General features: G+C 40.5%; 4 protein-coding genes across 16 annotated transcripts; 1 reads left to right on the top strand and 3 right to left on the bottom strand.

The window, feature by feature from the left end:
- Positions 1-22,985: 22,985 nt before the first annotated feature.
- On the bottom strand, positions 22,986-83,377 carry LOC119708839 (maltase-glucoamylase, intestinal-like). The gene is made up of 23 exons (XM_038155739.1): positions 83,225-83,377; positions 80,187-80,421; positions 79,593-79,695; positions 79,361-79,506; positions 69,585-69,753; positions 68,877-68,973; positions 67,727-67,839; positions 58,799-58,924; positions 57,677-57,808; positions 51,904-52,017; positions 51,673-51,789; positions 51,508-51,592; positions 47,181-47,298; positions 44,136-44,304; positions 43,490-43,606; positions 40,760-40,908; positions 36,653-36,737; positions 34,147-34,203; positions 32,367-32,497; positions 31,469-31,557; positions 30,407-30,456; positions 25,920-26,078; positions 22,986-23,160 (listed from the first exon to the last, which is right to left on the bottom strand). The coding sequence occupies exons 1-23, from the start codon at positions 83,268-83,270 to the stop codon at positions 23,101-23,103; spliced, it is 2,667 nt and encodes an 888-aa protein (XP_038011667.1). The 5' UTR covers positions 83,271-83,377; the 3' UTR covers positions 22,986-23,100.
- A 1,454-nt stretch (positions 83,378-84,831) lies between these two features.
- KIF21A (kinesin family member 21A) lies at positions 84,832-171,610 on the bottom strand. Of its 11 annotated transcripts, XM_038155727.1 has the most exons (37): positions 171,188-171,609; positions 142,289-142,511; positions 140,823-141,005; positions 137,824-137,973; positions 137,000-137,134; positions 133,615-133,782; positions 132,099-132,214; positions 127,926-128,121; positions 126,952-127,141; positions 126,274-126,337; positions 125,380-125,583; positions 122,109-122,147; positions 119,856-119,940; positions 119,566-119,683; positions 119,040-119,228; positions 117,909-118,108; positions 117,407-117,514; positions 116,833-116,901; positions 116,522-116,733; positions 115,710-115,863; positions 115,136-115,336; positions 114,709-114,810; positions 112,816-112,981; positions 112,307-112,327; positions 108,439-108,499; positions 108,174-108,228; positions 106,595-106,812; positions 102,290-102,400; positions 101,627-101,755; positions 100,022-100,060; positions 97,904-98,040; positions 95,438-95,618; positions 94,935-95,099; positions 94,134-94,251; positions 91,064-91,234; positions 87,875-88,074; positions 84,832-86,088 (listed from the first exon to the last, which is right to left on the bottom strand). In XM_038155727.1, exons 1-37 carry the CDS (start codon positions 171,229-171,231, stop codon positions 85,995-85,997), a joined length of 5,016 nt encoding a protein of 1,671 aa, XP_038011655.1. In that variant the 5' UTR covers positions 171,232-171,609; the 3' UTR covers positions 84,832-85,994. The 11 variants fall into 11 exon arrangements, with proteins under 11 accessions (XP_038011655.1, XP_038011656.1, XP_038011659.1 ...); XM_038155728.1 differs by lacking the exon at positions 112,307-112,327 and having other exon boundaries at positions 171,188-171,610; XM_038155731.1 differs by lacking the exon at positions 100,022-100,060 and having other exon boundaries at positions 171,188-171,608.
- Positions 171,611-196,144: 24,534 nt separating this feature from the next.
- On the bottom strand, positions 196,145-238,717 carry ABCD2 (ATP binding cassette subfamily D member 2). 2 transcript variants are annotated; one of them, XM_038153823.1, is made up of 10 exons: positions 237,632-238,717; positions 236,144-236,324; positions 231,760-231,881; positions 228,832-229,000; positions 225,650-225,744; positions 224,085-224,230; positions 210,267-210,412; positions 202,944-203,028; positions 202,099-202,224; positions 196,145-200,515 (listed from the first exon to the last, which is right to left on the bottom strand). In XM_038153823.1, the coding sequence occupies exons 1-10, from the start codon at positions 238,553-238,555 to the stop codon at positions 200,305-200,307; spliced, it is 2,205 nt and encodes a 734-aa protein (XP_038009751.1). In that variant the 5' UTR covers positions 238,556-238,717; the 3' UTR covers positions 196,145-200,304. The 2 variants fall into 2 exon arrangements, with proteins under 2 accessions (XP_038009751.1, XP_038009753.1); XM_038153825.1 differs by having other exon boundaries at positions 236,147-236,324.
- Positions 238,718-239,290: 573 nt separating this feature from the next.
- C1AH12orf40 (chromosome 1A C12orf40 homolog) lies at positions 239,291-265,073 on the top strand. Of its 2 annotated transcripts, XM_038153826.1 has the most exons (13): positions 239,291-239,421; positions 250,255-250,294; positions 252,349-252,484; positions 253,812-253,944; positions 254,440-254,506; positions 254,955-255,158; positions 257,090-257,196; positions 259,701-260,230; positions 260,470-260,542; positions 261,208-261,268; positions 261,839-261,899; positions 262,628-262,710; positions 263,286-265,073. In XM_038153826.1, the coding sequence occupies exons 3-13, from the start codon at positions 252,382-252,384 to the stop codon at positions 263,901-263,903; spliced, it is 2,040 nt and encodes a 679-aa protein (XP_038009754.1). In that variant the 5' UTR covers positions 239,291-239,421; positions 250,255-250,294; positions 252,349-252,381; the 3' UTR covers positions 263,904-265,073. The 2 variants fall into 2 exon arrangements, with proteins under 2 accessions (XP_038009754.1, XP_038009755.1); XM_038153827.1 differs by lacking the exons at positions 239,291-239,421; positions 250,255-250,294 and having other exon boundaries at positions 252,345-252,484.
- The last annotated feature ends 496 nt before the right edge of the window (positions 265,074-265,569 follow it).

The following is a 265,569-nucleotide window of genomic DNA, read 5'->3' as shown; positions in this document are numbered from 1 at the left end:
CACATTTATAAAGGAACAACTATTTTGTCTTTTAATGTTTCAGCTTAGAGTAAGTACATAGTTCTCATGCACTAGAGTGATTTATATGGGAAAGAGAAACTAAAAACTAAACAACGGGGTAGGTGAAAGACAGGCACCAATGGGAATAAATATACATTATTATCATTACAGAGAGGCACCTTTTATTTTCCCATTCTTAAATGGCACTAAGGTGTGGGGACTGGAACAATGTCCAAGTATAAGGACAGAGGCAGTTTTGGTATCTGAAATTTATATACAAAATACCTATCAGAATACAGGACAAAAAGAAATGTGAGAGCTGTGTGTGATATGTGGTAAGCTGACATTTGAATCACATCAGTGACTCTGAAAATTTTGCAATGGAAAGCAGGACATATTTTCCTTGCTTTCTTTTGTGATTGTTACTTTATTATTACTAGGTGTTGCTAATTATCAGATGCCTACACAACTTGTTTCAATACCTGCAACCTAATTTAAGGAATGAAGGATCTATTTACAGTAATTATAGCATAAATTCTGAACAAACTAGAGATTCCAGAATAGCTGTAATGCGTAACACTAGATGATTGCTCTAAAACATCACAGCTTCCAGGTTTCAGCAGCATAATTGAAGCCGAATGCCACAGGATGCAAACATTGATTACTTCCCTCCACCCCCTCAGCTTTCTGCCATTATTAGACATCTCAAAAAAGAAGTTTTATGATTAAATCTTTGTACTACTAAAAAAAATAAACCACACACAGACAAATCTGTAGGAAGTTAAGGAACTGGAAATGGCATCTATTCTAGTTATGTGATAGAATAGGTGGATGATTATAGAAGTGAGCTTAGAAGAGAGCTTCACATTATTGGAACAGAACAATGTGACTATACTGCATTTTCATGACAATGACATGCCTACTCGGTCTGTATTTGTGATGAACATACCATATTCCCTTGTTCTCCTTCAAGTATCCATTCAATAAATCACTCAGGTAATATTAATTAAATGTCATATTTTTATCATGGATGCCACCAAAGTGCTTCTTTCAAGAACCTGAAGAATGGGGTGAACTTAGTCATTTCTTGGTCCTTTCTGGTAACTGAACACAGCACTGAAACAATTCCAATATCCTAATGTACGCTACAGTTTGAGAATTGTTATATCTTTCTTTCCTGCCTTTGATTAATATAGTTAATTTCCTCCTTTTCTACTGCTGATTGTTTCAATCCATTGAACAAAGACAAGGGCTTTAGCATTTGCTGGGACAAGTGGAACCATCAGTGCCACCATCACTATTGGAACCATTGGTGAGAACCGTGGCTGAATACAGACTACAGACTTTAAAAACCATCTGTAACAGAACATGCTGATGGATACATTCAGTCCCTTTATTCTTCTAGGATGAATTATCTCCTATAACTTTATGATTTTGTGATCTGCTTTCAAAACACACAAATACTGATGAAGCTTTATTTTTGTGAAAGTAAAGTCTAAAGGAGGTGTCAGACTCAGAGGTTAGATATAAAGAAAATCTCTCCGCTTCTTTCAGGGTTTCCCTTTAAACACTACTTTTTCAAGGGCTAGTGTCTACAGTCTCACAGGTGTCAAAAAGAATGCATTTCTTCTTTTTAAAAAGTATCTAGGTGTTCTGTGTTTAAAAGCCTTTGAAACCTATCCTTGCTCTCTGCATAAGAGGACCCAGAAAACCTTGTCACCATGGCATAAGCGTGAGGAAGGTTAGTGAGTCATCAGTGCAGAGACAGCTAATAATTTCACCCTTTCTGTACCATGATGAAATTAGTGATGCTTTTGTTTGTGTACCTCTCTACTGTTTCCATGCAGAATGAAATCACAAAGTATAAATATCATTTCCCCTCTTCATACACACAAAGCACAGCTATCCAACAAACACTCTTGTCTCTCTATATTATATTCATTTACACTAGAACTATGTTATGTATCAAAGTACCTTTAACACTAGATAATTTTCCTGTGTTATTTCAAATTTTTTTCTAGTTTGATCCAGGCCAGAAGAGAGAGATCAGCAGCACAACCATACGGCTCCTTCCTGCCACATCCTAAGTGTTCTCCCATAGAATCAGGTTAAGTAGTGTCAGTTCCTGACACAATTTTCAGTTAGCTCAAGAGCTCTTCAAAATAGCAAAGACTGCTGAAACATTCTCAGAGTCATCCAGGAGGTGTAATGAAATCCATTTCACATCTTACACCTGCATTGTAAGGTCTATACATCTATGAACAGAGGATTTTTAAATCTACTGAGCACTTTTTCTGGCTCTCAGAGTGAAGCAAGTAGTGTGGAACTCAAGTCCTAAAAATGTGACTCGGGAGTATTTTTAGTACAGGCTTCTAACTGTTAACAAAGTCAGATTAAAGTTCAGAACTTCAGGTTTCATTTTAAAGGACAAGGAAAACTGATTAGATGTTTTTGGGTGAAAAAGTATTATTCATGCACCTTCAACTGAGCATTAGCCATCCAGATTTCTTTTGTGGACAGGCTGCCAGAAAAATGTAAGAATGCATTTTAAATAACATTTCTAGAAAGACAGTTTATGATTGGCTTATGGTAGCAGATAATTCCAGGTTCTGCTATACCAAGTGTTTACTATGGCAGAAAGGATGGTAACAAGAAGATTGTCTGCATGCAATTCGTCTCAAAAATTCTAAATACCAATGTTCTTTTCAATGAACATAAGATTAGACAGCCCCAAAATGAAACCTCAAGATGTTTGTCACAAGATCAGCTGAACAATTCAGGAAAGTGTTTTAGTCTCAGAAGAGGTAGAGGATAATCTGATTCTTGCTCTTCGTGCTCTTCATGCTTCTTCTTCTTCCTCTTCTTCTTCTTGTTCTTCTACTTCATGTTCTTCTTCCCATGTTCTTGGACTACTCTTGATGATTGGAATTATTTTTTCCTTCCCTTCCATGCTAAATCACTTCTAGGCCTTCCATATTTCTAAGAAATATCAGCTGATTTGCAGAAAATCTTTGTTTGTTACTCTTTTAGGAATAATATGTTTCACAGTTTTTTTCTCTGCCCAAGCTTGACCCATATCTTCTCCCTCAGCATGCTTCCAGAATATTCATAAAATCAATGCCACCTTCTTGGGAGGGCGAGTCTTCCTATGTAACAGTTGCTTTGTGAATTTGGCTAATGCAGAAGAAATTAGCAAATAGCCTCTACAATTTAAAGGTGTGTTATCCAGTTATTTTCTTCATGATAACTAAAGTCAAACTCAGTTCTTTTAGGAAAAAAAATCATTACAGCATTTCTGAACCCAACAGCAGCAATGCCCAAATGCTACATCCTCCTCCATCACCCGGGGAGCGGCTTCAGTGCTCACGCACGTGACTTTGTGTATGTCCTGATAACATCAAGGAGATATTGGGTCATGCCATTTTAGGCATGCAAGAAATCAGTAACTCTGCCAAAATAGACACAAATCTAATCTTTGTGAGTAGACTCCAACACAGATGTCAAGCACCAATTTCTTATCTATTACCTACCTGTAAATATTCAGACAAATGTGTACACAGTGAGGGCGCTGACCTGGGCTAATCTGGATAAGTGTTGGATCTACTGCAGTCACACACTTGAACTCACATAAATAAATACTCTGGGTGATATATCAGGTTCATTTATCATTTCATCTTCCCAGAAGGATCCTTGTGGAGTCAGGGTAACACTACATATCCTAATTAGCCAGCAAGAAGCAAACCCAAACTTTTCTGTCAATTGCTTTTTAACAGTTTCTTTTACAAATTTCTCAGTGTAAGCCAAGATAGTGGAATTTCAGAAAACTTGTCACCATATGTGCCCATACCATTTCTATGGCTTCCTCACTTTTAAAAAAAACGTCGTGGGTGTTTCTGTATTCCTTCAAAGATCAGTGAAACCCCAGCATGTTGCCAGGCCCCTGTATGTACTATTTTTCATGCAGTCAGGCTTACAGTGAAGCTCTGTCCCAAATTAATTTTGAAGCCTGCATATGATTTACTTAATTGACTTCTTGATTATTTTTTTTCCCCAAGATTGTACTTGTTTTGTGGAAGAAACCGACAAATGCCCTTTGGGCAAAAAGAGAACATGGTTCTATTTTCAGAGAGGAAAAACTTCATGGCTCCTTAAGACTTTCTGTCATATTTGATAACTCACTGTTAGACACAGAACCAGAAAGCATAAGCCTCTCCCACACAATGAGTTCTTATGGTCCAGGTTCTGGAAAGAGGAGGAATTGTGTCTGGAAAGATTTGTGAAATTGTGTGACGATTTAAAACATTCTGTGTCCCAGCTGAAAGATTTTCTGAGTGGCTAACAGATCTTACCAGTACTATCTGTGATGTCGATTTGGCTTCCACAATTGATTTTATGCATCCACATACAAGGAACTCAAGCGGCAATAACTGCTTGAAAAATAATAGGAATATCATGAAACACCTCCACTCCCATAATTATCAGTCATTAGTCCTTGGGTAGGAGCGTCAAGGTCATATGCTCAGTCTGACAAAGCAGACTTTGATCCATTAAATCACTTTGGCTTTCACCTCCAGGCAAGGCCTCTAGCAACAGGGGCTTTTTCTTCAGCTACTCAAAGAAAGTGTATCATTTTTAGATAAAATGCAATTTTCTGAGCTACTCAGTTTGGTTGGGTACTACAGAGCCCATAGCTTTCTCCCAGTGTGCAACCAGACCCCAGGTGTCTCTGCTGGGCAGTGATCTGGGTTGCTCTGCCCCTCAGTGGGCCTGGCTATTTCCTACACAGCTGGGAGATCTCTGCAGCAAAAGGGAGGTCCTTGTACACAACATATTTTGAAGAAATGCAATTACTGCAGGACATTGTCTTCTTTTTCTTCCAATTTACCAGAAGCAAGCTCCAAAGTGACTATACAGACTCTCAGAGAAGCTGATTTTAATCACTCATGACTCATTTATAACTGTGAATTAAATTTTCCAACTTTACAGCATTTATTTTGATTGCATTTTATAATGACAGTTGCCATCCTAGTTACCAAACACTAATTTATGATATAGGTTAATTTTGTGTTATTAATGAACTATCAAAAAAGCAGTGTGACTTATAGTACTGACATTTAGCAAGTCACTAAAATATCTGGAGAAGAAGTAAGAACTTCAGAGTTTCTTCTTTTCCTTTCAGGAAAACAGAAAAGAACCGCAGATAGAAAAGTGAATTTTGTAAGAATATTTCTTCTTTTTTCATCCTCACGTATTCCCTCACTCATGAATTTTAATTTCATATTATTTTCCATGCAATTAAAATGCCTTAAACAAACAGTTAACAGCATGTGGATTGTCTTTTGGGAACACTGTCCATCAGATTTTTCTCATTTCATGGCAACATTCAAGCAATTAAGGTTTTAATGAGGCTGAAAATTTCCAGCCCAAATAATGTAATGAGTTTGACTATCTTCCAGAACAACTGTGGCACTAATGCAGGAATGCATTTAACCATATGCTTGAATTCATAACTGTGTGGTTGGGCAGCAGCTGTCTGTCTCTTAAGTGAGGTGTAAAGCTCACACTTAACGTTTGCTGAGCTTGGAGGGTTCATTGCACCATTGCTTTGCCTGTGTGAGAAGTACAAATATAATAGTGCCATTTTCTCACATGTCGCATTCTGCTCTCTCAATGTACTTACTCATATCCACAAATTACTCAAATGAGACCTGATCCATTACTTATTTTCAGCTTTAAAACACCACTAAAGATTGCACAATATTTCTCAAATGGGTGGTAAATTAGATTCTGTTACTTAGCAGAATATGAAAATTTAAACTGTATTGGCACGATGGACTAGGCTGTGCTGATGAGTGTCAGGACTTCTAATTCTGTATCTGTGGTAAGCGAGAAACTTTCATTTCCTCTTCTTTTTAGGAGGTGTCCTGGGGTGAGTTTCTGACGCTTGTATCCCCGGTTGTCTGTGTTTGTGCTGTTGAGTTCCGCACCGTGAGGGCCGGTTCCGAGCGCCGGGCGGGAGCAGCAGCGCGCAGTTTGCCCTCAGGAGCTGCTCCCTGCTCCGCGTTCCCGCTCCTGGGCCGCGCTGTCTGCAGCACGGACAGACAGCGGGACAGAGCTCTCCTGTGCTTTCAGTTGGCTTTTAGCTACTGGGGCAGAGAAGTTCCCTGGACGGTGGCTTTTCTTTTCTCGGGAGCGTTCAGCGCCGCTCTGGACCGGCACCCGGCAGGGCTCCGGAGCTCACCCCGCGGCTCACCAGGGCCGGGGCCGCGGCGCCGCCGCTCAGGAGGGGCTGAGGGGAGACTGAGCGAGCCGAGCTGCGCCACAGCCAGCGCTGAGAGTTTGCCTCTCTTCAGAACAGCGAGGGGTTTTATTGTTTAACATTGTTCATTTTTTATGCTTGCGAATGCTTTGCTTGTTAAATAAACAGGTTTTTTCCACTTTTCTACAAGGAAATATTTTTCCCAAACCATTTGAGGGAGGGGCCACTTGAATCTGCTTTCCAGAGGGACCCCAATCTTAGGCTTCTCCCCAAATTTGCACTAAACCAGGACAAAAGGGTTTTGCATCCTGATAAAAACAGTATTTGTTTTCCTAAAGTGACATGAATTCATACACATTATTTATTCGACTGTGAAATAAACATTCATCTTCAAAAATAAAGAACTAATTAGTTTGGGGCAATTGCCAGATACCAGCAGCATACTTTCCAGAGCCACAGTAGCAAGAATTCTATGAAAATTATTCCACTATTTAGGTAACCATAGCACAGTTGTCTTCAACTTATTCTGCAAAAAAAGATACTGGCTTGCTGCCAGCACAACCAGCATTTGTCCCAGCTGAGAAAGTAACTTCATAAACACTTCATTTTTTTTTTCTGGTGGTAAAAATAAATAAAAAGGAAACAAAGCACCAAAGAATTCTAAAACAAATTTAAATAAAAAGTAAATGGCCAATTTTAAAACTGTCACATGGAGTTTAATTCTGAATGTGCTTCAGAGATAAACACAAAACTCCTTGAAATAAGAAAATAAGAAAAATATTTTTTATTTGAATAGTGATTCCCTGTTTCACATTTATATGCTTGATTTAAAATTTAACTATAGACACACTTAAAAATTAAATTAGACACAAAAAATTAAAGTAGCTAGTTCAGTAGCTTTTAAAATGGTGAATTATATTGCACGATTAAGAGAAGGATTAGAATGATTCTTAAACATACTGTATTTTAAACAACCTAGGCTAAATTAATTCTTAAAGGAACTCAACAGAACTGAAATGATCAATGAACTAATTAACCCTCTTGAATTAACAGATAATTCAGTACAAATTAATATTAAATTTTAAATATTAACTTCAGGTCCTTAATTATTTACAGATTTGGCATATTTTTTCCATAGTGATATAATTAGCATAGCTATGTAGGGATATATAGTAATTTTTGAAGAAGTTTGATTGCAAGATGTATTTTGAGTCTAGTTTGTGTGTCTCCCAAGAAGCATTATAAACTTCTGAAAGGGAAAGGCACTAGAAAATCTTTTACTGTTGAAAGTGTCTACTTTTTAAAAGCCTTTGGGGAAATATTATGTAGTTCTTGGCATTAATCTCTATAAAGAACACACTTGGGCTCCTAACACAGGGATAAACTCCCTACACATAGTTGCAAATTCTACACAATACTACACTACCTTATTGCTACACATAACACTAATCGTAACACTCAGTCCAGTTTTAGTCTTGCAGCATACCTAAATCCAAGAAACAGTCCTAATTCAATACAGAATAAAATCCTCTGGTACCTGGTAGAAGCAGACTCCTGAGCATTCTCCTAAGTGCCACTCAGATCCCAAGAACTGTATCATGCACTGTGTGTCGGAAAGGGTCACTCTCAGCTATAGAGAGAGCTCAGCTTCTTTTTGCAGCTCCATCAGGAATCCTGAGCTTACCTTCTGCAACACTAATCTTTGCATTGGCTGAGAAGGCACTCACTCAGAAGCTTGGTATGGCAAGGAAAGCTTAGGAGTCCTGCTTCAAAACCTACTTTATCAGGCATTTTCAAATGAAAAACATGTTTTACCTAGTATTCTATGATTCTAACATCTCTAGACTTAACAGTCCTTCCAGGCAGAAAATCTTAATTATGAAAATTAGTTATTCTTCATTATTATCTTAAGATCCATTTTTATCCAGCTTTTAAAAATCACTAGCTTTCATTTTACTTATTGCTGTAGATGTTTGTCAAACTATAAATCTTACACGTGCCTCAATACATCATGAGGCCATCTTGGCATGGCAGATAACTTAGCAGGGAAAGCACTGTTTCACATTGTCCAAAACCTGGAAACCTGCTGGTTTTTATCAAAGAATGGTGGGCTCGTTGGAGTTCAAAGTGACTTCCGTGTTTCACCTAATCCTCCTGCTCTGAGTGTGGTCATTGCCAAAGCTCTGAGCATGGCTCTTGTCAAAGGAAGGACAAGTTGCTCAGGGTCTTGTTCGGCTGAGGTTTAAAACTCCCTAAGGCTGCGGTTTTGCAGCTTCTCCAGGTGGTCCTTCCCAACATCTAAACACTTATAAAAATTTACCCTATATCCAGTTAGGTTTTTCTTTGCTGCAGCTTGTGGCTGTTGCTTTTGTCCTTTCGTTGTGCACCTCCAAGGCAGAGATCGCTCCCGGGTATCATCAGAGCTCAGCTCAGGTAAAAGACAATAGCAGTCACTCTCCTCATCCTTCTCATCTCCAGGCTACACAAGGAGAGTTCTCTCTGCTCCCCTTGCTCATCATGATCAGCTCCCCAATCATTCTAATGATCTTGCACTTCAGTGTCTCTGCAGCTGAATGTCTTTCTAGCAGTGGTCCCAATGCAGTTCAAAGATGTGACCTGGGGGAAAAATCTCTCCTGGCTCTGCTACCACAGCCCGGAGTGTTGCGGTGCCTGGGGTGATCTCTGCTCATTCATGTTCAGTTTGTTGTCTGCCCAGAGCTGCTGTCCAGCCCTTCAGACCCCCTCCTTTACCCCTGTCTGGGGGCACCCACACCAACTGCAGGCCTGGGCACTTGGAGCCCACAGTGAGCCCTGCACTGAGCCCCACAGTGCTCCCGTTGGCCTGACACAGGGCCTTTCTCAACACAGCAAATCAATGTGATAAAAGTCTTTATTGCTTATTGTCTCAAACCTGATCAGGGCTTTTTTTGTGTCTGATGATTGCTTTTCACAGCATAATGTAATGTGGTAAAGCAATAAACATCAGTTAACAAAAGTTAGCTCAATTTGGTTTTTTTTAAATAAACCATTAGTTTTTGTTTCTTTGAAGTCCAAATCATAGGCAGAATGTAGTGTAGGTCTTAATATCACCCTTGGCACAGCTTCCCAAACAGTCTGTGAACTTGACCTAGTAAAAGAGTCTCTCAGGTTGCAGAAGGCAAGCCATAACCATCTTCTGCACCATTGACTCATGTCCTCCCCACAGCCCTTGGTGTTCCTAAAGAGCAGATACAGCATGAGAATCTATTTTGCATTACTCTTCAAAACTTTTATATTTCACTACACAGTGAATCTTTGCACTTTACATTTACCTCATTCTTTCTATTGTCTGAAACTGAATTTCTAATATTGCCATTTTAGTTTATCTTTGTAAAGCTCTCTTTAAATATGCTGTTCCTTTTATAGTTGCTTTCCAAAATAAGCTTCTTACAGACATTTGCTATCTAAATCTAATTAATAAAATTGAGTATTTTTTGTAATAAAGGAAGAGAAATAGGGTGGGAAATGCAAATACTAACACATATCACTTGTCCATCAAAGGCTTTTTCTCCCAGTATTCTTTCTGAGAAATTGCATCTGCAATGCAAATGAAAAATATTTGGTATACAAAAAATAGATGATATACAGCTTTATTTAACTCTCATTTTTTTTGATGTTTAAAACATTTCTAAATGCCCCTTCCTCTTTGCAGAGAAAGGCCTTTGAAACATAAGTATCTCATTTTAGAGCTGCAGAATTGTTCAGATTTTAACTACTCATGTCCTCTTTAATTTTTGATGTCAGTGGAATGCATATACTTTATTTACAGTCCCACAGAAAGAAATACTTTCATGATCTGTTTGACATATTGAGGAATAGATCAGATATGTAAAAAAGGTCTTACACCACAGCTGAAAAGGGACAGCTTCAATTGTATAAGCAGCATTATTGTTGCAGACTTTAAAATTGAAGAAGTTATCTAAAAATATGGAACTATGACTACAGAAAAAATACTATCTTTTCAAAACTACTTGCTTAGAATAAAGTTAAAAATTAATAGGATTAAGTTATGATGTAATTATTTTTTATGTTGCCACTGCTCCATACCAGTGTTATTACATAAAAGTGAATTCTGAGAACAATGTTGTATTCAAAATCACATTTTGGGCAGGAAAGAGAACACTTTTTATGGAAGCCAAGAATTTATTATCAGTCCAATGAAAATCTCAATGCTAATTACAACACAGCAGACAGTTATTTAGATTTGTCTAGTCACAGTCATACTTCCTGCTACACTACAAATTATTTGATCAATTCAGAATGACATTAATAATGGAGTCAAAACTGCTGTACAAAATCTTCCTAGTGTCTAGCTCTGCTCTTGGGCTCTGCCATGGACTTTCCTGTTTGGTCCTGTGTTTGATGGCATCAGCACTGCTTGCGAAAAAGAGGGCTGCAGGAAGCCATCAACACCTCATGCCCTTTGCCAGGGCAGCTGTGGTGTTCATGATGGAGTTCTTCTTTGCTGAAAGGAGGTGTATGATGTTGACGGTTTCTTCCTCCCTACTATGAGAACCCTCACTTGGGGCAGTTTTTCAGGACTGGTCCTGTGAGCTCCTGCCTCATTGCCCTGCAACTGCATTTTACATCCAAATTTGCTGTGTGTGGTGAGCTTTGCTCTTTCAGCCCTTTTGGCTTTGTCCAGCTGTCAGATTGCACTTCCTTACCAACCACGGGTGACTTCTTTACAGCACTGGGGTCCCCAGCAGAAGGACATCCCAAGCACTCTCTTTTCACCCTCTGCTCTCACATTTGGCATCCTGTACTCCCATTTGCAATGTCTCTGCTATCACACCATGACAATGCTGCTCTGCACTGCACTGTTCTCTGAGGGTCACAAATACATCATTATACACATAATAACTACCTGCTACTACTATCTGGAGAAAAATTCTAATTATCTCTCTTTTCCAGGTCTTGGTGAGTATGTATGTTCTATTTAAGAAGTGTGAACTTCTAACATCAGCTCTAAAATTCTTCTTAAAGGGACAATCTGGTCATTTGGGCATTTCAAGATGTAACTTGTAGCGACTTTGGTACTTCTGGACTCGGTACTTCAAATTCTGTTCTGACCAAAGTAATGCAATAAATGTCAAACAACTAAATCACAGCAGAGAGCTGAAGAGTAGTTGGCACACAGTTATTATGGATAGTTCTCTGAATTCCCTTTGTGCTCTGCACTGTCTTAACACTGGAATTGTTCCTGCCTCAAAGAGATTAAATTAGGCTAAGGTTCAACATGTGGGTTTTAAAGATAACTTCAGAGAATGGGTAACAGAGAGCACACAGAAAACAAATAATGCAGGATAATTACTTCTATTGATAAAATCTGTGAATGGAGACAATGCAATGGAATACATCTAGATTTTACTAAAGGATTTGATATAATTTCTCACCAAATGATGTGTTGATTAAAAATTAGCACTATACAAAATGAATGCTGCGCATGCTAAAAAGAATATGATTCAGAAAGTAATTCTAGAGACCATCTATAATGGATGGATCAGGATCAGTTTTATTCAATGTATTTATCCTCTACTGGGAAACTTCACAGATCAAATATAATGAAGACCATTATAAGGAAAAGAAGTAGATTGATCAAGTGATTGGAATTTCATGGTAAACTGGGTTCCCTGGAATAATGGTGCAGTGTAGTTCAATGCAAACACATGCCCATAAGATGCAAAGATATGGATCATTCACTTAATATACAAAGCCCTGTTTGAGAGAGCAGCATGTTGAACACAAAATCAGAGACAAGATGGACAGCAGCTTTAAACAGTTTATAGTGCTGTAGAACAGGAGATGAGTGGTAGCCCTGTCCCCAAGCGCAGACTGGCCATGAGCAGCAGATACTGTTTTCAAGAGGCATTAGGAAATACAGAACAGGAGTCTGAGTGTCTCAGGAGAATTAAATCAATGCACCTAAACCAGGAAAATTTTTCCCCATTGGCAAATATTATCTTGTACATATGAGTTTAAATAATAAAAACTTTTAAGGGATTGGCTGCAAGGCAATTTACAGCAAGGAAAACTCCCTTCCTCAGAACATACTGGCCACCGTGCGCTCCTCTTTTAATCATCTCCCTTTTCATCCTGTAATCCACCTAGTCAGGAATCAAGTCGCTGTCCCAAAAGACAGAGCTTGGCTGGTGCTGCATCAGTTTACCATGTCTCCGCTCTGTGTTGGTTGGGAGAAGCCAGAAAGGCCCCTGTGCTCTAAGCTGAAGTTTGCAGCTGCACTCGCTCCCCCTGGCCGCTGGGCTGGCTCGCAGCGGCTCCTGCCAGCTGTGCTCGCTGCCAGGTGTCCCTGCCAGCTGTGCCCGCTGCCTGCGGGCTGCTCCGCCCTGCCTCTATTGGCAGAGCTGCTGCTCGGCACTCTCAGCTGCAGGCTGCTCCCATGTTTTGCTGGATTATTTCACTTGGGGTGTTTCGGCTCTTAGGGCAGGTTCAGTGATGCACAGGAATGTGCTGAAGTCATTGCCACAGAAAGAAGAGTCCTCAAATACTCTCTCTTAAAGATAACTTCAGTCAGTCCTTGGGATTATTTTTGTCAACTCTTCCTACTTCAACAATTTACTGTAGATCTGTAGGATTGTCCAGGATTTTCCCATCCCCACACCTTAGCAGATTTTAAGAGAAATGTTGTCAATATTACAAAATACCTATGAAATGTAAATATATTAAAGCCTGACGTGTTGTCTGTTGAAGTCAGTAGTTCCCACTGTTCCACAGGTGCCCAGAGTGGGTGTGCCCTACACCACAGCCTGCAACTCCCAGGGAAGGCCCACTGGCCCCTGAACAGCTTACCTGAGCAGAAATAAAGCCTAGAAGTTAATGCATCCCAGTACTTGCCTGTAAGAGAACAGCAACAACATGCCTGTAAAAGAAATGCTTCAGATTGTGATGGGGTTTTGAGATTTGGGTTTTTTTTGGTGGACTCTCTGTAAGAAATTGTTTTCATTCCTTTTTTTTTCTTACAGCTTCAGCTACACAGTTTGAACATCCAGCTTTTGCTGTCTGTAGCATTTGCTGCACTACTGAAACAACAGGAAAAGAGCAAACTTGTTAGGCAACATCAGTAAGACTGATCACTTGCCTATTTTTGGCTGGTTGTCAGAGCAAGAATAAGGAACCAGTTATCCCACAAGCTAACCTTTAATGGCACCCTGCAGTGCTACTGTAGATCACTCTAGCTGAGCCACCAGTTAGATGGTCATCGCTGTCATACATACAGGATGCAAATATTTCCCAAATTTAATGCTTAAACTATTAGCCTTGCTCTTCACTTATTCTTCAGATAAATTTTAAAAACTCCATTTCAAACAAAATTTAAAAAACAGAGACAACTCTAAAACTAGTCTAAGGTAGGTTCCCTCAGGCTAAAAGAACCACAGTTTGAATGGGAAGGAGGAAAAGCTCTAAAACTACTGTTCTGTGACCAGCTGTGCTATTCTGACCAGTGCTAATAGGAAAACCATAGCTCATTTTCATGTCTCCTAAGTCCACACGCACAATTATTGTGTCCCTTCCTGTCTGTTGACAAAACCTTTACAGGTTATAGTGTGAATAGCATAAACTGCTTCATCCTTGTGATTGGCTTTGCAGTGTTTCAGCTAACATTATTTTTCTGCAGCACGACATGTTTCATGCTGAAGGACAGTTTATGGAAAATGTGGGCCCCTCACCTGCTGTACAAAATGGCTTGCCTGGGGCCTTCTGGGCATCAATTCCTTGGAACCAGCGGACCATCTGAAGAAGGAGCCCTCCCTCCTATACTTTCTTGGAGACTCATCTAGGGGAAAAAATTCACAGTGAGATTTGCTATTCAGTTCCAATATGCTGCCTGATGACCTGAATAGCTGCAATTTAGAATCAGTTGAAACTGCTTGGATGGAAATCTTCTTTTCTGATATTAAAATCTACAGAGTAGGTGTGCATATGGGGATAGGTGTCTAGGCTCCTGCTGTGATCAGTGAGAGCTAGCAGATGCTAGCAGTGGAATCCAGGCTGGGGTAGAGCCAGCCAGATGTAGGAACCTGCTTCAGTGTGGGTGATGCCCTCTGGGGGTGCCATTATCTGCGCTGGTGGCGAGGGGCACCCCCACTCATGTCCAAGTCTGGGCTGCAGATACTGCATTTAAACAGGAAGAATCTCACTCCATCTCTTTTCTTTCCTGTGTTCAGGAAGTCCAAAGAAAGCAGAGCAGCACATAGCAATAATCCTGTAGCAATTGATAGTCATCAATGCTATAAAACAAATAGCATTAAGAAAAGGAACTGTAACAGGCTTGCCTTGTTAAACATATGCAAGGATGGGTTGCATAGGAACTAACAAATAAAACTCATTTTAGTTGTGTCAGTTATAATGGCAACCACAGGGAATATAAATTTCATACTCTCTCTAAATTAGTGTCTTCTGTTTTCTAGAGGTGGGAAAGAAGAAACCACAAAGAAAACATTTGCAGTTTAGGGGTGGATTGTGAGATCTACTTATAATAAGATAATTAATGCTTTTTAAGGTTCAGCAGAAGATATGCTTATTAAGCTTAATAATGGCTCTATTAAAAACACAAAGCCAAATAATCAACAGTTGTCCTGCCTCAAAAGAGTAACAATTAAAGGGTGTGATGATCTGGAGCAGTAAAAGGAATAACAGCAAAGTAGACAAAAGTGAGGGAGAAACCACTCTGCTTGGAAACTGAGTATTGCAGGACAAAAGGCTATTAAAGAATATCTGAAGTAACCATAATGTTTACAGTAGAGACTATTTGCCTAGTCAGTGAGTATCATTAAACAAAAACTGGAGTCACATTTAAAAGCACACTGCTTTTTTTCATAAAGCAACATTTCAGTAACTGCTGATCTGACCTCTGCACCTCAAAACAAAGTATCACAACAGTATTATAGATGTAACATAGGAGTTTGAGAGTTGATTCGTTGTCCCATAAAAATTAGCAGTAGCAGGCTAAACTGATAATGCAGAAAGAGGAGCACTAGGAGAATTTTAACATTCTGCTGGTAGTGCTGGGTTCACATTGTCCTTCCAGATGTTAGACTGAAAGTTTTTCAAATTTCTGTTGAAATGAGGTTTTGCAGGGGAAAAAGATACAGCATGTATCCTCCCTGGTGTGTAGGGATTAATTCAAACTAAAATAAAAAGCCCAATCTAGTTGGTTTTTTCTGTCCTTTCACAAATTTTATTAATCTTTAGTGAATACTTCAAACAGTTTTCAGACAATTTAACCAAACTGGCTGGGCTTAATTTGACCTGTCTAACTTAGAAAGCAATACAGTGCAATAGGACCAAACTGCTGGGAAAGACCAGGTGCTGAAGCACCACGAGCAGCCCCATGCCCTTTGTGGGTGACATTTCCATACAGCCTGAATGCTCCTCGATGGCTGGGCTGCGTTCCATGCTGTCTTACAGAGCCTGTTCTAGCTTGGAAAAAGATTCACTTCATGTGCCCCTAGACCCAAGTGCAGTAAGTGGAGACAGTCAGGAGCTTCACTCCAAAAGCTTGCTCCTTGTCTGAACTAAAATGCTGCCACAGGAGCACCTTTGCCATGTACACTACTTCCAGAAAAGTCAGTAGGAATTCTGTACACCACCCAAAATATGAAATTGAGTCCTCAGATAAATTAAAAACAAGAATGTATACAAACATTTTATCTAACAGTGGTTGCACAATCTCCTATAAAATCTGTAATAAAACATCCTGTTGTTCCACATTTATTGCCAGCTTGACATGAACATTTAATGTGCAAGTCTATTTTATGAATATATAAATTTTTCAAAACAGAATTCAAATGGGTATCTGCAGGTGATCCAGAAAGAAAGAAAGAAAGAAAGAAAGAAAGAAAGAAAGAAAGAAAGAAAGAAAGAAAGAAAGAAAGAAAGAAATACTTATGGCACACACAAAAATACTATTGTCTGGTAAATGTACACAGAAGAAGAACATCATCCATGAACAAAAGAACTCTTGAAGACATAACAGTCATCTTCAAATTGTTGCTTCATGGTTTGAAACTTCCCTTAGGTGCTGAAAGGCAGGAAGTGTCTGTGTCAGATAGGCAAACTCTTGGCATCACACTGGAAAAGCTGTTTTAACTCCCATTGCTTTCCAGCTGCCTATAAATTCCAGACATTTTAAGTTAGAGTTTCTCAAACACGTTCTCCTTTTCTAGCCTCTGAACCTCTATGATCACATGAAACAAATTAAGAAATAATGAAATGCTGCATAGTTTGTGCACTATATTATTTTCTTTTATGTGTTACTAAAGGATTGTTTCTTTTCTGCCATTAAGTACAGTACTTCCAGCTGCTTGATCTAAAAACACATCAATGTTATGAAACTGTTCTTTTGTCTTTTCCAACTTGGCAATGGCTCAGAACAGCTTTCCCATCAGACTTTGCCCATGGAAGGAAAAAGAGAGGAACATTGCTTGTATCTTCAAAATTATTGTGTGAAGTTTTAAATATATATCTATATGTACATATGCATATATATAGATGCTGTAATTGCCATGCTTTTTATCTCAGCTTTCTCAGATTTATTCTCCAGAAAGCATAATCAGGTGGTGAAAAAAACTGATCAACACCCTTTCAAAAAGCAGAGAGAAGTGTTTCTTTCCTTTTTGCTTCCTCTGAATTCATATTGAAATTTCTATATTTTATCTGGGCCTTTTTTTTTTTAATACTAGGAGTTTAGAGACCTTTTCTGAATGATTGAAAAGCAATTGTGGCATCATGGTCTACCAAAGAAGTGTTACAAATCTATGATCTCAACTCTTGATATAGAGGAAAATGCTCCAAAATGGCATTATTACTGCTTGGAGAAAATATTGGGACAAAGATTTAAAGGAAAAGGTTCAGACAGACCTAAAATGGGCAGAACTGAGAAGAACTTCATCATCCACCATCATCTATTGATAAAGAGAGGATCTGGAGAAGGCAACTAGCAACTGAGAGAATATTTCTCACAGTTTTAGTAATGGTTATTCAACCACAGATGTCCTGTTAAGTAAACATCTCACTTGGCAGACGCAGTGTAGGCTAATCATTCCTGACCATGAAAGATCAGCTAAGAGCGAGATCTGTGGGGACAGCATGAACTAAAAGCAGGGCCCAGGAACAGAAAGGGTAAAATTTTGAGCATCTTGCCTGATGTGAGCAACCTTCCAGGTGTTAGTTCCAGCAGTATCCCAAAACACCAAGCTCTGCACTGCTTTGCAATCTTGTTTGATAAGTGAGAAATAGATTGTATTTCACAGCACTTTTCCAGCTAAGAGGCCTATCCTTTGTTCTCCAAATAATCCCTGTGTCTGCAGGAGTTTGAGATCAGCAGCACATTTAATTTCTACACACCCCCATTATCTCCCCTCCATACATGTATTTCTGTGGGGGATAGGGAGGGAAAAGGCAGGAGGAAGCAGCGTAGTCCTGAGCACTTGGCAAGAGACTGGAAAGATTTTTCTGTATCCCACAAGCTCTGCACTTTGGTCTCACCAAAACAGCAGGTGGGGTTGCTATCAAGTGCTTGTGAAATTGCATGAACCAAGAAGGAGTGGATAGAGCAAAAAACTTAGCAGGAAACTTTGCTTTACAAATAACACCCCAAAGTGGTTTTGGTACATCCCTGAAGCTCCATTGTATTTGAGCACAAGCTACAACTACAACAACCTCCCAAGCAAAGTTCAGTGAACAGAAAGGACACACAACTCTCACTACTTTTGGATTTTTTTCTGTTTGGGTCTTTGTGGTATAGTTCTGCAAAAATCTTTTGAGAGTGTCTACATAATCCCTTCTGGGTCACCAGGAGAAGCCTCACCATCTGTCTCAGGCCTGGAACTGCTCAGAATAGCTGCAAGGCTCCACTCCACTCTCTCTGCCTCTGCTCTCTCAGGGCTTCTCCAGCTGACTGCATTGCTCCCAGGAAAGGGCATTTTCCTGCCCTTCCTCCTTCATGGCTTTCAGTGTGCCCTGAGCAGCCAGGACGGTGCACAGGAGTGTTTGGGGACCTCCAGCCCTGCTATTTGGAACTGTGCTGTCTCCCTAAAATTCACAGGGCTTGCTCGTTTCACTGAGTGACCAACAGGAGAGGACACTGTACATTTTTTTCTTGGAGATAATTGTAGGACAACTTCTTTGGCAGCCATGGGGCAGTGGCTGCCAAATCTGGGGCATGATCTGGGAGCACTGATAGAGCTTATGTAAGCAACACTGCATCTGTGCTAGTTTTAATCCCTATAGTTTGTTAGTCCCTAGAGAGAGATCCCTTGTTTGTTGGCACATCCTCTGGCAGCTCTATTTCCCTCTTGGGATGGGAATATGCCCCACAAGAGAAAGCCCTGGCAGTCTGAGCCCAGTGGGTTCATCTCACCTTCATTTCATAATCCTCCAGCTCAGGATTTGCATTTCATGCGTTTGCAGAGCACAGGGGCAAGTGTCCAGCCAAGGTCTCTCTGTGTCACTGCTGAGACTCCAGACACCTGCCCCATGGATCTGGGAGCAGGGAAGCCAAGGTGCCACTTCCCAGCCCAGGCTGTGGATCCTGGTGGGTCCCTGCCCTGGGGGGCATCCCAGGTGAGGCTGCATCAGGCTTGCCATGATGGTGCTGAGCCCTGATGTCTGGCTGTTCCTACATCCACCCTTGGTCACCAGACCACAGGGGAAACAGCATTCATGGATGTCACACTCACCTTGCTGGGTTACACCAGCAGCTGTGTGGTTTCGCCCCTGGGCAAGGGGTGAGGGCCAGGAACAGGGTCACTGCTCCCCAGAGCCAGGCACCAGCTCTGCTGTGGGAGATTTGTTGTCATGCACACTCTAGACCCAGTGATATTTTCATCTTTGTTGCAGACCTATTGGCAACATGAGTGGCAAATAGTCCCTACATGGGAATGGCAATGAATTGCTTTAATTTTCAGGCAGATTCAGGTTCCACCTGGTGACAGGAAAAATTAATTACTAAACCTTCACAAGAAGTTCTTCAAATATATTCAAAATATATTACATACCAGTATTTACCAAAAAAATCTGATCATATCAATGATATTTTATAATCTTTGTAGCTCTGTGGAGACCTCCAAAAGCACTGACTTGTCACAGAAATCTCCATATGTTTTGCAAAAAACCTACAAAATGTCCCTTCATTATTCATAATCATGAGCCCAAGAGAGACTGCTGTGATCACTTGGCATGACACGGGCTAGGAATGCAGTTCCAAAAAACTCCTGAACTGCTGAGCAAGAGCATTTAGTTTTGAGAAGCATCCACTTCTCTTTTAAAAATTTCTACTGCAGGAGAATTCACCATAGTTCTTGAAAAGCTATTCCAACAATCAAAATATCAGTGTTTGAATTTGTCTGATTTTTTTAACAGACACCAAATCTTACCTTTGCCAATTTGCCGAAAGCTTCTGCCACTGCATTTCTGCCCCTGTAAGTACACTGAGACTCTCATGGGACTGAGCCTTCTCCTGGCATTAGAGACAGGTTGAGCTCCACAGTGCATTCACAAGAAAATGCCTTTTTTTGGCAGCCTTTCAGACATTGTTGTGGCTTTACTTTGTGGCAAGCTTATTTATTTCAGTATGTTCCACATATCTCTGACACCAGAATGGGACAGAGTGTTCCAACAAGATGGTACCAGTATGACGAACAGATGAGTTATAGCATCTCTGCTTTCGCTTGTCTCTGTTTCTGAGGTTGCCCTACCTCCTTTTTGATTAAACCTTTCAGTGGGAGCTCATGCTCAGGTCCAACAAGCCCCCACATCTCCTCCTGTGTCTCCTTTGCTGTAGCAGAGTCGCATCTTTTGTCTCCTCTTCATTCCACGACATGCGGTATTTCATCAGGCCATAGCAGAACAGATTTTTTATGTCTGGCTTACTGAGCCCAGCAGAGCCCTCTGTGCATGTCCTCTTCATTTAATTTGCTCTACTTCAGCCAGTGTAGCTGATTCAGGCTACCACCATCTTTTCATGTTACACAAAATAAACCTTAAATCAACACAAACATTTTTAAAGAATGGACAGAGGGGATCCTTTGAGATTAAACCTAAAATCATCAATTGATGATAAAAAAAAATGAAGTGTACATGGAATAGTATGGAGAATGTTTATTTTTCCTTTCTCTGCAGAAGAAAAGCCTAATGACATATTCTTAGGGGTCAGTGTACCTTGGCTGCTGAATTTCTGTGTTCTCTCTATGGCTTTGTAAGGCAGAAGCATAGAATCTCCAGGGTTTTGAAATGTAAAGTAAGATTTTTTTTTTCCCTTTACATTTCAACTCCTTCAGATTCTGAGGGACTCAGCTGGTGGGTTTTATGGCCAACAAAGGCAGGATGGAGAAGGCAGCTGATTACCAATGCTTTTAAATCCCACCCTGAGAAGTTCTCACTCCACTGAAAAACTGTAATAAATATAATCCACACCAACACTAGGGAAGTTCATTCTTAAATCCAATCTAAACTTAAAAGACAGTAAAAGATTTGTCTGTAGATTCCTGGGTTCACCTCATACCACTTTTAACAGGTGTTCAGTATTTTTGTTGAAATTGTTATCCTTTTTACAAGAAGAAAAAGGAAATTTTTGGAATGGGAAGGAACAAGCAGTGTAACCAGAACTTCAAAAAAGTGTAAATGATAAAAAGTGCAAAATTACACCTGCACCTCAATGCTCAGAGAAGATAAATAGCCAATAATACACACACATGGCCACACAAACTCCAGTTTTCTTTGATGTCCCTATTACAAATGCTGACCAAGGGCTGTCTTGCTTACATTTATGAAATAAATATGTGAAATCAGAGCCCAAGGCAGATGTATTACTGACTAGTGATTTCCTGTTGTGTTCACTGAAGCTACAAGGCACAAAATAACAAGAAAGGAATAAAATCCGGGTTGTAATACAAGCAGGAACAGCATATTGATGCTGGTAGGAGTGTATTTTTCTGCACTTATTTTATTAAGATATATCTGCAAGTGCCAGCTTAGTCACTGATTTCACAGAAAACTTGTGAGCACTGGCTGATTCCATGTTTATCCAGCAAAGAGCTCTTTACAGAAGCGACATCTCCAACATCCCCATTGCTCTCCAGCCTCATCTCCAGTTTCCACACCAGTCTCCCTTTTCACCATTTGTCAGCAAACTCACCACCTCCCCTCTCCCAATCCTGCTTTCACCCACACTGTAAGGCAGATTAGAGAGAAACCCACTGAACCAAAAAAGAGCCCCACTCTCAAACCAACCAAATCTGTTCCCCAGTCCAGGCCAGAGTGGTTACAAATTTGCTTTTTCTAATACATTGGTCTCTTGCTCACTCTCTTTGCTGTTTTGCCATGGTGAGGAAGTAACATCCTCGTACCTGGAGGGAAACTGAGGGCAGGTACCTCTTTGATGCCATTGCTGCAATAACACATGGAGGAGATTGGACTCTGCACAGGCTGGTCTGCTTTACTGGTCCCCATCCACACTCTCAAGCCATGCAGCGGTTTTCTGTTTGTGTCCGCAGCATGCTCAGGGTGAGCAGGCACGGGGCTCTCACAGGCAGCACGAGGGGATGACTGGCAGCGTGGCCAAGCCCAAGACAATGTCTGTGGCCAGCAGCCTCTGGACCAGCACCTCCTGTGCCACTGGAGCCCCTGCTGGCTGCCCTGCTCTGGGATCTCTAGTGCAGAGCCATGACACAGTGCAGACACATCCTCTGGGCCTCTGCAATTCCTCAGGTTTGTGCAGCAAGCACTGCTCTGGCTGGCTGCCTGCTGATGGTGTCTGCTCCAACAGAGGCTCTCCTCCTTTCCTCTGTCCCAAATACACAGCTCTCACAAACCCTGCTAACATCATTCCTCTGCACAAGGACCTTCATTTGTCCATAGACTCAGAGTGGCACACTTTTCAAGTGTTTATTTTATCAAGGACTGTAGTCATGTGCTGTTTTCTACAGCAATGAAGATGGTCAGTTCATCTGTCACCTTGAATCCTCCTTCACCCACTGCCCATATTCTGCCCTTCCTCAGTGCTTTCTCACCATCTTCAGCTACACCTTTTTGCAGTATTTTATTTTCTCCATCCTCTTTCCACAATAAAGCTGATGTGCAAGTTGCTTTCTCTGCGCTGTGCAGAGCAACCATATCTCACATCAGACCTTACTGCAACCAGGAAAGACTCTGGGGAGACCCAAGTCTTAAGATTCCCCCACAAGACCCAGCTCACTTTGAGAAAGACATGCCCAGGCTGCAATCCCATTTCAGGATGGAGAGAAAAAGTGAGTGATCACTACAGTTGCACATCTTGTGGTCTGAGACAATTGGCTGATTTTTTAGATATGATTATATAATAACTGATATTATACTAATATTTATTCGATTATATATGTATTGCATATTATATTAATGGCAGGTTATGTATTGGGCTATAGAAATCAATTGGTTGTTCCTTTTTTTTCCTTACCATAGCTTTGAAAAAACCCCAAACAGTGTATGCTGTGTGGAATATGGTCCCATTGAGAACACTTCCAAATATTATCTCCATTTGTGGTGAGACAGAATTTTCAGGATGATTTCTTCTATGCTATTTTGAACACACATCAGTTTATGTTAATACTCACTAACTACTACTGAAAATTTTATTTGAGGAACACTGAGTTACAAATACTACATAAAAAACCAGATCAGTCACCAGTCACTGGGTTCACATGCGATGTTTTAATGACTCAATTTTTTTTTTTACATTAAAATCAAAGTGAGATAAATATCTGAGGGCTAAGTATGCTGAATTAAGTCAGTGTGTTCTGACCATTCTAGTAGAATTTAATGTTGAGTTCCTTAGTAAGTGGAGCAGAAATCCGCAAAACCAGTTTCTGTGGAGAAAAGAGACACAAAATAATGAATTATGTCAATGTAAAAAAAACCCAAAACAGTTCAAAACAGAGATTAAGAAGTGAAACTTGAGTTTAGACCTTCATGATTTCTTTAACATATCTGGTAGGTGAGACTAACTTGATGGCAGTATGCATCTTCCTACTGCTGTATCCAAGTCAACATCCCTCTTAGAAATTCAGGAATGGTTTAAAATTAATTAATTACATGAATTAAATATTAAATTGTAAATACAATATCTGTCCTGCTCTCTCCCTGTTCAGCGTTAAATTTAATCTATTTTGGGCTGCTCACATAATTTCCATTTTTAGTACTTCACCAGTTTTATCTTTAGGTTTCTGAATTAATAATCTCTTAAAATGCACAATATCCATTCACACCTCTTTGCCAGCCCACAAATTCGTGTTAACACTAACAGTTTGTGCTTACTGAAATCACTTCTTCAAAGCATCAAATATTTTCATCTTTCATCAGAAACAGTTCTCTACCGCTGCTTAGTGAGTTGGAATTCCACTTCTTGAATAATTTGCCTTTTCTTCAAATACAGGGAAAAATCCAGACAAAAGTACTGCAAACCCATCCAAAGACCAACCTGAAAATTGCTAGGCAGCCAGAGAGGCTATTCCAGACTGCAATGCTGCACGGACAGTGGGAGCTATGGATGTTGGAACCTCTGCACTTCCCAGCAGAGAATGCAATGTGATAAAAAGAACCTTCCCTATGCCCACTGTCAGCACAAGCCTGGCCAACAGATGTACCCTTCTAACATCCCTGCTGCAGTCACTGTACAATTCCTTAAGGCATGAAACTCCAGAGGAAAAGACAGATAACAGACTCCTAATAATAGGAAGATTCTTGATATTGCAAATGTCAGATCAGGGTAGCACTGCATGAATCAGAGAGAAAGAAGTGGCTTATTACTAAGCAACCTGCTTCTATTTATATACAAATAAATATGGCTCAATAAGCACTTCAGCACTGCTATTAGGTAAATTTGCTTGCTGTAAACCAAAACCAATATGGCAGAAGTTACTTTCTACTGCAGCCCTTTAAACAGTGGGGTCTCTGCTTGTAAAACTATTACACAAAATGTAATCTCACTAAGCCTGTAAGAAAGTGGCAAATTTGCCCTTTGCATTTTATTTAATTATAAGTATTCAAGATCTAAACCCAAGCTGCTGCTAGTGCTCTTGTTTTTTGGGTTTTTTTTTATTAGAGGGTCATAGGTAGTGACATTGTAACATCTGTATAGGGATGGTGGGAGAGGTTTGACTAAATCTCTCAGAATTCCTCTCAGAGAGGAATATATTTAGCTGGTGTAGAAAATTTAACTTTTTTGTAGTTTTGGATCCCTACAACATCAGCTTGATGGGTTTTTTCCTCCAGTATCTGAAGTAGATCTTAAGTCACCAAGATGATATTTTGCTCTTAAATTTTAAATTATATTTTTGAGACAAGCTTATTAGTCTCCTAAAATCATCTTTGTATGTGAGGCTGTTGGTCTGCAGTTATCTTCTGGATATCTGTCATTGGTACCTTCAGGCATGTCTCAATGGAATGTTTTCTTTACCCTGCCACATTTATGTTACTTTCAGCTTGCTTAGAGGCTGCTAAACAATTTCTTCCCTTGAGGCAATACTGATTATGTTTATTTATGACACTGTCTGTGAAAGTGAGATTTTTACAATCCTCCAAGGCAGAAGTTTATTCTCAGCAATTTTCTTCCTTTACAGATTCCTTCAATAAAATAAATGGTAGCACCAGGTATGTATTAAGGGGATCACTCTTTGGTTACAAATGAAGCTTAATCACTAAGCCAAGTGGGTAAGGTAACATAAGGTGAGACATCCACTACTTGCTGCCTCAGTTATCTTTCACTGCATGATGATTTAGTGGCGTTTGGCAGTGTTAACACCACGAGTTCCCTAGATGCAACCAGTGCTGAGATGTGATTACACATCTCATACAGAGTGTGAATGACCACTTCAGCTTGATGGCTGGTGACAGATATGGGACAAGTGGCCAGAGGAAAGGAAGCCAAAGGTTTTGCTCCTTTTGTCTATACTGCTGTGCACAAGAAAATTGGGACCACAGAGGCTGTTGCCGCTTAGGGTTTATTAGGGGTGTTCAGTCCATCCCCTCTGGAATGTCCCCACGTTCGTGCCAGAGGAGCACTGCACAAGCAAGTCATGTATTTTGTTCTGGAACACAGAGGCTTGGCACTTTAAGATGCTGAAATTAAACCTCTTTGGAAGATAGGGAGATTCTCCTTAGACCCAATGACACTGGAGTAATTTTTTGACACAAGTAATCATGAGAAAAAATCCACAACATTTCTTTTCAGCAGCAGGTAAAAAGCTTTGACAAGTTTTCTCATTTTATCAGAATGGTAAGAATGCCCATAAAACTGCTAACTGTGCTCTCAGCTCATGGACCTGTATCTTCTTTCCAGTATTTCAATAGTTTAAAAATTTGTATAAGTGGCAGACATTAAGTAAAAGAGAGTGCAGACGCATAAGCAACGACTGAAGTTTCCTAAAAGAGTTCTTGCTTTTGCTTTTTTTCCCCCCTCTCTTAAATGTCAGACTGTTGTATCAAAAATGGGTGTCTGGTTTTACTTCAAAATGTAAGGGGGTGTGGATGAGAAACAGTTCCTGTCCTTCACTGACTTCATCTTTCTTCACTGTTCTTCACCCTCCTTTCCCTAAGTTTTTTCTTAACCCCTCAGTTCAGGTCTTACCCCACTCATCTCATAAGACACAGCATCTCCAGGGATGGATCTTCCATTCAGAGACACAGCCTGAGGTCTCAGTTTCAGGCCAAGGATGGTAATTTTGTTGTACTTCAGAGCGTCAGCTCCACGGTAGCCATCTTTAACTATTTCTGTCTTCAGGCTTCCCTGGAAAAGTTCACAGAGAAAACTTTAGGACCATGACAGCTCTTTAGAGGTGACTTGCTGCACACTTAGAAGGTTTCTTGCTTGTCAATGAACATACACAGTGTCTTCCAATGCAGACATTGAAGTCATAAAGGAAAAAAAAAAACCAGTCGCATTAATTTGTACATAAGAGAGGTTTCATGTATGATTATAAACTAATCTACAGCATTAACTGGATTACAAAGAGAAAAGCATGTCCAAGAAGACATATTTTTCTACTTTTAATAAATGTAAATTTTGTTCTTGTACCCGTTACAGAGTACAGTGGCATATGCAAAGCCAAAATCCAGACACAAAGATTCAATTACTGACCTTAAGACAGATTTAATTAACATCCAAAAGTAGCTGCTTTAAAACACTAGTATCTTCTACAAACAGCAACTGCTTGATATTTTGTGCCTATTTTATGTACCACATCTCCTGCTAGAAATCCCTGTTATAAATGTCCCAGCTTTACGGAGACTAAAAGAACACTGTATGTCCACAGAGCTTTGTTTGCTGTACTTTTTATTTACTATACATCCCATATTTAGGGGTGTACCAAGAGGACATACAAAGTCATTAAGCTAATTCATTTGGATCACTAGTGACAGTAATTTCCCATGCATGCAATGAAGAGGAATCATTGCATTTGTTATGTGATCAAAGTTGTTGAGGAAATAAAGATGAATTACACTGCTCAGGAAATGATGGATGGCTATGCAATCATGACTTTTTAAAAATATGCCAAGGAGAAACCCATGATGGAACCTTCTGCATAAATTAGCTTATGTTATTTCAGTAGTGCATTGTAGGAGGGGAGCAGGAGCTAGATCACAGTATATGTAACTTAGGGCTGTGCTTAGACTGCTTCTTTCAGGCATCCACACTAAAAATAAGTGCTAAGCCTCAGCACACTGATTTAAACTGCCTAAATAAGGAATGCTGGCTATTATTTAGCAAACGGGGAGAGGCCTGCAAAAGCCTCCAGAGAATTTTTCAGGGTACCTATTACATGTGGCGTCTTATTCCCTCTGGCAGAGCACAGAGGGAGGCTCAGTTTAGAGAGAGCACCTCCCTATGGTGTTTTACTGCTGTCTCAGGTGTGGCTAAGCAGGACAGCCAGCTCAGGTGGCCACACAGACCCAGGAAGCACAATGTAATGCTGAACTCAGCTCTCAAGCTCCGAGGCCCAAGACAGGACTCTTCAGCAGACACCTGACCAAGGTCTAGAACTGGAGGTCTTGGGGAAACAGAATCACAGAACATGCTGACCTGGATTGGACTCATAAGGATCATGGAGTCCAACTCCCTGCCCTGCACAGGGCAACAGGATGGTCTGGATGGATGTGGCCTGCTCCTCCCCAGGCATCTGACAGTTAAAGCAATTGCCCAGGAAGGTCCTGACTTCTTGTTTGAGGCACTTATGGATATCACTCAAAACCCCATAAAAGCAAAGCAACATGAAGCCCTTGATCTGATGCCAGGAGCTAGGGTTTCTGTACTCTGAGCAAAAAGGGTCATGAGTTTTCTTCTTACCATAGAGCTCTGATCCTACCTACTTCACCTTTTTTCCCCCTACATTTTCACCCTGAATATTAGACCAGTTTTAGGAGAAATTTCCTTTCAGGCTAACCAGACACTTAGTGCCTAAAGCATCCTTTCAAAAGCTTCCATTTTATTGGAGAACTCTTCCATCACCATCCCTTTAGTACAGCGTGGACTCACCTGGTACAGGCTGAGCATACCTGCCTTGTCTGCCACCCCTGGGGATCAGGACCTCCCTGCTCATCCCTGAAGCACAGTGGATCTTATACAGGTGGATCAAGTATTCTTCTGTTCTGGTAGGCTTCATGTAAGGGTGCACTTCATGCACTTTGACTTAGGTCACTTATGTGACTTAGGTCCCTTATGTAACTTTGACTTAGGTCACTTAGGTCACTATGCATATTGGAAGGGATATGTATGCCAAGGGAATTAAAATGCCAACTGCAGTGAGACAGCACCACAGACCAGGAGCTTGAATCATTCTCTGAGAATTAAGTGCCTGCCCTAGTCTTGAATTCTTCTTTACACGTTTGAGTTGTTTAAATGAAAATATAAATTAAAGGGTCAAATCCTGTAGCTGTTACTTTTGCAACATCCCATGCTGGGTTCAGAGGAAATGCTGTGATGTCAGACCTTACCAGCAAATCTCTCAGGGAACAAAACTTGAGTGTTCTCCTAAAACGAGGTGTGATTAAATTATTCTTCCACATTTTTTAAGAATATAGAAATGTGCAACAAATACTAAGACCTTCATACATTTCTCATCATTCAAATTGCTATTTGAGATTGACTGTTTTCTTTATAAACACATAATAAAAACTTGACATTAAAGATTACTGGAATGCAGATAGGGAATTCAGTCATGGATTTACAGGCAGAAGTCAAATATGAGCAATGAGAAATGGAAGTGCCAGAGCAGCAACAATCTAATTTGCACAGTTCAAAATTTAATATAAAACTGGATATTGTTTTTCTGTAGCCTTACTGCAATAAATTACTATACACAGACTACACAAAACCAAGGATTTTTCTTCCTTTTTGCTGTTGAAATACCCTTTTTTCCTGAAAAAGAAGGAATTTCTTTTCTTGGTAAATCAAGAACAAAATAAGTTAAAATTAAATTTGAAGTCTACCCATGTGGTGTTAGTTCCAGGAAAATATCTCACGAATATACCAGGCTACATAATAAAGCCCAGTGGCTTACCCTGGATTGCTCTTGCTCCTGGAAGACAGATCTTCTAAGAGCAATATCACAATAGGGGTTAACACGATCTTATTGTTTTGACTATTTTCTGTACATTACTTTGGGACTTTTAGGAATACATGGCATGAAAATTATGTAATCATTTAGGTTGGAAAATACCTTTAAATTTATCAAGTTCAACTATTAACCCAGCACTGCCAAGTCCACCAGTAAACCATGTCCCTAAGGGCCACATTACAGATCTTTGAAATACCTCCAGGGATGGTGACCTCACCACTTTTCTGAGCAGCCTTTTCCAGGGCTTGATAACCCTTTCAGTGAAGAAATATTTCCTAATATTGACTCTAATCCTCCCCTGGTGTAACCTGAGGCCTCTGGTTCTATCACTTATTCCTTGGAAGAGGAGACTGCCCCCATCTGGGTCACCCTCCTTTCACGCAGTTGTGAATAGCAACAAGGCAGCCATTGAGCCTCCTTTACTCCAGGCCAAACACCCCCAGCTCCCTCAGCTGCTCCTCATAGGACCTGTGCTCCAGACACTCCACCAGCTTCACTGCCCTTCTCTGAACACAGGATCTGAGGTGGGGCCTCACCAGTGACAAGTACAGAGGTACAGTCACTGCCCCAGTCCTGTGTATTTCTGATACAAGCCAGGATGCCCTTGGCCTTCTTGGCCACTTGGGCACATGCTGGCTCATGTTCAGAAGGCTGGGGACCAAACCATGCCATAGTCTGTATACAATATCCTATTTATTACCAAATGCTAGAATTGCAGATGAAATAATATCTGTAGAGACAGGTTATTGCAGTGGGGTAAGGTTTTTTACAATAACTCCCACAACTTACTATCATATACTTAATGAGCTTATGGTAGACATATTTCACAGTATTTCACTCGATTGAAACCTGACTGTTGGGCTTTTCTATAGGTCTTTCTCAGGACACGTCTGCACAGAACTGAGCGCTGTGTGAAAGGCATCAGTGCACTGATCCTGAGCTAATCTGTTCCAGTGCTGCACAGAGCATCTGATCAGCACAGTGGGTTGCCAGAAGCATGCTGGATCTCTCCACAGGACACCCACCATGGGAGCAGTGTCTGTGCTGTCAGACAAGGAAACGTAAGCTGAAGAATTGAGACTACATAACTCTCTGCATCACAAAACAAAAACATCAAGTGATCAAAGTTAAAAGGTTGCTGGAATATCCTGAAGAGAAGAATCCAGCTTTCTCCCACCTGTCAGACTGAAAGTCACAAGAGAAAGGTCCCTTGTCCCCAGAAGCTGCAACTAAGGAAAAAAAAAGTTGAAAATGTGGGGTTTTTTCAGATTCATATTGCAGCAGGGACACTAATGACATGTGTCACTATGATACTCAACAGAGCAGACATAAAACTGTGATCCCATAGTTGGACTATTTTGTAGCTAGCTGTAAATGAAAGCATTAGGTAGCTTACCTGGTTTAGAGACTGAGCTAGAAGATAAACATCAGCACCTTACAATGGCTACACTAAAATACAGCTACCTATATGTAAGTAGGTATCTTGTATGTTGCCACTTACTTTGCTGAATGTGTATTTAGCCAAGAAGTAGTTCTCATTTTCAATAGTATCTGTCAAAACACAAAGCAAGGAGGATTGATATCAAAACAGGCAGCAAAATCCATAAGCAGTTAGCATTACTGTGGCAAGCAGCTAAGGTGAGGCTAAGATGATTTGTGGGCTATTCAATCTCTTCCTTTACTCTTAGGTTGATCTCAGGAGAACACAATGTGAAAGACTGCCCTCTCTAGCAGATCAGCTGCTCCCAGTGTCACACATTTCTCATATCAAAGCACTGACTTCAAGAGCAATCAGCTTTTCCACCTTCACAGAATCACAGAGTAAGATGACTTAGAAAGGACCCTCAAGGATGATCAAGTCCAACTCCTAGTCCTGCACAGCACCATCTGCAAGAGTCACACCATTTGTCTGAAAGCATAGCCCAAACACTTCTAGAACTCTGCCAGGTTGGTGCTGTGACTGCTTCTCTGGGGAGCCTGTTCCAGTGCCAACCATCCTCTGGGTGAAAAAACTTCTGATATCCAACATCAACCTCCCCTGACACAACTTCAGGCCACTCCCTCAGCACTGGTCACCAGAGAGATCCATGTCTGCCCCTCCTCTTCCCCTCATGAGGAAGTTGTAACTGCAGTGAGGTCTGCCCTCAGTCTCCTCCAGGCTGAACAGACCAAGGGACCTCAGCCACTCCTCATATGGCTTCTCCTCAAGGTCCTTCACCATCTTTGCTGTCCTCCTTTAGATGCTCTCTAATAGTCCTTTTTTACATTGAGGTGCCCATAACAGCCCCTAGCACTGGAGGTGAGGCTGCCCCAGTGCAGAGCAGAGCAGGACAATCCCCCCCCTGCCCAGCTGGTGATGCTGTGCCTGATGCCCCCAGGACACGGGTGGCCCTTCTGGCTGCCAGGGAGTGCCTGGCTGACTAAGGTTCAACTTTCTACTGTTCATTCTGGGGTCAGTTCTCCAGCTATTTCTAGTAGGAGCCAATGCCATTATGCCACTGAAAGGCGGCCTGAGGAGAGCCCTGTATGCAGGTACTGCTTCACAGCAGGGGACCAGGCTTACCAATGGAATCACCATCATCCCAGAAGAGAGATCCAGAAGCTTGTCCTTGTTCATCCAGGGCAATAATGAGTCCAAATGGGTTCAGGCGGCTGTTGACAAACGTTGAGAAGTGTCAGTACAAACCTGTGGGCACTGTCCCTTCCAAGCAACTTAACAAAAACTTCTGAACACAACTCCCATTTTAAGGTTACAAAAAAGGTCATGACAGAAGAATGACAACAGTGTTCACCAAAAGGACTTTCGAAGTGATGGCAAAATCTTTGCCTTGCCTTGTTTTATTGACATCTAGATTTCTCATATTTTGAGTGCTCATGTGGACAAGCTCCCCCCTCTTTTGTGGCCTCAATGTGTGATAACTGGATGGTCTGGGAGTCAACTGGTAACCAGTACTACCTTACTATGGCTGCTGCACAGTGCTGTCACCTCTCTTTCCTATTCAGATTAGCTTCTGAGCATGGTTCAGATTTGAGACCAGTATATCATCCATTGGCATGGGGAAATAGTTTTCCTGAAGAAAGATCTGAGCTTTTCCACCTTGTTTACAGCATTTGATAAATTCACCCAAGAAGAATTTTGCTTTTCCCCTTGCATACATTTACTCTGAATGATTGACAGCAGGTCAGTGTGGCAGTAAGAGGTGCAAAAGCTTTTCTGAGCATAATCACAGAGCCAGGAGTAGGCGTCAGCTGTGCTAACAGTGACATGGGTCATCTCTGAGGTGATTTCTCCTAATGAAATGGAGCAAATACTGGCATAACAATACCGTACTTATCACTTGGGATGGCAGCTGGGAGCTGCAGATAGTCTCTCTTCTGTACTTTCTTTTGATTGCTTTTTTAACTGTCTGTGGGTCTGACCCCCACCGTGGCTGCTTGGTGACAAACACAGGTGACATTACCTCTCAGTAGTGGTTGTGGCTGGTGCCTGCTGTGGCAGAATGTACCCTCCACGGATGTACAGAGGGATCTTGTTCAGTGGGGCAGACACAGTAACATAGCTCTTCTTCCAGGCACTTGGCACTTTCAGACCCTACCACAAAAATTAATGCAGTTTAAAAAATGCCAATCCAGGCAGTATACATACTGAAAAAAAGAGCAACGGGTAAATTTTCATTTCAGTTACATCAGTGAAAAAAGCAAACCAAAACATGGATTTCAGGAGTGTTATTCTAGTTTCCTTTTTAACATGAAAGAGGATCTAGCCTCTGCAGTTATGCATATGCCTGAGATAGAAGCATCATGATTGCAAGACAGCAAATGGTCTTTAAAAATGGTATCATTATTCCATATTCGGTTAAAAAACCCCCACTTATCAAGACACTGAGCAAAAAGAGAAAAAAACTTTTGCTTCCTCTTTTTATACATATGGAGCCTGTCACAATTCAGTTTAAGGTAAGTGATTCATAGTCATTTGGGAATGTGAACTGTAGATTTTCTTCTCTTCTAAGAACAGTTCTTCCCCTTTCAAAAAGTAATTACAGCATTCAGAGAGTGAAATTTGTGTGTGTGTAGACAACCAGCATTAAGTTCTTTGCATCATCCTTTTTCTGGTTTAATGCCTCAAAACCTCAAAAGAAGACTGATGTACAGAGAAAATAACAGGAAGGCTTTGCTCTTGCCCTCTGTAAATGATAATTATGATTTATGGCAAGTACCCAACTTCGGTTTGGATAAGCACCACATGCATGACAAGTCAGTGCCAAATACTGGGAGGTGAGCAATGCCAGGGGCAGGCACATAGGCAGGGCAAGGGACAAAGGCCAGTGTCCCTGTGCCCAGCCCAGCAAGGGCACTCAGAGGGAACCAGGAGGAGAGGTGAATTAAATGCTGGACTTTGTAGCATCACAGTCTCATGAAAAGATAAAAAGGAAAGGGGTGGATGAACATCCATCTGAGGACACCGGACAAATGCTGAAAATGACCAAACTTATTTTAAAAAAAAGTCTGCATTTCTTCTGAGAGCAGTTCTGCCCTGCCTGCTCCTCTGCCAGGGACACTCAGGAGACTTAACAACAGCCTGATGACCCTGGGCTCACATTCCTGAAAGTTCTTAGCATCAGCTCAACTGCTCCCATTGAAGCCAAGTTGGGCTTAGCCTGCAGACTGCAGCAGAGCACTTCCGGAATGCAGTCCTGGGGATGGTGTTGCAAAGGTCAAGACTCAGGCCCTGAAGAGAAGGTAATGGCATGTACCACAGAGCAGATTGTTCTGCAGCTCTTGGAAGCATCTTCCAGAGGGGTGCCTCACCTTGCACTCCAAATATGGCTTCTGTCAAAAGTCATGTGCAAAAGTACACGCACAGGAGGGCTTCCGGCAGGCTTTCAGGAGCGTGGCTTAGGTTTCTGCCTCTGTCTCTGTGCGTGGAAGTGTATCAGAACAAGAACTAAAAGTGGGGAGCAAAGAAAGAAATCCTGGCATTTTCATGTATGTCTAGGCTGTTCTTGAAAATTGTTTGCTGTGTCTTAGAGCTTTACATGGCAAAAATAGAAAACAAAATGTTACTGAAAGCCGTGTCATTTACTCTCCCAGCTAGCCTGATGCAGACTTTTTTTTCTCTAGTTTTCTTCATCTACAGAGGTAAAAATACCACTGAAGAGTGCTAAAAGTTATTTTGCTGGAATCATACCATTTAAAATTATTAGGAAAAAAAGTAAGAAAATTAATCTTAAAAATACATACAGTATAGTAGTCGAACCACTGTGCTTCAGGGAAGTATACAGTCACAGATCTTGCTCCCTGTAATTGTTATAAAGAGATTAGTCTTTTTTCTTTTTGTATTTCTGATATTACATTAGCTTTATTATATTTGTGCATGGAGAGATGTATGCTGAATATTCTAATAACATCAAATTTTGGCTATTATGGCTGAGTTATTGTCATAGCAGTGAACTAGTGCTGGCTAATCTATAATACTAAACAGACAAGCCCATCCTATTTGGGGGGTTTTACTGCCATGGCCTGGGATGAGTCAATGTTACATGATTATTTTATTCTAGTACATAGCTCTGTGTCTTGCATATGTAACTGGCCGAGGTGCACTCCTCCAGCATGTGAGCAGCCCTAGTGATGGCTATGGCAGCCTTTCCAAGACATGGCTTCACATCTGAAGTGGGAGGACACCACTGCTCAGTGCCCCTTGCACCATTCCTGTCCCAGAAATAGGCAGAGAATGAGCTCCAGCACACAGAGGATGCAGATCCTTCTCTTCTTGTAAACAATTTAAAGTTGCAGATAAGTAATAATAAATAATAAATGTTTTGCTAATTGCACAATTACTGTACTTCATTTTGCAGCATGTGTTGTGTCAGATCACTGCAGGGATGAAATCATGCTAAAAGCACTTTGTATTAATAACTCCAGGAACAGTTGGGATCCAAACATACTTCCATTTTTGTTACAAGTTGCTTATTCTCACAAACAGATTAATTTTTACTATCAGTGTAGATGTCTGTCCCTTTGCAGAACTATGGATTAACCAAGAGTTAAGGCAAAGTTACCATTTAACATTTTAGGGATTTCAGATGTATGAAAAACCCTATAAAGGCAAGATGCTCCCCTCTCCATCTCTTCTCTGCGGTATTATGACAACCCTGGATATTCTGGTCTCCAGAAAAGTGTAATATCATCTGAGTCATGATGATTTCAGGGCCAGGTTGGATGGGGCTTTGAGCAACTTGGCCTAGTGGGAGGTGTCCCTGCCCATGGCAGGGAGGTTGGAACTGAATGATCTTTAAGGTCCCTTCCAACCCAAACTATTCTATGACTCCATGATTCCATGAGCCTCACGTTCACGACTCCCTAAATAACAAACCAGTGTGCAAGGCAGTTCTCCATTCTAATTTTTTTTGATGTCTCACTTGCTCTCATCCTAGGGCTCAAAGAATGAAGGTCAAGTGATCCCTGACTCATCTCTACACAAGCAGATGCCAAGCTGCAGTTTGACACAGTCACTGCTGGCCTGCACTGCCACAGTGAGGGGCTTACAGCTCACCTCTGCCCCTGCCCTGCCAACTGGCACAGCCCTGGCTGCCAGCTATCACACTGCAAGACCCTGCAATGTGCTCCCTTCAAAGTTCTGCTTCTCTCATCATGCCACAGGCAGCCTTCCTTTTGTGCTGTAAGTCTTCAAAAAACATCAGGAACTCCTTATGTAGACCCCCTATCATTTCATATATCCTTATAATATCCCCTTTTATTCAATTCTTTGCAGGAAGCCTCCCCTGGCTTGTCCTCCTTTCCTCTTCATGGGAAGGGTTTTTTCCCCATCCTTTGTCATCCTGCTGGTCTGAGACCCTATGAAATCTTCTTTCTATTCTTCAGCTATTAGAAACCTGTGGGAGTCTGAAGATAAAGGACTGATGAATGAAGTGCCTCAGTGGGGTCAGAATGCTTTTAGAATTTATATTAAACTCACAGAGACAAAAGGGTTGGTTAAAAACCAAGGTAACACTGTCCTGTTTAAATGTTTGATCATCAGCAACATCCAGAAATACATCAGCTATTCTGGCAGCATGCTGACTGCAAACAGCACTAGGATACATCCCATGCAAATACTTAGATCTGCTCAGACATACCTCTCTTGTGCTGCCAACAGTCAGTGGTGGGCAAGGAGAGAAACACACCCTTGCTCCAGCCAAGCAGGGAGAGCCATGTGCCCAGCACAGCAGAGGAAAATGCTGCTTTTTAAAACCTGTCCCGTTAGCAGCTTACATTATCATTATCGTTTCCATAATGACTGCCTTTGCCTGTGATGCTGGGAAACTCCTACCACAGCCCCTGAGAGCTGCAGTTCCAAAACACTGTGGGAGAGCAGTAATATGGAAACCAGTTTGCTTTCATATCTGTGTGTTTCTTCCTAGCTCGACAATTACTGCTCTGTGTGTGTCCTTGGAGACTGCTGCCAGCACAATAACAGGAGCACGTGAGGGGCAGCATCCAGCCTCTTTACATCCTTTCCTCACTTGGAGTAAAAGGGAAAGGCTGTGCCCTCACTTTCATCCTCCCACTTCAAGTACTGAGAAGCTCTGTACTGTCTGTGCTGCTCAGAAATGTGTTCTGAAGCTTTGACAGTGGAGAGTAGAAAGGGATGGATATGAGCAAACATGCTCTGAATGTCATCCAATGCCCTAAGCGCCACTCATTTCTTTTATTCCAGTATGATGGCATTTTTAATTACAGTACTTGCCTCTTCAAGAACAGGAGCAATCATAAAGGCAGATCCCCAAAGGAAGGCAGTATCTATTCCATGAGTCTCCTGATCAGAGGTAAATCTGTTTTGAAAATTAAATACACAATGTTAATTCATAGTTGTTAGAATTTGCCAAATATTTTGATATTACTCACTGTGACAAGAAATCTGCTTCCTCAAAGTATCCTTCAAAACAGCCAAATATTTTTCCTGACTGAGGGAATGCCAAAAGCTTGGACAGAGATTCAGATATTTCAGTAGTACCTACCATCCCAGAGCAGACCAGAACTCTCACAAAATGATGAAGCTGATTTCTTTTCAGAACAGCAACAGTGGGGAAACAACTCACTTCTGTTCAGTGGGCTGAGACTTCATTGTGGGAGCCAATGAGCAGGATAGGGGCCAGGCCCAGCAGAGGGAACACAGAGGAAAAACACTGTGCTCTAGGGTCTAAAGCATTTGTGAAAATCCTTGGATTTGGCCTCCCACAAGTTTCACAGATTTACATTTGAAATTGTTTGCAAGACAAACACAGAGCAACACTCATACATATTGTATGTACATTTTAGCTGCCTCTCCTGAATGGATGGGAAACCTATGGAATTCAGTCCATTTTATTCAATGCACTAAAATTGTTTTGGATTCTGATCATGATCTCCAGAATGCTCACAGTCCCTTTTGCCAGGCATCACTTGCCTTCTCTTGGGAAGAGATATCTATTCCATTGTGCATCAGCTAGTGAAAATATTGAATAGCACCTGGTAAAAAAAGAGATCCTTCCCAACTCGGGAACCTCCTTTCATACAGCATAAAATCCTTGAGAATTTAAATAGGTTTTCAATCATCTCTAAGTTCTCTTCCCGAGGAAATAATTAATGGATCCTAGGTCTTATAAGAACATCACATACACAAGAAGTCCATATCTCAAATCCTCTTAAAATCAAAGTACCTTGTACCTCCTGACTTCTGCTACTCCTCTGCCCCTCCAACAGCCCTGCTGCCTTGTCAGAGATGGTAACTGGTCTGGTTTTCCTGCATTTTTGACAAATTCACACTGGCTGTTGCATATTTACATATTATTCTCTAAGGATGTAGAAACCCCCTGTTTAAAAATTCCTTTACTGTGTCTGTTTCATGGGCTTTGCAGCTGCCCCTGTCTAAAGCCAGGTCTCTGTTGAACACTGGCTGGAGCAGAGTGGCTCAGTGTCAGCTCAGTGTCAGCTCCACAGCCTGCCTGCCTGGGGCAAAGGCACACACTGCACCCAGCCCAGGCTTACAGAAATCTCCCCAAATAAGTAAAGATAACTTGGCAATAAAAAGACATCTATTGACTGCTCAGTTTCTAAAATATTGCAAACTTAGGGGAGTACATGGAACTTAAGAAAAAATGTTCTTGAAGGCATGCCTTGGGCTCTGCTTGAAAGAAACCTCAATTTGTTCAGAGTTTCTTTCTCTGTCCAAGACAGTAGCTCTTCTGGACACCTTTATCTTGGTGATTATTGCATTGTGACATAATACTTTAAAATGTTTAAAGCAGATTATGGTTTTTGATGAATTACCTTGTCCTAAAGTTTTTGAAATATAAAACATGAGTCTTTCTTGTCATCTCAATAAGTTCTCTGTATTTTCAATTCGACTGTAATAAAATTGTAATAGTAATAAAATACATTTTGTCGTGGGAGATTGCAGGACAGAAAGCTGATCAAGAAATTATGAATAAAGAAGAATCAATTGTATTTGAACATGGAGACAAGATTCTCACCCTTTAACTCAGTACAATTTTCTCTTGCAATCCTAGCAACAACTAGCACAAATTCAGCAAACAAATGAACTTTCCTATTTTGAAACTATAAGCCGTTAAAGCACGCTGTCATCTATGAAAGGTCTTTAATTCCATCTGCTGCTTCCTCTGGTTAGATGCTGGCCTCTTTTCTGTCATACTTCCCCTCTGGTTAGCCATTAAACACATCTTTCCCTTCCACTAATGGATTATCACCTCACAGTCTTTCTTTGGACACCTGACGCATCGATGCCTCTGCTTTATGGAGTAAAAGCCTCTGAGGTACCTAATACACTTAAAAGAATCTACTGGGATGTTGTTCTTTTTTGTTACTTGAAACAAGCCTCTAAATGTTCCAAATGGAATGAAATGTCCACATGAAACAGCTATTGCTTGGAGACTCCCTGCCTAGGTACAGTTGTTTTCATGGTGAGGACTCTGAACTCATAAGAACTTCACTAATGCAGGAGTTTTTTAGTTTTCCTTTGTATTTTTTACAAGTAAGAGGCAAGGCTGATGTAAACTTCCATCATACATACACTGAAAATTCTGTTTCAGTTCTCTTTCTCAAAACCCCACATTTCTCCTCCAGTTAGCATCTGGGTCACTTTCTCTACTTGGGCAGACCCACTATTAATTAGAAATAGTAAGAAATACACATTAAGTAATAGCAGTGAATAATAGTAACCAGAATTATCTAGTAGTAGTAAGAAGCACTTTTAACCCATTTTAGATCTAGCTATGGCAACATTAACAAGTGATGGGACTAGGATGCCAGTAGGAGCCCTGGGGAGGGAAACAATTTGTGTTGTTCTCCTGATGCCTACCCTCCTTACATGCATTTGAGAGGTTTTGTTCCCTAGTAATCCCACTCTGGTCCTGCTGACTAAGCTCCCATCAGTGTCTGTAGCGAACCTCTCAGTTCAGTTTCACTTGACAAAAGCCTCTGCTGGTGCATCTGAGACTGCTCTACAACCCCAACCAAAGTAAATTTGGAAATTTGCCAATATGGATATGGCCACATAGAATGCAGGTGTGCTGATAATGGTCAGAAAGGCAGCCTTAATGACACTAGAACAATTCTGTATTAGCAGAGACTAGCTAACATTAATGCCAAAATTAACTTGGGCATTTCCAATATTAACACAAGCCACACTAGGAAAAATAGACCGTAAAAAAATACTTGAAGTAGCATATAGCCAATTGTAAGTTATGAGTACCTATAAAACTCTCCCTAATTTTATCCAGTAAAATGACATTGCCAAGTAGAAAGAGGAAGGATATTGCTTTTAAAATTTATCGGTTAACCATTATGCTGAGTAAGCAAAACAGATTTTGTGCATATCCTTTCCATACTTGAATGGTCTGCACTTTAGCGTAACCTCAGTTTAATTTGCAAAAAATGCCTTACTCTTTAACCAGAATGTTTTTAAGCTAAAGGGGAAAAAAAAAGAACATTATGACAAAAAAAGAACAGTCTATGACATAACCTGCACCAATAAAATGAAATTGTGGCAGAGCTTCAGGCTTCTATATATATTGTTTGCACTCCTTTTGCTCAAGTCTTTGCATAAAGCATTCTGAAGTAGAAAATTAACCAAAAGGAGGTATAAAACTGATTAGAAGACCAGGACAGGGAAACTAAACCTCAGCTGGATTCTTGCGTCCAACAGGGAAACTAAACCTCAGCTGGATTCTTGCTTCTTCCAAAAAAGAAAAAAATCTGTTGTTCCAAAAATCTGAGTTTAATTTTCAAAGGGGCTTTTCAATCTGCATTTATTAATCTCAGTTTTGCACCTGCTTCTACACTCACACATCTCTATCTCTGTTTGCTCTGTGCAATTTGTGGACACAGATGTGGGTTTCATAGATAGCATGCAGATCCAAGTGCTAAATTGGAAAAAAAACCCCAAATGCTATGGATCATTGGACTCTCTGTATGAGGCCTTTTAGCATTCTGGATCAGAATACAGATTTCATTGATTTCATTCAAATACAGTAAATACAAGTATGTGACTCTCATTTTTGAAATAAAAAAGAACTATATATTTGCCTAACACTAAAAATTTTCAGAATTCTTCTTTCTGAAGTTGTCTTCTTCACCCCACTGGAAACAAATGCAGGTTATATATTAATGGAAATTAATTGCATGTATTAAGAGTTATGTGTATAACTCGATTGATTTAACTGTTCAACTGTTCTTTTACAAGAGAGGATGCAATAATAATACTGTGAGTATTCTCCTAAGGATATCAACCATTACATACATAAGAATTCAACTACTTTGTGAGCAAATTAGAATGAAAAAGAGACTCCAAACTCACTCATGCATCAGTGACCGCACCACGGTGCCTCCGTGAACGTGGGACTCATAGAACAGGGTGTACAAGTATGGCAGCAGAGAGTATCTGATCCGAAGAGTAGCACGAGAGATCTTGGCAAAAGCATCTCCAAACACGGCTGGGTCTTGTTCCTGTCCAGGAGAAGCTTAGATTTGTACTGAGCATTGAAACAAACTCAGCAGAGAAGCTGTGTCAGCATAAGGAGACCTGTGGCTGGCATTATGCTACGGAAGTGAGTGTTTAAATAAGAAAAAGCACTCCTTTGCAAACTGCAAGATATATTAAGAACATCCACTATTCCCAAACTAATATTTGTATAAAATTCTTAACTTGAAAAATTCCAGTGAGTTCAAAAAGATCAGGCCCCACCCCAATGTATGTGAGCCCTCTGCAACTACCTCAAACCTTGTGAGGAGGGGGAAGCTGGGACTCCATGCCTGGGCTCAGAACATCTAGAGACATGCCAGATACCTGGCATCTAGAAATTAATTTATCCTGGAGATGCAAGCACTCTCAGACAAAGGAGATGAAACACAGGAAAACAGAAAGACTGATAATCTGCAGATCAAAGTCAAATGCATAATTACATTGGCCACAAATATAAAGGCCAGTCTAGGTAAAAGAGTAAACTCATAACCCTGCTGAAGCCAACAGGTGACCTAAGTCACTGTGTGTGGTACAGAAAACATTTCATCCATTCAAGAAGCTTGATTTCCCCTCCTGTGTGTCCCATTTTAGGATGCCCTGACTGACAGTACCCCCACACATCAGCAGTGCCACTCAGCTCCTCACTGCCAGCAATGCTCTCCCGTGGGACAGGGCATGCACTGGGGCCACCATCAAGGGGGCAGGTTGGAGCAGCCTGTCTGTAACATTCTTTGGCTGGTTTTGGTCCTACTCCAACACAACCTTGACTCTCCCCTGGGATGGCAGGCAGAGCACGCAGCCAAGGGCAGTGCTGATATGGGAGAAAGCTACATTTCCTTTAATTCCTCCTGTCAACCTCTCCTGCACTAAACAGCCAGCTTACTAATCACATGCCTCCCTTTCTCCTTCATGACATCTTTCCAGAGTACTCAATTTTCTCATTAAAGCTGAAGAATATAAGATGATTTCCAAGGATAATGAAACGCAAAAGTAACAGAAGTAACAAAGCTTTTTACATTATCTAGTACTTTTCAGACAAGAAAAATATTAATTAAACTGTTTGAAATACCCAGTGAATTAGGCAAAGTGGGTATTTAAGATTTTATTTTAACACTAACCTAATGTTAATTAAAGTCAATATTTAAGTAAAATTTCACCATTATTATGTTTATATCAGAATTACTCACTAAGAATACTCCCTGCTGGCTCTGAGCTCCAGAGCATCCATCTATTATTTCAAAAATTGCACTATATTTTTACCAGTGTTCTGACATCATACAAACACTGCTTAATTTCACAAAAAAGCAGTCAGACTTCTTAGGTGATGCTGAGTCACCCAAAATGCCTGTTCATTTCTTTCTGTGAACACAACATTTTAAATGGATTTAAGTAATCCAATAAAACCAAATATATCTCTCAGTTACAGCACCCATCATATAGACCCATTGCTCTCTTCTTGTTTATTAAATTGTACATATGAGATTGATATCCACTCATCCAGGTCAGACTCCATTTGCATGCTCAAAGGGCCAAGCAACCATATAAATATATATATGTGTACACCTCTAACTTTAGTGGAGAGGCAAATGGAAAATATTTCTCAACAACAACAGCTAATGTCTCACAGACATTTCTTCTCCTACAAAGAAATACCTCAGGGATCTACAGGCTAATTCCTGACCCTCTTAATGACAGTACTATGGTTTATTATTCCTGCATTTGCCCAATTGCTGAACATCCATAATACTTTCATGCAGAGACAAAGGTCTACCTGGGAGTGTAAATGTTGCAGCATTTTGATGATGCAACTTCAAAGAAACTGAAGGTTAGCAAATAACCTGAGCTCCAGCATTACACAGATCAGTTTACAGAAGGAAAAAAACCCAAACATTTCTTGAACAAGCAGAACCATTTCATCATGGTAGCAGATAAACACAGAATGATTACAAAGGCTGCAAGACCTTCAAATTCCATAGCTAGAAATGACCTGATAATTCTTTCTGTTTGCAACAAGTCTTTAAAGGACTTTTATGGTGTTGAAATCAGGGCATGGATCTGGACTAAGGCAGCGTTTTTTCATTCATCTCATGGGCTCATTAGCCTTTTCTGGTCTTGGTTGTCGCTTGGCTGATAATGATGTCACTACTGGTGCCTCTCCCAGGAATTCTCACATGTTTGCAACTTGCATTTAAACAGCAAGCATGGTGTATAATGATCTCTCTCCCCTCTCTGCAATACTTGCTATAATTACAGAATGATTGAAACAAAAGTTGTAGCAATCAAGGGAGTAGGAAGATATCCCAACACTCACTGGCCCTTAAATAAAACCTGGGCTTTAGTAGGTAAAAATGAAACAGATTATTTTACCAACAGCATGAGAAGACTGGTGTTTTTATGTTATCTTTACATTATGGATGGGAAAAATTTACTCAGTGCAGCACTCCTTTTCACCTACTGCTCCAGTTTACCCAAGAATGGCAGGTTAATTTTGGAGAAAGCAACACAAATCACTGTCCATGTAACTGTAATCATAGGCTACAGCTTTATGTAACTTTGTTTACTTACCATGTTTCCCTCTGCATTGTGATTTCTGGAAAATGGATAGAAAGAGCCAAGCTGCATCCAGCGCAGGCAGAGTTCATAGGTAGTGTTGTAGTTAAACCCACAGATATCAGCACCAATCTAAGGAAAAATTAAATTGTGTTTGTGATTGTGACTGAGGCCCATAAATGAGAGACTACAGAAATTTCCTAATAAAAATAATTTTTGGAAAGAAATCTCTGTTTCTAGTTACTTTATAAGAATGCCCTATAATGATACAAATTTTCCTGTGACTGAGGTTGTACTGTCTCCTAGAGCACTAAGTTCACTTAGTGGAAGATCTGACTGTATTTCAGTAATTCTACAAATTCTCCATCCCAACTTGCAAACCCAGAAATATACGAGAGTACGTAATATAAAATCATAGAGTACATAATACAAAGAGATTGGTTTTGGATGGCATGCATTAAGTCAGTCTGAATCTTGCAGTGCTGTTTTTGTTTCCCTTCAGCAGCCAAGACTGACATTTAGCCTTTTAATCTGCAGTTCCTTAGGCTGTGAGGGCTGTTACTGCTGGCCATCTCAAGTGGTTTCTTTCAGAAAACATTTGAGCTAATTTGAAGTGATATCATGTATAAGCCAGCACCTGCCTAGAGGGTGCCAGACTTACATAGGGAATGCCAAAGAGGTTGAATTCCAGGATTCCAACCACTGAGCGGCGCAGGTCCTTCCACTGAGAGAAGTTGTCACCAAGCCAGTGAGCACCGTACTTCCCACTGCCAACGAACGTGGACCGGCTCAAGACAAAGGCCCGCTTTCCAGTAGCCTGCTGGACAGCACTGCAGAGAAAGGCAACAAGATCATCAAAAACAGGAATGGTAACCAAAACATCTTCAAATCAACCTGAGCGCTCAGGCACAATTTGATCTGAAAGGGTATTATTCATGAAATAATTATTATTGGGATCCCTTCTCACATGAAAATGTGGCTGCACAACTGCAAATAAAAGGAAGATTTACACAGTGGCCAAAGCAAAACAAACAAAAAAAAATCTATCTGATTCACTAAACAATTTGCCTCAGGTATTTTAATCTTCCTAAATAATAATTTGTGTTTATTCTCACCGGTGTCTTGAAATGAAAATGCAAATCATAATTTCCTTTCTATACTACATTTAATTAAGTGTCCAATGAGTTCCTAAAAAATAATAAAATATGTATTTTTTCAACACAGGATTTATTTAGAGATTTGTATTGGTAAATAAAGTTCAAATACCCAGGAACTAAAAACATAAAAACCCCAACAAAACACAAAACCAAAAAATCAAAACCACACAAAAATATTAAAAGTATATCTAAACATCTTATAAAAATAAATAATCAATATAGAAAACAAACCTGTAATTATTCAAAATGCCACCCCATCCTTGCAGTATTTTCTCTGGTTTCCTGTCTTTTTTGATATATGAGGTTCCATTACAGAATAAGTGGTACAATGAATTTATCTTTGCTTTTCGAAAATAATTTTGCTGTATCACCAGAAAATCAAGGGAATGTGCCTTACAAACAAATCTATTACAAAATTCCTCAGACTAGGATACTCTTTGTACATAATTGTAAATTGCAGTATTTTATACTGCAGGAATTCAAATTCAACTCTTCTTTAATATGATTTGGGCAACACAATTTAGATCCTGTGGGAAATTCTAGCATGAAATATTAATCATGTTGTTCACCATCTACCTCTTTCTCCCTTTTCTTAATGAGATTTCATCATGAGTTCTTTCACCTGTGTTCATCATGGCCCAGTGTTTGCTCTTGGGTCTGTAATGGCACATTCAACAAATGGCACTTGGTTGAAGTAAAGTGCTTCAACACTTGCTTCTGAAGCAAAAAACCCAACAGCTTTCATGGAAGGCTGAATGTATTAACCTTAGAGGCCATATGCAGCAAGAGGTGCAGTTCTTTAACCATGAGGGACCTGCTGGTTCTGGTTTGCAGCTGCACTGTTGGGCCAAAAACTGCACAAGACTCCGTGTGCTTCATACAAATGTTATTTTGGAGCTTTTCATTGATGTCTTGAGCAGGAGTGCTCTCCTCTGGCTGTCTTTGGCTCCATTTGCAAATACAGGTGCTAATGAGGGCAGTATCAGATCAACTCAACTATGATCCAGAGCTGCAAAAACAGTTTGTAACAAGTAATTTATTGAATAATTTCAGTCTTTCATGAGCCATTCCAGAACAGGTCCTAATGTTGTCAAATGCATTTGTTGATTTAAATTATTTACAGACTATCATGTGTAAATAACTCTTGGCATTAAGCTATGCGCAAACTGATTGCTGCTACTTTATGTATTCAAATTCAAACCATTTGACATAGGCCAGATGACACATTTCCTATTCTCTGTCTGCCTTAAAATAATTCTTAGAATTGTTTTTTTATATAATTATGAAATTGTCATTCATTTTCATCCAATACCCTGCAATTGATGCTGGGTGCTAAATATTCCTGTCAGTAATTTAATTTAAAATATTCTTTGTGAAGAGTGAATGCAGAAAGGATATACAACCAGCCTTGAAAGGAAATCTATTTGAGAAACCCAATGAATATGTACAAAAAATACTTCAGTAAAGTCTCCCAACTTTGCAGCAAAATCAACCCCTGCATTTACTTTTGGTGGTCTTCCCCACATTTGGCTAAGCAAAATAAGTTTGTTGGGAGGATCTCTTTGAAGACTGGGGAATAGGGGCCCAAAAACCATGGCAAGAAGTCCAGGGTTCAAGGGCTTCCTGTTCTTTCTCTGAAAAGCAGAACTGTGCTTCAGCCAGGCCCGTAAGAGCTGGCAAACTACTTCTGTTTTTTCCCAGGGCTTCCCTTGCCCTGGACTTGGCATATAAAATACCAATGCATCAACACCAGAATTAGGCTCACTTAACCATGCCCTCAGGATGCTATCAGCATCCAGCTTCTGAAAATGAGTGCTAAATGCTGAAACAGGCCACACATGGAGCCCTGCTTTGGCTCTTCCATTGTGGTATGAAATTTCCCAGTGTTTTAGCTCAATCCCTGCTAGAAAAGGCATGATCTGCCCATTTCATTTAATCCAACAGCCAGCTTTCCACGGCAGCAGTCTGCCTGCGTAAGCTGGCTTTGAGTGCTTCCCAGCTGCAAAATGAGTTTTACAGTGGCTGACAGCAACTGTGCTGCAATGCAGCTCTAACCTCCTGAACCAACTGAGCCCCGAGCCAATTTGCAAAACACTGCCTGCCAGGAACCAGAGGCAGCTCCAGAAGCAGCCAGGGGACCTGTACAATTTGGATTCTCCACTGACAGTGACAGAAGCTCCTCTACCACAGAACCAGAGGGACAGATAAATACCCCTGACAGCACACAAGGCTGCTTCTGCTGCCAACGCTCATGAGAAGCTCTAACAGAGCACAGGAGCATCTTTCTCTAGACATACAAAAGCAGCAGCTGTAAAGTTAGGCCCTATAAATACATCCTGATTTAGCTGAGAAAAGTAAAATTAGAAAGGATTCTGTTCCTTTTTCCAAGGTTCTTTTTTCTTGAATCTTCTTACTGATTGGCAAACAATGAAACAAGACATGGGTCTCTTTCTTATTAAATAATATTACAGATTTTCCAGGTAACATCAGTGGCTTTTAAAATGCATTTTAATCACCTGGAATCTGATTAGAAATATTTAGAAACTTACTTGAAAGTTGGTTCTGTCTGGGACCAGCCAAAGAGAGAGTGTGTGTTGTAGTGGTCCCCAAGGTAAGTCTTGGAGTCAGGACACAGTGTCTTTTCCGCCAGGGAACGATCAGAGATGCCTGAGAATGATACAAACCACTGTAAAATCATATACATCACAATTCAAGTCTCTTCACATTTCTACACATTTACGGGTGAAAACACCAAAATATTTGGGAAGAGGAAAAGCTGAAGTGCTGGACCTGCACTGATTGGAGGTTAGCACATAGCCACAAATACTTGTTTGCAGACAGGCACGTGTCCTTGGAGAGGGGAGAGGACTGAGTAAACACTGATAAATAATTTCAAGTTCCATGTCCAATAATGCAAAATATCTGTACAGGTGTTCTGTATTCAGTAAGTAATAGAAAATGTCTGCTTTGCTGAATTAAGAATATATTATTTTACACAACGACAAATTTTAGTTAACAGCAAAAACATTGCTCAGATGCTCCCTGGTCTTTGATCCCATATCAAAGAGATACTGGCAAAGCCCATTTGGTGCAAAAAAATTTCCATCCTCTTCAGGTAATCACCATGAAAATGCCACATGAAGTTCAGCAGGAATTGGGCAGGTCAGATGTTTATACATTTGCTGGGAGTTAGGTTTCTTTCCTTTTGTTCCTTTTTACTTAGGGAATTTTTTCCCATAACCTGCAAGGAAACACTAATGACTGGGTACCCAAGAAAAACAAAAGATATGGCCAAGCTCAGGGGAGGAGGGCATCTGGTTGCACTTCTCTTATCTGGCACTCTTTCTCTTGGCTTTGGAGGAGGATGGTTGGAGCTGCTGCCTGGGGAAGGGCAGTGCTGCCGCCAGAGCCCAGCCCAGAGCTGCCTCTTCTGCTGTGGGGTGAGCCTCTGCTCATGAGAGCAGCCATGGAACCGGGACCTCATTAACACCGACCTCACTAAAAGAGGGACCTGTCCCCCCCTGCTCGGGTGCCCGGGATGCTGGGCTCGCCTGTCCCTGCCCTGCTGGGAGCCGGGCTGCGGCTGTCCTGCCCCCACTGCTTCTTCAGCACTGCTCTGAGTTTTTGCTGCACTGTAGCCCTGCACCCCCTGCCTGCTGAGATGTCCTGCCAGCCCAGCTTGCTGCTTCCGAGAGTCCTGCTGGGGCACGGGGACCGGCTGCCCCAGGGTTTGTGCAGCAAAGCCTCTCCTCCATCCCCTCCCGTCTGGGCCCAGCCGCCATCGCCGTGCGCTCCCGAGCCCGCACCACAGCGCCCCCTGCAGCCGCGGGGGAATCACCGCACCTGCCCCGCCCACCGGCAGCCAGCAGCGCCCCTGCTGGCCGTGCCCGGAACTGCACCGCAGGGGAACGGGCCGCGGCTGAAAGCCGGGACTGGGTTCTGGGTTGCGGTTATTGTTTGTGCTGTGGCTGCTGGTGTTTGTTTGCCTTGTTATACATACTAGTAAAGAACTGTTATTCCTATTCCCATATCTTTGCCTGAGAGTCCCTTAATTTCAAAATCATAACAATTTTGAGAGAAGGATTTTGCATTTTCCATTCCAAGAGAGGCTCCTGCCTTCCTTAGCAGACACCTGTCTTTCAAACTGAGACATTATATTTATTTTTAGAGATGGAGTTGCAAATATTATAAAATTCTCTCAAAATAAAAAGAAAGTGAATTCTCAAAAATTCTCTTTTTTTCATGCTTAATTAGGTGCATGCACTATTGTAAATATTTCTCCGTGAACAAGCAATCTCCCTGCCTGATCGCATTTCCTGTATGGTTGCAGTTCATTATCACAATTTATCTGTACCTGAAACCCCACTAGCCTCTCAGCCCTGTTGTGCCACCACAGCTACAATCCTTGTGTTTGGATCTTTAGAAACAAAGACTCCAGTGTTGGTGATCTACATCAGAAGCAATTTCATTTATAGGCAATTTCCAAGTAACTTTGACTGATATGTTTTTGAGGAAGACACTACGTTTCTGAGGAAAGTCACACTTAATGTCCCAGTGGTTCTTGATTATTAGCCCTATAAATTTAAGGTGGGATAGGAGAGAAAATGCTACCACATGAATCATAGGTTCATGCTTCGTTCTTTTTCTGAGTATTTTGTATTCTGCCTCAGTAATACTGATTATTTTACAATTGCATATTAATCTTCAGTATGAAGTGTTTTATAGAAAATTGATTTGAAGGACATCTGGCTTTAACCAGAAGTTCAAACCATAGTTATGTGTAATCATGGTTATAAAATTTAGATAAGGAGGTTGAAGGCTACACTGACAAAAAGCCTGAGGCTCTGAGACTGGGACTTGCACAGATGAAATCACCTAAGACAACAGTGAGCTCCCAAAACTCTGCTAATCCCAGGAAGGTCCTAATGTCTCACTGGACTAAACAGCTTAGGACACCTCTCATACCTACATGAGTCAAGGGCTTGGACAGCTAAGAACAGGCACCTATCCTATAAAGTGAAATAGAAAAGAAAGCCCTTAAATATTGGTTCAAAATAGATTCCCTCCATGTTGGAATGTAATGCCTAGGGCTCCTGGTTGCAGAAGGAAGACCAGTACCAGAGAAGTCTCTGGGAAGACCTTAGCAGCCTTCTGATACCTAAATGGGACCTACAAGGAGAGGGACTTTTTAAAAGGGCATGGAGTGATAGGACAGAGGGTAACGGTTTCAAGAGAATAGGTTTATACTAGATACAAGGAATAAATTCTTTCCTGTGAGGGTGGTGAAACACTGAAAGAGGCTGCCCAGGGAAGCATAGATGCCCCATGCCTGGAAGTGCTCAAGGCCAGCATGGATAGGGTTTCGAGAAACCTGGTCTGGTGTCCCTGCCTGTGCTAGGGGGACAGGGACAAGATGGTTTTGAAGGTCCTTTCTATGATTCCAACCCATCTATGATTCCATACTGTTCTTAACACCATTAGACACAAGCAGAAGCAGGGGCATATGTGCATGAGTCAAGTCAGAGAAACTGAGCTCAAAACACACCTGTCTTCAGTATCTCTCATGTCCTTACATGTCACATAGCCTCTGGGCCTGAGTCCCTCCTAGTGGCTCAGACTCAGTGCTAATCTTCACAAACCTCAGCTGCATGGCTCACAAGCCACTGCACAGGTTCACTCTCAGTCCTCTATCTGTGATGTAAAGGGAGCTCTGCTCTTTTGGCCAGTTTACCCAGTGTCTCACATCTTTTATGCAGCTCTGAAGGCTGACAAAAACTGAAGGTAATTTAAGGCAAAGGGGGAAATTCTCATCAGTTCCTGGGCTTTGGTCAAGACCCACGGGGTAAGTATGCAGGGGTTACCCCACAAAGAGGGCAAACACCAAAATCATCATTAAAAGCTCTCCTTCTGCTTTCAAAAATTTACAATCACTTTCTAATATTTTGTCATGTTTTTGTTATGGTTATGTTTCTCTTACATTCAAAGTAAAAAACATATTTTAAAATTGCCATTTTATAAAGAAAATTTAGAATTCTCATAAGAGTACAAAAGCCTGAAGAGGAAAAGGGGGCATTTCCAATACCCCAACCCTCATGTATCAGCTTCCTACTGCATATTAACATTGCTCAGGCAGCTGGGCTTTCCTGGGGAAATGTTGGCTGGATTAACTGCCACACCACTGGCAATAATCATAGGTACTCATGGCCTCCTGGGGAAGAATGAGCATATCATTAACTCAGCTACTGGAAGAGATTTTCCCATTCCGGTAAGTTTCCCATAGGCTTAGACATTTTAAAACTTATTTTTAGCCCATTTCTAGTAACATAGTGAAAATTTCTTTCCTAAGAGAAAGGAAATACATTGAACTAAGGCACCATCTCCCTTGTCATAGTTTGTAAGAAGGCAGAGACTGCTCATCTCTGAGAGTAGCAGTGGCAAGGGTTACTTCCTAAGTCTGTAGCTGAGTTCCAGTATATAGGTATCTTGCCCTTTTTCTGATGTGGACCAGTTGCTCAGAGAATGGCAGGAAAGGTCATTTTTCTAGTCCTGTTACGAGGCAGAACCTTGGACAGAGGAAAGTGATTGTTTTGGATACTCCATGAAAGCTGAGCCACTGGAGTCTTGAACAAATATGTAACTGAACATACAGAACAGGCAGGGAAAGATGGAAAATCAGATAATGGAATTTTTTTCCCCTAAAATATAGCCTATCCAGGTTTAAAACAAAACAAACAAGAAAACCAAAGAAACAAACAAAAAAACCCCCCAAATTAAATGATATTAATATTATTATAAAATATAATAAAATATAAAATATAAATATAATATAATATTAATAAATAATTCATGGCAATGAAATGATACAATTATACTTACTAGGAGTGTAAGGAGGGTTATTGATTTCAGTATCAGCACATCCAGGCATCTGGCCTCTCATGAAATTGGATGGTTCATTCATATCCTTTAATAAAGAGAGTAAGACACATGAAAATCTTAATTTTCTTTTTTTAAAGAAGGAAGGGCAGATATAATGAGACATACAATCCAGATGCCATCATAGTCAAGGACATCCTTGAACTCCAGACACAACTGGGTCCACCATTCCACTGTCCTGGGGTTGGTGTAGTCAGGAAACACAGAATCTCCAGGAGGCCAGGCCTAGGGGTTACAAATGTAAATACTGGTTATTTTCCCATTTCTATTACACTGCTGCTTTATTGTTTTGAAGCAGCACTAGACAAAAAAAAAGCATCACAAAATTTAAAAACCCACCCGCCCAACAGCAGGAGTGACGCCATCAGAGTTGTTCACCCACACTCCCATTTCCTGGCCGAGTTCATAAGGTCTGTAAGTGCCTGGCTTCTCATCCTTGGTTATGAAAGGGTCCTGAAAAGAGAGATCACACTTTCTTTATTGAAATCCCAGAGGTAACAATTACTCTTTTATTTTATATTTTAGAAAAATTTGGATTATGTTTTCTTAATGCTGATTGCAAAAATATTGGAAGAAAACAGCATTAAAATTTAATAAGAGTTGAGAGCACATAATTTAGAAAAAGTCATTAAGGATATGTCATGAGTATTTCTTGTGTAAGGCAAAAGCAATGTGAAATTACTAAATAACCCTCATGTTTATTTTTTATGAAACTTTCTATGTTCAAATGATTTTAAGAGAGGCCCTAGATTTTACTCCCCCCCACCAAGGTCTCTGCTGTGGCTGCGTGCTGTGCTGGACATTCCCACATTTGAGCAAATCTGGGTTTCCTCCAAGGCAATCCATATTCCAGTTGCCTCAGCACCAACAGTTCAATGCTGGAATAAGTGAAACTTTTCAAGGGGCTTGAAGCTGAGCACATCCAACCACAAAAGAAAAAAAAAACCTCCACTCCAAACCAATGTTGGACAAGGATGTGTTATGCCAGTCTGATCCAGAGAAACCCAATTCACACGTGCCTGTGGGGCCTTACACCTCTGCTCTTCCCAGGCACCAAGAGCACTGCACTTCACACTCCACAGCTTGTCCTTCCTGCCCCTTCCCAGTGCTTGGGGTGGTCACCGCCTCCCACTGCTGCCCATGACATTGACACCAACAACTTCTCTGCCCCAGGATGACCTTCAGTAGCCACCAAGCTGATACAAAGAGAACCTGATCAGCTCCTGGGGATGATAGAGGCCCACCCACCAAGCTGGGAAGTAATAAAGTTAGGAGTACTTTGAGATGCCAGTGAATGAAGAGGTACTTTGCAACTCTGCACAGCGTTCAGCTGCAACCAAAAGGAAGTAAGTGCACCTTGCAATACATCCCTAATTGGAAACAACTATCTGCTTTGTGTTTTTTAGAACACAAAAAGACTGCACCCATTTTAGAAGGGAAATCTTTACTTTCTCCTTAGAAAATCTTACCTCCTCAGATTCTGCTTTAGGCAAAACCTTTCAGGTATGAAACACAACAGAGAAAAACACCATCGAAACAATTCTTCCACTCAGTTGTAGCTTGTGCAATAATTTAAGTAAACTTTAATCAAAATGTGATAGAAGTCTAACTAAGAACAAAAAAGTATTAGACCCCAAATAGTAAATTGCTTTAAAGGCTTGTTTTAAGTCTCATTTAAATACCTGAATTAATTGCCTGATTTACTTGTGAGCCCTGTGATAAGCATAGCCCTGGTGAGGAAAGTATATTCTCCACGCCTCAACAACAAAAGCTACAGCTAAAACCCTACTTTAAGTCCAAAAATTTGTTTTAACTTTATCTAGCTCCTGTGTCACCTCCATAAGGACTATAGGCGTCCATCACATTTTTCACTTGTTCAATAGTCCAACTTTGCAAAAGTGAAAACTGTCCATCTGCAATAATTGTCTTTTAATTGTGGTAAAGATGTCTCTCAAGGGACATGAAGGCTAGAGGAAGTCAGCTTAATTAGCTACTCCTAATGCAAACTTATGGTTTCCTTCAGCTGAAAGGTTGTTTCAGAGCATAAATCTAATACATTATGCAGGTTTAGCATTGCCCTAAAGAAAACAAAAGCTCTCCATGCCTGCAAGGGTTGTTGGGGAAGGAGTTTCATGCCTGTTAAATCTTCACTCATCATTTTAGCATTTTGGGAAAGAAGTGCTGAGCATCCTTAACTCCAGCTGACTGCCTGAAGACCTGTGAGCCCGCGGTACTTACCCAGACTTATGCACTTCCACCTGTGGCCCCACCCCAAACATATATTTTGATGCACATCCATAAAAACTCATCTCTGGAAATTTTTGGCTCTACAGCTCACACAATTGGATTTAAAAATGTTAAAGATACCGAAGAGCAACAGTACTAAAGATACTGAGCATTATTTTGAATCATGAGCATGTTGCTCTTGACTTTCAAGTATTTCATCACTTATGTCATTCCCAGCTGTTTCTATTTTTAGTGCGACTTAGTATACAACATCTTTCATTAAAGATCCTCTTTAGTAAAAATGTTTATAATTTTTCAATATACCCATTGTTACTTTAGAACGTCTTTGTTTCTAAAGAATATATTTGTTCTGACACAGCTGAAACATGCACAGTGATGTAGGGCAATGATGATGACCAAGTGCTGACATGCTAAGTCACAATTTCTCCTAAATAGAGGCAGCATCTGAAAGAGATTAGGAGAGAGAAGAGCTGAAGGGCTGCACTTAGAGGCTCCAGTAATGGAGCCATGCTACTCTCAAGGTGACACAGTCACAGAGGGCTCTCAGCACCGGGTGCAAGCATGCTGTAGTACCAGCAAGCACAGTGATGGTGGCATCACCGAGTTCAGGGTCCCATCCTCAGGCAGGCTGCCAGTGTCAGTACTGCTGGCTGTCAGGATCTGTGCTTTGCTTGTGACCAAAGTGGTCTTGAGATGATAGATGGAATCCATTCCCTAAATCCATTTACTAGAGGTTTTCCATGACACTAACTGGCTGCAGTCAGAGCCCATTTCCTGAAATCATCATGAGGGAGGCAACAACCTGCTATATTTGGGGAACTCACCAATTCCTGTCACTACCCAAAGGGAATCTAAATACAAAATTGTTTTTTCAGTATCCAACTGGATTACACTTGCCTTGATTGCACCCACTGCCACCTGGGAATGAAACCCTTCACACTGCTCCAGCTCCCAACTCAACTTAAGGGAATACTTTACATCGCTAAAGAATGCTAACAGACAGATTTTGACAAAGATATCAGCAACAGTAATAAAGTGAAAATAGAAAACTTCAGTACCAGTGCAACCTATACTTCTCATGAACTTTTAAACAATGAAGGACAGAGTGGCTCAGCCTTTTTTTTGTCACAAGCTTGGCTAAAGAACTAGAGCAGAAGAAAGGCTTCAGTCACAGGTTAGTGGAAGGATGAAAGAAAGGCTTCCTATCTGGATTCCCATTAGCTCATTGCATGAATTAAGAGTTGCTATGTTCCTTGTATCTGTCTAACAGCTGAATTTATACAGCAACACCTCCCTGCACCGCTGCAAAATGTGCCATCTGAAAACTGAAAGGGCTTTAAAAATGTTGTTGAAGTTCAACTCATAAGGAAGAAGATAATGTAGCTCAGCCACTAAACCACGACTGCTTGCCTGTAGCTTCATACCCAGTGGCAAGTGCAGAACAACTGGAGACATCCCAACAGTGATGAAAAAGAGATGATTACCATGTATTTACTGAAAAGCAAGAGTGCATATGAAGAGCTACCCCAAACTCCTGATATTTTGCTCTTATATTAATGTTTTGCAAATTATTTTGAGATAAACCAATAAATAGGCATGTGGTATTTAATGTTACAGCTCTAAGAGATTACATCATTTTTAGAGAAGCATTGAGCTTACAGAGACCCTAAACTGCCTAACAGTTAGAAAGTGCAATCAGTCCTGACAGCACATGTGCTCACTACTGCTTAGTTATTTACAATGATGTATCCATTTAATTTGGGTCTATTTTTGTCTTAAAGTTTCTCTCCATCAAAGTGACTTAGTAATCTGTTACTATTTAAACGCTGCGCCTTGAACCTTCACTGATAAAAACTGATTTTACTGCTGCACCCCTGAGCTTCTCAGAATGGAACCTTCAGGGGAAGGCATCTTTAGGGACAAATGGCTAGCAAGCAGCATTTGCTGTATGCACAGTGCTGTATGCAAGCAGCTTGTACATTCGCTGTATGTACACTGCTGTTTCCATTATCAATATGTAATTGATCACTTAGGCTGCGTGGTTTTGTTTGAGAGTCCTAGTAGTAAATGAAATTATAGTACACCAAAGCAAAGATTAGGCAAATAATAAAAGGTATGTTTAAAGAAACTATCAGAAATCTCACAATTAAAAAGAAAACACTAATATAGCTATCTGTGTTACTGACTAATCCATCATCCTCAGTCATGTTTTAAACTTCACAACAAACAGTGAGGAAAAAATCAGGACAGGAGGGAGGCACTTCTGCCTTGATCTATCTATTTAACAAGATAATGTGATTTTTAGATGAGAAAACTGCAATAGCTCTTGCTTATCTTGACTCCAGATCCACCAGCACAAGTGAAAGAGCAACTGTACCCCAATTCAGGACTGCTGTTCAGTCTCTCTCTCCTGTCTCCTTTGACAGGACCCCCAGGGCAAGAAGAGGAACATGGCCCTTATTTTAAAAGGACTGGTTTGACTTAGGGTCCAAACATTAGTGACCTGTCCATCATGATTCAGTTGGATTAATTGAATCCTGGTCCCCTTGAAAGCATGAGCCATCAATAATTGCAGGTAAATGTGTTTGTTTAGCCTAGCAGAGAAAGGCTGAGGGAGAATACACTTATTTGAATTGGTGTATCAAGAAAGAAGACAGAAGGGTGAGAGACTGGCAGCTGGAGGTAAAGACAAATAAGTAGTACCCAAATGAACGTAGCACCCAAATGAAAGATATAAACTTACCACTTAGATAGAAAACAGATTACAGATCTACAGTTACAGCAAAAAGTTCTGAGAGGAACCCTGTGGGATTGTCTCCTCCTCCTCACCCCATGGCTGCAGCTCAGCCATGCCTGAGCCACGCCTGATCCATCTGCTGGGTCTGTTCACAGCACCCACCTGGGGAGGGACCCTGGCCCCAGCAGCTGTCTGCTGCTCAGCTCACCTTGCAGACAGACACCTTTACCCTAATGCCTGCCTTGACTCTGTCCTGCTGCTATTTAAAATGCTTTTCCTCTTACCCTGCCCCCAGTGGTTATGGAGAACAAACTGCAACCTTCTCTGGGGAGTGCAGCCCTCCTACTGCTAAGCTGCTGGGGGACCCTGGAGAGCAAGATCTTGTGAATTTATCAATGGATTTTATTTAATTTCCGAATTTATTTTCATCCTTAAATTTCGATTAAATTGGTCTTCAGTTTCCTTGTCACCATTGGTGCTCACTTAGCTATTGTCACACAGTCATTTTGGCACAAGAACATGTACAGGGAAGTGCTGGAGAGAAACAGCAGATTTTGTTGGAAAAATTTACTGGGGAAGATGGAAAACTCCAATTTTCACTTGTATCCAAATTAATTCATTTGTCCATATGCTGATTTTGGTTAGAGGTTCAACATACATTTTCCACAAATTTGCAAGTAATCATCTCTCACATTAACTTAGATAAAAAGTAAGTACAAAGAAATATGAATTGTAGTTAGTATATTCCAGAGTGATTAGGAATGTAATTTTTTCCACAAATCAGCTATTTTTGTATGTGTATTAAATTAATTTGTTCATTTCAGGGAAAGAATTGCATGAAAGCAATGTCAGCTCAGAGGCAAAATTTCTCGTAACTGAGTGGGGAAAAAGTTACAGAGAATTAATGTTTTGGTATAGAGATGATACTGGTAGAGAGATATCAAATAAAGACAATACTTCTAAAAATTAAATCTGTGAGAACTTTTTCTTCAGCTCTTCTCAACATATAAGAAAATGGAAAATCTGCTACACTAGTATACATGTGTTAGCACCTTAGTACTGCTATGAAGACTATGCTGGGAATAGTTCTTATAAATGAAGAAATAATTAACAACATCATTAATTTACCAGAATCACAACATTGTGCTTTCCGTTCTTCTTCATCTCCTTCATGAACTCTGGCAGACCAGCAAAATTCACTTTATCATAGGTAAAGTCCAGGCGACGTTCCATGTAGTCAATATCATAATGTTGGACATCCTAAACATTTTTCAAGTAAAACATTACATTATTATTTCATCCAGCTCTGGAATTCTCAGACAGGGAAGATATGGATCTGTTGGAGCAAGTCCAGAGGAGGGCCACAAAAATGATCAGAGGGGCAGGAGCACCTCTGCTATGAGGACAGGCTGAGACAGAGAGGGGCTGTTCAGCCTGGACAAGGGGAGGCTCCAGGGAGAACTTACTGAAGCCTTTAAATACCTAGAGGGGGCTTATAAGAAAGTTGGAGTCAGACTTTTTTGTAGGGTCTGTAGCAATAGGACAAGGGGTGATGGTTGTAAACTAAAGGAGGGTAGATTCAGATTAGATATAAGGAAAGAATTTTTTACAATGAGGTGGTTGCACAGGTAGATGGTGAATGCCCCATCCCTAGAAACATTCAAGATTAAGTTGGATGGGACTCTGAGCAACCCGATTTAGTTGAAGATGTTCCTGCTCATTGCAGGGGGGTTGGATTAGATGGCCTTTAATGGTCTCTTCCAAATCCAACTATTTTATGATTCTATGACTGAAGTATTTGATACAGAAATCAGAATGCATGCAATGGTATTTCTAAAAGGCAACTAATGTATGTAATGAAACCTAAGAGACTGTAATTGTAATCCTAGCAGTGGACTACAAGAAAATGTAGAAGCCCTAGTTTAGCAACTATTTTGCAGTGATCTGCATCAGAAGTTTGTTTTCCATCACTTGTTTTTAAAATGCTAGCACCTCATATTGCATAACAGCAAATCCACACCAAAACCACCTGCTATGCAGCCAAGAGCAGCACTTAAACATCATGTTCACAGCCCACTTTAAATGTTCTTTTCAGCATTATGAAGATATTACATGCAAACCCACTACATAAGATTATTAATGTCCTTTTATTCTACAATTCTCTTTGTAAGATAATTACTTTTCCTCCATTATAATTTTATTCACTTCAGAGTGTAAGATTAGCACACACAGTAAAAGGTTCATACTTACATATGGGATGTCATAGTGCTTCATGCGATCGACAGTTTTCTTTAAAACATCCAGGCTGTTATAGCCCCAGCGGGAGAGCTGGAATCCCAGAGACCAGTAGGCTGGCATGTGTGGGCGTCCAATGGCCTGCAGCAGGAATGGAGAACACAGAAACACAAGGCTGAGAGGGAAAGAAGTTACTCTGAAACACCAGGAGATGCTTCCAGATCGCTTAAAGCACAAAGGCCAGGGTACAGGCATCACACCCCCATTAAATACCCGTTCCTTTCTCTGAGTGGCTCTTGGCACAGCATGCTTGGCACTTCTCCTGGTGGATCCTTGCCCTTCAGAGAGACTCCAACAACACCAGCACTGAGCCTCACTTCTAAGGACACCCCAGTGGAAGACAGAGTGTATAAAAGCCAGGCTAATGTTAAATGTGCTGTCAGGCCTCTGCACAGCAGCACGTGCCCTCCCTTACAGGGCACATGCCAGCAGAAATCCAGTGGGGATCCCCATGCCATCTGATCCATGACAAGTCCACAAACTCCTTGGTCACAGAAGGCAAATTTCCAACCACACACAGCAACATAAGCTTTGCAAACTCCTCTTGCCACATCCAGCTGAACTAACTTATCAAGAATCTGATCTTTATTTGAGCTCTCTGAAGTTTTAATCATATTTACACACCAATCTGATGGAACTCAGTTACTTATGGCTGACTACTGTGGGCTGTTATTGCTGGCCCACATCCTTGTGTTGCCAGGCACTGACAACCCTCTTCAAGGCCAGACTTACTGTTTGGTCCCGCAATTCTCAACTGAAACACAAGGTAATGAGTTAAATATGATTTTATAAATATTTGATTTCCATTGTCTGAATGTAATCCATCTGTAAATGGCATGAGGAAACTCAATTGAGAGCACAGGGAAGCAAGGTATCCTGCTCTGCTTCCCCTGGTGAGAGCTGCTGTGGTAACCTGGGATAAGCAATGGGCAATTACGATGTGTCTGTTCTACAAATAAACTGAAATCTGGCTTTGTCTCATTAGTACACGCCAGTGTTTTCTAGGGCACATCTCCTGAAATCCTTACTTCAGTTAAATCCAATGAAACTAACCTTTGATTTGTATTTCTAACACCTTTGCAGGCAATACACGAAAATCTAGTAGCTAGTAAGCACCAATGACTTATTAATCAGCTGCAGCTATTGTCCCCCTTTGGCTAAATAATGGTCCCTCCCTTATTTCCTTGTGGATCTCCATGGTTAGGTAATTAAGCTGAAAAGTGCAAAACAACAAAACTTGCCTATTGGCAGCTAAACCCCATCTACTTCAAATAAATAAAACAAGGCACTTCCGGCAGTCTGGATCTATTGCATTGCTAAGCTCTCTGGAGATGCACTGCATGAAGGCACACCTTCCTATGGGATTTCCTCTAGGAAGAGTCTGACCTGGGAAAGCAAGGCTGAGCTTGAAATTGCTCTAAAATGCATCACATGCTAGAGCATCGGTACATGGATGTACAAAGTGCATCAGACAGAAAAACACATGTGGGAGAGAGGCAGAGAAAAGCTGAGGATGCTTTTAATGCCCCTGAGCTGGGAAACACACAGGGTAAACTGCTTCCAAACAAGAAATGCTTGGGAACACACAGCCAAACATTACAAATTTGGCTACAGTGTGCTTTCACTTGTTGAGATGCTGCTGTTACAGATAAGCAGAAACACAAGGAGGCCATAACCACTGGTGAGGTTAATGTTTTGGGTGTCTCCAGGAGGGACGCTCCAGCTGATCAGCACAGTTGCCCCATACACCTGTTGCTTGTCCTGTCCCACCAGACTTAACTTTCCCGATCCTCCTCAACACCTATTTCTCCTCCAATTCAGTTGGAGGCTGGGGTATTCAGAAGTGAGAGCAGCCATCAGCAGCGTGCTCCTGCCACAGAGGCATTCAGGTTCCACTGCACGCTGCTGTGCCCTGGCCAGGGCAGGCCTGGAACAGACAAAGGTGGTGCCTACCATGTAGGGGGAGGCCAATGGGCAGACATGCCATAACTACCCTGGTGCTATCCCATCTCCTTGCACATATCATCAGTTTTTTTTTCCCAGGATGTCTTTACACATCTGATCACCTCGACCAGCTTTCAAGCTCTGCTGGGGTTTTCTGTGGAGAGCTGAATGGGGTGTGATGGCTCAGGACAATCTCACAGACACCTTGTGAGCCAGCACCAAGGTGTCCAACACAGCATGGCAAGCAAACCTCAGGGCAAGAAGTCTTCTTCTCTGGCACATCCACACTCACCATGTTAAGGATAAATTCATCTGAGGAGGCAGCAGAGCTTGTTTTAGACCAGCAAAGGCTGCAGGATGAGCTTTGTGAACCCACCGTTTTGTGCTCCTAAAGCAGATGCATATTTTGCCCTTGCTTTCTCTACTGGAAACAGAGAATGACCTCTACAAACAAGGTTAAAAAAACAGACCAAAACAAAAGAACTCCCTAATGAAATAAAATGCTTTGTGCACAGGCTTCTCATCTTGGACAAGAGAAATAGGGAAAACTGGCTGATAAATATTAATCCTGCAGCTCAATGCAGAGCCCTGTGCCCTGGCAGGATGTCTGCGTGGCATCTGCTGCCTCTTCCCAAGCAGGCTGGGAAATGGGAAAGGGGGAACCAGGCTGGGCAGAGGCAGTGGGAACTGCTGAGCAACTCTGCTCTGGGTCCTGTGATACCCTGGGTCACTCCTGCCTGGGGAGGACAATCAGTCTGGGACAGTGCCAATACAGTGCATTTCAAGAGTTGGATGGGGATTGGTTTCTTCCCCATGTCCTATCAAGCAGGCAGGTGGAGAGCAGTGGGGCTGGAGGTGGAGCTGTGGCCACTGGTGTGTCAGTCAGAGCCCTTCCAAAAGGCCACGTCCCCAGCACTGGGGCTTGCTGGGGTTCACCTGCTCACCCTTATGGGATGGTGCTGTGTCATTCTGGACCACAGAGTGAGACAGTATTTTGTGACAGCATCCCTTGAGGAGTTTGGGATTACAGCTGGACAAACAGAAAAATATCTACCTTGCAAGGAAGACACTAAGTTTTTAAAGCAATTAGTTCTCTAGGTTCACCAGGCTGGTGCATCTATGGTGAGTTTAATTGAAACCAGCAGAACATTTGAAGAGGAAGGATGAAAACAGGGCAGCTGGGAAAACAAATGTTCTTTTTTCTAATTATGCTGTGGACTCTCTCTAATGGATCCCCTGAAGCTTCCTGATAAAGTAACTGACATATGGTACCCACTCACAGATGGATCAGCAGAGGCAGGAATGTAATTTTGCAAACCTGAAGACTCAAGTTGGATTTGATATATATTTAGGATCTAGTTAATTCATACAGATTGCATTCTGCATACAAATGATCTAAAAGTGCAGCAGCCAGGGAAAGCCTGATTGGCAAAACTGACTCCCATAGAATCAGAAAAGGTAGATGGGGTATGGCAGGGGAACTGAGGGAGGAAAACACAGAAACAGCAAACATATGGGGTATCCAAAATGAAGGGGGAAAAAAAAGCACAAAGATATGGTAGTGCAGAATCAGTTTAAAAAAAAAAAAAAAAAAGATCCTATTTTCTGTTCCAGAATTCTTTCTGCACTTGCTTCTTAAATAACTCCTGCTGTTTAATAAATCCACTGTTAGTTTTTGCATGTTTACATAACTTAGCATTATGTGTATTTTTTTTTTCACTTTTTTCAGAGCCATCTGAGAGCTGATGTATCAAGGAGGTACCCTGGAAGCATTTTGTGGCAAGAATGAAGTTCAGTGGAAACAAGTATATCTAACAGATAAAATCTGTGTCTGGGGAGCAAGTGATCTGTATTCATTTTCCCTGTGTTGGATTATTGGACAAATAATGTTATTAATATGAGCATCAATGATGTGTACTAGGTTATAAAATCTATAGAGTAAATCAGGATCCTATTCTGTTAATGCTATGACCAAAGACTTGGATGAGAGAGAGACAGCTGCAGAGTTATGCCTATATATCACAGAGGCTGGAGAGAGGTACTCTTTCCTCTGCTCACAGAGTTGAGATGTCCTGCAACACAGATTGCTGATCTTACACCCTAATTAGCTTCACAAAATGATTTCTGAAGCTTGATAGTTGCTTCAACTCCCTTTCTTCAAAGAGGAGTTATAGGAGGAAACTGTAAAACCCAAGTGGGCTAATGCACTGGGTTTAGTGTTTCTGTATGGCTGTGTATTTACACAATGGCTAAATTCCACAGGTGTTCCTATGGCCCACATATCTGTATCCAGCTCATCTGCTGTGACTAAGGCAAACAGCTGAGTGCTGTGGGCATCCAGTCAGTTAGAGGGTAACCTTCACTCAAAGTCTGTTAACAGAAGCTAAGCTTTGATTTAGGAGAGCAAAAAGAAAGGCCCTGAAGCTGCTGAACCATAAAGAAGATGCTCACAACCTCAGGAATATAAAAAATTTAAGGATTTTCAATGCCAAGGTCTTCAAATATTGGTTTTTGCTGCACAAAACAATTATCAGCTGTTTATTACTTCTTGGGGAATTCAGCTCCAAGATTCTCACTGACTCATCTGTGATAAGATCTATGTACAAGCAGGTTCCCCATGTTACCTTTCCAATAGGAGAGTGGACTAGAGACCTCTAAAGTCCCTTACAGAACTGTGGGCTAGTTACAAGTGTAAAGAGGAAGCAAAACAGCAATTTTGTCTCCAAACAGAATCAGGAGACTTAGAGTATGCTCACTTACAGCTTGTTACTGGATAACTGGTGATAAAATAACAAATTCATGGCCTTTACCCAAGAGCCATTAAATATCTGTTTTTTGAACCCTAACATTCCTGAGCATCTTGTTATGGAGCTCACACACTGCTGCTGTGCACCTTTGGTCTGTTCTGAAAGGCCACCAGTGGTCTTGGCAATGTTGACCTGGTATTAGATGTGACTGCAGAGCCTCAGCCAGGCTCAGATCAGTGCCTGAACTCTAGCTTGTTACTGCTTTTTCTCACCCTCCTGCAAACGGTGGTGTTTGCTGTTAAAAGTGAGATTTCTGTTACGTAACTGTTCTGCACACCAGACCTCTTCTGCAGTACGAGAAAAATGCGATCACTGTCATATAGAGAGAGCTGTACAGGACAATCTTAGATGTCTCAGATGTGGCAGGAGTAACACCCAACACAGCTGGGCTCAGGAGGGAGCAGAAGAATTGGGCTGGAGACTGCATCTTGCCATGGGACCATGCCCAGCACAGACACAGACATACCCTATAGACATAGGGTAGCATAGACATACCCTATAGCTGCTGCCACTGCTGTAGCACTCAGGTGCCACTGCAGGATGCATCCTACAGCTCACGTCTGCTCCATGCAGCACACAGTAGAGGGACAGAGGTACCAGCATTCGCCCTCTGCTCCCTTCTCACACCTTGCCTCACTCTTGGAGCCTGTTATCCTTGGCCAGGCTGGCACCCAGGGCCACCAGAGCTTTTGCTGTTACCTGTCCTCACTCCAAGGAAGCAGAGAGGCTGGTGACTCTGGCAGAGCAGCTCCAATCAACCCTGATCACCACACAGAGAGCCAAGAGCCCTGCTCCTGGCATAGCCCGGACCCACCAGCTCTGGCCAAGATTCTGTGGTCCACCTTGGGTGCTGGTGACAACCTGGAGAGGTGTGTGGGGAAATCTTGCATACTCCAGAGGCCAAATAAAGAGCTTTGTTACAAAGCTGTCCTAACTCACTGGTTTGGAGGGAGCCACATGAAAGCACAGAGCAGAGCTCAGTTCCTAAACCTCTCACAGAAACAAGCATAGCAGAGGCAGAGAGGCGGCTCAGATACTGAAGTGGCACTGAAGGTAATGGCACAAAACATTTGAGAAAGCTGTAAAGCACTTTGCCCTGGAAACAGCTCCCTTGTTGTCACAGGCTGTGTACCTGCTGGCACCTGGCACCCTGCCACAGCAGTGGGGCCATCCCAGAGGGATAAAATGAGGGGTCCCTGCAAAAAGCAGTGACTGGGGCAGACTTGCTCAGGAGGGAAGCAGGTGCAATTCCACTGAGAAGCTCTGCAGCAGTGCAGCCTGGTCCCACCAGGGGCCCGGCAGCCAGGAGCTCCCAAAACACCAATTTGCAGAGGAGACCCATGCAAACAGCTCAGAGAGCCGAGCCATGCTGCTGAGCAGTGCCTTGCAGACATCAGTCACACTTCTCCTTTCTAGCCCTTTTCTTTCCCTACAGCATGACAATGACTGCACAGGGAAAATCCTCTCAGTGTGACAGAAAAGACAATTGAAAAATAAAGTCTTTTCTGTCTCCTTCACCTTCCCACATATCTTGTACATAAAAGCCAAATTATTACCCTAGAGACTAATAATATGGTAATTGTAACATTTTTGACCTTGGAATTTCAGGATGTTTACTGAAGAAGTTATTATTTCACATTGAAATTACTAACATGCAATCTTTAAGATTCCCTAGAGAGTTGAGCACAAGCTCAGAGAATACAGAACAGGATTTTTTTGTCCTGACATCTGACATGTCTCATTAGGAGACGCCCACTGCTCTCCTTTACCTTGTTTTCTTTGCTCCAGCTCCATTTCCAGAGACAGGGGTGGAAAGTGAGCTGCCACTACCCATCAGCTGGAGAGTGAGAACTCTCTCATTTTATTTTCAGATGCTGACCACCTGCTAAGCCACAGAAATGCTGCCTTCAAACACCAGTAAAAGACTTTGAAAAGGCACAGGCGTGGCTCTAATTTCCATCGTACTGCTGCACTAACTGCCTTGAAATGGGGATCAAAGCTCCAGCCTGGGGGAGAGTTGCTTTACTTTTTCCCCCTTCCCCCCACTCCAGTTTTATTATCCATGTATAAGTTAAAATCCCAGCTTGCTTGCTGGTCTGTGGCAGTGGCATCAGAGATAGTGTGTGCTGGTTTGGGCCGGGATATAGTTAATTTTCTTTATAGTAACTGGAATGGGCTGGTTTTTTAGATTTGTGCTGAAAATAGTGATGATAATTCAGGGATATATTTGATCTTGCTGAGCAGTGCTTACACAGAGTCAAGGCCTTCTTTGCCCCTTACTCCACACCACCAGCGAGAAGGCTGGGAGTACACAAGGAGTTGGGAGGGGACACAGCCAGGACAGCTGAGCCTAACTGACCCAAAGGATATTCCATAGCAAATGGCTTCATACTCAGCACATACATCTGGGGGAAGAGGAAGGGGGAGCTGGATATTCTGAGAGATGGCATTTGTCTTTCCCAGTAACACTCACATGTTCAGCCATTCCCCCGATTCCTGGGGGTGTCTAAACACCCTCCTGCTCCTGGAAGTGGTGAATGAATTCCTTGTTTTGCTTTGCTTGTGTGCACAGTTTTGCTTTACCCATTAAACAGTCTTTATCTCAACCCACGAATTTTCTCACTTTTACCCTTTGGATTCTCTCCCCCACCCCACTGCGGGGGCGTGAGCGAGTGGCTGTGGGGGCTGAGCTGCCAGCTGGGGTTAAACCACGGCAGACAATGGGTGGGGATGATGTGCTCAGGGAGCTGGAAACCTCCAAGCAACAGAGCAGCTGCTCCTCCAGGACGTGGAAGAGCACCATCAGCCTCCCACCTCTCTGGGAGGCAGCACCTCAACCTCTCCTTGGAAAAGGAAGGTCTAGCAGAGCCTACCACCCCAGAGAAGCTCCAGCCTTCCCAAAACAGCAGCATGAGCAAGTCTTATCCCTTCCTTCACTAAACCAGAAGCCAGAAATACCTTCCCTCTGGGTTAAATCCTCTTTTTCCCTTGCTCTAAACCACAGTATTTCTGTTCCCATACAGGCACTTTAAAAGAAGGCAAGCATAGAATATGGAGGCTTTAAAAACCAAGAAGGACAAAATGTTTGCTAAAGATCAGAGCTCAGGCCCCTTTGAGGGGTGGCATGGGGAAAGGCAGAGCACATGCACATCTTGCTGTGAGCTCTGAATGCCTGGCTCTGGGATGCCCCACCCTGTTCAGCCTTCCTCAGGGAAGGCTAATTGCAGCCTAATCCTCAGGGTCTGCACAGTGACCCCCACCTTCTCACAGTAACATGCTTACTCCAGCTTTGCTCCACACTCTTTAGGTTTGGCACTGATTTCTTTACATACACAGCTTGCATCTGAGGTGGCAATTTTCTGTGGAAAGGCCCAGTTGAAGCATCATTTGGTGACCAGGAAAAAACATATTATCTGCTACTTTTTACTGCACAGTCCTCACTAAAAAAGAATTGCATGTACACTTCCAAATCAGCAATTGGCATGTGTACTCTCAGTTCTCTGGAAAACACTGGGCAATTGGATAGCAAGTAGTTACACTCTGTGAGACAGCAGTAAATGCAGTGTTATACATCCATGCTCTCCAATGCAATTATATGGGTTTTCATTAGTAAAAAACAGCCTGATGGCTCCAAAATCAGCAAGCAATTCCGCTGGCAAATAAAGGCTTGAAGACTTTAAAGTCCATTCAATATCTCTGAAATCTAGCATACGTAAAGTTCCCAAACATTCCCATCTGTGCTCTGCCTAGCTTGTTTTCTTGGCCTGCAGTGTCAATACGCAGTCATGTCATACAGCAAAGACTATAAAACTGTGACAGCTCAGAGAGGAGTATGCTTAGACAGATATCTTTCTAATCATTGCATCCCTTCAGTGCACTCCTGCATCCCATCCTGACGTATTGCAGGAGAGGCTGGAGATGTGCACTGAACACCCAGCCTGCCTGTGTCACTCACACAGACTATTCACAGATGCTCGAGCACACGCCAGCTTTCCCATGGATCTGAAGCTGCAGCTTTGTACAAATGGATCAGGACAAAGCTCTGCCTGCACTACCCACTGATACTACCAGATACTGACAGGACTGTGTGACAAAGCACTGCTCCATGTGCCAGGTGCACTTTTCTACTGACCTCAGTGTACTGCTGAACCACGTTCTCAGGAGTTGGTCCCATGAAGAGATAGAAGTCGAGGATCCCTCCAATAGTGCGGAAAGTCAAAGATGGGTTTGGAGACAGAGTAACATCTAAAAGCGAAAAAAAAGGCCCTCAGCACAAACCAGCTCTGCACCATACATGGGAATAGGTCAAGAATGCATCAGGGGAGGTTAAGACTCAACATTAGGAGACATTTCTTTACTGAGGGTGGGCAAATGCTGGAACTGGCTTCCAAGAGATGTTGTTGATGCCCCGAGCCTGTCAGTGTATAAGAGGCATTTGGACAATGCCTTAGCAACATGTTTAGCTTTTGCTCAGCCTTGAAGTGTTCAGGCAGTTGTACTACAAGTATGTTTTATGACCCTTCCAACTGAAATATTCTATCCTATCCTATCCTATCCATCCTAGGTGTGTGCACGCTGGGCTCTCCCGTGCACCCTGTGGGTACAACTGGATGAGCAAACAGGGCCTGAAGGCAGGCAGGCCCAGTGTTTCTGTAATCTCTGCTTTCACACTGGCATGCTGCGGCAATAAATCACAAAAACCCACACAGTGTAGATTGCATAGATCTATTTGTCTCAGTTTCATATTCATGCAAAGGATCAACAAGTCTGTGTTTAGGGTTCCTCTATGCTATTTTAATCTTATTGAAAGCCATTGTCTGCCAGGGGAAACTGATTTTATAGACTAAGTGAAGATTCCCTTTTTCTGAAATTATACCACTAGATTAATGCAGTAAGGTGACCATGGCAACATACAAAACTATTCTCCAAAGAGAGAATATAAGACTAACCTAAACTGATTTGATTTCATTATGCCAATCTCAGAGGAAATTTCTTCCACCTTCTTCTTTCCCTCTATTTGCATCTATTTTCATTAAAAAGTTAAGAATATATTTTCCCTGAAAATGCCTAAAAATGCCCAAATTCCTTGTTAAAAATTCATTCTACTGAAATCCCTTTGAAAAATCATTGAAAATCTATTAGTCCTGGAAGCTTAGTTAGCCATGCAGTCATTCATATTTGTATCACATTGAAAAAAGCAGTCAGTAAAACAGTATTTTATACTTACTAATCTATCATATTTCTATATGCAGTCCATATAGGGAATCCATATATCTTTTTACCTTGTGCATTGGAGTTCAGAAGGAGAACACCGTGGGCATTGGAGTCTGGTTCTACACACATGTAGAAAGGGTGAACTCCGTAGAGGTTGGCAAATGCCTGAAACATAAACAACATATGAAGTATGACTTGACTTTGCTATTTTTCATAGCTTTTGTCAGGTAGATACATATGCACAGAAAAGGAAATAAATTCATTCATAGTTAGAGACTTATTTTGAAAGGTTGGGGATCTTTTCATCCAAATTGGTGTGAAGTCAAATTGACAGAAAAGAGGGTTTTTTTTCCTGCCTTATCACAATGGAATTTTTTAGTCTTTCCCAGTTAAACCTTTGATATTCTGCTAAACCCTTCAAAACGGCATGAGTAAGAATCACTTTTCTAGTTAACACAGACTCATCAACCACTGACTCCAGCTCAGCCAAATATCCAATAAGTCCTGCTGGAGTCCAGCTTGTTTGGATGAACAGGGATGGATCCAAGCATGAAATGCAAAGCTCTCCTGAACCAGGAACTTGGCACACAATATACTTTTTCCTGAAAACTGCACTGTGAGAAAGGTTCTGATAAAAGGTTTCAAAGTTCCCTCAAAACAATTCACGGCTTGGTCTTTAATTAAAACTGATGATAGCTGCGACGCTTGTGACATTCCATGTTTGCCACCCTCCTTTGGTGACACAAGCTAGGACAAAGTGTTGCAGAGTGAATTACCGTCGGTGCCTGGTCCCTGGAGTACATGCCATAGGTAACAAAGTTCATGTTGTGCTTGAACGTGGGGTGCTCATGTTCACCAAACCCATACACAGAAGTGGATGGCACAGTGGTGGTGATCTGAAGGAACTGGTTGGAGAAAAACAGATCAACCAGGGGACTGTCCCACCTGTGACAAACAGAGGAAGACAGTATTAGTTTGTTTCTCTTTGGAAGGTATTATTTTAAGTTCATGTCTGGCTATTTATACTTTTTATGTACTTTGGAGAATAACAGTATTAAAAATCCATTAAATTTTACTCATGTGTCTAAAGTGCTTAACCTAACACATTAAATTCATCTTACAATGGTTAAAGATATCTCATTTACTTATGAAAAAGAATGCATCAATATAATTTTTGAAAAGAGCAACTAAAACAACAGAAGACAGACTATAAATTTATTATCAAAATAAGTGGTTGCTTATGCTATTTCCATGACAACCAACGTGAAAGGCTAAAAATTGTTATTACACAGTGGAGTTCAGAATTCTTAATGAGAACAACAGACATTTTATCAGCTTTTTTTAATGTTTTGCTGTATCAGGATCCAAATACCCCCAGCTTCATGCAGGTGCCTAAAACAGAGGTATAGTTTTTCTCCAGACTCTGCTTGAACAAGATGTTTTTATTGTGATGACTCTCTCCTGCTTCTCTCACCAACTTAATGCATTCATTACTATTGAATCATCTGTGGACACAGGCTTACATTTTAATTAGGTGCTACATTCTGTTTCCTATCTCTAGAGCTATAATGAGCTGCAAGTTAGATGGGGGAGAACATAGTCAAGCTGTGGAGAAGTGTTTTGTTAATGGTCATGTGTACGCCATGAGTATCTCATTTAGATAGCACCCTCTCGAGCCTTGTTTAACCATGAATTTGTTACAGCTAATTAAAATAAATGAGCCCAAGCCATAGAGCACAGAAGTGGCATAACTCTCCTTTTAATGTTCTTCTGTCAATGATTTTGACAAAATTAAATGGTTGATCAAATTGACCGGTAAATCAGAGAAATGGGAGATGGATTGTGTTGGTGGGGAGCAGCTCTACCCTCATGAGGAGAGCACTCTGATGAGTGGCCTGCCGCCTGTGCCACCAGCACCCCTCCCTGGGGACAAGTCCCTGCTGCTGGGAGGACTGGGAGAGCACCGCTGCTCCCACCACACTGGTGGGCTCTCCCACGAGGCTGCAAGGACGGCCACTCAAGGGGATGCTTAAGGCACTACCTTGCCTCTCCATGCAAAACTCAGGCACAAAGTACCCCTAAATTTTCCTAGACAAATCCAAAGTCACACACAGGTACTAAAGGGTCTGTGTGGTTTTTTTTTGGTTTTAAGTCTATTTGTCCTTTCCTACAAGCAGAAGTAAGAATTTGTATATAACTCGATTTGGTTTTTATGCCAGCAGGAACTCCTCCCTCCCTCCTTTCCATCATCTCCACCTACATGTAGTACTGAATAAAATTATTTTCTTTTAGGAGGGTTATGCATGCAAAACATCCCTGAGAATTAGATCCAGTCCTTGAGAAATAGAGGCCTTTCTGCAAGAAGCAGTTGCTGTGCAGGAATAGGGATGGGCTCTGGAGCTCTATTCCTGCCCAAAGGAAAACTGTCACACAGCTCTGCTCTGTGCCAAGACAGGAAGGGTCACTGCTCTGAGCAGACCAGAGGGATAAGAAAACCTCAAACTATGCCAGAGGGGAAATGCTTTTGAAAAGTTTAAATATCTGTCCAAAGTCATTGAGCTCTCCCCATGATGTCTGCTCAGAGGACAGAGGCTTTGTGTATTTGTGGAACCCACATTATAGCATGGACATTTCCTATCATGAGAACTCTTAGTGTTACCATGGCATTAAATATTCCTTCATTAAAGTATTACTTCAGCTCAGCAAGTCCCCTTCCCGACCGGGAGGGTCACTGGGGTGGTGCAAATGACAACCCTGAGAACAAGCCCTCTGCCCCACCATATCTTTACATGTTGTGGAGAAACTGGTTTATGACTCATGCATTCCTTCAGGCAACTCTACCTCGGCATGACATTGCCATAACAGTGCCCTGCTCTGCACCCCTCCATGGCTCAGCTCCCTGGGGGCTGCCACCCCCACCAGCACAGCCTTGTCTTTCCCTAGACCTCCACATGCCAGCATAGCTATGCACTAAATATAGCATTAACCACGACATAAAAAGGCTGGTAATGACTCTCTGTTTTTGTTCTGGGCATCATTATGTCATCTCCATCTGAAGGAAAGCATGAACAGGTTTTCCCCTGGCACTAGTCTCTGCCTTCACTCCAAGCAGCTTCCTGACTCCTTGTGCTCTCCAGCACACCATGGTAGCTGTTGTGCTTCTTTATGTGTTTGCTCATGTGGTGTTGGCAAGGAACAATCACTTAAATGAAAAAAATTATGCCATTTCTTAAAACCTTGGATACAAGAAAAGAAAATGTAATATTTCTCCCACCTTTACCCCTGCTGGTTTAAAGCAGATAGAAGGAACAAAACAGGAGGGAGCATAAAATGACATCATGTTTGCAGGAATTTGTGTGGTTCTCCCCCAAGAGTCCTATGAACCATAAAACCACTGTGAGGGACAACAGAAGGGGTCTTAAAAATGTAAAACCACAGCTGAACAGTTGCTCACTGTCAAAAATGCAACCCCTGCTAGAAGTTAGAGAAGGCAAAGTCTGTGATGACAAGAACCCTTCTTTTTTGCACTAGAGGTAATAGCTGCAGTCACATTTACTGCTGAAAGTGTTAAGCTGTTAGGGTGTCTGTGCTAGGAACACTCCTGCCTATGGAAATACAAACCAGCCTCCCCACACATCTGCCTGGCCCATGGTCTGTGAACAGTCAGCTGCTGCCTGTCCAAGGAGTCTGACTGATAAAAGCTACTCTTTTCTTCCATACATGGTGCACTATACTAAAGAGTAAACCTCTCTAATTTTTAACCTCTTATCAGGAAAAAAGACTCAGGTTGAAAAGGTCTCTGTAAAAATTAACATTTTTGTTAATTTTTGGCCAGCAAAGGAACTAGTCTCACACCCAGCAGTCAAGCCACTGGTTATCAGGATGAAACATAACTGGAGTGGACCAAGGAAGCAGTGTTAAAGGAAGGTGAGTAGGCAGATAGATAAAACATCCTGCTCATGTTGAAGGTGTACTTCACGACTAACATTGTCACAATGTTTGAGGGGGATGACTAAAAGGCTGTACAAGATGGTTTTCAGGAGTGCAATCATCAGTCCTTTGTAATAGGAACTGGACATGATGATTTACCTCTCTGAACAGCTACTCTGTTGAGGTTTATTGGAGGCCAATGGCTGCAGTGTGTGCAGGGGCTCAAAGCACTGATTCACCTGCCGTGAGCAACCAGCTGGTGCCACTTCTAAAGGTGGTCTTACAACACCTCCAGAATGAGGAGACTTAGGGCACAGATATGATACATCATTAGGACAGGCACTGTGCGTTATCTGGACATTCGAAAATAATTTTAAGTTGGGAGAGGTTAGGTCTTTTTTTTTTTCTTCCTTCCTGTTGCAACGAATCCTGGAAAATTTAGCTCATTAATTGAAGTTGAAAACAGCTGCAACATCAGCTCTAACATCCTCTATAACATCAGCTTTTCTTGGCCTCCAGACCACCCCATATACTGTGTGCAAATTTAGTAGTAACTTCCCACAGCTATCCAAAAAGGGATCTAAGCCTCCTGGCAAAGCTTGGGCACACCCTTCCAGAGGGCCTGGGCTACCACAGTATGCACAGGCTGCCCATAAAGTGCTAAAGCACCTTAGGGAGTGAGGAGTACACACCCCATTTTCAAATGAACCTCAAATAGACTGATTGACTCAACACACTTGAGGAGGAGCATCACCTAAGAAACCCAGATCTCAGATTGCTAAAAATACTTCCACTGACTGCTGTTTTTGGCTGGAGTTAACCTTCTTCATAGTACCTGGTATGGGGTGATGTTTTGGATTTGTACTAGAAGCTGTTGATAATTCAGAGATGTTTTAGTTACTGCTGAGCAGTGCTTAACAGAGCACAACAGGGCTTTGCTGCTCCTTGCACTGCCCCACCAGCAAGGAGGCGGGCAGTGCACTAGTAACAGGGAGGGAACGCATCTGGGATAGCTGGCCTCAAGGGACATCCTATACTATACGGCTTCATGCTGAGCATTAAACCTAGAAGGAAGGTTGGCTGGGAGACTGCTGCTCAGGGACTGGAATGCATCAGTCTGATGGTGGTGAGTAACTGTTGTCATTTGCATCACTTTTCTTCCTTGGGTTTTATTTTTCTCTCTGTTATTTTCCTTTTAATTACAGTATTATTAGTAGTAATATTAGTATTATTAGTAGTATTGCTAATACTACTTCTACTTTTTTTTCAGTTATTAAACTGTTCTTGTCTCAAATCATGAGTTTTCTCCCTTTTGCCCTTCTGATTCTCTCCATCTTTCAGTCAGGAGTGAGCAAGCAGCTGTGTGGTGCTTGGCAGCTGGCTGGGGTTAAACCATAACACTGCTTCACAACAGCTGTACTCCTTATTAGCTCTAAGTCTTGGGATACCACTGGAGTGCAGAAGGTCCACCAAGACTGAATTTTTATATGTTTATCTCACTTTAAAGGTGATTTGTCAAGTAGGTGGAGAAAATCAGCAGGAGTAATCAACAGATTTTCCACAAACATTACATTTATAAAAAAAAAAAGGTGCAGATTATATTTACAGTTATTGACACATTTCTGCTCTACTTCTACTGTATTCTTTGTTGTGATATCAGGAAATGTCCTATAACTCAGTGGATATACAATGCTTAATTTTTGCACTGAAAAACACTTGGTAAGTGATATACCTACAATATTTCTTGCCTAGGTAACATAAATCTTAATGATTAGAAGACTAAAATAATGGCTCTTACAAATTAGGAACAAACCCATTCCACTCATGATGCATACAATTTCCTCCCCTTGCTTTCAGCAAAACTGCGGTTATGACAGTAGCATTATAAATCATTCTAATAGCCCTGCCTTTGTAAAAACACCTTCGTGATAAGTGGTGTCTGTGCTAAAAACAAAAAAAGGCAGCTGAACTCTCCAGCAGCCTTTTTGGGAATTAGGGAAAATCTTGATTAGGTTTTGGTTATTTGTGCAGTATATTCCCAAGTGCAATAGCAAGCAAGGTATTATTCCAAATGCTTAACAGAAAGTTGTCCCTATCTGGCTTGTAAAAAAAATGTTCTGCCTTCCATTATTTGTGTGACATCATGAAGGAAAAGTCAGGATATTAAAGTGGAGAATCAAATCAGTAGTCCATCCCTCTGCAGCCTGTCTCCAGCAATGGCCAAGGCCAGATATCACAAAGGAAGGCATAAGATGTCACTCAGAGCCAGTCTTGCAATAATCTGCTTATGGAGGAACTTTCTGGCTGTTTTCATAGAATTAACTGATGTTGTGAAGCATGGAGACAGAAGTATTTGGGGGTTTTATTTTCCTACAGATGATTTTTTTATTATGCCTGAATGTGTATCCTGCTAGGCCTCCTGTGCCAGTGCTGCCCTGGGGCAATGAGTCCCACAGAGTAATCACACACTGCAAAACAAGCATGTATTTGTTATTTATTACTGTCTTAAAGCAAACAGTTCCCAGCCTCTTACTCTCTGTTCTTGAGAAAATCTACACTTTCTTGGAGCCCTCATGTTCCCAGTTGATACTACCCTCTCCAGTGGTTGCTGATGTTAGTGTGGCAGGAGCAGCAAAGAGAACAGGGCTTAACCTGAGTGTATGTGCCACAAAACAACTCACAGGCTGTTTAGCTTGCTCACCTGCCTTATTACAACACAGTGTTATCTCTCCTGTTTTTACTAATGTAGGGCCCTGGCCAATGACAGGACAGTTTCCCGTAAGAGCTGCAAGATCAACCAGGATATCCTAAGCAAGGATTTACTAAACTAAAGCCAATCTCTTGACATAACATTTTCCCATTGACCACACCAATTTTGCCAAAACAATTATTTTCCAATCATGATGGGAGTAAAAAGAGGCTCCCTGCAGTCTCCACTGCTCAGCAATGATGGTAGTTTGGGAGCTTCTCCTCTGGGCAGGAGATTCATGCACTAGTCCCTGTCCCTCATGGTTCAGAACTGAGACTTGCACCCTTAAATCAGATGCAGGTTTTTAGTTTTCTTGTGGAAAACAGAAAGCACCCGGCATCTGGATGGGAGCAGAATCTTTGCTGTGTCTCATCTGATCCCTTTGGCATCTCCCCAGAGAATGTGTGGGCATGGCACCTCTTTACCCCCATGGCTCTGGATAGGTACTGGCACAGAAAAGGACCTTTCTTGGCTAGTGGCAAAACAGCAGGAGCATTGGAGAGGGAGAAAAGCAGAGCAGAAGGAGACAGGATGGGATGGGACAGAGAACAGGACAGCAGTGGATGAGAAGGAGAAAAGTAAGAGGGAGTAAGCCAAGAGGCATTACTGGGAAGACAAAGGGAGGCAGCCCAAGAGCTCCTGGTCCCAGCAGCCCCCAGAAGTGCCTGGATCATCTCCCTACATGACTCTGTCTAATTTTCGCCCCATGCAGGCAAAGCAGCAGCTGTCAACTGATTAGCTTGGAGCAAGCTGAAAATGTAGCAGGACTTGGCCTTTTATTCCTGCTCCTGGCTCTGCTTGACGTTTGCAATCAGCTGTTAATGTCTCTCCCCTCACACAGTTTATTCCTTTCCCCTGTTATTGCGATTACATGGAGCCCTGAGTTTGTCCTGCCCTCCCTGGGTAGCTCAGCTACGTCTCCCTGCATGCAGTGAGTGTGAGAAATGCCCTTAAAGCACACTCAAAGCCTCCTCTGCCTCTCCCCTGCAGCATTTCTAAAGTGGAATGAAATCATTCCTCACAAGGAAGAGGCTTTGTGCACAGGAGTGCCAGAGTGGGGATGGGGTTTTCTATCAAGCAGACAGACAGGAGCCTGACACCCCATTGCTTCCCAGCACAAAGACATGGATGGCAGGACAGACTGCAGCTCAGAAAGGAGGGTAGGGAAATACAGGTGTGGGCTTTGAAACAGCAACCCAAACCTACACTGTGTTTCTGCTTGGGACAGGCTGTTTCCTTCCCAGGTGGACTGTCAGCTGTGCCAGAGCATGCTGGATATCATGAGGGAATTTAGGCTTTCTTGGGGGGTAGGTCATCCAGCAGCATGGCTCTGGCTAGCAAGGGATAAGAAGCATATGGAGAAGCAGATTTCTGAGGATCTGGAATTGCTTTACTATGGGAAAGTTTTTCTCAGAGATATTTAAAAGGTCCAGGAGAGAACCCTGACCTGGTTTGTTGCAGACACAAGTTATTATCCACCCACACCTGGGGAGTGTAACTGCAGCACCTGTTGAAGAGGTTTTATTTGCCCACATCGACTGTTCTGAGCAGTGTTTCGTGTGCACATGGAAATCAACAACTGATTCAGCTGTTCATTGAGACAGTAAGGCCATTGCTGTTCACATCTTAAAATAGGAGGGTAAAGTCCCTCCAGGTGTCAGGCACTTTCCTGTTTCTCAGGGACACCCTCCCACACAGCCTGCCCTAACCTGGCCCAGGCACAGACACCACCACCTGTGCAGCTTGGTGCCTGGGTGCCCTGGAGCAGCTGCTCCCACTTCTGGAGGGAACCCAAAGGAAAAGATTTGGTTTTTAGCATTCAAACCTGCCTTTGGGCAGGTTGAACTAACATGAAAATCTACTTAACCTGCCAGATGCAACCAGTGCACCCCTGGACCCAGACAGTCAAGTGCAGCCACTGATGGGATTGTTCCTATAATATATGCTGACTGCTGAGGGTCACCCCTCCCAGTAAAGTAAATGCAGCCAACCATAGATTTTAGGCCAGGATATATAACCTGCTTTCCTGTTTTGAAAGATTCCATCTGCACAGCTCTTTTGGTAGCTAAGGAGATTGCAAATCCCTCTAAGACAGGCTGTGGAGATATCTCTGAGCACCTGCATTTCCTCACTCTGACAGGATGGACAGGCAAACAAATGAAGGGGAAGCATTTTTGCTCCTCACACAGGGAATACAAGTAAACTAAACATCATTCAGCTGTGAGAGTAATGGCTGCCTGACAGGATCCTTTAGACTACAGTACTGGCTGTGCCATTTCACATGAAACAAGAATTCCCAGGAACATAAGACTTCCCTTTCTGTACCCAAAATCCTGTGTCTCTGCTGGTGACAATATTGCCACTCCTTGCAGGATAGAAGTCCATTACTTGTGCATTATATTCATCCACAATTTCCTCTTTTTGGGCTTGGCTGGGTTTCAGGAGCACTCCTTTACCTGCCTGGAGGCAGTGTACTATTTCCCACGGGGATGCTGGAGAGCAGAGCATCACTGACGCCGTGCCAGTGCTCCAAGCCAAGGCTGCCCTCTGCCTCCCTGGGCTCTGCAGCATAGCACAGCTGCTGCCCACCCCCCTGCCACTGCTGGGCACAGGCCCTGGTGCACAAAGAGATGGAGGGGAATGGAGGAGGCTTCCCCAGGCCCACAGCAAAGCACTGAATGTGCCCTCCTGGAAATCTGCCCAGTGGGGACCGACTTGCGCTCCTCTGCCTGTCACTGCAGTTGTGCCTTTGGCAGACCCTGCATTTGCCCCATGGCAGGGCCCTCCCCTTCGCTGGGACATCTCAAGTTTGATCAACCCAGGCTAAACCCTTGGGGTCTGGGTGAAGGGGAGGCGGGCTGAACGAGAATGGGCCATGTTATGCATTCACCCCTTACATCAGCATTCCAATTAATAAGCCTTTACAGAAACAAGAAGAAAACTGGGCCTTTAACAAAAGCCCACTGTTTACACAGAGCTGTTAAGTCTAACAAGAAATTAAATTATTTTTATCAGAATAATGCATAATACATTCATTTAAAATAGCCAGCATAAATAAGACTTTACAGAATTGACTGTGACAGGTATAAAGAGATGCCATGAGACTGCAGTTCAAAAGGATGGTCAGCTCATTAAAAACCCAGCATGATGGTTCCATCTGCAGACCATTCTAGAGGCTGTATTGTCTTATTTGCATCACCCATGTTAAGCCATCCTTAAATTGCTCACTGCTGCATTCCCAAAAGCAGCTGGCAGGAATGCACCTTGATTTGGACTCTCTTTCTAAGTAGCATTATGCACTAAGAGATGTGTTGATGGAAGGCAAGAAAAAGAGAAATTATGACACCTGGTGATATTTGTTAGCGAAAGGAGCTTTTGCTTTAGTTAAACTTACAGTACTAACTTGAGAAAACTAATGGTATTTTTGCAGAGGGACAACTAGAGCCAGTGCCTTTCACTGGCATCAGTGGAAATTAGAGGTTTACAGCATCCATTGCTTTGAGCTTCCTAGACCTGCCTGCTGGAGAGTGTCAGGAGATCTGGCACTTAGCTCCTGATACCTCAAATTTCAGAAATCTTAGCTCAGTGCTTTGATGAGTTAAGTTTATCAGCATCCCAAGCCATGAAATTGTAGCCACACAAGTTTTTTGACTTACTGAATACACTTTTATACATCCACATAGATAACTGTCTGTTATATAGGCACATTAAAAATGAAAGTCCTTCAGGGAGGGACAAGGCATAAATCTGCATTTACACCACATCCTTTGACCACTTGTCCCACACACCAAGCAACAGGGTGTAAGGAAAGAGTGCTCACCCCATCACACCTCACTTTTACAAAAAGCAATATGAATCATGTGTAGTACTCACAGCACGGTGCCAGTGCTCTTCCTCTTGATCCTGAAGTGGGTGGAATCATCCGAGAACTCCACCTCATAGTTGGCCTCTTCAGCAGTAACCCCGGGGCCATTGATCTTGAGAGGCACTTCAAACCGCTGCTTGTTGGGGTCGTAGAGCTACAGCAAGCGAGCAGGGGGCAGGTCAGCTCACTCCTTAGCATGTATTGCTTTGGTTGAATGGTTCCAACCCCCCAAACACTCACCCTGAATCGGAGTCTGTCCTTTGTCTGGAACTCCACCTCCAAGACGATCGGGGAAATGTCATTTCCGAAGAGGGACAAGGCCTGGCGCTTGTTCAGCGTGACTCTGCAGTGCAAACACAGGCTGGTGCCCACCGCGAGCGACCACCGGCTGAGACCACCCCCGGGCAGGCCAGGGGAAGCACCCAGCTACTCTGGGTCAGCTCTTTCGATCACTGACTCACTGAGAGAAATAATCCCTGAGGTCAGTTTAGGCCCTCCTTGATGTTAATGGGTAAAATAGAGGCCACCAAAGAGAGGAGACCGCGTAATTTCCCGGGACACGGCTCCCAGGGCGGGAGGGACACTCTGTGCCTGCACCTGGTTTCCTCACGTGAGGTGTGGTGAGAGCGCGAGCCCCAGTTCTGTGGCATATGCACAGGGAAGGGTGTCCCTTTCCTTCCTCGTCACACGTGTAACGCACAGGGAAAGGTGTCCCTTTCCCTCCTTGTCACACGTGTACGGGAGCAGCTGGGGGAATGTTCTCGGCGAGAGTGCCCGGGGCGGCGGCCGCGGGGCCGTGCCGGCCTGCAGCGCCCGAGGAGCCGCAGCACTCACCTCCAGCCCTTGTCGGTCTGCTCGGCGCTGCCACTGCGGGCGTAGCCGTAGGGACTGTCCTCCGGGAAGAAGCACCAGGGAGCGTTGGGCACATCGGTGGAGCACCAGGTGCAGCCCCGCGCCTCGCAGGCCTCCTGGGAAGCGCCGGGCTGCGGGTGGCAGTCAATGCGCTTCTGCACCGCGATGGCGCCGGGGCACTGCGCGTCCTGCTCCGAGCCCAGGCACCCGCCCAGGGCTGCGAGGGAAAAGCCGTCAGAGCAGCAGGGAACCGCGTGAAAAACCCCACAGCACTACAAACCTCAGTTATTCTCTTGTTTTGGATGCGCTTTCTCCCCATCTTAGGGCTAGTACCCATTATCCCTTGGACTAAGATGACGGCCGAGCAGCTGTCTGCTCATAACGGAGCAAGAGCAGCAACCACATTCTTTTACAAGCCGAGGCAGTGGGTCTGCATTATTCTGCACTCAGAGCTGCCTGTGCTCAGCTAAGCACGACTAGCTTGAAATACTCATAGAAAGTTAAATCGCAGCACAATGAAGCTGCTGGTGAGGTGTGAGAGCAGCACTGCAGGCTGGCAGAACAGGAGGGAGACTTTAATAAGGAATGCTATCAATATTAAAAGGTTACATTTTCTGTACACTTATACACAGATGCTTTCTATCTAGAGAGATACAAATATGTGACAAGCAGCATGAACTTGTATGATATAAATAGAAAAATAGTGAGTATATGTTCATATCGGGTTTCTGTATCATTTGACAACTGTATCTACATAGTATTAGTAGTTTGTGTTAATACAGGTATGGTTATGAGAAAAGGGAAGGTGCCAGCATTAAAAGAAAAAGCATATATTAGTCATTCACAGAATCATCATAAAAAAAACCTGTCAGTAATGTGCTAAATTTTCCCTTTTTACAGCTGCAAGTCAAGCCCTGTGGTTGAGAGCCTCCGAAGGGCAGGGAGACCACAAGACCAGCTCCCTGCTGTGCTGACAAACTGCTGTTGGTAAATATTCTCACAGAGAGCAGGCGTATCACAGGCAGCACACTTATTCTGAAGTTAATTTATGTCATTTTAGTCATTACAGCAATATTCCAAGATTAAATATACTTGAACGATAATTGCCCTTTTCTACAAAATGACTAACACCTCTGCTTTTGTTGGTGTGGTTTTTTGTGTTTGGTTTTTTTTTGTTTGTTTTGTTTTGGTTTGGTTTTTTTTTTTTTTTTCATGTGGAAAAAAAAAAGCACATGTTGTGTGCTTGAAAGTCTGAAACATGATTGCTGATGCAGTCTGGGCTTCTCCACAGAAAGAATTCTACAAGCAGATGTGCACAAGCAGTAATTATGTATACTGGGAAAATTTACAGAATGAAATAGTAGATTTTTTGCTAGAGAATGCCATCATGCTGCAATGCCAGAGTTGATTTCCAAGTGGGGGATATGAACACAGAAAAGCAGGAGTGCCACCTACATTTTTTTTTGAGAAAACTCTCATGCCCCTTTTAGACAGGAACATCTGACACTCAGGTCTGATGCTCCCAGGCTGCTCAGCAGAGCTCACTGCTTGCTGCCACAGTGCCTCATTATCATCTTCTAGAGGCTGGAATTAACAGGAATTATCTGGCTGTTAACCTTGCCAGCTGCTGGGCAGGCAGGATTGTTTCCACCTCTGTTTTCTGGGGCAGAGAGTCAGGTCCCACAGGCTGACTGCTCTCTGTCCAGCATTCACCCCTCATGATACATCACATAGAAAAGCTATAAATTCTTATCCTCTTTTTCATCCAAAGCATAATAGGAATATGAGCATCCTTCTGCAATCTTGCAATTATTTCTTCTTGGAGCACAAAATAAACAAAAGCCATCACATTTCATTTTGTTCTGGGGTGTGTTTTCTAGTGAGAGTCAAATGCAGCATTAGCATTTTCATTGCTGAAATCAAAAAGAGTATGACTGAACAGACTACAGCAGATTATTAATGTGGTGTCATTTTACACAGGATAGGTTTGTGGCAGACTTTTATGAACTAATTAGTATTGTAAAATACTTTCAAAATACTTCTTATGAACGATATTGTGAATGAAAAAGCTAGTTCAAAGGAAAAAAACATTCCCCCAGCAGGAGCTAATAAATTTCTTCCCTTTTTTCTCCCATTAATGCAAAGCTTACATTTTCCAGCAAATTTTAAAAACAAAGACTTGCAGGTGTGAGCAGCTGAATAAGGCTGCAACCTCGTTCATCCCTTGTTCCTGGATTTACTTCTATTGTAGTACAGACATGATAGCAGCAAGTGGGAAGATTAAACTATTTTTAAAAATAGGGAAGGAAAATTGTAAAATCATAATTTTCATTGTATTTACAGCCCATGTCTGTAAACATACAAAGAAGACTAAATCCAAACAAGCAGTTGAATATACAGCAACAGCTATGGCTACTTGCTGCTTTTCCATGATAATTTCCATGGGAACAGAAGCTAAAGCAAGGCAGTGGGAAAGATACAGGTGAAAAATAATCCTCATTGATTTTTAAAAACCTTCACTTTAATTTTGAAAAATTAGATTAAAATTAAGGCATAAGGAAGGAATTGAAGTATTACCCCACAGTTTTTTATTTAACAGTAATAGTATTTACATTTTAGGTTCATCTGTACGTTTCAAAGGCATTTGCTGTAGAAGTTCCACCCTCCAGCAACAAAATAATATGTATTCTCCCTTTACTAAGATCTGGACCAAATTAACCCCTGGTACACTGGAGTAAAAATTACAGAAAAAAAAATGAACAAAGCAATAGGTAACTTTCAGGAGCTGAATGATCCCACTGATTCCCTTTTGACTACGCTGGTGCCCAAGTGCTGAGTGCTGGGGTATATTTCTAAACAAGTCAGCTCTGCTGTCCTCCCACAGTCACCTCAGGTGGAATCAGTGCCATGCCTGTTCTCTCCTTTTACATGGAAAACAGTCATTTAACAGCTCTTCTATTGTTAGCACATTTATATTTTGCTTTTGAAACTAGGACAAAATACAAATGTGGTGTATTTACCTGCGAGCACAACAGCCAAGAAACACAAGCTCCTCATCCTTGCCATGGCTGAAGGAGAACTTCTGCAGGCACTCTGAAGCCTTTTATACAAGGCAGGGGCATGATAAGTACTTGTTCTGATACACAATCAGAAGCATTGCAAATATGTTCTCAGCATTCATATCTTTAATGAGATTATTTGTAACACATGACCTTGCCTGTATCCAAGCAGATAAGGTGAGATACAGTCTAATTTTTCCACACACTTTGCTCAATTTCTGAATTCCGACTTTGAGAGGAAAATGTGATTTTTCCGTGACTTCTTAGAAAATTAATTTTTCAGAGACCACCTTTGGGTTTTTTTTGACACAAACATGTTCAGACAGTGGGAGTCCAATGCTTACCTTTCTCTGATTTCATATTATCTTTTGTCACATATATGGGTTAACAGCACAGATGAAGTTTGGAGAAAAACAAACAGTCAAAGAATTCTCCATTAAAACAAGACAGTGATACTGTGACCTTTACAAAATGCCATTTTTCTTCCAATTACTTGATGGCAAGAATTTTCAGAGCAAAACTGTGAAAGCTTTGTTCTATGGTAAGACCTGGTTTAGGTGGAATATCTTCCTGGAATAAAAAAAAAAATTTAAAACGACATATTTTTTATGAATACATTAAGTAACATTAGTGCCTATCAGGAGATAAGCCAAACAAAATATATGCACTGCCAGGCATCACTGGAGAGGAACATCTGCAGCTCAGGCCAGGGCCACACGGCCCCATGTGGTGTGTCAGAGCTGAGCAGCTGGACAGAGGCAGGCTTTTCCCAGGTCTGCAAGGGCTTTTGTCCTGCAGTTGCAAAACACAATATTCACATGAATCTTGCACACACAGCCATGAGTGTCCAGCCCCAAAACCAGGGGTCACCAAGCTGTAGGTATCATTTGTGTAGCTTGGCACAACACCTACTGGGCCAAGGGGAACGGGGACCCTCCACCAGGCACAAAAAGCCTCTCATGTGAGTCTTGTATGTAAATCCACTCTCCACTGGAATTTGCTCAAGGTTGTACCAAATCATTTGTGTGTATACCCTCTGAGTAGCTAAAAAGCATGATAGACAAACACTAAGTGGTAGTGCTGCTGCTTATTTTAACTAATTTATACATTGTTTTTTAACAATATATATAATTCATCACCCGGCTCTATCAAAACTTGGAATACATTGGTAACCTCAAATTGCAAGCAGTCTTTTTCATCTCCTTTCAAGCTGAGCAGAGAAGGAAGTAATTCCTCCAAGATCAGTAGGAGGCATCAGCACTTTTCCTTGTTTGACAGACCATATGCAATAAGGTAAGAGAGGTGTCATCTCACAGGAACAGGAATCACCTGCTTCATTTTATGTCTGCACTGTACTAAGTGTGAGGGAATCCCCCTAGGGTTCCTAAGTACTATAAAAACACAAATAATGGCCAAGGAGAACACAGACATGGGATACGATGGGATATATGGGCTATAGTGCTTGCCAGGCTACTCTACTGCACTGTGTAAAACTGTGGGTTTAAATTCAACACCTTTGCAAAGGAAGTGAATTTTTTATAAGGAAGTAAGATGGACAAGGCAAAAAAAGCAGTTCACATTCACATCTTTATTTGTTACCTACACAAGCTATAATTTACAGACTGATATTTTCTGAAAAATAAAAACAAAACAACCAAAAAAATCTCAATATCCAAACAGTGTTTCTGAATCTACATAAAATTTTAAAATTTGCAGAATTTACAAATTAATATTCAGAGCAGTTGGGTAAATTATACATCCTCCCTCAATATCCAGGTTCCAAGAGCTTTAAAAGTCATACAGGCACAAGATAAGATATTTTCTTTATACAACCATATATTTACATAGCTTTTCCCAATAAACGTGGTTCAGTTCTCAAAGTAACTGCCAAGGTTTGCAAAACAGTGTATTTAAAATACATTTAGCAGCATATAAAATTAGATAAAAAGGAAAGACAATTTGCTTTAAAAAAAAAAAGAAAATGTGAGATGATAGAAACAAATCCGTAAGAAAAATAGATTAAGATATATTTATCATGACATTATGAACATCTAGTCATTGCAGAACACAGGCAAAACACAAATAAAACATAGCCATTTGTGGGCATTTGAGTTCTAGTCCTGAGCACAGAGTATACACAGCTGCACAACTTTGGTCAACACAGATTATATGCTATCAACACACAAATCATATGGCATTTGCTGTTAGCAGGATACAGCCGTGTCAGGTAGATGTATCCTTAACAGCTTCTTCCCATCTATTATTCACTCCACTTTCCTAACAACAGTGTAAGTGACCTTTAAAATCTTCACACTGCCTCTCATCAAAGGCTTATTCCTGGGACACGTTCCTTCCCCTGTTACCCTAAAATGCAAAACAGCTGATCATACTTGTGAGTGAAATACAGCAGAGCACTTTTGTTATATATTTCAGGTTATAATTTTGAGATGGTCATTAGAGAAGACTGAATTCCAGTTAATTTAAATTGCAAGTATTACATGTGCACACAAATTCAGCCGTAATATATAGAGATACACGTGACTGTTGAGACTCAAGCTATGTTACCAAGAGGTTATTAAATACAGTACATATTTTAAGGACAGCAGGTCTAGTGGAAGAGTTCACACATTTTCAGTCCATTCCAGTCATCAGTGTTTAACTAACAGATATGCAGCAAACTGCATAGAGTGCACCTCAAATTGATCAATGCATTCCTTTATCCCCCGTAATTTCAATTACTGGCAAGATCTTCATTTGCATCTCCTGTATCTGAGATCTGTCCATCCATTATATTTCGAGCTTTCCAGATCCTCACAGTGCGATCACTGAAAACCAAAACAAAGCAGTATTAGAGCACTGTGATTACACTGGGGAGGGAGAGAGGGCCAAGGGGGGGCAGAGGACACTTCCTTAAAAGCTTGAGTGTCTTATTCAGAAAGGTATTGTTGGCAAAATAACAGCTCTTTAATGGGCATGCGAGGGTTATTCCACCTCCAGGAGACTTCATAATTTAACATGTACTACACTGAAGATTCCCTAACCTTATCACAGCACTGGCTATGACCTTTAGCCATCTAAGAATGTATAAAGACTTTATGCCTAAGGAAAGAGGTGTCAGTCTATCATAAGTAAAAAAAGCACAAAACCACAAGACAATATAAAGTCCTAACTCCCCAACAAAAAATACCCAACAAACCCAAACCCATTTGCCAGGTGCTAGATAGCACATACCAGTGAGCTGTTGCTTATAAGCCCAGACTGTAGTCATGTACTTTTGGAAAAAAAAAATCACTATTTATACAATTTTAAAGTATGTTTAAATAAAATACCACATAAAATGTGTTACAAAACTCTGTTATAATTTAGAAGTAAAATAAAGAGTTAGTCTTGTTAAATAGTAATTTATTCCATGAAAGGGAAGTTATGAATTTCTCATAAACATTAACTTGAGTGACTTGCCAACATTGATTCATATATTCCTCACAACCTCCTCAAAAGAAAGCAGCAGGCAGAGCAGACTTTGTGACAGTTAGAAGTTTTCTGACTTGTGCCTTCATTTCACTGTAAATTGTTAGGAACCATCTAAATTTTTTATACCTTAAGCCCACTGTTAGAAATATCAAAAAGACTGATTTTTTTTTTTTATAACAGAAGAAGAATTAATTTCAGATGCATGCATGTTCTAAATGGATTAATAATCTTTAGGCAAACACAGACATAAGCTTTGACATCTCTACCCTTTAACTACCAAACGACTATGTTTTAAACATAAAACCTGACCACCAAATATGAAAACATGGCAACTGTGAAACCCTGCTATGATTCAGAAAGACCTGCTTGTACTTCAGAAGGCCAGAAGCTTCCACAATTGGCACAAGAATGTAACACGTCAGCTTTCCGAGCTCCTGTGCTCAGACTACACCACAAAGGGGCTCTGTTGCCATCTCCTGCGTGTTCTCCATAACAAGGTACTTTTCTTGGTCAATTCCCCTGAGGTTTCAGGTCCTCAATTTGCTCACTTTTACTGAGCAAACAAATATTTAAATGGAGGTGTTTACAGGACAGTAGGATGGCTTGCAAAGCTTGTTCTGTATGTTTTATGTTTAAAAACAAACCAAGCACAAACCAACAGCCATGTGCCATGGCTTTTAGGAGAATTTGCACAGGTAAGGAATGAGTCTTACCAGGAAATAGTCCAGTTGTACAGACAAGCTTATTAAGTTCTCAAGTGCTGCCAAATTCTCCCAGCCATCCTGTAGATGAGTAGTTTCCAAACTTGTTTTGATCGTGCACCCCTACCACTAAAGTTTTTTTAAGCCTGTGTATATTTATTAATTATATACACACTGCTGTGTATATTTATTAATTATATACACATACCACTGAGTTCTAATCATTTATTCCAGCACCCCTCTGGGTCATGTTGTGCATCCCCTGGGGTGCAAGCACCCCAATTTGGGGATGGCTGTGATAGATATTAGCACTGAGGGGCATGGACTGGACAAGGTCTCCTGATGCTTTCTATGGAGTTACACATGTCCTAAACACATGTGCATGGACAGAATTCTAGCAGGGGACACAGAAAAGAAAGATTCATGGAGAAGAACTCACTCTGCTGCTGTAAAAATCTGGCTGGAGTTGGTGCAGATGGCATTAATAGGGCTGTCATGTCCCTTCATCTCCCCGATGGGTGCAAAGGTATCCACGTTCCAGAGCTTGAGGGTGCCTCCCCTGCAGCCGCTGAGCAGAACCGGCACACCAGGCACCAGGCCAAGAGCACACACCCAGTCCTTATGAGCATTAGGGACTTGCTGAAAGAGACAAGGCAGACAACTGTCACAGGGCTGCAAAAAATTCCAGAGGAACAAGCACAGAAGTGGAAAAATCCCAAGTTGTAAGCCTGATTCCTTGTCCTGCAGCAGTTTTTGCTATATGGCTCTGCATGGCTTCTGCACCTTTATTTAGAGCAAGGAGGGTGCTAACTTCCAAGAGTGTTTCTTTCTGTGAAATAATACTGCAAAACAAGAAGAAAATCTAATATGCACAACTGACCTAATGTGGAACAGAAATCAGTTCAGGATAATGCAAAGTCTGCATGTTTTCTAATGCATATTTGAATCCTTTTTGAAAATATGGTCTCTGTATATGTTTCAAGTCTCTATAACTGTTATAAAACACATAAAAAGAAAATCCAAAATGCTGCACAAAAGTACACCAGGAAGACAGAAGCTGTGTTTGCCTTCCTTCTTTCCTCTTTTCCCACTACACATTATAAATTGATTTTGTGATGTTGCACTTCACAGAAACAGATTAATTCTTTATTGAGGAAGGGCACTAGCATTTTAGTTCTCATTCAGAAAGTAAAATGCTGCACAGACCAGCTGAGAACAACATCCTTTTGTTGTTCTCAAATTTATTTGAACACATTTATTTGTTCTTACAAATAAATACACAGGGAAAAATAAAAATATGGGGAAATAATAGCCAAAATTTGCTGTCTTTTGGGGATACCAAATGTGGCTTTTCTCTAGTTCAGTTTGGTAAGACTTGCTTTGCTGCACTACTCATAATGGAGTACATTCAGCTTTCTAGGATCACCTAGATGTTTCATTTATAACATACACAGCTACCACAGCACTGGTAGTCTGATTCTGCAGCACTTCATGAAACTGGGAGTGGCGGGGGGGTGGGGTGGTTTTATAAATCCCAATTTTGTCATGGCAGGGTTTTGTGACTTGGGATGTGCAACACCAAGTGAAGTAGATGATCTCCAAATTCTTTTGAATAGCGTGCTTGTTAAGGGATTTTCATCAATTACAGAGGATCAGACCTGGTCAACATGTGTATGCCAAACCAGAACCTCTGATGCAACATTAGCACTTCTGCTGTAAAGCAGCTTGGCTCTGTTTCAGGTTTTGGTTGCTGGGTAGATTAAGGAGAGCAGCTGTTCAATCTGCAACCTTGGAGGTTTTGAAAACTCAGCTGGGCAAGGCCTTGAGAAACCAGACCTAACTACAAAGTTGGCCTTGCTTGGACCAGCAGGACAACTTTACATTGTGTGACCTCCAGTGGGCCCTTCCACTCTGAATTATCACATGATTAGCAAAGCAACAGCATTTCTCATTCCCTAAAAAAGACAATGAATAAAAATTATTTCTATTCTGTCAAATTCTTCAGTCTCACCTCCTTGAAAAACATGAAAGAAGGGAAAGGGAAAGGGAAAGGGAAAGGGAAAGGGAAAGGGAAAGGGAAAGGGAAAGGGAAAGGGAAAGGGAAAGGGAAAGGGAAAGGGAAAGGGAAAGGGAAAGGGAAAGGGAAAGGGAAAGAAAGGAAAGGAAGAAAGAAAAGAAAGAAAGAAAGAAAGAAAGAAGTGTGAGATTATTCTTATCAAGTTCTAATTTTCAAACCAACAAACAGGGGAAGGCAAAGTAGAGAAATTATGAAATGCACATATACCAAAAGGAAAGCAAGGAAAGTGATATAACTAGTCCAATTTACATACTTATTCACTTCTGATCCTGTACTCTTTCTGATGTTAAATTAATTGCAATAGCAAAAATGCATATTGCATAATATTTTAATGAGCCTAAAATGCAAGAGTGAAGACACTCCTTAAAACTTTAATGAAGTCACTCTGAGAATAAAAAAATCTTTCAAGTGCCTGTGATTTTGGAACAAGCTGCTTAGCACATTTTTCTGGACAGAACGATGTGAGGGCAGATGTCCCAGTATGGGCAAGTGAAGATTTTCTGTAAGATGTCAAATTTATGAATCCTTATTTTAATTGTGAAGTCTTCATAGCATTCTGAAAAGGAACTGGCATTGAACTGGATGATTTTGAATGAAGGTCAAGAAAGTTTATGTATTTATGGAATATTAAGTATGCCCATATAAAAGTTTTCTTTTTAAAGTAGCCATTCCATTATTTTCTCACGTCCCAATACTTTAAAATTTTATTTCCTTGCTATCAGTTTGCGTATTAAATGCATGCTCCCCCTTTTCCTAAAAATTACTGCAAAACCAGCACTCTGTTGTGGAATTTGTTTTTCTGCCTTCCAGTTCTTGCTCAGTCTCAAGTTAAATAATCACAACTGTACCTCAAGAACCTCTCATAAGACCTAGAAGAACAGATCAGCTTACAGCAGGTAGGCAAAAAGCAAAGTTCTTCATGCCAAACAAACTGCAAATTCCCTGGATTTGAGGTCCTTTTACACCCTTTTTTTCTTTTTACATCCTTTTTTTTTTCCTTTTTACATAAGAAAAAACATACAGCAAACGTGTTCTGACAGCAAGTGTTATTGTGTGTTGTATACATAACACAACACATGCACTGCATAAGGAGATGATCTCAAGTCTAAGACCGGGTGGAGTGAGACAGGCTGTAAAATCTCTTCACAAGAAAATATTCTGTAGCCTGATCTAAAGTATTGTTTCTCATTAATGAGTTCCCAGTCCAAAATTTACTAACTTGTCAAAGACAAGTATCCAATGATTCCAGTCACAGATGAGGCAGATGCTGGTTTTATTCTGAAGCAGAAAGAAACCCCCATGTACTCAGAGCTAAAACAGGATAACCACTTCATCAGAATTTCCTGACGCTACATGCACAGAAGAGAAAAGCAACTGCATGTAAAGATCAAGTATATTCTTGATTTCTTTCTTAGTCAGTCCTCTATGCCTTCGCTATTAAAAGCACCAGTGTCTATGTGAATAGTCATTGTATGAGCCTGAGCATTTATACAGCCAGAAAACAGTTCTACAGCGTGACTGTCACAGCAGCTGCATGATTTTTTTCATTACCTGAAGAAGGTCTTTTTGAGACAAATCCCATTTCTTAATTCCATTATCTCTCGAGCCACTAAAAAGGTTATCTCCCATAATAGCAAGTGCTTCAATGCCATCATAATGAGGAGGTTCAAAATTGTGTGTAGGACTCACGCTTCCAAGAGCTCCTTCAGTCACATCAAACATCTAAAATAAATAATAAAATATGTTATGTGAAATCTTCTGCCATCTAACCTGCCTGAAAGTCATGCAGCAAATAACTTTAGGGAAAAAACTTATTACAGTCTTATTACTTATAATATACATCATGATACTTATTAAGTATCATGATGTATATTTGACAGAATTTATCTACCAGAACCACTCCTTTCTCCTCTTCCACCTCCTGCCTGAAGTGGGAATACTCCACTGACTTCAGAGAAGACTGCTCTGGGAAGAAGTACTACTACTTGAATATCATATACACAGCAGCTTCACAGGAAGGGCCCATATATACCCTGTGTGGTGGGCTAGAGAAACAAAGTTCATGAATGAGTTTGGGAAACATAACTCACTCTGGGAGAATTGCACAGGTAAGTAGCTCCAGAAAGAGGCATTAACATGTTTTTCTGGACAAGTTGTTTTGGTAAGGGTTACATACTGTTACACACTGATGCTTTTCATGTACTAGACACATTTCTCTCCTTGTCTGTGCTCCAAGAATGGGGTTTTAAAACAAACTCTTTAAAAAAGGTTGTTTTAACAATTTAAGCCATAATCAATCCCATCAGGTCTTTGTTGCTAGAGCTGCAGTGTAAGCAATCCTGATTCATTTTGCATTGTAGGGAACCAGAACTCACCCAGTGAGACTGAGCTGAAAGAACAGATGAGCTGTAACTTTTTAAACCACCAGCTCTGTTTCACAAGCAAATGTCAAACTTTATCCTCTATTATTTGCTCTTTATTGGCCTTTTAGAATGAATAAGCTTGACAGTAGAAAAGGGAGAGCTTGGTAGTGTAAAATAATACCTTGTGAGCTAAAGGTATTTTAAAATAAGTTACCGCATTCAATTAACATGCATCAGTTCCAACTGTAACAAAAAATTCAATGATAAACCAGAAGAATCAGGTACCTAGAGATGACTAATATTACTGACTCAGTAGACAAGACAGTAGTTTTCTGTGGCATGACCGTATCTGTCACCAGACCTGGTAGCCCAACAGACCTACCCATGCAGAGAACCACATATTGTTAAGGGGTTAAAATGGACCTTAAAGATCATGTAGTCCCAACTCCTCTTCAGTACTAGGGACACCTCCCACTACACCAGGCTGCTCAAGTCCTTATGCAGCCTGGCTTTGAATACTGCCAGCATTGGGGCATCCCAATGAGGACAACCTCATTGGGCAACCTGTTTCAGTGTCTCACCACCTTCAGAGTGAAGAATTTCATGTTAATATCATAACCTAAATTTCCCGTTTTTCCATCTGTGCCCATTACTCCTTGTTCTGTCACTATAGTTCCTGATGAAGAGTCCCTCTCTTCCATGTAAGCCCCTTTCTGAAACTGGAAAGTTATGAGGTCTCCACATAACCTTCTCTTTCCCAGGCTGAACAGAAGCATTGAGAATTCTTAGACAGCTGCACATACAGATCATTTATACTATCCAAAGTGGCTTGACAATTCTGGAGGCATTCACTGTGGAGAACACACACTACTCTGAAGCACACAGAAATGGCTGAAATATCCCTGGACATTGCAGTGGTGTAAGTCAAGCGGCAGGCAGACTTAGGAGGATTTATGTAGCCTGGCCACAGAAAGGAAGGACAAGTAGGACAGTAGATAAACTTCTCTGCCTGTTGACAGCTTTGTTTTCCAAAAGCCCTCCCACCTCCTTGCTTGTCACAGGAGCTCACAGCACGACAAACTTGCATTACATGATGCCACCCTGTTGTTCCCACTGAGGTCCTTCCCTCATTACAGTGCCAGGATGGCAGCTCACAACTAAACCAATATTCTGAACTGTGCAGAGAAGTAATTCACAGAGTGTCTGCCTCTGTCTCCCCACTGCCTAAGAATCCCCTGACCTCTAACCATAGGGACACTGCCGATAGGATTCAAATCCACAGCCCAAACTGTCCAACTATGCGCCAACCTCTCAGGCAGTTTTTTGCATCTGGCACAGCCAAGCATCCAAGAATTGCAGAATATGAAAAAAAGAAAGCCTAGCTCAGTGAGAAAGCTCACACAGGTTCTGGATCCTGCTCCATCCCCAGCTGTGTTCATACACTCTCGCCAGTGTGTGAGAACAGAACAAAGAACCCCTCATAACAAGGTAGGGTTTTTTGTCCATTCTCTCTTTGGCCTCATGCATCACATATTCTTTGCAGTGTGAGGGTCAGCTTTACAGATGATCTACAGTTCATTAGGTCTGGTGATTTGGGTGAAGCCCTGAGAAACAGGAGCCTGTGGGTTCAAATAGCCACTGGCTGAGGTGAGCCAAAAAAAAAAAAAAAAAAAAAAAAAAAAAGACAGACAAAAATAATGCCCTCCTCCCAAAAAACAGATTCCGTATCCTTGAGTGAATTAAACACAATTCCAAGAAACAGAAAAGTATACTGGCCACCTTGGCTGAGAAGTGCTGACCTTGCTGTCTTTCCCACTTCAGAACACAGGTAACATTTCAGAAAGAGCCTGGGCTAAACCCTGGACTCTCTTATGTGAGGAACACACAGGGTGTCTCTGCTGAAACAATTAGGTCTGCACTCCAAAACAGAGGCAATGATTTAAGATAAAGAGTTAAATGTTACCTAAAAGTAGATGTTACGAATATTTCTCCAAGACTTTGTACACCTGACATCCAATTTAATGGGGATTAAGAAAAAAACTTAACTGGAGACAACCATGCATCCATCTTCCTTGTGAAACAAAAAAGACACTGAAGTGATAAGTATTATGACTGAATATTTTTCATGATCCATGACTGGTGAAATAATTTTCATCTTGGCTATCACATTTTGAATGTGTAGAGGTAAGCCACTTCTGTTGAAGTCTGCATCCCATGCTGATGTGCCAAGTTAAAATAAGCAAATACTAGTGGTTTACCTTTATATAATGATCCTTTGAACCAGTGATAATAAGATCTTGTCCATTGGAGATCTGATCGACAGTAAGGCACATGACAGGACCCTGGTGACCAGTTAGCTTTCCTGTAGACTGAAATCTTTAATTATAAGAGAAGAAATGAGGATTTGTTAATTTTTCATATATCCAATACAGTACATAGCACAGTTTCTGACAGAATGGATAATTTTATTTTCCCTATGTCTTCAGTACTCATCCTCTTGTTTAACTATTCTCTATTGTTCATATCCATGGATAAATATTAAATCTACATTAAATACAACAAAACCTCTCTCCTTATGCAAAATAGGAATTAAAACATTTTAAAGTAAAGATGAATCAGTCCCCTCATAAGTATTTTCTGTATTTTGAATGCTCTCTTTGGGAGCAGGTTCTGTTTGGAAAAGTGTAATTATAGTGCAGCTGTCATAATCCCATATTACATTACATGACTTCCATTGGCTTCCATCATCTCATCAACAATTACTAGTCAGGATTCCCATCCTCACCTTACTAAAGTGTGTTTTGCAGTGTCTGTCAAACAAAATATTGTGTTTTTCCAGTCATTTTTACTGAAATTATTCACCAGAACCTTAACACATGAGAAAATCTCAGTAACCACCACAGATGGATTAGCTGATCTGTAACTGATACCATATTTTGCCCAGGTGTGGACCCTACCATACAGAAGAAACACTTCACTGACTGTTTCATGTGCACAACTTTGCTGCCTATGCACATGTAACCGCCTAGAGAACATTCTCTTTGGCTGATGTTCAGTACCTTTTCAGGTCCCACATCCTCACTGAGTTTCCAGCAGCTGCATAGAGGAATGTGCCAGTTGGATTTAGTGCAATTTGATTGATCTGGTTCTCTCCAGCTGGGATAGCAACTGTTCTGTTAGTACTTCCTGAACACACATCAGCAGGCATAGCTTGGCCTGAAGACCTGAGTACAAAGAAGGAGAAAAAGGAAAAAAAAATTAAAAAATAAAAAACTCAAATTCTACAGTTAGTTTGCCATACTTTGTATACTCTCTAAAAACAAACCTATTTCACTGAGCAAAAAAGGCTATAAGCCAATTATGAATACTGAACATCTCATAAAACTCTACATGCAAATTGGTTTGTGTTCCCATTACTAGTGCCCCATACTGGCTTAGTAAAGAAACATTCCCAACAGTGTACTATATTGCACTGTACTGCAACACTGATTTAAATATAATAAAATGAATCTAAAACTAAAACTCATTTGAATGCTTGGCATCTGAGGTTCAGCACACTCACGTCAGCGTCCGAATGCACTTGGCAGAATCTCTGATGTCCCACACCTTAATATAGGAGGTTGAAACTGTGAAGACCAGGCTTGTGTAGTTGCAATATTTAATAGAAACCACATTATTTGGATGACCCCCTAAAGACATAATCTCTTGTCCAGTTACCAGATTCCAGACTTTACAGGTACGATCTAAACAAAGACAAACAAAAAGGGGAAAAATATTTACAATAACAAAAAAAACCCTGAAAAATCTCATGCTTTTTCTAAACTCAGTTAATTAAAAAAAAGTCCATGCATTCATTTGCACTCATACATTTTCCTTCATTTCTGTAGACACCACAGAAAAACAGCTAAATTAAGTAGTTCTTTAAAAATACACATCTATCATGATCAAAACTAAGCAAGGTTAATCATTAAATGTGCTTTCAAGATCTGCATATTAGCTCCCAAAGCATTTTAAAAGGATAAAAATCTCAAGGGAAGTGAAAATGCAGAAAATTTAGAGACTGTAAAGTGTGGATTATGATAGATGAAGAGAAGAATCCAATTTTTAATTCAAGAATTCATTATCAAAAACATAGTTCAGGACGAGTTTTGAGACTTAGCATGGCCAAGTTCTGACTGCCACAACAAAACTACAAAGGTGAGAAGGGACCCAAACTCTTCAGTGTTTTGGGGGCCTCTGAAAATCCCAGCAGAGAGTGCTTTAATCACTGTTTTGATTCTGTAGCAAAGGAATTTAAATACTGCAACCTTTTATGTGTTAAAATCCCAAATGCACAGAAGATTTCAAGAAATCTGCAACACTATTGGCAAGAACAGGAAGCTCCTTGCTGCTCCATGTCTGTACCACTCCAGGTATTTTAGACAGACATTTATACTGAAATAAGTACAGGAAGGATGAAGAGAAAGCTTCATGTATAGACTCTAGTTATGATAGCTTGAAGGTAAGTATAGCAAGACCTGTCTGCCCCTTTAAAACACCAACTACCAAGATCAAAGATCTGCAATGCACATGAGAGCTTGCTGGCATTTCTGAATTTGTCTGCAAGTATTATCTGATGTCAGTGAGCCAAGACCTTCTGCTTCAGCAACAAGTTCCAAAATATTTAATTTTATTTAATTAAACAAATAAAATACTTGGTAAACTCCCCTCAAAAAATATATGCAGGAAAAATTCTTCCATAAGTTTAAGAAGCTAGGATATGAGTTCAAAAAGGTAAATATTTGCAACATTTGCAAACATCCATTAAAAAAAACAAACTACCAAACCTTTAGAATACAAATCTAGATGTAAAATAAAATTTTAAATCATGCCCTTTTTTCCCCTCACATAGCCACTAAATTTAAAATCAACAGAAATTAACAGATTTTGTATTATTTACGAAATCTAAATCAATGTCCTTTTTTTGCACCTGTATATGCTTGTACAAATGTTGAAATGTTGGCTTAATACCTGCAAGATCAAAAGTTTGCCAACTCACTCAAAGTGTGTGATTTGGTATTTTTAACAGCCAGCTAGTAGAATGGCCACAGGAAACATAACTGAATATTAGCAGTGGAAGACCTGCATCCGATGGGGTTGTCAACTATGCTAATTAATACTGGGATAAAAGGGATGTCCTGAAATTTCAAGGTTTATTCATTATATGACCTAGTGAAAAGGAGAGTCTCCCTGTCAACAGGTGTTAACTTTTTCCCAGCCACTCTAATTCCTCAGCTTTGATACTTTCAGAAAAAAAGAGTCTGCCATAGTTTCAGCTGCAAAACTAAGAAATCCTTTACAATAAAATAGGTGTTTGTGAAAAGAAACCATTGAGCTCTGGTGGCCTCTGGTGGTATCTTCAAGCCAAACTGAGCAATGATACTGAAAATCCACTACAGACAGGAGGAAAATGTTTTCTTCAGAACACTCCTTCTGTCAGTTTGAGAAGTTTATAGAGTGACTGCATCATCCAGTAAGGAACTTACAGACTACTAAAATTCCAGGCCCTCCCACAACTGCCATACAGTTCTTATAACAACAAAGGACAGGCAATGAGATGCACAGAGGAAGCAGAAGACACCCTCAGATGAAGAAGATAGCTCGAAGAACCAACTATGGCATGAAGGGTACTCAAACCCTGTGCAGCAGAGCCCAACATGTGCCAATTCCCACCTCCACCCTTACCCTGAAGCTATTTGCATTGCATGTCATGTGTGTACATGCTACCATCACTGGCTTCCATCACATCACTCAACAAATGTTAATGCTACTGCTTTTTTTGGCTTTCCACTACAAAAAAGCAGCCAAATACTACACATTTGGGTTAGAAACCTGTAGATAATTACTGTAAATCCCTCTTCAGCTTATGTTGAAAAACAGAGCCTTAGCATTTTTCCACTGTGTTTACAGCACTAAGCACAAATTAAGAATTTCACAAGTTGTCAAAGCAGCCTCTGTAGGCAGCAGAGGTGCACAGAGCTTGCCCAACCTTTAGATCCAGTGAAGAGAAGATCATCAGTTGCATCAACACAAAGCACAGCCTTGGTGTGTCCCTCAGCTGTATAGATACACTGGAGCGGGGACGATCGGATGCCTTTTGGAGCAGGAAATGGGTTAATTATCCCCCTAAAGAGAAAAAAGGAATGTGAGTTTGGCATAGTAATAGACACAGGTAAAGCTAATTTACTTGCATGTAGGGGAAAAAAATAATCTAGTGTTCTTAGATGTGAGGGCAGAACAGCTGAATGCCTTTCATAAACTATGTAAGGACTTTTACTATTTAGCCTCAACACATGTCAGCTCTGGCCTATCAGTCAAAGGAAATCACATACAAAAACAAACAAATGAAAAGACAACAAGATGCTAAAAGCTGGGTACATGGCAAAGTCTGCACAATGCCGACAAACCAGGACACTTAAAGCTTCTGTATGCCCAAGATCAACCATCTAAACAGCACAATCTGAAAAATGGAGCAAATGTAATGTGCACTGTCAATTCCAAACTCAGCATGCATTTCACATCATCTGCATTCTATGGGCAGACACAGAGAACTGCTGTTAATCTCTGTGCCTGAAGAAGGTTCTCGCTGCACCCTGTACCCAACAACACACTCATGCTCAAATGGCCAAAAGGGAGGATGACTGGAATGCTGACACCCCAGAGGAATCTTCCTGGGCACTTTCAGCTAATTCTGTGGTGATGCCAAAAGACTTACTTGCCTGAAATAAACACCTCACAATTCTTTACCAAGCAAAAATTAATAGCAGTCTAAAATCCCATGCATACAACTGCAAACACACAGACCCCTTTATTTCTCTAAAGTGTAGAAAAGCCTCAAGGTAAAAACATGCAATACAGCAGTGACCTGGCCAGCCTGCAGTTAAGATTCACTGTCATGCTCTTTTGGGAATTACATACACAACTGTTATGAAAAGGAACTAAACCATAGTCCTATCTCATCAAAACAAAACAAAACCAAACAAAAAAAGTATCAGATGCTTTAGGAAAATCTAAAAAATTCGTAATATTGTTCAGAAGTTTGCTATAGAAAGGAAAAAGTCCTTTATGATACAAGCTAACTTTGTGACAACCGGTTAGTTTATCTATTACATTGAAATTATGATTGTAAACATTTTACAGTTCAGGACATCTTCACTCACATAATTCATTACTCCTCAGCAATCCTTCTATAGACTTTACTAGTGTCTTAAATTGTGTAACATTATCTTCCTTATTTTGGAAAGGCTTTCACTTTTCATCTGCACTGTTTTATGTTTTCAAGAAAACAGGAACAATTTGCTTTTTAATTAATTTAGGTCTCTATGCGTTTGTTTTCTAGCATCACACTAAACTAACATGATTTTCTCTGTAGCATTCCCTAGAGGATCATGCTGCCTCTGTACTGAGTTATTCCTCCTTTGTTCTCACCCACTCACTTCCCTGACAAGCCATGTAAAATACATGTCCTGGAGCTATTTATCTACCTATATGCAGTGTTCTAAAATCTACAGACAAAAAACCACTACAGCTGCTACAATGACCTGCCAAAGTCCCATTATATTATTGGCAGTTATCTGACTGCCCTTCTCTAGATAAACTAATTTTTCATTGAGTTCCAAAATCCTAACCTACAGGGACACAAGTGGCTACATTTCTTTCATCTCTTAAGCCACTGTGCATTGTCTCAGAAGGAAGTAATAAAAACTTCTCATTTTTATTTACACTAGGATTTCATTTTTAGTGATCAAAGCATACAACAGAAAAAGAAAAGCAAATATGAGAGAAGCAAATAAAACATAAGAAAATGTCTGCTCCTATTTTTTTTTAAGAAAACAAAGAGAGAAACAATGTGTCTAAAGAAATGTTTACACCATACTTCAGTTATAATTAAAAACCTGACATGCTCAACAGTGATAAAAGAATATCCTAAAAAAGGAGGAAGGGAGACATGCTTGACCCAAAACTCAGATATTTCATGTTCCAGCAAAAGCAAGAGAAACAATGCACAGATATCAGGAAAAATCATGCAGCAAAATGAAATGTCTTAAGAACTGGAATAACTTTCGTGAGAGATGCCAAGAAAACAGAAAAGAGAAAGAGAGAGTACCTTTGTACCTCCGACAGAGAGGAATCACTTTCATCAGACCTACAATCAACAGTGGTGGAATTGTGAGGAGAAAGAATATAGGTATCAGCAAAGGAACCTCCATATGAGAACACACAACAGCATGGCCAACTCAGAAAAGCAATGCAAATCCACATACTTTATGCAGCATTGCTCAAGGTATATCTCAAAACCATGATGATATGGGGGGTAGGGTGGAAAGAATAATTATCTTAAAATATCACTCTCAGCAGTAAGTTACAGTAGACTGTTTCAGCACCAGAAGATGAATAACAGCAGCTGAGCCATTCTTATTTCCCCAACATTTTCTTCGAGAAGTAAAGGCAAAAGGCAAAAAATTTAAAGGAGAAGATAGATGCACAAGTTAACCTCCATAAGATAGTGCTTGTTGAGAATATCAAAAGAAAAAAAATACTCTGAACATCAATGCCTGCTAAGTGTAGAAGAGACATGATAAATATTAGTCATAGAGATATAAATGTTAAATATGATAACTCACTCAAATAAATACAGTGATTTGCAAGCCATGCTAAGTTCAAAATCCTTCACCTCTCATTTGGAAAAATGTTTAAATATAAAAACCAAGAAAACATACAAGACAATATTTCCCCAAGATATGATGATTTTCAGTACATCTTAAGATGTCCTTCATTTTCAACTCAAACAGATTCAACAGTTTCTATTTGCCTTCAAAGTCAATTCAGAGAAAATGAAAAGGGTTTGGTGGGAGTTAGCAATAAGAAAGGTAAGCTAAGATAAAGAAGTCACAAGCACAGTTACTGAAAGCCTTGCAAGCCACTGCTTGGTATGTGGTTGCTGTAGACCTCTGAAAAAAAACCATTTTATTCCAAAAATAGTGTAAACAGACAAAAGCAATTTCTTATCTTGCTAGAGTTACAAATAAAGGGTTTTTTTAAATCTGAGTTGCAGTTCGTAAGTACTGCATGGTATTTGTATCAGTACTGAAAGCTGTAATAGAGATTCTAGTCAAGTGAAGTCCACTGCCATTTGGAGTAAGGTTCCCAAACAGATGCCTAATGTGAGAAAAATGTGTTCTACCTCTTCTAAACAAGATATGAATATCATCTACTCTTGCAGATCACCTTCTAAAGTCAGTCTGTTCAATAATTTGGGTAATCTCTAAACAACTGTGTTCTAGCCATTTCTATGTCCCATCCTCTGAGGTGCTGTTGTGAGAGCACTCTGAGCAACACTGGAGCAACTGAGTAACCGTCAAAAGCACTATTTCCTAAATTATCACCTAAAATCTATTTTTGAGTGTAAACACACACACAAATACACAAACATCTAAGAATTCTACCATTTTCTATTTTGGGTTTAGAACTACAAATACCAGACATAGCCTAGAAAACAGGAAACAAGGTTCAGCAGGAAATTTCTCTTCTCAAATTTTTACCGTGGATCCATGGTAGTTTAAAATATTTCCTTTGAAAACTACACAAAAACAGGAGAAATATATCCTCCTGTCTTGCAGAAGGGCAAAATTTCTACCAGACACTACACTGAAAACTTGAGCACACTTTGCATTTCCCTGGTTGGGGGCTGAGGCTTCCCTTTGTGACTTACTTATCCTGCTGAACTGATGTGTTTCCCTGAGAAACAGTAAGACGACTAAAAACATTCATTTCATTACGGGGCCGGCTTGGTGGGGAAGTAGGAGGTGACAGACTAGCCTCTGGGGCTCCAGAATCTGAGCTACAAAAAAAAAAGAACATCTTCTTTAACAGGTTATGAATGGTTAGAAAAGTTAAATGCAACATGCCTCAAACGTTAGATGCTCTTCTCTTAAGCAAATCATTAAGATTGTAATTCTAGCTACTGATATTTCTCAGAGAAGGCAAAAAGCTTAAGGCTGCAGAGTGCAAGATGGCACAATGTTCAAAGATTAAGTGGTAAAAGTGAAAGCTACAGGCAGAAAACACACATGTAAAACAAAGAAATTCTTATAAAATCGAAGGCTCTTAGAGATATTGTTGACTTTGATTAAAAAAAAAAAAAAGTAATTTGCAAATGCTCCAAAGGACATTTTTTCAGGGCTCTGCCCCTGAGTTATTTTGTACAGAAAAACAACCTGGAAAAACCCCAAACAACCACGCATAAGCTGAGCAATGAAAATCAACACCGACAACAATACAAACTGTCCTGGAAGAAAAGAAATAGAAAAATACAGATTTATTTTTCAAGAAAATTCAAATTACATCAGAGGAAATAAATTTAAAATAATCTTACAGTTTTTGTTCTTTTGTCTTTGTCTTTTCCATTGTTTTCTCATAGGCTTTTCTCTTTGCTAAAGGTGAAGGCTCAGGTATTTTCTTCTCTGGAAGAGATGGTTGTCTCGAACTAAAACAAGAGCAATCATTATCTCACTCTAAGGCCCTTCACAGAACATTACCTGTCATTCTCTCAGCGTTATTTCAAATGTTAGAATGTACTTAACCTATCATTGTCTCTCTTGAATTTAAGGATTATAAACTTGTTCTCATACTTGAATATAAAAATATACCAAGTTATTAATGTTCAAAGTTGATCAAAATATAGAGTCAGATACTGAATAGTTAAAGGAAATTTACTAATTCAATAATAAAAGAGACTCACTAAAAGAAATACAATGGAGTATGAATCCCAAATTATGATCATGGAATTTCTTAAATTTCAGATACCACATTTGCATCTACAATAGACCATTTGCAGACATGAAGAACACATGATTCTCATACACAAAGGAAACTCTGCAGTAACATATTCATGTTAATTAGGAAGTGAGAAAAGGTACTTCCCATCGACAAGCTGCCTATTATAACATGGCTTCTCTTTGTCCCCTACTTCCCTTCTCCTTTGCTTTCTACCCCTCATTTCTCTCCAGTTCTTGCTCTGAAACAATCCCAATTCACAGCCACTGTGGTCTTTCTCCCAACCTTTTATTCTCCATTAAAATTACCAAGAATATCAAGAGGACAATATTAAAGCTGACACCCAAATGTTTTCCTTTCACCACAGTCAGAAAAAAGAAAAAATAAAGGAATCTGAGTGGTCTCCATTCTTCTGAACTTCCATTTCTCACTAGTTGAGCAATCACAAAAGCAGTATTTGTTTTGTTTTTTTCCTATTTCTTTGCATTTAGAAGGATTTTTTCCTATGAATATGAAACACTCATTAAAGCAAGAAAGCAGATTCTGAAAGTGTTTTTCTCCACACAACTCCATTAATCAGATAAAGCTCATTTGGCAGGCCACCTGCCTGACATGGTTATGGCCATCAGTCTCAGAGCCCTACAGGTTCTGAATATGCATCGCTCCAATTTCTCTACATGTTTCCCTTAAGAGGAAATCTGTGCTATATAAAATCCACCTGGAGACTGGAATGCAGAATAACATGATTTTTAGCATGGACAGCACAACCATAAACAGCTACTTGACTCAAGTAGATGAGAGTCTCAAGTGATCACAAACCCTAACTGGAATGTGAGGGACCTGTAGGACCTAGTGCCAAGAACTGCACATCAACCCTAGTGTTCCCCAGGGTCTTCAAGAGACAGGAAAAGGAGGACAAGTGATAACCTGCCTGGTTTTGCACAGAAGCCTAGCAGCTTAGTCATAAGAAAGGGGAAAAAGTGGGTCAAATTTCCTCAAGGCCAGAGCACCCATTTCTATGTAGGGCTCCCTAACCTCTAGGCATGCTGTGCAAAGGACACCAAAAAAGGTGGAACAGGACACGCTCCCTTCCCTATCTTTATGCTGGACCAGTATGCATTTAGGAATGCAAAAATCCTGAGGTCACAAGGCAAATTCCATTAATCAGGCTGGCAGGTCTTCCAGCAAGGATGACAAACAGGCTATAGTGTCTACTGCCAGGGTTGCTTACATGTCTGCTGAGCAGCTGCTCGATTAAATAAACCAAACCAGAAATTAGAAGCCAAGCCTCTCTGCCTCACACTGGCATCCTGCATACTCAGACACGGAGGCAATTTTCACTTGCTCCCTCTCTACCTGCCCTTGCGTCTTCCATCTTTGACTCCATGGTGGAACATCCTCAGAAGAGGGTGTAAATAGCATCATCATTTTCTGAATTATTTTTAAATCCTGGGGATGCAGGTATTTTAAAAATACAACAATCTTCCTGGAATGAACTTCCTAAGCATAGGTGTAAAAATCAGGTGCATGATGGCAATGACCTAACAGAAAAGGAACAGGACACATACCTACTTCCACGTTTCCAGAGCCCTTTTACATTTGCCAGGACATCAGACATCTGAACTGAGCTTACACAAGTCCTACAGAAGACAACTATACTCTGAAAAAGCTGCTGTAGATGAGCTGAGCATATCAAAGGAAAACAGCACTAACCAACTTAGTAAAGAGAATTCCAGTTAAATTAACTGCTGGCCACATGTATTTAGGTGCCTCCCTACGTAACAGAATCACACAATGGTCTGGATTGCAAGGGACTTACAGATCAGCTAGTTCCAAGCCCGTTCTCTTAGGCAGGAACACATTCCACTAGACCAGGCTGCTCTAAGCTCCATCCAACCTGGCCTTGAACACTTCCAGGAATGGAGCATCCACAGCTCCTCTAGGTAACATGTTCCAGTGTTTGACTCTCACAGTAAAGAATTTCTTCCAATATCTCATGTACACCTACAATCTTTCAGTTTGAAGCCATTACCCATTATCCTATCAACACACGCCCTTGCAACAAGTCCCTCTCCAAGGACCATGGAATCACCACAGACCTTAGAAAACTGAGGGGGTTCCAGAGTGGAGCAGTTGGTACATACGCCAACACCTAAATTTGCACCTAAACATCTAATTAATTTCTGTCTCTCTGAGAACCCATATTTTGGATTACTGTTACAGCCTCTACATTCCTGAATGTCACTTAAGTACTTAAGCACAAGGGAGAAAACATTTATTGCCGGTAAGGTCAAAATCTCCTCCTGAATAATATATTTTAGTACAAGAGATATGCTGGCACCACAGGCCCATAAGTGAAGGCCAGATGGCTCATAAAGAAAAGTTTTCTTCAACTATGACCAGATAAACCAGCAAGAGTTCTGGTTTTGAAAAAACATATACACTTGCAGTGAGAAGGTCACTGCAGATTGATTGTGGGAATTTTTGATCACTCATCTACTGAAACATGATGAATAACAATTCAATATGTGAGGCCAACTGCTGTCTGAATTGACTTTTTGACAGTATTTAACTCTCAAATTCTTGCAGAACACAGTTTTGGGAAAATTCTGGTTTGCCTTTTTGCTGGCTTTCATAAATAGATACATTCTAGAAGATGGAGTGAGGCAAAAGTTGGTATTACCTGAGTCTTGGATGTCAGGTCATAACACTTGGTGTTTTAGATCTTGAAGCTTCAAAAGTCTCTACTCATCTCATGCTAACTGCTGAAACAAGTGGGTTTTCTCCACCTATGCTCACCCTCAAGAGCATTCTTTCCAAGCAGATTCTATTTGCACTGAAGCCATCAGCACGGGTTAATAATTGCTGTCAGCAGTGTTTTACTGTTCACAATTGCCACCTCAAGCACATGCCAGAAATACATAGTAAAAAATACAAAATGCAAATGTACATTAGGTAGAGACTGCTGTAAAAATATTATGCAAATAGGACAGATGAATATTAAAAGATGCTTAACTCCAGAACCTGTAACATGAAGATAGCTAGGGGACACTGATTTCCACATCACTGAATGGGAGAAGTGCACTGAATTTACACACGAGCTTGTGCAACACAGGAGCTAGCACCTAAAAAGCTAAGAAAAGCATCTCTAGCAGTGAATGGCAAGTAACCAGCAGTGATATTGGTAGATATAAAATGAACAGCGAGAGCAAGTGAAAATACAAAAAGAATGTGTGAGAGACATCTGCTGGTCCCAAAGTAAAAAGACAAAATTATTTTTAGTTCTGTTTCAAATCAAGAGATAGAACAGTTAGTAAAACTGTTCTGCAGCTAAGTGCAACCTGCAAACAGAAGGGATTTTTGAGGATTCATAATATCTAACATTTTCCTTTCAGTTTTTTACTTGAATACTCTATTGTTGCACGGACTTCTTCATTTTATGCATGGTCCATACACAACAACTCACAGAAAGATTCTTCCTTATAATTAGGACCATATACAAATACCATGATAAAGGTTTTGGGTTGTGTTTTGCTGTTTTTAAAATCTCTCTGTTGTTCTAATCAGATTCTCACTACCTCCCTAGAATGTGCATTTCTCATAGTACTAATATAGCAAACTATTCAAGGTATTAGAGGGGTTTTCCCCTCTTCATAGACCAGTTACAATAACAAAGCAGCTTAAAAGAACTTAGATCTTCAGTAAGAACCACAGTACTTACGAGACTGCATTTATGCTTTCTAGAGTGGTGATGGTAGAAAGGAAAGAGCTTTGTCAGTATTATTTAGTAAGCTTCCAAGTACATCAACCTCGTTTGTAAAGTTAAAATAACAGATTACAAGAAATTGGCAACATGCATTTTTTTAAAAGCAAAGGATAATTAGTACAGCATGGCCAAACTTACATGCTGCCTATCTTAGAAGGTAAGCCAGATGGTGGGGGTATAAACTCTCTTTCCCTAGCAGAAGTGTCATGTGTGTCAGCAGCCACCCCACTTTGTTGGGTTTCTGCGGCTGAGGAGGCAGAGGCAGCCAGGGCAGAGTCTGCAGCACTGCTGTCGCAGCCCAGGTCGCTGCTGGCTGCATACAGCAGCTCCATCTGGGTGGTGGTCCTGCGCCGGGCCTGCAGACAGACAAAAACCAAACTGCCACTTCAACATGCAATGCTGTGTGTCAAGAGTCCCACACTCAACTTATCATTAGCTGGCAATTAGCATCCCCCTCAAACACTTGGCAACTGCCTTTGGAAACTAAATCAAGAAGCTCGTCTCTGCTTTTGGGCAGTGATTTCAAAGGAGGCAATTCAAATTCAATGGCATGAAACACTGATTTGACAACTGGTTTCCAAGGATATCCTTACAACCAGCTGCTTGCAGTACTACATGAGTACAATTTTACTCACCTACGGTTTATCCAAATGAAATGTTATAAAGCAGAGAGGAATAAAGCAAAGTGTCAATTTAAATAGCTACAATTATACTGGTGTGACTTCTAACATCAATGCTTCTTCTCCTATACAAACTCTGCTTCTTTCTTAGTTTAAGTCACCTCAAAAGTCCACGTGAATTAAAAATCATTCAGCATTTCAACAATATGAAAACAACAGAAAAACTCACAAAGGAGCTAAGCTTTGTGCAACACAGTAATTTGTAAAAAATGGATCGCACATGTTAGGTGTCATTTTACAGTGAAATTAACATCTATTCCTCAGGGAAAGAAAGACCAATAGGGAAGACAAAGATCCAGTCTGAAAAGAGCCATTACAAAAATTATATGTTTATTTCATTGCATTTTCAGACCGAACTCAGTTATTAAACAGCCCAAAAAGCTTCACACCAAGGAATTTTACCAAATAATTCAACAGCCAACACAGATGGTTTCTTCCAAAGCCAACTGTAGTTGGAAAAGTAGAGGCTAAGCTTCTATTTACTTTGCAAACTTGGTATATGCTCCTGTGAGCACAGAAGCAAAATTGCCATCAGTGCACATTTCCAGTTCCCACTGCCATTAATATTAAACTGTAGTCAGCCTAGCTATAGTCCTCCATTGTCAACTGTAATTAAGATCCTGGAGGTCAAACTTTTGTTTCATAAACTTCAAGATTTCTGTGACAAATTGCAAACAATAAGCACGTCCACAGTTCCCATTGGCAATAGCATTGAACTGTAGCCTAATACTAATCTGCAAAACTACATCAGTTTGGAGTGCAAGTAACTGGAAGAACACATCTCTTTCTGGAATTCTAATAACTTAACCCCAAAATACTGAAGAAGTTATTTTTATTATCGCTTCTTAGAGAAGAGTGTCACACAAAAGCATATGAAAATACATCAGTTCACCTTTTGCACATCTTCATTCATTAAAGTGTCTTGGGCAAAGCAAGAGCATTCTCCAGAAGGTGTCATTAAATTATGAATTATTATAAAATCATAGAATCACTTAAAAGACATGTAGAAGAATTATCATCATCATTGTACATCCTACCTTGCTTTTGGGCTTGACTTCACCACAAAGCTTCAAGAGATCTGAAGATAATGAACTAAAAGAAAAATTGCATCACAGTTAGAAAGTCATACTTTTTGCAGATTTCCAGATGTGTATTTTTATTTTATTCTTTCTACTGAAATCGTGGGCAAAGTATAATGAAACAATGTTAAAGACACTTTCTAAAGTATACATGATTCTGCATTACAAAATAAGGAAATTACAGTAATTTTTCTAGAATCGGTAATAACAAAGATTTCCTCACCTTCCTTCTGTTCCAGGACTATGCAATGGGGCATCCTCATCAGTACTATCTTCCAAATTTTCTAGAAAATTTCCAGAAGAATAACATTAGTCTGTCCCTCTACAACAGGATGTGAAGGCTTTAAATGCTAGACAAAGCAACTCAGACAATGCTGAATGTAGATTAACAGAGTACAAAAGATAGGGATTTTCAAAATATATTGACTATTTTCTATCCAGCCCCCACTGAATTTTCCTGACACCTGAAGTAATTATTTTCATACAATCTAAATACATCATACATCTAGGCATACTGTGCCAAACATGGTCCTCTGTCTACTGTAGCAGAGCAACAGAGATGATAGAAAAACAGAAATTCTAGAAGGAAATCTGTAAGAGAGCAGATAAAGCAAAGAAAATTGTCTGCAAGACATGGAAGATATGAGATGTAAATCAGTGAACAGTAAGAATGTCCCTTTCTCCTCTTTTTTTTCATCTTCTTGCTCCAAGACAGAATCAGCTTGGCTACAATGAAAAAGAAAATAATATTTTTAACTAGCTAGTGAGCTGAGGCTCAGCCTCCTCAGATACAGAATGCCACCAAGCATTTGAGCTGACAAGCACCAAGCACTTTATTAGTATATAAGGATTCATTTCAAAAGAGGATGATGCTACCACTTAATACTCTAGAACGGCTTCCTAAAAAGAGATTAATTTCTAAAGGAAGCTGCTCAGTAGAAATGTTCCTGAAGCAAAAATGGGAACAAAAACCTGTCCACAGAAGACAAAACCAGCATGCATGCCACACACTAACACTGTCAAACATCCAATTAACACGTCTGCATGCAAATGGTGCAAAACATTAAGCTGACACAATGAGTCAAGGGCACATGTACAATCGGCTCCAAACTGCTGGGAAAGCAAATCCCCTGAATTGCATGTTATTCTAATAATACATTTTAGGCATAGATCAAGGACATAGGTAACACATTTTTGCAAGCACAGTCCCTTATTTTTGAACATACTCATGAAATATTAAGGATTAAATAACCTTGTAATGACATTCCATTACACCTCCTCTTTACTAAGAGACACTGAGTTTCTTTACTTAATTTCTGTCAAAAAGCAGATACCGTTTGCAATGCATAGAACAAATATATTTGTAACCCATATTAAAAGAGGTTTGCCAGTGTATATGTTTTAAGTTCATGCTTTGGAGAAAGGGAGGAAAGATGCAGCTTTCAGCTGAATTTTGAGAAGGAATGGAAAAAAGAGAAGGAAAATACTGCCTTTTGGGTATGCTGCATCTAAACATGTTCCCTGAAAAAGCTAAAACTATCAACCTAGAACCAACACTAATAATGCACTTCAGAGTTACCAAACTGATGAATTAATCTTAACAATGTAATCTTAATTATCAGAAATACAATATTCTAAAGAAGGCAGGGTCACAGGAATAGCACTCTGAATTTTCACGTTTCTTTTTGTTCCATCATGGATTAGAGGCCAGATTAGAACCTTTCAGTACTTATTATCATCATTAGTGTTGATATTATTGCTATTATTATTATTATATGCTTTCTGCAAAAGTGGGGATTTAGAGTACTGCTCCTTTCAGTAAGACAAAAGCAGCATCCCTAAAATAAATGCATTTTGAAAAAAATATAGGATTCCTATTAGAATTGTGTTACTTCATCCCCTACTCATAAAGAACTTGGGATCTCTTTTTACAGGTAACTCAGTAGAAAGGGTGGAATGACCACAAAAGGTCAGATTTTATTTGTAGGCTCACTCTCATCTGACCTGATGAGTTTCTTCAGATTGCCTGCAATTCAACACAGGAACACTGCCCAAAGCCCCAAGACAGAAACCAGTGTGCAGAATCAACAAAAAGGTAGAAAGAGCAAGATTTTGTGAGAGTGAGAAGAGATGAAAGGAGAAATGAAGTTAGTAAAGACAGTAATGTTTCCAGGGATAGCTGCTAGCAAAGCACTGCTTGCAGAACAGGTGGAAAATTTTCTGATTATTCATCTTCATCCTCATGCAGTGGCAACTGGACCGTACCAGAACAATGCCATACACCAGCACAGTTCACCCAGAGGAAATGACATCTGACCAGCCCTCTCAAAATCTGCATATAGATGCACACATCCATGAATGTCCATACATCACAGGTGGGAAGTAAAAGCAGCTTCCACAACATTCAAAACTCAATTTCATGGTCATTTTAACTCTTCACAAGAGCAGATGGGATAGGGAATGGCAGCTGGTTCATCCACCAAGGCAGATGTGCACTGAAAGTCCATTCAAGTCAAAACCTGAGCCTGTGATGTACTTTTCTGAAGACTGAAACTTCTTGTCTACAGCTGAATGCAAGTGCACAACTACACTGGGGAATGTTCAAACTTTTCTGAGCCAAGTGTATTCAAAGTGATAAGAACTTTTGAAGATGGTGGATCTGAAAGCAGGCATCAAGACAAATACCATGGAAGTGCAATCCCTTTTCTTGGGATAGGGCTCTCTGTGCTCTACCACTGAGATGTCAGGCATCCTGGTGAGACTGATCTCAGGACCTGCTGCCACCCACACTTCTACCTGCAGGAACTGTGTCAGGCCCTGCACCAACAGCGTCCCTGCGAACCAGCCAGCAATCCCAGCAGCAAAGCCTTACTACAGTGGTGTCTGAACTCCCTGCAGCTAAAAGGTTTGGGCACTAGTGAGCCACAAAACACAGACTAGCAACAGTCTTGGACCTAGGTTACAGCAGCATATGCAGCTGCATTTCCTTCCTACGAAGTGTTAGCAGAGTCCTGAGTGGCTTAGATACTCTAAAAGCCTCAGGTGATGCTTGCAGTGTTAAAAAGGTTCTTCAATGAGATAACACTCTATGAAAAATTTTATTACAGAGCTACTGTTTCAATACATTTAGCAAGTGGCTTTTCATTGCTTGAGATGTTGTTAATAAGTAAAAGCCTGTCCAGAGCTAAAGAAAATGCAATGCTGTCAGGAGAAACAATGCTCCAACAGAGGTGAACATGCACACACATTAAAGGCCTGTTCAAGAGACACTATGATACCACAAACCACTGAGGTTCCTGAATAAATAACTGGCTGCATGTAGCGAGATCCGCTGACACAAATCTCCAGGTGTCACCTGACGGGAAGCTGGCCAAGTTCTCACCATCTCTACATTATCATCTACACACTTCCATGTAGTTTTGTGCTTTGAAATGCTGTGCAAACTAGCACAGGACAGCAAAATGTGATTAAAAGTAGCACAAGACAACACAAAAGGAATTATCACTGTAACAGGACTGTTTTTCTCAAATACCAAATATAGCCAATTCTTTGGAGGGAAGAAAATAAGCTTAATTCTTTTGGGAACAAGCAACTGCAACAAGAGACTTATCTTAAAATCAGTGAAGTCAGTAACTTAAACCCAATTGAAAAAGTGGGATATAATCCTGCATTCTGTACAATATTTGCATTACAAAATGAGCTATTTGCAAAAGGTTAAAAATGACCTGCAAGAATTGCCTTTTTTCCAAACCTAAAAATATGAGCAGAATTTGTCACAACAGTAGGATATCACAAAACAGTTTTATGTAGTCTGAACATACTTTGGGCTCGCAAGCACCAAGTCATAAATTTGAAATACAGCTCTGCTTACTGTCTTCACTTTTAACTACCACAACAGCTATTACCACAAGAGCTAGGGGTGGTTTCAGAAAGGAAGAAATGCTCTTTAAGCTCATGATAATGAGTACATTTACAGAGTAGTTCATGCAAATTTCACACACTCACAAATTCTAAGATGCATCAGTTAGTGAACATGAATGAATTAGTAACTCATGCAGCTGTACAGTACACAGAAAGCTAAACATACTTACCCAGTGGTATGCTATCTAGGTCTGTGTAAATACAGCAACAAGGAAAAAAAAGCAACATTCCAATCAAAACATATCCATTTATAAAAAGAAATAAAACAAAAGTACCCAAATGTATTCTAAATTTTTCTTAGTATCATCTCATGAGAAGTAGAATAGATGCCGTAACGACATAAGATGCCAATCCAAAATCCCTAGCGCAGCATGACTGAACAGGATTGAATTTTTGAACTTCCCATTCAGAAGTTAAAACAATTCCAGATTGTAAAGATAACAAAGCAGATTATTTGAATTTTAAAAAAATCTAAATAATAAAAAACTTTGTTTCCTACATTTCACTGCTGAGAGGGTCTACTTAAAAATGCCATAAGTGTATGTCAATTGTGAAGTGTAAGATGTTACAATACAGCATCTATTCAGAAAAGAAATAGCCTAGAATGCCCAGTACAGCATGCACAAAAGGCAAACATGACATGCAGCTGACTATTCAGAAAACAAGAGGAAGAAACTACCTTGCAAAGCATGACCCAGAAAAGCATCAAGTTCAGGATTTAATTCAGCTTTTTCTTTTAGCATATGAAACAGCAGTTGGTTTTGAGTAGCACTAGTAATTTCTGTCTGCTTAAGGCGTCCCTCAAGAACTTTGATCTGAGCTTCTTTCTGAGCTGCTTGGAGACCCTAAGAGAAAGAAAGATGACAAATATTTTATCACAACCCTTGTTTTACAAAATGAAAATTGTCAAATTTTTTTTAAAACTACAAACACAAACACTGTGTACATTGCAGCCACCTTCTCACATCCTGAAGATCAGGTGTCAACAAAGGGTCTTTTTCTTTCTTCACCTTTAAAGAGACTCAATAAGCATTCCTTTAACTTGCATTCCTCAGACTGCCTTGCAAATATGCATCTAGTGGCTAAGTGGGACATGACTCCCAAGTGCAATTTAGAGTCTTTGAATTTCTTAACAGTAGAAAGCATCTGAAAGAACACCCTCCACTTTTCCCAAATAAATACCTCTTAAAAAATTATTACCTGTGGTACTCTACAACAAGGAACAGGAGCCAGGTGGAAGTGGGACAGAGTGGGACACAGAACTGTAATCTTTCCTACACAATCACTGAGTGAACTTCCAGCTTCTAATCAAAGGTCTTATGGCCTAACTTATGACAGAAATCATTCTAAGAGAACTTCCCTAGATCCATGGATTTGTGTGATTTTTTAGTTGTAAAAAATACAGCCAAAGATATTTATGGAATGGTTTCCAAATAGATTTCCAAATTCCAAAAGAAACAGTATGGAAAAATGAAGGTACAACACATCTTCTCAAAGGCTTGTAGGGCAACAGCAGACTTTGAGTGCTAGTGCTGGAGTAACACGTGTAGCCCTATGAATTTACACACTACATTTTGATTGAACTAAAGCTACATATCAGTAGACACATTCTGCAGGTGAAAACAAACAATAGAATAGACAGTAGGCATGACCAATTTTGCAAAAAAAAATATCCTTTCAGCTTTTCTATGTGATAATTACTAAACAAAGAGATGATAGAATCCTTTACATAATGGAGCTTTTTATCGTAATAAAGAGAAATTAACAGAGTGAGTCAGAAGCACTTTTCTCACATTAACTCTGTGGCAAGATCCATTCAAACACATCCAAGGGCTGAAAAAATATTAGAAGATTGAAATTTCCAGAAGCCAATGTGATTGTGGGAATTTTCTTTACCCTTTTTTTTTCCTACAAACTTTCTGGATTACCTGCATAGTGACAAATCAAGAATGCAAAAGAAACCCCAGAGAATTGGCCAGAGGGGCTGACCCAAAGACAGTTTCAGTGTCATTGAAATCTTCCATGTGACTCAATGAGACAAAGAAAAGCAGCAACAAGAGCATATGATACATATGTGCACAGGGTTATAAGCTACAAAATACATATTTTGAAAATGTGAGAGAAAACATATTTCCCCAACACCTTCAGAAGAATCCCTTTGGCTCTACTCAGACTGAAGTATGTCATGCATCAACATATAACCTAAATTTTTTGAGGTTCATAGTTGTACAAAGGTGGCTGAGCCAGTCTTTTTTTTAAAAGATCTCGAGCTCTCTTTAGGAGTTTGTTGAAAAACAGAGATTTATTTGATTACAAAAAGCTAGTGCTCTTGTAAGAACAACATGAGCTAATTAATACAGTGAAGAAGGCTCTACTGGGGCGTGAGAAAGAGGCAGTAAGTTGAGGACAACAGATCTCAAGGGCCTTCACACTGAGAATCAGCATGACTCAGTAATGCCAACCACTTTGCTTTGTTTAACCCACATTAGTCATGTCTTTATGTCAGCACAACATATCTGCTCCTGGCACATGCCACAGTCCTGGCACACACAAACTTCACTTAACACATTACCTTATTGATACCCATCATAAGGAAGTGATCAAGCAAATATCGAGCTTCTGTCAAAGTGCAAGCATTAATCACTGCTGTTACATCCAAGGTCTCTCCTTCTTCCTATGTGTGCAAGAATAAGCCCAGTCAGATTGTGAAAAAGTCACAAGAATTATATTAATTTATTGCCAGCATAATAGAAAGCATCAGCTTTAACATTTAAATGCTTTGCAATCTTAACTTGCATTACACTATTGACACTAAAACTCAGGTATCTATTTAGAAGTCTTCATCTCAAACTTCACATAAAAGTTTTCACCAGTTTTCACTTCCTGGCTCAATAATTACACAGACAAAAACTAATTTCTAAATGAGACCATTTTCAGTGCTAGCACAGTTGTGTTTTCGTGTCCCCACTTTACCATTTTTGCAATAATATTTTACCTACCTTTGCTTCTTCCATTTGCATAATATTTGCTTGGCAGTCAGAAATGCTGTCATTGATGTAGTCTATATTTGCAGTTACTGATTCCATCTCCTCATTTATGTTTTGGACATTTCTATCTGCTTCACTGCCACCCCCACCCTTGATGAGCTTCTCCCTCTTCTTTGAAAGCTTATCTCTTCTTTTGGTGAGCTCTTCACGTTGCTGTTTTCCACAAAGACATAACATTACAGAAAAAGGAATTAGTAAGCCCTTAGAACACTGAAGTGCCTTTTTGTTTTCCTTCGTTTGCTACAGTTTAACTAACATATCATGATTTCCATGGGAAGAAGTTACACAGGGGAATACAGTAATCTATTTGCACATGATGTTATTAATGTGCTTCTTAGCTCTTACTATGCACAGCAACCCCATTGTTCAAATGTTTACCGGAGCCAAAAGTCTCTTCAGTGACTACAGTAGATTCCACCCACTTTGCCAATGCTGCCATAACAGCAGTTAATCGACAGCAAACATACTTGCAGTGCTCCCTGTTTAATACAATGATACAGCCAACAGTGCACAGCAGATCACCCACCGTAAGCAGCCTGTTCATATCTGCCTCCATGTTGGAAATAGTCATCCTCTGCATAATGATGTCAGTCACTCTGCGTTCCAGTAACTGCCACTTCATCCTGGCTGCCTTGGAGGAGTAAACTCTGCTCGTCACTGCTTTCCGCTGGTACTTCCTTCTGTGACAGGTGCAAGAGAAATACACTGCTAAGTCTGAAGCAGTCCAGTGACAAATTCGAATGTGGAAATGATCAGGCTGGAATATTTTTCACACACAACTTAAAAACATCATGCAGAAGTTGTTGTAGGTTTTCACAGCACCAGACAGCTGCCTCTACCCAGCCCCAAACTCTACTGCACTCCAACATGCTGCACCTGAAAAACAGGTTTCAAACACTGCAGCATCTTTCATGACACTATTGAGTTCAAATGCCATGTAGGCATTGTTACCTATTTAACAAGGAGATCTGCTTCAAATCACAGTGGAAAAGCACAAATAAACCTGATACACTGAACTGCATTTTCCGACAAGTTTTTCCATGAACTTAACACTGCTGGCATTGCACCACCAAGGTAATTTCTCTTGAAGAGCAGCTTAAAAATCCTTAATATTTCAAAATCCAGTTTATGTGACTTGCTCTTTAATGCCATTTTATATTATTATATTACTGTCTTAAACCCAGAACACTGAAATTGCACTTGATAATGGTAAAATGCCCATTTTATGAGCATTATATGATAAGTTTGACAACTAACAGCTCTTGCAACAGTACCTGCTAGAAAGTTCACACAAATTTCAGTTCTGGTAAGACAGTCCTAAAAAGTTTTAACCCTTACCCTGTCCCATTTGTTGCAGTTACAGATAATGCTTGAACCCTTGCAACAGGAATCCTCATCTTCTGCTGTGCTGCTGTTCTGGAGCCATCATGTTCTCCTGACAAACTAGAACTTGCTTCCTGCATGGAATGCTCAGGCAGACTCAGCTTCCGACTCACTTTTCCTGCCACTTTATCAGACAGAGGCCTTACCTGCCGACGAAGGGCTGTGACCTGAAACACAGTGCAAGGACACGAGTAACTCTCCCAAAACTGAGTTCTAAGTTACAGCAATTCTGTTTTCAAAGATGCATTGCTGCTTTACCACAGTACCTCTTCAGTTTTGCGACGTAAGATAACTTCTTGGTTTCTTTTCTGAGCTTCCAGAAGCTTGAGCTGATGCTGTGAAAAAATAGAAGCAGCACATGATATTTTTTCTATTCTTTCTCACAAAGACTGCATTGCATAAACAAAAAAAAGAGACCTCTACACATTAATAGAAATCTGCAAAATTGCTGTGCCATGAAGACTCAAGTCATGATTGTTTCTTGATCTTCCTAGTGCAGAACAAAACCAAATGTTTCACTGTAGCATTTCTATCAAAATCAGTAATTTCATGCAGGAAAGGTGGTAGCAACAACTTGGTGAAGATTCACTAATCACTAATTCACTGATAACATTGATATACATACTCAATAAGCACAACAGGACACAGAAGACTTATCACCTGAAACTAGGAACTGTGCTTGCATGGAAGTCAAACTAAATTTTGTGCATTTTCATGATGAAAACATACAGGCACATGACTGCCTCAGTGAATGCATATACACGGTGTGTGCCTGCAAGCAGAGGCACACATGATGACATATGCTTATTCCAAAAGAAAGCTCTTTATCTGTCAAATCACCTCTCGTTTGCGTTGCTCCTTTTTAAGCTGTGCAATCTCTCTGTTTCTTCTAGATTCAGTCATTCTAGCTTTCTCCTGCTCTTCTTTCATTTGTTTCATCAAGCGAACCTGTAAAGAAGTCATCACTTAGAAAACCTGTTCCCACTCAAGTGCTGTTCCCTGCCCCCAACCCTATAGAGTTTTCTCTCAAATTGCCATTTTCCACTATATTACATGCTTTTAGCCATTTAGTCTTCCATCTAATGTCATCTTCACTCAGTGCTGAATAACAGCTAATAAGCTGTGCAAGCTTATGAATGTTTGATACCTTAATTTCTGTTCATTAAACTAAAAGCTGCCCCTCTCCCCCAGGAACAGTCTGATGCTTGCATCTCTTCTATTTTCAGACTTTCAAGCAGATAACAGCAAGAACAGAGTTATCAGATAGATGGATGCACAGAAGATTTCAACCTAATTTTCAGTAAACATTCATTGTGCAACACTTCCATTTCCTGAAATATACCTTGGTTTTCTTCATCTCTGTCACCTCCTGCTGCAGTTTCTTCAGCTGCTTTTCATATTGAGACTGATTTTTAAGCAAACGTGCATGTTCCTTTTGCGCTGTTTGAAGTCTCTGCAATTCTTTATTCATGGCTTGGAGTTTCTTTTCATATTCTGACTTGATTTTTTTTGCCTTTTCTTCTGAGTAGGTCTCTACAGAACCTAGAGTAAAAGGGAATTGTTAATCTGCTTTTGTTCGGGGTACTTTTACTTTGCCAGCCACAGCAGATAACTACTTCCTCTGCTCTAGCACTGCTATAGTACTGCTCTGCAATACCTTTAAAACAACCTAATTTCTCTCTAGCTCCTGCCACTTGCACTGCTTTGAACTTTCCACCTCGAATGCATTCTGGGATAAGAGATTAACTACTAACACTTTCCTCTGACTTCTTTGTAACAAATCTGAGCACCTGAAAGCACAAATACACACATTCACACATATGTACACAGGAGTATAACACCAGTCCTAAAAGCCATCAAGCCTAGTATTCCTCTTCCAGCACTGGTCAGCAGGGAAGGTCTAAGGAATAACAGGGGAACAGCAAAAGCTTAGACAGTGTATAACCATAATGCATATATATGTTTAAAAAATGAAAACAAACAAAATACTTTCCACAGCACTCCCAAAGTGCAGTTATTTGTGGCTTGGGATTCCTGAGTCATAGGTGGTTTGTCATCTCAATACTAATACATATTTGAAAATGTTTGGTCAGTAAACACCTCTGAAAGCTGTATTTCACTGATTCCTGTTCTTATTCTCATACAAATCAAAAGAAAGTGGGGAGGAAAGAACATGAAAAAAAAAAACAAAAAAAAAAAAACTATCTCCAGGATTATGAGAGCTTTTAGAAAACTTAAAATGCTTATTCACCCAAATCAAATACCTGTCAGTAGCAATAAATTTTAAAAAATTATTCTCTCAATTCTGATAGAAACTAGAACAATTAAAGAATCTCATTCACTGGCATTATGGGTACAAAACATACCTCCATTTTCTGCAATTTCTCACCAAATTTGAAAAAGAAAATAAGAGAAGTAGAAAATGGTTCAACTTCAACAGCTTATACAAGATCAATGATTTTGTACTTCTTACCCAAGTTTTGGAGAACCTGATCTCTTTCAAGCTGAGTGTCTCGAATTTTATGTTGTAGCATCATTAGTTTCTCTTCATACTGTTTTTTCAGTGTTTGCAACCTTCGCTGGCTGTTTTCTAGCTCATCTATCAGTTTCTGCTTAATGGCTATTTCACAGGTGATATTTGCCAAGTCAGCTTGATAATTTTCTGAAATAGAAAGATTTCTGTTAAAGTAAAGCAAGGACCACATGAACACAGATAAACCTTGCAATCTTAGGGTCACTGCAAATACATATAGTGCATGGGAGTATTCCACACAAATCACAATGAACCTGGCTTCTGGTCAATTCAAAACCCATACAGGGACACTTGATCAGCTGTCTAGTACATGTTTTAGCACCATAACCAAAAAAATAACTCACAGAACATGCACTTCACAGAGAATTACACACAGACAGCTGACAACACACTTTATTGCCTACCAAGACCTGAGGTTTGACAGGTATTATTTGCAAAACTCTACAGAATATTGCACTGACATCACCTTTTTCATCAGAGTCAGAATCTGATTCATCTGAGCTTTCAACAACTTCCATATCATCTTCATCCTCATCATCTTCCTCTTCTTCATCGTCATGATCACTGCCTTCCTGAATTTCCTCCTACAAAACATACAGACATTAAAGCACTGCACACTTTTCCATGCCTAAATAATTTTTTACTATCACTGAGAAGCTGCAATATTCACCTAGCACATCCCTAATTTTCTTTCTATAACCTTGTAAATCTTCAAACAGACAATGAACAAATAAACCAAACACTTAGAATACTTACTCCCTCCAATTCATTATTCTCTCTCTCTGAAGTGCCTTTTTCATCTCTTTTCTCCTGCTCGTTGTCTGTGTTATCCTCCTTAACACTAGTAGGAGAGGCAGACACAAATTATTCACAAACTGAAATGGCAATAGTTTCCCATCCCCCAAACCAGTAAGTTGTAATTCCAAATAAAGATTAAAAATAAAGTGTAGTTAGAAAAATGTACAGGTGTTGGGCATGGGTAAAACACAACTTCCAAACTTCTGCAGATAATAAAACAATGCCTAATTACTCTTAATCTTGGTTTGCAAGGTAATAGTACTGATTAGCACATAGTTCCAGCATACTGCACAACTGAGACAATCAGAATATACATCTCCATATACTACAGCAGTACTCATTTTGCATGGAAGTTGCAGTGTACCCAGAGTAGCTTTTACAAAACAATAAAATAACATTGTGTGCAAGTACAACATACATTACAGGTATTTCTATACTTTCAAGCTATAACAGAGCCTACTCTATTTAGAATAGTCTTAAAATTTATGTATAAACCTTAAACAATATCCTATGTACTATGTACTGTACTATGACCACTCTTTTCATTAGTTATCTACTTTGACATAAAGGGACTGCTCAAAGCAGTCACTGATACAACAACGAAAAGGCTTCACAGCAGCTTTTTTTTTTTTTTGTTTTGTTCTAATGTTTGGTATATTACCCATTAGGGCAAGTTTTAACATTTTTAAGTGCATATTTAAGACATCACATGCAAATATAAACAAAAAATCAATGGCACTCTGCAAATTGTCCCAGACCAGGTATCAGTCCCTCTAGTGCTACAAAATCCAAAGTTCCAATGGACGGGAAATTGTGACAGAACAGAGCTGGACACCGTAGGGGGTAATAATGAAAAAATGTGGGTAGGACTGCATAGTATGGAATCCACCTCAACTAACATCAGCTGCATAAAAGTTTGGCAAGTTGTGCTGTCACCAATCAAGCAGAGAAACTAGAAATGCACATCTTCCTCCACTGATACCAAGAGGAGCTCAGATTCAAGATCAAACTCTTGGGCAAATCCAATACTCAGTGCAGTGACAAGAAATAGACAGCAGATTTGAGACACTATGATTTGGTTAGTGATACCTTTAAAACAGAGCTCCAATTTAAAACTGCCTGTTGAGTAGCATGGTGCTGTGTGCATGTGACTTTCTGTTGTATTACTTTTTAACTGTTCAGTGCTAACTGATTCCTTTCTGCCCCACTCATTACCAGTTATGAGCAGACCATGCACAAGGCAGAAAGCTTTTGCTTGGAAAATCTGAATCCATGCAGCAGCTGGGGATGCTGGAATTTAAAAATCTAACCAGATTTGTACACAAAAAATGCCTAACAGGGAACACTGTGTGACACAATCTCATTTCCCTCAAACCAGAACATGTTCTATGTATTAAGCCTAAAAGATAATGGATCTTAGCTGCAATCCTCATGCAAACCCCAGTTTCCCTTCCACTCAGTACAGAACTAACCACTACAGAGAATTTGTGTTCTGCCAAAGAAAGGGGAGAGACAGGAAGAAGAGCCAGCAGCTCTCCCAGGTAGAACTGTACTGCTTAATGTGTATGCTACTGGTCTTCTGTGGATTCACATCATCTGCACCAATTCAGTGGGTGGTTTTTTTGGATCAAAGTAGACAGCAGAAAAATAAAAATTCATTTAGTTTCACTTTTAATCACAATATGGTTCTTTTTTAGAGCCCTCAGCTTAACTGCTCTCTGTGAATGACTATTCATCTGCTGGTTTGTCTGAAACAGAATGGGAAGAATGCTCAAGGCTTTCGTCACCTGTTTTCAGAAACCAAAGCATCAGACTTGACTGAGGTGTGTTGGTCCCAGACACTCTCGATCTCACATGCCAAAATTATTATTGTCATATACTGCCTGCTAGACATTTCATACTGTATGTGCTACTGCACCTCCCTCCTGCCTTTCATTTCTCTTAGGCCATGCAAGAAAGAAAACAATTAATTCAACAGGAATGCCACCTCCCCACAAAAGCTTGCTCAACCCTGTGTAACTCCAGAGTCAACCTCACTTCCACAACAGAGGTTTCTTCCAGTTAAAACACTGGTTGAAAGTGAAAACCCAGGAAAGAATTATGAAAATTAACTACTCCTGAAGTGCCTATGAATCTGCCCAACTTCTTTTCATGCTTGACAACCAGTTAATTGAAATGACAGGTAATTAAAAACCTGGGAAATATTCCAACCTTCTTTCTTCTTGACTGCTTTCCTCAAGTTTCTGTAGCCTTCAAAAGCACGAGGTACAGTATTGGAAGGCCAAGCCAATGAAGGACAAACCAGACAGTGAAAAGCAAAAGTGATAAGAAGGTAAAAAAATGATATATATGAGCTTGCGGAGTTTCAAATGAAATTTTAAAAGATACCACCAAGAGACAACAAGTATTAAAAAGGCAATACATCCTGGACAGTTGGAAAGTAAACAGAAAACTAAAAAGAAGCATGTGTAGGTTAACTAATTTGCCACTGATAACAAGTAAATTCAAGTTACACTAAGGAAAAAATTTTAAGACAATATATTAAACTTTGCAAATTATTTCTAATAATGGATTAAGAAAATATCTCAGTTCTAGAAAAAGATTTCTCTTCTTTCTCCACTTAAAACTGGCTGGTAAAATACTGAAAATCGCAAATACTCCCTCTGACCCAAAGTTCTATACTCTCAGAAACATATCAAGTAAAAAAAAAATGCACTAGTTTTATATATGCTGAAAACATATTGTAATATAAAGTAGAAATAAGAAAACTTTTTTTAATTATTAACTTATTAATATTCTAAATAATATATTCTGAATACAATTAATAAAAAAAAATCTTCAAACTGCATTCATGTTTTTGTTTGGGTTTTGTTGTCTGTTTTTAAATAAAAAGTAGAAAACTGCAGCTTATTTTTCTGGGATTCAGTAAGTACATGTGATTAATTTCTTGTTATTTTTTAATAAATTAACAAAAAAACATGCACCAGAAGCAATGAGATGGACAAAATGTTAGTATTTCTGCCTGCACTTTTTCCTCTTGAATAAAAGTGGATTTATCGGTAAAAAAAGTCTGAATGACATATATAAGCAGAGAGATGGCTTAAAATTCATCAACTACTGAAATTCCTCATTTCCCATTATGACAAAGTTTTGAGCAAGAGCTTTTGCTGCCTTTTCACCTTATACTGCCTACCACCTTCCTTTGGTATCAGCTAGGAGCTAGCAAGCTGAACCCCATGTAATGTTCAGCACTAATTTAGTTTAATTAAGGTTAGGGGAGTCCAAAGAAAACCGTCAGAAATGGTTACCAGGTTATAAGGCTAATTTACAACTGAAAGAAATGTGGAAGATTTGCCAGGGGCTTCTAGTGGGTAAGTCACATTAAGTCACACTGTGGGATACTCCAATCAGTAGGCAAAACATTATTGCTGTGTAAACTGTTTCCAATAAACTTCATGACAGGTGCTTATTAAGGCTGCAGATATTTAACACTACATACCTGCAGCTCATTCAGAACCTTGCTCTTAAACCTTCAGGCTACCTCACAACAATTTAATAAGTTGTATGTATTTAAAATTATGCAACATTTTTCATACCAACCCATACCCTGGAAACAAAAGACCAAGAAAGGCAGCAGATGGAGCAGAACTAGCAGCTAGGCTTACCAATCCCATTTTAATAGAAAAATGCTAGTTAGACAACTTGAAAGGAAGGGCAACACTAAAAAGAAATAGTAAATTTAACTAAATGCCTGTAGAAGACAGAATTCTAACAAAGAATCCTCATCAAACTGCATGGCAAAGTGTCTGTGCATTACATCAATGTACACACTGCCAATTCCTGAAATTTCAACGGAATAAAAATTCACAGTGATACAGCCTTAACACATCTTTTCACTAATTGGATAGAAGCACTCTGCAGATAGCAAGAATCACAATGTACAATCCCTCAAATTCTAACATTTCTCAGCATCTAAGGAATTTTCCTCCCAACACATGCACCTCAGAAATTTCTAAGTATTTATTACAAAGCAGTCTGCAGACAGGCCAGTAGACAGATTCAAACCTTAGCAGCACTTTGAAGAGTATGACCCCATTTTATAGACCACAAGGCCCACTTTAAGATGGCGCCATCAAGAGGCCTCTTCCAACTTTAATTTTTCTATAGCTCTCTAATTCTATAATGGGAAGATTCAAAATTGATCCCAAAAAGAACTTATGGTAAGTAGCTCCTACTTTCGGATCAGAATATTTGGCCATCCCATCACAATATTATTTTCTTGGTGTGAGAAAGTATAACTGGCTTTCAAAAAAACAAAACAAAAAGCACAAAAACACAAGCGAACAACTGAGGCTCTATCTAAGCACGTAGTTGAATGCATGTTTGATTTTAAAATGTGTTAAAAAATACAAAATCAAATCTCTTTGTTCCTGCATTTACAGTTAAAGGACATACTGAAGTACTTGGCTGAAGAGAGGACAGAACATTCTGCTGATTTTATTTAATACTTCCATCTTACCCTCAAGTTCCTATAAAAATGAGACAAAATCTATCACAATCCCCCTAAAAGTCTTAGAGCTTCCTGAAAAATGATATGCAAAGAATCTAGTTGTACTTAAAATGACTGTTCTCTAAAAGCATCAGACATTTGTGTGGCGAATGGATTTATCGATACAGGACCTAAAATTAAAGATATGACTGATCCTCATCTACTTTATACTTTGGCTATTTCAAGCTTTAACTGTTACAGTTTTACTTTGAACTTGCAGAAGTCTGAAGGACTATTATTAAAAAGAGTAACAGATTAGACGCATGGAAAATTTCAACTAAAACTGAGAGATTTCTAATGGATGCAAAGTCTCCGAGTACACAAAACCTTGGCTGTGCTAACTGCTATCTAAACAGGCATCTCTGTCAACTTCTATGAGGATTTTAGTAGATGAGAAGTTGGACAGCAAAAAAAAAAAACCAGCAAAGCATGATGTTGCAGAGAATTAGGAAACCTCAAATTAAAAAAAAACATTCATAGAAGCAAAAGATAAAGCAAAAGAAGCCATTTCAACAGCTACCAAAGAATCCCCAGCTATTCAGAATATCTTTTCTTCAGAAAGCTGTTTCAGTTTTGACATAGAGTTAAAAAAAAAAATTATAATTTTTTCAAACCTGTTAAATTTCAGGTGCATTTTAGAATAAATTTTTAAAACCATCAAAATTTAGAGAGCACATCTGTGCTTTTATCATTGTGCATAATCACATAGAAAAGTTCATTACAAAGGAGACACTCAGTCTACAAATACTGCACACTTCACTGGAAGAAAAGATGCAAAAGAAAAATGTAACTTCAGCATGTAAAAGGGTTTGAAGGAATAGTAGTTTGGGGTCCAAACCCACACAAAAAGCCTTTTTAAGTCTCAGTAATTAAAAAAAATTGGCCTTTTTACTAAGAAAAAGAAAAGAAATAGCACGATAATTCATACACCACCTCTTTTTCTTTTTCCTTTCTTTTTTTTTCAGCTTTTCTAGATCTTTCTTGGCTATATCTAGAATTTCCATTGTCTCTTTCTCTGAGGAAAGCATAGAAGCAGAAAATGCTGATGGTCCACCGAAGTACGTGGCTCTCGACGAGGCTCTTGACAAATTGCGTCGAAGATTTTCATTCACTGCTTCACTTTCTAATAATTTTGCTCTTAATAAAAAACAAAACAAGGAAGAATTGTAGACCATTAATTACAACTATTGTCAATACATCAATGTAGTAAATTCCTTTAAGACACCGTTTTACACAATGGTTATATATGTTGTACATATATCTATAACCTTGACAGAACACATGAAAATATGTCTGTATGAACATACACTCAGATATATATACACACAGATACATACCTCCACATGCTTTATGAATATAGATAGTACATGAAAGCTACACAAAAGCTCTAATGTAAACTGAGGATAGGCCAGATAATTTTTTGCACAGTATATGTCCAATAAAAATATCTAAAATATTTAAGAGTTTTTGAATTTTAAAAGGAAGTATTTTTTAAAAAAAAATGTTTTTTAAACAAGTAATTTCTCAGCGCTGTCATTTTTATATGAGGTTATAAAGTTATAAAAGAATCATTCTAAGTTTTACTGTCCTTGTGTAACAATATTAAGTTATCACCATAATTTAGGCAACATCTTACTCTCAATTTCTATTGTCAGTTTGATCTCTAACATGTTACATTTTTGTGTCCAAGAGCAACACCAGATGGTCTTAGAAGCTGAAGGACCACTCTCCTAAAGTAATCCCTACACAGGAAAATGGCTGAAGTATTGCTAACACTTGCATTATTTTTTTAAATAAAAATTTTCCAAATACATATAATGCAAATACCTGAGATCTTCAATTTCCTTGATATAGTTATGAATCATGTTGCTAATTTCTTCATTTCCTTCCCCTTTGAAGGGCAGAGAGAAAAGGGGAATGAGGGAAGAGAACGATTAAGGGTGGTAACAGTATAAATATCTGAATTTAGCTACTAGGCACAAGGTACCAGCAAAGGGAAACAGTCACATGGGCTACACATGTAAATCTTACTTGTAAAATAGCTTTCTTTCTTAAACTGAATTTAATTTTTTTTCCTCGGTCATATGATCACCCTATGACTACCAGTAACTTGTTTCCCGTATTAGTGTATTTTAACAATGCTTAAATCAAAATTACTCATCTGGAGTTTAATTTGGAGTCAAATTTACTTGGTCTTGGGCGGTTGTTAATCCGCTACAGGGGCTAAGCATACAAATAATTCCTACACAAAAATATTGTTTCACATTTCCTGTCATTCACATTTCTAAATGGATGATCAAGTCAGAGTACCAAACTATTTATATTATTAAAAAAAGACTCCAGAAACAGAAGAAATAATCATAGGAATAATCAGGATTATCCCTGGCAAAGGAGGTCCTACATTACTAATAAAAAGATATAATTTAATTTCAAGGGATCAATTAAGCAAGAATATAATTAAAGTCCATGAATTTATGAAGCAGTTTATGCACATTTACAGCATACCTGTCCTGGCTAGCACTTGGTTGGCCTGATCACTCATAAGCTGTGTTATTCTGGCTCTAAGAGCATCAATAGTCTCTTGCATTGCTTTAATTCTAACACGCAGGTTGTTGTTTTCTGTTTGCAGCATTGCATTCTCATGGAACATGTCATTGATGCTTTCAACGCCTTCTTCATCTATAATCCTTTTACCCTTCAAGAAAGTAAAAATATTGTGTTACTAGTCAAGGCTGATCTACACTTAAAAAAATTCTAACTTAGTAAATGCAATTCACAGATGACTTAGAATTCTAAGCAGACACTCATAGCACAAGACAATCTCTCAAAGAGTTTACAACAATGATAAAGGGATAATTTTAAAAAGACTGATGTCTGGGCCAACACCTTAGCATCAGGGTTTCATGTAATTCCCTTTAGTCTGAAATACAACTTCTTGAAGAGGTTAAAAATAAGAAGATAACTCTTTATCAAATAAGAATACTAGCTCAAGAAGAGCTAAAGGTGATCCTGTTCAGTGAGGACCTTTATTCTCAAAACACTGAATAAAATTCAGGAAGAAACAGGTATGAGATTTGTCTTAAATACTTGAGATTGGATTTTTAAAATAAACTGTTTTAGCCATCTGGGAAGCTTTCAAAAGCAATACACAGTAACTGTACACGTTCATTTATGCATCAATCTAAGTTGTGGTTTGGTCATTTTTCATTTGGAAGTGACTTTCTCATTGCCTTTCAAAAAGCAAACAGCACACATCATCAGTAAATATCACTGACATTTGCTGACATCTCTTCTTTTGGGGATACAATCTACGTTTTCTAAAAACATCTGGTAATCACTGGAATTGAGTGTTGTTTACGTCAGTGATGCTTTCCCAATGTTTTTAGCATATGAAGTGGAAATAGTCAACAGGGGAAAAAAACCAAGTGAGGAATTATAAGCACTTTAAAGCAGAAGAAACCCTAAGAGGATAAACTTACGGTTTTGTATTCCATGAGTTCCATCTGCAGCCGTGCAATCTCACTGCGCAAAGCATTTATTTGCTGACTGGCCCTATCCTGATTAACCATCACTTTGTTCTTGATGTTCCGTGCCCGGTTGGCGTACTTTAGTGTGTTCAAAGTTTCCATGAAGTCTCGATCTGAAGGGCTCACACACGCGATCATGAGCGTTTGACTGGAAGTCAGAAACACAGGTCAGCATTACACACCAAGGAGAAAAAGAGCAGAGAGAAGCCGACAGGTCCTCAGGCACAAAGTGAAACAAGAGTAGCAACTTCACAGTATTTGTGAAAATATTTCTGCATCTAGCTCACTCCAATCCGTGAACCACACAGGTCAGCAGGTCTTGTATCTCCCTAGCACAGAATAGGAGATACTAGATCATTACTTGTTCCACACATTAAATTGTAAAAGCAATTAATGGGTGTTTCCAGAAACATTTTTCAAACATTTGCCTAATCATACATAAACTGAGATTAATTTATAGTCAACCTAAATTCCTAGACAGTGATTTGGATCATGCAGCTGTCAGGACTGCCTACTGTAATTCCTGAGTTGCTTACCTACTTCATCTGAAAGATGCCCAAATGCTCATCTTACCTGTCCATACATGTCTAATGTGCCTGTTCTCTACCTCAGGTTCTGAACTGGCTGAATTCTCCACTGCAAGTTATCTGCTGTTCTCCAACAGAAGCCCAAAACTAGGGCTTACCCTTAGCACTCTATGTCTATATCTGTATTTGCACCACATTTCATAACATCACCACATAGAGCAACTTTATGTAACAAAAAGCAGCAGGACCTGAGCTCTGGGCCTAAAAGGCCTATGAACAACCATCCTCCTTTCAGTTTCCTACAACATCCCCTAGCCATCCCACCATGGGATATTATTGCAGGATGAGAACACATTCCATACTCCAAATGAAAGATCAAGCAGGTAGACCAGTAGGAATCAGTAGGACAAGTGCAGAAAAAAAAAAACCCAAAACAATTCTCACTCCAACCAAGTGCTTCCATCATTCAACAGGCTCCTTCCCTCACTCCCTGGAGCATACTAGTTTCACGTCAGGTAAGAACAGCCTAGGAGGTCAGAACCAGAATTCCAGCTGCAGATCACTCTGAAGGTGCATACATTGCCTAAATTCTCAACAGAAAGGGAAAAACATCTGCATTTGATGGACTGAGTACACTCCTCCAGGTTTTAAAGGAATTTGCATCTCCTTGTATGTCACAGTTTGGGCAGCTATGTTAGGAAAAGTGAACTGTCTCTGTGGCAAAGGAGCATTATCTGCATCAGGCAGGCTGCATTCTGACCTTCACTTTCTATAATTTCAGACTAAAACAAACAAATGAATCCCTTCAACACTCTGTGAGGCAAACAATCATATTCACCATACACACTGGGAAACTAAGCTAGAAAGAGTAACTAGTCTGGGGATACAAAAAAATTCACTTTCAGCAACTCTCCCTCAGTTCCCACCCATATCTTTGGGTCACTTCTCCTCAAGATAAGGCCATGCAAGATTAGGAACAAATTTTTTAATTCTGACATGGAGAATGTGCTTACTTTTCTAAATCTCAGAGGACTGGGTCTGCTATGTGTCCATCTTGAAAACTGAACAACTTGAACTCCAGTTTCCTATCTGAATTGTAAATGGACTAGGGTTTTTTGACACTGTTCTACCTCCTTTATGTCACAATTTCTTTAAATTGCTCCCTCTGCTCCTAAAGTTACGAAGGTTTTAATTTTTCATATTATACATTATAACATTCCTTTTAAAACACCAATGCTCCATATTTTTATTTGAATAATTCAAGAAACTTTAATATTAAAGTGCTGCTTCAGAACTGTTACAGCATTATATTTAAAATAAAAGGAATAATAATTCCTTAAAATAAGGAATATTGTGAGAATAGTGCAGTGATACAATGTTTTCATCACTGTTAACTCAGGATTTACTACAACCTAATCCAAATCATTACTAGTAAATTTCTGTAAGTATTTGTTAAGAGAGAAACAATCATGTGGACAGTTATACCTAGAGTGGGGGTTGAAAGGCTACAGAAAAGGCATAAAGAAATCTAAATCTGATTGTCCAGAAGAAAAACCTGCAATATTTTTTAAAATTTAGCTTTCCCAGACATTTTGATTGCCAAAGCCCAGACAAGAAACCATTAAAAATATGAGGGTTTTATATAAAAAATATATATTAAAATAATCTTCCTTAACAGCAACATGCTGATTTGAGATGTCTCAGCATAGATGTTACATACAAAAAAACTGGGGGGGAAGGAAGGCATCCACACAATTCTCATCAATCAGAAAAAAAGACAGAAAGAATACATACAAGTATCATTAAAAACATTCTGGGGCAGCATTTGCTATCTGCACATTTGTGTTGGTTTTTGCTGGGATAGAGTTAATTTTCTTCACAGCAGCTGGTTTGGATTTGCACTGGAAACACCTACCACGGGTCCATGATGCAGATAGGTTTGAGCTGCTGCTGAGCAGGGCTTACACAGAGTCAGGGCCTCTTCTGCCCCACCAGTGGGTGCACAAGGGGTTGGGAGGGGACACAGCCAGGACAGCTGATCCCACCTGAGCCAAGGGGTACTCCATCCGAGACGGAATCGTGCTCAGCTTATGAAGCTGGGGCAATGAGACAAAAGGGGGGGTACTCAGAGTGACAGCATTTGTCCTCCCAAGTCACCGTAAAGCATGATGGAGCCCTGCTTTCCTGGGAATGGCTGAACACCTGCCAGCCCATGGGAAGTGAATTATTTCCTTTGCTTTGCTTGCATATGTGATTTTGCTTTAGCTAATAAAGTGTCCTTATGTCAAACCCTGACCTTTCTCCCTGGTAGCCTTGTGATTCTCTCCCGGGGGCAGGGAGGCAGTGTCTGTGCGGGGCTCACTGCCGGCCCCCATCGCACACTGCACACTAAATAAACCCCGAGACTGCTCCTGAAGAACACGGGGGGGAGCCGCGGAGCTGTGACACAGGAAAACACTGCAGAGTCAAAGCAGTGTTTCTACAAAAGGCCGATTTTAGAAGATTTGTTTTTGAAAACATGCTCAGTAGCTGGTGTATTTGATAAAAAATTTAATGACGTGCTTTTTGCATTTATTTACAGAAAGAGCTTAGCAGAGCTATGCAGTTTGATTTCTCCTCATTTGTTTGTAATTCTTGAGTTTCTTCCTCCCTTTTGCACTTTTGAAAGTTTCTAGCTCTTATTTTACTTGGTTTTTTCTGGCTCTCCTTTCCTTCACACTGCAGTGCTTCAACTTTTTCCTAAATTTACCTCTCTGAAGAGCATCAAAACAGTTTGAGAATTTTCTTCCACTTCTCCCTACTCCTTTGTGAAAAATCTTCCTACTTTAATAGACATAGGAGCCAGGCATATTGAATCACATAAAAGAACAAAAGTACTACCTTACTAAAATATACTCAGCTGTGTGGTCCCTCTTATATTTGTACAAATACAAAATCAGTATTATTTTAATACATTTATTAATATTTCTTTATATAAAGCCTTCAGAAGTCAAAGCTTCCCTTCATTGTATGTTCAGAATGTATACAAATGGATTCATACAAACCCTGGTGAAAGACTAATTTGTTTTTATTAGTCTGCAATCCAACATCAGGTAACTGAACAGATGCATCATAAGCTGAGATACATAATCTCTAAAGATGGAAGTGACTGTGGGTGGTAAACTGACTCCAAGCTCCTGTGCATGGCAGTCAGAGCAAACAGTTCACTGACATTTAAAAAAACAAAGCAACAACAACAAAAAAGAACAACATGTAAGGGAGAAACTCATCACAGCTTTAAAATGTGCTGTAAACAAAACCTACCATTTGTACTACCTACAATCTACAGGTATTTTCATGGGAAAATGCTGAAAATGCTAACTTCTAAGTAGTCTGAAGCTTCATGTCTAGTAAAATAACAATAGCACTGAAAAGAACACAAAAATCCTCTTTAAATTCTCTCTTCCACTGACAGCATTATTTGCACAACAAATTATCTCCAGAATCTTCCTCCAACAAGACTTTTATTGTCATTTAATGTTCATTTTACTTTCTGCAGATTATGTTCTCATTCAGGCTCATTCACAATGAAATACATAAAATGCTCCAATTTTCATACCTGTTTCCCCCAAGAGAGTCTTGAAGCAGCCTTGTAAGCTTTGAATCTCTGTATGGTACATGAGTTGCCTTCTTGCTTTTATCTCCCAGTGCACTAATTACATTGCCAAGTGCCAGCTATAAAACACCAAATCACATAACACACAAGTGAGAATCAGCTCCTGTGTAGTTTTATATTAAAACACCTATAAACTGGAGTCAGCATATTGTGAGAAAACTAATATACTCATGACAGTTAGCATAAAAGTATTTCTGAAGGTTTCTGTATTTTACATTTAGAAATTTTTGTGTTATCAGCAGTGCATTGGATGACTTACAGTCTGGTACCTGGAAGTGCCAAAGTGCTTAGCACAACTCAGATGCACGATTAGTATCTCATGTCAGTCACAAACTAAAGTTGGTAGTACTTAATCTAACAAACATTTGCTTTGGATGATAATTAAATTGATCTCTACCTCTAAGAGTAGCCGTAATTTCTTTAAAATTAATTTTATCAATCTGCTTTATGCTACATTTAGAATAAAATATGGGGCATTCGTATGAAGAAAAAAACCCCAGAATTTAGTACCTCTACAGTTATAAAGGAAAAAAAGTCTGATAATGATTTGAGCATTTAAGACTTGAAATTAAAGGCTTGTAGTCCATGGCTATCCTGTTCCATTACTAAAAGGATCTAATGCATGTTTATAAACAATCAAACATCGGGCTGTGAAATTATTTTTATGTGGAACCACACACACTTCAGTCAAAAAGAAGGATTTTGCTTTAGGTGATGCCCTGTACTCCAAGTTCTTGCTTTGGAAATGGTGCAGCTGCCACCAGCAGATGAAGAACTGCACACAACCTGCCTGCTTTGAAGGATTTAAAGCACTTTCAATCTGTTTCACAAAACTGAGGGCTGGACTTCACTGTAAATAAAAGTTTTGTGATCTTATTTTAGTTACATCACACTGATTTTCACCTTCATGCACTTTATGTGCTCTTTGTTAAGGACACAACTATGTTATCTAGAGCCCCCAAATCCTGCTGGCTTTGTGCTTATGTCAATGATGAAATTGAACTGAATATTCTTTCTCTTCAATGTAATACAACCAGAAGAACTCACAGAAAACAACCAATGTCATGATGGCAAGAGAATCATTGAGAAAATTCTAATTGAACAATACCCCAGAAAACTGGTACTGCACAACAGCCCAGAAAAAACAAGACATGTTTTCACATATAGAACAGACATGTTTAAAAGAGTTGCACAGAGCCTCCACAGAGCCATGGTGCACAAAACAAAGACATGAAACTACAATCTCCACTGATAAATCACCAGCTGTACTTTTCAGTGCAGTTCAGCATTAACAAAAACATTTAATACAGTTAATTTACAAATTACTTAATTTAACACAGGTAATTAAAAATAGCCAGTACGCAGACAAAAAAAAATTAAGCTGTAAGCTCTAAATTTCATTTCTAAGTTTTTTGCCTGCATTTGTTTTACATTATACTGTATAGTTGTATTGTCTTACTAGTCCACAGTTGATGGAAATGCCTTCCTTTGCCCTTTCTCCTGTAGCTCCTGTTCGCTTTAACCTTTCAGATCCCGCCAGATCAACAAAATGAAACTTGGCAGTCAGAGTTTCATATTCATTCATCTCAGAAGACTCCGATATTATCCTGTTATCAGTGGCATTATCCTGAAGCAAAGAAGAACCCACAAGGCTTGGTGAGATCTTTCACATTAACATTTGCAAAGTTCAATCAACAATTATTTACAAAATTACCTCTTTACTATGACCATCTCCTTATTCTTTTATAACAATGGTATTTTAAAACATACTATCTCCATTTTAATCCTATGTGCTAACATATCATTCTTGAAGACCTACTTCTAGATGTATGCAATTACAAATGACTGTAAGTACCAGCTACCATTGCTTCTTGATGAAGAAATGAGGGTAAACAGCTACTAAAATATGCAAGTCTCTAGCAAGGTGAGCAACAAATTTGTATCTCTCCTAAAATGCACTCTTGAATCGATTGTCAAAGGAAACTGATTTTTAAAAAAACAAGTTTAATGACATTATTATCCCACAAAAATCACCAGAACCAGCTAGTTTATAAACATGCCAAATAGCTGAAAGATATTTTGATTTTATACCTCTCTAAACCCCATCACCAGCCTCCCTGTGGGATCATTCTTCAACTTACATTAGGAATTATTGTTGGAAACCATTTCTCCTAGCAGTCAGTATTCCACTAGCACTTCTGACTTCCCCAGAAAATAAGAACCAGCAGAAGTAACAAGAGAAAATGAAGAGGTTCCTTTCTCCCTTCCACCTTCCACCCCCAGGTAATGACTGGTTCTTGCTGCAAGCCTCTACCAGTGCAGGGAGTCTGCCCAGAACACTGCACTGGGGCAGGTACCACAGCCTCAGCCCCTTTCCACTTCACATCCTAAAGCACAGTAGGAAAATTATCCTTTTTCATTAGACAATCCCAAACTTTTTTACTGTTGATTAGTTTAGTTCTACCATTCACTGTAGACTTTTGTTTTACTACAAGTGTAGTTAGATTTATTGTCGGGAACACAACACAATGAGAAAAATCCTTAAATATCTCGCTTCTCGACCTTACTGGTAAGGCTCCCATTGCAGGGCAATTTCTACTAAGTTGGCATGGTGTCAGATAATAAGCATATATCAAGTGTATATTGGATTCATAACACACTCTCACAGCCCAAACGACAAGCTTTATTAGAAATTTCTAATCACATTAAGCACAGAAAACCCAGAAGAACCTTAGAAAACAAAACAAACAAAAAACCAACCAAACAAAAAAAAAACCAAACAAAAAAAAAACCAAACAAAAAAAAAACCAAACAAAAAAAAAACCAAACAAAAAAAAAACCAAACAAAAAACCCCCAAACCCAAACCTAATCAAAAAGCCAAACACAGACCCTCAGGTATTCTGTGGTGACCTTTATGTCCTTGGCCAGCCAGCCCACAGTTCCCTTTGCTACTGCAAAGGGTAATGCAGGTCTCTGCAGACCAAACTCTTCTGATGGTAGTTAAATATTTCATGCATCCTTTTGTAGCAGTAGCAGAAGAGAATGGGAACTGTGCCACTTCCACAAGACCAGGAATCATTATTTCTGTTACTTTGATGCTTACACTCTGGGGGCCACACTCTTATTCCCAGCCCTCAGAGTCATGATTAATGCATCCCTTCACTCTCCCTCATTTAGCAAGTGAGATGTACATCCAGAAACTTCCCAGAAGCAAGGCTGGTGTGAGGAGAGCCCCAGGAGCATGTCTGAGCACTGCAGCCCTGGCTGCCTGCCAGCCCTGGGCACGGGCCACCGCGCACAGAGGGGGCACGGCCAAGGCTGTCACCCGAGAGGGAGAAACTGCGTTGCCCTAGTAACAAAGGTCTCCCAAAACTGTTGTCTACAGAAACTTGAGCTACATCTCTCCTGGCCACCCAATAATAGCTTGTATTAATTTAAATTCCAGGAGCGTTCAGAGGACAGTGTCAGGTCTATCCCCTACTCTCCTACACAATGCAGGGAAAGGAGAGGGTGTTGTCTTAAAAAATGAAGGATTTAGAAATGCTCCACAGTCAGATTATCTTGTGCATATCTCCCAAGAAAAACAGAAACAAAACAGTTTGACATTAGGTAGAAGATGGCCACCTCTTCCTCTAACACAAGCCTCTGCAAAAACACAGGCAGAGCCAGGCAACAGTCCCCTGGGGCAGCTCAGCTGGCGGGGAAGGCTGCAAGCGCACCAGCACAGGGGGACTGCTGTGCCAACAGCCTGCAGGAAACAGGCCCCCAGAGGACTTCTCACTCTCCAGTAGACAGTTTGCAACAAAAATTTCCAAGCAGACAGTGCCACCACGCAGTGACTGAAGTGCCCTGTGTGGGCTTTGGAGTGTGATGCCAATCCCTCCCAAGTGAGGACAGCTGACCACACCACCAAATCCACAGTTTCAGCATGGAAAGCAGAAAGAACTGTTTTTAGCAGGTGTATAACGCAGGTCTACATACCACAAAGGATCAGGAAGGAACACTCATTTTGCCTGTAAATGATTATTTGTAGTATTAAAAAATAAAAGCAATCCCCCAAAAAGCACTGCAAATCCAATTCACTGTTCCACATGCTTAAAAATGTCATAGCTATGGGTTGGATCCTAGCCAGATAGTATGTAATATTTTAAAATTATATACAACAGACCTTTAGAATATTCAAGTTAAGTCCCCCTGAAGGTACTGTAGCTTTCAGTAATGTGGATTTCTTCAGAGCTCTCCCCTTTACAACATACACCCAACAGCAACTAACAGCTGAACAGTCACACGCAGAATATTCTATAGAATAGCTCCATGCTCATTCATAGCTTGAATTTCAGGTGTATAGATTTAACAAAATACCTGCACCCCAAATATATAGCTATTTAAAATATATACAGTGAGCCTCAGAATTTAATGCTTTTCTACTTGTACCTTATTAGATACTAACAATTAATCTGAAATATCCAAGCAGTTTCAGTTAGCTGACTGCAAGTTTAAACCCACTAACTGCTAAGACACTTAGATGTGCTTTCCCAATTGAAGACAAATTATATTTTAACTTTCTCACTCGTGTATGTCGCAACAAAATACTGAAGAAAATGCTAGAGGAGAATAGGAAGGTTCCTGTAAGAGTCTGCAATTTATGGTTGCCTCTGGCTAGAGGATGGTTACATATGCACAGATTAAATCAAATTATTATAATGCTTAGCAAATTCATCAAGCATTATGATGACTACAGCATCCTTACTAAGTCCAATTCAAATAGCAGTGGCTGCCAGAACTATCCCCATTTTGAAAAATGGCTGCTAAAGAGAAGTTTCCCAACAGCAGAAATACGTACGGCGTTAAATGCGGGACAGACCCTGGTCTGACACAAGTGTATGGTGAAGATCGCGTGCGACCGCGAGCTCTGAACGTTCATCTGAGTGCTGGCAGTGGTTCGAGACAGAGCTCCCAGCTTCAAGCACTGCATCATCTGGAAAACAGGCAACAAGTACGTTGCATCCCTTGCTGGTTAAAGGAAAAATGTTCCTATAACACTAGCTGGTTTGAATATATGACTAAAATTTCTCTCTTTGCTATGCATTTAGTTCTTATATGCAAAAAAAAAAAAAAAAAAGTGTGGGGGGGACGACAAAGATCCTTAAATAAGCAAACTAAAAGTATTTTTGTATTTTTTGTGATTTCTGTAAAATACTTAAATCTTCATATTCCTCTCTTTACTGTACCCTAGTAGTAACATAGCTGTCTTCATTCACCTGTACAAAAAAAAGTACAACATCTGTATTCAGATTTGCAGTGTATGTGAACAGCAGTTTATTTCACATCAGCCAAATGCAAAGCTTTCCTCTCAAAGAAAAATAATATATATATAAGATCTGGGAGATCAGATTTACATATGTGTCAAAATTCTCCCAGCAGAACTATATTATGAACCAAAATCTGTTCCTAGCTTTAAATGAAAGTGATATGCATTTAGTATCAAATATATCAGATTTAAGGCTACAAAGTATTAATAAAAATTTTATCTAGCTTTTACACTTAAATTGCACAGGAGACAGATATAAGCTAGCATGACCTCTATTTTTAAACAGTCATCAAAGCATACAGACATTTTTAGAATCTACTTGGCATATTACAGTGTAATTTATTTCCAGTTATCACCTCAGATTCTCCATTCACAGTTCGGGTTGTAACGCCCACTGTATAAATTCCTCCTGCTGAATCTTCATGTATTTTAATATTTGATTTTTTATTCTTTGCATCAATATCACGTGTGGTATCAAACAGATCAAGAATTTCTTCATTGTAAAGCTGAGGAGAAGAAAAGGACAAAAACCATTATTTTCAGAAGGAATTCCTCCAATAACTAACAAATCTGTGCATGGCACATACCAAAAGTTGTAAAAATCCAAATGTCTCAGCTCCCAAAAGATGTGAAACATCCAAACTTAGAAGGACAATAGGTGACAGAGCAGCTGCAAATTAAGTGACCTGCACAACTTCCTATTATGCCACCCAAAGATGTGGTAAATTCCTTCACACTGCCAGATCTGAGATAAAATTCTTTGATGGGACCAGGGAAGAGGAGGAATTTGGTGCCAGCAGAGCAAGAGTGGCAGGCACCTGCTGTCTTCAGATTTAACTTTGGGCTTTTCTGCTGCGGATTCAGTTGGCTGCACCCAAACACTTGGCTGCTCCAAACACTTCCAACTCACTCCACTTGCTCTCCCTGCCATTGCACCTTTCCTCATCTCCTCTCTCACACTTTCATATTTTTATGGCTCTCATTTAGATAAATTCTTCCTGGGCATGAAGGAATTTGATATATAATAATAGTTTTTTGCGAGCTGCTTCTTAAAGACACCAAGCATCACTCCAAAAATACTATGGCATGGCTTCTTGAGCAGGGCTTTTGTATTCCATAAGAATATCCTCAACTTTATGCAGTGTTTAGATTGAAGATATCAGGGGGAAAAATCCAGACAACCCACCAAGAAAAAACACTATCCCACTGAATTTCATGGTTGAAGTCTCTGCCTGTGTACCCTGGAACATATCAAGTGCCTCTAATTTAGTTACACTAATTCATGACAGCAAAGCTCAGCCAGGACTAATTCAATTCCTGATCAAAATCCCTAGGTAACAGTCAAAGAACCACTACAACATATCTGTATTCACACAAAATACTTTCCCATAGTACTGAAAGTGACTTTCTCCTCTCAAAAGCTAAAAGTCATCCCTGAGAAAAAAAAGCTTTTTGTGAATCACATTTGTGAATGTGATGCTTTTAAGCCTGTACATATTAAAAAAGGAATTCTATTTTATATTCTATGTAGGAATCATCTCACTAATGTTTTACCTTCATAAATTCAAACAAACTGATGCCACATTTTTGGAGCAGATCCTGATAATGCACCCTCAATTGGATGGGACTGCATATGCCTGTCTCTTGAAAAAGCAGGGAAGCAAGGAGTTAAGGGAGGCAGACTGCAGCCAACTAAAGAAAGGCAAGAAAGTAGCAAACAGAAGTCACTGTTCCTAGCAGTTATCCAGCTGTAAGACTTCAAAGTTATTCCAAAAATACAATCTTGCTTCAACTTGCTCAACGACTAAATTATTGTTTATGCAATCCAGCTAATGGTAGACAGGATGGGAGGAAGAGGATACTCTTTGACACAAGAATAGTGTATTATAGCAAACTAATCAGAAATAGCTCCTTCTGGGAAAGCCCTAGTCAAAGAAAAAAATCTACCAACTAAAATGACATTTTTTAAGGGAGAAATTATTATATACATCATTTAATCTTTCTCTAAACAGGTAAACAAGACAGGTTTCAGTATGTACAGTTCAGTTGAAATACATTGCAAGGGCTGCCATTCTTCATACCATTCTCACTAACATTTAATCACTGTCCTGTATTTTGGGACTCAGTCACATTTGTAATGTTATGTCAAAAACCACAATTCAGAAACCACACTGGTTACTGCTCCTTATGCTACTCATGATGCAGCTGCCTAAGCAAAGCTGCAGCTCCCTGCTGCACAGAGTAGAGCATTCCCACAGCACATGCTCAAGCCAACTCTCTCTGGGCAAATATTAGCCAGAGCAACAAAAGGTTCTGCATAAGGGTAGCAACGACAAACTTAGACTGATACAAAACTAATGCCAGCTTGTTAATGACTAAAGGACTTGGTTTTATTACTGCTGAAGTAAACTAACAGCTTTTCTCATGGGTAATATTGAAGTGGGGGCTTCTACCCTCAAGTAGATAAAGTTGTACATATTGAAGTAAGCAAAACAAATTTACACCTGCTCTTCCTAAAATTGATTCTGCCTCTGTGTGTGCCTGAAGTACCAGATTTTGCAGGTTGGTAGTAAATGTAAACACATTACACCCAAATCAATCAATTTAAAGATCAGTTCCACAGCCAGAAGACACAGTATAAACCCTACAAGGCATGAAGCTGCTGCAGGTCAGAAAGATCACAGGTGTTATGGCCCCTTACCAGTAACTGTGACTACAAAAAAGCACAAGGGGAGCAGTTTTGCTACAGTACTGACCAGGGTTTTTTTTCTCTGAGTCTAAGAAAGAAGGGAACGGTGACACTGAAGCCCAATTCCAAACCAGTGGGAATTGCAGAAAGAAGTATTTTCATGCTAGGTTTCTTAGTTGGTGAAAAAAAGTCTTCTGAACAAATTTTGAAAGCTAAAGACATCTATGGCAAAGCGACAAAAGCAGGCAAAGCACTGCAAAGGTCACTACTTGAAGCCACAAAGTACAGTTAGGGTTTTTTTTATAATTTCTTGTTTTAAAGTTTTGTCAAGAATTACCAACAGGCAAGAGGCAACAGGCCCTACAAACAGAAAGGGATAAATGATAACAAATATTTCTGCTTCAAAATAACACTATGAAGGGAAGTAGTAAAATAATTGGAGTAAGATAAAAAGACTTTTTCATAAATTGAAGAGCTGAAGCATATCGTATAAATTTTCCTTTGGAAATCTTGTAAATTAATTCAAAACATCTTGGGAGAAAAGAAAATTTAAAAGAAGCAACCAGAAAAAATATTTAATTGGTCTCCTAAAAACAAAACAAAAAAAAAACCCAACTACCACAAAATCCACATCAACTTACACCCACAAATGTGGATCATATTTACCTCTAAGAACTGTGCATTCACTTTAAAATCGGGAGGTGGAAGTCCTTGCTTAATAGCACCTTGTTTCTTTTCTTCAATACATCTGAAAAGGTGCTTAACAGCACGTGATATAATGCCTTGCTCCTCTTCTGTTATGTTGACATCAAATCCAGTGCCCATGGTGTATGTTTTGCCAGCACCTGTCTAAATTGAAAAAGGAGCAGTCACTAGAACATGTTGATACTACCAAATCATCATAGAAATACATTCTGTGCACACTAATGCTCACATCAACCTGCCATCTTTACAGTATTAACACACACAGCAACAGGTCACTTTGAAAAATGGATAAACAGCAGAATTTGGACAAACTCTACTGTTTACCCAGAGATCACATACAAGAAAGCAGAGAGCAGTTCAATCTTTTATAACCCTTCCCCTAGAAACTCTCTCTACCCAGCTCACATCAGCCTTGAGCTGTCTCCTCTAGGTCAGAAGACGAGTTAATGTTTCCAACCAAGGCTGTTAATTGAAACATGTATTTTGAAGGTAAAAGCAGCATTTGCAATTCTTTACTGAAGTAGATCAAATGACTCCCTTAATTAAGATGTCTGAATATCTCAGGTATTATATTCCCATTGTTCTCACTTTATACTAAAGAATACAAGCTCTATGTTCACTAGGAAGATAATTTAATTAAATGTGAAGTCCAATAGAAGTCAAGGTAGTGTAGTGTTTTCACTTAATTAGTGGGTCAAGTCTAAGACAAAGACAGGATCACACAGCTGAACATAATCTGCTAAACCGGATCTGCAAACTGCTTTGTTTGACTAGGAATAGACTTCACCTGGCTAACCTGAGATGCAACACCTAACAGAGGCAAAATTCAGCATCCAAGACCACATTTTATGCAATCAACTTGTAAAGGAGTATTTGGAAGACAGTAACACACTGTCTACATTGTGCTCAGCTTTGAGTGCGCCCAGTGTACTAAGAGGGTGTGTTCTTGATGAAAAGTTCTCTGACTTTGCAATCTGATCTCTACATTTTGCCCACAAGCAAACAATGTGGCCTGAAGTTTTCTGGGATCTATTTTTAAAAAGCTCCTATTCCCAAAAGTCTCTAAAAATACTTTGGGTTGAGAAGTTGCTCAGAAAGGAATCTCAGTACATTTATCTCTACAGTTCAAGTGAGTAGGTCAATAATTTGTATTGCTGCATTGAGGTGAATTCAGGAATTACATGGACTGAGACTATTTTCAGTATTACTATTAAATTCAGATCTATGGCCTATATATGTTCTACGTTTCAATTGCCAGTCTAAACAGAATTTATAAACTCAACACTCTCCTAGAGGGTAACTCATTGAAAATAAACCCAAGATGCTAAAAACAGATTATAATACATTCAGAAATTTAAGAGAAAAATCAGTTTCAAAAAACTGTTTATTCCAAAATAAACACTTTAAAATAAAATTGTGAAGCTTACCTGGCCATAAGCAAAGACAGTGGCATTATAGCCTTCAAAGCAACCTTCAATCAGCTTTTCTATGCACTGTACATAGATCTCTTCTTGCTGTGAGTCAATGTTAAAGACATAATCAAAAGTGAAGGCCTTATCTTTTCCCAAGAACACTTGAGGTTCACCAGGAGTGACAGATGTACAAATATGGCATCCTTCAATCTTCTCTTTGGCTAACTGTGGTCTAATTCTGTTTTGGAAGAGATAAAAAGAACTATTAGAAATTATCATCAAAAAGAGGAGTACACAATAAAAATAAGTGATCTGAGAATTCCTTAATGACTGAGAAATGAGAATTTTTCTTCACCAAGCCAGAAGGACTTTGGTTGTCTGAGCCACAGTACTGACTGTATCAGAACCCCAGCCATAAAACTGCTCATGCAAATGACACCATCTCATCTGAAGGTTCACCTACTTCAAGCTGATGACCTACCTAGAACTCTGAATATTCTGAAGCTTGAAATCAAGCTTTCCAGTTTAGTCAAACTTCTGCATGCTTTCATTGTAAAAACAGTCATTTTACTTTTTTTACAACCAAGTTAAATGTGAAAAAAAAATACAGTATAATTTAAATAGCAATTTGGAAGCAAGGACCCACCAACACCTAGCTCAGCTGGTTAGAGCCTGGTGCTAGTGATGCCAAGATTGTGAGTTCAGTTTCTGTATGGGCCATCCACTCAAGAGTTGGACTTGAAGATCCTTACGGATCCCTACTAACTCAGAATATTCTGTGATATCATCTCAAATCAAAGCCTCCTTGCTGTGAGAGCAATGACAGCAAGGAAAAGGCTAAATTGCTTCTTTCCTTTTGTCAGAAAAGGAACTTGTACAGCCAGAACACTTCTGTGAAATGTTTGGTTTCAGTGAAGTATACCTTCAGACAACAGAAAAAGAACAATATTCAACAAGTTCTAAAGGTAAGAGTGCCCCATTCCTCATTATTTCCCTCTAGGGCAAATTTCAGCTTTTATTTCAGTTTGTTCCGTTTCTTATTTTACAAAGTAACTTGCAGAATATAGCTTGAACTTCGTATGTTCTATAATTTTATTAATTCCTCCACATTCTTAACACTCTTGCAGCCTCATCAAAATTGAATTGATGTACTGGCCTCACGACTAATAATGACTGCAGAAGCTTGTGATTCCATGGGTTTAATGATTAACTATCAAGAAGAAAAACTCTGGCTCACTTAACACACTGTTCTAGCTGTAAGTAACTAATAATTTGCTTACAAAGCTGCTTTTTAAAAAAGGTATTTCCAAGTTCCCAAAGCAGCACCAAAAAAACAACCCAAACCAAAGCCAAACATATAAACCGCACACCAAAACATGTGCAGTGTGCAGCTTAAAAGATGTGACAAAGAAGGCTAATAAGAATGATAAAAAGACACGGTACAGCTGCATACAAACAGAAACATGGAATATTTTATACAGATCTTCCAATTATATAAAGCTTCAGTGTGGCTACTTTCAGTTATACAGTCTCAAGGATCTGCAGGCAGAGAGTATACTTATAGGCACATATTCATCTCATAATCCGTGTTTTAAGGGCCACATGCACATTAGGGTTCTGTTTAGAGTAGCTGTGCTGCCTTGAAGCAAATTCCCCAACATTTTCAGATGTCACATGTTGGTTTGGATCACAGAGCAGTTTTGGTGCGCACAGTTTACACCCCCTTCAGAGGAAACTAAGCCAAAATGCTTGACTCCAAACACACAAAACTTGTTCCAAATTCTAATGGGAGCATAAGGGCTCAAAGCTACCTGCTGATCTACTGGGACTGTGCCAACACCTGCTGATACCGAGAGAGCTCATCTCCAACAACTGAGTGGACTGCTGCAGAATAATTATGTCCACATTAGATGAAGTTAGAAATACCCTGCTTGAAAAAAGGGTACGAAAAAAATCTCCCAGAGCATGTCAGATTTTGAGTAGATGATGTTATCTACGCTTTACTGCAGATTCTGAATTTTTCATTGAGGGATGTGCACTACTGTCAAGAGTATTTTTCAGATTTTTCATTCTGAGAATTTCATTATATCCCACATGTGACACTGGAGATTGATTTTAATTTATCTGTAAGGTTTGTGCACATTAATTCCAGTACAGAAACTTCACTAATGATGAGGAGGTACCATCCTTGTCAGCTTACCCTCTCATGTAAAGTGAAAATTAAGTAAACCTTTGAAAAATATCATTAAAGAAAATATTATATGATGTGCAAAATAGGCATAAATATTCTACAACTAGTATTTGCATTTAAGGACACCAAGTGTGTAATATAGGTCAAATTTTCTCTCTAACAACATCATAAGGAGTTTTTTTTTTCCTTTAAATGAACTAAGAATGTTAAAAGTAATACAGGAATTACATAACTCCTTCAATAACAACTAACTTGATCTACTTATACCTGTGTTGACTGAACACAGAATCTGATAAATATGTACAGAAGCTTGTAATACATTTACTTCCCTCTAAATTAAGGAAATTTTGGTAATAAAATAGCTTTTATTTCTAGGTAGAGAAAGTCTTCAAAGAAAAATTAATCATACGCCTTTTCTAAAAGCATTCTACACAACTGGAAGGTCGACCAAATACAACACTGCAGCTTGATCTCTAAAACAATATTTAGAAAATGCCTACTCAGTAGGTTATTCTGCTGCTGCCTTCTACTGCCACGAAGTCAGTCAGAGGGCAAGCTCCTCTTTCAGACTAAGCACTCCTATTCTTTCCCTAATCCAGTGCACCAGTACAGGGGCCATCAATTGTCCTTACAAGAATGAATTCTGAGGGCTTGTAAAGGTCCAGAGACATGTCTCATTGCCTTCCAGAGCAAAAAGGCCTGAGAAGATCTCTTCTAGAAATCTAGATGGAAAACACATTTTCAACATCAAGCAAGCTTTAGTGCATCCCAAAAACACAACTTGTCCCCAGTTCCAAAAAGGCTTTTAGCAACAACTTGCAGAGTGAAGTTCACAAGATTTTTAAAAAGTTTTTTCTTCATATGTTTTTATTCTACGCTTGAAAGAAAATGAATTTTCTACACTGACACAATTATGACAGGTGCCGAATAAATTTCTCCTTTCTACTACTAAGCAGAGGCTGACTGACCATGAAAAGGAACAGCATGCCTAAAACATCAATGATTTGCATGATAGTTATTACAGTGATGACAGGACTGTAAATCAAGCAGTTTCGATGTCGCCCAGCAGAGACTTCCCATGAGAATCCTCCTGGCCAGGTCCTGCCTCCTGGCCAGGCAGCACCTCCCAAAGCTGTGCTGCACAACAGCAAGCTGCACAGATCAGCCCAGCACAACCAGCCCACAGCTGAGCTGAGGGGCATCTGTGTCACTGCTAGCAGCTTCTTACCAGCTCAGCCACTTCCCCTGGTTGTAACACAACACTCGGAGATCCAGCAGTGATGATGGTGTCCTTCCTCCCTAACTTACCACTAAATCTGAAGGCAGTGCTAGGAGAAAAGCAGCATTTCACCAGCACTTAGGCAACACAAAGGAAAAATAAAGCAAGACTCCCCACAGCAGCGAAGCTTCATACCAAAGACAGACTTCCTTCTCATTCTGTCACTGGTCTTACACAATGTTCCCACTCTGCTATGGAGTGGAGAGGTAGCAGAGCAGATCATGACTGCATCAGGTTTGAATGACATCTCCCCTCAAAAGAGACACACAAGAAACCTTCATCACCTAACCTGAGGTCTCCTCAAGGAGAACTTCATGCTCTGAAATCTATACAGCTCTCTTGCTAAGTTTGCCATGAAGCTAATGTGATGTCCTCAATGAGTAAGCAAGAGATTCCTCCCCTTCACCCTGATTTCTGACCACTTACAAACAATGTGAGTGCACCACCCAAACCTCAAGACTCTCAGGCTTACTATTTGCTCTGAATGTGTGGTCCAGCAAACAGAAGTCCTCATACAAATCAGATTCAGTTCCAGCACTGCCTATAAGAACATCTCCTCCTTCTCCATCCCACACATGAATTGGGAAAGTGATTTTTTTCCTTTTTGCTTACAGTCAAACATTTTCCACTCTCACATCTTAATGTGGTTACTTCTGTCAGCAAAGCAGGCAGCGCCCACACTTTAAAAATGTGAAAGAGTTCATTCTGGTCATTTCTCCTTGCCCAGCCTGTGGTCTGGCAGTCTGCCACTGAGATTTTTCTCCAGGACCAATTTAACTTCACCCATTTTGTCTTCTACCTGGCCCTATCCCACCTGTTTTTCAGGCTACTTTCTTAATTGCAGACAATCGGGCGCGTTCTACCTATTTCCAATAACATTTCCTCAGATGTGGCAACTTCCCAAACAACATTTTGCTTTCCATCCTTCCCTCTGCACCTCTCCAAAGCATGAACACACCCAATTCTTGTTTACGTGTACTTTGCAGCACCTCCAGGCCACACACATGAAACTTAATCCCCTAAATCTCTCCTGCCTCAGCACACTGGGACAAGTTGTCAAATTAGGGAGTGCTAAACCAGCCAGAGGTTGCACAGTAATGCACTGTATTGTGCTGGAACTAATCCCTCAGTAGGGCAGGGGCACAATGCCTCTGCTAAAAGTATTGTCAGCTAGAACAGGCTCAGATAATTCAGTTCAGGGACTACAGTCATCATCAGACCAATACCCTGTGTTATGCAAGACATCAGACTTCACAGAATTTATTCCTGTTTAAACTAGATAATATTATGATATCTCTTTGAAAAGCATCCTAAATTTACTTCTAGGGATGAAAAATTGTCCCAGTGATCTAAATACAAATATATATTATTTACATAAATAACTACATGCATAAATAAGGATGTATATATATATACATACACACACATCCCTTTTCACTACTAAACAGTTGTACCTCTGTGCCTGTTTATTTAAAAATCTCTCCATTATTTAATTTTACCCAAGCAATGTCTAGCCATCTATGATGACTTCACCCCTTAATCTTATTTCATATACTAAACAAGACCAGAGATTTTTTAAATTTGCCTCTCCATGAGAAGAACTGTAAGCTCTAATATAGGGTAATAATCAAAGTGTTTACCATATGCCTTCTTAGCACCTCTAATAGCAGTAAGCATACAAGAACTTCTGTGACTGATTGAAAAAGGGCAAAGAATCAAATTCTTGTTTTACAGAAAGCAAAGCAAAAAAAATAATCATAGGTTAATCTTTCAGACTGCAGTGACTATCCAGAAGCTGTGTGTAAGAAAGAAAAGATTACTTTAAAGCCCCATGTAAAGTTCTTTTTCATTAAAAAGGCTCTGTGGGGCAAGGGCTGTTTTCACCTTGCTCAGAAAAGCATAAATTCAAACCACGTGCTATGCTGAGCAGGAAACAAGTTAACCTGTAAACCCAAGGCTCTCCAATACTTCTCTTACTACACTAAGCCTATTAAATTTTACACAATTATGTTTCACATGAGGGTATATGAAACATTAAATCTAGAAACACCTAATAAAAGACTTAGTGAAGCATAGCAGGCAATACAAACTGGGAAACAGACAAAAACTGCCCAAAACCAGAAGAAAACAGCTTCTTACTCTTACTTCAGCATCAGAATTCCCTCACCTTACTACTCCCTTAAATTTAAACTCATCAAATCACTCCTATTAAACTCCCTTCAGAGCAAGCAGGGAGTAAAGAAAGCTAAGCAGGTTTCATCTCAAAGACACCTGATACTTAGTCTTGCACAAACTTTTCAGTATTTTTGCTAGCATAAACTGGAATCTTGCTCTGCGATTAGCAGCACTTTCAAATGAGACCACAACTATAATGTCTGAATGCAGTCATCTCAACTACACCCCTCAACAAGCTTTAAGGATACAAAGATCTGGCATATGAGAAACTCCAGGTATACCTCCTGTTAACACAGCAAAAAGGGTGCAGGAACAAATCTTTAGGCTTGTACTAGCAAGCATCACCTACAGAGAGTTTCTGAATAGTGGCATCACTAATGGTCTAACTCAGTGGTGCCAATCACCAGTATTACATATACTGGTATCAAGATGGAAAAATGGACATGCAATTACAGACACACAGACTACAGTGACCACATGAGACACAGCTCAGCAGCTGAGCCGCCAAGCCCACGGCCAAGTCCTTCCCCCTGCCACGGGTCAGCTCCCACCAGGAAGCTGCTTCAGCCTGCGCCAGGGGCCCAGCAGCAGTCACCCAGCACTGCCTCGCTGTGACTGGAGCTCCATCGCTCTCATGTAACATTTGGGCACTGCTCCCACTGGTGTTCCTCTAAAGCTGCCACGGTCCAGACTGAGCCCAGGGCTGCCAGCAGGTGTGTGCCCAGAGCCCAGGTGTTCTCAGCCTAAACTTACACCTCCTGGCAAGCCCTAGTGAGGCAGATGTTTTGCACATACACCAACACTGATGTACCTACTTGATGTACCTGAAAATTTCTTGGTGTCTAAAGGCATTTCAATACAATGGCAACTGTACAACTGACAATACCAGAAAAAAAACCACCTGAAAAAGTCTAGGATATTTTTTTCAAAAATGCAGTAAGGACAGTGACAAAAGCTTAAGCAGGATCTACATGGTCCAGATTTCACTCCAAAGTCCTATTAAGATACTGATAATAAGGTATTAGCATCCCTTCAAACCATGTGTAGCCATTAAACATGACTATTAAGCCTTAACTTAAAACACCCAGCCACTAAATTACCAAATGGACTCTGAGGTATAACATTTTCTACAGCTAACTTACTGTAATGCAAACAACAAAAGAAAATCTCTTCAAAAACATCCGCAGAAACTATTTTGTTCCAGTGCTGCAAACTGTCACTTCCAGTTTGCATTTAATGAGAAAGCAACACATGGAAAACTAGAACGAAATTAAATTGAGGAAATATACCATTGCCATAATTAGATTTGTCCAGTTCTCCCATACGCTCAAACTCTACCTCATCAATATTTTTTTTTTTTTATTTTTACACACAAATTTAATTTCACAAAACAATTACCCTTTTCAGTAGCTTGGGTCTGGTCAGCTCCCATACCCATTAGCTGTTCATGCTGGAGATGACATCTGCAGTGCCAGGCTCAGGCAGTTCCACAGGCTGCTGCTTGCCTTGGTTCCTGAAGAGCCGTACAACAGCTGTATCTCCAGGCAGCCACCATGGCCAGGACACAGCTTAGCAGTGTGATTTCAGATTAATTCTTGTGCAATTCTGTAACAGCCTAGCAGGCTGTGCAACACAGATGGCATCCCCAGACTGGCAGGCTCAGCCCCGTACTTTTGCTAGGAAAAGAAAATGCAGAGGGGAAACACCCAGGCTTGCTCTCACATAATTCCTGCTGTTCTTCATGCTCCCTTCCTCACACCACCCCCACAGGAGGGCTAGCAGATCCTCCAGAAGACCTAGAAGACCTCCAGCATCTTTCTTGATAACATGAATGCACACATTCACACAGACTTTCTTAGTGCGGTTTTATTGTGAACTAATTTACCCTCTAGTGAGCAAAGAAATCCACAACTTTTGAGAAAAAATTGCCTTTTAAGAGAGAGAAAACGGAGAACTGTATTGCAGGGTTTGTACTGGCCAGGGTTATTTCTAGTTCAAGACAAGGTCATCTCTGATGGAAAAGCTGCACTACCATAAGCTTCCACATGCCTGCCAAGCACAGGACTGGCATACCTCCAGATCCAAGTGCAGTTTGAGTAAAGCTAAACAGAAGTGCCTTTTCTAAAAGCAAACAGTTTTTAATTTTTCTACTGTACTACTTGCTGTGGTTTTCTTAACATCTATTGTTATATGTGTCACCCCTCTCAGAAAGGTAGGAGAGAGATAATAACATTATCTTAGATAAAATGAGAGCTAAGCAAATGCAGCGAAGTATAACTTAAGAACTAAGACTTGAAGTATTTATGGTTTATGGGCAAGAAATGAAAGAAGGAGTTGGACCTTCCTAAAGGTAAAACTCCAAATTAATTTCATACCATTCAGGAATGCAGGCACACCTGTATCACACAATGAAGTGGCAGAACAGAGACCTTGGTCACAGTAATCAGGGGTCAAACATGCTTCGGTGCTGAAAGGGTCAAATGCACTCTGGTGCTGAAAGGGACTACAGTCACCTGATCTCCACGTAGCTGATTAGCCCCAAGCAACTGCCTTTCCCCATCAGGGAGCATGAACAAGTCAAGGGTAAGAAGCAAAAGTAAGTATTTCTGCTGCACAATGAAATACAGCACTCAGCTGCACTACAGTGTGATTGGCATTAGCTCAAGCTCTGCTCACCATGCTGCATGGAACATGTGGACATACACTGAAATAAACAGGTCACTCACTAGCTACCTCTCCTTTAAGGATTAACTCTGAAAATATAATCCCTGAGAATCCTTATCACCTTTAAATAAGAGGGGAAAATGGAACTCCAGAAACTGCTAGGTAATTTCAGTTTTTATTTGAGAAGTAGCTTTCAGCTTTTTGTCTGCTTACAAAGCACTTGTGGACATCACCCACAGTTGGCAAAGCAGCAGAGACATCCCAAATACTTGGTTCAGATACGAACAACAGGTTTCTTCCCCAGGTGGTCTGGGAACCTAACATTTCCAAAAGGTCGATCAGAAATCAAAGAAATGTCTTCTGAGCCAACAAAAGAAATACACAATCAAGAGAAATTGTAACCAGAACATTTACTCAGGGAAGCAGAACCATCTGTGGCTATGGATTTGGATGGCTCCTTATCACTTCAGCCAGTCTGCAATTTGATGGCTGTGCTTCACATATATTTATATACCAAGTCAAATATCCACAAAGCAAATTAACTACTGACTTCAAATTGCATATTAAATCTGTCCCTCTTAAAATGACTGCACTTGATTCTTGTAAATTAAAGGCTTCTATTAAAAAATACATTTTAGCTTTTATGAGTATAAAACTCATGTATAGAAGTAAGAAACACCATCTTAATTTCACTGGTGGTGTTCCACATCAATCACTAGCACCTACAATAATGCAGACTAGTAGAGATTACTCTTATGAAAAATTTATGGCAACAGCACCTGATGATTACAACACTTAAAGAACATAGAGGTCACAAATTCAAGAGAAAAGGGAAAAAAAAGGTCTTTTGGTGTGTCCCCAGATCAGTGTCTACAACTATGGCCCTCATGGATACAGGAGGCCAATTAAGCCAGCAAGCATATCCTTCTGAGGGTAAGGATTCATGAAGAAAGCAACTCTTTATACAAAAGAAAGAGAATGACACCCTATATTTCTTTTGCAAATTATGGAAGATTTTTCCCCTCCAAAATATAGCTTTGGCATGAAACTCAGCAGCTTCATCATTCCTGCTCTGGGGCTCGCAGCTGTAAGGAGTGGCTGAGTCACTGCCCGGGTAAAGCTTACCAGAGCCTGGTTCTAATTATGTAACAAGGGCAGCATCAGGAAAAGGAATACACTTCCTGTAGCAACTTTCTGCAGCATGACTGAATGCTCAACAGAGCTTACATGTGCTAAACAAATACCATTATAAGCAAATTCAGATGAAAAAAAAATTTAAAAAAAGTTTAAGGTAGCCTTTCTGAAGAGTGCATGACCCAGCAGCCTAGTATCCCTGAGCCAGGATAACAAGCACTGCCAGGATCTTAGAGACACTTTGCTTCCAGAAATGTTAGTGTCAGAATTCAGCTGACAAAGTAATGTACTGTCAAAAGTAACATGGTGAATATAGGGTACCCAACCACCCAAACCACTGCAGTCACTGCTGCCTTAACAAGCTACAGAACAGCATTTATTTAGGTCCAACAGGAAAAAGGGGGAAGAATTAAAAACAAAACAAACAAAACCTAAACAAAGCCAAAAAAATCCAACCAGAAACATCCACAACATCAAACAAGACTAAACCACAGAAACCACTAAACCACTGTCTTTGGATGTCTTGAGTACATCCAAACCTAAATTCAGTCACATTTATAGCTCAGGGATTTTGAAATAATTTGGATACCTCTTGTATGCCAGCAACCAATCAGCCCAACATATACAAATACACTAAACCTGCAAAAAGTACATAAGTCAACAAAAATGTGGTTGGCATAGACTCTTTTTAGAAAGCACACTTATAACTAATGTTTAACTGCCAGAGTCAAACTTTACTAAAAGCACAGTTTTGTGAGACAGCTGGTTTCAAAAACATTGCCAGCAGCATCATGACATCAGCAAATGACCCAAAAATGCCCACATAAAGGCACAGCAATGACAGTGGACTTCTGGTTCAAAAGTTGAAAATTCCATCTTGCAGAGCAGTAACATTACTTTTGCACACCCTCACATACAAAAAGATTTATCTGCAAAGTCAAATGAATAACTTAAAAATACAATTATTTAATGCAATTAAGTGAAGTATCTTAAGAATAAGAACATGCATTCAGGAACATTACAACTTATGCTTGATTTCTTAAAAGCATTGATAAGTACCACAAATATATTCAGAAATAAGCAAGAAAAAAAGGGTTTATTCACAGTAGAAAAAAAAAAATGTTTTGAATAGAGCAAAGAACTGATGTAATGCAAGGCTATCCAGATGACCAAAAAATTGTCAGTCATGCCAAAACCAGGCTTTATGCAATTTCTTGCTCTTCAGTTAAATGTATGTTTGTTCTAGAAGTTCACTACTTCTTCCAAGCAGCCTAGTTTTTAAAAATAGGTACTCTGTTATTTTTAAATGGGTTTGCTATGTCTGCAGCAAAGAACTCTTAACTGCCTCCCTTACCCAGATTTCCCTTTCCTTTTTAAACACCCACACATATTCACTTCTGCTCCCAGCTCTTATAGCTATAGCACACAAATCACAGCATGTTCATGGCAAGATCGCTGTGGCTCTGAAAATTGTTTTCATTTCTTTCCCCTCCATACAGAAACACTGTCTTCCCTGTTGTATATTCTCAAGTTTAGGGCAGTTGGTTGCTTTACATCTCTGAGCCACAAAGTCCAATAATTACATTTCACCAACTCAAAACAAACACAGAGTTACCAACATACCTACAGGTAAAGCTACAAGCCACTTCATAAGTAATTACAGTTAAATAATAAAACAAAAGAACAGGAGGGTCAGGTCAGTTTAAAAAAAATTACAAGTTGTCATTAATCATTACTGAAATGACTGCTCAGCTAACACTATTAAAATAACCAGAGACTTCACAATAGGACAAGACAGCTAAAAACAGTGTTTCAATAATCTGTGCTGAATAGTGCCTTCACTCTGTTAACTTTCAAAGCAACATTCCTGGAACAAAAACCACTGTATGACTTTTCTGCCACGCCTTCCAAAAAAAAAAAAAAAAAATCAACACAAAAAACCACGTTGTATCCGTAACACCCGATACACCAAGCTCCAAAGCAAACTGCAGAAAATTTTTTCATATTTGTTCTTGACTGTTTCTAATGAACAGAAGTTGCTCTGTTCCTAAACAGAAGGTAGACTGTTCAAGCAGTGACTGAAAGCTCTGAGCTGGTAAATCCTAACTCTGGAGTAAGGAAAAATAACTCACTTGCTTTATTTAGTACTGTCTGTTTTCAAACTTGCAAAACACAAAGAAACAATGTTATCCACCTTCTCCAGTCAAGGTGTTTCAGCTACATGTTGTTTTATATCTGAATGTCAATCCTCAAATTTAATTATTTTTTTTCTTGTCTATTCATTCTATTTGCAAGGCTGCAAAATCATTCACATCAGCAGCAACAGCATGAAACAGAGATAATTTTTCCATCCTTCTCCTCCTATGCAATGGCACTGCATTAAGCTGCATTCTAAATTTGACTACCTTGCCGCTCTTTCTTGGCTTGAAACATTTAGTTAAAATCAGGACAACACAGGAAACTACACTAAAAGTTCAGTAGGTAGCATTTTCCCCACACTGAGCCATGCTTCAAATGGATTGCTCAGTACAATGCTGGATGCTCTTTTTCTGAGAGCATTTCAGGCATAAACTGAAGCATTATGAAGCATTTAATAAATATAAGCTGTCAATCCCCAAACTCTCCCCCACCCTTCCTCAATCCCCACCAAAGCTGAGAAGTCTGCAAGTCTCTTGGTACTGTGCTAAACAACACTCTCCATGAAGTTTCAACCAGGTGCAAAACTTGGGTTATCTCCAGGCCATAATCCTTTGTTCAGCTAACTGCAGGCTGACTTTCAGATGTGGTGGAGAGGGGACAGGAAAAAAAAAATTAGTGAGAGAGTATTTAACATTTATATAGAATACCAGTGGAAAGCTGAAATAATTGGAGCTTAAATAATGCAAGAAGTCAAAGGAATGGGATTTATCACAGTTGACTGGTGAAATAAGTTTGGAGCTGGTACTGCTCTATCAGGGCTTCATTCAACATCCTCTGTGCAAGAAATCCACTGGAATCTGGAACCTCACAGGAGAGCCAGTTTCACACAAAAATTCACATCCCACAGCTAGAAGAAAGAGAGGTCTCCTCTGCAACAACACTTGTGCTTAGGGCTGAGCTGCTGCCATTTCACATTCTCAGCCTTTCATTGAGTTCAGAAGGGCTTATATGACACTATATAAATAGTGACTAAATATCCAATATATCACTGGAGATTTTAACTTAAGAGCAAGGGAAAGAGAATGCTTAGCTACCTCATCAGAAAAGCATGGGTTGCTTTCATATTCTTCACTTTTGTTAATATATAAAATAGAAAAGCCTGTGTGATTTTGTAATTGTTTAGCTTCCACACTAGGGCACGCAGGAGTTCCTTGCTGCCTTGGCTAAACAAATTCAGTGTGGAAATACAGTCGTTCTCCTAATTTAATTGCTACTGGCATGCAGACCTTGCTGCATTAGCAAGCTTAATTCCAAGTCTGGAATTACCACTAGTATTAATACTGGTACATTTCACCAATATAACAGCTCTAGGACAGAGCACATTCATGAAACAAGTGCACCCCAGTCATGCACCACAATGTAAACTGCACAAGATTCATGGCATACACTCTGAATAAAGTTTATAAAGAACCAATTACTTCCTTGCTACTTATATCTGCTTTAGACAACCGTTATCTATGCTGGCCTAACAGCAAGGCTAAGCACTTTCTGCTTCATGTCCTAGCTGTAGGCTTAATTTTTCATTACAGCTCAGATTCCCTGATAAGATTACAAATCCAACCAGAAATTCAAAACTATTAATGCAAAGTCACTTCACAAAAACAAACAAAGCAAACAACCACCAAAAAAAAAATCATGCACCAGAGTAGCTCACACAAATTCAATGCAACTATCTCCATTTTATATCACAGGCCTGGGAGGCTCTGACTCCATTTCTGGAACAGTTCTCTGCTGTGTGCAGCTGCTGGCCTGGGCACCACCCTGCCAGCCTCCCTCAGCTTCAGCGCACACAAAGCAGCAACACCTGATCCTAGGATCATTTCTGTCTGCTGAATGCTTGGCCACAGCTCCTTGGGGATGTAAGGTAAAGTCTGTCCTGACAAGCTGCTTCAAGGTCAAAACCCATTTCTTTTGCCTTGACTCAATTAAATCAGCTCTTCTTGGCAACTAATACTTCTAAATCTGGCATTTCCCAGCTGCTCTCAGAAATCATCAATGCAAATCACTTGTGGCTTGTCAGCATCAGAGTTCATAGTCCCTCATACACTGGAGGTAGCACAGATGCTTTCAAATTAAGCATTCATATATTAACTGTTCCAAATTGCCTTAGAAATTTCAGTTTATGGTAACTGTCTCGCTGTAGTCCTGATCTGTAAACCAAGTGAGATGGTTACAGTCCTGCCACAAAATTTGTGACCCAGCATCTCATTCCTCCAAGCCCTTAACTTCAGACAACAGAAGAGCTTCTTTGGCTTAAATGAGACCTAAGAGGACAGTGCATGAAGAGAGTGCTCACAAGGTTTTCCAGGAGCTAAGAAGGAACTTCACCAGGAAATGGAAAACAATGAGTTCATACAAAATGGTGTGTAAATGGCATACTGGTAGTGCCTCAAGGCCAGGGAGGGTATTACACTAAGGCTTATATAAAGCTTTCATAATGGGTCACACATTTATTAAAAGCTACAGACAGATACATCTCCATAATAATCCATAACTTTACAGCTGTTTCAGACAGTTTTCCTCACCAGCACCATGAAGCCAGAAGACTGGATATGAGCACAAGCTACAGACTCTGCATTGCCAACTGCTGTGAATCAGGCAGCACCTCCCACACCTCTGACTTCCACTCCATGGCTGCACTCAGCTTCAGCCACTCACCACCCCTGCTTTTACAGCAAAAAGGGAAAGAGGGAAAAGATCATTCTACAGTAACAAAGCTCTAGTGTTTTGGACAATCTTGCTTCCACTTAAAAGAATTTTTCTTAATACTACAGACAACATTTGAGGGATGGGGAAAAGAGGTAAAAGGCAGCATATGCTATGGTACCAGATATTTAGAAAGAAAAACTGAATATTTAGACAAAACTTGTTAAGGTAACTGGTGTTTCTACAGAATTTGTCAGCAAGTATTAAAAAAGTCTTAAGAGGGTGTCAATAGATCAATACTTTTTTTTCCCTGGAATTTACAGGTTTCTCCAAAACAGGTACTTTAAACTTTTTCTAAGACAGTCTGCTTTTACAATTTGTGTCAGAGAGAAAACTCGGTGCTGTTTAAAGTTTTAATATTTTGCTATGTCATACTATCCAAACTGTTAATCGTATGTTTTAAGGGATTTCACCACTGAATCTGAAGAAAGGCTAAGGCAAGAAAGATAGCAAAAAAGGCTCTTTCAGCTTTTAAAAAGTTTTTTAAATAAAATGCTGTCAGGACTGGGTTTTTATGGAAGATTTTTGCTATTCTTTGTGGTTTTTTTTTTAAGAAACATGACAGCTAAGCAGATAGCATGACCTTAAGATCCTCCCAGAAAAGTTTGTTTTCTCCCTGGTTTCAACTAGACTTTGACTGCCCATGCCTTATCACTTGACTTTTGTTTACACAGAACTACAGAACTCTGTCATCAAATCAAGTGCAACTGTAATGCAGCCCTTACGTAAGCTCTATCATATGAATAATTAGCAAGGCATAGAAAACTACAAATAGCTTATTTCCCAACTCTACTTACCATTAGAGTTAACCATTTCTAGACCACTGAACCAAGGATCAGTGGTTGAAGAATGGGAACAAGATAAACTGAAACTGTAAGATTCAGGACAGGAAGCAGGATTACCTAGCACAAATGAAAGGAGAGGATTTCTTTGACTCGGCATTTGAGGTCAGGACTGGTTTTACTTCAAATACAATCATGTTTTTAACAGAACACAGAATTAGATTCTCAATCAAATCCAGTTGACCAGGGTTACACAATATGTCATTAAGTGTCAGAATGGACAAAAAATTTATACAATCTTTTCTGTCTTTTCTATACTGCCATCCTCATTCAAGATATCACAGAGTTCTCAGTTCAGAGAAACAAGACTGCAGCCCTCTGTTCCCTGGCAGCCATTGCAATGCACTAAATTGTTTATCTCTGATCTGCAGCAGCAGTGTTGGCAGAGGAGTGTTGGCAGAGGGGTCTTGCAACAGCAGCAAAAATGGAGCAACACAAAGACTCAGCAGCTGAAAAATAGTCCAACAGTGACACTCCACCTAGAACTTGCTGACAAAGCAGAAACTACTTCCGTACCACTAGCAATTCTTGCTGGGGCTTCAAAAAAAACCCAAAAATCCACACCACAATGAAATCTAGTAGTGTAGTCCTTTGTTACCTACCTTAGCTAACAATTTAAACTAACTAGATCAAGACTCAAATGCAAAAAAATAGACCAAAAAAAAGCTTTTCCTTTTTAAAAGAGAGCCCCTTGTGTAATCTGTAGTTCTCCTCTAATTTTTGCATCAGTCACAAGCACATCGAACTCAGCAAGTCAAGTATGCAATGGCACATAAGGATATCCAGAAAGATTCATGCATCAGATTAAACAATTTCTGTCTGTCTTTGAACCTTTCAGACTTGACAATGAAACTGGAAAGTCCATGGCTCTACACTATCTTGGCATCCCTATCTAACTGTGGAGGACTAAAGGGAGAGCTTTGAATGTCCATTTCTTTTGGAAACAAAACTTCTCAGCTATTTCCAAAGTAACTGAAGATAAACCACACCCTTGTGCTCCAATCATACCTAGATCAATAAGCAATAGGAGTCTCCTCATCACTGAATGAGCACTCAGCAGACAGGCTCATTGTTACTCCAACACCACAGCTGGCCCTATAAACAGCAGTGGACCTCCAACTCTGTGTATGTTAACCTTGTACTGAAGAAAAATACCTAAAACAATTCACACAGATTATTTAATTATTTCCAGTCTTGGAAGTGAAGCAGCCAGTGTCCCCTAACTATGGATTAGCTCAGCCTAGCACACAGAAGCAAGGACCCATAAAAGGTCTATGGCAGCACCACCCTGACACACAGGAGTGGATCCAGAGGATTCCCAGTCCTGGTAACAGCTGCAGCAGAGACAGACCCCTTGAACACAAAAGTATCTCCGACATTTTATTTCTTTATTATCAGAATGGAAAAATAGCATGACACTAATTCAAGTTACTTGTGAGCAAAGGAGAGGACCTCATACACATTTGCTGTGCTGGAGTTACCATCCCCCTCTCCACCAAGGAGATGGCAAAACAGGAGAGCAACTACCACTACAGCAGGGCAGCACCTGACAAGCATTCTGTCCCACTGGATATTCTCTGGACAGACACACAGCCTTGAACAACGGAAGTCTTCTCAAGGTGAAAACTGCATGTATAAATTAAAGATACACACATAAAAGGAACAGTCAGTTGCCCAGCTAGACTAGAATTAGTCATATTTCCTTGAATGGAAGGAAATATGGAAGTCAGTAGCATTTCCTAGCTACAATCTGAGAATCAAAAGCATATAAAGTCAAGAGACACAGATGTGAGCTTTGAAGCATTTCATTCAGTCTACCAATACATTCCTGTTTTAAACAGATTGAACTTCAACCAGACAGCTCTTACACATACTAGGCAGATATCCAGCAATACAAACCAAACTGAATGCGAACTTCGCCCAGTGCTCCACGTGCATTTTATGACTACACAAATCTAAGTAAATAAATCAAGATAAAAAATCCAATTTTCATATACAAGACAAAAACTGATAATGCACAAATTATAATTAATGTCCAAAGAGTCATAAGAAACCACTCCAAAGTAGTCAATGCTTTGGGTTGTATTCACAACAACATCACATGCTTCATGGGATAAATCATTGACTATTCTACATATTTCTTTCTGTCATACTAGAAGATACTGTCTGAACAAGCCAGAAGAACTGGAAGAATGAAACATGAACTGTCTCAGGACAGGGAAAGAGATTATTCTATGAGATGGCTGAGAAGAGCACATCTGAAAAGCAAAGAAACATTAAACAATGATGGAGGGTAATTATTCCCATCAGTCAGCTCAGTCAAAATAATGAGTAAGCTTAAACTGTGGCAGAGAAAAGGCAGGCAGGTGAGCACCACATATTCCTGCTGGGAAAAAAAGACTGTTAGCCCAACCTGAATCACACTCCAAATGCTTTCACAGCTGCAATACCACATTTACCATGAAACATTCTTCAAAACAGGTAGGAAGAGAATGAGGAGAATGAATAGACTTTACACAGAGAGTACAGCAACCATGCAAGCAAACAACAAAAGCCTCCAGTACTTCACCCTGTGTATGCGTACAACACTATCTCCTAATGGCAGCCCTATCACCAGCATCACTGAATGACTCCCAGTCCCCCAAGAATCTGACCTACCATATTCAGAACTCAGCTGAAGAAGAAGCTGCATCCCTTTTGCTGAAGGTGTCCCTCACATCTCACCTTTCCAACAGATCATAGGCACAGAGCTCTTCAGTATCTTATTGGCTTCCAGGCCTTGTCTCCTCTCTGTCAGTGCAGAAGAGAGGATTACCAAGACAAAAGGCCCAAGCTCCTCCCTGAGGTTCCCACTGGGAAGACAAGAGGCACTAGTCACAAAACAAAGCAAGAGATTTCCCAGCTCAGCACAAGGAGGAAATCTGACCATCAAAAATTGGAACAGTCAAGTACTGGTTGCCCAGAGACAGTGATGAATCTCTACGTCAGAGGTTTTTCCTGGACCAAACTTTTGACAGGGCCTTGCAAAACCTCACCTGAATTTAGTTTTGACACTGCTTTGAGAGGGAAGGCTGGATCAGATGACCTCCTGAGGTCCCTTCAAACTTGGATTAATCTAGGCTTACCCATCCAAATCAGTAAGGCTTTACTGTTCATGGGGACATTGTCACACCTCTGTGAACACATTCTGATATTTGAATGGGATCATTCAATTGTACTGAATTCAGGTCCTGGCACCCCACATGCAGCTTCACAGAATTACAGGCAATTGGGGTGGAAAAAAACCTGGGAATGTCAGAGTTTATTCACCCACTCTACCTTTCTGAGCCAAAGTATTAATTAATTAACCAATTAATTAATTTAACATTTAATTAAATATTTATTTAAATATTAACCAATTAATCCAAAATCTTCCTGGCAGTTACCTGAACTGTTCTGAAGAGCTTCCTGTATGAACAATTTCACATCTCCATAGACAAAGCACAGGTTTATTTCCCTCCCTAGTCAGTTCATTCCACAATATCCATCCTTACAATGGATAAGTATTTTCTCCTCTCTTTTACTTTTCTTACTGAAATTTAAATCTACTACGTTTTATCGACTTCACCTTGAGCATAAAAACCATTTTATTCCCTTCCACTCAGTACTTGACTCTTGGTATTTTAGGATGTGTCTCTTATAAATCTTCATTCCTCATATCTCACATGGAACCAGACATGTTTTCCAGACAAAGAGCCCTTTCTTGCCTCTTTTCAATTCCTCTTAGTCTGTCCACATTTTTTGTGAGCAGCAGGACCCAAAACCTATCACTAGACATCAGCAGCACTGAACAAAAAATGGATTTCTTTGCACCTTCATAAAGACTCCAGGTTCTACATACATTGAGTTTCTTCTTTTGCTACAGTACAACACTACACACTATGCTCATGAACAATGCGCACATTCCTCAAACATTTGCCTACAACAGCAGCAGAGAGTGCATCAGCACTTTGTTTTTAATCAAGTATCTTCCAAGATGTAGGTCAACAACATTCTGTGCAAGTTCCCTGTTGCCAAAGAGGCATTTCCACACTCATGATCGTGAGAGCTGGAAATCAACAGCAGCGTGGGCCAGCTGGCACAGGCCAGCGCAGCTCTCGGGGCTGCAAGCACACAACAAAGCACTTTCATTTAAACTTTCAGCTGTACAAAGTTTTTTGGAGGTCCTTTCCAACCTTGAGAAGCCTAGGATTCCTCTTCGGGGCCTACCAGGGCTGTACTTGTTGACATTTAGAGAACAATGAGAAGTCCATCTGTTCCTACAAGCTTTGCAAACAACAACGATGAAATAGATCTACAGCAACATTTTAAAATGCAGAGCCAAGACAGTGGGTTGACCAGCCAATGCAGATCACTTTGAAGACTGTGTGAGGAAGACAAAGAAAGAAAGAGAGCAAACAAAAGACAAGCACGAAACAAAAAACTGAAACAATGAATCAAACAAACAAATATTTTAAAACCCCACAGACACACCCCCCCAAGAGCAAATTCAATTCAGCCCCAATTCAAACCAAAACCTTTAGGGAGTACAAAAAAGAAAAAAGAACATTAATTATACTAATGTTTAACTGTCAAATAGTTTACTTGCAAATACCAATTCAGTTCTATCTCTCATCTTATTTTTAGAGCTTACTGAACACCAATCCACTTTTGCTGAACTCAGAGTTCTGCTTGTAAAGACCAGAATGGCAATTTTATTGTTCCTGAGTGATGGACTGACTGATAAGATTAGACAGAAGCATAAGCTGCACTCTAAGTGATACAGATTGAACAGGTGGCCTTCTCTCTGATCTACACCCTCTTCAGACACTTACAAGTAGAATCCTTCTCATTTTGATCACCTCCAGAAAATATGCACTCAGATATTTAGCCACCCTTAGCCTGCCATAAAAATATTTTTCTGGTCTTTAATACATTTCAAATAGCTTGCTCATAAACACACCAGCCCTTCCCAAATATACCAGAAATTCACATGCATGATATAATTTTAACTAAAAAAAGAAATACAGATATTTAGATGGTATCAACATCTACAGTCTGCAAATACATACAGATAATAATTTTCAGGAAAAATTCAAAGGCTTCACATTACAGAGACAGAGTCTAAAAACTATTTCACATATACTTAAAATAAAGATTAGACTTCAAAAAGAATGCATTTGAGACTAGGGAGTGAAAGAAACCTTACCTGGGCAACTTATGCAGAGTGACAACTAAAGCAATGTATGGTTTGCTTAGCAGGTAAAAAAAAAAAAGTAGTTAGCTACTTCCTCCAGATCAAAGTGTCTGGTACAGGCATAACTTTTTTTTTTTTTACTCTTCACAGAAATAAGTGAAGAGGAGAAGGAGAAATAAAGCCATATACAGAATTTTTAACTTTAAGACTTTTCATAGAAGGTAATGACTAACTCAGGTGTTTCAGCAGAGTTGGTTCTCATGATATTACATCATGTATTATTTATATCATGTTTACTTTGAAGCTACGTCTTTGGCCTGAGGATCTTATGACATAATTCTAAGATGACAATAAACAAAGTGCCAGGGGAGCATGGGGAAGGAAAAGCAGGAAAAGAACATTAAAAAAAGGAACAGATATTACTACCCACACTCATACCCTTCTTATATTCTCATACAGGTGGAGATGGGCACGCAGGGATGGTGTCCTATGACAGAATCAAGCACAAAATAAGACAGAGGCACTGCTGCAGTTGGTAAATCAATACCACAGAGAGTGATTAGCAACTCTAGGACCTTGGGATAATGAGCTACTCAAAATGACACAAAAGGTCTCTGGACTCATCTCCCAGTTAGCCCCATACTTAAGGAAAAAAAGTCCAACAAAATGAATGCTAAGGATTACTAACTTTGGAAACCAAAGTTAATTAGGTAAGTATTTTGAATAAAATATACACACACAAACATCTTAAGTCTACATTTCTATCACTTTATTCCAAGAAGTCTCACATGCAACATGATACCAAATACTTAAAGGAACTCAGATATGCCACTTTCTACATTTTATGCAATATTAGATGTTTTACTATACATGAGAAATTTCCCAGCAAACCAGCTAGTGACCCCAAAATTATACAAGACTGTATCTCATCATTTGAAAAGTATTTCTAGAAGATAAACTCTTCTTTTGTACTTTAGCCTATTATCTATGATTTGCATAACTTCTTAAACAACATTGCTAACAAACCCTGTATTTAATATAGTTTCTTGACTGACATTAGTACTTCACAGCTATGCAGCTTCCCAGCTTATTATGTCACCTTAAATTTGTTTTAGCAGTATTAGGCAAAGGATAACTAACATAATTAGAAATGGAAGGAAAAATAGCTCAGTGAAAAAATGCACAGCTTAAAGATAATAACAAGAGGTTGGAGAATTGACTCAAGATGTGGAATACCTTTTTTCAAGGCCCCAGATGAGATTAGACCCAGTAAACAGAGAAACCTGTTTGATCAAACTCTTCCATTATCAAAAGAGAACATGGCAGAAAAGATAAAGTGTCAGACTTTGAGATGTCTCACAAAAGGGAAACATTTTCTGTCTAGTCCTATTACCAATAACATTCCATGAGTTCAGCTCTGGTAGTTGAACTGGTAATGCTACAGCATTGCAGTCCTTTAACTCTCACCCACCTTGAAAATACTGCTTTACTCATGCTTTCACAGAATCAGTTATGCTGAACATAAAGGGAAAGGAAAATAAGTATCCTTCAAAGCTACAATATCCAAGAGGAAGCACTTCAAGAATCCTGGAGTATTTGAGAGCTAGTATGGAAAGATTACACTAAATCTAAAATGTCCTGCAAAGAGACAGTTATTTGCTAACCAACTGAACTATGCAGAGTCCCTACAGCAGCATAAATGCAAGAGCCAACAGTGAGACACTAAATTATCCCAGACAACAAATCCTTTAGTCCATTTTTAAATTCAACAATGGAAGTGCACTGTTCAATTTGAATGCCTATAAATTGCTGTGTATAGTAGAACAATCATAACCTTTTACTAAGGTCTTGTTGCTCTCAGCTTTCTGTGTCAAAGCTCCAGGGCAAACAGGCTCAAGGGACAAGTCATGCATTTTTGTTAGGTAGACATAAAGATGTAAAGATTCTTAAAGGGTGCACTGTCCCAACCAGCATTTGACAGCTGATTTAAAGAAAAAAAATTTCTCTACACAGAAAAATAATTATTCCAGCAATAGTCAACTCTACTAAATCTGCTGAGGATACTACTAGAATAAAGGAACAAATGGTACTCACTCCTCACTCTTTATTTCCATTCAGATTCTATTCAGGAAATATTTTATGCTACTCAATCATAAGATCTGCATCAGCCAGTTTCCACATTTTAGAATACATTTTGAATGTTTTGTTTCTCTATACATCAAACTCACTGTCACACTAACCTTATCTTTTCAATAGTCTCCATTTGTATCTTGTTGCTATAAAACACATCAAACAAGACCATTTTTGAAAAATAAGCCAGCATTTCTCCCCTTACACTGGAGCAGATAAATTTCACTAGAAAAAAAGTGGAAATGAACACAGAACTATTAAAAAAAAGGCAAAAAAAAACCAAACCAAGGAAGAATAGGAAGAAAATGAACAAAGATTTAAAACTATTCAAGAGAAGAGAAAGAGAGCATAATAAAAAGGCACAGTTCATGTAGTTACTCTTGCTAGACTTGTTCAGATTTGGTTTGATTTCTAATTAAACTTTCTTGTTCACAGTTCAAATGACATTTCTTGAAAGTGTTTTACATGGAAATAATATTAGCACAACAAAAAATTCTCTAGACACCACAGATATTTAGTATTCTGCTGTATTTTCTGTAAAACAAAAAAAAAAAAAAAACACACCTACAGTTGCTTGATTTTGCCAGCAGCAGTCAGGCAACCTAGCATAAAAGCAGGAATTGCAACAGCCATCTCTGAGTGGACAGCAAGGGCACCCTATAAAAGGCTTAGAGCAAATCAAGGGAAAGCAGGGAAAGCAGAGGGAGGGAGCAGGACTCTCTTGATCCCATGCACAAGGGTCGTTCAACTACTACAGAACAATTTACTGATGTCACACAGTAAACCTGAAAACGTGAAGCTCAGAGTTCAGTAATAAAGGAATGTCTAGGCCAAGAGATCAGAAGTAGTACAGAAAACACCATTAAATGGAAATTAGTGGCTAACTTGATGATTTTTCAAAGCAAAGTAAACTCCCAAGTCTTCTACAAACTTTGGGAAGTGACAAGTTAAAAATATAATTCACCCAAAAGCACGAGCAGACTGCCGAGGTCTGCCAGGCTGACGAGGTCCACCAACCACTGCTTTTGCTTTTTCTTCTTCCTAAATTCAAGAACTTGAATGGCAAAGAATCTTTTGGCAAGGAATACATGGCATTAAGGGAAAGGTCCAAGTAGGATTTCTTTCCCCTCCATCCAAGAATGAGTTTGTGTTTACAACACGAGTGGAGAAAAGGGAAGTTTATTTCCTAGAAAGCAAGATCACAGATTTCCGCCTGCCCCAAGCAATATCAGTAACGGATGATCGAGTCAGATATTATGAAACCAGAATTAATTCAGCAGCAGATGGTGCCGTGTCTTTTCTTCAGCTAAAATGCAAAACATACCAACGGGGTAAAGTTTCAGAGAAGGACAAGGGGATGTTTGTGTAATTTAGAGAGCAAAGAAAAACATCAAAACTAACAAAAAGATATGAAACAGGAGCTTTCCATTCACACACTCCATGCAGAAGAGTTATTTCCCAACAGCTTGTTATTTAATGCTGCTGATAATTTCTCCTTTATTATGTGGGGCATTCTTGTCTACTTACAGACTGCTTCTGTACTTACAGAACTTCATTAACACAGCTACATATTTTCCCCAAAAAACTTTAACAGCTGATTACAGATGGGAAATAATTACTGTCTATTAAAATAAAAAGTTTGGTCCATTCTAAGGAACCAGTGGATAGTACTGTAGTCTATTGCTGTTGCTTATCTAGTTACAGAATGATTTATGAGAATGCTTAGCACTGTATGGGAAGCACAAAATTAGGACCTCCAGAGCTTAGAATAGATACCACAGCATACATGTCCATTCATCTAGCATCTGAGGATCTATTCAGGGTGGGAAGCTTAAACACATCTCTAACTGCTTGCACAACAGCAGCCCAAGAAAGAAGATCGATCTCAGCTGCCATCAAAGTGCTTCAAAACACAGTTGTCTAAAAAGGACAGGTTCCTTTCACTCTGTTCCTTCTTTCCTAGTGTATCTAACAATAGCTGGATCTAGCACAAAGGAAAACAGCCTCACTATAAAAGCTTAAAAAGAAAATGCTTTAAAAGAAGAATGCTAAAATGTGAAAAGGTAGAGGGAGGCATGACAACAAACAGCAGATTCCATATGGGGAGGAGAAAAACCCACACAAACTAGTGAAGTAGGAAAAAAACCTCACATAGGACAACCAACTGATCACACAGTTCAGCAACTGGGGGTATGAAAAGAATTCCATACCAAAGCTTTGCAATGGGAAGCTAAATTTGCAATGGATGAACATATTCTACTTGTGCAATCAAAAGTCAACGCTGTATCCGAATGCCATGCCACAGTAAGCTTTAGTTGTAAAAATCTCTAATCTCGACTAAACTGTATTAGTAACCAATGTGTTTTTCCAGCATATTTCATCTCCCTTTTGGAAAACCAGAAACAGAAGCCGTGTGGTTTTACTTCATCAGCTGCACTTATTACTTCTACTGTTACTAAAAACATTTACCTGTAGATCCATTACATTTTGCACACAGTTTCAGTACTTGGCAAACATCAACCTGTCACTTCTGTGAAGCAGTGTCACAACATACTGCAGACACCCAGGGTGGGTATGAAAAAGACATTTTTTAGGTATCTCAAGGCAGAACTGGGTGCCCAGATCCTCTCTACACACATGAGGAGGAATGTAGCAACACTCCTGTTCTTCACTTGAGGGATGAAACAAAGCAGATGTCAATCACAGCAGATGAAGCAGCACCAGTAAGGCACTTTTACCAAAGCAGGGAAGAAGGGAGATATCATCCTTGGTATGCCTGTGTGTAAGTGGAAACTTTAACTACTCTGTTCTTTACAGATATTAAACATGGCTGATTATAAAACGCCATCCCCTGAAGCTTCTTTGTGTTCTGCCCATTTAACACAGTCTCAACTGGGCTCCATCTTCCATGAGAACATGTCCAATACTGAAGCTCTTCAGCTTCACCAACAGGTACTTCACATTCTTTTATTGTCCACTCCATCTGAAGTGTCACCAGGACCATCTTCTCTTAACTACTGGTCAGCTTGTACAGCAATTCATCTTTTCACACCGTACTTATTTTCTTCTTCTGTTTTAATACAGTATCTCTAACAAATCAACACTGAAGCTTATCATCTATACATCCAGGGCCTCCAGTGACTCCCAGTGGATCAAGGCTGTCTTTCACCTTTGAAGGGCTAGAAGACAGACATTTCCTTCAATGCTCTGCATTGTTATTTGGATCCTGTAGTGGAGAAGACATAACAGACACCCTCCATGCTTTAACAGGTACAGTCCTCCATACAAGACTTCTTGTTAGACCTATCCAAACATTATTGTTCTCCAGAAGTTCTTTTGTTTAACACGTATCCAAAAATGCAAAGGACTGAAACACCACTTTGATTTCTTAGATCACCACTGCTAGAACATCCTAAAATGGCCCCAAGCCACATGGAGCAAGGACAGGCACTAACTGTTGGAGCCATTTCAATTCCTGCAACCCAGCTGAGGTCTGGTTGGTGAAAGGGTAAAAGTAACTGCATGCTTCTTGGGTGACTCCATCCAGCCCCTTGCATGGGTCATACAACAGCTCTGAAGTGCAGTAAGAGACCCAGACCACTGGCTGTGGAGGATCTAAACCTTAGGTGAGAACCTCATCTACCCAACACACCACAAGCCTACACACTGCATTCTGCCAGTAGACACCACTAAAGTTGCAAGAGACAAGAGTTAGAAACTATAATCTACATCCTTTTGTGAACTTGAAACAGTTGCCAATGATGTTGATAGCCTTTCATAGCGTTCTTGTCAAAAGTCAGTCTTCATATGCTGAAAAGACACTTAAAGCAAGACAAATTTTAAACTTACAAAAACGATTGTTTTTCACATTTAAAAGAAAATTCTCTAATCAGATGACTGTTTTCTATCATGGGGGCTCTGACTTTATCTGAAAACAGACACTACACATAGTCACACAGAGAGCAAAGCTCTTTGCCAAAGTTGCACACCATCACCTACAAAGTCCACAAGTCTTTTAGTGGTGGGTGACTAGAGAAAAATATTTTCTTAATTGGGGAATTTAACATTAGTTACTGGATTATCTGCCAAACCATTTTCAGCTTTCATGCTTCACTAAATCGGAGCTCATCAGTCACAAACCCATGATTACACTGAAGAAAATGGGGAGCAATTAGCATACAAGATGATAGCTTAAAGATGGTGCTAATTGGAAAGAATGAAGTTTTTTTCATTCCTGTTGGATACAATTAGGTGAGACAACCAGGTTCTGGAAAAACAATTTGCTAAACAATTTCAGTGATGTCTATTCTGTAACCAGTGTTTAAAGTCTAAGCAAGTTCATTCCTTTGCAGTATTTCTTGCAACCACGGGGGTTGCAAACTAAAAGCTGGTCCAGCTGAAGAGAGAGCCTTGCTCAGAAACATACATACAAAAACACAACGACTAATTCATCCCAACTGTGGAGATGATTACCGAACTGAGCTCAAGTTGCCAAAAAGAGCTGAAGAGCAAAACCAACAAGGAAAGAGAATGTAATGCTCATAATGCACGGTACAGCACGGCACCAATACACACTGAGATGCAAAATCAGTTGAATTATAGGACTGCACAAACTGCACAATCAGAAATAAAAGAAAACCATCTACAAAGAGCTACTGGTGCAAAAAACAATTATTGTGCATGCTTTTGTTCATGAACGCTAAACAGAGAGGGGAAAATCTTGTACATGAATAGTTAATTTGCCAAAAGGAAGAAAGCAGACAGGAGGAAAAATACAATCCTTCATTATTAGTGAACTGCAGTCAGGCACAAAATGTTAGTTAGACAATTATACTGCAGAAATATACCTCATGACATCAGGGATTTGTTGTCAAAAACTACAGCTGGGTGACTTTAATTTACTTCTACAAATTCTTTACCATATATTACTCCTAATCTATTTACCACACACCTACAATTACAAATGTATCTCCACCAGTAGGTTTTTTATTTAATTCCAAGCTGCAACAAACCTCTGCATTTGTAAATGAACTTCTACATCTCTATTTCTTTTGGCTCAGAACATATTTAATATTTTCTTCAAATGAGAGAGAGCAGTCTGTAAACCTGTAACACACCCTGTTTTTAGGATCACACCTATCTCATATTTTCCTTTTTAAAAATACAGCCTAATTATGCTTTAGAATAGTACCTCTCTGAACATTATGTGAAAAATGCTTTAACAGAGAGCACTCACAAAAGCATCTCTCCCAACAGAAAATGCTGCTGCACTCAGACTTTAATGAACAACTGCAGCATACACACCACGTTATCAGGCAGGGGTGGTGCTTCTCTGTTTACTGAAAATGTTATTGCACCGTTCCCCCCACTACAAGTATCAACAATAGCAGGCAGTAATATCGCTTATTTCTGCATCCTTCAGAGAAAACAGAACAAACCTAAGAAATCACCCTCTTCATCTTCCTGAACGACCCTTGAATTCTCTACTGCAAGATTGTCCAAGGACCCACTGAGACAAACAGACCTTCCCCCAAGGTCTGATTTCTTGTGTTGTAATACTCCAAGTGTGCCAGATAAAGAAACTTCTTAAAAGTAAAGAAATGAATCGACAGTATCACAATTAAACCCCAAATATTGACACACCTATACCTAAACAGACACAGATATATGCACAAATACATGTATTTCTCCTCATGCTTCAATCATGTAAAGACATCTTGAAAACTAAAGCATCCACAGGCTAAATTGGAAGCTCTTCAAACAATAAAATAGTATTTTCATGTAGAAAACCGAGAAGAGCCAAGAGCTCGCTGATGAATAGCAGATTTTTATCTCTGATTAAAGAGCAATTTGAATTAACTGATGTTATAAAATTATTTAAGCTCCCCTCCCATCATGAGTTCTACATACACCTAATTCCTACGTACTGCGAGCAGCCCTATGGGAGTCCATCCCTCCGGTATGTGAGGTTAGACACAGCCTCCGCAGGATAAAAGCCTTTATCCTTCTAAAAATACCAGCGTGCGGGATCCACTCTCCTAAAGCTCCGTGATGCAAACAGCATCGCCACAGTCCAGGGGTTGCTCTGCTTCCATGAGTAAGCACTAGCAGCACCGGGCTATAATTAGTTGGAGTATTTTTAGGGTCACCGCACAAAATGAGAGAGAAATGACTGAGAAAGACCTCAGAATGGTGGGGGGGTTCCGCTCTCCTTTGGCTATTTCCTACTGCTGTGAGGAAAAAGAGGCTCCGCAGGGGCCGAGGGGAGGCGACCCCCTCTCCGCGGGAAGATGTGCCGGCTGCCGTCCCCGGCCGGGCGGGTGCTGGGAACACGCCGGGCCCCGCCGCCCGCCCCCGGCCCGCAGCTGCCGCCGCTTACCTGACCGCCACCCGCACCGAGCTCTCGTCCGGGCCGGCCGACATGGTGCCGCGGGCGAGGGGCGGCCGCAGCCGCGCCGGGAGCTCCGCCGGGCCGCGGAGGAGCTGGGGGCACTGCTGCGGCTCCCCCCTCACCTCCTCCGCCTGCTCCACCACCTCCTCTCTCCAGCCATTTTAGGTGACTGAATGAATAGGTAGAGCCGCGGCAGTGCGGGGCGGTTCGCACCGCTCCTGCTCCTCCCCCGCCCGCCCCGCGCCGGCCCGGCCCTTCCAGCGCCTGGGCAGGGAGCGCTGTCAGTCAGCCACCGGCGGGCCGAGCCACGGCCCCGGTCACCGGCCCCCGCCCCGCCGGCTCCGGCGCCGCCGCCCGCTGCAGCCGCAGTGCGCCAGCGGCCCCGCCCCGGGCCGCCGCCAGCGCGGGGAGACGGCGGCGAGCGGGCACTGAGCTCCCGGCACACACCGACACCCAGACAGACACCGCCTCCTCGACACGCACCCCTTCTCCGCATGCCCCCTTCTCACACACACACACCCGCACGCCCTGACGCGCCGTGTCTCCACGCACACCTGTTCCTTATGTGGACACACGCTCCTCGCGGTTGCCTTTCCACACGCACACACTCGGTGCTTGCACAGTTCCCCTCACGCCCGCTCGCCCACGAAGGCTCGGCGCACTCAGCACACACGGTGCGCTGGCAGCTGTGGGCGCACACGGCCCTTCGAGGTGCCCGGCCACACTGCCACACTGCCTGTTCCCCTGGGGCACACGCTGGCCGCTGCAGCGCTGCACAGCACAGCTCGGCCCCACACACCTCTGCGGTCACGCTAACACTCCGCTCTGGCACATGCTACGCGCAAGGGCTCCGCACGCAGCTTCCGAGGCCTCCCTCCAGAGAAAGAGGGGCTCATCCCGCCGGGCTCATCCCGTCTGGGCTGGGTCGTTTGCCCTTACACGTATTTCCCTTTCCCAGGCAGGAATGAGATGTTCTCATTCCTCTTCTGGCCCTGTGTGGTCCTCGCGACCCTCGTGCCGGCGGGAGCACACAGTTGTCCCACCTTCCTGGGGTACTGGCAGGTCTGTTTGCCGAAGCTGCTCCAGCCAAGCATCTCTGTTCTCACTTCGCTAATGAAATGCCTGGCTTTGAGCTGGAAACTGAGTGGGCGGATGACACTAATTTTTGATGCAAATCGTATCCCTGCCAGGAAAGAAGCCTGATTATTTTGCCCAAAACAATTCACATTCCTAAGGAAGATTTTCCATCAGAATAGGCCTGGGTTTGAATTCTTAATGATATGCTAAAAACCTTGCAGTTCTAGTTGTTTTGCTTCTGATTGAGAAGGTTGATCACGCCCAGGCCCCAGCCTCTGTCAAAGATGTGCAGGTGAGCTCTCCCAACCAGATGGGGCCTCTAGACATAACCCTGAATCTTTCAAAAGGCTCTCCTTCTCAGCAGGAACCCACTGTGTTATTGTTGCTCTGCATGTTTCTCATAGTTTTTTCTCTAGCTTTTCTCTACTTTTTCTTTACTTACATAGAAATTAAATTGTTTCTAGAAAATGCCCCACCTGGAAGTTGCTATACAAAATGATGGTCTCATTTCTTCTGAATTACACACCACCAGCATTCAAATCCCCAACAGCACTTGAAAATAGTGGGAACTTAAGCTAGATACCATATTGCTGGGGTAAACTGAGATAATATTTATCCAAAAGGCAGAAAAATGGAGACACAGATAGTTTCATTTCAGTATGAAAATCATTGAGGGAATCTGGTATGGGCAGAACAGAGACCAGATTTCCTTGGGCTTCTCAGCTCATTATTCTGTATTTGATGCCAGAGGCCAGATGCCTTGTTTCTCCTTTTGTTGTGATATTTTATGGGATGGGCAAGATAGCAGATAAAGAAAAAGCTCCTACAGGTGAATTGTGGTTGGCTTTCGTACCAAACAGCCTCAAAATGAAAGTGATAGGAGTTTCATAGGTCAGGGCATTTCCATCTAAGAGGACTGAACACTCATGATTGTGTCATGCATCTGTGGGTATTGTACTCCTTAAAAATACCTGCAGCTCACCCACAGTGAGTGGAATCCTACAGCCTAATTAGGTTCTGACAATTTATGTGCACCAGATTTACAAATCCAAATCTTATCCAAAAGTATCTAATGCATTTTTTTTCAGCTGTCATAGTAACAAGGTTACTGTAATAAGCATACTCAATCCAAATGTATACCCGGGCACAGCATTTATTTCACACAGCATCTTTTGCTGTCCAGCAAAGCTCATCATATTGCCCATGCCTGTAAAATCCTGCTAAGTCAGTGTCTCGGGTGTGCCATGTGAGCTGTGCTGAAAACTGAGCAGGGAGTAGCAGCTGCAGGATGCTCAGACTCAGAATCATACTCGAGACCTTTCCAGGGCCATTTCTTTTCTGGCTGCTGTGTGGCTGTTAGACATCTGCTTCACCTTGACTTCATCCAGCCCTCTCTCTTCCATACTGAAAAAGAAGTCAGCAGATCAAAAATTCTGGCAGTTCTCCTGAGTTTAAAGTCATGTATATAAAGGGGTCAGTATGCACAGATTTCAGACCTTAATGACAAAGGTTTTTTATCCACATTGGTATTACAAAATGTTGGTGCTATAGTAAAATTACTCTAAGTTATGTGTATTTCAGTCTTACAGTATTACCCTCATATTTTCTGTCTTGGACATTTCACTATAATTCTAGACTCTTCTGAAATTGATCTAGAAAGTGACATTTAGCTTCTTACCATGTTTCATGCAAATTGCTTTGTTTGTGTCCATTCAGATGTAAAGCAGGAGAAAGACATAGGTCCTGTTTCTATGCAGAACTTTTCTCTGTATTCCCCATTTCCAGAAAACATACAACCCTTCTGTCAAAATGAGCTTTTATTTTATTTTTACCCAACTTGTCCAATGTAAACAAGCAGAGTGCTATACTGTTCACTTGGCTGCACCAGGAAACTTAAATCAAGTCTGCTTTTAATTTCTTATAATGTGAATGACCTGTGCCCTCCAGCATCCTATTCATCTCCTTGAAGGAGTAGCCTGAATAATATTAAGGGCACAATATCTCCATTTTTTTATTGTCTATGTAGCTAAATTGCCAGTGTCTAGTTTATCTTTATATAAAGCTGTATAGGCTAGATGGTAACATTTACAGATTTGTCCAATCTCACAGGTAATGAATGAGGCTTTCCTAAAGCTCCTCATAGCTACAGCACCACAGGTACCAACCACCTCGGGTTGAGCAGCTGCAGACAGATAGGGGACAAACTTCAGAGCTGGGGAGCAGGCAGGGAGTTTACAGCTCTGGTCCCTGCTCGGTGCTTAGAGGAGGAACTGCTGGGAACAGCCCTCATCCCTCCCTGGCAGCCGTCCCAGCTGCCGCACTTTCACTGCCTCCATTCTCCTGCCACATGACTCAGCACCATGAGCTTCATTCACTGGGCAACCAAACAAAAACCTGTGCTTGGAAGGGTGAGCGCTCTGCCTGACACACACAGCACACCCTGCACAGATGGTCAAGCTGCCCACAGAGTTCCTGTAAGCCTCAGGAGCTGCCTAAAATCACTGAGCTGCACACAACCTGAATGAGCAAAGCAGACCCCACTTAGGAGTCAGAGCCCTGTGCTTTGACCTGTGTATGTTTGCAGATAAATTGTACCAGCTGTGCCTATGCTGTACCAGCTGGTTTTGAAATTCTCTAAATGAAATAGACCACTTCCAATTTTTTAACTGATGACTTACCGGTGCTAAATAAGCCAATTTAATCAAAGATTTGGCTTGTTAGTTGCTTATTTCTTTGACCCGTTGAACATTTCATTTAATTTGAAGAGGTGATTCTGTAAAGCAATGGAGGTGACTTGGTTTAATCGAGACAGCCAATAATATATAAATCACCGATTTCTGATTAATCTGTGTCAGATAGATTAATTGCACCATGACTGGTAGAAGGCTTCAAGAAAAATTATTAGGTTTTGTCAAGTCAAATATTAGGCTTTGTCAAGCTAAGCACCTGACCTGAGCATCTCCCCACCATTATGGAAGGCAGGGATTCTTTCAGATACAGACAGTGGAACATGAAATATTCAAGTGCTATAAAAGAACAGTATTGAAGGACATTACATCTCATCACCTGCATAGTTCATGCTGTTTTATTAAATTCACACACACAAAATAATCAGCTAGTATATAATCTTATTAGTGACTATTGTTTTCTGGAATGTATATACTAAATAAACTCCTCCACATACAAGCCACAATTTATTCCGTGATTTTTAAAACACCATGAAGCCTAAACATTAGGCAAATAGAATATAATGTATAAATTATAAAGAGCAAAATTCATATTATATTCATTCATGCAACAGTTTGAAAAATGGGAATGTTTTAACTCATATAAGTGTCCACAGATTTTCTCTATGCTTTTTGCTTTTCCATGTCTGTCCATGAACTATGTGACCCAATAAGCCCCTGAATTGCAGTATCTTCTGATGCAGGAAAGGTAACTGAACTCCTATGCGACTGGGTTTCATGAGCTGTTGCTGATGGAAATTGTGTCAGCAACATTCACACATCAGCAATAATCACTCCATTTTCTCTCACAAACACTAAACTCTTCAACATTGATGTATACAGTGCTTCCAGCTTTCTACTTGGCAAAGTAAAACTTCTGTTTGTATTTTCTGCTTGATGCCTTGGGCTTACATGAACCTTAGGCTTTTGAAAGATCTCCGCCTCGAACAAAACTAAACTTCTAAAAACTGTTACAATTTGATTTTAAAGAACTTTCTGAAAGTAGTTTTTTCTTCTCTGACTGGTTTCTCATTTTAAACTGCAGGTCTTGGAAAGCAGTCAAGCCTATAAAAGACATTTAAAATACCTTCCATTTTCTTCCCATCACTCACTAAGACTTTTGGTTAAATAACAACGAGTAAAGAAAAGTGTTAAGCCATTCTTAATTGGCAGGCTAAAATATGCAACAGGGGAGCCTTTGCTTCCAATAACTGTGGAGAAGAAAGCAAGCTGCTGAAGGAAATTCTCACTTGGCTCATGACAGGATGGGGGAAGTAATCTCAAAGATGAGAAGGAAAAAAGGAGTGCAAGGTGATGTTTATGTAATCAGAATAACAGCAGATAAGGAAAGGAAACAGACTGGTTTAGTACAGATGTCTGTGGAGAGAAGAAGGTAGAGAAACCAGAAAGGACAGGGTGGAGAAGGAAGAGGGATTTCTGGAATCAAAGCCAAGCAGTGGCTCTGCAGGGTTATTTCTGGAGCTGATCAGCATAAAGGGAAAAGCAGCATGAGGCACCTCTGAAGTGAGAAGAAAGGAGCTTGGTGTTTTCTATCTACCTTCCAGAAAATGAATGAACTGTACAGGAGAAAATACAATGAATAGAAACATATGATAAAAGGATCATATCTGGAGCTGAGCAGAGGATTCAGTGGAATAGAACCACTACACTTGATGAAGAAAGCAAATATTTCATTGTGTACTAATGCTTTTTACTCAAAAATTTTATTGTGTTAACTCTGTTGTTGTAAAAAAAAAAAAAAAGCAGTATCATTTCCTTGACACCTGGCAGGCCAGAGTGGTTGTGTTACATAGCAAAAATGTGCTTTTGCCCATACACTTATTTATCTTTCTTCTGGGCCTAGGGAATGCTGTAATTTGTACTACTATAACTGCTGTCTATACTAAGATGGTCACATCAGGGTCATATATTTTTTTTATATAAACATGCATACTGTATTGTATCCCATGTAGCACAAATACACATTGGATCCCATTGAACCAGTACTGCCAGACTAGAAGAAAATACATGAAAAAGAACAGGGCTAAAACATATCTCCGGAGCAAACCTCCACTATGTGATCTTAGACAGATTCATGATTCAAATCAGTGGCTATCACTAAAATTGAATATGCCTTTTATGACACTGTGTTTTGAGGATTTGTTGGTTAACTGAAAGTTGGGATCACCTGTTTTGCAGTAAAATCTTGCAAGTTCACCCTGGCAACTAGAAGTTCCTTCAGGTAGTAAAGGAAGAATCTAAATAATGGAGATGAGTGGAAAAAAGACCAGAAAGTAGTCTTTGTAATAACCTAATTTAGTTCAATAATTTATGATACTACTATTAAAATCTAGCACAGTATGAAGAATAAAATAAGTCTTAGCGGGGCAAGACCTTAGTGGGTCTTTGGGTTGTTAAATATCTCCCAAGGTTAGCCAGGCCCTGTAGTTTTTTGCAAGGGACTTAATCCTGTGGGTCACAATCTTGTGCTTCTAAACCTGGTCCTTAGGTTTGACTCACTGATGCTTTGAAATAAACCCAACATGATCAGGGTAGCTGAATGTTATGCTGCCTTCACGACATTGCAAAAGACTACAGGATAGTAACAGTGTAGAGTAGTAACAGTGTAAAGTAGAAATGTAGCCAGCTACTTTACAGATACCAAAGCCTGTACAGCTCTTTCCTTCTTGTAGAGAGAAATTGAGGCAAGAAGGACACGTGAATTGCAGAGGCCTGTAGAAGAGATGGTTGTCAAAAACAATATTAGGGCTGATTCCTGTGCCTGTGCAAACACTATTAGACCACACCTTAACGAGATGAATTATTAATACAAAAGCTGCACGGGAAATTAATTTCTGCTGCCTCTCACCAAAACCAGCTGTTCAGACTTGAATGTGTCACAGTTGCACAACATAAATTTGGCCTTAAGGATACAGTTACCCAACATGATGGATTTTTCATGATGTCCTTCCTAATAGTATCCTCATCCTTCCTCTGTCCTTCCCATTTCCCTCTTCGTCACCGTGATATCAATTTTTGGTTCAGCCTTCTGGAAGGTACTGAATGGTTGGAGTCCTGTATTTGTATGGTGAGCACAGCATTAGCAGTCCCAGGGCAGACTCCTCTGGACAGCATCCTCTGTGCAGCCTTGCCAATCTGCCCTGGATAACATAGGAAAAAAAAATACTTTAAATATTTAAACGACAAGCATCAAACTCTAGCACATTCCAGATAGAAATGATGTTAAGTTACCCGTCTCTGGTAAAATATCCAGATGAAAGTTCCAATGAGGCTGGGAAAATTTCTGTTTCCCTACAGAACCTGCTGATGACTACTAGCAGAGGTTACTTGCTGGCCAGTTCTATTATTACACTGTGTAAACATCTTATCCTGCTGTACTGTGTTCCCAGACTCCCTCCCACTTCTCTGTTCACTACTCATGGAGTGCCTAAGACCCAGATGGTGAGTTCTTTGGCTTAGAACTTCTACAGTTTTTTACAAAATCCCATTTCCTAATTGGCATCCTTAGGCATTACCACAATAAAACCAATAAATAGTAATAACAAAAAAAGAAGGATGGAAGGTGGGTGAAGACATGACTAATTACCTAAACAATACTTGGACCACAAGCCACAGGCAACATAGGAGCTGGGGGAAGAGCAAGTGGGTGGAGAGTTACCTGAACAACAGAGGGTTGGGCAGGTAAAGAATAGATATTGCAAGACAAAACCGAGAGTTTTTATTCTGATAGCATCATGGAATTTATAAATTAAGGGATGACAGCTGTAGATTAAGGATGGCACAGGTTGCTTTACTCTCTCTGTGTGTGCAGCCTGGCTTGGCACTGTCACAGACTCATGAGAAAAAAGGTTAGTTGAAATGGTGATCTAACAAGCTGGGAGATGTGAGAAGCAGAAGTTCCCAAACCAGGTTTGCAGAAGGACCACGTGCTGTACCAAGCCTCACCTCTCCTTCCCGTGAGGAAGGACGTGCTTCCATCTCAGGGCTGAGCTTACACTTGGGTGGAGAAGAGGCATGCACTTATCCAGGTCGTAGCAATGGTTAAACAACAACTCCTCACCTTCCCCTGGAAAAATGCAAGAAACTGAGCCTTGTTTACCTTAATATTTATTTAAATTCATTTTCATACCACTCACTGTGTGTACATCACTTGGAAACACTTAAGCCAAAAGATGATACAACAGTGACAGACTGAATTTTATTTAAATTTATATTTGTGAACTGGGAGCATAGATATAGTTGCTCCTGAAATGAAAGAGCACTTCTTTGCACAGTGGGTAATGAACTTCTGGAATTCATTGCCACAGGAGGTTGGGAAAGCAGGCTATTAGCAGGCATAAAAAGGGATTAGACAAGATTTGTGAACAATGCCTCTATTAACAGATAATAAAAGGAACAGGCAGTTCCAATATCTGTGGGCTTAGGGACTGGACCAGAGGAAGAGGCCAGGTAGACATGCTCTCCCTGAAAAGCATCTCCTATGTTCTCAGGCTATGCTATCTGGATCTGCCTTGCCCATCTCTGGCAATGTTGTGCTGGGAGTGTGGGGCCCTTTCCAGGCTCTGCTGGGGCCCTCAAAACCTGTGGCTCAGCCAGGGCAGATGGCCAGCACCCATGCAGCTACCCCAGGACCATCACAGGCACTGGGCAGCAACAGCACCTGCAGAACATTTCTTAATGCTCTGATGGGTTAAGCCCTAAGTGGTGCTGCTCTCAAAGAGGGCCAGAAACCAGCATGGTGAAGTTGAAAAGGAGTTATAAAGAACAAAAAGGAACTGGCTTTAACAAACCATTCATTGAGGATCAGGAAGATTTAGATGGAGGGAGGCAGAAAATTCTGTTAATACAGTAGAAGTTTGATAGATGTTTGGGATAGCACTGAAGGAACTCACTCTCCAAAAAGTGAATAAAAACAAGTATTGCTTTATTTCAGGGGACCCACTAAAAGGAAGAGTGAACATCAAACTAGACATGACTTTTTAGCTGTCTCTTTTTTCCAGTTGAATGCTCTAAATCCTTTTGATTCTGCTCATACCATTTCTAAGTACTTCTACTGCCCTTTTCTGGATTCTTCCAATTCTGTTACCTCCTGCTTGAAATCAGGAGACTGCACTGAAACTGCACTCCATGTTAGGCTGCACCATGGATTCTTACCCTAGCACAAGGATGTTTTTCTCATTTTGTTTGCAAGTCCTGAGGCTGTATTTGTCTGATTGACCAGCACTGAACTGGCATTTGTTATTCACCATCTAATATCTTCTTCCTGTATGGTAATAGTGAAATCTTTTTTTGTTTTGTTTTCCCTGGAAAATGAAAGACAATTTTCTCCTCTGTCTTTGTGCTCTAAATTTCATTTACCACTTTTTATCACTGAGTCATTCTGTATTAGGAGATTCTTCTAGATATTTTCATAACTACTAAAATTATTATCTCATTGTCTGGCTTTTCATGGAAAATGTAGATCTCAGCAAATATTCTTCTGAGGCTCAGATAATCAAAGCATTGAAGAAATTAGGGCTGTTTTAGAAAAATATGAGGAATGAGGAAGACCTGTAATATGTGATAGACTGGTATAAGGGAAAAGACTTAAATTAGCTGTGTGTGTGTGTGTGTGTGTGTGTGTGTGTGTGTGTGTGTGTGTGTGTGTGTGTGCATCCCTGGTTACATAATAGCCACAGAGCACATAACTAAAGAACAGAAATACCTGGAGGGGAAGAATGGCTTAGAGAGGAACAGACTGTAATTGACAATACAGAAGGAGGATCTCAGTGATCATTACAGTGATCTATGTACATATCCCAAAGAAAATCTCTTTGGGAAAGTAAGGAATCCCTCACTGCTTGGACACTGTAAATACCACTGGCAAAAAAGGACCAGGAGTAACTGCAGCGTCCATTCAGAAATGTGCTGTGACCTTATTTGTATCTCGAGGCCCATGGACAATGGCTAATCAACACACTAAAGAATTCTGGTTTCTTTATGCTTTTTCTTCTGCGTTTTCTGTTCTTTGAGTGAAGTCCTACTGTAACAAATGTGGCAGTGTGATGAAAAAGAAGTCCCTCACAACCATTGAATAGTAATATAGTAGAGAAAAGAGCACCACCTAGTGCTAAGTGCTGTTTCTTGATGCCGAGGTGTCTCCATACACTCTTACCTTCTGGATGCCTTGATTTTAGTGTTTTCCTGCAATTTACCCATCCAGAGAGAATTTAATCCTTGGCATCCAAGAGTATCCAGACTCCTGATAAGAGTAGCTGGTTCATCAAGAGCTCAACATCTCTCAGACTTTGTGCACACTAAGGTAATGCCCTAGGCACCTAGTTAACATAATTGTGGTTATTTGTCTGATTCATTTGGGCTGGATTCTACTGCTCTTACTCACCCAACGGAGTGTTGTGCTCCACAGATAAGTCTCTCTGCTTTCACCCTAGTGAAAATTAATAAACACTTATGGGACAGGCTTAAGATACTAGAAGACCAATCTGCTGATGCTTGCACTTACAAAGACAAGGATTCATTGCATTTACAGTCTGATCTTACACTCACATCAAATTTTCTAGCTTTTCTTGGATATGTGAAAGTTGTGGTTTTGTTTGTTTGTTTGCCTGTTGAATTTTTTCCTGTTTGATTTGGGGTTGCTTGTTTGTTTGTTTATAAATAACCAGGAGATCTTCAGAAAAACCATTGTTTTACATGAGAATTGTCTTCCTTATCATGATGATAGATCATATGCAACCTTAATTATTTTTAAGCATTTATAATTAAGATCTATTATTGTTTATTTTCTTCTGATTATCAATCCACATTATGTTAGTGTTTTTATTTTGGGTCTTCAAAGCCTTCCACTTTGTATCACGGCACTGAGTTTTCTGTCATAATGTAATTAAAATTTCAAAAGAAGACAAGAAGCAGGTAAATCAACTTAGAATGATTCTGCATCAGCTATTGTTGTGTATTGTTTAAATAGCTCCGGACTTGAAGATACATGTAGTATTGGTTATATGAGGTAATTTACATATAGGTGTCTACAGTAAAATGCAATTTGAATGTCTTATTCCATTTAAATATGTGATCTTCAGTGACACCTATGGCCAGATTAAATTTCTCTAATAATGGAGTTATTTCTTCTTCCCTTGAAATTATTCAGCATTCACCATCATTTTAAAAGGAAGATGATGAAGCTCAGCTATTCAAATTCCTTCCACATCCTCTGATTTGCAAAGCATAGTTTAGCCCATAGAGCTTTCTATTTCTGTCCTTTGTAGTCCTACATTTTTATCCTATCAGGCAAACTTTGTCAAGTGCAGTCTTCACCTGAAAAGAAATGCTGTGACACCCAGAGCTCTTTCTGCCATATTGTGTCTATAGTCTCACTGTTGCAAATATTGCCATCCACTAATGATAATTTCTTATTTTAATTTCTAAAATATCAGGTGGTTGGTTTTGATGTTTTTCTTTATAGGAATGTTTTCTTGTTTTGTGGGGGTTTTTTTGTAGTTTATAGGATCTTGGTTTATTCTTACATATTTTTGTCCTTTACCAAGAGAAAACAGCAGAATTTGTCTGTATGAGTACATGTGTGTGTGTGTGTATACATATATATAAAATACTTTGGAAAGGGCTGGGATTTTGCATCTTTTCTATAGTAACAACTGTGGGGAGCATGGGAGAATCTGTGGGGAGTATCTCATTGCACGTGGGTTTAATTCTGTCACCACACTCAGCAACAGAACATCTATTCATAGCTACACTACTGGCACAGTAATTAACTAATTAGCAGGGACTAATTGATAGAAATACAGTTACAGTGAATTAAATAGCCTGTGTACTTTTAACTAGGAGAGTTATGAGTTCATACTTTTTCTCCTCAGGAAACTAACAAACTCCTGAGAAATTAAACCAAAGCAAAATTATACTTTGCTATGAGTAAACTAAGAGCAATAAGAGACTCTGGCAACTGCATAAAGTTCAGGTTTATGGCCCCATGCAAGGAGAGTGTGTAGCCCCACATGAATGATACCCAGTAGCAGTTAAGATCCCTGCTGTCACCAAGGGCTGCTCTGCCCTCCCCAGTCTGGCGCCTTGGCTTTTCCTTTTAGAGGAGGCAGAGGTCACCAATCCTACCCTTCAAACTGAGACGTGCTGGATTCCCTTTACACCAGTGCAAGGAGAGGGCAAGCCCTGCTCCACTGTGCCTGGGAGCTGTCCAAGCCTCCCTCCCCTGTTTGTTCCACAGGGTCTAGGGAAGGAAAAAAGTATACCTGTGTTAATGCCAACTTGGGAGGCTTAGTTATTCCCTAGGGACTTCTTTCTTTTCTCACACAGCATGCCCACTGTCAGGAAAGTTTGGCAAGGCTGAGGCTAGTTGCAAGCAAGAAGCCAGAGTCCCACTCTGCTGTGATGACAGCTTTTGCAGGAGCAAACTAATGGCATCTATTTAAAAATTGTTACAGACCAAAGATAATTTTTTTCCCAGACTGTCTATTTGTTTCCAGTTCTGGTTTTGTTCTGTTTTCAGTGAGCATATAATTACCATGAATTATATAGCAGAACAGGGTGTGTACAAGGCACACCTTGAACAAGCAGGTTCTCATTGGCTTGAGCAATGGCTTGAGAGGTGTTGTTTCCCAAGCACAGCTTGCAAACCCACGGTCTGGGAGGTTTCTGCTGAAAACTGTTTTGTTTTAAAACATTAAAAAGTGACATATCATACCTCCTGCTATGACAGGGCAATCTGTAGCTCTTGGATTAACTAACCATAGCCTCTCCTTATAGCAAACATAGAAACATTAAAGATCACAGACTAAAATTACATTTAAGCAGATACAGATACTGACTGTCAATCATTTTTAGCAGATGTCTAATAAATCCTTTTTATGTTTGGGCAGGGTAAAGTAACCATCTTGCAGATTTCATCACCATATTTCAGTTTAGTCCTAAGATTATTCATATAATGGTTTGGTTTTGAAGGAACCTTATGGATCATCTCGTTCCAACCCTCCTGCTATGGGCAGGGACACCTTCCACTAGATCAGGTTTCTCAAGGCCCCATCCAACCTGGCCTTGAACACTTCCAGGGCACCAAGATGAGACTGACTAATCTATAGTTCCTGACATCTTTCATTTTTCCTTTTCAAAAAATGAGGGTTATGTTTCCCCTTTTTCAGTCAGTGGTAATTTCACTGGATCACCACAACTTCTCAAATATGATGTATATGGGCTTACCCACTCCCTCCACCTCAGGACCCACAGATGGATCTCATCAGGTTCCATGGACTTGTGCACCTTCAGGTTCCTTAGATGATCTGAAACCTGATCTTCTCCAACAGTGGGCAGTTCTTCATTCTCCCAGTCCTGCTGACTTCCTCTTTGCATCACTCCTGAGTTTGGAGGAAGTGACCTTTGAATACTAAGCATCTTTCTCAGGCTTCTCTTCCCTCCAGGACTTTCTCCCATGGCACTCTATCAAGAAAATCCCCGAATAGGCCAAATCTGCTCTGCTGCAGTCCAGGGTATTGAGCTTGCTGTGCACTCTAATCACCACCCTGAGCATCTCAAACTCCCCCACTCCATGGTCACTGCAGCCCAGGCTGCCCTGGAGATTCACATTCCCCACCAGATCCTACTTGTTGGTGAGAACAAAGTCCAGAACCTCTCCTTGTTGGCTCCCCTATCCCTTGGAGGAGTTACCATCAATGCATTCCAGGAATCTCCTGGGTTTCTTATGCTCTGTTGTGTTGTCCTTCCAGCAGATATTGGGTGGGTGAAGTCCCCCATGGACACCAGGAGTTCTGAATGTGAGAACACCCATAGAGGAATCATGTCCTTCCTGGCCTGGCAGCTGTAGCAGACCCCCACTACAATGTCCCCTGTGCCTGCCCTCCCTTCAATCCTGACCCACAGGATCTCAGTTGGCTCCTCTTTCCCCCCAGACTTCGCTCCATGCCCTCCAGCTGGTCACTGGCATGAGGGCAACACCCTCCCCTCATCTCTCCTGCCTGGCGTTCCTGAAGAGCCCTGTCCTTCCACTCCAGCACTCCAGTGCCAGCAGCCATCCCAGGACACAGGATCACAGCCCTGCAGCGTGAGCACGTCTCTGCCTCCTCCTGCCTGTCCCCTGTGCTGTGTGTGCTTGCACAGGGGCAGCGAAGCTGGGGCCCCAGTGAAACCAACTCTCTAGCTGGAGTGTCTGGAATTCCTTTGTGCTGCCCTTCAGGTGCTCTCCTGCTGACCTGTGATTCCACTTCAGTGTCTGGGGATCTCTTGGTTTCCCTGGCATCAAACTGGTAGGACTGGAAAGCACTGAGATTTCCCTCCCCTGGCACCCTTACTTTAAAGCTTTCTTCACCAGCTGGGCAAGGCCAAAGATACTCTTCCCTTTTTTTGACAGATGGACCCCATCAGTAGTGCAGGTTTCTCAAGGTGGGACCCATGGTATAAGCAGATAACCCCTGGCTGTGTCCCCAGTTCTGTAACCATTTGTTGAGTCACCAGGTTCAACTGGCCCATTCAAACCCCTTCCCCTTGACCAGGAGAATTGATGAAAAAATAACTGCTCCTCAGAGTCCCTCAGTCTCCCTGCTCTGAAGTCCTTCTTGGTACCTCTTGTTACAGCATTAACTTCATACCCCTGTTACTCAGTCTGTTACAGAAGCCTTTCGTGAAGGCACCCTGAAGGCTTCAACATGCAAGGTGATTTAAAAAACTATCAAAAACTAAAAAGAAGAGCAAATCATTGTCAGACAAGCACATGAATAGAAGGAGCTCACCTGCCTGAAAATCAGTGCTGCTGCTCCAGTCAAAAGAAGAGGTAACTGATTATCATTATAGGCACAGGACAAATACACAGGAAATATTTGTTGATATTCATTCTTCCCATTTACTTTTTCTGTGTAGATCTCTCAGTCTAATTCCCCGGCTGGGTTGATACAGCAGCAATTCAGAATTTTTTTCTGGGAACTTGTTACAGGTACCTTCCAGGCTCCTCACTGACAATGTAAGGCAATAAACCCAACCTGCTACCTGCGTGGTGGTCAGCTCAGGTCCTAGATGGGACAGGACACAAAGAAGCCCCCATAGTGTTACAGAGTATTTCAACACTACTTTCACAGTGTTAAGGTTCTTAGACTGAAGACCCAAAACCAGTCTTTGTGCTCTGAATTTCTCTATTTGTCTGGTAAAACAGTGACCACATTTTACTGCTTGACAAACTGTGGGACAAAGTTCTACCTCACTTCTTTTTGCTCAAGCATGAAGTGCATGATATAGATGCAGGCCTGTGACATGTGTACATGACATGACATCCCTGTCACAACATACCCTCAGTCCAAGACCCCCAGTGATGCTCAGATTTCCTGTGTCCTTGGTGAGGTGCTCTTTGGTTGTACAGCAGATGAGTGGTGCTGGTAGCCTGTATTTTGCCATGTGATTACCAATGATAATTACCAACAAATAACCCCTTCACATAGCAAAGTCCAAGCCACACTGTGAATAACTAGGGTTACAGTAAGCTACCCCTATGGGCAAATTTTTATACAATTGTCCACTATGGGTACATGCTCACACAGCTTCCAAACTGTCTTTCAAATTAAGCTAAACCACTCAGACATTGCTCATTCACTTGGCAAACCCTCTCAAGACCCACAGGAAGCTTGGTCAGAATTTGAGTTAAAACCAAAGGAACTGATGTAATGCTACTTTTAGGACACAATTCCTGCCTCCCCTTGTCTAGGCAGCGATGTGTGCAGCCATGGCATTAGAAAGACAGAATTTGTCACTAGGGCCTTTGTGCTGCCTTTTTCCTCTAAACCCTAAGTTAGGAGGCGGCAAGAATAATCAATGAGTTGTCATTAAGACCTGTAAGCCCAGAATCCTTCTACATATTAATACAACCCAATATTCATCCCTATCTAATTTGCCATTCAGTCTTCAGTGTAACTGCATGTATTTCTCCAGAATGCTCAATAAAACATCCTTAATTATACAGGCTTTCCTGTATATTTTCTAATTCAACTACTACTTACAGTATTTCTTTTTAACCTGTGGGTCATGTTCTTTGAAATGAATCTGAACTTTAACCTCTTACTGTCATCAGCCACCTGCTAAGCTATCTTCTATTACCCAACAAGTTTTTGTGTAGAAAATACTATGATTTATGTACTATAATACAACCCTCTATTTACTTACACATAAAATCTTATTAAATCTTTTCTGGGAAGACTGAAATTTTCCTGGCTTGACTCAGTTTAAAGGTATACACATAAAATAAAAAATAAAATAATCTTGTTTTGTTATATGGCATAAAGACAAAGTTGTTTTTTTAAATTTTGTAGTTGGGCTCTATCTTGTCATGTTATCTTGTTCATTAAGAGTTTCAAAGATGTATTGTTTTTGTAAAGGCCAAACTCCTGCACACTCACAGTTATGCAAGAGTAAAATCTTTCCAGATTAATAGGAAAGTATCCAGCACTCATATTCACAAAGAAAATACGAAAACTCAGATTAGCCACATATTGAAGGCTTGCAAGTTAGAACATTAAGATAACAACAATCCAATATTAGTTGTTTTCTAAAAATATCACTATTTTTAAGAAAAACTGCTCGAGGTGTGACATTAACATGAAACCTTGCTCCATTTTTTCTTCATGAAAGTATCAGAAGTGTTTGAACTCTGCATTGGAAACAGATTGTGCAAGCCACCCCCAGCACGTAGAACCTAGTTTTGAAGCATGAAGAAACAGGTTTGGAATCAGCAGGGAAATGGTACTGAAATATCTCTGGGTAAGAACAGGTGGGGAAACATTTCATCATGTTCTGTAACTCACAGGTCCAGCTGTTTGTGGCACGTGCAGCAGCACTCGTAAGAAAACCTATTTCCCACATGCATTTACACAACACATGTGGCATGCCATGAGAGTCATATCAAGGCAGCATCTACTGGATGCAGAGGAAGAACTATGCAGAAAAGACAAAAGCACCATAGAGCTTTGCCCACATGTTTCCCAGGCTGCAGCGAGCAGCAGTTAGAAACATTCCAATCTTGCCATCGTGTTCAGGACACAATTGATAATCACCAGGAAACAACCTAAAGATATGCATGGGTGTAAGTCTGTGCTGGCAACGCTGAGTTGTGCTGCATCCACACAAGGCACATCAACATAAAGCTCTCATAAATCTTGATTACAGTGGAAATAAAGAGTAATTTCACATCCATGTGGGCTGGTTGGAAATTCACCAACAGCCTTCATGCGCTGCTTTCTGTCCCACCCACACAACAGCCACCCGTTCAGCTCCTACTCTGGAGTCCCCTGCTCCAGGGGATGAGGAGCTGGCTGCTGTGGGTACTCCTGTCAGCTCATGCCACACACAAAGCACTAGGTGGCCCTTGCAGTCTGTCCCTGTGCCCCACACACTCATCATGTTTATCACTGGACCAGTGGGTGGCATGGGACAAGTGTCTTCCAGCACAACAGGAGGATGATGGGCATGATGCTGTTCAGACAGAGAAACCATAGCGTGCCAGAAAGGCATTGCCGTGGTCATGGCTGGATGTGGCCAGAGGGTCCCAAAGGCCCCTGGGGGTCCCATAAGGACCAGGGGTTCAAAGAAGTTCTATAAATGGGTTTAAAAGAAGCATTAACATTTTCTTTGGCCCACACAATACTGGCTGAAGGGGTTGAAGGGTGCCTGGCTCTAATGATTCGCTAAAGGTGGGCAGCAGCTCCCCTGGCTGCGGGCAGGCTCTTCTGGAGTGGGAATGAGGGCTCTCTGCTGTGGAGAATGGTTTTCCAGCTGCTCCACCTAACCCTGTCAGCTGGTGAGGGATGGGTCCCTGGCTGGCAGTCCCACCCCACTGCTCTGCCTGGGGAGCGGCTTCTTCATCTCATTCTTGGTTGACTTCATGGCAGCCCTTGCACAATCCCTGGAACTACTGCCAGGCATCTCTGTTATGTGAACACCCTCAGAGCTCTGATGTACTCAGTTTGAAACAGACTTCAAAGATGCGCTGCTTCTAGTCTTCAAAAGAAAGTTCTCCTGCCCCCAGAGGGGAAGCATTCCCTGGCTTCCCTCTTGCCCAGCTTTCCCTTTCCCCCACCACACTGCTGGCTTTTTGCTCCACTGAAGTGCAGCTGCCCTTGCAGCCTCCAAGCCTTTAACCTCACCCCAGCAGCGTGAGATAGGAGTGTGTTTCCTCCTTCCCCGCTCACTTCCCCCGTGCAGGGCCTGGGGCAGAGCAGCAGGGTGCACTGGAGGGTGTCCTGGGGCAGGAGCCCTGCAGAAGGACACCCCGGGATTGCTGCTGGCCTCGGCCCCACTCCTTCACTGGGGCCACAGGGACGTGGGGTTTGGGGAAGCCAGGCTGGCAGCTCTGCTTCCCAAACAGCACAAATGCTTAAGCTGGAACAGATCAGAGGAACTAACCTGTTTTTTCAACAAAGCCAATTCTCACCCTTTTTATCACAAATCTCCTAAGAGCTGGGCTTCACCCTGCCCCGGGAATTCCAGTTCTGGGGAGGTAAATCAAGGAGAAATATACACAATTTTTTTAAAAAAAGAAAATAAATAAAAAGGAACTTATTTTTAGTTTCACAGCCAGAGAATAAAGCCTGGAAATATGAACCACAGGTAAGGCCTTTCACAGCAAAGCAGTGCTGTGGGTGTGTGTGCTGGGTAGGTACTGCCTGTGCTGTGTGGCAGCTCCCTGTTCTGGGACCTTCACCAGCACCTCCTCTTGAGAAAGACATACCAGGGTGTAAACAGTTGTGCTCAAAACTCTGTGAATAAACAGAAGCACAAGCACAAAAGGAAAAAACCCTAAAATTCCAAAATTTCCAATTTCCAAAATACATGACCTTCCCTTATTTCACCTTGGAAGGACAGAGTTGGGAGCATGTCCCTCTGTCTCTTGTCTTCAAACTCTGTGGGCTGTCAACAGACAGCCAGTGTCAGTGATCTCTGCAGTGGAAACCTGTCTGAAAGGGAGCTCTGACAGTCTCAGATCTGCTCTCCCTGAAAGCTTTTCTGGGCTAACCTCTTCAAAGTGCAGGAGGGACACACCATCTGCCTGCAGGATCAGAGGAAGAGTGTATGAGATTTAATTAAGATGATTTTGCCCTCCAGTCAGGCTGTTTAAAAATTAATTTTAGTTCTCCTACCTCTTCCATTAGACCTGTAAGCTAGAGGGAGCAATGTACCCTGAAGTATTGATTCTGCCTCTCAGATGGCAGTGACCTACATCCATGGGTGCTCAGCCCAGGACTGTTGCTGTCCCTCCACTGCAGACTGGAGGAATGATCAAGGTGCTGGTTTGGATTAGAGGCAGAGTTTGACATTAATCCTTTGCTTTCTTTTGAATGCACCATGATTCATTATCTCAGGCAGGATCCCATATCAGGTGCATTAGGAAAGCTTTGTGAGACAAGCTGAGGTTGTTTGATCAAAGCTATGCCCTAGGCAACATGAGAGCTCTTCCCAGCCTACTACAGCTGGTTTCTGTAAAGGCAGACAGCGCTGGTTTGAGTGCTGGAATTGACTGGAAGGAAATTTCGATGTGTTTCATTCTTTTACCAATTTTTCCCCCCTCAGCTTATCAGTCATGTCAGTCCAACTAAACAAGGAATAACTAAAGGCCAAATTCAATTCATCTTTGATTTGCACCTGCAAATCTTACATCATCCTCACTGCAGGCTTCCTAAGTGTGGCAGATGAGTATTCAGCTAGGAAAATGTCAGCCTGGAAGAGATATAGTCATGAAACTCTTGGGAAATGACGTGGTTACTGAGCCTTGCCCACAGCAGTGCTGCTCCAATTAAGTAATGTAGTGCGCAAACAGTGGGGAAAATAATCTGGGAAGGCATTTAGGATTTGTGAATAATTTTGACTTCAAATCTCAGCCACTCCTGACAAATAGTCAGCCACTCCTAAGAGCAACTAAGCACCTGAAAATTATATTAATATAAAACAAAACAAAACTGTTACGTGCCTTCACAATGTTAGGGCCCATGAGTACTGTCACTATTTTATGTGCTATGCCTGAAAGTAATGACAATTTCTTAGCCCACTAATGGGAAAAGGAGTTGCACATGTCATCACTGGAACTCACTCACTATCAATAATCTTTCCAGGAAATTACAGTAGAGGAAGCAAGGCTGCATTGGGAGCGAACCTTAGCAGTGCTGTGCTGATAGGAGTCTGCAAACTCGGCAGCAACGTGGCCTCTTTCAAGTTCCTCTCTAATAATCTAATCAGGGTCATTAAGGAAACCTTTTCAGAACAGCTGAGTGACTGCTGACTGGTGACTCTGAGCTTCATGGTTCAAACATTTGCTTTGTTTAGTTTCCCTGACATGCTCGGTGTTTCACCAGCAACAAATGTGGCTCTACTGCTCAACATGGTGCTCAGCTCAGCATCATGTTTCATTCCTGCCAGAAACCCACAAGACTGGAGCTCTAGCAGCACTTTGCAAACAGCATTCCTGAGGCTTAGGAATGTGGAACAGGAAACCTGAGCCTCCAAGACAAAAGGGACAATACACAAAAGCTTGGGTATTTGTGCCTGAATTTGGTGTTCAGTCAGCTGCAGGACCATCTGATTGAGTTAAAGAAGCAAGACAGAAGATGAAGAACTCTCCCAGGTCTGGAGTATTCTTGGATGCTCCTGGAGTGCATTTCTGGTGAAACTCTCAGCCTGAAAGCTCTCCATAGCACACAGCAGAGTTCTGACCTGAGCCACTGTAGGTGAGGACTCATCTTCAAGGGCAACAAAGCAGTTTCTGCTCACACACGCCTCATTCTTCAGGAGAGCGTGTAGCCGTGCCTCTTCTGCCTCTACCCACAAGAAATCAGAATAAGCCCTTGAAAAGATTGTGACAGTCAGATAGGATTAAAGCACAAGCCCAGATAGATTGTAGCCAGTCTAAGACCTGTTTGGGCAGGTGGGTGCAGACAGCAGAGGTCTGCTGGCCATGCTCTGGGCTGGTGTGGCAGGAGCCTGCTCTGCTCTGGAGGCAGCCCAGCACTGCATTTCGTGCAGCCCAGCATGGAGTTCTGCCTGGCACTGGGTAAGGCAGGGCAGCTCCTGAGGAAGAAGTGAGTGCCTTTCAGGGTGGGCAATGATGACTAAAATGTGCTTTCATGGGTGCTGGGGAGGGGCAGCTCAGGTCTGTCTGTACTTGCCCCCAACAAAGAAAGGAAAAGAGCCGGAGAGGCTCATCCTTCATGGCTCCAGGTCTTCAGTGCTTTCCTCCCAAGCTCACAGTAGCTCTCTGTGCAGCAGAGCTCAGTAGGGTGGCTGTGTTGTCCATGAAAGCACAGGGTGCTGCAGTCAGGAGGACTGCAGCAGCACAGGAGTTCCCACTTTCCTGCTGGCCAGGAGGGACGGGTGTGGCACCTCTTAACACAAGCCATAGATGCCATCAAACAACACCCAGTGCCAAACAGGCACCTTCTGCTGGGGTACCCCAGCACCCATCCTGTCCTGGCTTCATTAGAGTCTGAATTTGTGTACTTCCAGCTCCTCCATCTCATTTATGTCTCTTGCAGCAGCATAAGGCTCTGAATTAGCAAAGTAAACACACATCTTGAAGCACAGCTTTAAACAAACTGAACCAAAAGGCTTTGAACATGACCTTAAACTCACAGCAGACTGGGCAGGTATTTAGTGATACAGCCTTAAGCCATGTCCTGGGTAAGAACATGATTTGGGCCCATCTGGTTTGTCTCCAAGATGCCCTTGAGAACTCCAAACTCCCCTTGAAATTTAGACAGGCAAAATAGGCGTGAAAGTCAAGAGAGTGAGAAGATTTTTTAGGGAATAATCCTTTTTTGGAGGGGAAGGGGTTGGAAAGTTTGGGGCCCATGCCAGTGCAGTAAGCTCTGTTTTCCCAGAGGCACTCAGAGGGGCAGAGGAGCACCTTGGTGGTGTCCCAGCTCTCACCAGAACAGCTCCATCCTTGTCCAGTGTCAGAGCAGGGGAGAGGGTATCAGGAAATTGACTGAACCACATCAGATCAATTACAGGAACATCTACCAGGCTCATTTTTTAGAAACAGATACCTTTTAAAATATTTAAAATTGATGTTGCCACTGGTTGGTTTTTTTTTTGGTTTTTTTGTTGTTGTTGGTTTTGGTTTTTTTTTTTTCCATGATTGTTAATGAAATCCTCTGCCAGACAGAAGCAGTTTTCAGAAAAGCCCATGACTTGAAAGAGGAATTGAACCTCCCTTCAGAAGTCCCTGGAAAGAAGTCCCTACAAAGGAAGTGCAGTCATTCTCCCAGGCCGGATTACCTTGCCTCCACTTTCATCTTGGAGTGTGAAATACATTATTCACTCTTTTTTTCACCCATAATAATTTAAGCAAGAGTCTAATAAACAGAGTCCTCATCCTCTGATGCTCAGCAATGAGCCACATGGCACATACATAAGGGAACATTGGCAATTGGACAGGAGCTGAATTCTTTGTATCATGATTACAGTACAAAATAGGCCAGCAAGAGACTGGAACAGCACCTCCTTGTATGCTCATTTTGCACTAGAAAGGATATGGGGGTTTTCAGAATTTTGCTTCTGTGGCTGCCACTTCATACTGGTTATAAAGGGATTTTGGTTGAATAGCAGAGCTCAGACAAGCAGCTGTATCTGCTATTTGAGAACAGATTATATGTATGGGTTACCTAGAAATACTCCAAAGGACATTATAAAAGGCAATTGTGTGTTTCTGATGAAAACTGAGGGCTAGGATTAAAAGAGTATTACTTGTTTTTCACAAGTATGAGCTCAGTAAGTTTTAAATCAACCTGGCTTTGCAGGCACAAAGTGATGCTGGGAAGTGTTTGCTCCGTGCAGGAATGTCCTGTTTCTGTGAGTGAACATCTAGTAGAACCCAGCTTTACCACTTCCAGGTGCTGCACCTTAGTACCTTGCTTTAGTACCTTGCCAGCTGCTGCATTTCCCTTGTGCAGACAGTACTCCTTGAGACTTCCTCAAAGTGTTTGGATCCATAAAAAAGCAGATGTATTAGACAGGACCCACCACCTCACTCCCTCTCTTCCAGCACTTGCCATCAAAGGCACTGGCCCCAGATGTCTCAGTGCTGGATCCATCCCAGTGGGGACAGAAAATGGGACAAAAGGGTGGGAAGGAAGGCTCAGTGCAACTATATAATAAAGATAGAGATCTCCAAACACACCAGCACAGCAAACACCAACTGATAAAGAAGTATCTCATAAACCTGATGTATTTATAGCACACTGTGGCTACAATTGAAGAGAACATTTTAGCTGAGAACAAGAATATTGGTATTACTGAATGCATTTTTTTGACTGCTTTAAATATTAAATAGATTGGGTTTGTTTCAATGTCGTATTGTTTAAGGTAAGAAAAATTTCTAATTCCCAAAGACTCAAGTCTTTATGAAAAGCATTATGAATCTGATCTATTTGAAATGAAACTCTAAAATCCAACAAACATGAACTCTCTTCGAAAGATATTTCAATCTAAATGACTTTTATGACAATTATTTTTTTCATGCTGGAGTTGATCAATAAATGAGTGGTTTTGAGTTTTTGTTTGTGTTATCCTAGAAATGCTGTGTCAGAGACATCTTGTCTTTGTATGTTTGATGACAACAGAAGAAAACTATTGTACTATTGCACAATTACTTTCTTTCCAAGACAGGTTTCATTATTCTCTTTTTCTAACATCTGGCTCCTCCCATGGACTCTCTTGGACTGTCTTTTTCCCAGAGCTCATCCCAGCCTGGTGTTTACTGGGAGCCCAGCCCCAGGACCCAGCTGGCTCCTCAGCCCTGCATCAGCCACCATTTCAATCTCTTTCTCCCTTTTTTAATTACCTGTTTAAAACCAGATTGTTCAGACACATCAGACTTGCACTGAGTCAGTGCAGTATTTTTGAAAAGTCACTGTTACCCTCTCAGAGATGGTATCACATTAGGTTAAAGACACTAATTTAAAAAATACAAAGCAGGTGCAGCAGAATGAGCTATAATCAAAAATAAGCCATACAGAGACAGCGTTAAGATGTTCTTCCAGATACTCCCCACCTCATAGAAAATTTCACCTGTGGGAAGTCTTTGAACACCTTTGCTCTGAATATTTCCTGAGTCCTTTTAGCTCCCATGATGCAAGTCTTGCTGTTCCCTCTCTTCTGGGAATCCCTAACCCTTGGGCAGAGGCTCAGGGCTTTGACACTTCACATCAAACCCATGGCACCAGTCGTCCTATCAGAAAGCAGGAATGCTCTCCAAGGCGTGGACACTAAAACATTTCTTGTCAAAAAAGGTGAAACTGAAGCGCAACCTCAGCTTTCAGCTCACCTTCTCCACTACCATAGTTTGATGCATCAGTCCCAGCTTCCTCCTACAGCCTGCCCAGAGACCCCCAAAAATGAATTTCTCATTGCTCACATCCTGACTTCACTCTGTCAGTGCTCTCCCTCTGAGTGGGTGCAGTGGCTGCAAGGGAGGCACAGGGGACTGGTCTCCAGTCATCCATAAGAATCTAGTTCTCAAGTGACCACCATCTCCACTGGCTCTCCAACTGCATAATCCAGGTCCTGTACCACACAGTACCTCACCCTCCCCTGCCACACAGCTGGGAAGGGACTGGACACAAGGCAGCTCTGTGTCAAGGCTGCTAGCCATTGCCCTCACACTCCCCAAGGAAAAACTCACTCCTCTGCTAGGCCATTGGGAGCTCTTGCTTGTTGATTGATTGTGGCACTGATGCTCTGTGCATAACTGTGTCTTACAAAAACCCTAACAGCAACCTTTGGGAATGATGCTGCTGCTGATGCTGCACTGCTGGCACGGTCCTCTGGCTCACGGCTTGGTGTAAAAGCCCCAGCAAGGGGTGGCAGCTCTTGTCACCCTCCTGCCATCAATCAGGTACACACCGAAGTGGATGGCACAAAAAATGAGAAACCTCACAGCAGCCTTTGGTGCCAGCCTGACATAGGAATGAAATACTTGTTTTAACTTGAAAATGCACAACATCCAGCCCAGCTTTCCTGCTCCGTCACAGAAACAAGGGCTGGGAAAGGACTCAGAGCACATGCAGGCAGGTCCTGACTGCTTTGTGAATGACTCATAAGGAACACTGTAAACTGAAAGTAAATGCAACATGTTTTATTTGAGATTGGAATAAATTACAACTGTAAAGCATATTTTATTGCTTTATAAATTGTCTGCTCTTAAAAGGCATTAATATCAAACATAAACAAAACAAAGACACATTTGATTAACAGTTCAGTTCTCCTAAGCTTCGTGAACAGCTCAGTAGGGGGATTTCTTTATATGATTGGCTCAGAAATTTTACTTTGACATGCATTATCACCATTCATAAGTTTGAGTGGACTGTAGATGTGTTCATTTGCTTTAAGATATAATTTTCTCTAAAATATCCCATTTAATACCCAGTCCTTCATTCCCTACTCAAATACAAATCCCGCTGCTTTTGAGAAATTCCTTTGAAACATACGTGGGGTTTTCTGTCCCTGCAGAAGGAGGACTTCCAAGTCCAAACCAGGAATGAGTCTGACCCCAAAACTAAGTGAAAAACAAAGTCCTCCCAGGTTAAAATAGTGAAATCCCACGCACAAAAATTGTGTCTTTTCATTTTGAAGAGTCTTGCAAAAACACTCTGCATTATCTGAACACACTGGTGTGGAGAACTCATATTTTTGTTGTACAGGTACTACCTGCCTGAAGCAGGTATGAATTTTGCTTATCACCTGTGCTCTTCTAGGTGCAAACAGACCCAGTGTGCCCTGAGCCCAGGAGAGTGAGAGGGTGCTCACAGGGCTGGGTGTGCTCAGCACTGGGCAGTACCCAGCCCTGAATGCACAGACACCGTGACAGGGTCTGGCTAGCTCCAGATAGGTATGACAGGCAAAAAGGAGGCCAAAAAGTCCCTTCCTCAGCCTCCTGGGGAGCGACAGCTCCTCAACACCAAAAAGGGAATGAACATTCATAAGCAGCTCTTGTTGCACCACAAGAAAGCTTCTGCCAAGGTATCCTGTCCCACTCTGACCCTCTTGCAGGGCCAGGGCCACGTGCTCCCCATGCCCTGGCTCAGAACAGTGTCTCCATGAGCCGTTCCTGAGCAGGGAGCATGCACCTCTGCTAGGCTCGGCCCAAAGCAGCACAAAATGAGCTGGACTATGGCCTGTAAAACTCTCCAGAAACAGAAACGGAGACTCCAGTCTCAACTAGCCCTTGGAACAACACAGAAAGTTTGCAGAAAATACCTCCAGGGCAGCTCCTCTTCCTGCCACAAAACTAACTTGAAATATAACGAGACCCTGGTGGAGAAATTCCTTCAAAAACCAGCTAGGTATCACTCAGGAAGGATCACTAGGTATCACTCTTCCTGTTTAGAGAAGTGTTTCTTCTCAGAGCGGCCTCTAACGTTCTTGCCATGCCTACAGGAACACAAATAGCTGAGTGAGATGCTAGAGAATTTTACACTGTACAGCTGAATGGGAATGGTTGTCTATTACTGGATCCAAGAAATAAATGTTGAACTTCAAAGAAAATACTATTAGATTGATCCGGCTCTGATTTCAGTTCTCATCAAAATTTCATAAAACAAAAATTCATAACATCAAAATTTCAGTAACATATATAAATTTCATATGTTTTATGCATCTCATTAAAAAAAAAGGCAAACAAACTTTCTTCTTTCTATGGTTTCCTCAGAAGAGATTTGTTTTGTGCCATGAGGGATATCCAGCTTTGATCTCTGTAAGGCATACAGCAGATTTCAGGTGCTGCCCATAAGGGCTCCCAGCAGGTCAAAGGACGGGGCAGAGCTTTGGTGGGATATCTGGAGCTGTGCCAAACTGGACCAATTCTTCAGCACCTTTCAGTATCCCATTCATTCAGGGAGTGGATAACCCTGGTTTAGTTCCCAGCCACATGTTAAAGTGCTTAATGGAGAGGTGGGGAACAGCAATGCCCCTTCCTCCACCTCAGGTCCTGGCTTGGGAAAGGCTTGTGGAAAGGTGGCTTTGAGGCTGCCTTGTGCTAGCAGGATGCACTGCAGCTGGGAGAAGGGTATGTGCACGGTGGGCCCTGATTCATCTCATCTTAGAGAAACATCAATCAGAAACCTGCAAAGCTGTTACACTCATCAGTCATCTCGGTTACGCTCACTGAGAACAGATTCTTGGCTGACTTCTTTTTTTCCTTAGCAGTTATGAATTTTGCTTTGAAGATGAGAAAGGGGAAGCTCACCTTCAGGGAGAGGGACAAGCACAGACATTTGCAAGTAAAAATGCATACACACGTCAGCCACCCCAGCAGTGACCTCCATCTGCGCTTTCTGACATAACATCTTATTATCTTGAACCTTAATTTTTCAGCCCTTTCAAAGGTTCCTAGGAGCATTCCTTTCTATATCAGTGAGATGTCTCAGGGGGCTCTACAGAGAAAAACTAATGAAAGGAACCAACTGTTGTCACCAGGGTAAATTACAGGGTTACATTCAAGCTACAGACACTGGAGGAGCAGACTTGCTCCATTTTCTGGTGCAAATGCCATACCGAGCAGCGAGCTGAGCACACTGAGAAGGAATATGGGCTAATGGGTAGTGCACTGGACTGGGATTTGGCAGATGGAGGTAATTCACCTTCCTCTTTTTCTTGAAGCAATCAGAAAAAAGAAACAGGTTATATTAACGTTAGGGTGCTCAAACATTTTCAGCTCAGCAAACACTCCTAAAATATTTCTCCTCTCCAAACAGCTCTTAGCAGTTTATGCACTGCCTCTCTCAGACTAAGAACAACAGACAGAAACCTTCTAAGGAATCACATACTTCTAGGGAAAAAAAAAACAACAACAAACCAACAAACTTTAGGATTGCTACATCTTGGCTAAGGCTCATTTGCCCATCTGCAAAGCTTCTTTCCCCTCCTGATCCTCACTCCTGAGCTGCCCCTTTGCCATGCACTTGCAGTCAGAGAGAACGGGATTAATACATTCACATCTTTGTTTCTAATTCTCCAGCTTTTGCATTCAGCAAGGCACTCAGGCCAGCACTGTCTCAGGCTGTTAAAGCACCCTCTGACTGACTGGGGACCTGGACTGAAAAGCTGATGGGACAATCAGTGAGTGCATCTGAAAGCAAGGCTGTTAACCAGTGCATTTGCTCACAGGGAGAGCGATGTTCAGACACTCCACCAAAATATGGCAGGTATATTCATGAGTGGTTACCAAATGCTCTGACTTTTCACAGACCTTTATAAGTGCTGAGCATTTAATTGGGCAGGACAGCCATGCCTGAGAATTCAACGTATTGTTAGAAACTGCCATTTCCTTCTCCTACAGTGCTTCCCACCACAAAGTATCTCATGGAACAAACAAGTGTCTATACTGTGATTATGCCAATGGAGGAACTGGGTCAGACATGGATGCCAGCTGGATTGGGTCCATAGAGAAGATGAATGATTTAGTCAAGCAAAAACTAAGTCACTTGATGCCAGGCCCAGTGCTCCATCCACACCACCAGAGGTTACCAAGCAGGGGACATAAATAATCCCCTGAAGGAACTGATGTATCATGAAGGGCAAAGAGCCTCTGAAGCGATGTAATGGCATAAAGCACAAGTATATTACATGTTTAGCTCTGTCCCTGCTTCTCTGTCACGAGGGCAGCGGGTTGCTCAGACAGTCGTCTTCTGGTCAGCCTATTACATTATTTCCTATGGAAATGCAGGTAAAGGCATGTATACTATTCAGTAGTAGAACAGAAATCTTGTTTTACATGGGCTGAGAGAATGTTTCTTATACCCAAATGAGATTTTTGCATGCATCTGCATACTCACCCAGATCCTGCCCCTGCTGTGCTCCATGCCTGAGTGTCATGCCCGGTTGCTCTGCGTAGCAGGCATGTCATACGCACACAGTGACCCGGTACAAGAGCACATTCTGCAGGCCAAGTCTCAGGCAAAAATTCACCTATAAAACCTAAGAGTGTTGGTCATTTCTTGCAGTGAATTGGGCTTTCACTAGGAATTAACTTAAGCTTTAATGACTAATCTTATACTCTGTGCACTTGCTTATTTTCTTTTCACAGTTCAACCACTTTCCTCCCTAATACTAAAACACTGAAGTCTTACATAGTGTTCAGAGCATTATTTTCTGCTGGCTGTGTTTTGCTATGCTCTAAGCCTCTGTCACAATGCATGCAAAGGATAATGGCTGAATTTGTAATTTGTAATGCTTTTAACTAAAAAAATACTTTTAAAAACATAAACCATAAATTATTTATTCTTCTTTGTCCATTGTTTTAAGCACTGAATCTTCTCCCAGGATTTTACACAGTTCATTGAGTCTCTGCTGCATTTTAGGAATTCCTGCAAGCTGGGATTCCAGTCTCTGTTTTTCCTCACTCAATGACAAACGGATAGCGGTGTCCAGCTGCTCGAAACGCCAGCCGCCTTGTCCGTCAAACTGCAGCAAGTGAGTGTGGTACTTCCTGCAGCAGAAATCAAAACATTAGTAATGGCTCGGAGAACAGATGGTTCCTTCTTGCATGCAAATTTGGATGTATGTGTCTCTTTTCAAAGGTGCCTCTAAGGAATTTGAGCTGTCCAGTTCTGGATCACTGGTTAAGACTTTTTTTCAATGACTCGTCATCTCAGGACACTCTTTCATAAGGGATTTGGGGATTTCAAAGCCTGTCACCAGGACTGCCCCAGGCCAATAGTGAAATTCAGCAAGTGCCAGCTGGAAGCAACAACACTGCTGTGAGCCCCCAGCAGGGGCGGTCATTGCCTCTGCAGCCCACATGGCCAGGCTGAGCCCCTCACCTGCAGGGATGCTGGCAGCAGTGGGCAGCAGGGCCATGGAAGGCCCACTCACACCTGCTGTCCCTCTTACTGCCTCCTTTTTAGAAACCCTGTGGCTACAGCTGCCTTCACTACAACTTTATCAGATGCCTTTTTCCCCAGGAGCTAGAACAGCAGCATCAGACAAGGTTCATTTCTCCCTCAGGAATTCTAGTCCCAGTTTTTTATTTACCTCCCTTTTTGATAGATGTCTTACCTCCTTAGCAGCAGGAGTGAGGCAGGCATGATGCACCTGATCCTACTGATAAAACTCAAGTTCATTCAAATTACACCTCAGTTTGTTCCCCTGTGTCTTTATAAGGTTGGCTAAAGGTAACCTTAATCCTAAAACATGGTTCAATTTGCAAGGGACCAAAATAAAAAAGTCTGTATAGGAGTAAAAGATCTTTCAGTGAGTATCAGGGTGTGTGCATTGAAAATATTCAAAGGTACATGTGGAATTTGTCAAGACCTGACAAAACATTTTTCAGGAGGTGCCAGAGGAAGGGCACAGAGTTCCCTCAGAGCTGCCGGTATGACTGTGTAATTTATCACTATAAATTATAGAAGGTAAAATGCATCATAAAACACTGACTGTAAATCTCATCCAGGGAATGTGAGAGTTTTAATAAACTCAATGCCTTATGACATGGGACTGAAAAGAGACTCATCTCCAGACTAATATTCAGCACTTTTTGCATATTACCCTTTGTGATACCAAATGCTTAACCCATCCTTCTATTTTTCCACCACAAAACTCGCAAAAAATCAGGAAGCTAAATGCTGCAGATAGAGGACACAATTGTTAAAAAACCAGACATAGTATTCCTACGGAAGAACAAAGAATAGTTTAACCACTTGCCATGTTTCCCATCTTCTCCCTCCACTGGTAAACTCCCCTAGGACACCTAACGTATCTTGTCACCTTTACAGAATAATCTGGTGATACTGTTTGTGGCTGTGGCATGGACTAATTAATTACCTCTTAGACATCTGCATATTAATAACTGAAACACATTAGAAAAATAAGGGGGATAAATAAATACCTTTCAAAGAATGAAAAAAAATCCATGTTAAATTAATTTACATCACTACTGTTGTAGACAACTTATCTTAGAAACTGCAGTAGATATTGACTAAACAACTGCCCCAGTACAAAGAATAAAGGCCAATCCACTGCTTGTCAGAGAGCTAAAAGCAAGAACCAAGATAAAGCCCTGAATATACTTACCAAAGAGAAGGTCTGTGTGTTATGGAAAGCAGGGATATCCCAGCAGCTTTTGCAGCTTGGAATATCTTTCCTTCGACATCAATGCTTACAGCACTCGTACATTCATCCAGCAAAGCATATTTCGGCCTTTTAAAGTAGATAAAGAACATCACTCTTCTAGGTTTTGGACAGTACTCCCATGTAAAAGATTTAATTGAAAGAACAACAGGAAGTAAAGAGCTATTTTTGCCAGACAGCTGTCTCTTATTTACAGCTGGAACCTGGCTAGAAACAACATGAAGTTTCCATGCATTATTCAGGTGAAAAGACAACTTCCAGGAAAAATGGGGATTATTTCCTGTCTCATTTGAGTACACAGTGATCTAACTTCTATGTCCTAGCCTGACCTAGTATTATTTTGTACTCATCAAGTTATGCAGTAGCTAAAGCCAACTTGAAGCTTCCTATCCACTGTTATGTAAGGACTGGGCTGCCTTTAGGAGCTTGCAGCATCCAAAATCAAAAAAGGTTAAGGAGCTTGGCTTTCAAACTCCAAGAGCTTCTTGCAACAGTCCATCACACTTCAGCAACATTTGTAGGAGGGAAGATGCTTGTGCCTGAGATGTTAAAGAAAGAAATATCTGAAAAATGCAATGCTATGTTGCCAAAAGCAAAGCTTAAGAAGCATTATCCAAACCAAAGACAGAGCTTGAATGAATAAACAACAAGATTTATGCAGGTCCTGTGCTAGACAGTGTTGCATATTGCATGCAGATTATAGTCTACTACTGCTCAAACTGTAACAGGATCTGCAAAGCTCTTTCTCATTTTCAAATGCTTCTTAAGGAATGAACCCGAACACTTACTTGTGGTAAAACATCCGGGCCATGCCCATCCTTTGTTTCTCTCCTCCTGATAAGACATCTTTCCAATCCATGATAGCATCCCAGCCTTTTAAAAAATTGCAAACAAAATGAGTCAGGACAATATAAATTTATGTAAGAAATGCAGCTTCACTTGCAACACCTCTGCAATCTGAAACCAGAATTATAAAGAGCATTTCAACTGCAGAAGAGACAGCTCAGGCTGTTGAATCACATCTTCTGAAATACCTCAATGCCTATCTACTGGCAATCAACTGGAAAAATGTCCCTTATATCATGACAAATTTGAAAGTGGAATTTAGACTTTTTGGTCATATAGATATTGTAAAAAAACTTTACTTATCATCTCTTTGAAAAAAACTCTTTGACCTGTATATAACTAGTAATTTTATTCTGTCATACTTGTTTCATGGAACAATTCTCTATTTTTGTCTTGAAAGGTATGAGTGGAAATTTAAAAGCAAAGTAAAAGAAATAAAGTGTAGAAGTAAAGAGCAGTGTCAGAGTGCACTCACTACTGTAGGCAAAGAAAACTATCAGCAAACCCAACAGAAACACAACTGCAGACAACGGGATGTATCTGTGAGCACAGACAGGCAGCAAACTGCAGTCAGGCAGGAGAATCTTCAATAAAAATTTCTTACTATCTTGTATTTAAAAATAACCCACAACTGCTATAATATGGGGTATCCTTATTTAATATTCTGCATGGTCTCTAACTGATTTATTTCTTTATCACTTTCAGGTACATGCAACAGGAGCATGAGGTATTTCATCTGTGATCTTACAGCAGACTGGTGTTCTGTGAGTACTTGGGCATGATTAATTCCTCTGACAGAAAAAAATAAAGTAACAAAGTGCCTTACTGAAAATAAGTTTTCAGTCAAACAATCCAGATGGATAGAGTAGCAAAATAGATGAGTTTTCAAAAAGAACATGGATGTAGCAAAAAAATCTGATAAGACATTTTTCTCAACAGATCATCTATTCATGAGGCAAGCAGCTGAAGCAGGACTGAGAGGAAGAGAACATTTTTTCAGACCAGCCCCAGAAATACTGCAACTAAAAAGTTAATAACATAGTCAAAACCCCTTCTCTGCCACAGCCAAACTTAAAATAAGTATTTGCCACAAAAGACTATAAATAGGATAAAGCAAGGAGGGTGGGCTGTGTTATTTCTGATACCTGAACAAATATGAGACAATGGGGCTTGAGAAGGTGCAGGAGGCTTGGTACTGCTCTGCCTGTGCTTGGTGCTATACCAGGGCTTGGCAAGACTGAACAAATATCAGTGAAACATCTGACGGAGGGCTGTGTGACCAAAACCAGTAATTGATAGTGACAGAGACTAAATTTCAAGATTTTACTCTACATAAAATTAGAAAATATAATGTAATGATTTTTAAAGAAAAATTTATAAAGTTAGATTCAAAAAACAGGCATATGCAAGAAAGACATCACCTTTAGTGATCCTATAGTTCTCCCTATTTTCCTTCCATTCTTGTTTAAGGATGCCAGTGGGTACCCTCCCAGGAGCACCTACAGTGCTTTCTCTCAGCAGGCTCCCAACAAAGATGGAGCTGTGTAGTGATTAACTGAATCACTGTTTGGATATACTCTGGTAAAGGGAACAGATACACACAGGCTGCTATTGCTGAGCAGTCCCAGTGCTGGGACCTCACAGAGAGCTGGAGTGCTCCTCCACCAACACCCTGAGCTTCCAAAAAGCACTCTAAAACACCTGGAGCACTCCATTTTGGCAAGGGGTTCTGGCAAGGGATGGGAATGGTTCTTCACAAAAGTCATAGTCTTCTATGCTTCTGAAGACAACATTCAAGGTGCTGCTTATGTTCTGTTCTTTTTAAGCTGAGAATACAGACGAGCTTTAGGAACTGGATCTGAGCTGGGGTGTGGGTGGGTGTGCATGTGTGCACATGTGCCTGGGGGAGCAGTGCCTGTGTTCATCAGTTTCTTCCTGATCAGCTGGTTTATAAAGGCTTACTGAAAGACAAAAAGGGAATGAAGTTCAAAAAGAACTTTTGTCAGCAAAATAATTATATTATTTACTCCAAAGGTGTAAGATTTAACCTTTGTTTACCAGGATACAATGGTCATCTCTGTGGTTACTTCCATTTACATTATAACTGAGTATGACATGTGTGCATCTTGCCTCTTCCTGCCAAGCACCCTATTTTCCACTTGGAATGCCTCAAACAACAGATAAGGAAGTGTGCAATTTTATATTATTCCTTTAAAAAACTCTTTTCTAGTGTCTAAATAATTTCATCTGAAGACTTAGGCATTGTAACTCACACTAAACTGACTCCCCACTGTCTGTGAACAATAGTGCACCTACTTGTCTCCTGTTTCTTCCTGTTGACATGCCATAGGTCAGTGAAGGTACCTAAATATTCTGGAAATAACAGCCAAATCAGTGGCTTAGGTCACCCATAACTACATCCACTACAGAAATGAAGAAATGAAATGGCTCGCCCATGAACACAGCACAAATCTCTCAGTAAGTGCAAGCACAATCCTGGCTTTCAGAGCCCAAATTCCTAGCCCACCTTCTTGTTATGGCTTTTGCAGCCAGTAAGACAAAGAGCATGTTTAATGTGCTGGGACGCAGTAACAGCAGCAGAAATACATACAGCTGCCTGCAAAAACTAGTGATAGCCTCAGGATAGCAGCATTTCATTTTCTTTTATAATTCCTTTAATCTCAATTTTCTGAAGGAAAATGCAAGCTGTATTTGGCAAAACCCAAATGGGTTTCCCCTGGGATCCACAGCCCTTGTATCCTTCATCCTTGTGAATCCTTGCATTTTCATGCAAGAATGAGCATTCAGCTGCCATGAAAAGAGAAGCTTAAAAGTTCCTTTTTCAGATTTACATTCCAAAGCACCTTATCAGACATGGACTGAAGGACAGAAGAAAGGCTAACGCAGCAGATCACAGCCAGAGAGTCCACCCCCCACCGAGTTTTTGGGCATGGAAGCCTCTTTCACAGTGTATGTAAAGAGAGCCCAGGGCTGTGCAGGATGAATATGCAAGGACAACCCAGAGCTGAGCAAAGAACAAAGAGACCATGGATTACACGAGCCCTAGCTCAGTATGACACTGCAGGGATTTTTGTCTCTGGATTTCAGAGCCCCTGGAAAAGCTGGCAGAGCTCTCCAGAGTTCCTGCTGGTACCAGTAACAAAAGCAAATCCAGGGCTAAAGAGATCAGGTGAAATAATCTCAGAGAGAGGAAATGGGCTTGTCCGTCTGTTTATACATGGCCTAGCACAAAGGCTCCCTGGACAACACCCAAAGATATGACAAATGCACAAAATAATGAGGAATAATTATAATCTGGGCTGCTGAGAAACCATAAACAGGTTGAACTTGCTCAGTAATGTCATCAGCCCCAACCGGACAGGCCCAGTCACGCGTGCACGGCGCAGCTCGCGGCCTCACGGCTCCTCTGGTGTGACAGGCTGTCAGCAGGGCTGCCTCTCCTCTGACACTTGTTAAATATACACAGATTCTCAAAGCAGGTCAGAAGGAACTACTTTATGTGTATGCACTGCCTATCTCCATGCTTTTAATCCTCATTTCTGGACATGCTTTTTCATCATACATGCCGACTACAACCTTCATTTTGTATGAAATTATGGTTCTGGTAGAGCTAACAACTTTACAGGTATAATTATGGTTCTGGTAGAGCTAACAACTCTAGAGGTGTTGAGGGAGGCACCTTACAGATAATAAAAAGGTAAGTAACAAAACAGCATTTGTCTAATGTCCAGGTGGTGAGAAAAACATTAGTGGGGGCCTCAGTGGAAAGGGAGCTCTGCCTCCAGCAGCAAGGGGGGCTACTGGCAACAGCCACTGCACTTCGAGGGCTTGGGCTCAGGAGCATCCAGAACAGTGGTGCTGGGGAGGGGGATTGTTGTTTTGGAGGATTTGATGTATTCTGTTGATACCGACTGAAAAATGCTTCATGAAGGTAACACAGAAGCTAAATGCCTAATTGGGCTATTTATTTCACTTCCTCCTAACTGGGTGTCCCACATTGCAAGGCAAGATGTATTCTATTTGCCATCTGTATGGCAGTTGTCTTCTGTTAAGTGGGCAGTTTTCCTTATCTCTTCCACAACCACTCCTCCCTCCGGGGAGACACCTGCTGACAATAGGCTATTGAATGTCACTGCATGACTGATAAGAACTACAGCATCCCATTGGGAGATGCTCTGCCCACAGGGAGGAGCCAAGCATTCCTACTTGGATATAATCTGGAGATTCTGGAACACCAGCAGAGCTTCTCCACTGGATTTCCCAGAGGAACAGCTGCCTCTTCCACTGGATCTTCAGAGGAAGACTTCACCTTTTTACAGGATCCCTGCTCCAACAGAACCACACCTGACACTCCAGGAGGACTGCAGCCACAATTCCAATTGGACTGCTAGCAACACCCTGACCAACAGGGTGTCAGGTTGTGTTCTGACTCTGTCAATGTTGTTTTGGTTTACTGCGTTGTTTATTTTATCTTTTTATTTTCTTCCCTAATAAAGAACTGTTATTCCTGCTCCCACTTTTTTCCCCTGAGAGCTCCTTAATTTAAAATTTATAGCAATTGGGAGGGAGGGGGTTTACATTTTACATTTCAGGGGAGGCTCCTGCCTTCCTTAGCAGACACCTGTCTTTCCAAACCAAGACACTGGGTCAAACCTTAATGCTAGAAAAAGACAGGAATTTCTGTCATTGGCAGCAACAGAAACAACATCAGACACAATACTTGGAATGTGGTGATCCTTGTACTGTTGCAATGTGGAAATAATTCAGCTAAAAACAATAACGTCATGCCAGAACAAATAATTTGAGTCAAAGGTGTGCACCTTTGGCTTCATCTGGCTTTTTCATAACTGCCCACAAGGAGCAGAACACAAAACTGCAAAGTATCAGATTATACACACATGACATTTGTGATCAGTTAAAGCACAAGAGGTTTATATGAGATTTTTCCCTATTTCAGAAAAAGAAGTTCCATTTTTAATAAAAATATTTTTAGTTTTAAAATTTGATTTTAACTAAAATAATAAAATAAAAATTGGAGTTTAAAATATTAGTCTATGTATAAACAAAAACTTTCAACTGCTCCCTTTCAGCAAGTATTTCTGTCTTGCTGGTTCAAAAAACCCCAGAACACAAGTGTTTATCCCAGACCAGGGCAGCTTTAAAAAATATCTAAGCATATCAAATCCATGTAACGTACAAATCATATGTCACAGATTTCCTCTCTGCTCCTACCTTGGCACTTGTCTCCTGTAAATGCCCAAGGAGAAAAAGGAACAAGTAAGTATATTATGGTCCTAAAAACTTCCTGGTATGTGCTAATCTCTCTCCCTGTTTTCCGGCTTTGCCCACTTCTGTCACTTTAGATCACAAAGCACCTAAGACACGCTTTTTCCCAACACTTCTTTGTGCAAACTTCTGCACAGTGTGCCCTTATCCTGAGCTTCAGTATAGCACTGAAGCTGGAATAGCACCAGTGAACATTAACAGTGTCCTCTAGCCTTTGTTAATAGATTGTGCATGTTGTGCATGTGCAGTCAGACAGGCAGAAAATCAAGAACAGGGTCAGCAATAAATACTTTCATTGGCATGGAAAGAAGCATGAGACTGATCCAGTCCTGGGGTTTCAGTGACTGTAGCCAAGGCATCTTGGACATGGGGCACAGTGACTGCCCCATCAGCAGTTACACACTCCAGCTGCAGGTCAGAAACCACAACCGTGTGCACTCACAGACTGCCGGGGGGTGGCTTTGGCAGCCAAGGGTCACGTGTTGTGCAGTCCAACCACAAGTACCAGCACACAGTGAATGCACACACTCCACCGTGATTCTTACCACTGACAATTTAACTGCTCCTCCTTTTTCCAGCTGCTCATTCCAACATTCCTGCTTGCTCTTCTGCAATCTGAGCACCTCACTTAGTGAAGTAAGTGACTCAGGAATACTAACAGCAATAGTTGTAGTGTCAGTGAAGGAAGGAGAGGCCTTTTCTGCAATTGTTCCAGTCACTGAGCTTAGCTCTGCCTACTTTTTCTTGTGTTATAAGATCAGATTTGAATAAAATGAATCAAAATAATGGCAGATTCTTATTTTCAATTGCAACGGTCATTATTGCATTCGTAACAAAGAAGCATTAACCCATGGTGGAGAAGTATCTTTAGGTATACAATTGCTGTTGTAAATGATTACTGCTTCCCGCTCTAAAATGTGCAGAAAAGACTCTGAAGTATCTAACACATACTTTGGAAAAAAAGGCGGCTTCTGCCTCTTTACAGAACAACAGGCTGCCATCCAGGAATGGGAATTCAGACACTGTCTGGGGATTCCCAGTGGTTGAAGCACTACTCTGTGTTGTCATAACAATCCTGAGACTCACCAAGCACACATAAGGCAAAATACCTGATCAAAACAAGCACTGGCAGAGACAGCTGGCAGAGAAAGGCAGAGTACATTCAGAACATCCCCTTAAAGGGGTCTGAAGATCCTTTTTCTTCTCTCTAAATGTTGCCACCTTTGTCCTGTGTCTGTTTTAAAAGCATAATGATGGGGAGGAAATTGAAACTAGAGATTAGTGTCTGATAGGAACAAAAAGATAAAAATTATTGCTGTGCTTGGGGAAAAAAAGCCATGAAATGCTCCAGTTCTTTAGATACAAAAGAAGCCTTTAGCATCTTGACATTTATAGTGCCAGTATATCTATACAAAATGACCCCAACTCCTGAGAACAAACAACGCTAGGAACACGTGGCAACTGAAACAGCAAGCAGTAGATGGCAACATTCTACTGCCAGCCAGTGTTGCTTGCTTATTTTTAACTTGCTTCCTCTGGTGGGGTGGTCTCAGACACCCCTTTTCAAGGCACATAGTTCTGCTGATCCCACAAATTAGGGAGGTGAAAGCAGATCTGACTCTCTCATTCACATGCTTTCAAGTTGATGCAGTCAGTGACATTACAATGTTTTAAGACAGTTTTTATGAAAATCGAGGAAGGTAAGTGATCCCACAATACCAGAAAAAGATTGGCCATCACAAGATAGTGAGGATCTTCAGCTTGGGGCATGGATTTACTGGGAAGGGGAGAAGCACTCAGCTCTTCTCCCTCTGTTAGCATCAGGAGCAACAACCATGTGTCTGTGTAGCTCCCACAGCCACAAAGGTCTGAATCTAGTTTTGCCAGTTCAGTTAGTAAAGGTCAGTCACACTAAGACACACATGCAAGGAATGGATTTTGTCAAGAATGAAATTTACCTCCTTCTCTTTGAACTATGTGGTACAGATGAACCATATGCAGAATAGACTCCAGATCTTGATCTTGGTAGCCTTTCTCATGCATGTCTTCCACTGAGTCTGGATAAATGACTTGATCCCGTAGTGTTCCAATGGACATGTAGGGCCTGAGGAACAATACAAGGAAATTGATGATCTGAGGATGGCCTCAGGTGAGCACATCTTGCTGATGCTCTGTGAACAGGGTATAAGGCTTTGAACACTATGTTGTTAAAACTGGATTTATCCAGTGGGTGTGTTGTGGGTGAACATTTTTCTAAGCTTACCTTAGGGACAATGTATTGTTTCCATAACAGTTGATTACACGGTAACAACAAGGGTAGTGTTAGCATAGAAACACAAGGACAGATTAGGAAGCCTAAATATCCACTTCATAACCCATTCTGAGTGCTTTCACTTAGAATCAGCAGAGCTATCCTGTATTCAAGGTTTGGTACTCTTAAGAGATTTAGAAATTGATTTAAACACGTACATGTTAAAATCAAGCTGTAACAAAAACATTGCAGCTCAAACTGGTGAAGAATTCCATGGTGCAGCAGGAGACACACAAGTCAGACAACAGAGCACTGAAAACCTTTGCACTGAAACCCTTCTTTCTCTATTTTTCTGGAATGAAGAATTTGAATTGGGCATAACTTAGCTGGCTCTAGAAGCCAGTGTACCACCTCTGAATTGCAAAGTAGCACACATTTAAGGGGCTGGTCACCTTAAACCTCCCAGCACCAGCCTCCCTTTGCCAAGTACAAGGCTGTGCTGTATGTGAAGCAGCTTCTTAATCACCGTATTTCCAGACCAGGTAATACCATCTGTCTTACTCAAACAAGATGTCTCCAATTTGAAGCCAGAGTCCCCAGTCATGGTTGGGGAACAGCTATGGCAAATTGCCACAATGCCATGAGCTGTGCCCAGTCTCTGGTACAGCCCAGGACCCAAAAATCCTCCTAGTCTCAAAACAAGAAAACTGAAATAATAGTTTCACAGCTCTCTAAAGGATATCAAGCCATTCAGGTTAAGACAGCAAAGGCAACCTAAGACACATCTACTTGACCATTTCCTTTGCTGGTCTCACAGACACTGCTGATAGCTCTTAGAAACTGAAAACACAACAGGAACAGTGTGTGGGATTTTGACTTTGGAAGGGAAAGTCAGGGCCAAAGAACAGTCAGGCTCCAGACTCTGTCCTGTTTCTGTGCCAAGTGTTCCACAACTCCCTCTGGGTTCATCTGCTAAAACAATACTAGTCTTATTAAAGCTGTAGTGCCAGGGGATGATGATAGAGAGGAGCAGTTAAAACTGGGCCAGCAATGAGAAGGCTTCCAGGCAGCTTGCTCTTGCCACCAAGAACTGCTTTCAACAACTTCACCGTGTGTTAAAAAGCAGTCAGTTTTCTTCCCTAAAAAGCTCTGGACCTTCGTGGTGGGAAGGTCTCAGCCATGCAGAGGCTTTGCCTGGCAGAGATGTGTAACACCTCAGCAGATTTCTTCCCCTCCCTTGGAGGTATCTGCAGAAGGGTGGATCTATCCATTGTTATTCTGAGAGTCCCTAAAATACACCATAGAGTAATGTGAAGGAACTCACAGTGCAACAAATGAAGAATTACAGAACTAGAGTTGCCATATAAACTAAAATCACATGCAAGCTGGCATCAGCTGCATTGGTTTTAGTGCTGCAAACATCCATGGTGAACTGTCTGTAACCGCCTGTGGTTAAACTACTTTCACCACCAACTGGGCGAGGATGGGAAGGGCAGGGGATCTCTTTGCTTGGGTCATCTCTGTGTTGTGGCAAGCACCCAGATGGAGCAAAACCACAAGTCAAATACAAGAACTGCTTGCTCCTCTTTGCTCATTGTTCTACTCTGTGCTTATTGTGGCAATAGCACTGCTCTGGGCCGCTGCATGAACACTAGCACCAAGTGCACTGAACCACTTACATTAATTGTGATATTGAAAAATCTCAACTCTAAACATTAAGTAACTTCATGAAATAATGAGCTATTACATATCCAAAATGCTTTCCATCTAAAATCCCAAAGGGCTTGACTTCTCGCATGTGTAGAAATCACTTCACCTGTTCCAGACTGCTGCCACCTCTGGGACAGAAGAGCAACTCCACCTGGGCTCAGAAAGGTTTCAATCAGTGGGTAAGGCTGTGTAATTTAGGTGAAGCTGCAGGTGAGGGCAAGGAGGACAGAGTTACCTATCATATAATTTGCCTGGTGTTTAATACCTCACTCTTGTGAAGCATGATCCTCTAATGACTAGCAGCTCTGAGATTTAACCTACAGCAAAACAGGGAAAGCGATGCTCAAACACACTGTGCCAGGACACTGGGTGCCATGCTGTTCACTGAGTCACCAGCACTGCTTCCTGGCACAGCTGCATCTTCCTTCTGGCCTCACAGCTAAACACACCGGTACTACCAAGCATGCCTCTCCCCACCTAGTTTGTAAAAACTACAGAAAAGCCCAGCTTGCAGTGAAGTAACAAACCCCATCAATTACTAACTAGCAGAAAATAAGAATAGCTTACAAGGAAACTACTGTTAAGAGGCAGGAATCGTGTCCAAAGAGAGAGTTACTGGAAAGAGCCTAATTGTATACTACACCAGTCAGAATCCTCAACTGGAAGGAGTGAGATTTTAGTACCAGTCTTTTTTCCCCCAATGCTCTCTAAGATATCCTAACCCTTTAGTTGCATTTAAAGGAGGTTCTGATCTTATTGAGGTGCCTGCTCTCAGGAGAGATACATGGGTTTAACATTTAGCTCTCCGTTTGCCACCTAAGCTGCAGAAGGGGCAGAAGATCAGACATACATTTATACACAGAGATTCCTATAGGTTAACTCTAGGTGGCTCCCTTTACCTACTACCTAGATATTATGGACCATTTTCCAAAAGCTCAAGCATCTAGGGCATCCCCCCATATTTGAATTTTCTATCATCTTGCTTGTCAAGATCATAATTTTACAAGCTGCTGTACTTTGTCTGGAATCACCTCAGCAAAACTCCAGTTATTGCAATGCTCCTGGTTTAGATTAATAGTAAAAATTCCAGTTTTCACCAACAGCAAATCTTGATTAACAGTGATCAACAAGAAACAAAAGTCTCCACTAATTAAAGTAACTGAATTCTTAATTCTTCAATGACATTAATAAACAGAAAAAAAAAAGATAGCAGCACCGTACAAATTTGAGAAAATAAAAGGTCTTGAATGAACATGAATTAAGTTCTTTTTAAGTAATGTTGTATCCACTGCTCTTGAACAGAAGGTGCTATCACCTAAGAGTTAAAAAATAATAAATAATACTTATCATAATTTAAAAACCACAACAGGTTTGTTTATCACACTGTGTCTAGTTCAAGGGATTTTAAGGCCAGCTAAAGTTTCAGTAACTGTTCTAAATATATAAATAATTGATCTGTCTTTAAACTACCCTACCCTGAACTTTGCTCTCCCCTCATACAGAACTGGCCACAAACATCCTCTAAATATTTCAGGTAGATCAGTTACCTATTGGAAAATCCTACCAGAGTGCTAAAGACCATAATGCTAAGGAGCATAGCTAACAGGAAATTAAATGCACAGTATGAAAGGCTGAATTCTCAATGCATATAATTAGAATCTGCAATCAAAAAATCTGCTGAAAATCTGCTGAAAAAAATCACATCAATCACACTGTGGCTTTTTTTTTTTTTTTTTTTTTGCAACAAAGCTGTGCACATATCTACAAGAAAACAATCTAGGAGCAAAGTGCTGTTCATACTCAGGTATCATCTCATCTCATGATTTTTTACTATTATCTAAACATAGACAGAATATTACTAGAACTGGTCAGATGGCAAAAAATGTTTAAGGTGAGCAATTCACATAATTATCCAGTTCAGTCTGTTTGTATCTTGTGATAGGCAGAGAACAGACAGAAACACACATATAATTAAAATCAAACCATAAACAATTTCTACAAAATTTTAGCAGCTAATGCATTCTGAAATAATTATACCACCTGCAAGGAATCAATCAAGTGAAGAGAAAATAATCTCCTTTTCTTAACCTATCTCTGGCAGTAGGGATGATAAAAGGATTATCTGGATGGATGATCACAAAGATCAATGAATTGAAGAACAATGAGCTGTTCTGGACAAGGTTCTAGCCTGCCAGTCCCACCAGGCATACTCCAGCCTAAGAGGTGTTTCTGAGTTTTATCACAGCAGTGTAACACAATGAGCAAGGCAGTTTCCACCTTCTAGAATGATCCCAAATTATTCACAGTTTTGTAGATGAGAAGTGACACCTTACTTCACAGGGAAGAGGAAGTGTAGACAGCAAAGCCTGCAGAGCAAAGGCTGGTTTTGCTCTGGGTCTCTACAGTGCTTAGTTGCCCATGGCACAACTTCATCCATGCACTGTGATATCAATACACAAGTACTCACAGAGCAATAGTGTGCCTGCAGTGAAACACCTGCCAGCAGGTGAGAAGCCACAGGTGAGTCAGCCCCTGCACTGACTTCCTTCTCTTATCTGCTGTGAAATACTGCATTACATAGGACAGAACAAGACAGACAGAGTAGAGACACACCATGTATATGGATACATGGAACATCATTATATTTATAAGCATTATTGGTAAGTGATGTGGCTCTTCAAGGGAGCTGCAGTAATAAGCAGAAACTGAGATTGATAGGGTATAATTAATGCAAGATATTAGGCAAATAACGAAGCCTGGAAAAGTCTTCCCTCTTGGGAAAGCCACACTCCCAACTAAGCTACGTAGGTGCACACATGATGAACTGAAGAAAAAAATCCCACCTGCTACATTCTGCCATCAGACCATGACATAATTAATGACTAAAGAACAATGAAGTGAAAACACGGTGTTGTGAGGACTACTCTGCATTGTCAGCAGAAAAGACTCATCTCACCCAGAAGTTACTCATGTAAGTCTGAGTCAATTACCCCTGGCCCTCTTTGTGGTCAGTGGTGTCCTCTAGTGAACTGGTCCTAGGACACAGGCCAAGCAGTGACCCCAGCTGGAAGACTGTTGTGCACTATGGAGCTGGTGATCTGTGGAACAGCCGCCTTGAGTGGCCACGGGCCTGTGCTACACTTTGCTGCATTGTGTTGGGTTGTGCTGCACATCCAGCTTGGCCTTCAGGCCTGTGCTGCACTGCTGTCTCCTGGCTGCAGGATAAACTTTGTCAGCTAATCCTCACAGAGAAGCCTGCAAGCAGCTCCCGCCTGGTACCAGCAATAACACCGCTGGCTTGTCCTTGTCTTTGGCTTGAAGTGAAGCAGCATGTTCTCATGGTGACATCCTTTGGTCTGACAGGAGAAGCGACAAATGGCATTGTTTACTCCTAAGAAAATCCTACCAGAGTACTCAAAACCATAGTGCAAAAGAGCCTTAGCACAGATGGGCCCAAGCACATGCAGTGCTGTGACTAGAGGTCTGCCTGATGCTGCACAGTGCTGGGCTCCTGGCATCTGATGGGATTCAAGTAGCACAGAACTGGTGATGGGCCTGGAGCATCTCTCCTATGAGGAAAGAGACCTGGGAGAGGTCTCAAGGGGATCTTATCAACTTATATAAATACCTGAAGGGAGGGTGCAAAGAGGCCAGAGCTGGGCTCTTCTTGCTGGTGTCAAGTGACAGGATCAGAGCTAAAGGGCACAAACTGAAACAGCAGGTGCCAAATGAGCATCGAGAAACAATTTTTCACTGTGAGGATGATCAAGCACTGAGGCAAGTTTCCCAGAGAGGCTGGGGAGTCTCCATCCTTGGAGATATTCAAAAGCCATCTGGATATGGTCTTGGGCAAAAAGGTTTAGCCTGCAGGCAGTCAAACACAGAACTAGAACCTAAGAAATGTGTCAGAGTGAGCAGACCATGGAGAAGCTGGGAGAAGGCTGAATGACCTTGGAGCTGGGACACAGTTCTGGAGTTTTGGACCCCAAGACACAGGGGCAGGCAAATGGCAAAGTCTAAGGGGCATGGGAAGAATTACTACCTTCACTTCAAGAGGGAGGTGTTGGCTATGTCTACTGCCTGGCTTTTTAAAAGCATAGGGCACCGTAATGGAGTTCCTGATTGAAAACTACAGTAGGAAGGAGAAGAAAGGACTTATTCCTAGGGAAGTTGATACCAGTTGTTATTAGAGCTCTCAGCTGTCCTTCCCTTACAAAAAGCCAGCATCCTTTTAGTCTTTTCATATCAAGCTTTTTATGCCAAGCACATTTCAGAGTTTATGTTTCCCAGTGCTTCCCATTGTTATGTAACCAAATTGATTCTCATTACTTGATATGCATAAGGCATTTGAAGCGTGCTTTATGATGCTCCTAGGTAAAATATTACTGAAACAGCAAACAGTTGCCATTCTGTTCATCTGTCACAGATCCTTGGTTGCACAGTTTCAGGGTAGGTGCATTAATCTGGAGGTAACTGCTCAAGCTGGACAGAGTAATGGGAGCTTAGTGCAGAAACTAGGTCATGTAAATGCAACCACCATCTTACTCCCTAACATGCAACTTTGCCTGTACCACTGCTAAGCTACACAGAGTTCTCAGTTAACCTCTAGGTGAATTTCTTCCCCTGGCACTGCTATCAAAACTAAATTTTGAAGGCAAAAAAAGTTGTGGATATCCAATTCCTCTAAATGTTCAAGGCCAGGCTGGACAGGCCTTTGCACACCCTGGTCTAGTGGAAGGTGTCCCTGCCCATGTCAGGGGGTTGGAACTGGATGGTCCTAAAGGCTCCTTTTAACCCAAGGCATGCTATGATTCCATGAGCTGCTCGTATCAGCAAAATGAAACTAACACAGATTAAATAGACTGTCATTGTTTTGCAGGAGAGATCCTATAAAAACCAGCCATGTATTCAGTTCTTACAATCTATTAATGGCTTTGTAATTATATAATGTTTGTCAAGCTTAACCTATGTACCTAAAAAAAAGTTCAAAGCTTATTTTTCCTAGCTTTTAAATGAAGCTTCATAAACAGTCTGGCACATAGATAGATGACAGGAGTAAAAGTTGAGTATGTATCAACACATCTCAATTCCTCACCGACATTTGGTCCTCTTGGTATCTCCCATAGCCACAGCTTGCTCCAGACATGCCCTAGTCTGCAGGCACTGAGGGACCAAAACCCTGGAGAATGCTGAAGTCCTTCACAAACATCAGTTTAGCAGTAGCCCTTAAATGTTGGATTTATGTAAATACATTTAAAACCTAAGATGAGCCCCAATGCAGCATGTTGACTATATACTTCAGTCTGGAATTTATGCAACACTTTCCTTAATAACAGAAAATACCTGAAAACTGTGCTTTAATCAGCTGAGTCTTGTGTCCAGGCAGTAGAGAAGACACCTGGCTAGAGGGGGAGTAGCAGCTAATCCACAAAACCATTTCCTACCTCTGACTATCAGTGTTGGTGAATTCTGTACACAGTGCCCTATCAAGAGGTATTGCCACTACTTGTGAGCAGCCAGAACATAGACTTAATAATAAACATTCAGACTTTGCAGCTCTGAATGAGCCTTCAGTGGAAATGGAGAGGTTTCACAGAGATCCTGGCAGGCAAAGCTTCCACCAACCTACAGGGCAGCAAGGCAAGAACTTTTCTGCTCTAGATGAGGCAAGATGGAACTTTCATCAATCAGGAAGAATAAGTACAAGCATTTCTATAGGAATGACAAAGATGAAATGGAAGAAGCTGTGCCCTGGCCAAGGAGAGAGCCTGACAGCTCTCTCAGATGCCAGGCCACAGTTTCTAACAAACAGCAGAACTGAGGTAAGCTCTCTGGAACTGAATAATCTCAAAAAAGGAAAAATAAGACACAAAGTAGCAGGCAATCTTTAAACCACATCTATATCAAAACAGTATGCAAACTATTGCACACAGTGTGAAGTGTGTGATGTTTTTTGTTAATGCTTATCTATCAAAGACCTTTTTCTCCTCTGTCAGATAAGTGGTGAACTTTGGAAATAAACACACTGAAAAGGACCATCATGAACTTGATACCAGCAAGTCCAACAGACAGATCCAGTGTGCCAGGGAGCAGATATCTGTACAGCATGACACGAACTGATGGCAATGTATCTAAAGAACAAGTGGATGTGGTGATGCACTATCAGCAAAATGCTGAAGGGCAATGACAATCACTGGTGCAGTGTTGGCAGGTGCAGAGTACAGCTTAACTCTACCTGACTCAACCAAAAATATGATAGTTAAAGGCAGAGCAGTATCAGCTGAAAACAAATTAGGATGTGCAAAATACAACACAGGACAGAGACATCTGAGCCAATCTAAACGAGATGAGGCAACAGAACTCGTAGAGGTGTACTGGCACAGCACTTCATTCAGGCTCCTTCTCCAGCAGACCACACCCTAACAGGAAAGTAGTCTGATACAGAAGAACCATATAGATACATACTTCATTTGCACAAACTTCTGTATGTCATATAGGGTATCTGAAAGTGAAACACAGCAATTTTGCAAGATTAAATTGTTTACATAATCAAGAACTGTTTCAGGATGAGAGTGGCCACTACTACTTTGTGCTTAAAACAACATTTGAGTTGCACGATAATCTTCGAATTTTCAGGTGCTTATAATGTAAAATTTACTTTTATTTTATCACTTTATTATTTACATCACTTAGAACTGAAACATGCTTGCTTCATTCATCCACATGATGAATATCCTTGGACTACCTGAGGCAAATCACATCAGACATTTGGATTACTTAATAGAAGTAAGGAGAGGAAAAATATCTCTGTGGCTGATGTAATTTTGTTTTGTATCCAAAGATATTTTTAGAATATAGAAGGAAAAATGCCAGACAGGAAAAGACATGTAAACGAACCCCAAATAAAATACCAGAAATAGAGCAGATATATGCAAAGCCAAACAGCTTAGGAGGCCCAGATAAACCTTTAAACTGTTCTATTCCAGACTGTCCTAGCATTATTAAGAAGGCAGCAAGACATAGGTATATAAATTTTAAATGACAAACAACAAACGACATTTGATACTAGTTTATCTTCAGTTGCCACCCTTGTAGCATTAGATAACCCTGGTGTTGAAAGAAAGAAATGTTAGAGATCTACTTGAATGAGCAATAGCAAGAGAGAGAGAATACAGAATTGGACCATTGCTGTGACTGCTGAGAAAGTGGGTAGGCCTTCTACTAGAATGGCACACAGAGTAACAAAGAAACCATGCATGCTACTGCAAAAAAAACCAAATTACAGTAAAAGCAAGCTGGAGAGAAAAAACAGTGACAATGGATGAGGAGAAAGAAGTACAATGTATTACTCCAGGCTCTATGGGAATCAGTCCTCAAGAAAGAGAAAATGCTGATGGACATTTTAGATTTGTGCTGTGCTAGGAAGACTCAAGAGTCATGATCAAAGGTAATGGAACTAACAGAGACTGTATGAGACATTTCTCCACGCAAATAAGACAATATGATACAGCAGGCAGAAAATTATTAACAATTTATATCAATAACTCAGTGGTAATTAGAGCTTTACTGCAACTTATGGTGCAGAGATATTGAGGAATATTCCTGTGCTGTTGTCAATGTCACCTGCAAGTATCTAGCTGTGCAATGCTGCTGGCATTTAAATCAAACTAAGCAAATGAGAGCCAATATGTGCAGAATCTGTTTCCTTATAACTGAAAAAGCTGAAGCTTTTAGTTGGAGAGCAAGAAAGGCTGGAGTAAATGTTAGGAGGAATTGCCTGCTAGAGCCCTCTAATTCCATGAAGATGGAGTGAAGAGTCTCTTCCCGAGTATAAGACCATGAAGCATCTCCTCCCAAGTACAAGACCAACAGAGTAGAAGCAGGGCACAGTCTGGAGAAATAGGCTACTTTCAGACAGGTTGTGAAAGACTAATTCCCAAAGTGCTTCAGGTACATCTTGTGTCACTCTCTACAACTTCCTGAAAGGTGGTTGCAGTCACGTGGGGCTTGGTCTCTTTCTCCAGGCAGCACTGACAGAACCAGAGCACACAGTCTTAAGCTGCACCAAGGGAAATAAATACAGGCTGGACATTAGGAAAAGGTTTTTTATGGAAAGAGTGATAAAGTGCTGGAATTGTCTGCCTGGGGAGGTGGTGGAGTCACCATCCCTGGATGTGTTTAAAAAAAGACTGGATGTGGCACTCAGTGCCATGGCTTAGTTGAGGTGTTACGGCATGGGTTGGACTCAGTCTTAAAAGTCTCTTTCAACCGTGTGATATTGTGTGTGGCATATCTTCAGCATCAGTACTCATGTTATCCACTACATACTTTTGTAATTATTTATTATTTAAAATGATGTTTCTAGATTCTGATTTGAACCATGGTTCCTTACAGCTAGAGTGACACGTGTTTATTTTTTCATTCTACATAATGCTACATTCTTGGCCAAGATTCAAAGAAGAATGCAAAGAGGTGGTTAACACAAACGAATTTTACTTTGCAAAAGAGGGACAGAGAGAAGTAGAAGAAGGGGTAAGAACATACACTCTGCCAGTTACTGAGTCTCCTATGAGATCTGACAACTTGTTGAGGTGTGACCAGTTCCTAGCACTGAAACAACAAGCTGCTTCAGGCACCAAATGATGCTTAAAGGCTCTTCAAGCCTCCATCTCTTCTGCCTGCCCTACCTTCTGCCCACTCTCCTCTTGTTCCTGTCAGGAACAGTGGCAGAGCCCCTCAAATTCCTGGGCTTTTCTCACCCCGCCCCCAGTTTGTCCCATCAGCATCCACCAGAACTGTGACTGATTATAGATCAATTCTGCAAGGACTAGTCCTATATAAGGGGAAAAAAAACCCCTCACAATGATTCACAGCAAAAAATAAAAAAGCAGTATAATTATGCTACGTAATCTAAAAACCTAAAATGACAGGAATTCTTAAGGCTCTGTTTTAAAGCTTACAAACCTTTAAGTAATGCTAACTACAAAATGCCTGCAGTGTGGATGAAATTTGGAGTACACAATGAGCTAATTCATACTTTAATAAATCATAGTTTTGTATGTAACTTTTGAACTTGATAAAGACACATGATTTCCCACACATTTCTGGAATACTATGCTGGAACATTAAAAAACAGAAATGAAAAAAGAATCTTTTCAGTGAGCTCCTATTTACTGTGGAGTATTCTGTTACTCAGCAGTCACTGTATTCTCCACCGTTCATATGTGCAGATAAGGTTTCACACACTTAACTCAAAATGGGCTGATGCAGAATTAAACTCAGCCACGGGAATGCCAATGCTCCAGTGGTAACTGTGTCCACTAATGGAAAGCTCTTAGACCAGAGATGTAATGTATATACACAAACACATCCTAACTTGCTGCTCTGACGGACATCTACCAATTCAAGAGCTTTCTGCTGTATCACAGTTTCACCTACCCAGCAAACAAAACAGTGAGGTAGGCTGATGCCAGGTTGAGCCTATCCTACCACCTCCCAGATCCTGTCAGTCTGAAGCATTTTCTGTAACACTTTCCAGATTGACAGGAACAATTTTCCCTAAGGTTATGATGAAACACAAACATGATGAAATGTAGGCAGGGCACTCTGTTCTTCAGTCTAGAATTCATAGAATTGTGCCTAACAAAAATAAACAAACAGAAGGTAATCCTGCTAAAGCAGCAATTTGCACAGGATTAATAAGTAAAATGGTTGTACCAGCAGGACCTTACAAAACAAACCTCTTTAATTTTGGGATGGTTTACAAACCAGTACACAAATTCTAAATGTATACTAGAGCCAGGGACAGACAAAAAAACCCAAGTGACTGTGAGTATTTAGGCCACAAATAAAAGAACTGTTAAAACACTCACAGGTAGATTACAGTAAAAAAAAAAAAAGAAAAGAAAAGCCTGGACCACATAAGGCAATCCACACAAAAGGACTAAAACTCCAGCAGATCAGTTGCAAATCTTGTCCTGAAATGTACAAACTTCAATATAAGAAGTTCTTAGTATCTCAGATATTCATCAAAGACTCTGTATGCTCAAAGAACAAATACACTGGGCAAAAAAGCAATTTGAGATCCTTAAGGACAGCCAAACAAACTGCTGTCCTTTATCAGCTCCTTCAGCCACATTCACCCAGAAATCCCTACAAGATTCAGTCTCAGTCCCTGTCCAAATACGAGACACTTACGAGTGACAGGCCACACTTCTGATTGCACAAAACACACTCTGACACAGCTGAACTGTCCTCCAGAGTAGACTTCAGAACCTTCAGCCACAGTCAAGGTGTAGCACTTTTGCAAAGAGCCCTCTCTATCACTCACTGTTGCCCCATTTACCAGACACTGCTCTGTCCCTTGGGAAAGGAAGCACAGAGCTCATGAAGAGGCAAAGAACTGAGCTAAGGCAGTGTCCCTTGGATGCTGCAAGGACATCCTTCCTGTTGGGGATCCTACTAGGATGGACTGCATATGCCAATCCCTACACAGCTTTGGTCACAGAGGGCTGCAAAGATGTTGGGTGAATTCTGACTAAAACTTTATCAAATGTTTCATAAAAGATGTCTGCTGGACAAACTCTTCCAGCACTGCAAAGTTAGGGGAAGCAGCTAACAAAGAACCACATTTGTGGAAATAAAAACCCAGCAGATGTGATGCAATCCCCTCAAGCAGCACCTTGGCAAATTTGCCTGAATGCAACGGGAATCTGTTTGCTTTCACAGGATAAAGGGAACATAAGTAAAGGGAAAGGGCTGTAAGCAAGCCAGCCACAGATGTTGATCTGAGAAGGGGCGGGATCACACAGAGGAAGCAAGTGTCTGAAACTCAAGATTTTCTTCAAGAAAAAAAACTCAGATTAGCTTTTGCTCTGAGTAAACCAGTTTTAAGAATGTTCCACACAATGGGTATTCTGAAATAATGTTTTGAAAAACATTTAATAAAGTATTTTGCTCCAAACTCCTGAATGAAAGTCTCGAGTGAATCAGAAAAATTACAATGGCTAGCAATAAATTATACAGATATTTGAAAAAATCATAGAGCAGTGTTCTTTGCTATCTTCACCTGCAGCAAGGAAAATCTACTGATCAGTTCAGTATAATCCATTCATCTTAATATCTTGTACTTTTTAAACAAGGCTACAAACTGTTATCACAAATACTTCTTTTGCCCATGGGAAGAAATGAACTACAGGAAGCAAAGATTCAGTGTTTGACTTTGCTTTTGCAAAACAACATAGTTAGAGGTCTCTAAGGAGATATTCTAGAACCAATTGCATAAGAGTATATACTGAGAGTCCAACAGCATGTCAGAGTACAAAGAAAGCACAAGAAAGCCAAGCTTCCATTAGTGAAATGAGCACATATTACTAAAAAGGCACTCTGCAGTTACTGTTGGATTGGATTGTGGCCTTGCAGTGTGAAAGTTAAGTTTTGGTTACTTTGACACTTAAGAATCAAACCACTCTCACTTGCTGCAATCCTTGGTTTTAAAAGAAACCAAGAGTTGAGATACACTAGGTCTATTTCAAATTTCTTTCAGACTCCAGTCTGTTCCCATGATCCAAATTATCCAGGACTTCAGCCATCTGAGGAACACAGGCTCCAACACAAGTGTATTTGAGCCCTTTCCAATGAATAATGATGTTGCATCACCAATGAGAAAAGATCTCTTCTTATAAATGCACTTCACACCCCTGAGGTTGTGCTTACCACCTTTTAACTTGGATGTACACATCACAGATTAGAAATACCAGAAGGGTCAAAATTAATGTAACCAGTTAAGAGGCACCACCTTCAGCAAGACACATACCTTTGTGGTATATAAAACATGTGTTGTGGAGGGGGCTTGTAGAGAACTCCTTCATACACAGGCCACAAACCACTTAAAATTCTGAAGAGAGAACTCTTTCCACAGCCATTGGGTCCAGTGATTAAAAGATTCATCCCCTCCTCGACCTGCAAAGGGGACGAAAATGCAAAGGTATTAGTACACAGTGTATGTGGCACAGATTCTAAGACCTCTAAGAGGGGTTACACAAGCATTTATATAAAATTATCAACTGATTTCATTGATTAGCTGCATGTATTCATGCAACTATTCTGGAAGCAGAGGCATTAGATAAAATATGTGGGCTGAGATAATGAAAATAATTTCATTTATATCTGAGTATCTCTATAAACTAATGTTTACAGTAGTTTATGACAGTAATATTTATAGCAATATATTTTATTATTATATACACGTAATGTAATATGCAGTATGATTACATTACAGCATCAATACATTACAGTCAGAATCAATTGCTCTAATGCACATTATGTCCAAAGGTGTTAACAGTGTTTCAAACAGTATTGTGGCTATCTGTGATATTAATTGCAGGTATGGGAGGCAAATCAAGTGATTTGGAAAATTTATTTCACACTGCCATTTCCCACTTAATTGTCTATGTTAACTTGGCTGTGAAGACAAGTGATTTTTTTACTCATTTGACTATTACCCTGTGTATAAATGAGTGTATATTTATGCATAATCACAATGTCATTATCTATGTTTTACAGAAATATACTGACTTCTGTATTTTCTTTGTTTCTGTCTCTTGAGACAAATTAATAAATAGAAATGTCTGCTTGATCATAAGGTTGTAATTTTACAATTCTGAAATGCCTACACTGAAATTGCTGCAAGTTTTGCCATAGCTAGGACCATTTCCTCCTAGTTCCTAATTCAGAGGAAAAGAAAAATCCTGCTAAATTAAAAGATCTGCTGGAATTGTTAAATTTATTTCTGATAACTTCAACTCTTTTTAAAAAGAACAAAATCTTCACTGGAACATCAGATCAGGATACATCTGGGAGTAATTCAGTAAAGGTCACTCATTAAAACTGTGAGCAGGTACCAAGAGGTGTCTGGTTTTTAAAAACAATACAAGTTTCTGCTGAGTAAATGCTCCCCAAGTGGACTTGTGAACTATGCTGTCAGCTACTAGTCAGTACTGCTCTTTGTGGTGATCAGGAAAAACTATAGGTTTGATTTTTTCACTGTTGCTGTGGCCTCAGACTTTTAAAGGAGCCTTTGTGAGTAAAGCACCCCGATTTGACTGAATTTAACTAAAGGTGGATGCATACTCTCATATACACCTTTGAAAATCTCAGGTCAGTTTTTCACCTGGCAACAGCAACAGAAATCCTCCCTTTTCTTTCTCTGAGCAGCACAAACTCCATATGTCTGCCTCTATTGAGCTACTATGCCTACCTTTCTGGACTTCCCCTTTTATCCATATGCTCCTCCAAGTACTTAACATAAGGTGTATGAATTCTGTGCTGTTTATGTTAATGTGATGGCAACAATCAGAAGATTCTTGCATATCATCTTACTTTGAAGTTTAGTCTGGAAACCACCACATCGCCATTCGGGGTAATTATAGGAACATTTTCACAAATAATTCCTTGATCAACATCAATTACTTTCCCTAGAAAGAAAAAAAAGCCAAAAATTATAGTTTGTGAAACCCTCCATTAAGCAAACACTTGTAACAGCCTCTGTGCACAACTTCTATATTTTCAAGTAAGGACTGGTGTTTGAGACAGCTCTTTTATGTGCTCCAGGCTCCCCTGTTGGAATATCTGGATAATAAATCTTAGCTAGTCCAAAAGACACTGTCAACAGTAGCCAAGAATGTGCAATGAAACCTAAATTTGATCCTAAACACAATGCACAGTATGCATCATAAATATGTGATGCACTATAAAGATGTATTCATTCCAGTTCTAACTGTATTTTCTGTATTCTGCTTTAAATACCTGTTTAATATCAAGCAGTAAAAAAAGTTCAAGGACAACCTTAGCCACAGGCAAACCAGTTAACCTTCTTTGAGGATTTAATTAGGAATTGCTACCAGCTCTGAAAGCTGGAGTACCTTTCAGTCTCCTCCAGCAACAAGAGCAAAGGAGAAAACATTTAATGGCTTGCTTCCATCTCTTCTTGATGCCACAGACACTGTAAACGTGTCTTGCAAGTATTTGCAGAAACTCTTAAAATATTTCAGTCAGGTAGATACACTTGGCATTTGGATTTCTGGCAAATTAAATATACAGTCTCTCCTGGACATCCAGATACTCTGTAGTACAAAGACTTTGATATTAACTGCCCTGGAAAGAGTAAAAGAATGAAACTAACTTCTCAGTCACCTGTTAATGGTCTTATCCAACAGAACCCAAACAGTTGGATTCCTAGAAAAATATTAGCAATTACCTTAACAGACAAGATGCAAAGGAAAGACATTTCTCTTTGCATTAGAAAGCTGTTTATTTATAACTTAAACTAATCAGAACAACAAAAAATGCAACAAAAATCAAGTTAGTTAATTATAAAAGGCTCTGGTAGCATTTTCTTCACTTAAGTTTAGACTTACATTCTTCCTTTAGGGGCTCTTTGTTCAATTGTTTTCAACTTTGCCAAACCATAACAACCTGGGCAGAGATTTTTATGCCATGTTTTAGTCCAAGTGCTCTTTTTTCATAAAATTATTTTACTTAAAACAGCATGAGAGTATGGGGAAAAAAGTGTTTTTCTATAAAAAGAAATTACTTTGATACAGTGGAGACACTGTAGTTAAAATAAATCTATGATAAAATATAGTCAGCCAGTAGGAATTAAGTAAACTCAATTCTCATTTCCTAATCCTAATTTCACAGCATTTGATTGCAAATTTAGCATGCTTTTAAAGTATACTTATGTGTAATCAAATATAATTTGACAGTATTTGTACAAGATGTAAAAAATTCTGTTTAATTTTTAAAATTCTGAATTATTAAATATGCTATAAGGCAGTATTATTATCTGTAAAATATTATTATTTTCATACTTTCACACACTGACAACAGTAAATGCAAGGCACAAAACAGACACTGCTTAGTTACAAAGACCTTTACTGGATGATTCAAAAGGAAATTAATATTACATGTTCAGAGAGCCATTGGGGAAGCAGAATATTAAGATTTTTCTTCTCTAACCATGCAGGCACACACAGGTATGTGAGCACATGCACTTTTATCCACACACAATCCACTCTTCAGGGATTTCTGAAGTATTGCCACCGAAAGAAAGGAGGAAAACCAGTATTACAATAGCAGTTGTCATAAAAAATGTGGAGCCTGTGGCCTAGATTCATCTGGCCTGAATTCTTCTTAAATCCTTGTGCACAATGCTTGGTCTTGGCTAGCTGCCTCTGAGAGCTACAACTACACAAGAGCAAATGCTAGTCACCATGGCTTAGGAGGAATTCAGACTGGATGAAAAGTGACTGTAGGGGAATGAAACCTTGGGAAAAGGCTGCAGAGAAAAGAGCAGTGGGGTTTAGATATAGTAGACCTAAAGGGAACATGAAGAGCACACTTGCATAACTGTACTGTATTTGGTTTTGGTTTTAAACACAGTTATCTAAAAAGAACCCTCAAATAACTTCATCACTCCAGGAACTACAAACTTTTTCTCATGCACATGACAACATGCAACAGTTATAAAATGCCATTTCTCTAAACATCAGCCAAGTACCACCAAGATCTATAAGATTAGGACATCAGCTATTTCCATACTTATCCACCACGCTGCATCACACTTTGTTATAATGAACCTTGTCAGAGGACCTTTGAGAAATATGAGCTGAAGGGCAGCACTGTTGAAATTGCTGCAAGAAGTTATTTCACAAAGAGCCCTTTGGGGCCTATAACTCTACTGAGGCTTAACTTTTCAAAAGCTAAAGGAAGAAAACAAGGCTTTTCAACACCACAGAGGGCAGCAGCAGAAATGTTGTATTGGGAAAATGAGGAAAAACCCATTGCAAAAGCTGCCTTTGAGTACCTCAGAGTGCACCTCTGGATGCAAGAGGCAGAGAGAGGTGGCACAGTAAGGAATGAATGTACACAGAAAATGCTCCAGGGAGGGTGGAGACAGAAAGACAGTCAGGGTGGCACCATAAAGACAGAGGATGGGGTGAGGCGGGAAAAAGTATATATGATCAGATCATTTGGGAGGTTAGGAGAAGGGTAAAGTTATAATTTTCAGTTGAAGATTCCCACTAAATTATGGGAAAATGAGCACAGGCTGATCTTTAATAACAGAAAACATAGTATTTTTGGGAAAAACTACGGAACCAATCTGTCTTTCTTCCTCCTACCTCAAACAAAATAATGTGATGGCTGAAGATGAAAATGTTAGTCTCAGCTTTCTGAAAAAAAATGAATGGTCTGAGGAAAACAGGCACTGACAGTGTAAGAATACTAACATCACCATCACATAAAATAGTTTACTTAAAATGCCTTTTCATTGAAAGTTTTTACAGAAAACATTTGAGCCACTTTGTGTATTAGAAAAGCATACCATAAGGACAGAGTTATAAGGAAGCAGGGGGTTAAAATGAAAGGCAACATGATCTCTGGGGCATTAAGGCTGAGAGGCTGATTAGTTACAGAAAAAAAAACTCTGTTCACCTCCTATCCCACTGCTCCATGCCTCCCCCACCACCCCTGGGAAATTCATACAAATATGAATTAATTACCTTTGATTTCTAAGGGCCCATCAATGTGTAACTCTGCCTTATCTTCACTCCTGCTGTTGTTCACAGACTCTTGAATAACAGCAGTTCTTTTGTAGATGCCTCTCTTCACCTCATCAAAGACTGAAAACATGTTGTAGACACGGGCGGTGTAGCCTGCTAGCTCAGTGACCTGAGAAAAAACAAATGCCTCATTTCAGTTATGCTTCACAAATTCTACAAATCAAATGTTTGGCCAAAGATCAACATGAACACAATGCTGATCATCACCCATCGATTTCCATTCCTTGAAATGCTGTACTAACCCATATGCCACCTGTAGCTCCTACCAATCAGCAGACAGGACAGCTGAGTTAAGCCCATGTAAGCTGTGGTAACTCCAATAAATGAAGAGGTTGTAGAGACTGCTCATTTCTGTAGTCTTCAACAAACAGAGAACAGCTACTAACATATCTGAAAACAAAGAGGCTGGTACACAAGAAGAAACCAAAATTGCTGCATTTTCCAGCAAAAATAGAAGTCCAAAGAAGTGAGAAAAAAATGGCATCTCTAATTACTTATGATTACTTGCTTGTACTCCTGAAACATCTTGTGGGAGAAATGTGCTTTTCTATGTAGAAGAGGCAACATCAGGGCACCCTAACCAGAAATGAGTCTTCTGTCAACTGCATGCTAAATCTGACACCTTAGAATAGAACTGGGCATTTTTAAGATGGTGAGGTTGCTGAAAAGTGCTTTCTTCTTCTTTTTTTTGGTCTATTTGTTACAATTTTTACCTGGTGAAGACAGAAACTACAGATCTCTGGACCTTGTAACTTCATTCATGGGCTATTTAAGAGCTCCCAAAGAACTGCCTCCATCTGCTGGTAGTAAAGAACTAAGCCAAGGCCTTTTATTTTAAATGTACTATTAGATGGTTTTAAAAGGATACATTTTTATACAAAATGCAGAGAGGACAAGAAAATCAGATCAAGATTATAAAATCCTTGGCTTGCTGTGGTTAAATACGTACACCCCATGACTGAGTTCACCCACTATGGTGTACAAATTCCAAGATTTTTTGAAATAACTGGAAACAGTTCCATAATTCTTCTGTCAGTTTCACAATTTGTGCCAGACTCGGAAGTGAGTGCTAGCTCTGGCCTCATGGCCATGATTTCACCAGGAAGATGGAGGGAATCCTGCATGTGATAAATTAAACTCCTACCAGCTGTGCCCCGGGAGAACCATGATATGTAGTAAGCTTCTATACCATGACTGTAGAAACTCACTTTGTTCCTAATACTAAATACCACCACCTAAACTGCAAAGAAAAGTTGAGCCCACCTCATCTGCACAGTGAATTGCACTGACTTGAAGGAGGCTGCCTTGGGGGAGGAGGTGGGCAAGAACTGGAACTGCACTACCACTTGACATGGGTTGAAGTACACTGTGCTTTGGAAACTGCCTGAATCAAAAAAAGGGGAAAACAATGTGGTTGAAGTACTGCAGTGTCTTTTGAAGTGAAGCATAAATGTAAAATTAAGATGGAAATTCACAGAACTGCTCTTCAGCCTCATGCTGTCTGGATTAGTATCTTACCATGTTATAGACAAAGTGAGTTTGTTCAGTTCTTCCTCTACTATTTTGTGGGTACTTTTTTACCAAAAAAATAAAACCACAGTTTTTCTAAGTCCTCATGTACATTATATAAATAACTCAAATGCTGAAAACAAAACACATATTGCATCAGTTATGATAGGTTATCTGGCAGTATCTTGACAGCACAGATCAAGGAGGGGAACAGCTAAAAGGGAACAGTTTAAAAATCACAGCCCATTAGAAGGACTTCTGCAAACAGCACAGACACTGGCTTTGTCAAAGTCTTTATCTGAAGGCGCCAAACTACCCCTCCCCTGACAATTTATAAAGCTGTAGCTGTTATGGCTGGATTCCAATTACAGAATCCATAGTCTTTGATTAGCTGCCTAGCTAATGCATTCCTCCTCGCAGTGCACTGGGAAAAGGGGTTCCCACCAAAGACATGAGCAAACACCAATTAAAATATGAAGAACAAACATTCTGAAGGAAATGTTGAGATTAACAGCACTGACTCACTTTTCTTTGGCTTAACAGCTGGCATTTAAAGAAATCCACAGGAGAGACAACAGATTAAATCATAGCTCTACTGGAATTTGAGTAAGGACCTGAAACAACATCTCTGATCTTCTGGATGAACATTCTGTACTTCTAGACTACTTGTACTCCCAAGGTGAACTTTTTCCTGCTAAAATTTCTCTATTTTGAAAAATTACTTGCAAATTAACAGGTCCACAAGATACTGAAAAAAGCCTTACAGTTCAAGTGGATCAGAAATAATTATTCAATTCTCCTTGTTTTTCATACAGAAGCAGGTTGCCCAGTGAGGTGGAGATACCCGATCTCTGGAAATATTCAAGGTCAGGCTGGATGGGACTCTGAGCAATCCAATAATAGTCAAAGATGTTCCTGTCCATGGCATAGGGGTTGGACTAGAAGACCTTTAAAGACTCTTACAATTAAACTATTCTATGCTTTTGTGACAGTTCTGATAGAAGAATCCCAGTACGCTGAAGGCCGACAGCCCAAATTCAGGTCAGTGCTCCAAACAGAAGAGGAATTTGAACCTTTATCACTGACATTCCAGGAACTTCTATTACTCTCTGATGACACCTGAACACAGGTATTAAAAATGACATCTACATGTTGCACCATACAGGCAACTGTGCACTTTAGACTCTATGTCAACTTAACCCTAAAGATCAAACTACCAGTTCAAATATCTCCATGGATTTAGTTGCAATAGAACTTGCCTTGAAAAACTTCACTACTTTTTAAAAACATTTTATATTAAATGTAAATTGTTTTTCTTTTTTTTCCTCTTCTGTTTCATGCATGCAGGATGTACAGTACCTCTTTGTATGAAGACATAATCCTTTCAATAGCATCTGCTCCAGAGATCAGCAAGTTTCGTGATGTAGTGAAAGCTTCTGTTCTTTCACTAACCATTGCCTGCTTCTGCCCATCTTCCAATTCTGAATGTAAAAAAAAAAAAAGTTTTGTTAAAATATTCTGCTGATAATTTTCTCTACAAACTAAATTATTATTGCAATGTGAGCTACTATAGTGCAGTTTTTTAAAAATTTTTAAGAGAAAGTTAACTCTATGAAGAAAACCTTTCAAAAAGAACTGGTGAATGTAACTACCATAGCTTGGTCAAAAAGAATAAGTGGGAGCATATGGAATTCATCTTGTTAGGCAAAACATCCTGTTGTTTTATTTATTTATCTACATGGATCACTGTCCTTTTAATAGATCATGCTACAACATAAATTTTTTCAAAATATGAAAAAAGTGAAACCTAAGCAATTATCTGAAACAGATTTTGAACATAATTTTTAACATTTTTGTGATTATTAATTTTCAACCATACCTATTAGTTTACTGACTTCATGTGGAAGGAACCATTCACATTTGTGTAAATCTGACAACATTATTATATTTCTGTAAGAAAGCAATAAACTCTCTTGGTATCAAAAACATGGTTTCAGTAGGAGAACTCTCCTTCACAATGAAGTTCCTCTCTTCATCTGACCTCAGAACAAAGCTGTGAGGCTTTATTTATGACACTGCATCCTGTTAACAAGAATATTCTTGCTACAAAGAAAGGACTTGTCTCATAAGAATGTCAGCAGCATCAGGCAAGGAGAAAACAGCAGAATTTATAGAAGATATGTGAAAAGAAAGTATATTTAACATATCTACATACACCATCTTGCTACCATGTGTCACATAGATTCAAGTGGCAAGGTTTGTTTCCTGAAGGAAACAAGATTTAAAAAGAAGTGCCTGACTATTCTGAGGCTAAATGTTGTTTCAGTGTTTACAACTGCAACTACAAATCACTGGTGTAGTAAAGCAGTGGTGTAGCAAACCACTTTAAAAATTTTTCCCAATAAAAGATTTACAATGAAAGATCTAAAGGTTTTCTGCATCACATAACTTTGCATGCATCTCCATAAATTGCTTAAATCTTCTGCAGAATGGGATCGGGATATTATTTTTTTCCTGAAGTGTGTGAAGTTTTTTTTTAAGTTTCTTTTTTAAACTAAGCTGATGCTAGGAATCATGCTAGGCAAGGTAATAGGTGGATCCACTGTGGCACCTGTTCTAGGAATTATCACTAACACCCACGTTTCCAAAGTGCTCATGATCAAGAAAATCTAGGAGGAATTCCTTGCAGGTGTAATGGAACCATAAATTTCATGGGCTAAGTCAAGCAATGCAAGGGTAGAGCAAACAGATTTTCTTACTCTCACTTCCCTGACAAATCAGGTTCTAGAAATCTGGTGTCTGAGAATCTACAGGCAGTACCAAAGCCAGATGCATCTTTCTGTCTTTTATTAGTTAAATCTAAATGTTATTCTGTATTACAGTGAAATACACTGGAATAATGATTTACTATAATAATAATTAAACAATTAATTATTTCACTGTGTTTCACTGAAATAATTAACGAAAAACTTTAAAAAAATGCTACATCATAACTTTTTATATATATGTGTGTATGTGTGTATATATACACACATAGAACATCTATGTTATTTTTCCTGGGTTTAATTATGATGTTTTCTCACTTCAGTTCTACATCAGCACACTGTCAACTAGTTGTATGCAATCTTGCTGAGACACAACAAGAGACATGCTTTAAAAAAAAATATAGAAAAGCCCTTGCAAAGGAGAGATTACAAAATTCTTACTGCTGTGGCTCTCACTTCAAAAAGTTATTTCCACTCCAAGACGTGAATAGGGAGAATTCAGTTAATTAATTAGTAAAAGAGGATTTGAAATTTGTTTACTTCTGACACAACCAATGTTTGCTGATCTTGTTGGCATTACAGCACATGCAGCGTATGCTATACAGAACCACCACAATTAAATCATCTAGGAATCAGGTATGGTTTAACTGCATTGATGCAGCATTCCTCCTTCGTGTAAATGCAATATTTACTGATGGCTGCTTCCAGCACCCAGGCCAGCTCATCTAGCAAGAGCAAGGATCTCTACAAGCCACTGCATCAGTCAGATTAGGGGTATTTAAAACATTGAAATTATACAGAATTTATGAGCATTTCACAGGCCCAAAAGACAAGCTCTTCTATTATGCAATCCAGCAATATAATTTTTCTTGAACTTTTTGTCCAAAACATTTTTCATATGGCTGGCCTCCTGTGTTTGAAAGTGTCACATTTTAACAGACAGACTGTCTCTGTTTCATACAGAAGCTAACATTTCCATTTTCCTTTTCCTTTATTTAATTGATAGTCACACTTATTTTATAAACAAAAATAAATGTTCACTGTCTCTAGAGAAATCAAAGACTTGCTTCAAAAAATAGTTACTCTCCATAAACTGAGACACAACACTTGGAATGTGAATTGTTTAATACAAAAAGAATGAGAAATGTTATCAAAGAGAAATCTTGTCTTTGCCACCTAAATTCTTCACTGAAGAATTGACCACAATTTTAAAATTGCAGTCAGAAATACCACTGTCAAAGAAGGTTCTTTTTTCTTAATACTGAAGAATTATTGTTTTACTTTTTCTTTCTCCTTCCTGAAGAAGTGAATAAAATTTATGGCTTTACACCTGTAATCTCAAGTTGGCCATGGTACCAGTTTTGCATACTTCCCTGACTCTTTTGATTCATCCTAAAGCAATAAATCGACTACCTCTTCCTTCAGATGTGAATAAACTTGTGTGTGATCTGCAAAAAGCACTTTTTCCCAAGCAGGTCAATGGTAATTTCAGGTGTGCTTGATTCTTTGAATACCTGTAATAACTCACACTGGTCATGACAGTGCTGCCAGTATTATGTTTGTGAACCACCATTATGGTAAGCCCCAGGACTCAATAATAAACCCCATGTTTTAATAGTTTAGGTTGCTGGTAGCAAATATAATTCTGCTTTACAACGTGAGCCACTTCTGCATCTTTGTTCTCTCCCACATTTGAAATGTATTTAACAAAAGAACAAACATGAGTAACAGGAATGTTATTTAGTTTAGCATGAGTACAAGTCCTTTTTTATTCATGCTCTAATACCAAGGAGATATTTACAACATGTGGTTAAATGCTCCTTTTCTTGATTGTACTCATTCCCATCTTAGCAGAAAGACCCTTATCACTTTTTCTGTTGTGCTGATAACCTTTACTGTGAGGTGAAATGCCTTTGTACAGCCTCTTCAGTTTGGAACAAGACATCCTGATATTTTTGAAGCTGCTCCCAGGATGCCAGCCAGGGTGCTGATGTAGTGCCCTCCTAAGGCACGTGATGGGCAGCAGCTCAAGAGCTGAGCACCCAGCCCAGCACTGGCACAACTTTTTAGCAAGACAGATAAACCACGTGGGCACTGCACAAAGCCAACCTACAGCTCACCCCAAGCTTGTCCACTTGGACAGCCCTGATTTGGAATATAACTTCCATGAAAGAAACATAACAAACACACAGAAAAGAATTCACTCATTCCTAATTCAAAGCACACAATTTAGAACTGATCCTTCTGAAGACTTTGTAGGATTCATGTTATAGGAATCCTATGAAATTCGTAATATAATAATTTCCAATTGTGCATGAGGAAGCCTGTTAAACTAAATTAACCAATAGCCCTCTTTAATACCTTTGGTTTTGCTCTCTCTGGTTTTCTCTCTTTTTCTTTTTTCATATAGCATCTGCAGTAACAACACTATTTGAGTCTCATTTCACTTCCAGGAAAATTGTGATAGGATGTCAAAAATGATACCATCCTAGCCTGGAATCTGAATTTTACCTTCTGTTCTCCCAGGGAGTCAGGGAAAATCAGCGGTTTCCAACAGGTCAACAATAAGAGAAAAATTACCTATAATTACCTGTAATTACACTATGGTTTATGGAAGGAGAAGATAAGCACTCTATTAAAGTTCATAGTATCATTTTGCAAAAGGAGATACTGTAAAAATCAGCTTGTCATTTCAACAGTGACTAATGAAAAGGAGACTGCAATAATCATGACAATCTTGTGTGATACCAGGATCCTCTAAGTCCTGACTTCATACTATTTATCACACACTCCAAGTAGGATCATTTGCTCAGCTGACTTGCTATGCTTGCAAGTTATATGTAAGACACAGATTTGTAAGAAAGTCTGTGAAAAATAAACCAACGTGAACAGCATTGAACTCAAGGGAACTACAGTCTTTTGAGGACATAACTTTAAAGAAACATTTAGAAATTAGGTGTTAAAAAAGATGTTATTACCACCATCTGCAAATCCTGTTGCGGTGATGATGGGCACAGCAACCATGATCATACCACAGCTACTCCAGACATACTTCATCAGGAACTGCTCTATCATGATGTACCATAAACGTTTGGACAAAATGAGATTCATTTGATCTGTCAAATCCTTGTAGCTTTTTTGCAGTTGTTTCAATTCTACCTACGGTAAAAAATAATTTATACAATGAAACAAAGATGGACATGTAGTACAAGATGTGTTTACCTGTGCAGAAGAAATAATCGGGTACCCAGAGTTGTCACTTCTGAATCACATCTGCCATGTGATACTTTACACTCACTGTGCTGCAGACCCACAGCAAAAGTGCACAGCTCTATGGAAGTCAGTGGACTTGGTTCTTATTTACACCATTGTCCCTTGACAGAACACTGGCAGGTTTCAACTCTTTTAAGATCTCTAATACATACAAGAACAACACAGCAGTCACAACAGTTCATTCTAACAACCAAAATAAGATTGATTTCATGTCCTTTTAATAAAGTTGCAGCTGTAGAGTTTCACAGCAACTGAAAATTATGTTGGAAAGCATTTGGGAATCAATTATCTTCAGTGACTTAAAGTTGCAGAGTTGATTCCTGAAACGCTGCTTGTTTTTGCAAGCAGTCCAGTGAAAGAGAGAATTATCCCAAGAGGTTTAACAAGTCAAAGACAGTTGCAAGTTAGTATGTATTCACTTCCCCATATATGTGGGAATTGAGAAAATGTATAATTTAGCTGCACTTAAAACATTATTTTGAGAATGATTGTGTCTACAAAAATAAACCAATAATGTTATATAATCATTGAACTGAAAGAGTAATACTTCAGGCTGGTTTCCAGCTTTCATTTTCACCTCGCATGAAACAACTTTTTTCCCAATTGTGTTTGAAAAGTATTACAGCCAAAATTTCCTTCTAAAAAAATATGAAGAGACCCTTTATAAGGTGGCTTTAAAACAAGTTACTAGTTTATGTAACTGTGATTGCAGAAGTACTGTACTTATGCTATTTTAAGACTGGTGACTACATCTTTGCTTGGCTATGTGAAAGAGTGTCAAAGGTTGTAGCGTGCTCTGAGCCATCACAGAGTTTCCCCCTAGACTTTCTGGTGTGCCACGGCTGCTATTTCTGCTGAATTAAATATGGTGGTTTGTACCAATGGTCGGAAAAAAGTCTAGAAAAGTTAATCAGAACAGGTGGGGAAAACACAGCAATGTAGATTAGTTTTCTAGATAAGCATAAGATCCATCTGCAAAACCAGAACACTGTCAGAGTCCAAGGGAACTGTGATCTGCTCCCCCCAGACACTGCTTGTGAGACGGCATTTCCTAAGAAATGGGAAGTGCCAAGCTGTAAACAAGTTTAAATGTCACAGGGACCCAAAATGCTCAAGAAGGGTATCGGGGAAGCACGGGTCCACTTCGGCACTGCAGGAGCTACCCCGGTGCTTCCAGTTTCTCTCCTCCTTACCTTGTGCCCTCGGTAAAAGGCAATCTCTTCCACGTTGGCAATGATGCGCGAATGTATGAAGCGCAGATAGCCCTTCTTGTGAGCCTCCTCAGCCACCAGTTTGCCAAACTTGGGCGAGCAGGCTTTGAGCACGCGGGCCGTGGCGTAGACGACGAGACCAGCCAGGACTGTGGGCCCGATGGGGTTGGCCCCTCGGGACCGTGCTGTGCGGATGAGGGTGTAGGAGGTGAGCACAACATCCAGGATGGGCTTGGTGAGGTTGGAGTAGAGATGCGCCACGGACTGTGAGAACATCATAATGTCCTCGGTGAGGGACTGGTCGGGGTTGGCCAGCCGCCCGTCCATGCTGATCACTTTGTAGTAAGTCTGGTTGGCAAAGTAGGTCTCATAGGCGTGATCCACCAGGCGCGTGCGGAAGGCGAGGGCCAGCTTGCACTCCAGGTACCGGATGGTGCTGTTCACGAAAGTTGCTGGGATTGCAATCATCAGCCACTTGATTAACTTGAAGACAAAGCTCCTGGGCTTTTTCTCCACAATGCTCTTCACAATTTTTCCATCGAGGGCGGCCACATAGATGGAGAGAAAGGTCCTGGATACCAGAGCAAACGAGTGGAGACACAGCAAGCCCAGCTCGGCACTCACCAGCTTCGGGAAGAACAGTTTGCGGAGTTCCAGCAGCTGCTTGAAGAATTCCGCGTCCACGGCCGGAGAGGCTCTGCCCCGGCTGCCGGCGCGGTGCGGGACCGCCCGGCCCGTCTCATCGTGCGCGCCGCCTCTGCCGCTCGCCCGCTTCACACGCCCGCGGATGATGGGGTAGAGGATTTTGAGCCCGTACGCCGCGGCCAGCAGGCACGCAGCCTTCTTCGCGGCGCCCGCCCTGTTCCACTGCACCCGCCGGGCTGCCGCATGCAGCATGTGGGCCATCCTGCCCGCCTCGGCACCGCTACGTGCCGCTCCTAGCGCGGGTGGCTCATGCTCGCTGGGAAGGCCGGTCCCGCCGGGTCTTCATCGGGTCGCTGGGCCCGGCCCGCCGCCGGCCGCCCTGCCGTGACAGATGCCGAGAGAGCGCTGCCTCCCAGGGGTGATGGTGCCTTCAAAGCGCGGCGCGTTGCACAACGCAGCCCCGCGCGGCGCAGCCCGCCCCGCCGACCACCATTGGCTGCGCCGCGCGGGGCGGCACCGGCACCGGCAGCGGCCCGGCCGCTCAGCGCCGCCGCCCCGGCCACAACCGCTATCGCTCGGGGCGCGGCCGCGGCGGCGGCGGCAGCGGCGGCACCGGTTCCCTGGCGCTCGGCTCCGGGTTCACGGCGGGCCCCCCTGCGCTCGGCTCTGGCCGCACCGTCGATTCCCCGGCGCTCGGCGGGTCCGCGGAGCTCGGCCCTGCAGCGCGCCGACTCGCCCCAGGCTGCTGCCGGCCCTTTCCTTCCGCCTGCCCTGCGGAGCAGGCTCCGCCTCCGGCCACGGCCTCGCCAGCGGCGCGGGGGGAGCGGGACGGGGTCGGCAGGGCCGGAGAGAGCTCGGGTCCCGCGGCAGCCCCGGCAGGATGGGCAGCGCGTCACCCCCGGCACTCCCCGAGCCTCCCCGGGCCCGGGGTCTGTAACGCCGGCCCGGGGGGCGGGGGGCGCCCGGTGCGGGAGCGCCGCGGCAGAGGGCGGCGCAGCCGGGCCGGTGGCCTCGGGCAGCCCCGGGTCGGAAATCGGCCGGGCGGCCGCGGGAGGGAGCCGGGCAGCTCGGCGTCGCCTGCACACTGCGCGTAATTGATTTCCTGTCCTCTCTCCGAAAGGAAACCGGTATTGTGCACTGGCAGCGTTATTAGCCCAAAATAACCCCGACCGAGTCGCACGGCCCCTGCAGTATAACCCGGCCAATTTCACACAAAGAAAGCCGTAGTAAAGGCAGTTGTCTTGCTGCTTTTTTTTTTCTTTCTTTTTTTTTTTTCTTTGCTTTTTTTTTTTTTTCTTCTGTTTTCTTATTTACTTATTTCTACTGCTTCACTTGTTTGGAAAAGGTACTGAAATTGCAGGACGAGGATCAGAGTACTTACATACTCTGGTACTTTTACACTTTGAAACTATAGTACTAAGGTAACTGCATAAGATAGTATATGATAAAACATTAGTTTAGAATGTGTATATAAAAGTGTGTTCTTAAAATGTGGTACTAGGCATTTATGGCAGTGGTGAGCCTGGTTTTTCCCTAAAAATGCAGAACAAGGCTACCTGCCTCACAGTAACTCAGCAAATACTGTGCTAAATAATTCACATTACTGTTACAAAACAACACCCCATTGAAAGAGTGCAGTGATGATGTTTAGATAGCAACACAAGCTTCAGGATGAATGAGTTATGAAATTGATTTGAGAGCAAGTGAGAGTCAGACACCACTTATCAAAAGTGAGACACCACTTTAAAAATCAGGCACCACTTATCAAAACATCCACGTGTCTTCTAAGAAGTCCAGTAAGCCAAGACCAGCAGGACAAGAAGGAAGTAAGGAAGATCTATTTCTCATTTCTTGCTAGGAGGTTGCAAAAATTCAGCCCATAGTAGTCTGGACAGCTAGGTAGAGAGGATATGGGGTAATCTTTAAGTGTATTAAATTTTTGCCAGTGAGCTCGGGCTAGAGATCTGGACACCAGCCCTTCTAGCTTTTTTTTTTTTCCCTAAATGCACAAGTCAAGATAAGGCTAGGAAGATGTCAAAATCTGACCTAGTGTGGTACAGAAGACATTCAGTTAGTAGATAAGCCTGATTTCACTGCAGATTATTTTGTCAGTAAAATAGATTTTTCAGTGCACAAAGATACAAGATACATTGGCTAACAACTTGCTTTGCTTATGGCTTCTTATTTTTTAAATCATGCTCTCCACTGGATACTTCCCTTACTGGCTTGTGTGTAACACAGCATACTCTTAGATTTTGCCAAACCACAGCTATTTGCAATATTCCATTACTCTTGCATTTTCTTACCAAGGGGAAAGTTCACAGATCTCTTTCAGTTCTGCGTATCTGCTGACCTTTCACTTCCCAGGATCCTGGATGACTGAAACTTCTGGTGATTTGGTGGTTAGCGCAGACATGCACCCCACATTCAGATCTGTGGGAACATTTAAGTGAAGCAAATCTAACTGCACAGTGTTTCAGTCAATAAAAGGAATGTATTTCCTTCTTTTGAAAGGATGAAGAAAAGACTGAACTGCTGTTTTAAATACCCCCTTTCTTCTGTTTTTGCTGTCTCGAGAGTTTTGCTCTGCCACAATCCTGCTCAGTAATCCATGCACAAACTCCTCTTTGTGGAGCATGGCCTTAGGTGTTAGATTTTTTTTCTTTTTACTGCTGAAGGCAGGAATTTTACAACATTTAGTCATAATAACACTTCCCAATATTACCGGAAAAATGACTGCCAAAACTGCAAGTAATATTGGTGCAGTGTTCTGTGCTCTGTAGTCTCCACATTTTCTACTGACTTTATTATAAACTTCTGAAGATATGTGTAATCAAGTAAGTTTGAATAACTGAAGCTGTGGAATTGAAGGGATGTTGATAGTAGATCCAGACTATTTGGGGGTTTATCCTTTCTTTAGGAGAAACTCATTTTTTAGTGTCAAGTGATTGGGTTTTAATCATATGGTTAGTTTTCATCAAATGCATTAAAATAAGTTGTGTGCATTTTTTAAATATAGGAACCAATAACTGAAGAGGAAGAATATATGGCAGCAATAAGTACCAGGGTGACTAAAGTCCATGAATGTTTGTATATGCAGGAACTAGAGTGTAATCATGACAGCTGATGCCTCTTTTTTGTCTTCTGTTTTGTGCCCACACCAGCACTTCATCCTTGCACAACTTTGTGGTTGTGATGAAGGTTGTGGAATTGGAACATCCAGGCTATTATGGAAGAGATAATCATAATCAATCATTACTAAATGATGCCTTTTTTCCTACCATTTGTTTTAGTGTTTGAAAAAATGATGTGCAATTTTTTAAGCAAAAGACCATTTATCTGATGTCTTATATGATCCTAACAGAGGGTCCAGTAGCTGTAACATCAGTCTGCAGTAAACTGACATTTCCTTGCTGTTATGGGGTTATCTACTGTGCCATTAAGACATACTTAAAAAAAAAAAAAAAGTACTGAAAAATAGATATAAAATCTGTGTTTTGAATCATTGCTATTTAGGACCTTTAAGATTTAGATGTAGGTCATGCATTCAGTACACAGCAGTTTCCGTGGGGATGAGTGTATGTGAAACACATAACATTATTCCGCACAGTGCTTGTTTTCAATTACTAGTAGTGAACTGTAAATAATGTCCAAAATATTATGTACTGCAATATGGCAAGCTAGGAACATCCATTTTTTTCTTTAATTTTGAGCTGTAGGTTTGCACAGTGGTGTGGGGATAGTAGGATTTCATTTGAGTCAGATTCAACAGAGTATGAACATAGAAGCCATTATTCAAGTAAATACCTTTCTCTGAAGTACTTCCAAACTTTCTATTTACTTTAATGTCATCACTTACATGAGTACAGAAATACACCCACAGAATTAATTTGCAACGTTCAGGGCACACCAATGGCAAATTTGATTTTTTTATCAGAAAAGGATGATAAGATACCCTGACCTTTGATTTTAAATTTGTGTCAGCAGAAATTATCTGTTTATTTAGTCTGGTTTAGAGAAGCTATTGGCTATATTTGTATACCTCAGTAGAATATCCAGACACTGTAAATCCTTTAGCTGTAAATCCTTAGATCTAAGACAAGCAAGAGCTTCAGTTTTAATGGCATGGATGTGGAACCTTGTTAAGTGTCAGTGTGGTGAGATTGGCCTGATCCTACCAAGCAGTAGATTCCAACTCTTTTGGTTCTAATGAGGCTGTAGGGGTACCCAGACTAGGCAGAGCTGTATTATCACAAGAGAAGAGAGGAAACAGGAAGATGCTATTCTATTGCTTGGCTCCTGAGTGTAAGCATCACAGAGATGGTGTAAATGGGGTGCATTCCTGAACCAGAAGTCCTTTTTCCCTTACTCTGTCTTTAGGGAGATACACACTCGCTGCTGTAAATTTGAAGCCTGCATGACTTGTAGGTTCTAATAATTGACCCATAAGGGATTCGGGTAATCTCTCTGACAGGACAGTCAATAGCAGACCGATCACTAACAGTTCTGACTTCTGAAAACAGTGGTATTCTAGAGAGAATACAGCTCTAGAAAGAAATATAAACAAGTTGTTTTCCCTTTACAAAGTGAGAGGGAGAGGGAAATAAGCAAGAGTAGAGGTCAATGTCAGCTGCTCCAGGCATGGTGAACTGTCGAGTGATGTTCTCAGACAAGGAATTTCACTTTTAATATTTAGGCTTTAATACCTAAGCCTTTAATATCTAGATTTCTCTTTCTTATTAAACTTATTCCGTACAGATAATTGAGCTGAACCAGGATGTGTCTCTTTTATACCTTTAGAAGTCTCAAATATATTATGTATGTTTTTCAGGTTTTGCTTTAAATCTGTAAAGGTTTCTATCCTCAGATCATCTGAAGAAAATTCTGATGCTACCTTATTAAACCTTTTCTCAAGTGCATTGTGAACTCTTTAAACAATCTACATGCCAAGTGCAAGAGTACAGGTATAAGTGGCAAAATCGTGTAGCTGGTGTCAGTAAATAGTGGTGACACTGGCACTGCCCACAGCAGTCCGTGTTCTACTCTGTAAAAGTAAAGGCAGGAATAAATCCAGTAAAATCATTCTTTTACTCCTGCACCCCAAACACAGGATCTGCTGCCATCCTTTTGTCATGCCTCAAGAATTTATTTGGGGGTTTGCAGCTGGTATGACAACAAAAAAATCATCTACTGCTGTTTACTTATTAACTCTTATTTGGGAGACTTCTAAATATTAAAAATAAGCAAACAGGCCAGTGTTTCACCCAGCATAGTATTCTGTCTCTAGCAATCAGTCTAAGCAGATACCCAAGAGAGAAAAAAAATTGCAATTTAATGTGGTGCTGCAGTTTCATACTCACCCAACCTCTGTCCATTTGAAGCTGTGAGAATTTTGTGAGACTGAGAGGTTTTGCTATGAAACATTCCTTACAATTACTCTTCAAATTAATTGTTCAGTCTCTCTTGAAATCTTGTAAACTCTTACGTAAACAAATATCTGACAAGCCATTCCTCAGATTTACTATTTCATATGTGAAGAAACACTCCTTTCTGCTTAATTTGACCCTGGCTCCCACAAGCTCCACTTTATGTCCACCTATGCCTGTTCTGGAAGAGGCATTCAACAACACAGCTTACTCTTGCTCACTCTCTTCCCCTCCCCCCTCACCCCGCAGCTTTCCCATACCACTCAGGAGTTTATCAGCCTCTATTCCATATCAGTCCTCAGTGCTTGAGTGCATGAAAACAAGAACTAAATCCTCTCTTCCCTCCCCTTTGCATTTTATTCAATAGCAGGACCTTCCCTATTTTTTCACAACTTACTTATTTTCTTAAAACTTTCAGTAACAGATGTTGTCAAGAGCCTTAATTAAATCCATCAAGACAGCAGCAGTCACTCATTTCTACATGTATTCTACAGAAACTTCCATCTATAGAAGCTGCACTGGCTTTCTACATGCTGGCCTATATTGTAATTCCTGCTGATTTTTTGTGCAGAAGTGAGCTTTCCAGATTGTCACAAAATTCTTATTTTTAAAATTGTGTCACATTTGCTACCCTCTGGTCTCCAAGATGACTCCAAATTCAAGTGGTCCTTTCCACAGTGCTGCATTACAGAACTCTTCATTGAATACCATTTAGTCCTGGTGCTTTGCTGGTCTTTATACTGCCTTGATAAGATCATTTTGACCTGTCTGCTGTTATTTTCACTTTGGACAGATCTTCACTGAATTCCCCAGGAAAGATTCCTGCATAAAATTCTCCCCTGTTTCCTCATCAGTGAATACTGATGAAAAAAGCCCAACATTTCTTTTTCGTAACATCTGTGTCTCTTCTGAGTGCTCGTGCTGTTCCTTGGCCATTGATTGTCCCTTTAGGCTTTCTAGAAAGATGTTGCTCCTAGCTAATGTGAAGAAAAAATATTTAGTGGTTTGGTTACTTTGCCTAGTTGTTTCCCATTTTTTTTTCTGGCCTGTTGTAATTGTATTTGTATTTTTCTCTGAATTTGTGTTCCTCTCTGTTACCTTCTTTTTGCTATGGTTCAGACTGTCTCTTTAAGTCAAGTCTGGTATCCTTCAGCTTTTTCCTAACCCCTTCTAAGGATTTAATTCTCTTAGCTCCCTCTCCTGATTCACTTTTGACACTGTTCGCTAACTGGAGTTTGGCACATCTACAGAGGATTCTTTGGTCCTTGTTAATATCTATAGAAATACTGTTTTTGTAAAGTGAGGTTTATCAGCACGAGACTCTGTAATAGACCTCGTGCACTGTTCTCCATCAAGCCAAGGATTGCACTTTGTCTTGAGAGTTCATTCTGTAAAAAAATATTCCATCCAAATAATACTACCTAAGAATGGCATCTGCTTCATATAGCAATGTGTTAACCTACTGTTGTCAGTGGTGTTGGTTGTTTGCCACGTGGATCCAATCCCATGTTCTTCCCAGCTGGGCATTGAATTTCGACCTAGATTAGGTGCTTCTCTCTGAGCTGGCTAGTTTGCTGTGTTTGGAAACTATTTAGCCTCTCTACAATCTTCTATCTCTCCACCCTTTAAAGGTGAATAGGGGAAGAACTTTTTATAAATTAATTGAAAGACAGATGTGTCTTTCAAGAGGAACTACTTTTAAAAGGGGAAACTTTGCTTTTAAATAAAGCTTTGTCTTCTGTTTTGAACTTACTCAGCCTCTGTCATGATTTTGCAATGTCACAGCCATCTTTTAAAAAGTACTCTTTAGGGCAAAACCATCAATCAGGTTATTATAAAACACTACAAGGTCAGTATTGCTTTATTTCTCCATAAGCTGATCTCTCAAGGAAGGGAATGGCATCGAGTATGGGAGAAGGCCATGGAAGGCCTGGAAGAAGGCCAGGCAACTCTGTAAACAAAATTTAAGCACTGCATTTGCCAGAGAAAATCTTCCACTTGGAACAGAGTCAGCTTTTTTAAGTCATGCATTCCTAGCATTAGATAATTAGGTCATTATTTAGGGATCTAAATAAGTGTATCCTGGTATTTAAAAGTGCCAGAAATTCTCACCCTGGATAAAGATGGGAAAGCATTTTAGTTTCCTTAAATCTTTTAAGCAGTTTTCTACAGATGGATTTAGTTACCTAATGCTTGATATCAAGATCAAATAAAAAATCAAAGTATGTTAAATTAACATTAAAAAATCAGTAATATTGTAAAATATTGTAAAATATTTAAACTTAACTGTGAGAGTCACCAGTTTGGGTTTATTTTGGGTTTTTTACTTAACACTCATCTCTTTAGTAATTCCTTCCTTTATAATGAGCATTAGAGTAGGACACTTGCTGGAAAGGGGAAGATTCATTAAGAAACATGAGAACTGTTTGCAGTCAGTTCTAAGAAATTTCTTGGAAATGCAACTTCTCTCTGTTTCTCTCTTGCTGTCTCTGGTGAGTATGATTTTACATAAGCAGTGTCTGTTCACTCAAGGGAATCTGTTTAGGGAAAGAAGCATCTTCAAAGCCTCAGGGTACAATAATGCTACCGAAAGAGTTGGCACACACTTTGAATTCACAGTTTCATTGTCTAAATTAGCTGCCTCCTCTCTGGTTGTGTTGGGACATAGAGCAGGGCCCTAACTTAAATGCTTGAGTCACCCATCAGAAGACCTCCCTCTCTCTTATTTGATTATTCAGCAGTTCTGTAAGGACCTGCTCATAGCTGGGTGCCAAAAGCTGCAGAGTCATCCTTTCAACACCAGCCTCCCTGGAGAAATGCTTTCTTAGACTGCTTTGGGCTGCTTTGATATGTCTTTTGTATCTAGATCTGATCTGATAATGAAGAAGCATGTCAGAGAGGAAACTTTAGGTGCTGCAGGTTGGAAAGCTGTTCTGACGAAGCTCCTGTATACTTTCTTAAGAAAGGAACATGAGATATAGTTATTCTGAAGAGTAGCTATAAAAGTTAGAAAAAAGGGAAATCCTTAAACTTCAGTCTCTGACACTTGGAACAAAGAGGAAGCCTCTTTGTTCTATAGTTACTTCACAGAGAATCAGCTAAGCTCTATGAAACTCACTCTGATGACCTTTTAAAAATTAATAATTATGTCATAAAACTCTTTGAAATTATGCCATCATTCAAAAATTCAAATCAATTATTCCAAACTTTTAAAATATTGACAGTCAAGGCAAAATATGCAATCATTGGAAATATAATCATATTTATCTCAGGTATTATTTCATTTTTTACTTTGCCCTCCTCAAAAAAATAACTGATGTTTTATTTTATGACTGTTTGAAAGGTCATTAGCTTTATTTGCAAGAAATAATTTGAGGAGGAGAAGATTTATTATGTTGAAAAATAAATAATTGAAGCTGCCATGTAACTTCTCCCAGATTCTACAAATAACTGCTAAGTTCCAGATCAAATAAGTCAAAAATAAAGAAAAACCCACTTTTTTCCTTTAAATCTAGACAATACTGTGAAAAAGTAAGAGTGAGGGTGATATAGAAAATATCATATATGAAAAAAAACATGTAAAAGGGATTTGATTAGGTTATACATGAAACTACATCTTAGTATTAGCAAGTTCAACATTTACACTAGATGGAATTGAAAATAAAAATATCATTTGAAGTGAAGAAATTAAATAAATTTTCAGTCTGTCATCTGTCATATTAGCTGTAGAGCCGCATAGACTTAAAATATAGATATAATTTATCGTGATGATTTTAATCCTGTGTTGTTACAAGAAACAATTATGCATGCTTATCAGATTCTATAAATAGCCTAGCCAAATTATAAGTATTAGAAAGAAAAACATCTTGGCTAATTTTTAATTTTAAACTCCTAATATCTACTGTGAACACTCTTCACATTGTTGTACTAATGCTAATCAAACTTTACAACCCTGAAAAATGTTCGGCTAAAGATAACTCAGGAAAGAAACACCACAGGAAAAGATTCATGTAGAATTTTGATGATTGTTTTGTAAATGGGTACCTTCACTTGCTGAGATGATGGAAGTGAGTTATAGGGAAGGGAGCGAGTGGAGTTGTGCTGCTGCCAAGAAACCTTGAGTGGCTCTGCTTCCCTCCTCGAGGGTTAGTCACATTTACACACCACAGCTCATCAGGCAGGACCAAGGGCAACAACATCTACCTGTAGAGAAGGCTCATCGCTTCTCCTGTTGCCCCTAAAATATCCGAGGAACAATAGGATGGGAAAGTGCTCTCTTGTCCTAAAAATCACAGTGGTTGTAGCAGAGACAAGCTGGACCTGAAGGACAAATTCACTTGGGACAGCAAGACACTCATGACCCCCTTGGGAAAGGGCGATGGCTTTGGTAGCAGCATGTATGGAAACACCAGGGGTAGAAGAAGGGCACCAGCAACCAGAGCATCGCCTCTTCCCCATCAGTGCCTCACTTGGCTTTCTGCATCCTTCCCTTTGTCTGTCAATCCCTGTGCCTCCTTCTCCTCTGCCAGCCCGGGGGCATGGAGAGCAGCTGCCCTGGTGCTGCAGGGCGGAGGAGGCCCCGCAGAAGGGCTCTGTGGCCCTGCTGGAGGCTGCAAACCATCCCGGGGGTCGCCATTGCCTCTAGCCACGGTGCCAGCAGCGCCCAGGGCAGCCTCCGCTCCCTGCATCCTCAGCAGCAGAAAATGAACTGGGTGGGGGGCAGTCGGTAAGTGAAACTCTTCAAAGGCGGCAGAAACAGCTCCATGCTGTGTCAGTGTCCCTCACAGACTGGGCACCACCATGGTGTGTTTAACAATCCTGACGCCCCCTCACAAACCAGGCACTGCCATGTTGTGTGTGGCAGCCGTGGGGTCCCCTCACAAACTGAGCACAGCCGTGGTGTGTGCTTCAGGCCTCATTTCCCCTCACAAACTGGGCATAGCCACGGTGTCTGTGACCAAACGAGTGCCTCTCCACAGAACAGTAGTGCCACAGTGTGTGTTTCAGGCCTGCTGTCCCCTCACAGAGCAGCAGGCCATGGTGTGTGACAGCCCCGGAGGCCCCTCCGGAGCCAGACTGTGAGAAGGTGCAGGTGCCCTCCCGCCCCAGGCAGGGGGTCACCTTTGGGCTCTGTGTCTCTCCGCAGGCAGGGGCTGGGTGAGGCCTTTCTCGTGCCCTCACAAAAAGCAGTGGCTGCCATTTGGGGAAAAAGATGTACAGGTATTGAGATTCACTGAAATAGTAAAGCATCACAAACTGAGTTGTAATGATTAAGGAAAAAGATAGTGTTCTGTTTCTTTGGGTACTGTGCCCTCTGCCAATCTACTAGAAATGTAAACCCCACAGATTTTGTCAGCCATTGGGAAGCAGCATTGCTGAACATAGCTTTGTAATTGTCCAGACTATGCAGAATCAAACTAAAACACCCTACCCATCCGGAAGTCTTCCCAGCAAATTGAGTTTTCTGAATGTTGCCTCTGTGAAGCAGGAGGAAGGGAGAGTTTCACTTGGAAAAAACCCCAACACACCAACCCAAGCTTTGTCTTAATTGCCTGTCTCCCATACCCTCTGTAAGAAAACCCAGTGTGTAGGAGTACTGCACACATTTAGCAAATACAAATCAACCTGCTGCTTGCTGCTGCTGGTAGTATCTGTCAGGGTTCCTTGGGTGAATCTGGGGTTTACATTTTAGGTGTCAGAAAAACTACACCTCACTGGGGTTCCTCCCCACTGCAGGGGTGAATGTTATATGCATGTTTGAAAAGTTTGCTCTAACTTTAAGCAAAAGGTAATTCCAAGGGAATAGTCTATATTTCTAACCCTCACAAAAAGTCCTAATCTTACTGACCTAAGGACTGCAGCCATCCTCACTCTGCTCATGGAACAGTGACCCCGACTTCCAATTTTATGCACCAGTCCTACAAGCATTTCACATAAGACTATGTTTGACAGGTGAGACAAGTAGTTGGAGGTATAACTGTCTCCTATATTGAACAAACAACAGCAACTTGTAGTGTCAATCTATTTTGCTTTCCTGTTTTACAAAAGGTTCCCAGTATTCTGGAAAGTCTTAAAAGGTAAAAGCTCATTTAGTGCTCCTTTTGTTTGCTAATATATTTTTGTATCTGTGTTGCAGCATGACAAAGAAAATTAGGAGGAAATAATATATTGACAAAGATTTCTTAAGTTTTAAGAAATTACAAATCGATAAAATATGCATTACAAATCAAATGATTAAAAGCTTTTTCTGTTTTCTTTTTTATGTTAAATATGTTTGGTAGCCTAATATTGAATGTGGTCCTATCCTTACTGGAGTAAACTGGGATCAGTCAAAATTACTTCAACAGAGATATGTTGGCTTTACTACCTGAAGGTTTGATCCATTATTACATAACATAACAACATAATGTAACATCATAACATATAACATTAACATATTTGTGTCCTAAAACTCAGAACCAATGATGAGAAATTCAAGCCATGATTCAAGATTATACTTTTGCAATTAAAATAATAATTATTTGCATTTTTCAGAAGCCGAATCATATTAAAGCAAGAAAGGAGAAAACAAAAGGTAAATGGTGTCAGCCATATTGGATTTTATATTGTTATATAAAACCTTTAGTGGGTTCACTTAGGTAAAACTTTCAAAGCATTTGGAGTGAGATTCAAAACAGTAGCTAAACAGTTACAATGTGTTTCCCTGACTTTTAGGGGAAAAGTCTTGTTCTAGATTTACTAAACTGAATTACAACAAGAAGAGAAGGTGCGAATGAATGAATGAATGAGTGAATGAATGAATGAATGAATGAATGAATGCATTAATTGGCCTGCGCCCAGTTTTGGTTTTCCTGGATTACTTGTGTTACCATGTTGTGTTGGTATATGGGGACACAAAGGAATGCTTGAAGCCTCAGGTGATCCCCACGTGGTCAGCTGGCCCAACACACACCTTCACAGCCCTTCTTCTGGGCCATGTAAATGGATGTTAGGCTCATTAAAGTCCTTCTTCTGGCATTTGCAAAAGGAGGATGGCTTATTTGTATTTTGAATCTGAAAGGTAAATAAGGGAATCGAACTTATCCCTGGCATAGCCGAAGACATTTCAAACAGGAAAGAGAAATAAAACAGCAAGAGAAAATGGCTGTAGCCATAATAAGTGGAGTCAGTTTCCTCCTCAGCAGCAGGGAAGAAAGAAGCAGTATAGGGAAGCTCCACCACTGAAGCAGATACCCCTAATACCCAGAACATGTGCATATGCAGAAGTTGAGGAAAAACAGGCTGACTGTATAGACACAATTACTCAAATTAAAACATTTACATATGGGAATGTGGGACCATTCAGCTTGTCCTCATCACTTTCCCAGTTTCCTGCAGCCCTGTGAGTGCTCTGTTTTCTCAGGGATTACTGGTCTAAGTCACATAATTTATGTTACAACTATGTAATTTGTTTCAGTGGAAAGGGAAAACAGGAAAAGACAGGATTGTTTTTACTAATGTAGTACTAAATTACTAAACACAGTGGCAATTTTCTAATTACTATTATACAATTTAGAGGTGATGGGGAAAAAACATCTGGGACATTGAAGGGAAGTGGTTACATTTTGGGGGTGTGGACTCTAAAGTAAAAAGAATTTTGAAGTGTTGATTTGTACACAGGATAATTTTACTTTACTGAAGATATTTGTCGTAACTGAAGAACAGATATTTTCCGTAGATACTATCATCCTGGGAAGAGAAAGATGATAATAAAGGATACTAAAAATTAGTTACCAACAAACATGTTAGGTATATTAGTTACACGTAAGCTGCAATCATGACAGGGATTACATTTCAGAAGAAAAGCCAATGCTATTTTTTTTTGTTTTGGCATAGCCTTCAGTTTTCAATATTCTTCTTTTGTTGAGAAAAAAAATCTTATTCGGTTTATTTGTTCGTCTACTGTACTTAATGATTTTAGGATGGTTATTAATAGTCTCTGCAAAATGGAGAGTTTTCCTATATTATCGTCCTGATATATTCAAAGTGTCAGTCATATCTCTTTTTATTCCCTGTAATAAAAATTCTTTCTGAATTCCTAATCTTAGAGACTTTTCTTTTTTACTTTTTCCTCTTTTTTCTTTTTTCTTTTTTTTTTGGTCAGAAGACTATTTTCTTTGTCAAGAGAGAAATTTGGAGAACAATAAACTCTTTGTGTCATTATAGATGGCATATCTGGTGTATGTAATCTTGCTGATTTATTTGCTTATCGTATATACTTCCTGAAAAGAACCTTTAAATTTTTTTAGGACTTTGTCCTTGTCACATTTGGTATCTTTTATTTTAAGAAATATTTTTAGTGGTTGTAGACAGAGTTTGAGAAATGAGCATTTAAGGACTAAATTTTTGGCATCAAGATAACAATGATTTATTTTGAATATGACCAAATTATATTTGCATTCTTTTTTAAGGCAATAAAAATAAATAAAGAGCAAACAGGGCATGAGAATTCAGAGATACTTAACCTTGTGCTTTTATATTAGGAATCGTTTGCTAAGTCTTGTTTGCTAATTTCAAAAGAGTTACCTATCCTGGTAATGTGTTGTTGAAGCTTCTGTCAAAAAGTTATTCTCTCCTTTAAAAATTAAGGAATACTTTGAAAGAAAGAAACTTAAGTCAAAAATGAAGCTCCTGGAAGTATCATCTCCTAAAAGTTCAGCAGTCAGTTTGGATCTTCTTAATCTCTATGTGGTTAACCAGATATCAACCAAAAAAGACAACACTGGTGAGTTTGGGCTATTCTGACACATCAGAATTAGTTATTCTTAGCTATTACTGCTGTTATTTTCGTTCTTGTTCTTCCATTTACAACCTAACCCTCAAGTAAATGTTGTTCTATTTTTAAAGTAAAAAATTGTATGTTAATTCAAAAACTATGACTGAATTAAAAGTCCGGGCATAAGAGGAATCAAACAGCTTTGGCTCCTGCCTAGTTCCCATTTAAAACCTTGTGCAGTGTCCTGGTTCCAGGCCAGGCCTGGGTGAATGTTTGCAGTAGCCAGGACAGGCATGGCCAGTTCCCTGAGGTGATTCTATACCTCCTTACATCATGCACAGGGGAAGGAGTCCCATCCAGTGGGGCAGAGGGAAGTGAGTGGCCAGGGAACGTTGTGCTCCCTGTGGTGACCACCCGCCTGTGAATCATCACTCTGTTATGAATATAATTTCTTACTTCACTGCTGTTTCCAGTAAATTGTTCCTATCTCAACCCATGATCTTTACCTTTTGTGCCTCCAATTTTCCTCTCCATCTTCTGCAGAGTGATGGGGAGAGGGAGAAGGAAAGGGAGAGGGAGAAGGAAAGGGAGCGGGAGATGGAAAGGAGGGAGAAGGGAGAGGAAGCAAGCAGCACATGGTTTGAAGTGTTTCAGTGGGAACACTAAATTGGAGAATACTGTTTCTAAACCACTCCACACACTTATTACCTCCCCCATTCTATTAATTAATTTTACCCTACATTCATTTATTTTCCTTTTTGGTGTTGAGCAGGTCCATTTCCCATCCATTTCCTTTTTCATAACTTTAGAGGCATTTGGAATAGTCTTGTCAGTTCTACCCAGATTATTTTTCTTAAAATTCATTATTAAACTTCTTGAGAAACATCACTAGAACTGAGTCCTAGTTCTTTAACTGTAGATGTGGTGCTTAAGGATATGGCTTAATGGTGGACTTGGCAGTGCTGGTTTAATGACTGAATTCAATGATCTTAAAGGTCTTCTTCAACCTAAATGATTCTATGATTCTATGATTCTTGTCATCTGTGACATATTCATAAACCAGATTATGGAACATTTTTTTTCCTATGCTCAGAGGAGTAGAAGGTGACTGAAGAAGGCAACAGAGCCTGTACACATGCAGTGGCTGACTCAATAATTTTATACTATTGTGCCATTTAGAATAGAGTTTTTGTATTGTTAGTAGCAAAGGAAGAAACAAATATGGCTTTAAATGGATTAAGAAATGAAACAACAGCTTTTGTACTCTAATGAAAATTCAGGAACCTCAAAACTTTCTCCAAGCCCAGCACTGACATAACAAATACATTCATTGCAGAGAATGTGAGGAAGCCAGTCCACGTTGATATCTCTGAAGATGAAAAAAAACCTATCAGGAGACATAACTTAGAGCTTCCCACATCACCCCTACGTACACTACGAAAATCAAACTTAGATGATCTCCAGAGCAGGTACTTGTATAAAATAGCAGTAGTTATGCAATAGTGAGGTTCTGGGAGAGGTATTTCATTATAGTCTTAACATTTGGCGTATTAAGAAAACATAAACATACCATTGTAAACAGGGAAGTTTCACAATCACTCCTGTCGTTCCAGTGATACCCTTACTGTGAGAGAGTAATGAATACATTCTGAATAAAAAACTGCACATGAAGCTGAGAGATTTTTTTTAAAATGGTTATGTGTCTCTACTAATGTCAGGTACTTATACTAAGTTTATCTCGAGCAGGTTATTCAAACAGCATTATGCACTTACACTGTTTTCCCCTCCAGCTTTGGACACCCTAAAGTGACCAACTCACAGACAGGCTGCTCATAACTGCCTAAGAATCAGGCTGTTTTAAAATGTGTGGAAAAATATTCCTAAGTTATTTTGAAATTAATACTCAGAATATTTTAATTGTTTGGATCTTGTATTTCATAGGCTGTTTTTATTCATTTTACAAGGTTACAAAAACAAGTTTTGGACACCAGAAGACAACATCTCTCAGAAAAAGTAAAATACCAGCATAAGGTAAATTTATTGTTGTTATGGTATAAGACTAAAAATGTGCAGTAATTTCTGTATTTTTAATTGATTTTTCAAAGAGTGGACAAACCTCATGGACACTGAAATACATGAAGTCTTCTTTCTCTTTGACACTATATCAATAAATTATTTTCATGCTGCTTATATATTTCTTGAAAAAAAGCTAAAAATGTATTTATATCCATCTTTCCTCAGGATAGCATTTGTGTGCATGCTTCAGATTAAGTAGCTACTTACATGTTTCCCTGAAATAAGCCCTTATTGGATTAAGTTTTTAGTGAAAAGTCATATCAGAATATTGAAAATTTTCTCTTCTTTGTGGTTTATGTGCAGAGATGTAAAAGATGCAGAACAGCTTGATTACTTTGAACTTTCTGCTTAAATCAAAACAGTTTTAGCTAAATAAAATATGTCTTTGTTATGTTTTGTCTAGCTCATTCCACAAGTAATGGAATTAGGCCATGTTGATTCTAGTGTGGAAAATGAAGACTCCATGGCAAGAGTTTTTAGTGCTTGTCCGTTGTCCTTCTCTGGTTTTCAGTTCTCTAACTGTACACAGCTTTCAGAAGAAAATTTCAACACAAAAGTAATGGGGAACATTTGGGAACAGATCAATGAAAAGAAACTGCAAAACCAGGTTTGGTTAATATTTTACTTCCATGGAATTACTTTACACTAACTTTCATCTATTTGGTGTGTAAAACTAGTGTAATGGTGATGGTAATTAAGACTGATCAACATTTTTTTGTAGGCTGGTGGCAATGAATATTCTGTATATACAAATATATTTATTTTATTGTTCTGAAATAAGCTCAACTTGAGCTTTTGTTCACTGAACTCTCAGTGTTGCCGATATCTGCAGAGAGAGAATAAGTCACATACCGATGGCTTTCTTTTGCTTCTGGCTTGTAAATTTGGTTAAATAAACCTGAAATACATTATAGTTAGAAATACAGCTTTCTTAAACATACAGTTAGTGTAACTGGGTGTTGCATGATCCCAGGTGATCCAATGACCTAATTTTTTATCTTTTAATGTTAGTGATTAACATAGTTCTTACAGTATTTTCAGTGCTCTGCTGTTTAACTCTTTACTTTTAAGAAACAATTGAAAGTTATTTGTTCTGATGCATATTACTATTTTTTCTTTTTGTAAATTTTGTCATTCTTAAAAGAATCGTCCTTAGAAAAGTGATAGCAAATATAATATTTTTTATTTTTAGAAAATATATTATTAATTGGAAATAATAAAACATATTATGTGCTTCATCAATGGTATTCTGAAGTTTTGAGGTCAGGGAGGAAGAAATGCTCGAGGAGTTTCAGAAGGGGAGATGATGGGTTGTTCAGGGAATGAGTAGGCCAAAACTCACAGGAAGCTCTGAAAAACAAAGAAGCCCGAGAAATCTGTTTTCAAAACACAACTATGTTGTGTCCACTGCTATGTGCAAGAGAATGATAGATTCTGGAGGCCAGTTTATCTGAATCAGGGAACCCCTGGCTGAGGTCAAATGCAAAGAGGAAGAGTGCAAGGAGGGATTGGCAATTCAGGAAGAAGACAGAAGCATCCCCTCAGCTGGGAGGGGTGGTATTAGGATGGTCAGAGCTGAGAACCACAATGGGTGAGAAGAACAGCAGGAGGACTTCTGTAGGTGTGGCATCAAAGAAAAGAAACCAAGGAAAATGCTGTCCGCTGCTAAATAGAATTGAGACCTAGTGAAAAATGACATGGAAAAGCGTGAGGTACTCCAAGACTACTTTGCTTCACATTTTTCAGACAAGATCTGCTCTCTGGCTCATCTTAAAATGCAGTCAGGAGTTGGGGGGAGTTGAATGAACCAGTAGGGAAGGAACAAATTAGAGAATCCATTGTAACCTGGACACATAGAAATATATGAGACTGGACAGAGTCCAACCTAGTAAATGCAGGGTGTTGGATAACATCACCGCAAGGCAGATATTTATCACCCTTGTAAGGCTGTGGTGATCAGAGAAGCTTCCCAGTGAGAAGAACCACACAAATGTTATGTTCACCTGAAAAAATGTAAGTGTGATCTGGGGAAGCATCATCTCACCTCTGTCCCTGGAAGGATTAAGGAGCTAAGCTCCCAGATGCAACGCCAAGGTACAAGAGGAACAAGGAGGTGTCTGCAAACACCCGCCAGATTTTGCAAGGTCATACTCTGCCTGGTGGATGCAATTGCTTTCTGTGATGTACTTAGTAGCCCTGGGAATTAGAGATAAGAGCAGGCATCATTTACCTTGACTTTAGGAAGGCTTTTGATGACGTTTCCCATGGGATTCTAGTAGCCAAAAAGGGCAGCTATGAACCAGACTAATGGACAATAGGATGAGAAAAAACTGTCTGCTACTGTCATGCTTAAAGTATGGTTAAAGTTTTTTTTTGCAACAGTTGGGCTGTAAGGAGGTTTGGGCTTTTGCTGTAAAGATATACAGAAATAAAAATAGTGGGAAAACATGTATATTGTTTGCAAACCCAAGTTGAGAGTTTTAAAGATTGTAACAATTATGTATATTCATAGTTTGACAGCTTCTACTGTTTTCTCAGCCAGGTAACAACTTTGATCAAGACCCTTGGAATATAAACCCTTCAAGCCAGTGTATTTTCAGGAAGTCTGATACAGTGTCTCAGGAGCTGTTCAAGCCATTTGACAGGTAAGCAGTTGTTTTACATTAATGATGAAAACAGCAGTCAAGTTTAATTAAGAAAAATACTAAAATAATCAGAACCTTATTCCACTTGTTTTTTTCACTGACCCTTTTTCAAATAAAAATTGAAATCAAATGGAAATACCATACATCCAAAGCTATTTAAATTTGCTGAAAGGCAGCAAAATCTGAATTTTGGGTCGGCACTTTGAACCATGATCTATTTTTTGCATTGTCACAGACATGATAGTGTTGCTGAATTCACCTTGAATGATAGCAGATATTTACTAAGAGGCCACGAGGTGGGGGAAGCTGCCCCAGGTGTTATTAATTCTGGGCAGTGTTGCAAGTGCTTTTCTGACAATCTTGATGCAATAGCAATTGAGCATCTGCCCCTGCATTATTTATGCTAGGGGTTCCAGGAACAAAGAATTTTCTTTCCTTCTCTTTCATATGTGATCCTACTATAGCAAAGTTTTCTTTTTTCCCTATAATTGATTCAATAATACTTCTATGAGAATATACACTTTGTTTTTAAAAGAATGGATTTAAATTGAGAATATATTTCTTTTTGTATGTGCTGATTAAAAAGCTTTCAAATCACAGATGGTTTAGGGCAGACTCATTTGTACTGAACATTTTATTTAATTTTCTTTCCAGCAGCTCTCCCTTGGACCTAGAGGTCTTACATAGTTAATCTTAATTTACTCCTTCTATTCCATGTCTGCCATTTGGTTGAAAGTTCCTGTCCATCTCTAGCTTAGGCTGGATAGAGACATAAAATGCCATGCAGTATTTTGCTGTTCCTGAAGGGTCTGCAGGCTGTTTGCTTAGGGAGTCAAGTGACCCATAAAATCACTGGCCAAATAATAACTAAACACATCAGCCCCCTTAACTTCCACTCTTCTTGTGGCTTCTCCTGGCTTTCTCCAGCAAAACCTAAAATGAGCATAGGATCTTGCTGCATATCTGAGTGAATTCCCAGTTAATATATTTACACTGAGCCCTATATAACCTTATCTCACCTACATCTCTCATTTCTCCATCAGCTATCAGGCCTGCACTCATCTGCTTATGCCACATCCTCTCATCTTCTACCAATTCATGAGTCACTAACAACATTTGCTTTCCCACTGCTCTTCAGATCCATTTCTTTGTATTGTCCTCATTTTTTTTCATCCATTGTAGCCATAAATTCTTATACCTCAGGAGATCACAATTCTTCTGTGAAGGGAGTTTCTTTCACTGTATGTGAAAAGTAGGGTGTCAGTTTATACAGTTGTTTAATGTAACATACTGATGATGTAATCAATGTCCATAATTCTGAGACGTGTAGCACTTTAAGATTATTAAATATTAATTAAAAGTTTTCATGTCATATTTCCTCATCTACTCTTAAATTTTATTTTGCATGACAAAATACTCAGCTGGAGTTGAGAAAGACTCTCTGAATTGCTTTACAAGATGGTTTTACTTTCCTCATGTAGATCTATCCAAGTATCCTCTGAAATAAACTCTAGTGTGTTTAGCCTTCTAAAACTGTCATGGTGAGTTTTCTGTAACTAGAGAAAACTAGTTTCTTATTTAAGTTCCAAAGACTCTTTATCCAGTTCCAAGTATTTGCTGATCAAAATACCACAGGCATTTTCTCCAGTAGGAGTTTTCTGTACTACATTTCAGTTTCAAATTCTATTGACAGCCTCGCTTAGAATGTTTTAAAGAAAGGTTTTGTTTTTTTTTTTTTTCATGGTCTTTTCTGCCACATCTCTATCCTTCAGAAGAATCTCAACTTTTTACTCAGAGTTTCTGAAAGGTCAGTCAGCAGATCCAGCCTGGAAAAAAACCCAGTGAAAATGTTAGATTAGGAGCCAAGTAAGTGAAAGCATGATGGGTTTCATGTCCATGATGCTCACATGATAAAATCTTCAAAACCACTACTCTCAGAAGTGGGGTAGGGAAGTAGAGGCTTAACAAAGTGTCTGACTGGCCTCCTGACAGTGGAACAGAAAAATTCTGTGCTGAATCAGGATTACTGATTTCAAGTACAAATGAAAGCCACTTGTTATGGGCTTTCAGTATGGAAGAGAAATATAGTCTTAAGCAAACTACTTTCATGAATAGAAGAAACTATCTTCCTCTTTTTCTCCCTGATGTGGCTGCCTTTGGTCAGTTGGTGGAGCAGCAGTGACATACTGTGGCTGATTTTATAAATCACAATTCTCTGTCCAGGAGGATGTGTTCCATGGCTTTGTATATTAGGAGACATTAAAAAATAGAACCCCTTTTAAATCAATCTCGCCATAAAGTAGATATAAAACATAATAAAATACACCCGTTTCCAGTTGAAATACTGTATATTTAGGGCAAAATCAAGTGTAATGAGCAGTGAAGTTTTTGATATTTTTATCATCAAATTATCATAAAGTGTTGTGTTTACAGTACTTTGCTTGTTTGGGTACTCAGGAAAATGGTTTTTTTATCTTCTACCGCTGTTATTCCTCATTGCCTAGCCCCGGGCCAGACTACATGAATTCTGCCAGGAAAAATACAGTGATAATAGCCAGTAATGAATCAGAAAACTGTGAAGGAATAAAAGAACCAATATTTGATGTTGTGAAAGAAACTGCAGAACTGAAAGATGGAAGTGGTTGTTCCTTTCTGGCACTATTTGAAGATGAGAGTCAACCAATCCAAAATAATTCTGCCACGAAGCATTTTAATCCTTTCTCTAACCAAAACAGTAATGACATTTTTTTCACCGTTCCTGATATTGGAAATCAAATTATCAACAGAAGTTATTCTTGTGACACTAGAAGGGTTTATCCTGCAGTCAATGCAAAAGAAGATTTTATAGAAAGACGCCTTGAAGGCATTTTCACAGCTCCAGAACAGGTTTTCCTTAAAAGTAATAACGTGTCCAATACAAGCTACAAGGAAACAAGTGCACTTCATGAAACACACCGGCAGAACTGTCTTGAGGGACAGCACTACTTCATGCCCTGTGAACAGAAAGAAAGAAGAGCAAATCTTGAAAAAATTGGTGCGTGTCATATTTTAAGGACATACATTCTGAGTTTTATTCTCCTTTTAAAGATATATGTTCTTATAACCAGAGATGTATCTGCCCTAACTGAAAACATCATGAATCTTCAGAATGAAGTCACATAATTTTAAATCCAACTATTTAAATTATTTTAAAAACTTGACAGAAACTTTTATATAAATTGTGTTTATTCTATTGCATTTCAAAATCAAGGTTTACTTTTTTTTAAATTTTAGAGACATTTGATTATCACCATGATCAGCAGAATAACTTAAAGGAGAATGTGCAGAATTATTCAAGAAAAAAAAGGTGAGTGTCATGGAAATTACCAATCTGTTAACCACTGATAACTGCAAAGACTTTGCTGAATTGGAGAAATCCTGCTAAGAGCACAAGAAGGCAAAATTCTAAACAGTATTACTGAGGACTCAGGTTTTCTTAGTGAAAATAGTACTGTACAATGTGAGTAAATCTATGCACAGGAAAGCCCATTATGCCTCTGTGTATCTGCCCATACTAAGCACACAGAAATACTGCTTCATGGGGCAGTTTGGGGATCCTGAAGTTAAGCTGTTGGTCTGGCTTGTTCTCTAAAATACTCTGTCTCATTCCACTGGCTACAGAGCAAGTAAGTCTCTCTTCTGGGCTATGTGAGTGCTCTGTGTTTTACTAAAGACTTGTTTTTCAACGACTGATAAATAGTACCTTCTATTTTACAAAACAGTACTATCTTCTGTTATTGCTTCAATTCCATTTTGCATTTCAACAGAAATAAAGTTTATGAAAAACATATTTTTGGTGCTAAATCTCAGGTTGAGACATAAGTCCAGTGATCTCAGTAGTGGGGAGCATTTAATGTTTGCTGAACACAAAGTAAAAATTGAAAAGTCACCAGTAAGGAATTTAACTCAGAAAGAAAATAAAAATACAGGGGAAAAATTACTTACAAGAGAACTTGTGTTTGCATTCCTCAGGGACAAGAAGTCTGTGAAAGAAGCAGCCTGGAATCAGAACCATGTCTTTGTATTTGAAGGGGTAACTTTTAAAAAGATGCCTTTTTTTTGTCAAACCCACTGTTTGCACGATTCATTTGAGGTGGAGAAGGATTGTCCACAATAGTTAGAAACTGAATATAGCTTCACTGAATTAACTACCATGGAAGCTTCTTTTCTGTCAAGATTTATATGAAGAATTCAGAAAGAACTGCTGCTAGTGACGTGGTTCAGGTAGACAGGTCTGCAGGTCACATGGTTTCATTCACACTTTAGCTGATGCCTGAAAGACATTGGGTAAATTACCCATCAACACTGAGGATCAGGTTCTGCAGGCAATGCCCAGACATTATATGCAGGATGCTTCCGTATGATAATGGAGCTTTGTGCCAGTATACATATAAAAAGTGTTTCAGATGTCTTGCCTGTAGAAGCCTGTAGAAGCCATGTACTAGAAGCCAGGTACAACTCAGGGGTAAAAATACCTCTTAAAATAAATTGTGGTACAGTGCAGTAACTCCTTTATGTAATACAGAAACTGAATGTTTCCCTCTTAACCTGAGATGCTGATCCAGCTGAACCCTCACTATTAATACCTTTTTATTTTTAACAGTTCACAACAGCACAAGATAAAGGGTATAAGTTTGGACTGAGTTCATATCTTCATGGGATGGGTTAGTACTATTTATACATTATCACTTTAAAATGTTTTGTCTACATGGACATGTGACACTGGAACAGTTACTTTTAAAGTCGGGGAGAATGATCTTTTTAGGATGTTAACTTTGATAAGGGCTTGTATTTCTGATTCACACAGCACTGTAAAAAGACAGCTAGCATTACCAGGTAACTAAGAATTAGCTGTGCTTGCTTTTCCTTGAAGAGATATTCTCTTCCACTAGACTCTCTGCTGTCACTCCACATGTGGACAGAGGGAGGGGAATAAGCGAGGCAATGCTACATCCTTCCTACTCCCTCAGTAGCTGTAGGGTCAGCTGTACTGGCTGCATGTCAGAGAAGAAGGTCTCTCAGGGGCCTCCAAGAGAGAAATATGTAACTTGTATGGCAGCCAGTGTGCACATGGAGTCTGTGGTGCTCTCTTGCAGGCTCTGCTCTCCAGAGTCCCTCCTCTTTCTGGGCAGCACAGTTCTGCTGCTGATTAACAGCACAGCTGAGGTTTTAGGGGCCCCATCTCACAACCTCTGTTAAGATGTGTTGACCTGAGAAGAACCAGCTATCGCTAAGAGCTAGATTGACCTTGCTAACATTTTGTTCTTTAAACAATATCTTAAAACTGCATCAGAAATAGTAATGTTTAATTCTACATGCTGTACTTGAGAGCTGGATCTTTAGGGATTTTTCTGTGAGTAACCTTTTCTTTCTTTTCATCTAATTTTTCAAGATGTGGACTCGCCACTCTGCAGCCAGTCTCATGGTTACTCTCCAAGGCAGACTGAGAGCTATTCGAGCACCAGTTCTGACACAGTGAGTAAATCCTTGTGGGCTGGCAGGGCTTTATTTGAATCATATCTCTATGCCCGAGTGCACCTAAGGGTGGATGTAGCTGGAATCTCATTTTGTTTCGTATGAGATAACTTCATGTGTGATGAGGAAAAGAAATTATGAGCTGTAAATTTTCGTAAGTAGCTTGACAGACATGTGGTCTGTTCTCTTGATAATGACTGGCCTTGTGGAATTACATAGCATGACTGTGGGAAGAGGCTAAGCAACCTTCTGTGCTCTTCCTGTATGAATAGCTGCCTTATATTACCTGCCTGTAAAGCAGAATGATTTGATGCACTGTGTTTTCAGTCATTCTTGAATACAAATATGCCATGGTGTAAGATTATAAAATGCATGTGAGAGTGGAAGTCTGCATTGGCCACCTTCTCTTCACCAAGAGCCATCCTCAGAGAAGGAATGAAAAAACCTGCAAACAAGCAAAAGCAGACAGTTCTGGCCTTTCTATTTATTTCACTTAGCTATTATCAACTCATTACGTTAGTCCTTAGTTACTGAGCTAATTGAACTGTTACAATTGTACAATTCTGTTCAAACAGTCTGAAGAGGAAGACACAGGCAAAAAGAAGGAATATCTGAATGAACAGTCCTTGAAGGCACATGGTGCCAACCTGTTATCAGCCTCAGTGAGCAGAGAGGCCCCCAAGAGCTGTCACACCCGAAGTGTGGGTATGAAGCCCAGCAGTACTTTGGCTAGAAAAGAAGAAAACAATCTTCAGGAGAAAGACTCTAATTTTTGTGCCGCAGAGGAGGAAAATAAAACCCACCCAGCTCTGTCTCCGGGCCCATCACACCACGCCTTTAAGAGTGAGCATGTCAGTAGCAGCACCAGGTGCGATGTTTGGTCGCAGACCGAGGGCTCTGTGACCGTAGAGAAGGTGGATGTGGGCACCCAGTGTGGCACCCTGAGGGTGTGCAGCTGTGGGGGATCCCTCCCCGCTGCTCGCAGCCCAGGCGGGGTCCCTGCTCCCAGCTCTGCCGGCAGCGCAGGAGAGCACGGCCGGCCAGCGCGGGAGGCGCAGCAGCCCGCGGGCCCCGGCAGCGCCGCCGGGACAGACGCGTTCTGTGCCGAGGCCGAGTACCTGAGTTTGGCTGGCACGAGGACTCTGGAGGTGCTGAACTACATTGATAAAATGAAGGAGAGAGATAAGCAGTGATCAACTATAACGGCACGTTAGGAACACAGTAGGTTTGTCCTTGTCTCGGTGTATTTCATTCAGTTGGCATATTCTGATTTTTCTAGCATGGTCAGGCAAAAGATACTTTTACTGTTTGTTTGCTTTAAGTATCAATAATTATGGGTTTCTGTCTACCTACTGCTATCTCAAAGTATGGGTTTCTATAGATACTGAACTATATCTGTAGAAAGTTGTTGATATCCAACCATTAACAAAAGATTTTACGATAGCCTAGTAAATAAAAGCATTAGGAATTATATTGGTTTCCTCACCATATATCTGTAGAATTCTGTAATTCAGAATTGATTGACTATGTTTCTTTTAAGGTAATGGGAAGATGTTGTTCCACTTCAAAAAATATTTAGTATGGCTCTCAGTTTAGAGCCATTGTCTGATTCTCAGTCATTTTAACAGAAAAACTTGCCTTTGTCATGTGTTCATACTGTACACAAAAATGGGAAACAACAGAAAATTTAAATCTGCGCACATAGAATAGAATGTAATTTAAAAAGAGCTAAGTTATTAAATTTTTTTGAATGTTCAATTTTCTTTCCACGCCAGATCCATTCATTCATTTTCTGGCTGTTAACCTAAAAAAATCTGTCGTGTGTTTCTGTATTCTGTCTGCAAATTCAGTATTTGTGTAAAGCTACAAATCACAGGAAATAAAAGATTCTGATAATATTGTTTCTAGGTCATATTCTTGCCTTCTAAAAAGTTCCTGGTATAGGTGTCAGGGAGACTCACTAACATCTACTTACAGATCCACACACCTTCACTTCTATATAGATATCTCTCTATCTTAACAATGGGTGTGTATGTGTGTGTATATATATAAAAACCCGTGTGTGTACATATATATACATATGCCTATGCATGTGGAGAAATGCCTGTGCTGGCATTACCCAGCTGGCTGCATGCAGGGTTCCTCTTCTTCACAAACTGGTCTTGGGCAAAAGCTGTGCTGGAGACTTCCTTAAACATGAGGATATTTGCCTCTGTAAGGTTAATATGTTGTGCTTTCCCCTTGGAGTCTGCTGTTAAAAGATTCACTGACCTTATTCCCACCAGGTCAAGGCTTTTTCTATGCTTTGTAGAAGGGGTGAGTGTCACCCAGCCTGGATGAGACTTGTCACCATTCTTTGTCTCTGTTCTCATCATCAAACTAGTGGCTGGTTTTGCTGCTTTTTTTTTTTTAAGCTAAGAGCCATTTAAAAAATATCTATGTTGCTCAACAATTTGCAGGTTTATGGCTGTGCTGTTTTTTAAAATAGCAGCTCAGAAATTTCAGTGGACTGTTCTGTACTTGGAAGAAAATAGCACTGTCTTTGTATAAATTGCATACATAGGAAGTGGTTTGCACAGCCAGACTTCTGAACCATGTAACTATCACTTAGCCAATTCACTGCCCACTTCCTAAGGCTTGACATAAGCAGATTTTCTTTTTTAGGTTGCTTCAATTTGTTGTCAAAGCAAACTCCCTAGTAATTTTTTTTAAGCTGCAATATTCATCTTCTTCACAGGAGATATAATTTATTTGAATAACAGCTATGATTTTCTGAAAGCTCAGCTGTTACCCATGGCTTCTAAAGCATAGTTTTTCACTCAGTATGACAAAGTCAATTCAGATTGAGCCACACCAGCA

This window comes from Motacilla alba, chromosome 1A (assembly GCF_015832195.1).
Source record: "Motacilla alba alba isolate MOTALB_02 chromosome 1A, Motacilla_alba_V1.0_pri, whole genome shotgun sequence".
In the NCBI taxonomy this organism is placed as follows: Eukaryota; Metazoa; Chordata; class Aves; order Passeriformes; family Motacillidae; genus Motacilla; species Motacilla alba.
Note: the sequence above shows the minus strand (reverse complement) of the source record. Positions and strands in the feature narration are given on the sequence as shown.

What these genes read in the sequence shown, in the direction of transcription:
- C1AH12orf40 (XM_038153826.1), top strand. Translation starts at nt 252,382, where the DNA reads ATGAAGCTCCTGGAAGTATCATCTCCTAAAAGTTCAGCAGTCAGTTTG. An exon ending in AACCAAAAAAGACAACACTG is followed by an intron (nt 252,485 to 253,811) that starts GTGAGTTTGGGC and finishes CATTCATTGCAG; the next exon opens with AGAATGTGAGGAAGCCAGTC. An exon ending in TTCATATCTTCATGGGATGG is followed by an intron (nt 261,900 to 262,627) that starts GTTAGTACTATT and finishes TAATTTTTCAAG; the next exon opens with ATGTGGACTCGCCACTCTGC.
- KIF21A (XM_038155727.1), bottom strand. Translation starts at nt 171,231, where the DNA reads ATGTCGGCCGGCCCGGACGAGAGCTCGGTGCGGGTGGCGGTCAG. An exon ending in CAGAGATGAAGAAAACCAAG is followed by an intron (nt 117,515 to 117,908) that starts GTATATTTCAGG and finishes ACTTCTTTACAG; the next exon opens with GTTCGCTTGATGAAACAAAT. An exon ending in CAGATTTTTACAGCAGCAGA is followed by an intron (nt 86,089 to 87,874) that starts GTGAGTTCTTCT and finishes TTTGGTTTTCAG; the next exon opens with TGATCGCACTGTGAGGATCT.
- LOC119708839 (XM_038155739.1), bottom strand. Translation starts at nt 83,270, where the DNA reads ATGGCAAGGATGAGGAGCTTGTGTTTCTTGGCTGTTGTGCTCGCAG. An exon ending in AAGAGCACTGGCACCGTGCT is followed by an intron (nt 69,754 to 79,360) that starts GTGAGTACTACA and finishes TGTTTGTCACAG; the next exon opens with GTGGGACAGTCCCCTGGTTG. An exon ending in TCTGAACTCCAATGCACAAG is followed by an intron (nt 67,840 to 68,876) that starts GTAAAAAGATAT and finishes TTTCGCTTTTAG; the next exon opens with ATGTTACTCTGTCTCCAAAC.
- ABCD2 (XM_038153823.1), bottom strand. Translation starts at nt 238,555, where the DNA reads ATGGCCCACATGCTGCATGCGGCAGCCCGGCGGGTGCAGTGGAACAGG. An exon ending in TTTCCAGACTAAACTTCAAA is followed by an intron (nt 224,231 to 225,649) that starts GTAAGATGATAT and finishes TCCCCTTTGCAG; the next exon opens with GTCGAGGAGGGGATGAATCT. An exon ending in GCCCGGATGTTTTACCACAA is followed by an intron (nt 202,225 to 202,943) that starts GTAAGTGTTCGG and finishes CTACTTTAAAAG; the next exon opens with GCCGAAATATGCTTTGCTGG.